The sequence below is a fragment of the Jaculus jaculus genome, chromosome 9, assembly GCF_020740685.1.
Source record: "Jaculus jaculus isolate mJacJac1 chromosome 9, mJacJac1.mat.Y.cur, whole genome shotgun sequence".
NCBI lineage: Eukaryota > Metazoa > Chordata > Mammalia > Rodentia > Dipodidae > Jaculus > Jaculus jaculus.
The window spans coordinates 31,437,168-31,725,525 of NC_059110.1; the positions used below are offsets into that span (position 1 = coordinate 31,437,168).

At 42.4% G+C, this 288,358-nt stretch overlaps 3 protein-coding genes across 7 annotated transcripts; 1 reads left to right on the forward strand and 2 right to left on the reverse strand.

The window, feature by feature from the left end:
* Nucleotides 1-36,627: 36,627 nt before the first annotated feature.
* Nucleotides 36,628-118,276, forward strand: Slc2a12 (solute carrier family 2 member 12). Of its 2 annotated transcripts, none has more exons than XM_045157985.1 (5): nucleotides 36,628-36,859; nucleotides 62,608-63,948; nucleotides 89,692-89,814; nucleotides 94,891-95,023; nucleotides 116,333-118,276. In XM_045157985.1, the coding sequence occupies exons 1-5, from the start codon at nucleotides 36,739-36,741 to the stop codon at nucleotides 116,484-116,486; spliced, it is 1,872 nt and encodes a 623-aa protein (XP_045013920.1). In that variant the 5' UTR covers nucleotides 36,628-36,738; the 3' UTR covers nucleotides 116,487-118,276. The 2 variants fall into 2 exon arrangements, with proteins under 2 accessions (XP_045013920.1, XP_045013921.1); XM_045157986.1 differs by lacking the exon at nucleotides 36,628-36,859 and adding an exon at nucleotides 41,753-41,809.
* A 1,668-nt stretch (nucleotides 118,277-119,944) lies between these two features.
* Nucleotides 119,945-159,996, reverse strand: Tbpl1 (TATA-box binding protein like 1). 2 transcript variants are annotated; one of them, XM_004651189.3, is made up of 7 exons: nucleotides 159,865-159,996; nucleotides 128,445-128,623; nucleotides 125,191-125,273; nucleotides 124,981-125,044; nucleotides 122,647-122,750; nucleotides 122,456-122,550; nucleotides 119,945-120,467 (listed from the first exon to the last, which is right to left on the reverse strand). In XM_004651189.3, the coding sequence occupies exons 2-7, from the start codon at nucleotides 128,577-128,579 to the stop codon at nucleotides 120,388-120,390; spliced, it is 561 nt and encodes a 186-aa protein (XP_004651246.1). In that variant the 5' UTR covers nucleotides 128,580-128,623; nucleotides 159,865-159,996; the 3' UTR covers nucleotides 119,945-120,387. The 2 variants fall into 2 exon arrangements, with proteins under 2 accessions (XP_004651246.1, XP_045013922.1); XM_045157987.1 differs by lacking the exon at nucleotides 159,865-159,996 and adding an exon at nucleotides 159,669-159,754.
* A 75,299-nt stretch (nucleotides 159,997-235,295) lies between these two features.
* Tcf21 (transcription factor 21) lies at nucleotides 235,296-239,484 on the reverse strand. Of its 3 annotated transcripts, none has more exons than XM_045158004.1 (3): nucleotides 239,075-239,484; nucleotides 237,621-238,050; nucleotides 235,296-235,819 (listed from the first exon to the last, which is right to left on the reverse strand). In XM_045158004.1, exons 1-3 carry the CDS (start codon nucleotides 239,080-239,082, stop codon nucleotides 235,730-235,732), a joined length of 528 nt encoding a protein of 175 aa, XP_045013939.1. In that variant the 5' UTR covers nucleotides 239,083-239,484; the 3' UTR covers nucleotides 235,296-235,729. The 3 variants fall into 3 exon arrangements, with proteins under 3 accessions (XP_045013939.1, XP_045013938.1, XP_004651247.1); XM_045158003.1 differs by lacking the exon at nucleotides 239,075-239,484 and adding an exon at nucleotides 238,420-238,472; XM_004651190.2 differs by lacking the exon at nucleotides 239,075-239,484 and having other exon boundaries at nucleotides 237,621-238,377.
* Between the last annotated feature and the right edge of the window lie 48,874 nt (nucleotides 239,485-288,358).

Here is a 288,358-nt window from a genome sequence, read left to right on the forward strand (position 1 = left end):
GCTAGCCTGTTGCCAGGTAACCAAAAGCAACCTCCCCAAACTAGTGATCAAATCAGAAGAACCAGAAGGGGTAAACACAATGACTAATTCTGGAGAAATCAAAAATGTCCCAGAGAAACAAAGAGATTTTTTTTTTGAAGTCTAAAGAAGATACCGTGTACATCCCACTCATACAATAACATCTGTCCACCCACCTGCCTTTGGTTTCGAAGGACTGAACTGTCAGAATAGACCACATTTGAATCTTAGATGTCACCCAGCATTAAAGCACATGGATAAGAACCAGGCACAGAAGTGGCGTTTCTTTGAGGAGGTGCCCCGATCTGGCGCATTCCAGTTACTCGAGAAACATGTCTCATGCCTCCTCATTAGAATGTATATTGTTTTTAAGTTAATATTTGCTTTCTGAAGAATATTATGTTGGGTCATTGTTTGTTAAAGGGAACGTAATTGTGAGCTGTCCACCCTGGAGCCTGCCTTGTTGCCTAACTCCATAAGTCACAGGCACATTCACAATAGTAATCGTGACCTGATGCCTTCCTTCCATTTGTATTCATTTGGGGCTTTGCTGGAACATAGCATCAATGTGCAGGAAGCTGAGAGGGCTTTTGCATTTTCTCTTGTCCATTCAGTCTAGGACCCTGGCCCATGGTGCCATCCACATTCAGGGAGAGTCTTCCCTCCTCAATCTAACGCTTCTGGAAACATGTTCATAGATATGCCCCCAGGTGAGTTTCCATGGTGATTCACTCGCCAGTCAAACTGACAGTGAAGATGAGCCATCACACTTGCCAAGATCACCGGGATGACATGCTGCCAAATCCAGTGCAGAACGACCTGTGCTTGTCTTCCTTGTCTTCCTTGTCCCCAGCAAATAAGCACCATTTTAAAGCTGCTCGCCATTTGCTCCTCCTTGGGACACATCCTTCATCAGGTTTCCAGGACTGAGATTTTTCACTACTGAAAAATATTGCCTAGAACCTAGACTAAGGTGTGTGTGTGGGTGGGGGGCTTTTTATTTGAAAGAAAACTGTGCACACAGGGAGGTGAGATTACAGGAGGAGACCTGGACCATGAGACCATGAGGACAGACCTCTCTCTGATAGTGATCTCTAACTCCATTCATTTTCCTGAAAACAACATGATTTGCCCTTCACAATGGCTAAATAAAACTTCACTGTGTATATATACTACAATTTTATTATCCATTCATCCATTGGTGGGCATCTGGGCTGATTTCATAGCTTGGCTATTATTAATAATAGTACATTGATAAGCAGGGGTATTGCAGGAATCTCTGTGGTATGCTGACTTATTCCTTTGGGAATATACACAGTCATGCTATAAGTGGATCATATGGGAATTCCAGTTTGAGTTGGTTGAGGAATCTGCACACTGACTTTCATAGTGGCTAGATGAATTTACAATCCCACCAACAGTGTATAGGTGTGTATATCTATGATGTTCCCCACCATTTTTCTCCAGTATTTGTTTTTGTTTTTTTCTGTCTCGTTTTCTTGATGACATTCTAGGCGTGAGGTGGAATTACAACCTAGTTTTGATTTGCATTTCCCTGATGGCAAACAAAATTGAACCTGTGGGCTACAGACATGGCTCAGTTGGTAAAGTACCTGGCGTGCAAACATGACAACCAGAGTTTGGAACCCCAGCATCCATGGAAATGCCAAGTGTGTGTGGTGGCTGCTTGCAATGCCAGTGTGCCAGGGGTGTGGCAGGGAACTCCTGGCTCAAGCTGGCTAGCTACACTAGCTGAATCGGCCAGCCCTGGGCTCCAGTGAGAATCCTTGCCTCAATAAAGTAAGGAGGAGTTGTCCTGGAGGACACGCCACACCAACTCCTGGCCTCCAATGTGCACACACATGCATCACATGCACACCTCACATACGTATGCTCACACTCATGTGTGCACATATAAACACACACACATACACACATGTCACATACATAAGCCAAAAAAAAAAATGTCAATGGTCTGGAGAGATGACTTAGCAGTTAAGGTGCTTGCCCACAAAACCTATGGACCCAGGTTCAATTCTTCACATCCCACATAAGTCAGGTGCACAAGGTGGTGCATGCATCTGGACTTCGTTTGCAGTGGTTAGAGACCCTGGCACGCCCAGTCTCTCTCCCTCTCTCTCTCTTTCTCTTCCTCCCTCTGTCTCAAATAAAAATAAAAATACAAAAAATTAAAATAAAAACGATGTTGAGCATTTTTTTCCATTTTCTTATTTTTATTTTTATTTTTTTTAATTTTTATTAACATTATCCATGATTATAAAAAAAAATCTCGGGCTGGAGAGATGGCTTAGTGGTCAAGCACTTGCCTGTGAAGCCTAAGGACCCTGGTTCGAGGCTCAGTTCCCCAGGTCCCACGTTAGCCAGATGCACAAGGGGGCGCACGCATCTGGAGTTCGTTTGCAGAGGCTGGAAGCCCTGGCGCACCCATTCTCTCTCTCTCCCTCTGTCTTTCTCTCTGTGTCTATCACTCTCAAATAAATAAGTAAAAATTAAAAAAAAAAATCTCATGATAATTCTCCCCCCCCCACTTTCCCCTTTGAAATTCCATTGAGCATTTTAAATGTATTTATTTGCCATTGGTACTACTTTTTAGGCCTACCACTTATTTCAAAAGCAGTATTTTTAAACCATGAAGGAAAACTAACAACTCAGTGAAAGTGTTGTGAGAAAGATTAATAAATGGGGGGTGAGGGGGAGATTCATATCAAAATTTGAAATTTCACAATGACAGAAAGACATGAAGTAGTTTACAGGATTTTGAGAGGAAGCCTGGGCAGCAATCTGTTTCCCAGGAGGTGATAACTCCTGCTTGGGGGTCTCAGTCATGGGTAACTGTCCCCCTATTGGAGGTGATCTCATCATAGGGTAATCTATCTTGTAATAGTCACTGTTGTTCGGGGCTGGTCAATCCTTGTCATAAAAATGGCTTCCTGAGTGCTGGGGAGAGAGCTCAGGCAATAGAGTGCTTTCAACCCAAGCACAAAGAAGACTTGAGTTAAGAGGCAAAATAGAACCAGAGAGGGACAAAATGGAGTGAGTCAGGCCAATGATTGGTACCTACCTCTACCTCCAAGAGGTGGAACCGTGAGAATTGAGACATCGGGGAAAACCCAGGCAAAGAGTTAAAAATAACCTCAGCGAATTGGGAGGAAAGAGAGAACTGATGTTGTAAGAGCAGCCGTGGGAGCCAGAGGGGCCTAAAAGCCAGTCTGCACTCACGCGGCAGCCCCCGAGAGAGCCAGAGAGCTTGGAGCATCTCTTCCTCATTTCCACAAGGAGAACGTCCAATCAACTAAGAGTCTACCACTCACCTCTTTCCCAAATATATGCGATGGGGTGGCGTGCTGGGGGTAGGGAGGAGGAGTATTTATGCTCTGTGTGTGGGAATCACAAGTATTTATGCTCTGTGTGTGGGGATCACAAGGCTCCCACTCCCTTCTTCCTCTTGGAGGGGAGCTCTCCAACGCCTGTTATTGCTGCTGCTTAGATCTTTCCATCTCGGAGCTCCGACTCCATTCTCTTCCCCTCAATCAGCCCAGGCCTTGAGGGAGCCGGGCAACCGCTGCCTCCCGCGGTGCTGCGCAAAGGCCCGGTGGCCGGCGGAGCGGCTGCCTTTAGGATGGGGGAGGTGAACGTGCTAGATAGACACACAGAAAAGCAAACGGGTGTCCTCGAAGAATGATCTGACGTCATTCTCCCCTGTCCCCAGGTAGGAAATCCTTGAGTCTCCGAGAAGAAAAACCGTGACGCCCCTCCAGGAGAGCCAGGTCTGGGACCTCCAGGTTGTTATCCTTCCCACCCAAGTCACTTGTTTGCTCAGGGGTCCCCTCCAGGGGTCCTTAGGACGAGGCCGGGGAGCCTGCTGTGCAGCGCAGGAGCCGAGTTGCAGGGAGGAATGGTCGCTCCGCAGCTGGCTGCGCAGTACCCATCTCTGGCTGGTAAAGCTCCTACTAAATCTTGAGGTTGGGGGACAGTGGGTTTCAAGGCACAAGGAGAGGAAGAAGGTCAATTTGGGGCAAAAATAAGTCTGGTTTCCTAACCAGAGATTCGTCCCAAGTTCTCATTCAGGTGCAGAGACTGAAGGAACATTGCTTTGAGCAGTCTGCAAAAGTTATCAGAATCAAAGGAGAGTCAAACCCTGACAAAACAAAAAGAGAGAAAGCAAGAGAGGGAGGGAGTGTGTGTGTGTGTGTGTGTGTGTGTGTGTGTGAGAGAGAGAGAGAGAGAGAGAGAGAGAGAGAGAGAGAGAGAGGGAGGGAGGGAGAGGGAGCGCGCACAACAGATAGAGCTCCAAGTAGTTACAAAGGAGAAGACCTCATGATTGGTTCCAAGAACTGTCATAAAAACTTCAGGACCGAAATCTTTTTTTTTTTTTTTTTTTTTTTTTTTTGCTGTTGTTATTTTTTTTTAATTTTTATTAGCATTTTCCATGATTATAAAAAAAAATCCCTTGGTAAATCCCCCCCACACACACTTTCCCCTTTGAAATTCCATTAGGACCGAAATCTTCCACAAAGAAAACTTTTTCAAGGATGCCAACTCTTTAACTTCACACCCAATGTTAGATTTATCCTATATAAATGAATAAATAAATAAATATATTTTTATATATAATAATATATATATATTTATATATAATAAAATAAATATATATATAAATATATCTTATTTTTATTTATTGATTTACTTGAGAGAGAGAGACAGAGAGAGGGAGAATGGGCATGCCAGGGTCTCTAGCCACTGCAAACGAACTCCAGATGTATGTGCCACCTTGTGCATCTGGCTTACATGGGTCCTGAGGAATCAAACCAAGGTCCTTTAGCTTTGTGGGCAAGTGCCTTAACCATTAAACCATTTATACTAGATTTATACTATTTTTGATACGCCTTATAGCCAAGGATCATTTGTTCAGAAACTGCTTATGCAACTTCATCATCTTACCTTTAAAACATGCTTGTCTTTTTTTTTTTTTTTTTTTTTTTTGCCTCCTGGAATATGCTCATAGTTTACAATGATGTGAGAATTCCCTTTATCATTTTCTTTCCTGAATAAACTTTAGAAAATATTTTTATTTGCAAGCACAGAGAGAGAGGAAGGAGGAAGGGAAGGAGAGAGAGAAAGAAGAGAGAGGACTGGCATGCTAATAACTCCCTGCCATGGCAAACAAACTCCAGAAGCATGCCCCATTTTGTGCATCTGGTTTTTCGTGGGTACTGGGGACTCCAACCAGGGTTGTCAGGTTTTGCAAGCTAGCACCTTAAACTGATGAGCCATCTCTCCAGCCTCCGAGTAAAGTTATCAATCTTGAGAGAATCATAGTTAGTTTGAGTCTGAAATTGTGTCCCTATTAACCTATAGGGGGATCTCAGCATGTTGTAAATAGTCTTCACAGGTGTATAGCAATTAGGTAAGAAGAGAGAGCACCGGGCGGGCGCGGGGGGGGAGAGGGGGTGGGCAGGGTAGGTGTCAGGCTGACATGATGGAGTTCTTAAGTGGAAGAGTCAGGCCCACAGCCTTCCCCAGCACCTTTGGAGGGAGTGTGGGCTTAGAAACACCTTGACTTTGGAATTCTAGCTGCTAGTGCTTTGACACAGTACATTTCTATTGTTAAAGCAACTAAGCTTGTGGTACTTTGATATTGAAGCCCTTAGAATATGGATATTCATCAGTGGGCATCGTTTCTCCTCATCTAGGACCTATCTAATTAATTCCCATTAGGGTTGATTTTTCCCTGCACTCAATTCCAACAGCTTGGTCTATAACTCGGAAACTCGGCCACACTGGACAACACTGAGCACTGAGGCTATTCTTATATTCCTAAGAAAAAGAAGCTTATTTGAAAAAAAAAAAAAAGATTCAGAAACTCAGATGGTGGCCTTAACACCACCCATGTAATTCTCATCTGTGACATAAAACCAAATTGCTTCAACTTCCCAGCTAAGTGGCTTTCCTGCTTGCAGCACTTAGCATCTACCTATGAATTCTGAAACATTTCACAGATATTTTAAAAGTACTATTTCAAATTCCTCAATATCATTAGGTGTAGTGGCTCACATCTATAACCCTAGAATTTAGGAGGCTGGGGCAGGAGGATTCCTATAATTTGGACACTAGTCTGGGCTACAGTACATGACCTTGTCTAAGAGAAAAAGAGAGAGAGAGGAGAGGCAGAGAAGGCAATGAAGGAAGGGAAGGTCTTTTTTCAGCCTTAATTCTCCAACAGTCAATTCCTTGTCAAAAATCCAGTAGTTGGGCTAGAAAGATTGCTCAGTGGTTAAAGACACTTGCTTGCAAAGCCTGATGGATGGCCTGGGTTTGATATCCTAGTACCTATGTAAAGCCAGATGCACAAAATGGCATAAGCATTTGCAGTGGCGAGAGGCTTGGTATGCCCTTTCTCTCCCTCTTTCTCTCCCTCTTTCTCTCTCTCCTTGCAAATGAATAAATAAAATATTTAAATAATATGCAAGCTGGGTGTGGTGGTAGATGCCTTTAATCCCAGCACTCTGGAGGCAGAGGTAGGAGGGTTGCTGTGAGTTTGAGGTCATCCTGAGACTATGTAATGAATTCCAGGTCAGTCTGGGTTAGAGCAAGACCCTACCTCAAAAATAAATAAATAGATAAATAAAATAGGGCTTGAGCAATGGCTTAGTGGTTAAGATGCTTGTCTGCAAAGCCTAGAGACCCAGGACCCATGTAAGCCAGCTGCAAAGGGGGGGGCATGTGTCTGGAGTTTGTTTTCAGGGCCTAGAGGTCCTGATGTGCCCATTTTCTCTCTCTCTCTCTCTTTCTCTGACTCTTTTCTCCTCTATCTCTCTCAAATAAATAAATAAAATAAAATACATTAAAAATTTAATAACAAAATAATTTTTAAAATCCAGTAGTTACACTGAGGATGTACCTCAGTGGTAGAGTGCTTCCCTAGCATGTGCAGGCGCCTGGGTTCCTCCCCACAGTAGCAAGAAAAGGACAAGAAAACCATCAAAGCATTGAGTTTTGTGACTTGCAATTGGCTGTGGATTGCAGGAGAATTCAAATACCATTTGTGGACCCACATAAATCTCTGTCTCCTCCCCAAATTCTCAAATTCCCACTTGTGGGGGACTTGCTTCTGACCTCTCACCTCTGTACTGGATCGAACTTGTTCGCCCAAATGCAAGTCCTTCCTGAAACCTCAGATTGAAGCCTTTTTTGGACACAGGGTTTTGGAGGTGTAAATCATTCAAATAAGGCCGTAGTGGAGTGACTGGGCTGCATAGAATAGGACTAGACTCCTTATAAGAAGAGAAAGGGGGCTGGAGAGATGGCTTAGCGGTTAAGCGCTTGCCTGTGAAGCCTAAGGACCCCGGTTCAAGGCTTGGTTCCCCAGGTCCCACGTTAGCCATATGCACAAGGGGGCACACGCGTCTGGAGTTCGTTTGCAGAGGCTGGAAGCCCTGGCGTGCCCATTCTCTCTCTCTCCCTCTCTCTGTCTTTCTCTCTGTGTCTATCGCTCTCAAATAAATAAATAAAAATTTTAAAAAAAAAAGAAGAGAAAGGAAGCCGGGCGTGGTAGCGCACGCCTTTAATCCCAGCACTCAGGAGACAGAGGTAGGAGGATCGCCATGAGTTCGAGGCCACCCTGAGACTACATAGTGAATTCCAGGTCAGCCTGGGCTAGAGTGAGACCCTACCTCGAAAAACAAAAGAAAAAAAGAAGAAGAAGAGAAAGGACACAGACCTACAAAAAGAAAGCCAAGTGATAATGAAAACAGATTAAAGTGATGTATCACAGACCAAGGAAACAAAGGGTTGCCAGCAACCATCTGGAAGCTGGAAGAGGCAGAAATAGTTCTTCTCTGGAGTTTTTGAGAAAGAAAGGTCCTGCTTACATCATGACTTTAGACTTCTGAACTCCAGAAGAGTTCCAGAAGAAATTCCCATTATTTTAAAGCACCCATGTATAGTACTTTGCTTCAGGAAATTTGCAGACATGGGTACCCCCCCCTCCTCTGTCTTACAAACAATCCAGAACAGTCCATTAGCCTTGTTTCCTTAGTGCTACGTTCTGGCTGCTGCTCAGCATCCCCTGGCAGGATCCACCAAGCCCTGCCTACACCTGTGAGTACAGGGATTTTATTTTCAAATATATATATTTTATTTTTTTATTTTTTTTAATTAATTAATTAATTTATTTATTTGAGAGAGACAGACACAGAGAGAAAGACAGATAGAGGGAGAGAGAGAGAATGGGTGCGCCAGGGCTTCCAGCCTCTGCAAACGAACTCCAGACGCGTGCGCCCCCTTGTGCATCTGGCTAACGTGGGACCTGGGGAACCGAGCCTCGAACCGGGGTCCTTAGGCTTCACAGGCAAGCGCTTAACCGCTAAGCCATCTCTCCAGCCCTATATATTTTAATTTATTGATTTGACAGAGAGGATGGGCACACCAGGGCCTCCAGCTACTGCAGACGAACTCCAGACGCATGTGCCACCTTGTGCACCTGGCTTATGCAGGGCCTGGAGAATCGAACCTGGGTCCTTTGGCTGTGCAGGCAGTGCCTTAACCACAAAGCCATCCCTCTAACCTAGAGGGATATTTGTGATCTCTCTGTAAATTATCTATGCACAATTTGCAATATTTGTAAAGTTGAGGAAAACAAAAGAGATGTGTTTGGCTGAGTCTTTAGATTCCAATTTTTTCCATCTCCAAATAACCCACACATCTGGTATTATTACTCACACCTTAGGGCTCAGAATCAGAAGGAGGTGCACACAGGAGCTTGCTTGGTCACCTAGAAGAGCTGACGTGGCGTGTACCCGTTGCTCACTGGGGGAGGGCCAGCCACCTGCTTCTTTCTTAGGCACAGAGCCCATCTGATGACATCAGTGCTTCCAGGCTGTTTTCTGTTGACAACTTTCTGCTCCTTCTGGTAGGTTCCTGGTGGGAAGGTTTGATGTGGCATCCACAGGTTGCAGGAAGACAGGGCTTAGAGGCAGTGTCAAGCTGGTGGGCTGTTCGTGGTCAGGATTCACACAGGTTAAGAAAGAAGTCCAGGGCAATTGCTGTGTCTCTCAGCCTTTGTTTCCAGCTTTTCCAGCACACAGACTATTGCCTCACCTCCCCTCACTCATGCTGGGACCAGTGGCCACCTGGTGCCAAATCCGCAGACAGTGCTGACAGACAGAGTAACTTGTAGCCGCAGCAGGGACCCAGGGCTGACCTTTTGCCAACTTCTCTGCCACCCATCCTGTCTGCCTGTCTTCAGTAACCCATCCACCTGCATCCAGTCAGTTCTCTGGGCACTTCGTGAGCTTTGATCCCTGACCCCTTCCTTCTTCCCAAAAGTCCAAAAGCAAGAAATGTTTCCTGCCCCTCACAGCCTCTCTCCTCCTGGCCCTTGAAGTTCTATTTTTGTTTGTAGACTTGATGCTTTCTGGATGCTGGTGGAAGTTCCTGTGTGCATCATGGAGCTGCACCCCTAATCCAGAAAGGATGGTCTTCCTTGGTGCTCGTATCCCAGTGGTGCCCGGGAACATGGGAGACTAGTATGGCAAAGGAATCTCCAAGCCAGAGTGACTGGGTCTGCCAGGCATGGATTACTAACGCGGACTGAGCCTGGTCAATTCCAGTCCAGTTGCTTCCTTTCCTTTTCCTTTCCTTTCCTTTCCTTTCCTTTCCTTTCCTTTCCTTTCCTTTCCTTTCCTTTTCTTTTCTTTTCTTTCCTTTTCTTTTTGTTAAAATAATAGACTATTTGTTAGAGCAGTTTTAAGTGACCAACCAAATTAAATTGAAATTACAAGGACTTTTTTCATATCCCCTCCCCTGCACGATCCCCACCACCCCCACCAGCGCTGCCCAGCAGAGTGGGACATTTGTTGCAGCAGATAAACCCGCACCCATCCATCCATCAATGTCACCCACAATCCGTAGTCTATAGGAGGGTCCACTCTTGGGGGTATATGTCTGTGAGCATGGGCAAATGCAGGAAGATATGCCCCCAGATTACAGTACCATATGAGAGTATCACTTTCCCTAAAGTTCTGCTTGCTCTGTCTGGTTATTATCCCTCTGTCCCCTCAACCCCTGGCCCCTTTACTGTCTTCAAAGTTTTTGTCTTTCCCAGAATGTCACAGAGTTGGAATCGTGTTGTAGGTACACAGCCTTCTCAGTTTGCCTCTCTTTAACAGCAGGGTTCCTGCATGCCTTTTCATGAACCGATGGCTCCAGCTGCTCCTTTATGATAGTTCAGTATTATGCAGAGTGGGGGGGGGGTGCTTTCCTGTTCCTGCTACAAGCTTGACACCTCAACTTCAACTCACGCTAAGTCTCCATGCATTGTCAATCCATTTTAGAACAAGAATTCAGACCCGAGAAGACTGTCACAGAACACAATGATTTGCTTTGAACTTAAAAATGAGCCTAGGGCTGGAGAGATGGCTTAGCAGTTAAACGCTTGCCTATAAAGCCTAAGGACCCCAGTTTGAGGCTCAATTCCCAGGACCCACATTAGCCAGATGCACAAGGGGACACATGCATCTGGAGTTCATTTGCAGCAGCTGGAGGCCCTGGCGCACCCATTCTCTCTCTCTCTCTCTCTCTCTCTCTCTCTCTCTCTGCCTTTCTCTCTGTCTGTCACTCTCAAATAAATTAATAAAAATAAAAATAACAAAAACAATTATTTAAAAAATGAGCCTAAACAGTTCCTGGGGGAAAATTATTTTGACACTGGGGCCTATAAGGATCTGCGGCAGACGTGGAGCGCATTTTGAATGTATAGTTCCTTTCCTAATTGATATATTTAAGTAATATATACATTACATAGTACCCGGAAAATAGGTTTTTAATGTATAATGAAAATTCAGGAGCTGGAGAGATTGCTCAGTGGTTAAGGTACTTGCCTGCAAAGCCTAACATTCAGTTCCCCACTACCCATTACAGCCAGATGCACAAAGTGGCACATGTGTCTGGAGTTCACTTGCGGTGGCTGGAGGCCCTGGTACACCCATTCTGTGTCTCTATGTCTGTCTCTCTTCTCTCTGTCTTTCTCTGCCTGCAAATAAATAAATACAAATACCTAATATTTTCTTTTGTTTTGTTTTCTGAGGTAGGGTTTCACTCTAGTCCAGGCTGACCTGGAATTCACTATGTGGTCTCAGGGTGGCCTTGAACTCACAGTGATCCTCCTACGTCTGCCTCCCGTGTGCTGGGATTAAATGTGTGTGCCACCATGCCTGGCTTTTTTTTTTTTTTTAATTTAGAAAACAGTTTAGAATATGTGAAAAGGAACAGAGGTTTTCAAATTCCTTTATGTTGTTCATGAGTCACAGGGTGCCTAGGTATGCTCTGGGGAGCCGCCCTCCCAACATGCCCCCCCCCCCCGGTGCATTTATGACCCTGCAGCCGTTTCTGAGACCCTTGCAAAGCCAGCACAGTTCGGAGCCCATCGACACTTTGACATGGAAGACAGAGGAGAACAAAAGGAACAAGACAACACAACACAGGACGGACTGCCTTGAAAGAGGAGGGTCAGGGAATGGCGTGAAGCAAGGGGACAATGAAAGGATAAAGGACAGGAAAACAACCAACTACTCTATGTTCATCTATTCAAATTCTCAACAAAAATTGTGTGAGGATGACCATCTAGAAGTAACCCAGTGAGGAAGCAAAAACTGACCTCATATCTCATACTGATTCCCCTTCAGGACCTCAGGATATAACAACAGAATGGCCTCATTACCCAGAAAAATATTTGCTCTGGGTGCTACCACAGGTCAACGAAGGCAGAGAAGTGCAATATGGTGATAAGGATGATAACGAAGACAACATTTCTCTTGAAATGGTTATCAACAAAAAGCACACACACACACTCCCTCTCTCCCTTTCTCTCTCTGTCACTCTCAAATAAATAATTTTTAAAAAAATCTTAAAATACACTCATTTGATTGGAGAGATGGTTCAGAAGTTAAAGGCAGCTGCTTACAAAGCCTAACAAGCTGGGTTTGATTCCTCAACACCCACATAAAGCCAGATGTACAAAGTGGTGCATGTATCTGGAGTTGTTTGCAGTAACAGGAGGTCTTGGCACACCCATACTCTTTCTGTCTGTCTGTAGCTGTCTTTAAAAATAAATACAAGCTGGGTGTAGTGGTGCACACCTTTAGTCCCAGCACTCGGGAGGCAGAGGTAGGAGAATCGCCATGAACTCGAAGCCACCCTGAGACTACGTAGTGAATTTTAGGTCAGCCTGGACTAGAGTGAAACCCTACTTCGAAAAACCAAAATAAATAAATAAATAAAAATTTAAAAATAGGTAAAACATTTTAAAATGATTTCTTTATTTACAAGCAGAGAGAGATAGACAGAAGGGAGATAGACAGACAGCAGTCAAGCACCTTAACCACTAAGCTATCTCTCCAGACCCTAGGAGAACATTTTTTTAAAAAAAGTTTGGCCTGGAGAGATGGCTTAGCAGTTAAGGCATTTGCCTGTGAAGCCAATGGACCCAGTTCTGAGTCCCCGGGACATGGCAGCGCAAGCATCTGGAGTTCATTTACAGTGGCTGAAGACCCTATTGCATCCATTCTTTCTCTCTCTCCCTCCCTCACTCTTTCCAACTCTCAAATAAATTTTTAAAAATTAAAATTAAAAAAGTATTTATTGTTTTCAAATTTCCTGACCATGGCAAATTTCGATACCACACACAAACACACATTTGGTTTATTGAGGTAGGGTGTCATTCGCTCTATCCCATGCTGACCTGGAATTAGTCTCGGGGTGGCCTCAAACTCACAGTGATCCATCCTCCTGCCTCTGCTTCCTGAGTGCTGGGATTAAAGGCATGAGCCAACATGCCCAGCTGCTACATATTTTCAATTGCCTCCCATGATATTTAAATATTTCATTATGTACAGAAGAAGCCAGATAGGACATATACCAGCAAGAGCTAGGAAACAGAGAAGCATGTTCACTAGTGCTGGATGTTCATCTTTGTTCTGACCTTGGACCTGCTATTTCCCATGTCTGTTCATTGGGGTGAGACTGAGTCCTGGGCTTGCAGAGCCCAGCACAGCAGGACCACATCAGGCTCAGCAAGGTGGATAATTTGGACTTGGATGGCTATTGACAAGTACTCAATTTGGCCTGGTGGTCTATACTTGTAATCCCAATGCTTGGGAGGAGAAGGAGGCAGGAGAATCAGAAGTTCAAGGTCATACCCAGCTACAAAAAACAAGGCCACCCTGGCCTATGAGACTCTGCCTCAAACACACAACCCCATTGTTGGGGATTTCAGACGCCCTAGCAGGGAGCTTACTGCTGCTCTTCACCTGTTATATGTCTATATATCTATACATTTATGTTTATATCCATAAGTTAGTGTTGCTCTCAGCTGTGATCAGAGAAATTCCTTTCCGTGATGAGCAGCAGTTAATGCAGACATTCCTATCTAGTCCATGTACTGGAAAGAAAGTGATTTGTGTTTGCACAGGACATCTATGTCACCGCCTCTAAGGCTCAGGGGGTATCAGGGAAGAGGGGGTAGGAAAGCGTGGGAGAGCATAAAGACTTGAAGGAGTGTTTGTGGAGAGCTGTTTTTTGTGGGTGCAACGTGGACACCACAGTCCTGAGCTCACAGCAGCCATGGTTTCCTGTCCAAGATCAGCTCTTGGACATTTCACCGTGCATAGGGAGGAGCTCGTGAGGCCCCACGCGCCCCCAAAGAGTTATTGGCTGCTGGGGAGGAGCACACCCGCTCTTCAGTGGTAGATAAGTTGCCCATTCTCCATTAATAACCCCTATGCTCAGGCAAGCAGCCCTGTCTGAATTCAGTGCATCATAGAATGAGGAAGGGAGCGAGGGAGGGAAGACAGTACAGAGGGAAGGAGAGAGGAAAGAAGAGGAAGAGAAAGAATCTTGGAGAGTGAGGGCTAGTGAGAAAGAGAAAACGGCTTAGAGGATATGGGAGGGGTATAAGAAATGAGGGGCAAATATGATTAAACTAAGTTATACACATGTATGAAATTGTTAAAAGACAATGAAAATAAAATTTAAAGCATCCCCAAATCTAAGCACTTGATAATCAATATTAATTGAGTTGTTAATTCTACTACTCAATGTTATGTTTCCTTGACGTTTAAAAACTTCAGAGCAGCTCACTAATTACTTAATCCTGGAGCACTTGAGTTTCCCTTCCCACCCATCAAAAGTGGTACTCTGGACAGTTTCCAGGGTCACACTCACCCATTACCACAGTTATGAGTCTTAGTAGTGTCTGTACAGCTAAAGAGAAGTGGGTGATGACTGCACCCGAAAAATATCTTCTCTGAGCCCTGGACCGCTAGGTTGTAAGTAGAACACTTCAGAAAGAGAACTTTCCAGAAACCCTCTGGAAACTCATCAGAAAGGTGTCTGGTTGCTACCTCCTTCTGAAAGGTGCTCACTGTTTACATGCTTGTGAGAGTTAGGGTTCTTAGACACATGATACATTTTCAATCCTGAGCTTTCTTCTCTTTTCTGTTTGGTGTGTGAGTAGTGTGTATGGTAGCAGTGGTGTGTGTGTGTGCCCATGCTCACTCGGCCATCTTTCCAGCCCCTGAGCTGGAGTTTGTTTGCTCTCCTTCCCCACTGCTTAAGGAAGGGGTAGAAGGGTCATTCTGAGAAAAGGGCAGTTTACATGAGCTCAGGTAAGGGTGCTAGAAAGATTATGTGACTTGTGGAAAAATTAAGGCGACTTGTGATGAAGGTAAAGTTTTTTTTGGGGGGGGGGGCGGACTGACCTCTGGTTGCTGGTAAATCAGTGGTGGAGAGGCCAGACAAGCCCAGGGAGGAGGGAACTGTTCCTACTGACCCACCCCTCATTGACAATGGCCCCTCGTTGACAATGGCCCCTCGTTCTGCCTTGTATGAAGGCAATTGTCAAGTTCTGTCAATACCTATCTGGCAGAAGTTTTGAAAGAAAGAAAAAGGAACTATTTCTGCCTAGCCAGTGAGTCCTAGGTGTGAGCTCCAAGATTGAGAAAGAGTGTTGGCTCTCACCTGCTCATCAGAGGCTGCAGGGCCCCAGATCAGCAGACTTGAGAGCAGATTGCAAGACATTCATTTCCTTGTTTGCCTGGGATAACAGAACTCACATCTTTCCCCTCCCAGCCCTTCATTTCTAGTCGTCGGTACATATGTAAAACCATGGTGACTGAAGTGACACTGTTCCAGCCAGCTTGCGTCACTTCATGGAGCTCTGCATTTGGGTAAGTCACTGGAATGTGCCAGAGGCTCTTCATTGCAATCTAGAAGTTTCTGTGATCCCGGGCGTCGAGGCGCACACCTTTAATCCCAGCACCGGGGAGGCCTGGGTAGGGGGACCCTATGAATTCGAGGCCAGCCTGAGACTCCATAGTGAAGTCCAGGTCAGCCTGGGCTGGAGCGAGACCCTACCTGGGAAAACCAACAAGAAAAAAAAGAGTTCCTGTGATTGGTCAAAGAAGCTAGTGGAGGGATGAAAAAGTGTCTCAGGACGTTTTGTTTTCTATATAAGTTGCAAAGCCTTTTATTGCTTGAGGATCAGCACAGCATGGCAACCCACTTAGCTCTTAAGAACTCCTTTAAAGTTTCTTCCCAAAGTGAACACCCTCTCATGCCCAAGGAGCCTCAAACAGTCTATTCTGTAACCCACATTTTGCCTCAAATCTCAGTGCATATCAAAATTAAATGTCCGGAAGCAGTGAAAAGTGTATCACTTCAGGAGGCTATGTTTAATTAAAAATACCAAGTGCCCTTAATATGTAGTGGAAAGCCATGTAAAGACTGTTGTTGGGTGTGATGTGATAAGGAGAAAGAAATCTATATGTGTCTTTGGGCTGGAGAGATGGCTTAGCAGTTAAGACACTTGTCTGCAAAGCCAAAGGACCCAGGTTCGATTCCCCAGGACTCATAAAGCTGGGTGCACAAGGTGGTGCATGTCTGGAGTTCATTTGCAGTGGCTAGAGGCCCTGGCATACCCATTCTCTCTTTCTCTCTCTCTATCTGCCTCTTTTTCTTCCTCTCTTTTTCAAATAAATAATAAAAATGTGTCTTTCTTGGGGTGGGAGGTGGCTGAACAGTTAAAAGCACTTACTTACAAAGCCTGCAGACCTGAGTGTGGCCCTCCCCAACACCCATGTAAACCTAGATGCAAAGCATCTCATGTGTCTATGATCCAACACACCAGTGACAGTGGCAGGTGCAGCTAGGAGAATCCCTGGGTAGGCACAGCCAGGAGCAGCTGAAGCTTGCAAACCAGCTAGACTGGCATTCATTTGCAGTGGCAAGACAACCTGTCTTTGGCCAGCCAGGCCAAATAAGCCAATAGGTGCAATAGTGGCATGTCTGTTATGTAAGAAGCCAACCACTCTCCAATTGGACTGGAGGCCCACTCCACAGGAGGGAATACATGCCAAATACTGGAAACCTATGATAGGGGAAGTCAGGAGCCCTAGGCATGCAACGTCTCCTGGTGTCTGGCCAAATACAAATACATACATATATACATGCTTACCAAACTGCCTGGTAAGCACTTTTCTTAATGTTCATACCAATATGTTAATGTTACTTTCACTTTTGGTTAGAGAAGCTTCTCTTTTCAGATGGCAGTGACCTCTGGGATGACTCAAAAGTCATCCTAGTGCTGAGAAGAAGTGACAGAGGAGTGCTTAGCACTGAAATATCTCTATCACATCTTCCAAGGTTCAGGGTTCATTAGAGAAGAGGTGATGGGAAGAATGTAAACCCAAAGGAAGGATAGGACTCCTTACAATGCACTCTTTCAGATACAAAATGGCCTGGATATCCATGACCTCACAGTGCCTGACACTACCTACACAAGACCAGTATAATAGGAGGAAAAGATGATGACATCAAAATAAAAGACAGACTGATTGAGAAGGGGAGTGGACATGATGGAGAGTGGAGAGGTGAAGGGGAACGTGGGGCGGGGAGGGAGTTATCATGGTTTGTTGTCTATAATTATGGAAGTTGTCAATAGTAAAATAAAAAGACGGAAAGAAAAGACTTGTTGTAACGAGGGTGGATATTAGAGTCAAGAGAAAGAAGGCAAGGCACCAGGTGCAAGGAAGGCAGCCATGGAGCTTGCACTAGCTGACTAGTTCTTCCTCGATCATCGTTCATTGCTCATCACTTTGCTTCATGGTAGGTGGGCACACGACAAGTGTTGGAATGAAGAAAAGTTCCTATACCGCAGGTGCACGACCCGGTTGATAAGTAGAACGTGAATAGATGAGCGTAAGGACGCCCTTTCTCTAGGCCTCAAAGATACTTCGACAGGCTCAGACAGCCAACAGGGGCCACAGAAACCGCACCATCACTCTGCACCTCCTTGGCCACTAGCCTTCTTCATCCTCTCTCCACTGCAACTGGAAACCTGCCCTTTCCCCAGCATTGCAGAAGGGGGCAGCAGAGAAGAGAAAATTTGGATGCCTGGCCAAGTGAGCGAAAGCACGCCACTCTCCAAACATCTTAAAGACATTTCCCCAGCAATTATTTCTAAAAAAGTAATGGCTTTTGTGTGATGTAGGGGAGGGTAAGGATTAAGAATGTAAAGTGTTTGCCCACATATTCTGCAAATACAAGATGTCCTGAGGACAGCAAATAATGTGAAGAATTTCTCAGTCATTTTGGACGATGAGCAAGCCTGCTTTTATTTGTCAGTAGCTAGGAATGCTGGGATGATGACAGAGACCCCTTTACAATGACAATAACAGTTGTTATTATTGTTGTTGTTGTTGTTGTTGTTGTGTGTGTGTGTGTGTATGTGTGCCCTTGCACACAACATGCTAAGCAAGAGCTCTACCATTGAGTTATAAGCTCAGATCCTCTTTTTGTTTTGTTTTTAAGATAGGGTCTTGTTCTTGGATGACCTGGAATTCACCATGAAGTCTCAGAAGAGGAGTGTCCGGCACTGAAACATCTCTATCACACCTTCCAAGGCTCAGGTTCCATTGTGGAAGAGGTGGCAGAAAGAATGTAAGAGCCAAAGGAAGGATAGGACTCCTTACAATGCACTCTTCCAGACACAAAACGGCCTGGATATCCATGACCTCACAGTCGCTGACACTACCTACACAAGACCATTATAATAGGAGGAAAAGATGATGTCATTAAAATAAAAGAGAAACTGATTGAGAGGGGAGGGGATATGATGGAGAGTGGAGTTGTGAAGGGGAAAGTCGGGGGGAATAACATGATTTATTGTCTATAATGATGAAAGTTGTCAATAATAACTAACTGAATAATTTTTTTAAAAAACCCTGTTGTCTCAGGGTGGCCTCAAGCTCACAGCAACCCTCCTACCTCTGCCTCCCAAGTGCTGGGATTAAAGGTGTGTGCCACCACGCCTGGCTCTTCTTTTTGTTCAGTTGCTAGGAATACCTACCACCATCTTGGGGCATATACAACATCTGCAGGAGACAAGGTCAGAAGCACCAAGCTAGCAAGCTCCATTCCTAGCTCGATATTGAACTTACTTATCTCAACCTTCAAGTACCTGCTTTATTTGCCAACAGACACCAAAGGCTTGGAACTCTGACCAGTGCCAATCATTTATGTTTGCCACATCACTTCTTGGGTCAATGTCACCAGGCCTGTGAGGAAAGCACATTGCTAAATTTTCACCTGGCACTTAAAGTCTCACCTCATAAAGGGCCTCACGTAGGTGTGTGGCCTTCTAGAATGTTGAGTTGGGTCACAGTATTGTGAAGGCGGGTAATTCCTGGACCTTTCTGGTTTACCAGAGCGTATCTGTTGCCATACTACTATGAAACACTGCTTTCAACCTTGGTTAGAAAGACTTTGAATGGGTAAGTAAAGAGAGTAAGCATCCAACTGACTCCCACTATTGCTGCTGCTGTTTCCATGGGAAATTAATGACGCTTCCATAGCAGCTTCACGATTTTTAGGATGATTTCAAAATTTTATCTGATTTTATCTTAACTAAAATCACTGGAGAGAATGTATGTTAGGAAATTTTTACATTTTGGTTAACATTTGCCATAAAAAAGGATTTGTGAGGGCTGGAGAGATGGCTTAGTGGTTAAGCGCTTGCCTGTGAAGCCTAAGGACCCCGGTTCAAGGCTCGGTTCCCCAGATCCCACGTTAGCCAGATGCACAAGGGGGCGCACACGTCTGGAGTTCGTTTGCAGAGGCTGGAAGCCCTGGCATGCCCATTCTCTCTCTCTCCCTCTATCTGTCTTTCTCTCTGTGTCTGTCGCTCTCAAATAAATAAATTAAAAAAAAAAGGATTTGTGGATTGGCTTTGGAGTTATTTATACAACTAAGGGGGGAAGAGGGGAGAATAAAGGATGGTTGAGAATCAGGTGGAAGGAACTTGAAGATGGTCTTCTGAGTTCAAGCATTGGGAAGGACAGCTCCACCCGACCTTGTGCTTCAGACCCACATTCCAGGCTAGAATATCCACTCATCCTTGCAGCTGTCCCGAGCTGCCTGTTGGCTAGGGAGTGGTGGCAGAATGATACATATTCATTGGCAGACCCATCAAAATGGTAGGTAATTTTCCAATAGAACATTGTAATAATATGGGCAGAATGAACGCACTTGGCTTTACAGCGATCAACTATGGAGAGGAGTAAACTGAACCTTGTGTTTCCTAAGTCCAGTCATAAAATTCTCACATTAGAGTTTACATTATCTTACTCCTTGACTGCGTTTCTTGCATTACTTTTTCCTTCTATGGTACCTTTTGGCAATGACCACAGCTATAATTTACTGAGAATCACCATAATCAGACATTGATCTAAATACTGTTTGTGCATTAATTCATTTGGATCCTATTGTTATGCCATTTTAGAGATGAGGACGCTAAAGAAGATGTCCCGGAGCTGGTAATGTTCTGGCCATTATGAAAAACAGACTGAGAAACAAACAAACAAACAAAGAAAACCAACACTTGTCCAAAAACTTAACTTGAACCAATGTGGCAATGAATCAACACAAAGTCTACCTGAAGTTTCATTATCTGAACCCTCTTCTCCTCTATCCATTTCTTCTGAATTTATTTTTTTTTTTTCAACACATGTGTGTGTGTTTGCACGTGTGTGCTCATGCAGGTGCATGTGTGTTTGGAGGCCAGAGGACAGCCTCTGGTGTACCCATCTTTTTTTGTTTTGTTTTGTTTATTTATTCATATGCGAGAGATCGAGAGTGAAAGAGTCAGAGAGAGAGAATGGGCGCACCAGGGCCTCCAGCCACTGCAAACGAACTCCAGACGCGCGCCCCCTTGTGCCTCTGGCCAACGTGGGTCCTGGGGAACTGAGCCTCGAACTAGGGTCCTTAGGCTTCACAGGCAAGCGCTTAACCGCTAAGCCATCTCTCCAGCCCCATCTTTCTTTTTTAATTAATTTATTTGTTTTAGTGAGAGATAAGGAGAGAGAGAGAGAGAGAGAGAGAGAGAGAAGGAACATACCAGGGTCTCCTGCTGCTGCAAACAAACTCCACATGCATGTGCCACTTTGTGGATCTGGCTGTATGTGGTTTCTGGGCAACTGAATAGGGTCTGTCAGGCTTTGCAAGAGACTGCCTTTAGCCACTTGGCAATCTCTCTAGCCCACTGTCCATGTGTTTAAGACAGGGTTTCTTACTGGCCTGGAACTCAATTAAGCTAGACTGGCTGAACACCAACCAATCCACAGGGATTTGCCTGGCTTTGCCACCCCAGCACAGAGATTACAGTCTCGCACACTGTCCCTTGCCATTCGTTGTGTGACTTCAGACCCTCGTGCGGGCGCGGCAAGCCCCTTACCAACTGAGCTACCTCCCCGGGCCTTCCCGAGGTGTTTTGTTTTTTTTTTTTCTATGAACATTTAGTGAGCAACTCAAGACTTCAGACATCCTAGAGGAGTGCGAGCAAGGTGACCCTGACCTTGCCTCACATTATTTAGAGAGCGAGGAGGAGACAGAAAAGCGAATTATTCCAGCTCTCTCCTGACCTCTCTGTTGGAATATGGCCCTGGGGGCAGGGCGCAGGGACTCTGGCCCATCTAGAAGAAGGAAGGTGAGAGAAAACTGGAGCACCTGGAAAGCGGCGGTGGGCACGGGGTGCCAAGGCAGGAGTGTTCACCCCTCCCCCTCCAATACTAAAGAGCAAGTATAAAGTACATCCGGGCCTCACTGAACCCCCAAACCAAGGCCTTTCTCCCCGCGGGGCCATGGGGCGCCCGGGTTCTGCTTCGCCCCGGGAGTTTCTGCTCCCCTGTTTTTCTGTACTCGCCTTCTCGTGGCTTGTATGCCACTGACCGTGCAGCTTCCGTAGCTCCCTTGTGCCAGCTTGGCTCCGCCACGGCCCTGATGCCAGCCCGTACGACAGCGTTCCGTTTATTAACTCAGACATTCAGCGCCATGCCCAGAGCCCTGGAATGGTCCCGACCACCTCCAGGCCGCCTTCCATCCCGCTGGACACAGAGAAAGATACATTTCCCAGCCATCTTTGCCCCGGGGCTCCTTCTAGGAATCACCTACATACGGCTACATGAAGGCAGATGCGACTGATAAGGAAGTTGCTTTCTTTGTCTCTTTCTTCTAGCCTCCAGGGTCAGGGGGATATGAAGTCTTCCCAAGGCCAACTTCAGCACTCGTAGCTTCCTAGAGAGTGATAGTTTGGGAGCTTAGACTGGGTAAAAACAATGAATTCTCTTTCAGTCTCTCTGTCTGTCAATCTCTCTTTCTCCATCCCTCCCTCCCATCTTCCTTCTTCCTCGAGACAGGGTCTCATGTAGCCCAAGCTAGCCTCCAACCTGATATGTAACGAAGACTTGTTTTGAACAATTAATTTCCCTGCCTCCACTTTCCAAGATCTGGGATTAAAGACACATCTGGCTCCTTCCTTCTTACATGCCTGCCTTCCATTACTTTTTTAGAGACAGGGTTTCTCTGTAGCCCAGGCTGGCCTGAAACTCGTGATTCTCCTGCTTCTGCCAGCCAAGAGCTGTGTGTCTTGGCAGCATGGCTGGAATGACACGTCCCCGACCTCACTGCTCCTTTCAGCAGCTTTGATGCAGGAGATCAGCTGTGTGTTATCACTGGAGCCATTCCCGAATGCTTGGAATCTGAGCTTCTAGGCCTTACAATAATAAATTATAAGCCCCAATTCCCTGTGTTAAATTCCTTCTTGCTTAAAGTTTCTGCACTGAACATTGATTGATACAACCGTTCCCTAGCTCAATTCAGGGAGAAAAGATCTGTAAGAGAGAGTTCTGAATGATACTGTTGCCTCTCTGAGCATGAAATATCTTCCCGTGGATTATTTAGTTTTACTGGGATCGGCGGAAGAAAACGGGAACCACAGTGAGGGGTGAGAATGAGCAGCTAAAAACAAATCAGGCCGAGGAACCAAGAGTGGCTTGTTCACCACAGTCCATGGCAAGACGAGCTTGCACTGCTTGCGGGAGGTGAGTGTAGGGCTCACCACGTGCCACACCAGGAAGGGCATTTTGTGTTTTGACTTTTTTGTTTGTTTGTTTGTTTGTTTTTCAAGGTAAGGTCTCACTTTAGTTCAGGCTGACCCGGAATTCAGTATGTAGTCTCTGGCCTCAAACTAATGGCGATCCTCCTACCTCTGCCTCCCAAGTGCTGGGATTAAAGGCGTGCGCCACCACGCTTAGCCTGTTGTGACTGTTTGAGGTAGGGTCTCACTCTAGTTCAAGCTGACCAGGCACTATGTAGTTCCAGACTGGCCTAGAACTCACAGTGATCCTCCTACCTCTGCCTCCCGAGTGCTGGGATTAAAGGCTGTGAAGGGCATCGTTAAGCCCCATTAAAGAGCAATTCTGAAAATAATTGGAAGCTGCTGAAAGGTTTGAAACAACTGAAAGCCATTTAAGAATCTAGATTTGGGGCTGGAGAGATGGCTTAGTGGTTAAGGTGCTTGCCTGTGATGCCTAAGAACCCAGGTTCAACTCCCCAGAACCCATGTAAGCCAGATGCACACAGTGACACATTTGCACAAGGTCACACGTGTACACATGGTGGTGCCCGCTTCTGGAGTTTGATTGCAGTGGCTGGAGGCCCTGGCATGCCAAGTCTCTCTCTCATAAGTAAATTTTTAAAAAGTATCTAGATTTGAAGGTCAGAGAGATATCTCAGTGGTTCCGTGCTTGCTTGCAAAGCCTACTCTTTCAGGTTCAACTCCCCAGTACCCAAGTACAGCCATGTGCACAAAATGGCATGTATATTTAGAGTTTGTTTACAGTAGCAAAGGCCTTGACCTGCCCATCCTCTATCTCAAACAAGTAAATAAAATATCCTTATTTATTTATTTATTGGTTTTCTGAGGTAGGGTTGTACTCTAGCTCAGGATGCCCTGGAATTCACTATGTAATGTCAGGGTGGTCTTGAACTCATAGCAATCCTCCTACTTCTGCTTCCTCGGGGCTGGGATCAAAGGCATACGCCACCATGCCTGGCAATCAAATATTTTTAAAAGAATCTTGATTTCAAGCCTGCTATGGTGACCCACACTTATAATCCCAGAACTCAGGAGTCAGAAGCAGGAAGAATGAGGTCCAAGTTCATGTCCTGTCTAGTAAAGTCCACACAAGTAAGTTCCAACAAGCCTTCAGTGAAAACCCGTCTAAGAAAGGAAGAAAGAACTTGGCTTGTATAGAAATAGGGATTCAAGGGGGCTGGAGAGATGGATTAGCGGTTAAGCACTTGCCTGTGAAGCCTAAGGACCCCGGTTCGAGGCTCGGTTCCCCAGGTCCCACGTTAGCCAGATGCACAAGAGGGCGCACGCGTCTGGAGTTCGTTTGCAGAGGCTGGAAGCCCTGGTGCGCCCATTCTCTCTCTCTCTCTCTATCTGTCTTTCTCTCTGTGTCTGTCGCTCTCAAATAAATAAATAAAAAATTTTAAAAAATTTAAAAAAAAAAAAAAAAGAACTAGGGATTCAGGGAGCAAGAATGGCGGCAGGAGGACACAGACATGTTCTAGGCTGTTAGAGCTGCGCTGCCATGTGGGAGGTGGGGAGGTGGCCTGGATTTAGAGTGGCAGTGGAGATGTGTGAGTGGATGTGAGAGGTTTTTAGAAAGTATGGTCAGCTGGAAAGAACTAGATTTTAAAAATGTATTCACAGGGCTAGATCTAAGTGTTTAGGACCTGAAATTTATAAAATTTGGGGCTGCTATTTTAAAAAGTAAGATTACAAAATTAAGTGTGGAAAGTGACTACTTCAGTGACATGTTAAAAAGCTGCCAAGTAGCCAGGCATGGTGGTGCATGCCTTTAATTCCAGCACCCAGGAAGCAGAGACAGGAAGATCATCGTGAGTTCAAGACCAGCCTGAGACTACACATAGTGAAATCCAGGTCAGCCTGAGCTACAGCGAGATCCTACCTTGAAAAACCAAAATAAATAATGAACAATATAAATAAGTAAAAAATCTGTCAAGCCGGGCGTGGTGGCGCACGCCTTTAATCCCAGCACTCAGGAGGTAGAGGTAGGAGGATTGCCATGAGTTCAAGGCCACCCTGTGATGACAGAGTTAATTGCAGGTCAGCCTGGACCAGAGTGAGACCCTACCTCGGAAAACAAAGAAACAAACAAACAAACAAACAAAAAATCTGTCAAGGGCTGGAGAGATGGCCTAGTGGTTAAGGTGTTTGCCTGTGAAGCCTAAGGACCCAGGTTCAATTCCCTAGTACCCACATAAGCCAGATGCATAAAGTGGCACATGTTTGTGGAGTTCGTTTACATGACCAGAGACCCTGGCGTTACCATTCTCTCTCTCTCATTCCCTCTCTGTGTGTCTCAAATAAATAAATAAATAAATATTTAAAAAGCTGCCAAATCTTACAAAAATCACATAAGCAAAAAAATTTTGGTATATGTCTATAATACTTTCTCTTTTATTTTTTGGTTGTGTAACTTCTGATCTCCTTTTCATCGCATAATGTGTATTGTGGCATTACTTTCTGTGTCAATACACTGTGATAGTCGATTGAGCCACAGGAAACTGCAGCATTACTTCCTACAGAAAGAATGAAGAAGCCAGTCTGTCCTCTAGCATGACCCTCCTCCTCAACCCTGGGGGCCACAGGACAGTGTCCTGTACCTTGCTACCTCTGAGCCTGAGGAATGACAGTGTGGAACATGTGTCCTGTGTATTGACACCATGGGTAGCAGAACTCCCGGAATTCCCATTTACCAGGAGAGCTGGGCAAGCATAATTATATTCTGAAGTGACTGTGAGTCATTTATGAGAAACAGAACCAATCCAGGCCTAGCGGGGCAAACCGGTAATTCTAGCTACTCAGGAGCACCACAAGTTCAAGGCCTGTCTGGGGTATAAAGTAAGTTCTAGTCCAGCCTAGGTAACTTGCTGAGACCCTGTCTCAAAGTAAAAAGTCATCTAGGGATATAGCTTTTTGCTACAGGGCTTGTCTAGAATTTGTAGGACTCTAGATTCAAACCCCAGAATAAGAAAGGGAAGGGAAGGGAAGAAGGAAGGAGAGAGAATAAGAGAGAATGCACCAAATATTTTCCAACTTGACTTGCCCAAGTCAGCTCCCTAGTATTCCATAATCACATCTATGTCACATGACTATAAAAAATGTCATAAGAATAACACCCAAAGTCCTGTCCTGAGCTGGGCTGTTCACCCTTGGGCATATATCACACAGTGTTTGTCTAGTAACCTTGACCACAGACCCTTGGAATGGAGCCTGCAGATCCTGCCACTTCCTGCCAACAGTATTTGATGAAGGATCTAAGGTGTATGGTCCACTCAGGAGAGTCTGGTCCTTGTTCTAAAGTGCTGGGATTCAGAAAACAGCACCACAGAACTGGAGAGATGGCTTAAGCGCTTGCCTGTCAAGCCTAAGGACCCTGGTTTGAGGCTCCATTCCCCAGGACCCACGTTAGCCAGAGGCACAAGGGGGCACACACGTCTGGAGTTCATTTGCAGTGGCTGGAGGCCCTGGCACGCCCATTTTCTCTCTCTCTCTGTCTCTTTCTCTCTCTGTCTGTCGCTCTCAAATAAATAACAATAAACAAAAAAATTAAAGAAAAAAACCAGCACCACAAAGTGTGGGGCCTTGGTATGCTGACTCCTTTGTACTGAAAGACATTGGGAGTTTTCAGAAGCAAAGGGTCTCTGGCCTTTTCCTGCCTTCCTTTTCCTACCCCTCTTCCTCTCCTGAAGGGAGCCACAGCAACCAGAAGTCCCCTTTCCCAAAGTCACCACAGAAGCTAGAGTCACCTTCTCCAAAATAAGCCATAAGCACCAGAAAGGTTGTTCTCTCTTCTCCCAGAGAGAAGAGTGTGCGCACAGGCCTTGCTGGGGAATTCCTCAGACTCTTCCCATTAGAAAGTGGTATGTTGTCCGATCACATTTTATTTATTTTATTTATTTTTTATTTTTTTGTTTATTCTTATTTATTTATTTATTTGAGAGCGACAGGCAGAGAGAGAGAGGGAGAGAGAGAGAGAGAGAGAGAGAGAGAGAGAGAGAGAGAGAGAGAGAGAGAGAGAAGGAGGGAGGGAGGGAGGGAGGGAGAGAGAGAATGGGCATGCCAGGGCCTCTAGCCACTGCAAACAAACTCCAGACACATGCACCCTCTTGTGCATCTGGCTAACGTGGGTCCTGGGGAATCGAGCCTGGAACCAACCGTGGTCCTTAGTCTTCACAGGCAAGTGCTTAACCACTAAGCCATCTCTCCAGCCCCCCCCCTTTTTTTTTTCGAGGTAAAGTCTCACTCTAGCCCAGGCTGACCTGGTATTCACTATGGAGTCTCAGGGTGGCCTCGAACTCACGGCGATCCTCCTACCTCTGCCTCCTGAGTGCTGGGATTAAAGGCATGTGCCACCACGCCTGGCTTCCAATCACATCTTAAAATACATTTAATTTAATATATTTATTTAAGAGAGAGAGAAAGAGAGAGGGAGAGAAAAAGGGAGAGAGGGAGAATAGACACATCAGGGCCTCTTGTGCATCTGCTTACACGGGTCCTGGGGAATCAAACCTGGATCCTTTGGCTTTGCAGGCAAACATCGTACTGGCTAAGCCATCTCTCCAGCCCTCCATCACATTTTTACATAGCTGATGAAACCTATGTGAAAGACAGCTTTCCTTGGATCTTTGTCGCTGTGCAACTCAGGTTGGCCTAGAACTGGTGATCCTTCTACCTCAGCTTCCTGACTGTTGCATGCCATGTGTACTGCAGTGAGTTAACTCTGGGTCCCAAGTTATATAAAGTGTTGATTGCCTAAACCCGTGGTGCTTCTCTTTTGCTAACCAGTCTTTGGCTGTGATTACGTCAGCTGTGACTTTCCTGCTGGGTGAGGAATGGTAGCCCACTTTCCTGCCCCCATGGAGAGAAGAGAGAAAAGGGGGGGGGAGTATCAGGACTCCCCAGCGTATGCTTAGGAAACAGGATTGCCCATACAGGCTCTTCCTAACCAGAAAGGTCTTCAGATGCTGGGCAGCATAGAAGGAAAGCTTGGGACAACTAATGACATAGCTACAAGTGCTCAGACCGAATGAGCTGATCTTAAGAAGTTGAATGTGGGAGCTGGGAAGATGGACCAGAAGTTAATAAAGCTGCCAGCCTGGGTTCAGTTTCCCATTACCCATGGAAAGCCAGATACACAAAGTGACACAAGTGTCTGGAGTTTATGTGCAGCACCAAGAGGCCCTGACATGCCCAAATTCTCTCTCTCTCTCTCTCTCTCTCTCTCTCATAAATAAATAAAAACATTTTAAAGCCAGGCATGGTGGCACACACCTTTAATCCCAGCACTTGGGAGGCAGAGGTAGGAGGATCTCTGTGAGTTTGAGGCTACCCTGAGTGTACATAGTGAATTCCAAGACAGCCTGAACTAGAGTGAGACCCTACCAAGAAAACAAAAATAAATAAATAAATACAAACATTTTAAAAGAGAAGTTGAGGGCTAGAAGTATGGCTTAGCAATGAAAGCACCTGCCTGCAAAGCCAAAAGACCCAGGTTCAATTCCCCGGGACCCACATGAGCCAGATGCACCAGGTGGCACATGTGTCTGGAGTTCATTTGCAGTGGATAGAGGCCCTGGTGTGCCCTTTCTCTCTCTCTGTCTCATTCTCTCTATCAAATAATACAATATTTTACAAAAAGAAGTTGAGTGCGATTTTTTTAATTATTTATTTATTTATTTGACAGAAAGAGGCAGAGAGAATGGGCGCACCAGGGCCTCTAGCTATTGCAAATGAACTTCAAACGCATGCACCCCCTTGTGCATCTGGCTTTCGCGGGTCATGGGGAATCAAACCTGAGTGCTTTGGCTTTGCAGGCAAACGCCTTAACCACTAAGCCATCCCTCCAGCCCTAGTGTGGAATCCAGGATGCAGGTGTTGCAAACAGGAGGCTCTAACTGCTGAGCCATCTCTCCAGCTCATGGGTCATTTCTTATCACAGTAAGATTTCTGGTGCTAAATTTCCTCCAGTTACTGCAGTTATTTAAACTTGGAAAACAGTCACATTTTCATGGTGTGCCTCCTCACTAACTGGCAAAGAAGACGTGTGAGGAAAGAGGAGCAGCTCCCTGAAGCCCGTCAATGCTGCCCGTTGTTTTATGTGACTAGGCAGATTCTCCCGACACCAGCGGGAATGTTCACCTCAAGGAAAGAGTTAGTCATGGGACAGCTTTCCGTGAACGCTCCTCATCAGACCAGTGTGGGAACTGTAGGGAAGAGACTTTAGGCGACAGAAATAATTTGGAAAAATCAGGCTCATGTGTGGAGGTTGGGAGACACCTTTCCTGTGTTAATGAGGGTTTCTTGATGCTCACCGCTCCCATCCACCAGGCTAGCTGGCCTATGAGCTTCTGGTACATTCTCCTATCTCTGTTCACCCCTTTGTCCTTTGGTGCACTGGCATTATAGACACTAGTGCCATGGCCTCAGACTTTATGTGGGTTCTATGGATTCAAACTAAGGAACTCATTCTTGTGTGACAAATGCTTTGTCTAGTGAGCCAGCTCCCTCAATTTTTTTTTTAAATTTTTATTAGCATTTTCCATGATTATAAAAAAAATCCCATGGTAATTCCCTCCCTCCCCCCCCCCACCTTCCCCTTTGAAATTCCATTCTCCATCATATTACCTCCCCATCACAATCATTGTACTTACATATATACAATATCAACTTATTAAGTACCCTCCTCCCTTCCTTTCTCTTCCCTTTATGTCTCCTTTTTAACTTATTGTCTCTGCTACTAAGTATTTCATTTTCACGCAGAAGCCCAATCATCTGTAGCTAGTATCCACATATAAGAGAGAACATGTGGCGCTTGGCCTTCTGGGCCTGGGTTACCTCACTTAGTATAAACCTTTCCAGGTCCATCCATTTTTCTGCAAATTTTATAACTTCATTTTTCTTTACTGCTGAGTAGAACTCCATTGTATAAATGTGCCACATCTTCATTATCCACTCATCAGTTGAGGGACATCTAGGCTGGTTCCATTTCCCAGCTATTATAAATTGAGCAGCAATAAACATGGTTGAGCACGTACTTCTAAGGAAATGAGATGAGTCCTTTGGATATATGCCTAGGAGTGCTATAGCTGGGTCATATGGTAGATCAATCTTTTCCCTCAATTATTTTGATTTTGAACTTTTAGTTTTTGATATCCCTAGCTAGCTTTGAACTATATGTGCAGGCAAGTATAATCCCGCAGTTTTTCAGAGTGCAGGTGTGTGCCACTGTGGTTGGCTTATGCAGAGTTTATGTGTAAGCTGGGCAGGTACTCTGCCAGCTAAGCTACATCCCCTGCTCCTCAGTAATGACTTATTATATAATATTTCATAGGGTGGGTATATAATGAATGTAATTCTAGTTAGTTTTTAATTTAAAGAACTTCAATCAGTGTATTATGACTCACAGTACTCTAAACAAAAGGAAGAAATTACACTGCAAAGGTTTAGAAGCCAGATGTGGTAGAACATATGTTTAATTTCAGCATTCAGACAGCAGAGGCAGGAGGATTACCACAAATTCAAAGCCAACCTTTATCTACATAGTATGTTTCAGGCCACCAAAGACTAGATAACTAGCAAGACTTTATCTTAAAAAATAAACAAACAATGGGGCTGGAGAGATGGCTTAACTGTTAAGGAACTTGCTTGCAAAGCCAAAGGACCTTGGTTCAATACCCCAGACCCACGTAAGCCAGATGCACAAGGTGGCACATGCATCTGGAGTTTGTTTGCAGTGGCCAGTATGTGCCCATTCTCTCTCCCTCCCCTTTCCCTCTCTCAAATCAATAAAAATAAAATATTTTAAAAAAATAAACAGGGCTGGAGAGATGGCTAAGCAATTAAGGTGCCTGCAAAGCCTAAGAACCCAGGTTCAATTCCTCAGTACCCGTGCAAAGCCAGATGCACAAGGTGGCACGCGTATCTGGAGTTCATTTGCATTGGCTAGAGGCCCTGAAGTGCCCACTCTCTCTCTTTCATAAATAAATAAATAAAATACTTTAAAAAGTAAAACATTTAGGGCCAGGCATGGTGGGGCAAGCCTTTAATCCCAGCACTCGGGAGGCAGAGGTAGGAGGGTCACCGTGAGTTCAAGGCCACCCTGAGACTACATTGTGAATTCCAGGTCAGCCTGGGCTAGAGCAAGACCCTACCTTGAAAAGACAAAAATAATAAATAAATAAATAAAACATTTATAAAGTAGAATTTAAAGAGTATAAACAGGTACTATAATAAAGATCCTTTCAAACAATTATACCATGGTGAGTATTTCATTGGCATAAAACTAAGCTAGAACAGAATTTGTATCTAGACTTTGTTTGCCTAATGATCTTATTTCCCTGTGTGTGTTTACTTTGTAATGAACCTTTTCAGGACAAACTCTCCAGCCATGCATTGCCCATAAACATAATGCACTGCAGAGAACCAAGGGGGTGCAGGGGAAAGCTTGTGGTTTTGGAATCAAACAGACTCAGATTGCTGTGCCTTGAGATGTTAGGTTCAGCAAAAAGACATAAAACAATTCTCACGAAAGCTTTGCTTATACTAGTCAATAATTGGAAACAGTCCAGTTGTCCATCAATAGGAAAATGAATAAATTCTGGTTTATTTACTTAAGGAGTGCTATCCCCTATAAACAGAATTAACTAATATTACATATCAAAACATGGGTGAAGGCTGGAGAGATAGCTTAGCAGGTGAGGTGCTTGCCTGCAAAGCCAAAGGTCCTTGGTTTGATTCCCAAGGACCCATGGTGGCACATGTGTCTGGAGTTCTTTGCAGTGGCTAGAGGCCCTGGCATGCCCATTCTCTCTTTTATTATCTGCCTCTCCTCTGTCTCTCTCCCTCTCTCATAAAAATAAATTAAAGCAAAATATTTAAAAGAAACATGGGTGAATCTCAAGTCATGCTCAGTGAAGAAAGCCTTACACAAGTTAGTACTTGTCATTTATGTGGAAAAGGACTAGAACATTGATTGCTTCTAGCAGTTAAGGTGGTAATTTCCTTAGAAGAGACATGAAAGCACATGATGGTCATGTTCTGTGGCATAAGTAGGGGTTTGAGTTGGATGTGTGTGTTTTCCTGCATATGTCTAGTAGCCACCTTAAACTCTGTAATCTACACTGTACATGAAACTTTCCTGAAAGAAAAAGAAAGAATCTAGAGCTGGAGAGATGGCTTAGTGGTGAAGGCACTTGTCTGCAAAGCCAGGTTCAATTTCCAGTACCCACATAAGCCAGAGGCACAAGGTAGCACATGCATCTGGAGCTCATTTGCAATGGCTTGAGGCCCTGGCATCCCCATCCTCTGCCTTCCTCCTTCCCTCTCTGTCTTTCTCAATCTCTCTCTCTTTCAAATAAATAAATAAAATAAAATCTGACATTTAAAAAAAAAGAATCTAATATTCTTTCTGTAAACAATGTTCATCTCTAGATAACAATACAAATCTAAAACATTTGAACTTGCTTTATTTGTCAGCAGAGATAGAATAAGACATAGATATAGAGATGATAAATAGACAGACCGACAGAGAGTGTGGTTGTACCAGTGCCTTTTGACACGACAAACTCAGACCTCCAGGAGCATGCGCCGCTTTGTACATCTGGCTTTATGTGGGTCCTGGGAAATCAAAGGACCAACAGACTTTGCAAGCAAGTGCCTTTAACACTTGAGCCAAGTCCCCAGGCCTCAACCTAAAAAAAAAAAATGTATTAAAATTAACATACCTCAACAGGTGGAGGAGCTGGTGGCTGGCTGGATGAATAGACAAGCAGTATGACGCCATAGAATCCAGGTTGTCCTGCGTGATTTAACATTTTCATAATTAGATACTGGAAAAATATCTTTTGATCTTGGGCATGTTTTGTCAACTTTTTGATTTCTGCAAAACAGAGACAAGAGATAGCTTACAAAGTAAAGCTTTTAACTCATGGCTTTGTTGATTTGTCAAATGTGTCAATTTGTAAGCCATCGTATGTAAAATGGTCTATAAAGATTTGGTCTAAAATGGTATGTAGCAAAATTAATGGAGATATCAGGATATCAGGAATAAGCTGTCTGTCTGCTGATGGCTGATTATATATTCCTTGAGTGGAGGAATTACCTTTTAACAGTGGTAATGGCCCAGAGTTCATGGGTGTGGGACAGCCTGTGGAGAACTTTCTCTATAGGACAAGGAGAAAAAAAGGAACAGAGTGTCATAGGTGATCATACCCAGATTTTTAAAAATTATTTTATTTATTAAGAAAGAGAGTGAGAGGAGTCAGATGGAGAGAGTGAGAGACAGAAAGAGAGAGAGAGAGAGAGAGAGAGAGAGAGAGAATGGGTGCGCTAGGGTCTTTAGCCACTGCAAATGAACTCCAGAGGCATGCTCCATCTTGTGCATCTGGCTTACATGGGTCCTGGGGAATTGAACCTGGGTCTTTTGGCTTTACAGGCAAGTGGCTTAACCACTAAGCCATTTTTCCAGCCCCATACTCAGATTTTGATGTTAAAAAAAAAAAAAAACTAAATAATGATTTGGCTCACTGTAAACTCCAATTGGGAGAACTCACTTATGTGACAAATATTTATTGAGGGTGCCCAGGTGTTTTCTCAAGATCTGGGGATATGAAGGTAGATGAATGAATGTCCACACAGCCAGAGCTGTCTGCGCTCTTGGAGGTGACATTCTAGTGGGGGTAAAATTCTCTGGATTTACAGGAGTCAGTCCATTAGGTGTAGACGCACTATATCATCACTACCTACCAGAAGGATCATGGCTGGCACAACTGTAACAAAAGTCAAGTTAGCAAGAAACAAAACCAGGGACCTCCAGAAATGAAGCTCCCAAGACCCCAGGGGAAACTGTTTTGATGCTTATGCTCCATGACGAACGCGTGGCCAGGCAGGAAGGCAAATGAATCAAAAGTGTCTAATCTAATGGTAACAAACTGAAGAGGAAACCCAGCAGGACCTGTCTGTTCAGATTCTTCGTGGCTTCTCTGCAACATTCCTTCCTCCTAGGACTGGGGCAAGACCCCTGTTCAAGAGAAAATTGCAAGAGTGACCTCAGTTGGTTTTATCAGCTGTTTCTATGAGTAGTCTTTGGAACAGGAATTTTGATTTCTATCACTTGCTTTGTAGGAGATAGAGAAGCGAAAGACAGGAAGGCAGGACAAGGTCAGAGAAACTTCTTCAGGACCTTTCCACCCTCCCTCGGCTCAAGATACCCAGCACGCCACGGTACCACACCTTGGGTCAACTTTTTCTCTGACTGAAGAGAATGGAGTGGGCAAGAGGCAGAACCTGAGGCAGTCAGTGGCCTTTGCCTGCCCAACAACGGAACAAGAAACAGAGATGCCAGCAAGCAAAGTGGCCAGTGACATTTCCTTATTCTTTCTGACATCTGAGTTCGGCCTGCGCAGTCTCTGTATTGCTCAGTTCCAAGAAAAGCACAGTCTGGATTACTGAATTGCTTAGAACTCTGACGAGGTATTCCAGAACTGGCTTTGTCTTGTGCTCACTCAACTGCTACAGTAAATAACCTAGTGTTTCCCATTGGTATAGTTCCTGGGGTCATGAAACAAAGAAATGGTACAACTCATCCATTGCAAGAAAACAGCTCTCCCCTAACTAGGGTCACTGGTTCAGAGCGGAAAGAAGGTGGAAGCCAAGAGAATATGGAGAAATGATGAGAAATCCGTGTGCCTCACATGTAAGGATTGCTGTTCCCATCATTGAGACACAGCCTGGAAACAAAACACTTTCTTCAGCCATTCTGCGTTTTATCTTTTTCTTTTTTAATGGGGACACTCTGATCTGTGGGATTTGAACTTCTACCCTTTTAAGGGCTCGGCCTGTTCTAGTACTCTTTCCATGTTCCAGTACTGTCAGTGGATATGTACAGCAGGTGCGTAATAAAAATCATTTGGGGGGCTGGAGAGATGGCTCAGCGGTTAAGCATTTGCCTGTGAAGCCTAAGGACCCTGGTTTGAGGCTCGATTCCCCAGGACCCACGTAGGCCAGATGCACAAGGTGGTGTACGCATCTGGAGCTCGTTTGCAGTGGCTGGAGGACCTGGGGCACCCATTCTCTCTCTCTCTTTGCCTCTTTCTCTCTCTGTCTGTCTGTTGTTCTCAAATAAAAATAAACAATTTTTGTTTAAAATCATTTGAATTCCTACAGGTTTCCATTTTCTCCCTGATTCTCCATGTAGGAAAAACCTAGAAGTATGTAGTGATGAGTAAGGAAATGTTTAGTTATGACACAAGTATGGAGAGTCAGTAAAGACATGCCATCTGCCTGTACACGTAGAGGTGAGCTTTCCTGAGCAGAGGGATGGCTCTGCTTCATGGCGGCTCCTTGAGGTTGAGAAGGGCTTAGGAGTACCAGTCATGGAGGGGTGTACCTGTAATCCCAGCCCAGCATGGGGGAGACTGGCCCAGAAGGGTCATAAATTCTTGGTCACTGGTCTATGTTACATAGTTAGATCCTGTATAGAGGAAGAGAGAAGAAGGAGGAGGAGGAGGAGAAAGAGAGAGAGAGAAATGAGAAAATCCAAGGACCAAGCTGGGAAGTTAGGACACAGGATAGCTATGGCCTCAGGCTTCCAGGTTTCATAATCTCATCTCCATCTCTGACTAGCTCTGAAGAGTTTAGGCATGTTACTCAGCTTCTGTCTTCTATTTTATCTTCTGTCACATTGGCTCCTACCTACAAGACCATTTAAAAAGACTTTATTCAAGTTAATGCACTTAACACCATTTCTGACATGTAAGTATATCTTATATTTTAGCTTCCTCTCCAGATTTTTCAAGATGTTTCTTCTATAAGGTTTATTATTTATTTATTTGCAAGGGGAGAGAGAGAGAAAGAGAGAGAGAGAGAGAGAGAGAGAGAGAGAGAGAGAGAGAGAGAGAAAGAGCAACATTGCAAACAGACATAAGAGTCACTTTGTGCATCTGGCTTTATGTGAGTACCGGGGAATTGAACCTGGGCCATCAGACCTTGCAAACAAGCACCTTAACTGCTGAGCCATCTCTCCAGTACCTCTTCTATAAGGTGAGTGAATGTGGTTTGCTAAATACATAACAGATCCAGGCGTGGTAGCACACACCTTTAATCCCAGCATTTAAGAGGCAGAGGTAGGAGGATCACAGTGAGTTCCAGGCCATCCTGAAGCAACAGAGTGAGTTCTCAGTCACTCTGGGCTAGAGTGAGACCTTACCTCTCTAAAAAACAACAAAAATACATAACTGAAGGTAAAATCATAATCTGTAAGACTGTTCATGCAACTATACGATCATGAATCAGTAAAACTCTTCTTCGTCTTGTGCTTTAATTTTTTCAGATTAAATGACCACCACTTACATGGAGGCTCCAGGAGTCCTCCATGAACTGGGAGTGGTCTCCTCCTGCCCAGGCGTACACACAAGGGAGACAGAAAACGGTGTTGGCTCCTCTCTCATAACCACACATTTACAAACGGACTACTGTGCAATGAACTCAGGATAGCAAGTGTCTAAGGGATCTATGCGCTGGGAGTTGGTAGCAGGCCTTGATTATTGTCCTAGGCCGAGGTGTATTCAGGTTTACTGAGGCCAAAATCCTGTTGCAACAAATACATTTTATGCTTTAAATTGGTGAGTGTCACGGCTCTCGGAATAACAGTCTTGATTTAAAAAAAAAAAAAAATTAACACATTTTTCCTGCTCGTATGCATTTGCATAAATTGTTCCTCTTCTGCAAGACTAACAGATGCCATCTGTGGGTATTCTGTCCCCAGTCTCGGCTTGCATTTAAATCTGCATGCTGCTTTGCCGAGCTCTTTGGAAAGGTGCAGGAATACAAGAGCTGGCCCTAGCCAGTGGCCAAGCGCTGGCCTCCTGGTCCCAAGTCTTTTAACCTCTTGCTTCCAGCTGGGCATGTAAGGCAAAACAATCTGGAGACGGGGGCCCTCCCCCTGCCTGTGATAGGCTGACTGGAATAGCAACAGGCTGTGTCACCGAAAAGGGCAAAGCCTTCGGAAATAGAAACAAAGTTGGTCACAAATCACACAGGCTTTGCCCGAAGTTTTTTTTTTTTTTTTTTTCTCTCCCCCCCCCCCCCGCCCGCCCTTCTTTTCCCCTGACCTCCTCTCCTGCCCTGCTATCATGGGGAAAGTGACCGCTGCTGTCAGCAGGGGGAAGTCGGGGTAGTTTGGTGGCGAGGCAGAGGCTGTAAACTTCTACGTGACCATGGTACCTGTTGAAAACACAGAGGGCCCCAAGCTGCTGAGCCCGAAGGGGAGAGAGGCGGAGAGCGACGGCAGCCACGGAGCCAGCGGCCGCCGCCACCGGCATCCTGCCTGCGCGGGAGGTAAAGTGAGCCGGGCCGAGCCCGGGGGGCCGGGGGCCGGCTGTGCCCGGCTGGAGGCAGGGGGTGCGGACGCGCACGCGCCCAGGGCAGCGAGGGCCACCGGACCCCGGGGCTTGGCAGTGCGACCCAGGGCGAAGCCCTGATGGGACTTTGTGCGTTGAGAAAGTGTCAGTTACAGACCCACTACTGGTAGGATGGGCTCCATCCACTGTTTACATAATACGATATATATCATATATCTATATCTACATATAGATATATCTATATCTATAGATAGATATAGATATCTATCTATAGATATATATATAGATAGATAGATAGATATAGATATATATCGATCCATCTTTCCAAGACGAGATATACATATGTATATGTACATATTTATACATATATTAGTATATATACACACATATATATTATATAATATATATTAGTATATATATTATATACATGTACATAGTTCATCTTGGAAAGGTGGATCGAAGCCTCATGTGTAAATACACACACACACACACACACACACACACACACACACACACTCGGTCGTTTCATGTCACAAATGGATCGTATGTGACTAGTGGACGTTATAAGCATGGTTTTAAAAATCAACATGTCAAGTAGGCGGCACAAAATGACGGGTTATGAGGTCAGTGAGCACAGCTTTCCTTTGAATTTGAGTGGGAATTCCAAGCCTGAAACTCTTTCTTTGGTCCTGTCTGCTTTCCTTGAAAACACGCCTTGTCTTCCAAAATGAGGCTCAAGTAATATTTTTGGCTTCCTAAGTGAAATTTAGAAGAGTTTGAATCCGTGCACTTACGTCCGCTAACCCAACTGCTTATCTTTATTTCCACAGTTAAAATTCCCACAAATACAATGCACACTTTCTCTTTCTTTCTTTTTTCTTTTCTTTCTTTCTTTCTTTTTTTTTTTTTTTTGCTGCCTCTTTCTGTTCATTCAGTTTGCAAAGGAATGGAGACAACTTGTAATACGAGATGAAATGAAGAACAAGTGGTCCCCTCCCTCCCTTGCTTTCACCTGCTCTGCTCCTCTTCAGACATCACATTCCCAAGCTAGACCTAGTGGAATTTTGTGCAGAGTCTAAAATACTAAATGACACACAGGGCAGGCACTGCCTGCCGTCTTGGAATGCTCTGCGCACCAGCGTTTGGGTTGGGGTTTGCCTAGAACTGAGTGCCCACATCATCATGCCGAGGTGAGGCAGCCCCTCAGAAATGAGGAAGCTGACTTTCTTTCCAGACCTGCACCCTGCTAAACCTTCTACTGCTTCCCCACTTCTAGTCACCAGTGGACACAGGGGCCCATCTTTCAATATGGCCTCTCGGTTTTTGTTCTTGGAGGATGTGGCCCCTTCCCCAAGGGCTTGCTGGATGGCTCAAAGTTCTCTAAGGGCAGGCAAACAGATTGGTAGTGGAGTGTCGAGGAGAAATTACAGAATGCTTATCTCCAAATTCCTGAGAAAACCGAACTGTAGTGAAGAGTGGAACAGGCTGAGATGTTGATGATAACCAAAGGGATCATTAAATGGAGAGAGAAAACTGTCCAAGAGGGGCTTTTGCAGTAACCTTTTTAAAAAATGACTGATTTCTGTCCTTTCTTCCCTCAGGGCCCCCCAGGTTCTCTCAGCTCCGGAGGGGTGGTTTAGATGTCCTGTTTACGAACTCAAGGCAGCTGTGGTTTCCAACACAAGACTGAGCCTGTCTGTAGTTCATGGTTGATGGGGAAAGGATACATGAGACCCCAGACCTCCCAGCGTAGCTAATGGCGGCCAGTAGTTGCTGGGAGGCGGGGCATCATCAGTGGTGTAGCCACTAGTAAGTTACCCACTCTGTAGTAAATAACTTTCCACCCATCATCATGCAAGGAAGCCTAATTTAGTTAAACTCAATGAGGTTAAAAAAAAACAGGCATGAACGTAAGATGAGGATTTTGGGGGAAGAAGGGTGTCAATAGGAGGGGAATAAGAGAGGGTAATTGGGAGGAATAAGATCAAAATACTTATATGTGTGTATGAAAATTTCAAAATGAAAAAAAAAATTAAATGACTGATTTTAGCTGGGTGTAGTGTGCACACTTGTAATTACAGCTCGCAGGAGGTAGAAGCAGGAAGATACAGGCCAGCTTGGACAACATAGCAAGCCCCTATGTCAACCCCCTCAAGATCAACTTTAATAAGGCTTCAAAAGCTTCACAGCTTATAGTGAACAAGGGCACAATTGTCCTTATGGAAGGTCATGTATATAAATACTCATAAACATGGGAGACGACACACACAAAAGCTAATTGAAAGTGCTATGATTTATGCTAGTGTACAGAATTTATACATGAATACTACAAATTATATGTAACTTTGTTTTTATTTATTATTATTGTTATTATATTATTGGTTTTTCAAGGTAGGGTCTCACTGTAGCTCAGACTGGACCTGGAATTCACTATGTAATCTCAGGGTGGCCTCGAACTTATGGTGCTCCTCTTACATCTGCCTCCTGAGTGCTGGGATTGAAAGCGTGTGCCACCATGCCCAGCATAACTTTAATTTTCAATGAATCTTTATTATGCAGAAGAAAAAACCTGAACGGTTTCCCTAACATCTCATATACATACAGCTTTGATTTATATTACATGTAGTTTACATTTAGATGAATGCAGACCTTTCATTTGTACTTTTGCTAATTTTCCTAACTTGTCTAAAACATCATCCATTGACACCCCAAAGCAACCATACATATGCACACATGTAGGTATGCATAGACACACATACATCTATACACATCTGCACAAATATACAAATGTAGCATGCAGCGGTTTTAAGAAGTTATTTAATGTCTCTGTGTACTAATATTGGGATTATATTTTGGTCTGTTTTATCAAGATATCAAACTTTATTGAAATACTATTTACGAATCACTCTGGTTTCTTCGTATTTCAAAGCTTTATATTTTTTTATTCAGAAAATTCAGATCATTTAAGATATGCTTAGTGATTGCCATCCTGTTTCTCATTTGAAGGCAACAACTTTTTCTACATTTCTAGGGGGATAAAGTCAAAACATAAACAGGAATGAGTTATACAGAGCAAGGTGATTAAGTCATGTGAGATACTGGAAACATCTAAACAGAACTGAAATAAACCTTAAGCTCTGCTACCCAGCCCCGCCCCTTCACCTAGCACTCTTGCCCAGAGTGAAGCATCTCGCCAGCTCTTCTTTGTTGGCCAACTCCTATTTAATTAGAATGGATGCTTTGTTCCATGACAAGAGGCTAATGAACTTCATTATGTCCAAGAAGCTATGACTCAAAGTGGATACATTGTTAGTAAAATTTTCAGTGTTCACAGACAAGTTCCAATGGACCTTCTAGGGGAAGAGTCAAGCTCAGCTTCAAACCTCCGGCGCCTAGAGCTGATGACATACAGATGACATGGGAAATTACATAGCTGGGACATCTCTCACCCAGGAAATGTAGGGCCAGAAGATTGGTCATTAGCAGGGGATGGTGTGGAACCAAGCCTGGAGGGGCTGGACCAGGCGCTTCTCTGTCTGTTCCTTTGTCCTCAGCTCTCACACTCCTTATTTCATGATCCAGACAACTGGCTGGAGAGAGAGAGTTCCCTAACACTGCCTTTTCATCTTCCTTCTGCCCAAATGGTCAGGAACCAGGAATAATATTCATTATATGAATTCAAGTTCTCAGCATTTTAGTGAATACCCTCGAACAAAACATTCAGAAATGGAGGCCGGGACCCCTCTGCAAAGGCTTCACTTCACTCAGACAGCACAACCCGGGACTTGAACAGTCACACTCCCTCTCATTGGAATGTCCCAAGGAACTTCTTGTTAAGGATTTTCAAGCTGTAAACTCCTTTTCACACGCAGAAACCAAGAGGTGGTCAGCCCATGAGTGTGAACAAGATTCTCTTTATTAGTGCTTTGTGGCATTTGTTTAACCTGCAGCCCCTGAAGGCAGCCATCCTGGCTTTCTTGGGCTTTCTGGGGCAGCCCAAAGGGGAGTCTTCATGCGGGACAGCTGGAGGAGAAAGGCAAGCAGGCCCAGCAGGCCCTGCCTGATAATAGAGCTTTGCTTGTAAGAAGAGGGATTCTTAACAGGCCTGTTACCTCAGGCAGAGCCAAGGGCCAGGGCCTCTCAGAGTGTGAGATGTTGGGCCATTCTTATTTTCCCAGGCTTTCTATATTTACAAATCCATGACCAAAAAAAAAAAAAAAAATCCCACTGTGCTTTAAACACATGCGTTTATAAGAAATGATTGCCTGATAACAAAATATTGCTGTGGGAATTATGTTCTTCATAACAAAATGACAGGATGTGGAGACATTAATTTTTGAAGAGCTACAACGCCTGTCTAATGATGAGACCAGACTTCCCTTTTGGTCCAGCCAGCACCTGTCTGAGACTGGATATTTCAACCTCACTTGAAATCACATCAGGAGTCTGATCAGGACTTTGCATGGCTTCAGAGGCTTGAGTTGATGTGTTCTTTGGGACCTCCTGGGCAGGACGTGTGGGCTCTGTTTCCCACAAACACCATGTAGCAAGCACGGCGTGCCTGTACTTCCGTAAGGACGCGTCACTCAGACAGAGGTTGTCTCTTGTCACAAATCCCCTCCAGACTGCAGCAACAGCAGCAGGCACCCAGGCAGTGGCAGGGAGTTGGCAGCCATGGCCGCAGCCAGCCCTGTGGAGCAGCCAGCCAAGCCCTGGGGCCCATCTGGGCCAGCGGAGACCTAACTAACTGGCACACACCAACACGCCTGAACTGGCTTTTACAGCCAGGATCCCTCCTGATAGGTCTCTGCTTCCATCCCAGGTGTTAGGATATTTTCAAGGTCACTTTGCTCTCTGCCAGATTTTCCACAGAAGCCGAGGCAGCCGAGATCCCAGGAACATACCTGGTGGTGACTGAGACCCTAAGGTGAGTGCAGGAGAATAGTCCTTGTGCATTCTCCAGGGGACGGTAACTGATGGAAGCAGAAATCAAAATGCAGCGACTCCTCCCGCCCTCCCCCAAGCCGGCCCAGGAAGCGCACGGGTAGAACAAGCTAATCTTAAAATACAGCTTTTCAGTTGCTGTCGATAGCTGCAATTTTTCTTTTCTGTATTTGTATGTGTGCCTTTTGTTGTTGTTGTTGTTTTTTTTTTTTTTTCCTAGATAGGGCTTAGCTGTAGCTCAGGCTGGCCTGGAATTCACTATGTAATCTCAGGCTGGCCTCAAACTCAAGGCAAACCCTCTACCTCTGCCTTCAGAGTGCTGGCTGATAGCTGAGATTTAAAAATATATACGTATTTATTTATTTGAGAGAGAGAAAGACGCAGGGAGAGAGAGAGAGAGAGAGGGAGAATGGGTGTACCAGGGCCTCCAGCCACTGCAAACCAACTCCAGATGTATGCGCCACCTTGTGCATCTGGCTTACATGGGTCCTGGGGATTTGAACCAAAGTCATTTTGCTTTGCAGGCACACACCTTAACTGCTAAGGCATCTCTCTAGCCCTGAGATTTTTTTCTTTTTTAACTTTAAAATAGTCCTGGAATTATACTTTCCAAGATAGCATTTTCTCAGTAAAAGGAACCCAAGTGTGCTCTTTAGCCTCAGAGTTGGAAACGAAGACTTCTGAGAGCTCCCGATGGCCCTCCGTTGGTGAGCAGTGAGCTTCCACTGCTGAGAGTTAAAGCAGCTGTTTATCCAGAGTGTATGAGGAAGAACTGGTTTTATAAGATTTTTAAGTTGAACAGAGCTGGGTCTCATAATGGGTCTCATAATTTTTTTTTTTTTTTGGTTTCTTTTGTTTCAAGTTTTTTTTTAACTGACAACTTCCATAATTATAGATAATAAACCATATTTCCCTCCCCCCTACTTTCCCCTTTGCAACTCCACTCTCCATCATACCCCTTCCCCCTCTTATCCAGTCTCTCTTTTATTTTGATATCATCATCTTTTCCTCCTGTTATGATGGTCTTGTGTAGGTAGTGTTAGGCACTGAAAGGTCGTGGATATCCAGGCCATTTTGTGTCTGGAGGAGAGCTTTCTAAGAAGTCCTACCCTTCCTGGGGGTTCATACTCTTTTTCCTTTATAAACAGTCTTTGTCAGAAGTCTGAGTTATTTTCTTTAAATATATATAAATTTATATATATATATTAATTTATCTGTAAGTAGAAAGAGAGGGAGAGAATGGGTGCACCAGGGTCTCTTGCCACTACATATGAATTCCAGATGCATGTATCACTTAGTGTATCTTGCTTTATGTATGTACTGGGGAATTGAGCCCAGGCCAGCAAGCTTTGCAAGCAAGCACCTTTAACCACTGAGCCATCTCCCCAGCCCAGAAGGGTGAGTTAATGAATGCCTTAAAAGATACCAAATCGGCTAGGCATGGTAGCACATGCCATTCATCCCAGCAATTGAGAAGCAGAGGTAGGAGGACCACTCTGAGTTTCAGGTCTGCCTGGACTACAGTGAGACCTTACCTCCAAAATAAAATAAATAAATAAAAAGACACCAAATTATGGTTGTAAGAAAGGGAAAAGCTGCATAGTGCATTCATCTTTCCCAAGGACTATTTGACCAAATACCAAGTGAGCATGATTACTCATTTCATATTCCCTCACGGTGTCCAATCTCCATTACAGCCACAGACTCGAAATCACTCAAAGTATTTCGCAGCTGAAATGGAATGAACTATCATGGTGAATCATAAATTTACGAGTTGCTTCTGTTTTAGTTTGCTTTTGTTTTGTTCACTGGTCTCCTTTTCCTTTCTGCATCATAGCACACTCACGTATATGTTTGCTCAATGACTGTGCTTCAGTCATATGCTTCTTATTCTTTACAATTTATAGAAAAGTCACAAGACTAAAATCATCCATCATAGCGTAGTAATAGCAGCTTCCATTGTATTTAAGCAATGACTCATTTTATACAACGCTATCAAAGTGTCAGGAAGAAAAGTGCAGTCTTTTGTTTGGCTTACAGAAATTTCTTTTCCTTAAGTAAAACAAAGTGGGACAACTCCGAAGTGTCCGTGATTGCCTTGGAAGTAATTGTTTCTTACACAACCCACGACTAGGCTTTTCCATCTTGTGGTCCGGGGCTCCAGGAAATGTCTGAAGAACTTTATACAAGATCTTTCCACACTGGAGGGAAGTTGGAACTGAGAACTACGTGCCAAGCTAATTTGAAAGCCTGCTTCAAATGACATCCCAGCGTCAGATGTGTAAAGCTTTTTAAGAATAGAAAAAAAAAAGTCGTAATTAGGATCAATTTGCATGGTGAGAGAGCAGCCCCATGCTAGTAAAATGTTTCATTTCCAGTGGGAAACCAAGCCATAAACCCACAAAGGCAAAGCTCACAGAAATATTTCTTTATGGTGCAACTCCATTATGTAGATGCTGCCAATTTTAAGAACAAGGGTATTCATGAACTTATGAAAAGGCATGATTGTTATGTTGGAAATAAGGCTATCATCTTATTTCCTCGGATATTAGTAAGAGGCGGTTTCAAGGTTTTGGGGGGGTTTTCTTATTTTGACAGTTTAGTGAGTCTAGAGTCTGTTTTGTTTGAATCAAGATCCATGTAACATGCACGCACGTGTGGTAAGAAGTTTTCTGTCTTCATGGGTTTTTGCCGCTAGCACTCTTTTTCTTTCTCTTGAAGAAATCAAGTTGTTTGATTCTATAATGTCACCTGTGGTCTAGATTTTGCTGTTTGCATCTTTGCGATACAGCGGGGCACCCGTCTTCTTCCTATAGTTCCTGTGAGCTGAAGCTACAGGCTTGAGCAAGCTTTGGAAAGAGCCTGAGCTGTGCTCCGATCTGTTACTGTTGCTGATGCTGTTACTGTTACTGGGCACTTAGGGGGTCATAAACCTGTCTTGCTTTTCTCATTTGGGGCCTGGCAGAGTTCTCTGTCCCTTATTCCACACCTTTGAAGGTATAGAATAGAAACCTTTTCTAAATATTTTTCATTCATTTTTATTTAGTTATTTGAGAGTGACACAGAGAGAGAGAAAGAGGTACATAGATAGAGAGAGAATGGGCGTGCCAGGGCTTCAAGCCACTGCAAACGAATCCCAGATGCGTGTGCCCCCTTGTGCATCTGGCTAACGTGGGTCCTGGGAAATCGAGCCTCGAACTGGAGTCCTTAGCCTTCACAGGCAAGCACTTAACCGCTAAACCATCTCTCCAGCCCTCTTTTCTATCTTTTGTTGGGAGGTCAGCTCAGTTCACCAACTCCTGGCATTTCCATTAGACACACTCAAGTTTCTACTTTCATAGTTATAGAGATTCCACCCCATCTGTCCAGATCCAATGAACTTTGATGAAACTACTACCATGACTTTTCGTTTTTATATTTGTAATCACCCTTTGAAATAATTTTATCTCTACTTCACATATGGGATCCGAAGTCAAGGAAACAACAGGTGACATTCACCCAGTACCTACTGCAGTCGTTCAGTCACTCTTCTGTCTCATTCATTCATTCTCCCAGAGCAATGAATTAGGTAATTTTATTATTTTATCTTATGACTGAGACCACAGAGGAAGTGGCAGTTTAAAGCCTTTCTGGATTTATCAAAGACAAGCTACTAACTTACAAGGCAGTCTGATTCCAGAGTGTGCCTTGACTCCAGTGCAGGCCCTTGCTGGAAGAATCTATGCAGTAAGGCCTGAGAGGCGATGGCAGTACAGGGATTCCCATTCTTGGTACCCGAAGTGCAGCCCAAGGTTCTGCCCTCATGACCAGTGATGCAGTCAACTCTCTTTAACTTCACCCATCCATTTTGGAATTTGGGTGCTGGTCATACACTGATTGGTTCAGATTTAGCTAATTCCCTGTTCCCATGAGACATTTAAAAAATATTTTGGGGGCTAGGGAGATGGCTTAGTGGTTAAGGCAATGGCCTGTGAAGCCTAAGGACCCATGTTCGGCTCTCCAGATCCCACATTAGCCAGACATAGAAAGGTGAAGCAAGCACAAAGTTGCACATGCCACCAGGTGTCGCAAGCGTCTGGAGTTTGGTTGCAGTGGCTGAGGCCCTGGCATTTTTCTCTCTCTCCTCTCTCTGTCTGTCTCTCTCTAAAAATATTTTTATTTATTTATTTGCAAGCAGAGAGTGATAGAAGGGAGACAGAACAGGTGTACCAGGGCCTCCACCCACTGCAAGCAGACTCCAGATATATGTGCCACTTTGTGTATCTGGCTCTACGTGGGTAATGGGAAATGGAACTCGAGTCTTTAGGATTTGCAGACAAACCTCTTAAATGCTGAGCCATCTCTCCAGCCCCAAGAGATTTTCTTTTTCTGTAAAAGCATTAGTTCCTGGATAAAACATATATTCTTGTACCTCTGGGTTTACTATAGTGCTTAACAAGTACTGTACAATCCATAATAGGTGGCAATTGTGCCCTTTTTCTGTATTCCCACCTCTATATTAGAGATCATGTACACATGGCACAAGCACCACAGTCAGATGTCACCTAGGAAATGTTTCATGATTACCATGGTTACTGTTACCATGGTTACCATGAAGGCTGGGTATGTTGACCATTGAGATGAGCCTTGTCTGTCCTCTGTGCCCCAGGACTGTGCCACACATAGCACAGGTGTGGCTGGCAAATGAGCAAATGAGTGAGGAAGTAGTTGTGGAAGTGAAGGAATGAGCATCGTATTTTTTATTCACTTATTTAGGGTGTATGTGTGTGTAAATGCAGGTGTGGGGTGCCACAGCAGGCATGTGGAAGTCAGAGGACAACTTTTGGGTAGATCCTTGCCTTCCACCTCATTTGAGACAGTGTCTCTCCCTGTTGGTTACTACTCAGTTTTTGAGCTTCTGGGATATTCTCCTATCTCTGCCTCCCTTCTGAATGTAGACTCACTGGAATTGCAGAAGCCCACCATAGCATCTAGCCTTTACATAGGGTCCAGAGATCCAAACTCAAGTATGTACTTTATTCACTGGGCTATTTCCCCATCTTAATTCAGAAAGCACCTATTGTGCAACCAATGTATACATGGCCCAGCGCTGGATGCTTCAGGGTAAGAAAGAGATCTGGCACAGTATCTCTGCAGATTTTTTACCAACTCATCAGAAAGATAATCATCTAAATAAACTGAAATCATCACTGCAAAATAATCTTTTTAATTTATGTATTAAAGATAGAGAGAGAGAATGGTTGTGCCAGGGCCTCTAGTCGCTGCAAAAGAACTACAGATGCATGTGCCACCTGGTGCATTGGGCTTATGTGAATACCGGGGAATCGAACCTGGGTCTGTAGGCTTTGCAGGCAAGACATATAAACCACTAAGCCATCTCTCCAGGCTCTGCAAAACAATATTTTGATCAACTAGAAACTGATAAACTGTAGTAGATAAGATTATAATGTTCCGTTCAGCATACCTTTTCTGTTTTTAGACACACAGATACCATTGTGTTAGACTTATCTACAGCATTCATTCAATTCAGTGTATAATTGTGCAGCCCCAAAGAAGGTTGTACCATGTAGCTTATATTTATAGTAGGCTATCCCACGTAGGTTTATGTAAGTACATTCTATTATGTTTGCACAACAATGACAACACCCAACAATATAGTTCTCAACATATGGCTGTAGGAGAACATTATTCAGCAAATATTGGGTGTTAGCAATCAGATAAGTAGGCAGTGCCCGGGGTATCAGCACAATGCACACATTTACTGTCAGTTGGGTAAGAGAGGCAGGGATTAGGAATCCCATAATGCAGGTGGCACTGGATACATAGTACTAGGCCAGTGCACAGGGGAATAGGTAGCCTGTTCCTGAATCCTCTTGGAAAACAGTTTAGCCAAGTAGAGTCACCAAGGTGTGATTGAAGCTGGTAGGTTGGCAGAACGTTCTAAGCAGAGAACATAGATGATGTAGAAGTTGGGAGAAAAGAGAATGGTATACATCCAGGCAGTCACAGATTTTGTAGCTTGATGGGAACAGAGACTTCAAAGTGGAGCAAGAAGGCAGCAAAGGAATTTGCAGCTGTAAAAAAAAAAAAAAATCACCATGCTATAAACCATTTGTGCACACCATGAAAGGAGGCATTCCTAAGAAAGCATTACATTTGTTTAGAGAAATCAAGAATGTTTCTGGAAGTGATAGTGCTGGTCCCAGAGTGAGGGAGTCTTGGACAAGTCCACCAGTGTGGCTCCAAATTCTCCAGATTTAAGGGGACACCATTCTTTGAATAGTCAAGTGAAAACACCCCTCTGGCATCCTAAGGCACACAGCTCTCCTTGGGGGCCTGTGTTGTCTCGTGTTTCCTGCCCCGCCTTTCTGTTTTCCCTGGATTCTTGCCCTTCCCTTCCAGCCACAGTGATTTTTTTATGTTTGTCCTCAAAGTCATAGGAAGCCTACAGCGCCTTTCCCTGCACATTCTCAAATCCTAGCCACATAAGCCTTTTTGTAGAACGTGTGTGGTGATGCACACCTTTACTCCCAGCAGTCTGGGAGGCAGAGGTAGGAGGATCACTGTGAGTTCAAGGCCACCCTGAGATTGCATAGTGAATTCCAGATCTGCCTGAACTAGAGTGAGACCCTACCATAAAAAATAAAAAATAAATAAAGAAGAAGAAGATGGAAGTGAATTGACCATTAGGCAAGCCCATTCTTAAAACTCTCTTGCCGAATTTACCGCAGGAAATTTCTTACAAACTCACTCTTCTCGGATCAACTGGTCACTCATCGTATCACTTCCTTACCTCCTCTTCCCATTCCTATTCTCTACTTATTGATGCCATGTCCTGCTTTTATTCTCAATATAATTTTTGTAACAATGGACTATGGGCAAAGGACATCTGTCTATTTTTTCTTATCATAACAAAATACCTAAAATAGGCTAATTTTATTTTTTTTTAAGTTTTATTTAGTTCACATTGTCAGTTAAACACTTAAAGTCCAAATCAGAGGGTCCCATTTGTTCAGTCTCTAGTGAGAACCAATAGGTGTCATACTGTGGGGAGCACATGTGAAAGGAAAAATATCACATCTTAAACCAGGAAGCCAAAAGAAGTTTCAAGGGCCAGTCTTGGCCTTCTATTTATTTATTTATTTTTGTTTTTTCAAGGTAGGGTCCCACTCCAGACCAGGCTGACCTGGAACTCACTATGTAGTCTCATGGTGGACTTGAACTCATGGTGATCCTCCTACCTCTGCCTCTTGAGTGCTGGGTTTAAAGGGTGAGCCACCATGCATACCTGGCTAGGCTTGGCATTTTTAACAGTTCACTTTCATCAAAATTAGCTTCAGAGCTGATCTGATGGTATAAGCCTGTAATCCCAGCATTCAAGAGGCTGAGTCAGGAGATGAGAAGTTTAAGGTCATCCTCAGCTACATATTGAGTTCCAGGACAGACCAGCCTGGGTTACATGATATACTGTGTCTCAAAAAAAAAAAAAAAAAAAAAAAAAAAAAGAAGGAGGAGGAGGAGGAGAAGAAAAGAAAGGAAGAAAGGAAGAAAGATCACAATGAAATCCTTACTCCAGAAGGGGTTCATTGGCAGTACTTTCAGTACCTTCTGTTGGTTGCACCCTTTGTGACCTAAGGACCTACCACCAGGACATTACCTCCCACATTGCCATACTGCGACCAAGCCTTCAACATAGACCCTTTGAGAAACAAGCCCCATTCAGACCATGGCAATTCTTGGTGAGGATAAGAGCGGACAGTGGTGAAGGTAGAGCTAGCTGGGAACTGGGATGCAAAGGGAACTTTATAAAACACATGAAGAGCAGAGGAGAGCAAACTCACGTGGTATGGGGTATTAATGTGAGAAGCTATTCTAAGGTGCAATTTTTAAAAATATACTTTATTTATCTATTTAGTTGAGAGACAGAGAGAAAGAGGTAGAGAGACTGTGAGAGCGAGAATGGGCGTGCCAGGGCCTCCAGCCACTGCAAAGGAACTGCAGCCGCACGTGTCTCCTGGTGTATCTGGCTAACATGGGTCCTGGGGAATTGAACTGGAATCCTTTCGCTTTGTAGACAAACGCCTTAACCACTAAGCCATCTTCTCCAACCCACAGGTTTTTTTTTTTTTCTAAAAAGAACATAGAGAAGACAGGGGAAAAGAATAAAAACATGTATAAATTAACACATAAATAATTATGACAAAGCAAATGCACCAAAAATAATAAGAAATATTTTCTGAACTAAAGAACTCAACAACTATCAGATAAGTTTCGGAAAAAAGTTATCTGGACTTATCCCAGTGAAAACTGTGGAAGGACAAAGAGAAGGAGCCCTTCTGTTCTCTCGCCCCGCCCCCTATTTTCCCAGCCTCCCCCCGCACACCCCCCCCCCGTGCCTCCTGCTGGGGCGGGGCCAGGGGCGGGCCCAGGGAGGGGAGGGGCCAGGCTGCAGCCACCATGGGGGCCGCTGTTCCTCCTTGGAGCCAATATAGATAGCGGTTGTGTGCTCTGTGAATGGAGTCACCCCCCCCCCCCCCGTGTTCGGGGTCCGCAGCACTAGGGAGGTAATCCGCCCCCAGAACGTTATGGTTGCAGCCAACATTGTAAGAAGTTCTTCTTGGATCAGTTGGCTTGGATAAAGTGCTGGCGGATACTGGTGACTTAACGATCACGATCACTAGTGATGGTGAAGCTACTGGGGATGAACGTCCTGCAGCTAAGGTTGTTTGTGAGCTGGCTGACCTGCAAGACAAAGAAGCTGGAGATGGAACTACCTCAGTGCTTATTATTGCAGCAGAACTTCTAAAAAAGGCAGGTGAATTAGTCAAACAGGAAATTCATCCCCCATCAGGTATTAGTGGCTATCGATTTGCTTGCAAGGAAGCAGTGCGCTTATATCAGTGAAAACCTAATTCCTAACACAGATGAACTTGGGAGAGATTGCCTGATTGATGTTGCTAAGACATCCATGTTTTCCAAAATTATTGGAGTAAGTCGTGATTTCTTCTTTAACATGGTAGTGGGTGCTGTGACTTGCTGTTAAATACACAGACACAAGAGGCCAGCCTCGATATCCAGTCAATTGGGTTAAGGTCCCGAAAGTCCATGGGAGAAGTCAGATGGAAAGCATGCTGATCAATGGCCGTGCACTCAACTGTGTGGTGAGATATCGGGTTATGCCCAAGACAATAGTTAATGCAGAAATTGTTTGCCTTGACTTCAGCCTGCAGGAAACAAAGATCAAGCTTGGTGTACAGGTTATTATTACAGAACCTAAGAAATTGTACCAAATTAGAGAGAGAGAGAATCAAATAGCACCAAGGAGAGAATTCAGAAGATCCTGGCAACTGATGCCAAACATAATTCTCACCACGGGTGGGATTGATGATATGTGTCTGAAGTATTTTGTGGAGGCTAGAGCTATGGCAGTTAGAAGAGTCTTGAAGAAGGAACTTAAGTGCATTGCTAAGGCTTCTGGAGAAGTGTACTGTCAACCCTGGCCAATTATTTTTAAATTTATTTTTATTTATTTGACAGAAAAAAAGGGAGAGAGAGAGAGGGAGAAAATGGGCATGCTAACCACTGCAAATGAACTCCAGACGCATGCGCACCCTTGTGCATCTGGCTAACGTGGGTCCTGGGAAATAGCACCTGGGTCCTTTGGCTTTGCAGGCAAACGCCTTAAGGGCTAAGCCATCCCTCCAGCCCGTACCCTGGCCAATTTGGAAGGTGAAGAAACTTTTGAAGTTACGATGTTGGGACAAGCAGAAGAGGTGGTACAGGAGAGAATCTGTGATGACAAACTGATCTTAATCAAAAATACAAAGGCCCGTACATCTGCATCAGTTAGCTTACGTGGGGCAAACGACTTCGTGTGTGATGACATGGAGAGCTCTTTACATGACGCTCTTTGTGTGGTGAAGAGAGTTTTGGAGTAAAACATCTGTGGTCCCAGGTGGGGCTGCTGTAGAAGCAGCCCTTCCCATATTCCTTGAAAACTGTGCAACACGTATAGGGTCTCGAGTGCAGCTTGCTATTGCAGAGCTTGAAGGGTCTCTTCTTGTTATTCCGAACACACCAGCAGTGAATGCTGCCCAAGATGCCACGGACCTTGTTGCTAAATTAAGAGCTTTTTCATAATGAGGCTCAAGTTAACCCAGAACATAAAAAGCTGAAATGGATTGGTCTTGATTTGGTCAATGGGAAAACAACAAACAAGCCGGGGTGTTTGAACCCACCGTGGTTAAAGTAAGTGAAGAGTTTGAAATTTGCAACAGAAGCTGCCATTACCATGCTTTGGATTGATGATCTTACAAAGTCACACCCAGAAAGTGAAGATGACAAACATGGAAGTTATGAAAATGTTGTTCACTCTGGAACCCTTGATGACTGATTTCCCTTTTTATTTATGACAGTATTAGATTCAGTGTCTTATGCCTTGAGGTAACACATTAAAGTACAGTAAGTTCTCAACCTAGGGGGGAAAAAAAAGAGAAGGATATGAGAAGGGAAAGAGGGAAAGAGAGAGGGAAAAAGGAAGGTAGGTGAGCGGGGAAGCCATGTATGTGTATGTATATATGTGTATATATATATATAGATCGATAGATAGATAGATATAGATATAGATATAGATATAGATATAGATATAGATATAGATATAGATATAGATATAGATATATATATGTAGTTACCCAGAGAGGGTAAGTGAATACCATCAAAGCCAAGTGCAGTCTAGTGCTAATATGCATTTAAACAATGTCCCCTCTTGATACCTCTCTTGCCAGTAGGATTTGGAAAACATTAATTTCAGGAAAGTATATATGTAATTGTACTACTAAATCAAACCTGGGACTGGAAGAATAAAAGAAGAAAGTAAACAATGTTCCTATCTTTTTTATTTTCTCCTGGAAAAGTCAAATACTACTAAGTATCAAGGGAGGCCAAGTTTCTGTTGGTCTGAATTTCACTGTGTGCTACAGGGAATGTTAGGGTGCCAGAAAGTAGTTGGGGCTGCAGAGATGGCTCTCTCCCTTCTCCCATCCTCCTCTTTTTCCTTCAACAGTTTTCATCAGGATAAGTCCATATACCTATTTATTCAAAATTTTTCTCCTTTCTTTCTTTTTTTTTTTCAGAGGTAGGGTTTCACTCTAGCCTAGACCTGGAACTCACTATGTAATCTCGGGGTGGCCTCAAAACTCATGGCGATCCTCCTACTCTGCCTCCCGAGTGCTGGGATTAAAGGCTTGCACCACCACGCCCAGCTTATTTCTTCAAAAATTTTCTGGTAGTTGTTGAGTTCTTTAGTTCAGAAAATATTTCTTCTTATTTTTGGCACATTTGTTTTGTCAATTAAGGTGCTTGCTTGAAAAGCCTAATGACCCAAGTCTGATTTCCCTGTAGCTATGTAAAGCCAGATGCACAAAGTGCCATATGCATCTGGAATTCCATTTGGAGCAACTAGAGGCCCTGGCATACCTCTTTCTCTTCCTGCTGGGCATGGTGGCACATCCCTTTAAATGTCAACACTCAGGAGGCTGAAGTAGGAGGATTGCTGTGTGTTCAAGGCCAGCCTGAGACTCCATAGTGAATTCCAGATCAGCCTGGGATAAAGTAAGACTCTGCTTTGAAAAAGAAATAAAGAAAGAGGAAAAGAAAAGAAAGAAAGAAAGAAAAAAAAAGTAGTGGGAGCATGGTAGTTAGATAAAGGCTAGTGCTTAGTATTTACTACCATAGGGGCACGACACATTGTCTAGGGCCAAAAGGCAGCATCTTGGACCTGTAGTGTATTGGGAAGCACATATCATAGTTCTCATTGGGATATAGTCTCTAGGAGTTTGTATATAGTAAGCCTTCTGGCTAAGCCAGAGCTCCTCCATCATGGGGGTTCTCAGAGTGCTTCCAGTCTAAGGCCACAAACACACAATTCCACATCACCCAGGATGTCATAAGGCAGAAGATACAAGGCAAGGCAAAAGAGATTAATGCTTATCCAAGAAATAAAGTCATGAGGGTCTCGGAGAGACGAGGACATTTGAGCTTGATCTTCAGAGAGAAATCAGGGTTCCTAAGCAGTGAGGGAAGATGGAGAACACCAGGGTAGTTGGGGGCGGGGGAGGGGCAGCAGCAGGAAGAAAAGCACAAGTCTACGGAAGAATGTAGAAGTTTCCGGAGAAAGCAAATAATGCACATGGGCTGGAGAACTGATGTTTGGAAAGTGATGTGAACGTTACACACTTGGCCCCAGAAGGGTGCCATTAAACACAGAGTACAAGCACATGGAAAAAAATCAGACACAGAACAATCTCATACACACGGCTAATCTTCATTTAAATACAGGTATACACAAGACTTTATGGTCCTTGCAAGGGTGCAATATTAACAGGCTAATAACAGTTCTGAAGGTTTTATGGAAATGCAGAAGGTATGCTATTCAAACTCTTAAGCGTTTATGGCCTTACAAAGTTCCCAATGCTAACCATGATGTAACACCATGTATTGGCCTTCATCTGATGGTCCAGCTATGGGCAGGAGAGGCTCACGGAACAGCGTTCTCTGGTGCTCTGTCTACTCATTTGTTCAGGAGCTCTGCAAATACTGGTTATTGTACCACGTAGAGGAGAGGTGAGAACAGAAATGTGAGGAAAGTAGGGTGTGGCTTTCCAATCTCTTTCAGTCCACAAGTGGAAGCAAGCGGGTCCATGCCTTTCATGAGCCTGTCCTTGAAAGAGAGCACATCTTTGCATAGAGGGGCCAGAGCAAGCCAGTAGAATCCAGCTGGGCAGGTCTTCCCAGGGGCGGTGGCATTTGAGGTGGCCAGTTGGAAGATGGGTTGGGATCAAAGGCATTCAGGGAAAAAGGAGCCAGGAAGGGATGATCACAACAGCAAGGCAGTTTGGGGGCAACTGCAAGGTTTTCTTGAACAATACAAGGAGAGGCCTTTTAAATTTGAGAAGCTTTCACAGTTGGTCAAGCTGCATAATGACCTGGAAGCCTGCCAAGGCAACCTGTGTGCGCATGCTTTTCAGCCCGCTGTGGGACTTAGCGAGGCGGCAAGAATCTATTGTGTGCCCATTATGCACAGACATCACGATTGGCATCTGGGGAAGGAAGGGAAGAAGCAAGCAGGCAGAAACTCAAATAGTGTGGAGAAATGGATCGGCTCGTGTTGAGAGTGGGGTGCACACTTGCTTTCTTGTGACACACCATGAGCAGAGACAGTGTGGCTGTTGTGGGGGCCAGCGCGCCCTTTGTGTTGCTTGAAGCCTCTTGGTAGTGGTCACATCTTCATGTTAGCTTACTGAGGAACCGGGCACCACAGCAGAAGGCACCTGGGGTCTTCCGCCCGCCGCGCCCCAGCTTGCCACCCAGCAAGGAGAGCGGAACTCAGCATCCCGCGGGAACCAAATTGTATCTGCTCCTGACCTAACTCTTCCCCTCTGCTTTCTTCTCCAACAGAAATCTGAGGGTTCCCTATATGCTGCTTTTAGGGAGGGGAAGAATGTAGAGGAATGTAAAAGAAGGGACTCCCTAAAGCAAGGCCATGAGTAAAATGCCTAAGGGTGCTGAAAGTAAACTCATGTCAAGGATGAGGGTTTTTTTAATATTTCATTTATTTATTTATATTTATTTGTTTGTTTGTTTGTTGCAGAAAAGAGAGAGAGAGAGAGAGAGAGAGAAAGAGGCAGGTAAAGAATGGGCACGCCAGGGCCTCTGGCCAGTACAAATGAACTCCAGACACATGTGCCACTTTGTGCATCTGGTTTACATGGGTACCAGGGAATTGAACCTGGGTCCTTGGGCTTCACAGACAAGCATCTTAACAGCTCAGCCACCTCTGCAGCCCAGGGATGAGTTTCTGGAAAACACTAATTTCAGTGCTCAGACTATCCTTTGCTTCAGTCCACTCAGCTGCCCCAAACTCTCATATCTGTCTTCCAACAAACACAACCCCCTTTTCTGCCATATCTCAGAACACATCCCATCTCTCTATTTCCATTCACTGATAGATTTCTTAGAAAAGTTCTCTCTGAGCTGGGTGTGGTGGCACATGCCTTTAATAGGGAGGCAGAGGTAGGTGGGTCACCATGAGTTCGAGGCGACCCTGAGACTACATAATGAATTCCAGGTCAGCCTGGGCTAGAGTGAAACCTCAAAACAAAACAAAACAAAAGTTCATAGGAGACCACCTTGTTTCTATCACCATCAGTAACTGAAAAGTAGACCTGAGGGAAAACCCTCTGTCAAAACTCTTGGGGTGCCACAGGTTGCCATTCAGACTCCTCAGTGGGGAGCATGAGGAGGGAGATGGAGCATTAACAGCCTGAAGTCCCAGTAGTAAGGTGGAGGTAGTAGCATCGGACAACATGCTTTAAGGAATACAACAGGGAAGGTAAGGAATTCAGACAAGCCCTCAGATTAAATCTAGTAAATAACCCAATGTTGCTACACTCTCCCCAAGAGACTAAGGTCATAGAGTGTCCTAGTGTGAATTTTTAACCTTGGAGAAGTAAATTGTTTAGAGGTGAATAAAATAGAAAAAGTAGATTATGAGACAGTAATGTGGTGTAATATATGCAATTTCAAATCAAATGTTGCAGCAATTTGAGCTGGAGAGATGGCTTAGTGGTTAAGGCACTTGCCTCCAAAGCCAAAGGACCTCAGGATCCACGTTAGCCAGACGCACAAGGGGGCACATGTGTCTGGAGTTCATTTGCAGTGGCTGGAGGCCCTTATGTGCCCATTCTCTCTCCCTCCTTCTTTCTCTCAAATAAACAAATAAAATAAAATTTAAAAATGTTTCAGCAATTCACATGGACGTACTTTCATTGTATTCTGAGTGATTTGACTGTGTCCTCGGTCTAGGTTGTGGGTCTCAAGGGAGACACTGACCAACTGGGATTTCTTCCAGACCCTTTGCACACATCCTTGTTTGTCAGTGTTCTACAAGCCCTGGGTTGGGAATGAGGCAAATACCTAAGTGCAGAAAGCAGCAGCTGATGCCTCTTGGGTGAGGAGTGCTTGTTCCCAGACTACAAGAAGCTGCCTCCGTAGCTCACCTCCTCCGCCTCTCTCTGAGATAAAATAGCTGGGAGCCAGGGGCGGGGGGTCTTGAGTCTCAAGAAGTCCTCCTTTTTGGTAGAAAAACACTGTACCCCATCTAGTAAGCGGGAAAGCAAGGACAGTGACAAGGACAACCTTTCTCTACGCAAGCAGTTCTGCTACCAATTACCCCACGTCATTAACTGTGTCCTGGCTACCCTTGACGTTTTTTCCTCCAATCAGAACATCAGAGACCAATTACCCATTGGTCCACACTCACAAATCAACACAGGAGCCATGGCAAGAAGAGGTCGGAGTAGGACAATCTTCTTATCCCAGTGAGATTTGATCCCATTTTCCTTGCAGTATAGGAGTTTACTGATGGGAGGTTTAAGAACATTTGGATCAAAGGAGATGTGGAAACTGAAAACATGAAGAGACTCAACTAAAACAAAACAATTCCAAACAGATAACAGAGCTATCATCAGATGGTTACCTTTCTTTCTTTCTTTTTTTTTTTTTTTAAACAAGCCAATGTTTAAAAAAGTTTTAATTAAAGACAACAATTCCATTAAAGGAGAGGGCAAAGAATGGATGACAAGAAGTATTTGGTTTTAATAAGGCAATACAAAATCGATCCGTTATCAAAGACCATTTAATTGTAAAGATCGACAATACCAAAAGCATAAAGTGGAGTATAAGAAAATAGTTTTTTAAGTATGATTTAATTAAAGCTGTTGACAGTTATCCTCTCCCGAAGTTAAGCATGACGTGGGCAAGAGTGAGAGATGAGAAACCCAAGCACACAGGGCCGCAGAAGCCAGCATGCAAGGGGCGAGGGCGCAGCTGGAGGACTCGGAGCCACAGCCCCGACCAGCGGCCTTTTGTTTCCTCAGAGGAAGAGGGGCAAGGGAGGAAAGAAAGGACTGCAAAGGAAACCGACACAAAGTCACATCACGGTTACCTTTCTTAGAGGGAAAGACAATAATCATTTTATTTTACTATGTATGTAAGCCAGCACTTAGGAAAGCACCTGCTATGTAATGGTATTAAATAGTTATTTTCCGATTAAATTATGGATTGAATTTCAACTTATGATTTAATACTCATCAATTTACTTATTTTCATTTTTTTTTTCCCTGAGGTACGGTCTCACTCTAGTTCAGGCTGACCTGAAATTCACCCTGTAGTCCCAGGGTGGCCTCAAACTCACAGCAATCCTTCTATCTCAGCCTCCTGAGTGCTGGGATGAAAGGCATGTGCCACCATGCCCACCGTAACTTTATTTATTTATTTACTTGCAAGCAGCGAGGGATATAGAGAAGAGTCACAGACACAGAGAATGGGCACGCCAGGACCTCCAGCCACTGTAAATGAACTCCAGATGCGTGCACCTCTTTGTGCATCTGGCTTTATGTGGATACCAGGGAATCCAACCCAGGTTGTATGTAGTCTGCAGGTAAGCACCTTAACTGCATCTGCTTAAGTGCATCTCTCCCGCCCAGTTTAAAATATGGATGACTGCATTCTTATTTGCTCTTCCATCCCAATGCTTAGTGCTGTTAATTTTTTTAAAAAAATTTTTTTTCTTTGTTTATTTATTTGAGAGCGACAGACACAGAGAGAAAGACAGATAGAGGGAGAGAGAGAGAGAATGGGCGCGCCAGGGCTTCCAGCCTCTGCAAACGAACTCCAGACGCGTGCGCCCCCTTGTGCATCCGGCTAACGTGGGACCTGGGGAAGCGAGCCTCGAACCGGGGTCCTTAGGCTTCACAGGCAAGCGCTTAACCGCTAAGCCGTCTCTCCAGCCCTGTTAATTTTTTTTTAATCCTTGGAATCATTTGGCGTCCATAAGCCACACTAAGTTTCTTGTAGTACAAGACAGGACAAGTGTGATGAGCAGAGATTAGATCACGGTTCTTACCCTGCTTGTTGCAGAAGAGTTAATAGTTTTTCTAAACTATATCTTGTGCTCCTCCAAAAAACAAATCACAGAGTTAAATGGCCTTAGCTAGGCTTGAGGGAACTGTGCACAGCCCTTGTGTCCAGCCAGCCTTGTGCCCTCCTGTGGCTTGGGTCTGCTTTGACTACGTTCTCTTTGCTAGTTCTTCTGAATGTTCTAAGCCCTAGCCCAGGTTCTCCCTTTCCTCCCAAGTAGCCTCGCTCGTTTCCGAGGCTTTCCACACGAAGTACATGAGGCTGACTCCCAAGCACACATCTCTAGCATGTGTCTTCCTCTCATTCCCCAGGTCTGGATGCCTAGTCCCTTCCTGGACATTTTTACCCAAGTTTAACATTTCAGTAAGTCCAAAATGGAGCTTTGGGTGGCCATGCTTCCTGTTGCCACACAGAGCCAGTTCTGCTCCTAATTTTACCTATGTATGTATGTGGTATCTTGTAGTGTCTCTCTCTCTCTCTCTTATTCTCTTTCTCTCTCCATATATATGCATATGTGCATAAACATATCAAACGTTGTAAAATTTGATGGCTGGTTGTGGTGGCACACACCATTAATGCCAGCACTTGCGAGGCAGAGATAGGAGGATCACTGTGAGTTCAAGGCCACTCTGAGATGACATAGCGAATTCCAGGTCACCCTGGACTAGAGCAAAACTCTACCTTAAAAAAAAAAAAAACTTTGAATTCTCAAAGAGCCATTTTAGTTCCCCTCCCGCTTTCATAGTCCTTTTTCAATTAGCGAGGCATTGTAATTTTGGGTTGACAATTCATCTTGCATTTGCTTTCTTGTCTCTAATTCCACTCTGAATACTGAAGCCTAATATCACCTTTTGTCAAGTCCAAGGCTGGTGCCCATCAGTTTTGCCCTTTGAAGAGCTGGTCTTTCTAGAGCAGCAACAGTAGCCATGGAAAACAAGAAATCTTTGCTCTCTTAACTAGTTGGTGGGTGTCAAGCCCATTATACTTGGATCACAATGACAAGGCATCACCGCGACCTGTAAACCCACATGGAGTGCCTCCTCTGCCCAGTCACCTTCTCCCTCTGCCTTCTCCCAGCTGCCGCCAAACTTACGATGTGCCACTCAGACGGTGAGCTGGTCACCAGACAGAGCTTTCCAGTTGGCCCTGAAAATTGTTGTTGCTGTGCTAGAAGATTCATTCCTCTGTCACCTCCTGTTTGACTTTGGTTTTGTTTTGTCAAGTTACAAGAATATCAAAAAAATACCTGCACATCTGCTACTGCAAATCAACAACTATTTACTTTTTAACATTTCTCTGGGATAAAAAGTCCCCTTTCTTTTCCCTCTATTCTATTCCACCTTCCTTTTTCTTTTCTTTTTTCTTTTTTCTTTGTATTTATTTATTTGAGAGCAACAGACAGAGAGAGAAAGAGGCAGATAGAGAGAGAGAGAGAATGGGCGCGCCAGGGCCTCCAGCCACTGCAAACGAACTCCGGACGCATGCGCCCCCTTGTGCATCTGGCTAACATGGGTCCTGGGGAATCGCGCCTCGAACTGGGATCCTTAGGCTTCACAGGCAAGCGCTTAACCACTAAGCCATCTCTCCAGCCCCCTTTTTATATTCTGAGCAATGGACATTGTGGGTTCCTAACCTCTATCTAGTCTCCCTTCCTTCTTTCAAGCATGGCCTTGACTTTGTGGAGGCAGTTATGCTCCTGCTCCCACCTCCACTCTCTGCTCCAGTCCCCCCATGAATGTTGACAAAAGCCAAGAACAGGGACGAGAGAGACTGCACAGTGGTTAGAGGCACTTGTTTGGCAAGCCTGAAAACCTCATGGCCTGTGTTCAGTTCCCCAGTGCCCATGTAAAGCTAGATGCACAAAGTGGCGCATGTGCATGGAATTCATTTGCAATGGCAAGGAGGCTCTGGCTTGCCCATATTCTCTTTCTGTCTGCCTCTTTCTCTGTGCCTCCCTCTCTAATAAATAAATAAAAAAAAATTTTTTTTTTAAAGCCAGGAAGGGAGCCAGGCATGGTGGTGCACGCCTTTAATCCTGGCACTCGGGAGGCAGAGGTAGGAGGATCGCTGTGAGTTCGAGGCCACCCTGAGACTCCATAGTGAATTCCAGGTCAGCCTGGGCAAGAGTGAGACCCTACCTCGAAAAACCAAAAAAAAAAAAAAAAAAAAAAACCCAAGGAGGGGGATGGAGAGATGGCTTAGTGGTTTAAGCGCTTGCCTGTGACACCTAAGGACCCTGGTTTGAGGCTCAGTTCCTAAGACCCACATTAGCCAGAAGCTCAAGGGGGCACACACATCTAGAGTTCATTTGCAGTGGCTGGAGGCACTGGTGCACCCATTCTCTCTCTCTGCCTCTTTCTCTGTCTGTCGCTCTCAAACAAATAAATTAAAATAACAATTAAAAAAAAAAGCCAAGAAGGAGCTCAGCAGTTAAAGTGCTTGCATGCAAAGCCAGAGGACCTAGGTTCACTTCCCCAAGACCCATATAAGCCAGATGCACGAGGTGGCACATGCGTCTGGAGTTTACTTGCAGTGGCCAGAGGCCCTGGGGCCCCCATTCTCTCTCTCAAATAAATAAAAATTTTTTTTTCTTATTTTATACAAGCCAAAAACAGGGTCTGGAGAGATGGCTCAATGGTTAAAGGAGCTCACTTACAAAGTCTGAAGGCCCTGGTTTGATTCTCCAGTACCCACATAAAGTCAGATGTGCTAAGTGGTATTTGAATCTGGAATTTGTTTGCAGTGGCAGGAATACCTGAGGTGCCCATAGTCATTCTTTGTGTCTGCCTCTTTTTCTCCCTCAAATAAATAAATAAATATTTTAAAAAAATTTTAAAAAGCCAAGAACAGTCCAATTTGGCCAATGATGCATGGAAACAGGTGTCCCAGGGGCTGGATTCTTTGTAGCTCTGTAATACAGCAAGGAATAGTCTCTCCTTCCAGAAGTTCCTTCCCTCTCTATCCTACCCTTGCCTTTAGGGAACTGATGTAGGATCAGAGGAGACAGCTATCAGGACTGCTAGTCCAGTGCCAAGGCCCATGCTTTGCTTATTCCGCCTCATTATCTGTCATCTGTGCACTTGCGTAGCCCTCTGCTCCTGACTAAAGACAACATCCGCGTAGCCAGGAGGAAGCTGGGCTTCATAAATGTCTCCTCGCCTCTTCCTCTAAACAACTAAACAAAATGATTTTTCCCTCTGTATCTAATTATTTTTTGGCTGGCGAATTATTTCACTGTTGCTGTGTGTGTGTTTAAGTTCAGAGTTGCTGGGCGTGGTGACGCACGCCTTTAATCCCAGCACTTGGGAGGCCAATGTTGCAGTCAGGTTCGCATTGCTGGCAGAAATCACCGGACCAAGAGCAGCTTTGGGGGAAAAAAAAATGATTTATTTTGGCTTACAGACTCGAGGGGAAGCTCCATGATGGCAGGGGACAAAGAAGGAATGAGCAGAGGGTGGACATCACTTCCTGGCCAACATTAAGTGGACAACAGGAACAGGAAGGAGAGTGTGCCAACCACTGGCAAGGGGACACTGGCTACAATATCCATAAGCCCGCCCCCAACAATACACTGCCTCCAGGAGGCATTAATTCCCAAATGTCCCTCAGCTGGGAACCTAGCATTCAGAACACCTATGTTTATGGGGGACACCTGAATCAAACCACCCCAGGTTTGAGGTAGGAGGACCACTGTGGTGGGGAAAAAAAAAAAAAAAAAAGGAAATTTATCAAAGACAAACAGGTGAGTCCACAGCCGGGTGTGACGGGTTCAGAAGTGATCTCTCTGCTCTTCTCTGCGTGCAGGTTGCAGCATGTTCACTTTCCTGACCTCTGTCACCGCGGCTGTCAGTGGCCTCCTGGTGGGATATGAACTCGGGCTCATCTCGGGGGCCCTGCTTCAGGTCAGAACTCTACTGGGCCTGAACTGCCACCAGCAGGAAATGGTGGTGAGCGCCCTGCTCATCGGGGCCTTCCTGGCCTCTCTCACCGGAGGTGTCCTGATAGACAGGTACGGGAGGAGGCCGGCCATTATCCTGTCGTCCTGTCTCCTGGGGCTCGGGAGCCTCGTGTTGATCCTCAGCCTGTCCTACACGATTCTCATCGTGGGGCGCATCGCTGTCGGGGTTGCCGTCTCCCTGTCCTCCATCGCCACCTGCGTGTACATCGCCGAGATCGCGCCCCAGCACCGACGGGGCCTCCTGGTGTCGCTCAACGAGCTCATGATCGTCACTGGCATCCTCTTCGCCTACGTTTCAAATTATGCCTTCGCCAGCGTCGCCCACGGCTGGAAGTACATGTTCGGTCTCGTGGTCCCCCTGGGGGTCTTGCAAGCCATCGCCATGTACTTCCTGCCTCCGAGCCCTCGGTTTCTGGTGATGAGAGGAGAGGAGGAGGCTGCCAGCCTGGTCCTCGGGAAGCTGCGAGGCCTCTCGGAGGCCACCGAGGAGCTCACGGTGATCAAATCCTCCCTCAAGGACGAGTATCAGCACAGCTTTTGGGACCTGTTCCGCTCCAAAGACAACATGAGGACTCGAATCATGATCGGTCTCACCTTGGTCTTTTTTGTCCAGGTCACCGGGCAGCCAAACATACTCTTCTATGCGTCCACGGTCTTGAAATCGGTTGGCTTCCAGAGCAACGAGGCAGCCAGCCTGGCCTCCACGGGGGTGGGAGTGGTCAAGGTGGTCAGTACCATCCCGGCCACGCTCCTTGTGGACCACGTGGGCAGCAAAACCTTCCTGTGCGTGGGCTCCTCCGTCATGGCCGCCTCCTTGCTGACCATGGGCATCGTGAACCTCAACATCAACGTGAACTTCACGAACATCTGCCGAAGCCACAGCGCCCTCAACCAGTCCTGGGAGGAGCCCGTGCTCCGTGGAACAGGAAACCTGCCAGCCAGAAACAGCACCCTCCGAGAGCACCCGAAAGGGGTCAGCGCCCACGGCAGAGGCTCGCTCACGCCCATGGACAAGGACCTGGGCAAGGGCGGGGAGGTGGCCCCCGGCTCCCTACCACATGCTGGGCTAAGCGAAGCTGAGCCCCAGAGGGCCTCGGACCCTACCGCTGTACCAGCTGTTTTCAAATGGCTGTCCTTGGCCAGCTTGCTTGTTTACGTTGCTGCTTTTTCAATTGGTCTGGGACCCAGTAAGTACTTTATTCCTTATTTCTATCCTTTCTCTTCCCCCTTGATTGGTTTTGTGTTGCGTTTGATCGGTCAGAGCTGTCTGCCGCTGCGGCACCTGGTTACAGGTAAGTAGTAGAGGCAGCGTGAGGATAATAACGGTTGTCCGGTGTGCTGCTGATGTCTAAAGTGTGCCTGGTGCGTACCTGATTCTGCAAAGCACAAGGCTCATATTCAGCTGAAGGATCCGTTTCCCATTATCTGCCATATGAAGGCACTCTAATGCAATTGTCCCAGGTTGAATCAGACCTGGGAAGAGATTTACTGCCCAAGAGCATTATACTGTTTTATGAAAGCAACTTTCCTGGCATTCTATTGTCCTCCATTAATGCCTTTACATAGGTGTAAGGGGAAAAAAATAAGTGTTTAGACTTCCTTTTTGTAAAAATATTTTATTTATTTATTAGAGAAAATAGGCAGGGATTGAGAGAAGGTGGGGGGGAGAGAATGGGCACGCCAGGTCCTTTGGCTGCTGCAAACTGACTCCCCCTTATGCATCTGGCTTACATGAGTTCTGGGGAATCAAACCTGGGTCCTTGGGCTTTGCAGGTGAGCACCTTAATCGCTAAGCCATCTCTCCAGCCCTTAGATTTTCTTAAGGATTCCGTAATGGATACATTCCAGTAATGAGGAAGCATGGAGTTATGAAATAGGAAAAAGAGATGCATTATTTCTTTGGGTAAATATTATTTACTAGTGTAACCTGCTAGGGAACTTCATGCTCATCTGTTAAACAGGAGAGTGAGAGTCTAGTTCATCCATCTAACACAGTGCTGATAACTCTCAGGGACATAGCTGTAACGGTTAGGTTTAGCCTGTTCCAATGACAGTCTAAATACTCCTCCTCTTGCACATTCACTCAGATAAACGTTTGCTAGGAAGGCTTGTTTCTTGCTGGTCTGCAGTCCTTTAGCCACACACCCAAAGCCTAAGCCTTCCTCTAGAGTGGTTGGGAGGGATCTCTTGTACATGTCACTAGAAAAAAAAATGCTTAAAAATTAAGGGTATCTTTTTTTTTTAACACCTCAGTCTCCCACTCTTATCTCCTTCCTTCCTCCCTCTGTTTTTCAATGTAGGGTCTCACTATAGCACAGCCTGACCTGGAATTCACTATGTAGTCTCAGGGTGACCTTGAACTCATGGTGATCCTCCTACCTCTGCCTCCCAAGTGCTGGGATTAAAGGCATGCACCACCACGCCCAGCTCTCCTGTCTTTTTAAATTTCATCTAATCATTTGCAAGCAGAGAGGTAGAGAGAGAAAGAATGGGTGTATCAGGGCCTCTAGCCATTGCAAACAAACTCCAGATGCATGTGCCACCCTGTGCATCTGGCTTACATGGATACAGGGGAATAGAACCTGGGTCCTTAGGCTTCACAGGCAAACACCTTAACCACTAAGCCATCTCTCTAGCACTATCCTTTCTTTTTAATCCCCCCTTTATTAGAGTTAATTTGAAACTTATTTACAAAGATTAATAAAGGCAAGCAAATTGGCTGTAATGAAGAGAAGTGTTGAAGACTCCAGACCAATAAAGGACATGGACTATGCTGAAGAAAGAACTCATGAAGGGGTATTGGTCTCTGGCACCAGGTACTGGGCAGGTTTCTAGAAGGAAGGCCATGTAAGCATTTGTGTTAGCCACCCACTGATAGTTCATTAACTATGTATTCACGTGATACGTGTCCAGTGCTTTTTGTCATTTTTTTCATGGTAGGGTCTCACTCTGGCAGAGGCTGAGCTGGAATTTATTATGTAGTCTCAAGCTGGCCTCAAACTCATGGTGATCCTCCTACCTCTCTCTCAAGTGTTGGGATTAAAGACGTGAACCACCGTGCCCAGCCTGACTTGTTTTTTAATAACCAAGGGCCATGCTAAGTGATACAGATCTCTGGCACCAGGTGCTGGACAGGTTTCTAGAAGGGAGGCCATATGAGTGTTTGTGTCAGCCACCCACTGATAACTCATTAACTATGTATTGAGGTGATATGTGTCGAGAGTCTTTCATTGTGTTGTGTTGTTTTGTTTTTCATGGTAGGGTCTCACTCTGGCCCAGGCTGACCTGGAATTCACTATGTAGACTCAAGCTGGCCTCAAACTCATAGTGATCTTCCTACCTCTGTCTCTCAAGTGCTAGGATTAAAGGTGTGAAGCACTGTGCCCGGCTTTATTTGTTTTTCTTTTGATGACCAAGGGCCATGCTAATGCTGGGAAATAGTAATGAACAAGCCAGACCTTGTTCCTGTGGTTGATGAGTCTGTAGTTCACCCCTGTTGTTGGTTCCCTTCTGATCAGTAACCAGCTCGGTGGGCCTGCTCAATCTTCATGCAGTAAGAACTAGACTTGCACGTGCTGACGTACCCCCCTCCTGCCCCAACTCTCATGCAAGTTTTACTTCCACCTCTGAAACATCAGCTGCTAGAACACTGATTTGTTCACATTCCAGAGCAGTGGAAAGGCAGGAATACTATGTACCCTGCTCTTGGCTTTGCTAAGTCAGCCATGGTAGTTCAGGGCTAATCAGCTATAACAAGGCCGACTCCCTTGTTCTGAAACATGAGCGACCCAAAGCTGGCAATGCTCTGTCACCATGAGTGGGTATATTTCCTCATATAATCTGTGCAGGGGCAGATAGAGTAAATATTACCATGCCATCAGCCTCTGGTTGGTACTGAACCTTGACCTTACTTATTAAGAATTAATAAATGATAAATATATAATGAAGAGCTTCCTGAAAATAAATTTCTACCATTACCCTGACTCAGTTGTCTTGGGTGAGATACTTACATGACAACTGTGATACTTGAATGGTATTTGAGATATATATGTACACACACACACACACACACACACACACACACACACACGTAATTTAGAGAGCCTTTTTTTAGTTTAATAGAAGGAAAGAAAATGCAGAATGGGGTAAAGTCAGCCTAGATACCCAGATTGGGTTCATTTATAGGTTCTGAATGGGGCCTGAGCTAATTGGCCAAGTTTTAGGAACAGAGCTTAACCACAATCCCAGGATCAGGTTTAATCCTTTCAGGAATCTTAATTCTAGGAAAGGGGAACTCCTGCCTAAGAGGGAACTCAGGTTGTTTATGGAAAATCAGATCTAGGGAACTCCTTTAGGCCAGAGATGAAGAGAAACCAGATCCTGCTCTGACCTCCAGCAAAGTGGAGACTGCAAGGACAGGCCTGTGGACATTCCCTGCCTTTATTTTCTGGAGGCCCAGTCCCCCTAAACTGCCTCAATACCCCACTCTGAAGAAGCAATCCCAGTTGCAGTCAGAGGATTGGGGATATGTCATTATATTTCTATTTCAAGAAATGTTTCATAATCTATCAGAGGGCAAGATGTAGGTGTTTACTTATCCCAAGAAACAGCTTGATTTTGTTTGTAAAACTTTTCTATATGAACAAGTGTGATGAGTTTGGTTCACTGGGTAAACTTTATATGTAGCTATAAACCTACTTATTTCCTTTTCCAGAATCTTGTTTTCTTTATGTTCATCATAAAACTAGAATTTTTGTTATATCAGTTTTTGATCAAGTCTTGTGGAATAGAAGGAAAGAACAGAAAGCATAATCTGTCGGGAGGAAAGAGCTTATGTTTTGGCACATCTGAGAGCCATTGGCCTTAAACTTCAGAATCAACCCACTCATGGTGAAATCTTTTGAAACTCACATCACCCTTCTCTCTTTAGATTTTTGGATAACTTTGAAGGATGCAGCAGATTGTTCAGTCTGTAACACATCATTTCACATCTCACTATATCCTAGCAAGAGCTCACCCTTATAGGAAACCTATTTTGATTTTGGAAATTAATACTGGAGGTTGACTATAAACAATATTCTATTCTTTTTCCTTTAAAAATCATGCATTGTATATATATTATTTTTTTATTTTATTTATTTTTAAGGAGAGAGGTGGGGGAGGGAGAGAATGGGTATACCAGGGCCTCCAGCTGCTGCAAATGAATTCCAGATGCATATGCTACTTTGTGCCTCTGGATTTACATGGGTACTGGGGGGTTAAACCCAGGTCATTAAGCTTTGCAGAAAAGTACCTTAACCACTAAGCCATGTCTGTAGCCATAAAATATATTTTAAGTTTAGTGTTAGGAATTAGATATGAATCCTCCAAAAGACTCATGTGTTTGAAGCTTGGTTCCCAACTAGATGGATCCAGTCATTGGATCATGATTGATCTGGCCTAATCAAAGGATTAGTCCATTGATGGAATAATAATTAGAGGGCAGTATTGGGGATTGGAAGAAATCTCTGGAGGTGCAGCCTAGCTGGAGGGTGTGGGTCACTGAGGGCATGCTATTGGGGGTCACATCTGGCCCCAGGTTCCTTATTCAGCATCTCTCTGCTTTCTAACTACAGGGAAGTGAGCAGCTTCCTCTGCCACATGCTCCCATCATGGTGACATTCTGTCTCACTACAGACCCAAAGCAATGGATCCAGCTGACCATGAACTGAAGCCTCTAAAACAAAGAACCAAAATTGTGTTTCTCCTTTAGGCTGATTTTCTCTGGTACTTGTCACAAAGACAGAAAATGACCAGTGCACATAAATTCAGCCAAGATTTATTGACACCTATTATGTCAAATACTGTGCAAGGCAATTTTACATACTTTGCAGTGCTTCACTTACCTTCATGACATACATGTGAAGAAATAATATTCATTGAATTCTGTAGATGAATACATTGAATCTGGGAGAATTAATAGAGTAATTTGAAACATCCATTTTCTAAAATTCAACATTAATCCCTGTCCAAGATAACAATAGGAAGTTGTTGCAGTTACCTTTTCATTACTGGGACAAACATCTGACAAGAAGCAGCTTGTGGGAGGAAAGGGATAATTTCAGGCTTACATAGTCCAAGGGAGGTTCCATCACAATGGAAAAAGCTGGTTCATTCCAGCATGCATTCACAGCAGAGAGAGAGAGAGAGAGAAAACCACTAACAAGCACCAACAGCCAGAGCCCAAATTGGCTCTCCACACACCTTAGGGCTGGACTCAAGATCCACCCCTAGTAACACGACTCTTCCAGCAGGCCCCTGGAAACTTAAGTAGGAAGCTTAATCTAAAATACTTGAGTCTATGGGGAAACATACATTACATTCAAACCACCACAGAAGTCTTCATTTAGTCTTGCTATTAGCTTTCTATTCCCATGACAAAATACCTGAGAAAATCAACTTAAAAGGAGGAAAGAATTACTTGGCTCATAGCTGCAGAGCTTTCAGTCAGTGGTCACTTTTTTGGTGCCTTTGGGGCAGTGGTGAGGCAGGGAGCCTGGGGCAGGGGAAAATGCTCACCTTGTGGGAACCTGAAAACAAGGAGACAGGAAGAGGTATGGATCCCAATAGTTCCTGCAAGGACACACTTCCAGTGACCTCACTTCCTTCTAAGAGGCCCTACGTCCTAAAGGATTTACCCCCTCCTGAAAGTGCCACAGGCTGGGAATCAAGCTTTTCACACTTGGGTCTTTGGGAGGCACCATGTTCAGCCTATTGTAGTGTTACAGTCAGCTCCACGTTGTTGGGATGAGCATTCAAACCAGACACAGTTTAGGGGAGGAAGGGATTTATTTGCAGCTTCCAGATCCAGGGGAAGTTCCATTGATGGTGGAAGATGTTAGACCCCTTTCACATATCCAAGCAGAGAGCCACCTCCCAACAGCCAGCACAACAAGCAACCTGAACACTGGCAGCCAAACAGCAGACCCACACACAGCTCACACTGCTACGGATACCTTTAGGCTGGAATCAGATCCACCCTCAAACACACTTTAGGGCCAGACCCCAGGATCCACCCACAGGGACACTTCTTACAGTCAGGTGCCTGGAAATCCAAGTTTCAGTAAAACACCTGAGGGGCTAGAGAGATGGCTTAGCAGTTAAGGCAGGTATCTGTAAAGCCTAAGGATTCAGGTTCAATTTCCTAGTACCCAAGTAAGCCAGATTCACAAGTGGTGCCTGTGTCTGGAGTTTGTTTGCAGTGGCTGGAGGCCCTAGTGCACCCATTCTCTCTCTATTTCTATCTGCCTTTCTCTCTCTCTGTCTCTCAAATAAATGAATAAACAAAATTAAAAAAAAAAAACACAAAGTAGCTGAATCTATTGGTCATACATTCAAACTGCCACAAATAGTTAATTTATTTGCAGCTTAACCCTTTCCTTGAAGAGGCATTAGGGATAAGAATGAATAATACAAGGTATAATTATCTATTACTAAGTTACCAAATGGACTTTTCTTTTTATGCAAGAGATAGTCTTTCAAACATGTCTAAAGATATAGTCTCTCTTTTCTGAAGTTCTGTTGTAGTAGGTAGTATGTCCTTTTCATGAGGTTGAATTACCAGAAAGAGAGAGGGAGAAAAATGACAAAAAGACAGGGATGAAAAATCAAGTGAATCTGCTGCAGCAGATTGGAGTCTGTGGAAAACAAATACATCTCACACCTGGGTCTGTCCACATCAGAGCAGAGGTTACCAGTCATCTGAAGAAAGATGGCTGCTTTTCTCCTGGAGCCAGTGTGCCTGGCCTAAGACCTCGAGAAGTTCTTACAGAAGATCTGGACAAATTTTCTGCTCCTTGATACTTTTAAAGAAATCCTGTACCAACCAGCAAGCATGGCACATTTTACATTAGCCTTCCAAACACATGCAGGTTTATCTTCCTCTGGCCCCTGAAAACTAACTTTAGATATATGTACCAGTTTGTACAGCTGGCTTTATGTCGGTACTGGGAAATTAAACCCAAGCCCTCAGGCTTTGCAAGCAAATACCTTTAACTGCTTAGCTATCTCCCTAGCTCATATTTATCTTCCTGAGGACACTTATTTAGGACTGCATGAGAAAGGGATTCTGGGAAATATAGTGCCAGTTTAGCTACAAAGATACTGTATAAAGTCAATACAATAGTAAGCTATGGAGTAAGACAGATACAATGTGAATGTGGAAAACTGTATTTCCAAAGGTTAAGAGGGACACTCTCTTTAGAAGCCCTATCCTGCATTATTGTATATGTACCATCTTTTCCTATTAGCCCCCTGCTTAAATCTATGTTAAAAGCTCTTCATAAATTCCAAGTCACTTCAACAGTAATAGCAAAAGAAAGGCTAAAAAGGTCCTGAATCTAATCTTTTGGCTTTTCAAGGTAGGATCTCACTCTGGCTCAGGTTGACCTGACACATACTCTGTAGTCCCAGGCTGACCTTGAGCTCATAGTGATCCTCCTACCTCAGCCTCCTAAGTTCTAGGATTAAAGATGTGAGCCACCATGACCAGCTCTGAATTTAATCATGACAGATTAAAAATAAAAAAAAACTCTATGTTAATTATCAATATATATGAAAAGTTTCTATCCCATCCATTTCTATAAGAAGGGATAAGATTTTATTTTTTTTATTTTATGTAGTTATTTTTGGTTTTTTGAGGCTGACCTGGCATTCACTATGAGTCAAGGGTGGCCTCGAACTTGGCCCTCCTGCCTCTGCCTCCCAAAGGGCTGGGATTAAAGGTGTGAGCTACCACGCCCGGCCTATTTTCTATTTTATTATTATTACTTACTTATTTATTTATTTATTTTGGTTTTTCAAAGTAGGGTTTCACTCTAGCTCAGGCTGACCTGGAATGTAGTCCAAGGTGGCCTCAAACTCATGGCAATCCTCCTGCCTCTGCCTCCCATATTTAATAAATATCAGTGCTAGGATTAAAAATTAGGATTAAAAATATTTATTAATAATATCAGTGCTAGGATTAAAGGCCCGGCCTATTTTTTCATTTCTTAAACATTGTTTTAAATTCACAACCTGCATGCATATACACAATCTGCCGTGTTCATAGAGGTGTTTTTAAAATATCTTCTGGTCTTTGTTTCTTTAGCTATAAAACCAAACACTCATACGTTGTACATCCTTCCATGTTTGTTTCCTGGGGAGTGTTAATTACCTCCCTGTGGTCTCAGGACAGCCTGCGCCTTTCGCCTCCCATAGTCTTCTCTTCTCTGCTGCTTCTCTATCAGCCAAACACACGACCCTGCCCGAGTTCTTTTGCCTTTCACACCCGGGTCTGCTTGCACATCTGTGTCTCCTATGTCCGTCAGTCACTCAGGGCTGGTGCCTTTTCTCAGTCCAGTCAATGACCAAACAATGCTCATGGGTTTTCCCTCACAGGTGGCTCTGCGTTTACTTCCTGTTTCCAGTGTCCTGGGGTGGCTGTGGTTCTCTCACGTGGCTGCCTTCTCCAGTTCAAGCCACCAGTCACCTTGCACTATTACTTTGTGCCGTATCAGAGAAAGCAAATGCCTTTCAGGAACCAAAGAAAATCACCGACAACTTGTTCAACATTTTTCTTTTATGGCAAACAAATGAGAAACGACAAGAGAATGAGATCATAGATCTGAGGCCAAAAACCCCCAGGGCCCTGTAGGCTAATTCCGCACCCTGCCAATATATGACCCATCTCTGAAGGGAGAACTGCCTTTCGAGGTCCTTCATCGTCTTGCGTCTGTGTGTGTTGACACGGTAGGCTTTCAGAGTTGTGCTGCAGGGCCGCCATTCACATAGAAGTCCATCAAACCTCCACGTGGCGTGGGAAGCGAGAGAGGTCACAGACAGGCATTGTGAAATGAGGCAACAATTTACCATCAGGGCTTCTCTATTTCCCACCGCTCCACCCTCTAGTCAATACGCTTAGAGCACTTGTGGCCTCTTAACCACCACTCGACTCTCCCAGTTCTTCCTTTCTTTGAGACGCCCATGACTCTGCTCCGTTTTGTAGAGGGCTTTGTTGGTATGAGCTATCAGCGCCATAACTACTCTATTTCAATACTCACAATCGTGTTCTGGGACTTTTGTAGAAACTATAGGGACCTGTTGCAACTTAAAGAAAAATATTTCTAGCCGGCCGTGGTGGCACACGCCTTTAATCGCAGCACTTGGGAGGCAGAGGTAAGAGGATTGCAGTGAGATCGAGGCCACCCTGAGACTGCATAGTAAATTTCAGCAGGTCAGCCTGAGCTACTGTGAAACCCTATTTCAGAAAAAGCTGGAGAGATGGCTTAGTGGTTAAGTGCTTGCCTGTGAAGCCTAAGGACCCTGGTTTGAGGCTCGATTCTCCAGGACCCACATTAGCCAGATGCACAAGGGGGCGCATTTGCAGTGGCTGGAAGCCCTGGTGCATCCATTCTCTTCCTCTCTGTCTATCTGCCTCTTTCTCTCTCTGTCACTTTCAAATAAATAAATAAATAAACGAACAAAAAAAAATTAAATAAAAAACCAAAAACAAAAACGTTGTGCATGGTGGCGCATGCCTTTAATCCCAGCACTTGGGAGGCAGAGGTAGGAGGATCACCGTGAGTTTGAGGCCACCCTGAGATTACATAGTAAATTCCAGGTCAGCCTGAGCTAGAATGAAACCCTACGTCAAAAAAGCAAAAGAAAGAAAGTAAGGGAGGGAGGGAAGGAAGGAATAAAAAGAAAAATATTTCTAGTACATTGTTGCTCAGTTTGGGAGATCCAAAGACCCCAAGACTACAATCACAAAACCGGGATTCTAATCCCAGACATTGACCTTACTGACCAGGTGACTGTCAAGCCATTTCTCTGTTCTAATTTTTTTTTTTAAGGTTTTACTGAGCACTTTAGTATATGAACACATTGTGAATTGGTCTTACACTCATCTTCTGCCCTTCTCTCCAGCCTCCATTCCAGTGAGGACCTTCTTCATTGGCTTAGCAGTGTCCACCGTGGGGCTCTGAATAGACTAGCCAGTCCCTGTGGGGAGGACAATGCCCCAGAGTACACTTTCCCATACTGTGGCCCTTAACTTCTTTCCACTCCCGTTTCCACATTGTTGCCCGAGCCTTGGGGTGTGTGTTTAAGTCTCCGTTAGTGTTGAGCTCTGAGAAGAAGCCTCTAGTTTTCTGCTTTGATGAGTTTTGTGTCTCCTCAGTATACACCACTCCCTCCCTGGAGGAGGTTCTAGGGTTTCCTCTGCAATGCTTCCTGGGCCCTACTAGGTGTGACAGAGATGACTCATCACCTGCTAAGCAGTCAGCCTTCTTTCCTTTTCATACGCATGGCTCTTGGGTCTGTCCCGTATTCACTGTCATCTGTAGAAAGCAGATTTTCTAGCCAAGAATGAGAGAAGCATGGATCAAAGAAGATCAGCATAGACTTTTGAACGCCTTTTTTCTCCCCCAAGGTAAGGTCTCACTTTGGCCCAGGCTGACTTGGAATTCATTATGTACTGTCAGGGTGGCCTCGAACTCATGGTTATGCCTCCTGAGTGCTGGGCTTAAAGCTGTGCACCACCATGCCCAGCCATAGAAGATTTTTTGATGGGCATAACCTCTCCTTTTAGCCCAAGCACAGTGGCAGCTTCCCTCTAGGGTCTATGACCTCCCAAGCCATAGGCTTCTGACTTGGTTTTCAGTAGCAGGTGTGAATTCTGTCCCACTGAGTAGGCCTCATATCCAATCAGAGAGCAGTTGATTACCCCTATAAACTGTGTGCCACTATTGCACCGGCATGCATGTCTTGCCTGGCTGGTTGATTTTGTAGCTTGCAGGAGTCACTGCTTGTTCACCCTGTTGGTGACTTTCATCCTCCAGCAGCTCATACTCTGCTTTTCAGCATGATTACAGATAGGCAGCAGGTCGCCGGCTTCCAGCTTAGTTCCAGCTTGGTCTCTCAGTGTCCCGCAGCTAGAGCCCGTGTTCTCTTCTGCAGGAGGGTCTTATCATTTAGATCTGGTGGGTATTAAGTGCTTTGGCAATGGAGTGCATTGTTTTGGGGACGCCATGGACCTTGGTGACCAACAGCCCCATGTGGCACTGGCTGGCACTGAGAGTTACCAGCAACAGCCTATGGTTTTAGGGTAAATCTTTCCTCACCCCTGCAGGCTTAGTCTACTCAAACTGTTCTCTCTCTCACTCACTCACTCACTCACTCTCTTTTTACACTCTTTTTAAAAGAGTTAATATCTTTTAGTTATCTAGCAAAGAGATAGGTTTCTATGTTACTGACTCATGCCATCATTAGTTCAGGTCTCTTCTGCCCTGAAGGACTGGGGTTACAGAAGTGTGTGGCCTTACGCAGGATCTGGGGATTTGAACTTGGGTAGTCTCAGGCTCCCTCAGGCCCTGATGCTTTCACAGGAAGCACATCTAACTGCTCACCCATTTTGCCAGCCCTCTGTCTTTTTTAAACAATATACTCTTATTTATTTATATGCAGATAAATAATAGAAAATAAAGAAAAATAGGAGAGAGACAGACCAAGAGAATGGGTGTACCAGAGCCTCCAGACCCTGCAAACAAACTCTGTTTCGTGCATCTGGCTTTATGTAGGTACTGGGGAATCAAACCTGAGTTGTCAGGCTTTTCAGGCAAGCATCTTAAGTGCAGACCCATCTCTCCAGTCCCTTTCTGTCTTTTTATTTGAGCACCATATAAATCTGTTGTAAAAACCATGCAGGGTTATGTCTGCAAAGGAGGAAAGGAAAAGGTTTAAAACATGATGCAGACCAGGAAGGATCTTAGAAGGTGTGTCATCTCCCCTTGTGTCAAACATCTGCCAGGGGGCAGGCAAAGGACCCAGGAAACTCGAAATTCCAGACTGTCAATGAAAGTCCTGAGGCTGCCAGGCTCCTTCACGAGGGGTTCTGCAGAGCAGTCCATCACTTGGACCTGATTTCCAAACACTCTTTGGGTTTTTGTGTGTAAGGAGAGAAATAGGGGAGACCGTGGCGCTCAGATCCAACAAGCGAGAGGCATCTAGGGCATGTCTTTGTTAAGTCATAAATAGCTATTTGGACACAGAGTTCTGAAAGTTGTCCTGGATTTTCCCAGACACTTGCTTTTTGCCACAGCGTGAAGGAGTGAGTCTTTCAGAGACCTTATGAGACCAAAAACCAGGGCTACTGAGATGAAGAATAGTAGAAGGGAAGGCGATTTGGGTGTGAAAAAGGGACAACTCATCTCGTGGTTGGTCCAATTCCTAATGGAAGTTTCAATAACTGTCTTGAGAGTCACACGTGAAACTGGATCATGCTCCTACTGTGACTGGGAGGTGTGGGTTTCAGGAACATCTGATTATTTGCCCTTTATTTTGCTAAGTCAGTCTCCTTTTTTTTTTTTCCCCCAGTCTCCTTTTCTAAAGAAATTATGCCTTAGGAATTCCATTCCAATCCCCAAATTCATATTCTAAGGATTTGACATAAACCATAAGAATGAGGTGAAGCTTAAAGACTATTTTTATTAGGAGCAAGCTTTTCATGCCAGATTTTGACTGCATTGCGTAAATTTATTAACCTGATGTGATTATTGTTCAGATATGTCATTTTGAGAATTCCTCGCTTGTGATACAAACAAATGCTTTGTGTAAGCAGAGGTGTAAACGAAAAGCACTCACTGTTCTAAAGCAACATGGAAAGGAACATTGAGCCATCATTACTAAAGCTTCTTAAGTATGGGCTGGCTTAGAACAACATTCTTTAATTACATTCGAACACAACATGGCTCTCTTCTGCCAGGAAAGTGCTTCTATTCTTAGGTGGAAGTGTTATGCCCTACATCTTTTTACCTTCTGGTCCTCTATTTCCCCAACTGAAACATAACAAGGTTGCCTCAGAATCTAGGGTTTAGGAGGAGGGGACATATTTATTTTTTTAAAAACAATTTTATTTATTTATTTGACAGAGAAAGAAAGAGAGTGAGTATGGGTGGGCCAGGGTTTCCTGTTGCAAATGAACTCCAGACACATATATCTCTTTGCACATCTGGCTTTTTGTGGGTGCTGGGGAATCAAACCTGGGCCAGCAGCCTTTGTAGGTAGTTCCTTTAACCACTGAGCCATCTCCCTGCCCTCAAGTCATCTTATGTATTTCATTTTATACATTGAAAATAGCATTCTAGGAATGAGTCCATTGGCTTCACCGGCTTGTTGCTGGGTTCATAGCATACCAGAGTGATGAGGCCCTGCCCTCAATTTCTCTGACTAATAGAAGCATCTCCCATCAAATGAAATCAGAGTGCACAGTCCACTGCCAGTATTAGAACTGTTTATTAAATATTGTTATTCATGCTTCATCCTTTCTTTAACATATGTTCCAAATCAGAATCTGACTTTCCAGTGTATATTTGAAGTGGTCATCATCATGTTAGCTCCTTTTAGTAACTGAGACTTTTGTAGCATAAAATCACAGATTCCTGACACTATGATTTCTCTTTTACTCACACTCTACAACTAAAGATGAGCCAAATCCAAGACTTACTGTGATTACCTCATGAGTTCATTTGAGGGAATCTTTGTGTAGAAAAACAGTCCTCTTTAAAGTACCCACTGTCATTCAGAAGAATGTGTGTAGCTATCCTTTACACAGGGCTTTTTTAATTCAAGATTTCTTAAAGTAATCAATTAGCCTGGTTCCTTCATCTTAGAACTGGCATTTTTATCAGGAGCAGATGGAAGGAATTTTTCCCAAGAGCATATATTAGGATAGGTAATGAGGCCATGGCCAGCATCCCTCAGCTATCCTTTAAAAAATTATTTATTTATTTGAGAGGGGGAGAGATGGAGAATGAATCAGTATGCCAGGGCCTCTTGCCACGACAAACAAACTCCAGATACATGAGCCCCCTTGTATATCTGGCTTATGTGGTTCCTCAGGAATTGAACCTGGGTCCTTTGACTTTGCAGGCAAGCACCTTGACCACTAAGCCATCACTCAAGCCCTCCTTCAGCTATCTTTGATTTACATATTGAAGTGGGAACATGACCCTGAGGAGTGCAAGAGACACTAGACAATGTCTCCCATCTCTTCTATTAACTCTGAGGACAAATGTAGCAGAAATGAGCATGTTAGAGTGATCAGGAAAAGAATGCAGTGGGAGACAGTGGATATCTATCGCCCACTCATCCGGCAGGTATATCTGATTCACCCATAGTGTGCATATTGTGGGGCCAGGTGCTGGAGAGGTCCTCACCTTGCCTTCGTAGATATGGTGAAGGAAACAGACAAGCAAGAAAATGGGCACTGATAATGTGAATTCAGTAAAGAGAATACTAAAGCATCGGTCTGGAGGTAAGAGAGATAGAGAAAACATAAAGGAGAAGAGAAAAAGCATCTGTGGAGGAGAGTCATTTCAGACAGGGTGGAGGCTGACACTTAGGGAAAGTTGAACGTGAAGAAGGCGGGGTGAATTTGGAAGCAGGGAGTTTGAAGCAGCAGGGATAATGGAAGGTCAAGGGACCTGGATGAGAACATAAGCTTGACGGTTAGGAGAACATCAAAGAAGCCTGTTGAGCCGCTGCAACTTTGTACTAGAATTTGGATGATTCTTTTGCCTGGAATTGCCCGATCTCAATTCCAGATCCAATGTAGAACTTTGGGTAAATAATTCATTTATTTTTAAATTTTTATTTATTTATTTGAGAGCAACAGACAGACAGAGTGAGAAAGAGGCAGAGAGAGAGAGAGAGACAGAGAGAAAGAAAGAATGGGCATGCCAGGGTTAACGACCTCCAGATGCACATGCCACCTTATACATCTGGGTTATGTGGGTCCTGGGAAATCAAGCCTTGAACCAGGGTCCTTAGGCTTCACAGGCAAGCGCTTAACCTCTAAGCCACCTCTCCAGCCCAATAATTCATTTCTTAAATCTTCAGTTTCCTTAGCTAGAAAATGGGGTTCCTACCACCCTGTATAATCACACAGTTAAATGAAACAGTTCCTAAAATTGTCTTTAGCTTAATGGCTGGCGAGCGTTGTATAGCCAGTGGCGAATGTTAGCAAAGATCTGGCCATGATCTAGACACGACTGGAACAGTGCAGACAGTGCCAACGCTAGCCCCAGCAGGAACTTTGTCGAGCTACCTGGAGACAGATCCCATGGGTTTATATTGATTTATGATGCAATCAACTCTATATTTCAGTGGGATTAACACAATAAAAATGGATGTGTGGGGACTGGGGATATGGCTTAGCAGTTAAAGACCCTTGCTTCATAAGTCTGTCAGCCCAAGTTTAAGCCCCAGCACCCAGGTGCTGGACAGAAAGTGGCCCATGCATCTGTAAACCCAATGTGTCTCTATGGCAATGGGAGGTACAGGTAGGAGAATCCCAAAAGTTGTAGGCCAGCTAGACTGGCATTCGAAGCAGCAAAGTAACAAAAGAGATCTCCTCCCAGACATGGTAGAAGGAGAGAACACTTCAAGGTAGTCCTCTGACTGACCGCCATATGTACACATGCCACAGCATGCACTCATTCATACACATGTACATACACACATATACATACGTGCACATGCAAATTTTTAAAATTCATTTTTTAAAAATTATATTGGTAATAAATTCACAGGACATCTTAGAAGCTCTTAGAGAAAATAGTACTAATGTAAAATGAACACCTCCTAGAGGCAGTGTATTGTTGGGGGCGGGCTTGTGGGTAGTTTAGCCAGTTTCCCTTTGCCAGTGTTTGGCACACTCTCTGGCTTTACACGGGCACTGGAGAGTCAAAGTTGGGCTGTCAGGTTTTGGAAGCAAGCACGTTTAATCACTGAGCTATCTCCCCAGACCCAAACATTATAGTTAATACTTTGTTTCTATATGTTTTTAAGGATGATGATGGGTATCAAGTAGGCATGGTATTTAAATTCCACTGGAAACATTTAGAAAAGAGATATGATGACTTTACATTATTAGACTTGGAATACAATAGAAATCACATTCTTTTGTTGGTGTGCATGTATGTAAAATGTGTGGTATCGTATATGTATGTGTTAGTGTATTCATGCTTATGGTGGTTTGATTCACATGTTCCCCATAAACTTAGGTGCTCTGAATGCTAGGTTCCCAGCTGATGGAGATTTGGGAATTAACACCTCCTGGAGGCAGTGTATTGTTGGGGGTGGGCTTATGGGTGTTTTAGCCACTTTCCCCTTGCCAGTGTTTGCCACACTCTCTTGTTCCTGTTGTCCACCTGATGTTGGCCAGGGGGTGATGTCCACCCTCTGCTCATGCCATCATTTTCCCCTGTATTCATGGAGCTTCCCCTTGAGTCTGTAAGCCAAAATAAACCTTTTCTTTTTCTCCACAAGCTGCTCTGGTTGGGTGATTTCTACTAGCAATTCAAACCAGACTGCAACAGTAAAGTGGTACTGAGGAGTAGGCTTGCTGCTAGGCACCTGACTGTGTGGCTTTGGCCTTTTGGAGCTGATTTTCAAGAGGAATGTGGATGGATTTGAAACCTTGGCCTAAGAAATGCTTAGCAGTGCTGTAAGTACAGCTTGATGGAATATTCTGGTCAGAGTTGAAAGGCCTGAATGTAGTAAGAACTATGGACTATGAGGTTTGGCTTATGAGGGTGAGAAAGAGCTTTGCCTGGACTGGGCTAGCAGTTTGTGTGAGAAGCTTGCTGTGTGGCCGTGTCCTGAGAACTTGGGCAGGGTTGCTTTGTGTAGAAATGAACTGGTGTGAGCAGAGGGATATGGCACAGAAAGAAATGTTTAGGCTGAAACTGCTGCCTGTTGAGCTACAATTGAGGGAGTACAACCTTTGAGACTGGGCCAACTGACCTTCATTAGGGCAACAGGAAGAATGTAGACTCTTTTTTTTTTTTTTTTTTTTTTTTTTTGGTTTTTTTTTTTTTTGTTTTTTTTTTGTTTTTTTTGTTTTTTTGAGGTAGGGTCTCACTCTGGCTCAGGCTGACCTGGAATTCACTATGTAGTCTCAGGATGGCCTTGAACTCTTGGCGATCCTCCTACCTCTGCCTCCCGAGTGCTGGGATTAAAGGCGTGCGCCACCACGCCCGGCTGAGTGTAGACTCTTTTGAAGGGGACTGAGTGCTCAAAGAGTGTCTTGTTCTTCAAAGTTTGCTTAATTTCCCTCCCCAGATTAACAAATTGGCACCCCACCTGGTATTGTGGCATATAAGAAATGCAGGAAAGAGAGGGTCATTGAGTTTGCAACACAGTCTTGTGTTTTGGAAATGGCTATGGGCCATGTGAAGCAGGTTTGCTGGATGCCTGCATGGAGACCCCATGGGGCCATGAGGATGAACCGTGGATTGCAGTGGAGACGCAGTGGAGGTGCTGTGACTTCAAGATGACTGCCAAGGACAGCTACAGCCCCAGAGGAAGTTTTCCAGGACTCTGAGTAGCCTACCTGAGACTTGTTGCTGGTTAGAATTATCAGACTTAGAGACTTATCACTGGCTAGAGTTATTGGACTTGAAGCTACAGAGTTTGGTGTTTGCCCTGTTTAAATCTCGTATTGCTTGAATATTTCTTTGCTATGCCCAATGCCATCTTTTGCAGTGTGAATGTTTATTCTGCCATTATGGTTTTTTTGGATTTTTTTTTTTTTGGTATTATGGCTCAGTTAAATGATCTTGAACTATGGGGATGTATGAATATCATTGGAATTGATAAAAATTATGGGGACTTTTTTTTTTTTTTTTTTTTTTTGGTTTTTCGAGGTAAGGTCTCACTCTAGCCCAGGCTGACCTGGAATTCACTATGGAGTCTCAGGGTGGCCTCGAACTCACAGCGATCCTCCTACCTCTGCCTCCCGAGTGCTGGGATTAAGTCCCGTGCACCAATGGGGACTTTTAAAGTTGGATGAATGCATTGCATTTTACATCATATATGGATATCAGTTTATGGGGGCCAGAGGTGGAATATGGTGGTTTGATTCAGGTTTCCCCCATAAACTTAGGTGTTCTGAATGCTAGGTTCCCAGCTGCTGGAGATTTGGGAATTAACGCCTCCTGGAGGGAGTGTGTTGTTGGGGGCGGGCTTATGGGTGTTATTGCCAGTTTCCCCTTGCCAGTGTTTGGCACACTCTCCTGTTGCTGTTGTCCACCTGATGTTGGCCAGGGCGTGATGTCCACCCTCTGTTCATGCCATTGCTTTCCGTGCCATCGTGGAGCTTCCCCCTTGAGCCTGTAAGCCAAAACAAACCTATTCCCCTCCCACCCCCCCAACAATCTGCTCTTGGTTGGGTGATTTCTTTCTTTTTTTTTTTAAATTTATTTATTTATTTATTTGAGAGCGAAAGACACAGAGAGAAAGACAGATAGAGGGAGAGAGAGAGAATGGGCGCGCCAGGGCCTCCAGCCTCTGCAAACGAACTCCAGATGCATGCGCCCCCTTGTGCATCTGGCTAACGTGGGTCCTGGGGAACCGAGCCTCGAACCGGGGCCCTTAGGCTTCACAGGCAAGCGCTTAACCGCTAAGCCATCTCTCCAGCCCGGTTGGGTGATTTCTAACAACAGTGTGAACCTGACTACAGCAATGCCTGTGTGCAGATGTATGGAGCCCTGCACATGTGTGTATAGGCCAGAGGAGAGCGTCAGGCGACCTCCCCTCCTGCTCTTCCACATTGCTTCCTAAGAAGTCGTCTCTCACTCAACCTAGAGCTGCCAATTTCTCCATCAGACTGACTGACTATCAAGCTCTGGTGATTTTCCCGTCTCCCCCCTCAGCCCTGCAGGACTAGGGTCACAAACGTGTGACAGTGACCAGCATTTACATGAATGCTAAAGGTCAGATTTAGGCCTCTTGGGCCTTCAGTGCTCACTCAGTAAGCACTTTTACTCACTGAGCCAACTTTTCAGTCTCTATCTTTTGCTATTATTTAAATTTATGATGAAAAAAAGATTAGAAGTCAAAGAAATTCTTAAGTTTTTCAAATTATTTTCTAGTTGCACAAGCAAGAAAGTTTGAGGCCCACTCAGCTAATTCTTTCCTGTCCCTTTGTGATACCTGATTACAACAGGGATCTATTTTTAACTTTCTTTCTTTCTTTTTAAAATTGACAGTTATTCCATTTAGTCCAGTTTCTCCAGAAATACTTTGTTTTATTTGTGTTTTGTTTTGCTGCTTCATGTGTGCCCATCTAGCTGGCCCATGAGCTTTTGGCCTGTGTGTCACTTTGCACCTGGCTTTTATTTGGGTACTGGGATTGAACTCGGGCCCCTGAGCTTCTAGGCAAGGGCCTGTAATGGCTGAGCCATTTCCCCAGCCCTTTAAAATACTTTGTCTTCTTTTCTTTCTTTCTTTTATTTATTTATTTTTTTGTTGTTTGTTTGTTTTTTGAGGCAAGCCCCAGAGACTGGCCCTTTTTTATATAGGAAAAAGAGAGAGAGAGAGAGAGAGAGAGAGAGAAGAAAGAAATGGCACCGCAAGGCCTCCAGCCACTGAAATTGAACTCTAGATGCATGTGCCATCTTTTACGCATGGGCCACCATGTGAGCTTGTGCCACCTTGTGCATCTGGCTTACATGGAACCTGGAGAGTTAGACGTGGTTCCTTAGGGTTTGCAGGCAAGGGCCTTAACTGCTAAACCATCTCTCCAGCCCTTAGATACTTTCTTGAGGGCTAGGGAGATGACTCAGCACTCAAGGCCCTTGCAGGTTAGATTCCCCAGTACCCATGTGAAATCACATGCACAAAGTGGCACATGCATCTGGAGTTCGTTTGCAGTGGCTAGATGCCCTGGCATACTTATTCTCTCTCTCTCTCTCTCCTCTCTGTCCCTCTCTGCTTGTAAATAAATAAATAAAATATTAAAGGTGTTAATGTTTTTTAAAAAATACTTTCTTGAAAATCATTTTAGTCAATTTTGACTGGGAATCATTACGGCGAGAAAACTGGTGACTGTGGATACTTCACTGCTTTCTTAGTAATCTACGTTGTTCAAGGTGATATTCATGAATAAAACATTTCTTTTGCAAAAGGCCTCCGGTGGTACAACTGACAGGAATGAGACTGCAAAGTAGACAATAGACTAAAGACTGTCCCATCCTTGCTAATGTTGAAGTTGGTGGCCTATGTGGAGTCTATTTTTAAAATTTATTTATTTATTTATGAGAGAGAGGGAAAAAGAAAGGGAGAGAAATGGATAAACCAAGGCCAAAGAAACTCCTGACACATGTTCCACTTTGTGTGTCTGGCTCTATGTGAGTACTAGGGAATCAAACTTGGGCCATCAGGCTTTAAAATTTTTATTTATTTATTTATTTTATTTGAGAGCGACAGACAGAGATAAAGACAGATAGAGGGAGAGAGAGAATGGGCGCGCCAGGGCTTCCAGACTCTGCAAACGAACTCCAGGCGCGTGCGCCCCCTTGTGCATCTGGGACCTGGGGAACTGAGCCTCGAACCGGGGTCCTTAGGCTTCACAGGCAAGCGCTTAACCGCTAAGCCATCTCTCCAGCCCAGGCTTTAAAAGCAAACATCTTTAACTGCTGAGCCATCTGTCCTGAGAGTCTGTTTCAAAAGAGCATGTTTTTCCAGCATTAGAACTTAGACAGCTAGGAATTTAAACATCTGGTTGGAAGAGACGACACATTCCGGCTTCACGTTCACATTACGAGCACCCTTTAGCAGAAAGAGAGCCAGGTGTGCTGCCTATGGTCGGGAGAGGCAATAAAACCCCGCAGGTCTTGGATTCACTCCTACCGAGTATCGGTCCTGGCTTCCTTGGCAAATCAAACTGTTGGAACACGGTGCAGCCCGAGTGCAGAACGCCCTCCTCCGAAGTTGCGAGGAGTTCTCTGCCAAGAGTCTCAAGACCTCGATGAGTTTTTCAAACTCTGGGTTCACATGCCAGGTGGCTCAGGAAGAGCTCAAGCCAAATGGAAAATGTGCCTGGAGAGCTGTAGGATTTATATCTAAAAGCGTAGGGGGGATTCAGTGACAGTTTCTGTAGGCGGGTGGGAAACACTGGGGCAGCGGCCAGAAATAAGTAAGAGGTGGGAAATACACGGGTGACTTACATGGGGCAGGCCTGTTATTTCTACTGAGTAACCCTACTAATCCAATTCCGTGTCCTCACCAGCGACGCTGATATATTTGTCCTTCATGGCTTCTTATAGCCATAAACACAAGTCTGTTGACTTCATCTGGATTCAGCAAGTTCTGCTGGGGGGCGGGGGGGCGGCTGGTGATTTAATGTCACGTGAAATAGGAGTTCCACGGCTGGGAACAGTGACTACCTCCAGCCTCCACGAGCTCAACATTTCACAATCATTACAGCATAGAGCTGACCTTAATGGTGTGCAGACTGTGGTATTTAGGGGCACACAAAGTTGCTGAGGAGGTCCTGGAATGAGAGAGCTGAAAGCAGAATAGCAGGAGTCAAAGAGGAGTATTTTTGGGTGTGCTGAGCTGCAGTGGCCACTCATACTGTTCAAGTTCACTGTCAGGAGCGAGCCAGAAGAAAATGGGCTGGTGGATTCTCTGCTGCCTATCATTTGGGTAGGGACTAAAGGGGATTCTCAGTGAAAACCACTGCTTCTCCCTGGTGGCAGTGAAAGAGAACCCTTCCATGGAGCAGTATGTTCACTTGCACTGGGGAGAATATGGGCTGATTTACTGGGGGATAAAAACAAATCAGTAACTTCAAGCCAAATTCCTCCTGTTATTACAAAGATCAGAGCGTTGAGTCCCCCTTCCGTGGCAGTTCATTCCTCTATGCTCTTTCCTCACAAACTGAAGCTGAGCTCGTCTGTCTGTTTCTATTTCCATTTCCCTCTGCTTTGGGCATACACAGCATCTTTCTGGAGAACGTCATGACCTAGGAGATTCTTGTACTGACTTGTTCCTAAGTCTGCCATAAAAATATTTTCCTTGCCACCAATGCCACATTCAGATTTTTCATTGCGCTTTCCCTGGATCTGGAAACCTGAGACTTTACAGTTCTGAAGTATTAAGATAATATTCTCTTTACTTTTGACAGGCTCCGTGTTGTGATAGTGAAAGCATTCATTTGCCAATTGCTACAACATTAATTTATCAATATTATATCAGCCAAGATATCAGTTCTTGAATTCTTCCCATTCAAAAAAGAAGTAAAGCTTTGGGGGATGGTACATTTATTTTCAGAACTGTCAGGTGCCAAGCCTGACTGACAAGTTGCTGTCAGAACACTGGGTGAGGGAAGTTTATTTTTCGATCTTCAGTTCATTACTCAGGCTGAGTACATTGCCCCAGGCCTTGGTCCAAGTGCAGTGTTGAATGAATGTCCAGGACAGACTTTCTGGGGGATCTTCAGGTTTTCTAGGCTGGACCCTGGCAATTTAGATTTGGTGCATATAACAGTGCCTGTACAACCACCTTGTCTTCTAGTTGGCCATTTGCAACAGGATCATCTGCTTCTCCTGAGGCTAGCGTGGTACCAATAAACTCAGCAATAATTCTCCCCAATGCCAACAAGTTACTTCAAAAGGTCATAATGATGACAGGCAGAAGGGGGAAGAAAAACTTGAATAACTGTTAAGATAGAGCTGGCAGTTGTATGATGAGAATCTGAGTGAACTCCTGTGTAGAGAGAAAATGCCTAAACCACAGCCCTTAGGGACACTCAATTCTACCTGGCCCAGGCTAAAGAACCAAAGCAAGAAGTGATATGGGGGTGGAGGAGGGGAAATCTGGCAAAGATTATTTGGCCTTAAAGGTTGGATTTAAGCCCAACCTATTGGTACGTTCCAATGATCTCAGGAGGCTTAGCCAGGAGGAACTTGAGTTAGAGGCCAGCCTGAGCCACATAGCAATACTGTATCTCAAAAATATAACCAAGAGAGGATGGAGAGATAGCTCAGCAGTTAAGGTGCTTGCCTAATGACCAGAGTTTGATACCACAGTACCCACATAAAGCCAGATGCACAAAGTGGCACATGTGCCTGGAGTTCATGTGCAGGAGCTGGTGGCCCTGGTGCATCCTTTCTCTTCCTCTTTCTCTCTCTCTGTTTCTCTGTCTCTCTTGGTCATAGTAGTATACACCCAGGAAGCAGAGGTAGGAGGATCTCTGCTAGTTTGAGGCCAGCCTGAGACTACATAGTGAATTCCAGGTCAGTCTGGGATAGAGCAAAATCCTATCTCAAAAAAAAAAAAAAAAAAAAAAGCCAGGTATGGTGCACACCTTTAATCCCAGTGCTAGAAAAGCAGAGGTAGAAGGATCACCATGAGCTTGAGGCCACCCTCAGACCACATAGTGAATCCCAGGTCAGCCTGGACAATAGTGAGACCCTTCCTTGACAAACCTAAAATAATAATAATAACAAAAAAGCCAGGCATGGTGGCACATGCCTTTAATCCCAGAACTCAGGAGGCAGAGGTAGGAGGATCACCGTGAGTTCGAGGCTACCCTGAGACTACATAGTAAAATCCAAGTCAGCCTGGGCTAGAGTGGGACTCTATAGCAAAAAATAGAAAGAGAAAGAAACAGGGAGGGATAGTATAGGAGGGGAGAGTGGAAAAGAGGGGAAAAAAAGGAAGATGATAGCACCAGGAATGTAATTCTCAAGAACTTAATGAAAATTTGGAGGGCAGGGAGAGGTGGGGGAAGAAAGGTAAGAGAATGGGAGATAGGAGAATATTTTTAATTCTCTCTTAATTAGATCGATGATAATCATGAAATTATCTTCCAGATCTTCAAGGCAACTTAATGTAGATTCATTTGGAAGAGATAAACAAGAAAAAAATGCAGTTCTTTCTTACAATTTCATCTACTTTTTACTTTATTTTTAAATGTTTTAACATTTATTTGCAAGCAGAGAGAGAGAAAATGGGCAAACCAGAGCCTCCTGCCACTGAGAACAAACTCCAGATGCATGCGCCATTTTCTGGCTTTATGTGGGTGCTAGGGAATCATACCCTAGGCCATTAGACTTTGCAAACAAGCACTTATAACTGCTGTGTCATCTCTCAAGCCCTTTTCTCCTTTATTTTTTATTTTCATTTTTATTTATTATTATTTATTTATTTGAGAGAGAGGGAGAAATAGCGAATGGGTGTTCCAGGGCCTTCAGCCACTGTAAACAAACTCCAGATACATGCACCACCTTTTACACCTGACTTACATGAGTATTGGGGAATTGAACCTGGGTCTTTAGGCTTCAAAGGCAAGTGCCTTAACCACTAAGCCATCTCTCCATTCCAGCATTTGTTTTTTCATTTCAAGAAATATTTACTCTAACACTACCAAGATATTATAGTGATTCAAAGCATGAGGTCTGGGCAGGAGAGGTGGCTTAGCAGTTAAGGCATTTGCCTGCAAAGCCAAAAGACCTCAGTTCAATTTCCCAGGACCCATGTAAGCCAAAACATGAGGTCCAAAACCTCACAGCTAGGGTTTATTGTTACCTCTGTCACCCAGGAGCTCTATAACCATATCATTTACTTTCTTGTTGAGAGGACAATATACCTGGCCCAAAACAGCTTATGGAAGGAAAAAGGTTTATTTCCAGTTTACAGTTTTAAGAGGAAATCAGTCATGGTAGGAAAAGCATGGCAGGGGCAAAAAGCTGGCATCACATCCTCACAGCAACAGGAGGAAGCAAGAGAGAGCAAGCAGGGCCAGGCCCCAGTGACGCGCAAGCATGAGGCAAGGCTCTACCTCGCAAAGGTTCCATAACTTTCACAAACGGTACCAGTTAACTGGGGACTAAGGGTTGAAACACATCAGTCTATGGGGGACAGTTTACATTCAAGCCATCACAGTCACCTTGGAAAGCTAATTCCTCTAAGCCTCAGTCTCTTCTTCTATGAACATGGAACCAGTGAGAAGTCTTTTTTTTTAAATATTTTATTTTTATTTATTTATTTATTTGACAGAGAAAGAGGGAGAGAGAGAGAATGAATGGGTGCACCAGGGCCTCCAGCCACTGCAAATGAACTGCAGACACGTGCGCCCCCCTGTGCATCTGGCTAACATGGGTCCTAGGGAATTAAACCTGGGTCCTTTGGCTTTGCAGGCAAATGCCTTAACTGCTAAGCCATCCCTCCAGCCTGAGAAGATTTTTAAAGATGGGAGCTATTGGGTATTATTTGTGTGATAATAAAAAAGTGAGTAGGAGGGAATAGATAGTTGGTGTCAAGGAGAATGAGGAGCTATATCAGCTTCTCCTTTGTTGGAGTTAACAAAGATCACATGAAAAATTGTGGAACTATTTATAAAGTCAGCCCATGGTCAGAACCTGTTGCTATTATATTAGGCAAACTGAGTTTGAGCAGAATACAAGGTAATTTACTCTCTTCTGTTCTTCCTAATGCAATCAAGCATAATGTTTCTTGTCACTCTCATGTAATAAAAGGTCCTCTAATCAGTTTGGTGCCAAGAAGGGTCTGCTTTCAGAAATTCGGATGTCTAGTCTGGCGTAGCAATCAAATCTGGCAGCATTATTTAATTTACGACTTCTCTGCCCAGTTCCCCGAGGCCATGAAGCCTAAGTGGAAGAAAGGGAGACAGCACTTATCTTTTTATGCTTCTCGCTCTATTTCCTATTCTTTTGTTGGCTAGAACTTCAGAATTCTCCAAAGCCAAGTAGAAAGGTGCTTATGGGAAAGGACACCATTTCAGAGCAGTTACAGCCTCCATCTGACCCTGAATCTCATGTGCGGTAAGAGGCAAGTGTCCAAAGCTTGCTTTTGGTTGCCCCAGGCAACCAAGAACTTTATGCTCCTCTCCCCATCTTTGTGGGACCACCATCAACTCTCCTAGTAATCCTCCTGACACCTCCTGCCCTTGGGTGATGAGGAGGGCATGTGTCCTTTTCAGGGCTAGCTTGCCTTGGCCTCCAAGTATGTCTGGAACAGAGAGCGAATCAGTATGCTGCTCCTCAGAGCTGAAGGGTCTTCATTAATTCTGCTGTCCCCGTCACTGTTTCCCTTTCCTCTAGTGCCCTGGCTGGTGCTCAGCGAGATCTTCCCTGGTGGGATTAGAGGTCGAGCCATGGCCCTGACTTCAAGCATGAACTGGGGCATCAATCTCCTCATCTCACTGACGTTTTTGACTATAACTGGTAAGAACCATTTTCTTTTAAAGTCTTTTGTCCTTTAGGACAAATGGTAGGGAAAACACACTACCATTTTACTGTGGAGATTTTCAAACACACTTAGAAGTAGAAAAAATGTCAATGAGCCTGATATACCAATTGTCCAACCTAAGCAGTTCTGCTTAATTCATATGTAACTCCACCTATTGTACTTGCTACCAATAATTTTGAGCTGTTTGTGTGTGTGTGTGTGTGTGTGTGTGTGTGTGTGTGTATTATGCCTTTGGTAAATTTTAACATGGATCTCTAAAAACATAAGATATTTAAAAAAATAAACCACAATATATGAATATTCTTCCCTTAGTATCAAATATTCACTCTATCTACATTTTACCAGGAACCTTATAATGCTTTTATTCTCTAGTTGAATCATGTCCAAATACATAATTATAACTGACTGATATGTCTCATAACCTGTAGGCGTTGCCTCCATTTTACTCTACTGGATCCTCAACCCACTTTATATTTTTAGTGAGGAACTTGAAGAGAGTTTTTGCTGAGTTTGGCTTCTGTTGATTATATTCATGTTGCCTTTCCTTCTGCCCTTTGTGTCCCCTGCAGAATCCTGTTTAGATCTACATCGAGGCTTGGGGAGTCCGATTTTTGGGTTTGTTAGTAGATGCCTTGGCAGGTAGACATGGTGTGCCCTGCCAGCATCAGTAGGAATGCCAGGTGTGGTTGTTTCCTCTGGGGCCATGTTGGCCTCCTTTAAAGATCATACTCACATTCTCAAATTGCATTCTTTTATTCTGTCTAAATTAATATGTATATATATATTTTGAGAGTCAGGTATGGTGACACACACCTTTAATCTCTGCACTTGAGAGACAGAGGTAGGAAGATCACCATGAGTTTGAGGCCAGCCTTGGACTACAGAAAGTTTTAGGTCAGACTTGGCTACAGTGAGACCTTATCTCAAAAAAAAAAAAAAAACCCACAAAACAATATATATATGGCTTATTACACACACACATACATATGTGCATATGTGTATGTGTGCATATATATCTATTTGAGACAGAAAGAGATAGAGATACAGATAGAGAGAATGGGTATGCCAGGCCCTTCTGCTGCTGCAAATGAACTCCAGATGCATGTGCCACTCTTGTGCACCTGGCTTTACATGAGTACTAGGAAACCAACCCCGGGCCATCAGTTCTTGCAAGCAAGCACCTCTGCTAAGCAATCAAACCCCTTCTGAATTTTTTTTTTTTTAATCTGGAGAATTTCTCTAAAGAGGAATTTGTTTTTTGTTTGTTTTTTTGTTTTTGAGACAGGGTGTCACACTGTAGCCCAGACATGCTGTGAATTCAATGTAATCTTCCTGCCTTGGTTTCTATGCTCAATTAGAATTATAGGCAAAATGCCAAGTCAGATCCATTTTTTTATACCTTTTTACTGATTATTCATTTGCAAGCAGAGAAAGAGAGGGAGGGAGGGAAAGAAGGAGACAGGGAGAGAGGCAGAGAGGGACAGGGAGACAGAGAGGGAAGGAAAGGAGGAAGAGAGAGGGAGAGAAAGAGGGAGAGCGAGTGTTGTGTATGTGTTTGTATATCTGTGTGTGTGTGTGTGTGTGTGTGTGTGTGTGTGTGTGTGTGTGTGTATGGGCATTCCAGGGCCTCTGTCCACTGCAAAGGAACTCCAGAAACATGTTCCACTTTGTGCTTCTGTAGGTACTTGGGAGTTATACCCTGGACCATCACATTTTGCAAGCAACTGCTTTTAACCACCAAGCCATCTCTCCAGTTCCCAATTTTAAAAACAAACAAACAAACCTAGAATGCTGTAATGACTTTAGTTTACCTTTGATTGGGATGCTTGAAGATCTATATATATATAAGAACCAATTTTCCAAGCGTGGTTTAGAGAATCTTGAAGATTGAGATTTTACGTGACAACAAGCCCTTGGATACCAACGAATTAGTGAAATGTCATTGCTATCACTAAAAGAAAGCAAAATGTTCCAGAGAGACAAGCACTGTGCATTGGGGCTTTATTGCTTTCCAGTTCTGAGGAAAATATTTTGAGAAGCAGTTTAACATTTTCAGTGTAGCCGAGAGTCAGGGTGAGCACTGTGTACCCCGTGCTCTGGGAAGCTGAGATGGAATGACCAAGGGTGAGTGTGAGGCCATCTTGGACTCTGTAGCAAGGCCCTGTTTCAAAAAACAACCAATGGCTGGAGAGACTGCTTAGTGGTTAAGGTGCTGAAAAGCCAAAGGACCCAAGTTCAATCCTCTAGGACCCACATGAGGCAGATGCAGAGGTAGCACATGCATCTGAACTTCGTTAGCAGTGGCTGGAGACCCTGCTGCAACCATTTTCTCTCTCTCTCCCTCTCTCTTTTCCACTCAAATGAATAAATAAATGGCTATATTGTTTAAAAAAAAATCATGGTGTGTTTACCAAACAAGGGTGACTTGGATGTCAAGATCATGACATTTGTGTTCTATCAAGAATGATGGGGGCTAGCAGGATGGCTTAGTGGTTAAGGCACTTGCCTGCAAAGCCTAAGAATCTAGGTTTGACTCTCCGGATCCCACATAAGCCAGACACACAAAGGTGAGGCAAGCACAAGATCACTCATGCGCGTAAGGTGGTGCATGTGTCTGGAGTGGCTAGAATTAATGGCATGCTAATTCTGTCTCTCACAGTAAAATGAAATAAAGAAAAGAATGATGGGGAGAATTCGAGGTGTTTAATTTGTTTTGTGTTTGTGGTTTTTGGAGGTAGGGTCTTACTCTGGCCCAGGCTGACCTGGAATTCACTATGTAGTCTCAGGGGGGCCTCGAACTCACTGTGATCTTCCTACCTCTGCCTCCTGAGTACTGGGATTAAAGGCATGCGCCACCATGCCTGGCTCAAGGTGTTTAATTTGGACCCATAACTCTGAGAAAGGATGAAGGTGTCAGTAAGTATTTGAGTGTCTGTCATGAGGAAGGGTTGAGGAGATCTGATCCAATGTGTGCTATGCAGAGGGCAAAGCTGATGTTCTGACAGGCAGGTTGGCGGATCTAAGGAAGGAAGGACTTCTTAATGGAGCAACCTGTCTCACTCGGTAGTGAGCTACTCTCTGAACTGGTGAGTCCCCGTTCCCAAACATGCTTGAACAGGGCCGGGGAGACAGTGCCACCGTTGAAAGCACTTGCCACTTAAACCTGAAGGCCTCTTGGGCCTGAGACCAGCAAATTGGACTCTCCATCACTCAAGGGAAAAGCTGGCTCTTGCCATGAGCATGCGCACCCCCAGTCCACGGGGACTGAAGAGTAGCTTGGGTTTGCTGATGGGCAATAGCTACAGGTTGAGGGAGAGGCCACATCTAAGTAAAGGCATAATACAAGGATGGATGCTAAGAGGATATCTCATGTTTTCCTCTGGCCTCTGCACATGGGGTACACACATCTGTACATACATGTGCATACGCTACACATCACAAACCATATTACTCACACACAATACAAAAAAAAAGCAGAAATAGAAGCAAATTTAATGAGACACTTTATTAAGCAACCCACCACGCAAAGCCATGTGCCAGCAGCAACATAAACAGAGTCCAAAGAACTGCAGTGCCCATTTTTCCTCATGCTTCTCCTCACTTCACTACACAACTCACTGAGAGGGGGTCCCCATGCTTGAGAGCCCTCCATAGTGCAGAACACGCTGGTAGGAAATTGCTGAAGAGGTGGAGGCAGGAGAATCAGGAATTCAAGGCCAGCCTAGCCTACACATTATGAGTGCTGTATTCATGACCCCGCAGTGAATACCAGTAACCCCACTGAGAAGGGCAGTCATGGAATGGGGCCAGGGAAAAGGAGATGTATGAGTATAAGCCAATGGCTATGACAGATTTGCAATATGTTCATATATTAAAGCTCTCAGTAAAAATTATTATGTAAAAAAAAATTGGCCTAGGTATACAACCCCTCAGTTAGTATTCCTCCTGAGCAAGTGTGATTTGTGGCTGTAACTGTTAAGGGCTCTTTGCAAGTCTTGACTGCAGTTGGTCTGAGCATGTGTGAAAAAAGAGCCAGTTACTTCCCTGTCCCTGTCACATTGGAGTTTCTGTAGCTGACCAGAGGCTGCCAAAATGCCAGTGACAGGTGCACATGGTTTCAAGGGCCACACGTCCTCCTTGGTGAATGCACCTGCAACTTGTCTAGGGACTAGAAAAGGACTTGGTATCTTTGGCCAGAAGTTGTCAAGAGGATAAGCAGTCTGGCAGATGAAATTCATCAAAATCGTGGGGTGCTCATGTCTTGTTGACACATCGTAGGAAGTTGGTGCTTTTATTGGACCCATGATTGCTTTTTTCCTCTGGATTCAGAAGCATTACAAACACACTGCTGGATATTAAAAATGATAAAATATGGGCTATAAAGAGGGTCTGGTGGTTAAGGCACTTGCCTGCAAAGCCTAACAACTGGGGGTTCAATTCCCCAGTATTCATGTAAAGCCAGATGAGCAAGGTGGTACATGCATCTGAAGTTCAGTTACAGTGGTTAGGGGCCCTGGCACACCCATATTCTCATTCTCTCCCCCCCCCCCATCTCTCTGTAAAAATATAAGGCTTGAAGTGTCCACTGTTGAGTATTTTCACTGGTGATTTCTGTTTCTCCCATTGAACTGCATGCAGAATGGCTTCTTCCAGCTTTCTGTCAGCTGGTCTACATGGCCATGTTTTTAATTGTTTTATTATTTGAAAGAAGAGACAGAGAGAGAAAGACAGAATATAAATGGGTGTATCATGGCCTCTTGCCACTGTAAACGAATTCCAGATATATGTGCCTCCTTATGTATCTGGCTGTATGTAGGTACTAGGGATTTGAACCTGGGCCATCAGGCTTTCAAGCAAGTGCTTTAACCACTAAGCCATCTCTACAGCTCTTGGCTGTGCTTTTAATTTGTGAGTTGCTTCTACTTTTCACGACACGACTGGCAAGTGTGGAAATACGTGTGGCTCTCTATGTGCTTGAAGAAGTGGTATTCACACATGGGATGAAGGCAACATGAACCCTATGTCTCACGGCTTTCTTTTGCCTCTTGTAGATCTTATTGGTCTGCCGTGGGTGTGCTTCCTGTACACAGCCATGAGTGTGGCCGCCCTGGTTTTCGTGGTTGTGTTTATACCTGAAACAAAGGGATGCTCTTTGGAACAAATATCAATGGAGCTAGCAAGAGCGTAAGTATTGGTACACTGGTCTCTCAACAGTACTCTTTGGTCAAAGACACAGGGTTGTTTTTTTGTTTTGTTTTTTTTTGAGGTAGGGTCTCACTCTAGCTCAGCTGACCTAGAATTCATCTGTACTCTCAGGGCAGCCTTAAACTCACAGCGATCCTCCTACCTCTGCCTCCCGAGTGCTGGGATTAAAGGTGTGCGCCATCACGCCCGGTGAAGATGCAGTTTTTATACACAACGAAGCAGTAACATCTGAAATGAGTTTAAGCTATTTCTTTTGCTATGACTCTGTTCCAGTGCCAAGTTTGGTCCTTGACCCCTGCCCTTAGTGTGCACTTAATGATTTCACTAAGTAGAAATGTTGCTTCTCAGCAAACAAGGCTTATCTACAACCTCAAGCTGGGCGTGGTGGTGTACACCTGTAATCAGAGCACTTGGTAAATGGAGGCAGGGGTATCAGGAGTCAAGGTCACCTTTAGTTATATGGGCATTGAATATTTCTGGATTGTTTGAGGTCGGCCTGGGCTAAGACCTTGTCTCAACCCCCTCTCTACCCCCAAAAGAACATCTGTAGTTCCCAGCTGAGGATTTTCTTGGGAATTTTGGGTAGATGCTGGGATAAGATGCTCACCTGAGTCAGGATCATGGTTTCAGCTGTTCATCTATAACAGGCTTACAGGTCTTTGAACTCTAAACACTTAAAGCTACAATTAATAAAACAAAAACACACAAAAAAACCCTCTTGGTTATAGAGGTCTACAATTGCTTTTATGGTACACATTCAAGCTCATATTAAGAAAGAGTTTCTTATGTGAGTAGGCATGCATTCAGAATGAACTAAGCATTTTAAAAAGACAATTCAAGTAGAGAAGTTGGTTAAACAGTTTAACTCAGAAGTGGGGCCATGCAAAGCTAGCTTTCAGCAGCAGGCCGATAGTGCTGACAGCCACAATTGATGGCCTGGGGGAAGAGGTGACATCTGAAGGGGAACTTGTTCTTCTTAGATTAAGTCACTATACTTGGAAATGGAGTGACACTTACTCTTGGGTTTTAAGTGTAATGGATAAAAATGCATTTGTTTTTACTGGTTTGTGATTGTCTTTTAAATATACTTACAAACTTTAGAGAAAAAGGAATGATGACTGAAATTGTGGGCAAGGTGGTTATCTAGCTTTTACCTGAGGGAAGACTAAACCTGATAGGTGAATTGATGATGAGTCCATATGTGTAGATGTGTTTATATAAGCCAAACCTTTCTTTCATAATTTTTTTGTTACAAGAGAGAGGAAAAGCGAGAGAGAACTGGTGCTCCAGGGCCTCCCTCCAGCCACTGTAACCAAACTCCAGACATGTGTGCCACCTTGTGCAAATGTGAGACCTGGCACGCTTGCATCACCTTGTGCGTCTGTATATAAGCCAAACCTTTAATTCTGGCTTACTGGGGTAGAGGTCGTAAGTAGAATTGTGAACAATTTTCACTTCATGTTCATCCACTTTTTCACAGTTGAAGTTTTTAAAATATTTTACTCAACTAAGCAGAAAAAAACTTTTCTTAAATCATAAGCAAAATATCAAGTTGTAAAGCTAAAGTTTGATAAGGGGACCGTTTGAAAAAAATAAAATGGAAATGATGAATTTACAATGAAAACATGCAGTTGCCATGAAGACTGGGTGTGCCCTCAGCCTGGCCAGCTTACAGTGCCTAAACTTAGGCATGTTAAAACCAAATGACTAGATTTCTTAGTGAGCCATGAACCTGAAGTTCATCATTATTTACAAATACATACTTCAAGCCAGGTGTGGTGGTGCATGCCTTTAATCCCAGCACTCGGGAGGCAGAGGTAGGAGGATTGCCATGAGTTTGAGGCCACCCTGAGACTACATAGTGAATCCCAGGTCAGCCTAGGCCAGAGTGAGACCCTGTCTCGAAAAACAAAACAAAAGAAAACAAAAATAGACAAATACATACTTCAAATCATTATTAGTAGCTTCCAACCTTGATAACTCAATGCACCCTCCTGGAAATGGAAAACATGGCCAGATTTCATAGTCAGATGTTTCCACTCCTGAGATGAAGACATTGGTTACCTCCAAATCCATTGTTCTTCCTTCAATAATCCTGCCCTACACTGATGGCACATCAGTTGTCTACTGTACACAGCAACTCACCCCATCTGTAGTGCTGAAACCAGGTCTCCTGATGAATTAACTCCATGTGGACGGGACAGTCGGTGGGACTGAAAGGCCTGTGACCAGGTGGGTGGTAGGAGCGCAGGCAGTCATGGGGAGCGTGAGTTACCTTCCGTAGTGTTTCTTCTCCTTCAGGAGTGCAATATGACTGCAAGCAGCATCTGAAGGGGGTGAAGGCTAAGGAACTTTAGGGCCCGCATACATTCTGGCTTCCATACCACTTCGACTTTCTATTCCCAATAGATACCCCGAGACCAGCTTGGATTAGAGGCAAGAGAAGACTTCATTATTTGATGGGATAAAGGACAAAAATATTTGACCACATCTATTCTAGTTTTTCTTAAAATTCTTTTGGTTCTCAATTAATGTTCTTTCACTTCCTCCACCTCTCTCATTCTTATCTCATTTCTCCCTCCAGTCTTACATCATAGCTTGCTTGCTTGCTTACCTCATTCATTCATTCTTTATTTCTTTCTTTCTTCTTTCTTTGCTTTTCTTTTATTTTTGTTTTCCCAGGTAGAGTCTCATTCTAACCCAGGCTGACCTGGATTTTACTATGTAGTCTCAGGGTGGCCTCGAACTCACAGCAATTCTCCCACGTCTGCCTCCCAAGTGCTGGGATTAAAGGTGTGCACCACCATGCATGGCCAGCTATCTTTGGACATAGAACACAGGTTTCCATCTTTTTGCCTTAAGAATCAACTCAAATCATGAGCCTTCTAAGACCATGCAATTCTAAACCTGGAGCACTTCTTTGTCTCATACATTTTCAATAATTTCTAGTCCCATTTGCTCCCATACTTGCCTCAGCTACCTTTTTTTAAAAAAAATTATTTTTTTAATTGATAACTTCTATAAGTGATAGACAATAAACCATGATAATCTCCCATTTCTGTACTTTCCCCTTCACAAACCACTTTCCATCATATCTCCTCCCACATTCAATTAGTCTGTCTTTTATTTTGATGTCATCAGCTTTTCCTCCTATTATGAAGGTCCTGTGTAGGTGGTACCAGGCATTGTGAGGTCATGGATATCCAGGCCATTTTGTGTGTGGAAGAGTCCTCTGACTTCACTTAGGCCATTCTGCCACCAGTAATCTGTTCATTTACTTACATATATACATTACCATCCCTTTAAGTCCTCCCCTCTCCTCCTTCCCTTATAAGCGCTTTTCTAGCTGACTGGCTTCTGTTACTGCTTTTTATGTCAACATACAAGTCTAAACATTTGTAGCTAGGATCCACATATGAGAGAGAACATGTGGCATTTGGCTTTCTGAGCCTGGGTTACCTTACTTTGTATAATCCTTTCCAGATCCAGCCATCTCCCTGCAAATTTTATAATTTCAGTTTTCTTTGCTGCTGAATCAAACTCCATTGTATAAATGTACCACATCTTCATTATCCACTTGTGAGTTGAGGACCATCTAGGCTGGTTCCATTTCCTAGCTATTGTGAATAGAATGGCAATAAATATGGATGTACAAGTATCTCTAAGGTAATGAGATGAATTCTTAGGCTATATACCTAAGAACAGCATAGCTGGGTCACATGGTGAATCTATTTTTAGCTGTTTCAGAACCTCTACACTGATTTCCACAATGGCTGTATCAGTTTACATTCCTACCAACAGTGTAGAAGGGTTCCTCTTTGTCCACATCCTCGTCACCATTTATTGTCATTTGTTTTCATGATGGTAGCCATTCTTACAGGAGTGAGGTGGAATTTTAAAGCTGTGTTAGTTTGCATTTCCTTGATGGCTAAGGTTGTAGAACATTTTTATATGTCATCTGTATTTTTTCCTTTGAGAACTCTCTGTTTAGTTTCCTGGCCTGTTTTTTTAATTGGGTTGTTTGATTTCTTATTATTTAGGTTTTTGTTTTTTGAGTTTTTTGTATATCCTGGATATTAGTCCTCTGTCAAATGTATAGCTGGCAAAGATTTTCTCCCATTCTGTAGATTGCCTCTTTGCTATATTCACAGTGTCCTTTGCTGTACAAAAGTTTTGTGATTTCATGAGGTCCCAGGGGTTGGTTAGTGGTTTTCTTTCCTGAGCAACTAGAGTTATATTCAGAAAGTCATTGCCTATGCGAATATGTTAAAGGGTTTCTTCTACTTTTTCCTCTAGCAGTTTCAGAGTTTCAGGACTGGTATTAAGGTCTTTGATCCATTTGGACTTGATTCTTATACATAGAGAGAAATAAGGGTCTATTTTCATCCTTCTACATGTAGATATCCAGTTTTCCCAGCACCACTTGCTAGACTTTTTTATTCATACCTTCTTAGATCTTGATTAGCTGTTCCCTGACCTTCCCTTTACTCAGTCTCTTCCCTTGACCTCACTTAGACCTTTCCACCCCCATTAATCTGTTCTTCTACTTACATATATACAATACCATCCTACTAAGTCCCCCTCCCTTTCTATTCTATTTATATTCCCTTTCTAGCTTACTGGCTTCTGCTACTGAGTTTATTCCAACTCACATAGAAGTCCAATCCTTTGTAGCTAGGATCCACATATGAGAGAGAACATGAGACATTTGGCTTTCTGAGCCTGGGTTACCTCACTAAGTATAATCCTTTCCAAATCCATCCATTTTCCTGAAAATTTTATAATTTCATTTTTCTTTGCCACTGAGTAGAACTCCATTGTATAAATGTACCACGTCTTCATTATCCACTCATCAGTTAAGGGATATCTAGGCTGGTTCCATTTCCTAGCTATTGTGAATAGAACAGCAATAAACATGGTTGTACAAGTAACTCTAAGGTAGTGAGAAGAGTCCTTAGGATATATGCGTAGGAGTGATATAGCTGGGTCATATGGTTAACCTGTTTTTAGTTGTCTCAGAACCTCTAAACTGATTTCTACAATGGCTGTACCAGATATTCTCTCCAACAGTACAGAAGGGTTCCTCTTTTTCTGCATCCTTGGCAGCATTTATTGTCATTTGTTTTCATGATGGTAGCCATTCCAACAGGAATGAGATGAAATCTCAGAGTAATTTTAATTTGTATTCCCCTGATGGCTACAGATACAGAACATTTTTTTAGATGTTTATATGCCATCTGTATTTCTTCTTTTGAGAACTCTCTATTTAGTTTCATAGCCCATTTTTTAATTGGGTTGTTTGACTTCTTCTTATTTAGTTTTTTGTATATCCTGAATATTAATCCTCTATCAGATATATAGCTGGCAAAGATTTTCTCCCATTCTCTAAGTTGTCTCTTTGCTGTATTCTTTTCTGTACAAAAGCTTTGTAATTTCATAAGGTCCCAGTGGTTGATCAATGGTTATATTTCCTGAGCAATTGGGCATATAGTCAGAAAGTTGTTGCCAATACCAATGTGTCAAAGGATTTCCCCTACTTTTTCCTCTAGCAGTTTGAGTTTGTGTCTGATATTAAGGTCTTTGATCCATTTGAACTTAATTGTTATGAATGGAGAGAGATAAGGATCTATTTTCATCCTTCTACAGATACATATCCAGTTTTCACAGCACCATTTGCTTTTCTCTAATGAGTATTTTTGGCATTTTTGTCAAAGGTCAGGTGGCAGTAGCTATCCAGACTTACATCTGGGTCCTCTATTCTGTTCCATTGATCTACATGTCTATTTTTGTGCCAGTACCATGTTTTTGTTACTGTGGCTCTGTAATATAGGTTAAAATCAGGTATAGTGATACCACCACACTTATTTTTGTTGTTCAAAATTGTTTTAGTTGTTTGACAGTTTTTGTGCTTCCAAATGAATTTTAGGATTGTTTTTCAATTTCTGTAAAGAATGCCTTGGAATTTTGATGGGGATCACATTAAATGTGCAGATAACTTTTGGTAAGATTGACATTTTCACAATATTGATTCTTCCAATGCAGGAACAAGGTATGTCTTTCCATTTCTGAGTGTCTTCTGCAATCTCTGTCTTGAGTGTTTTAAAGTTTTCATTGCAGAAATCCTTCATTTCCTTGGTTAGGTTTATCCAAGGTACTTTTTTTTTTTTTTTTTTTTTGGATGCAATTGTGAATGGGAGTGATTTTCTGTTTTCATCCTCTGCATGTTTGTTAGTATATAGGAAGGCTACTTATTTTGATGTGTTTATTTTGTATCCTTATATAAATAAGTGTTTATCAGCTCACAATTTGCTGGTGAGTCTTTAGGAAACTTTATGTATAGAATCATATCTTCAGCAAATAATGATAACGTGATCTCTTCATTTCTAATTTGTATCCCTTTTATGTGAGTCTCTTCCTTGTTGCTATGGCTAAGACTTCCACTACTATGTTAAATAAAAATGGGTACAGTGGAAACCCTTGTTTTGTTCCTGATTTTGATGGAAAAGCTTCAAGTTTTTCTTTATTTATTATTATGTTGGCTATAGGTTTGTCATAAGTAGCCTTTTGAGATATGTTCCTTCTATTCCTAGTTTCTGTAGGACTCTTATTGTGAAGGGATGTTGGATTTTATCAAATGCTTTTTCTTCATCTAATGAAATGATCATGTGATTTTTGTCCTTTAGTTCATTTATATAATGTATTACATTTATCAATTTGCGTATGTTGAACCATATCTGTATCGCTGGGATAAAGCCTAATTGGATTGGATGAATGATGTTTTTGACATATTGTATTCTGTTTGCCAATATTTTGTTGAGAATTTTTATGTTTATATCCACAGAAGAGATTGGCCTGTAATTTTCATGTTTGTTCTGTCTTTATCTGGTTTTAGAATCAAGGTAATGCTGCCTTTATAGGACTTTGGTAGTTTTCATTCCTCCTCTTCTTCTTTTTCTTCTTCTTCTTCTTTTTTTTTTTTTTTTTTTTTTTTTTGGTTTTTCAATGTAGGGTCTCACTCTAGCTCAGACTGACCTGGAATTTACTCTGTATTCTCAGGGTGGCCTCGAACTCACAGCAATCCTCCTATCTCTGTCTCCTGAGTGCTGGGATTAAAGGCATGCATCACCATACCCGGCTTGTTCCTCTCCTATTTTATGGATAAGTTTGAGAAGCATTGGTGTTAGCTCTTTCATGAAGGTCTGGTAAAATTCACTTGTGATTCCATCTGGGTCTGGACTTTTTTTAGTTGAGAGGGTTGGGTTTTTTTTTTTTTAATAACTGTTTTGATTTCTGTGTTTGTTGTTGGTCTGTTGAAATGATTTATCTCATCTTTTTTCTTTAAAACATTTTGTTGTTGTTTATTCTTATTTATTTGAGTGCAACAGAGAGAGAAAGGCAGAGAGAAATAGAAAGGAGAGAGAGAATGGACACGCCAGGGCCTCCAGCCACTGCAAACGAACTCCAGACGCATGTGCCCCCTTGTGCATCTGGCTAACATGGGTCCTGGGGAATCGAGCCTCGAATCGGCATCCTTAGGCTTCATAGGCAAGCGCTTAACCACTAAGCCATCTCTCCAGTCCTCTTTTTTATTTTTATTTTTGTTTTTTTTTTTTGAGATAGGGTCTCACTCTAGCCCAGGCTGACCTGGAATTCACAATGTAATCTCAGGGTGGCCTCAAACTCATGGTGATCCTTCTACCTCTGCCTCCCTAGTGCTGGGATTAAAGGCATGCACCACCACTCCCGGCAGTTTATTTCATCTTGATTTAATTTGGTAGGTCATATAAATCAAGGAAATCATCCATTTCTTTCAGATTTTCAAACATAATGAAGTATATGTTCTTTAAGCACATCCTCATGAGTTTTTGAATTTCATTGATATCTGTTGTAACGGTGCCATTTCCAACTCTAATTCTATTGAATTGTGTCTCTACTCATTTTTTTTTTGTAAGATTTTCTAAGGGTTAAGCAATTTTGTTTATCCTTTCAAAGAATCAACTCTTTGTTTCATTGATTCTTTGTATTGTTTTTGGTTTCTATTTCATTAATTTCTGCCTTAATCTATTATTTCTTTCCATCATTTTTTGTTTGCCTTGTTCTTCTTTTTCCAAGGCCTTAAGGTGAAGCACTAAAGTGTTTACTTGTGACCTTTCTAATTTCTTTTTCTTTTTCTTTTTTTTTTTTTTTTGAGATAGGGTCTCGCTCTAGCCCAGGCTGACCTGGAATTCACTATGTAGTCTCAGGGTGGCCTCAAACTCATGGCGATCCTCCTACTTCTGCCTCCCAAGTGCTGGAATTAAAGCATGTGCCACTACACCCAGCTCTAATTTCTATTTATTTATTTATTTTTAATTTCTTAAGGCAGGGTCTTGTTCTAGATTAGGCTGACCTGGAATTAATCTCAGTGTGGTCTGGAATTTATGGCAATTCTCCTACCTCTGTTTCCTGAGTACTTGGATTAAAGGCATGCACCACCATGCCTGGCTTCTAATTTCCAGAGTAAATTTCACTCTTAGGACTGCCTCCATTATGTCCCAAAGGTTTTGCTATGTTGTGTTTTCATTAACATTTGATTCTAAGTGATTTCCTTCTTGATTTGTTTATTGATCCACTCATCCTTTAGTATTGTATTATTTAGTTTCCACGGTTTTCTGCATGCTCTATACCTTTTGTTGCTACTGTTTTGTAGTTTAATCCCATTGTCATCATATAGAATACAAGGAATTATTTCAGTTTTCTTGTATTTGTTAAGATTTGCTTTGTGTACTAATATGTGGTCTATTTTACAGAATGTTTCATGTGCTACTGAAAAGAATGCATATTTTACATTATTTGGATGGAATGATCTGTAGCTGTTAGGTCCATTTGTTGTATGAGCTCATTTAATTCAGATCCTTTTCTACTTTTTTTTTGCCTGGATGACCTGTCAATTGATGAGAGTTGGGTATTGAAGTCAGCCACTACAATTGTGTTTGGTGTTATCTGTGACCTTAAGTCTAATAGTGTTTAATAATATTGGGGACCCCCATGTTATGTGTATATATGTTTAGAATTATAATGTCCTCCTGTTGGAATGTTCCTTTAATCAATATAAAGTGACCTTCTTTATTTTTCCTAAATAATGTTGGTATGAAGTCTATCCTGTCAGGTATTAGGATAGCAACACCTGCCTGTTTTCCTGCTTGAAATACTATTTTCCAACCTTTCCCCCTCAAATAGTATCTGTCTTTTATGGAAAGGTGAGTTTCTTGGAGGCAACAAATAGATGGATCCTATTTTTTAACACAGCCTGAAAGCCTGTGTCTTTTGGTTGGGGCATTGAGACCATTAATATTAAGAGTTATTATTGAAAGGTGTGCATTTATCCTTGCCATTCTTCTTGTTTTGTAGTTCATCCTATTTGTCCTTTACTCTCTTGTATTTACTATTTTTTGAGGATGGTTTATGTTTTCCTGTTTTCTTATGTCTATGTGTTTCTTTCTCTTCAGCATGAAAGATCCCTTTAAGTATTTTCTGTAGAGCTGGTTTAGTTGTAGTATATTCCTTTAGCCTGTTTTTGTTATAGAATGTCCTTATTTTTCCATCTATTTGGATGGATAGCTTTGCTGGATAAAGTAATATTTGTTGATAGTTTTTATCTTTTAGAACTTTGAATACAGCATTCCAAACCATTCTGGTTTTTAAATTTTGTGTTGAGTAATCTGCTGTTATCATGATTGGCTTGTCTTTATATGTGACTTGATTTTTCTATCTGCTTTCAGTATATTTTCTTTGGTTTGTGTGTTTTGTAGTATTATAATATGACAGTGAGAGGTTCTTTCCTGATTTTTTTCTGGCATGCTAAAGGCTTCCTGTATTAGCATCACTTTCCCTATTTGGGGGAAATTTTTTTCTATTATTTTGTTGAAAATACTTACTATGACTTTGACATGAAATGCTTCTCCTTCCACTATACCATGAATTTTTAAGTTTGATCTCTTTATAGTGTCCCAAATGTCTTGAAAGTTCCATCCATGCCTTCCTATGTTTGTCTTTCTCTTTACTGGACTATATTAGATCTGCCACCTGGTCTTCTAGTTTAGATATTCTGTCTTCTTGATCCATTCTACTGGTGAAACTTTTTACAGGGTTTTCTCTTTGACTTACTCTGTTTTTCCTTTCTAGTATTTCTGATTGGTACTTTTTTTTTTTTTTTCTCAGTTTTTTGAGGTAGGGTTTCACTCTAGCTCAGGCTGACCTGGAATTTACTATGTAGTTTCAGGGTGGCCTCAAATTCATGGTGATCCTCCTACCTCTGTCTCCCTAGTGCTGGGATTAAAGCTGTGCACCACCTGGCAGAAAGAATATAAGAGCCAAAGGAAGGGTAGGACTCCCTACAACGTGCTCCCTCCAGACATAAAATGGCCTGGATATCCATGACTTCACAATGCCTGACACTATCTACACAAGACCATCATAAGAGGAGGAAAAGATCATGACATCAAAATAAAAGAGACTGATTGAGATGGGGAGGGGATATGATAGAGAATGGAATTTCAAAGGGGAAAGTGGAGGGGGGAGGGAGGGTATTACCATGGGATATTTTTTTATAATCATGGAAAATGTTAATAAAAATTAAGAAAAAAAAAGATGTGCACCACCATTCCTGGCCTGACTAGTATTTTCTCATTATTTCTATTTCCTTGCTCATATTTTGTATTGTATTTCATTAAGTTGGTTTCCTGTGTTCTCTTGGGATTCCTTCAGGAGTTTATTTTCTTCTTTGATTCTTTTGATTTCTTTGAACTTAGATATAATCATATATTATTTTTGAAATCTTTGTTAGATATTTCATCTAATCGGCCTCACTGGAAGTCATTTCTGATAGATTCATAAATTTTGGTGGGATTCTATTGTCCTGACTTTTTGTGTTTCTTGTAATATAATATAGAGATTTTTGCATCTTGAGTTAGTTTGATTCTTGGGTTTTTTAATTATCTGCAGTATTCTTAGACATGTAAATCCAACTTTACATATCTTCAGTGTAGGAGTTTAAGGTGCCAGGAGTGGCCCTTATATTATTCCTAGAATAACAGCAGAAGTGACCCTAGGTGTTGAGTTTGCCTGCTATGCAAGTATTCTGGTAGGCTGGTGGAGCCCATTACTGGCAAATTCTAAAATTCAACCGAGCAAATACACATTCCATCAAAACCAGCATGTAATATTTATGCAAGAGTGGGGATTAAAACAAACAGATAATCTAATAAAGCCAACATCCCTAAGGGTGTGTGTTGCCCACACCCTTCCTCCTATCAACGGGGAGGCTGAGATATCTTGTCTGAAATGGGTTCCAGGTCAGCCTTGGAGTGAATGAGACTCCACCCCTAATAATGACCGAATAAGAAGACAAAAGCCCTACATATCAGGAAATGTCAAAAGCAACAATAGTCAATACCAAAATACAGTTTATTTGAGAATGGTAAAGCCAACCAAGTATACATCATTGAAATCTAACACATAACCTGACGTGACATGGAAGGTGAGATCAGCACTTCCAGTGCAGGCCTGTGTACCTGGCTTTGTGTAAATAGGCCCTGTTACCTTTTGGGATGGTTTCCAAGTTCATCAATGGTGAGTGCCCACCTTAATCCTTCTCTGTTGTACTGTGGACTCTGTTAGGCTGCTTGGATCACTGGATCTGGTGTTCTCATTGGCTATGCTAGATGCTATGTGGCGGGCGTGAGGGGCGGATAATTCTGCAGTGTTGTGTGGCATTGGTGGATCAGGAAAGCTGTTCAGGGTGACGGGAGTTGTGCCAGGGCCTCTCAGCTGGTCCCTGTTCTAGTCCCCTTTAGGATTCTTGACTTTGCAACAAGGCTGAAGCGAATGGAAAATCCCTTCACTTGGCTTCCGCTCCTGCAGCTGTAGGCGGGTGGGTGGGGCCCCTGGCACCTCAGAGGGTTTCTGGCCAGTTTCCTGCTTGCCGAAATATCTGAGTCTCTACTGCTTCTCTGCTGTGGTTGATAAGTCATTACACGCCTTCACTTTCAGTAGAAGAATGTATTTTGCTGTTTTTCTGCTTATTTCCTTCCCTGGGCTGCTTTGGCATGGCTACTACACTGCCATTTTACCTGGAAGTCATCTCAGTTCCCTTTTTTGCGGGGGTGGGGGGTGGGGGTGGGTGGGTGTAAACCTCTTTAACTAGATCATAAAGCTTTGGTTTCCAAAAATGCTCTAAGTGTTCTTTCTTAGCTACCCTCTATAATCTAGTTTCATATTCATTCCTGGCAGATATTTGAAAAATGTCTGCTATTTGATAACATGCAGACAAGGATAGCACTGGATTCATTGCATGTGAGGTTTGATATGTGTGTGAAAACCCCGTGCCCCATCTGCTAGAATGGACAACAGAATGAACAGCACAGGTTTTAAATTTTTTTTATATAGTTTCTGTTATTTTGTTTTCTTTTTTTTTTTTTTCAAATTTTTTATGTTTTATTTTTATTTATTTGAGCGCGATAGAGAGAGAGAGAGAGAGAGGGAAAGAGGCAGAGAGCGATGGGCGTGCGAGGGCTTCCAGCCACTGCAAAGGAGCACCAGACGCGTGCGTTTCCTTGTGCGTATGGCTAACGTGGGTCCTGGGGAATCAAGCCTCGAACCAAGGTCCTTAGGCTTCACAGGCAAGTGCTTAACCGCTAAGCCATCTCTCCAGCCCCTTATTTTGTTTTCTTTAAGACAGTGTATTATGTATTGTAGGCTGGCTGCCAACTTGCTACAAAGGCAAGGATGGCCTTGAACTACTAATCATCCTACTTCCACCTTCCAACATGGCGCACGTTTTGATCTATGGGTCATACTGCGTAATTTGGTCTAAAGTCTAACACAACCTCATGCAATGAGAGAAGGAAGATGTGAGGGTTAAAATAAATGAGACAGGATTGGAGGGATGGCTTAGCAGTTAAGATGTTTGCCCGCAGAGCCAAAGGACTCCGGTTTGATTCTCCAGGACCCACGTTAGCCAGATGCACAAGGAAACACATGCATCTGGAGTTCGTTTGCAGTGGCTGGAGGCTCTGGTGCACCAATTCTTTCTCTCTCTCTCCCTCTTTCTCTGTCAAAATAATAAATAAATATGGATAAATTTTTTTTTTCAAAGTAAGACATGTACTGGTCACTGCTTTGTTTCAGATATTGTTGCAGTCAGCTTCGCATTGCTGATAGAAATCACCCAACCAAGAGCAGCTTGTGGGAAAAAGAGTTTTATTTTGGCTTACAGGCTCAAGGGGAAGCTCCACAATGGCAGGAGGAAACAATGGCATGGGCCCCCTGGCCAATATCAGGTGGACAATAGCAACAGGAGAGGCTGCCAAACACTGGCAATGGGGAGCTGGCTATAACACCCCTAAGCCTGCCCCCAAGAATACACTGCCTCCAGTAGGCTTTAATTTCCAATTGCCATCAACTGGGGAGACTAGCATTCAGAACACCTAAGTTTATAGGGGACACTTGAATCAAACCATCACATTCCGTCCCTGGTCCCCATAAACTGATATCCATACATGTTATAAAATACAATGCATTCAGTCCAACTTTACATGTCCCCATAGTTTTTATCAATCCTCATGATATTCAAACATCCCCATAGTCCAGGGTCTTCTAACTGAGCCATAATACCAAAAAATCCCCCCAAACCCATAATGGCACAGAATAAACATTCATACTGCAAAAGAAGGCACTGGGCGTAGCAAAGAAATATTCAACCAAGATAAGATTTAAACAGGGCAAACATCAAACTCTGTAGTTCCAAGACTAACAACTCTAGTCAGTGTCAAATCTCCAAGTCCAGTAATTCGAACCAGCAACAAGTCTCTGGCATTCCAGTTCTACCTGTCCAGCTAGGTTACTCACAGTCCTGGAAAACTTCATCAGGACTGGCAGCTTTCCTTAGCAGCCATCTTGTGGTCCTGGCATCTCCTCTGGGTCTTCACTGCAAGCCATGGTTAATCCTCATAGCCCCATGGGGTCTCCATGCAGGTATCAAGCAAAACTGCTTCACACTGCCCATGGCCATTTCCAAAACACAAGACCATGTTGCAAACACAATGACTCTTTCTTTCCTGCATTTCTTATACTCCACGATACCAGGCAGGATGCCAATTTTTTAATCTGGTCAGTGTCAGGAGGGAGGGTGGAGAGTGTAAAGCGGACTTTGAAGAACAGGACACTCCTTGAGCACTCAGGCCCCTTCAAAAGAGTCCACATGCTTCCTGCTGTCCCAGTGCAGGTTAGCTGGCCCAATCACAAAGGTTGTAATATCTCAATTGGAGTTGAACAGGCAGCAGTTCACCCAAAGATTTCATTTTTTCTGTGCCATATCTCTCTGCTCACACCAGTTCATTTCTATGTAAATCAACCCTGTACAACTTCTCAGGACATGGGCATAAGAGCAAGCTTCTCACACAAACTGCTAGCCCAGGCCAGGCAAAGCTCTTTCTAACCCTCATAAGCCAAACCTCATAGTCCACAGTTCTTACTGCATTCAGGTCTTTCAACGCTGACCAGAATAATCCATCAAACTGACAGCACTGCAAGGCATCTCTTAGGCCAAGGTCTTAAATCCTTCCACATTCCTCTTGAAAATCAGCTCCAAAAGGCCAAAGGCACACAGTCAGGTGTCTAGCAGCAATCCCACTCCTCGGTACCACTTTACTATTGCAGTCAGGTTTGCATTGCTGGTAGAAATCACCCAATAAAAAGGTTTATTTTTGTCTTACAGGCTCTAGGGGAAGCTCCATGATGGCAGGGGGAAACAATGGCATGAGCAGAGGGTGGATATCACCCCCTGGCCAACATATGGAGGACAACAGGAACAGGAGAGTGTGCCAAACACTGGCCTGGGGAAACTGGCTATAACACCCATAAGCCCACCCCCAACAATACACTGCCTCCAGGAGGCTTTAATTTCCAATTGCTATTAGCTGGGGAGACTAGAATTCAGAATACCTAAGTTTATGGGGGACATCTGAATCAAATCACCACAGATATTATTTAGCTTCTATGAGCTAGGCAGTAGACTAAGTAAGAAATAACTAGAAATGTAAGAGACAAAAAAAAAATCCATAACCTCCTCTTCAGTCACATCAGTGTGACGTTCTGTGCTGGCACTAAGAAAAGTGACTCTTTGTATTAGAAGGTTCCATTCTATAGAAGCTTCTTCAGTGAGAATAGCAGAGCTGAATCTTGATGGGGGCATCAGGTAAAGAAGATATAGGAGATATAGGGGAGGGGTCACACACAGAGGCCAGTATTCAGTGCTGGGCTATGACGTAACCTTCATATGCTTTTAGCTGAGAATTGGGAGATGAGCCCAGGAAGGGCACTTGTCCATCTAGGTAAGGAACTTAGACTTTCTCCTAAAGGTGGTAGTGCTTAAAATAAGAGCACAGGAATGTTCTGGCAAAACAAGGAATGAAAATGGGAGATGCTGGATGGTCAGAGCATGAAACAGTTGGTCATGTTGTACCCATGGATCTAGGAGGGTACATATGAGGCTGAATGTGCTACAGCAAGAGAGACTATGAAGGTGGGCATCAGACTGGTAGTACAGATGAGGGAGAAGAGGGCGTTAGGAAGCTTTCGGAACCGACCCAGCAGGCAATAATGATGGTCAAGACAGAGAGTTATGGAGAAGTGCCTGGTGGGAGTTGAGATTGACAGTGAGTCCAGTGTGGACAGATCCCACTAGAGGTACTTACCAGGGAAGGAATGCAAGCAACCACCGAGGTCTGGGGCTTAGGAGAACTGCGTGTCAGTGTAGGACATGGAGACCTGGTTCTCAGCATATAGGTACTGGCTACGTGGACAAGGGCAGGGTAGGGGATGTTTGTGGAGCTTGAATCCTGTTTAAGAAAAATAAAGTTATCAATGTAAAATTGTGTGAGTCTTGAGCAGGTGAGAGATTGGATTAGTCACTTTCCTTTTTGTAACAAATACCTGACAAGAAGCAGCTCAAGGAGGAAAGGTCTGTTTTGGCTCACGGTTCAGAGGGACAGTCATCCTGGCAAGGAAGGCATGGTAGCAGAAGCATGGAACAGTTGCTCACATCTGTGTCCAGTCCAGAAGTGGAGAGTGTTGAATGCCAGTGCTCAGCTGCCTTTCTCCTTTCTATTCAGTCCATGAGCCCGGAGCATGGGTGGTGCACTCACTCAGTTAGTGTGCATCTTCCCACCTCAGTTCACCTAGTCTAGAAAGTCCCTCACAAATAGTCCCAGAGATTTGTCTCCTAACTAATTGTAGATCTAATCAGATTGACAATTAATGCAAATTAACCATCAAGGTAAGTCCATTGTGTATATATGCATTTTTAAATTATTTATCTCCTAACTCCAGGAGAAAATGATTTAAAAACAAAGGTTTGTTAAAATTGTTATGAACAGATCAGGGTGTGGTGGCGCATCCCTTTAGTCCCAGCACTTGGGAGGCAGAGGTAAGAGGATCGCTGTGAGTTTGAGGCCAGCCTGGGACTATAGAGTGAGTTCCAGCCTGGGATAGAGTGAGACCCTACCTTTAAACAATAAACAAACACAATTTTTATGAATAGCATCAACTGAAAAATTGAAGCAGGGAGTGCAGTAATAAATTCCTACCTGAATGAGTTTTTACTTTCATGTGGTACACTGAAGGAATCTAAGGGGTTTATTACCATCTCTCTCATGATCCCCTTTAAAAAGCCTAACCAGAAAGTTTGACTTGACAAAGGTCTGTTTCCAAATGGGGATTGGTTATTAAATGCACAGAATTACAAACCACATGAAAATGAAGGTAAAATTTTTAGTGAATCCCATCTTCATGTTTAGTAGCTTCCAGAATGATTCTTAAGAGCCTATGATTTAGGCATCTAAAACTCAATAAAACACTCAGCCCCTTGAGGTGGGGAAAGAAATTAAATTTCTGATTTATGAAATATTTGTGAGAGAATCACATCTCTGTCACTTTTGAGTCATGCAATTACTCTGCCTTCAATCTAGGCTCTCTCCAAGATAGTTATAAATTGTAAATTATAAATTAGGCGGGGACCCCTCAACTGTACTTTGAGGTTTTTGTGGAACAGAAACAGACAGGTATTGGTGCAGAGAACTGTGAAAAAAGATGGCAAAATAACACTGCACATTAAACTCGGGAATTAGGCAAGCACTGCTGTGGGGAAGGCCAGTACTGAGAACAGAATGGAAAAGAATTTGCTTTTAGAAATTGTGCTTATTTATGCAACACTAAAGAGCCAAGGGATTTTCTTTGTTTCATACAATCAATTGAGAAAAGCTTTGAAAATGAAAATGTAAGCAGATTGAATTATGTAAGCTGACAAAAGTGTATGTGAAGTGTATGTTAAACAAGGTTCCCAGATAGAAATGTTAGAAACAAGCCAGGCATGGTGGTGCACGTCTTTAATCCCAGCACTGGGGAGGCAGAGGTAGGAGGATCGCCGTGAGTTTGAGGCTACCCTGAGACTACATAGTGAGTTCCAGGTCAGCCTGGACTAGAGTGAGATTCTAACTCAAAAAAACAAAATGATAATAAATAAATAAATAAATAAATAAATAAATAAATAAATAAATAAAAATGTTAGAGACAAAAAGTTAAGTTTTCATACTGATAAGTTATGGCATTAACTATGTGGGAATGTAGGGCAGTGAAAAGCCCATGGAACATACTAGAAGTGGAAGTGAACTTGACTATAGAAGACCACTGCTGAGCCGAGGGAGTCTTCTGGAATTTAGAAGTTAATAAAACAAATGAATCAGCTTTTGTCACCAGGGAAACAAGCCATGATGTGCAAATCCCAATAGAATTGTCTAAGGAATAAGAACGGAAACTATTTATAATAGCAAATTAACTTCAAATTTGATACAACACACGGCTGAATGTTTTCCTCTGTTATATTTGGAGTCAGTTTTCTTATTTAACCCTTATTTTTACAAAGCTGAGAAAACATTCTTGCAAGGATGTTGGGTTCCTTGGAAAATAAACAGTGAGTCAACTGAGAGATCAGGAAAGCTACCTGAAATAATGTAATTGGAAAGGATTTTCTTTTGAATATCCGCCCCGCTCACTACAAGCTCACAATGGGGTTCTGGCTATGTCTCTGCTTTTTCACCTGCCATTTTATTTATTTTCCCCCCCTGACTTAGGTCAAGACAAACAAGTGACTGTCTTACAAATATTTTCATGTTGAGGCTTAAATTACTTTTCACTTTTAGCAGTCAATATGATGATGTGGCCATTCCTGATATAGATGAATTTATTCCAAATATTAGTTGAGCACTAAGTAGGTGTTGGGCACTGATTTAGGTACCTTGACCATGTCATCAAGCTGGAAAAGCTTTCAGGACAGTGAAAATGTGCTGATTAAGACCTACCAAGATGGGGGCTTCTTTCCACTGGACAGCCTCTGGGGGTTCTTCTGAGAGATAACCTTGAAGATACCTTCTGGCCCACAAGGAGACAAACCAGGATGATATGAGGCCAGAGAACACATTAGACAGCCAGGGCAGGTGCATGGTTCACTCAGAAACCGGCTTGAATTGTTCCAGTCAGGGCAGGGACTCCAGTTGGCTGTAGTGGTTTGCCTTGGCGCCCCAGTTCAGACCGTGCGAGGAAGCAGGCAGGGTGAGGAGCTACGGGAAGCGAGCAGGGGATTTCAAGGAGAAGTGGCATGACTTCTGTGTAAAGGCATGCCCAGGTGACCTGACAAAGCCAGGGAAGCCCACAGGTAGCGTGGGGTCCTGTTTTCACTCATGACCACTTACCTTAAATGGCCCTTCTTGCTGCCTGGTGATGGCAGATGTCCCTAGTCTATCAAATTTGTCTGTCTTAGATAATTGCTGATTGCACCTTTGTCCCCAAATCCCCTGATCTGCTCACGCCTCAGCAGCAGCTTGTTCCTTACTTGCCTGAGCAAGTGGACGCCATCTCGGGGGAACGTCCTCCAGGCCCATGTCAGTCCTACACTAGGATTTGTACTCACACCACCATCCCTCAGGGTTCCAAGTGTCAGCTCTGTTACTCTTGCGACATCAACCCTTCAGTTCTCTTCTCCCTTCTCCAGCTAGTCTTCCTGCTTCCTCTCACTTCTCTACTTACCAGCAAAGTAACTTGATAGGATTCTTGCCCCATCCTGTGTGTGTGTGTGCGTGCATGTGCAACAACCTTAGATGTCACTTCTCAGGTGCAGTCCACCATTTATTTATTTATTTATTTATTTTGAAGATAGGGTCTTAACACTAGCCTGGCACTAGCGAAGTAGGCTATACTGGTTGCCGTGGGGCCCCAGGGATCTGCCTGTCTGTGCCTCCCCAGCTCTGAGATGACAGCATGCACCATCGTGCCATGATTCTGGGCATCAGACTCGGGTCTTTATGTCTGTAAGGCAAGCACTTTACTTTATTGACTGAGCTGCCTCTCCTATTTTTCTTTTTATAAAGGGTGTTTTGATCCTGTTTTTCTTCCAGACTTTGCCATTTCTTTATTTATAGCAAAGTTCTCTTAAAGAGCTGCTGATACTGTGGTCAGTTCCCCCCATTTTTCTCATGAACCTTTTCCAGGGAGACTTCCACCACTGCCCTGAATAGGGCTGTTTGACAACCCCAGTGTTTTCCACTTGGCTGAACTCAGGGGTCAAGTCTCGTTCCTCATCTTAGTGACCAAAGTAACTATGTCCTCTTTCTGAAAATGGTTGCTTCACTCCTTGTGGTGACTCCTGGCTGTCTGCTATCTCCCCAGTCTCATTCCAGCTTCCTTTACTGGCCCCATTATGAGCTTGGGATTGGTCCCAACTTCTGTACCACGCTCACTGGCTGATCTCAATCAATGTCATGACCTTTGTACAATCTACATGACAGTGCCTGCAGTTTCTCTCTGTAGCTTAGATATCTGTACAGAATTTGAGGCTTGTCTAGTCATCTCTTCCTTACATGTTTTTTCATGTTAACAGATCAGCTTAGTATGCTAAATTGAACCCGTGATGACCTCAACCCTATTTTCACTTGGTATCAATGCCTTCTACTTGTTCTTGCTGCGGCTCGTCTTCCCTGAAGCTCCCCTTCATACCCCATGATCAGTCCAACAGCTCTGTTGGCCCTTCCAAAGGTATTCTCCGTGAGTGCCTGGATCTAAGGCCCCAGGAACCGTGCTAAGGTCTCATGGCGTACCAAGGTCACTTCATGTAGCCCCTTCCTCCTCCTTCCCACACCCAGGAAAACCTTTCTCTGATTAAACCAGCCCCTAGCTTAGTATTTCCTGCATCCGAGAAGCTAAACATGTCTGGAGGAATCATAGTTACGTTGCCCAGTCTTATGTTAGATTTAGGAATGTTAACTCTAAAGCAGGACTTTAGGAGCACCCTGAAATCACTAGTGAGTTGACTTTTCTATTCTGTAAGGTGCTATTTCTGGTGGACACTGTCCTTAAGCCACGTTCCACTGAGAAATCAGGAATGGAAAACACGTGTCTCCTGTCACAAGATCATGACACATCTCCCTGTTCCCAGCCCCAAAAGTACCTTCCCTTATCTCACACGCCCAAGTACTGACTTAGTTTCCCTGCCCAAATGTTCAGCTCTCTGGCATTCTGTAAGGTTCATGAGACTTCCATTTCTGACCAAATGTTACCTCTTTAGGGAGATAACCACCTGTATGACCTAGTCCCCCAATTTTCCTTCTTGTTCCCTCTCTCTGTTTCCTACTATTTATCACCTCAGATCACATGCTCCTCTGCTTGTCCTGAGCACGAGCTCCTTGAAAAGTCCTTACCCACTCTACTACACTGCCTGGGCACACATCCAAGTCAGTGTTGATTGGCAACAGGGAAGTTGAAAACAGGTTACCTCCCCTAGGTTTTTCACATAAAGGTAACAATAAAGCATATCTCTCTGCTGGTGGAAATAGTTCTGTAGAAGAGTATGCTATGGAAAGATGGAGGAGCTATATAAATACTGGCAGGCTGGTGGATTTAGAGAAATGAAAATGAAATGGGATTTGCAGTGAGCTTTCTGTATACTACTACCCACCACCCTTGGAGAGGAGAGGGGTGCTGTGGTGTTCTCGGGACACAGCCCCTTAACCTCGGCATGAGATTGGCCACAGGTCCCTGACAGCTAACAAAGTTCATGACACATTAAGGCTTCACAATGAAAACGCTTTTGCATTCACTAAAACATGAACACCCCAGGGCGATTTTTAAAATAATAAGCACTTTCTTTCAAGTTCTGTAAATGAAGACTGACATTTTCATTAGCGCCTCTTTCTCTTTCAGGAACTATGTGAAAAACAACATTTGTTTTATGAGTCATCACCAGGATGAGCGGGTGCCAGCGCAGCTTCAAGTAGGAAAGCCCCAGGAGCAGCCGGCCGAGAGGAAGAGGCTGTGCGCGCGCCGAGAGCCCAGGAGGCCGTCCCCGGAGGACTAGCGCCGGCCTTTCCCCCGGTGGACAGAGCGTCAGAGCTCAGACAGGCTGTCTCCGCGCCCGCGCAGGCCTCGCTATCTTTAAAGGGACGTGCTGAAATGATCCAGTTGTCTTTGAACCCTCTTCCTCAGGAGGAACCTCTGTGAAAGGCTAAGCAGGGGCAGGCACATCCCTCAGTGAGGTCTTGTTCTGAGGTAAAACAAAGCAATACTGGCAGGTGCGGTGCGTTCACCTTCCACAGAGCAGCCTTCGCAAGCCTAAATCCTGGTGACGGGGCCAACATTTGCCTTAAGCTGTGTGTGTGCGGCGGCTAGTCAGTATCACTCTCGGACATGCAAGTGTTCTGGACAGACACTCCTGGCTGAGTCTTGGGCAAAAACAATCACACGATGTGGACAATTTAACGACACATTCTAGATTAAGACAATGTCCTGGCCAAGATCTTAGTAGTAACTCATGGGACAACAGCACAGCGACTGGGCAGCTTTTTTTTCAGATAACGAAATACAAATTTTAATGTACAATGTTCATGGTAATATTTTAAAAGGCTAAGAGAAACCATTTTGTAGTTCCTGAGAATAGTAAGCATCTTTCCATCTTTTAATGATCAGAACAGACAATTTAAAAATCCTGGGACCATATTTATTTAGAAATAGCTGGTAGTAAAACATGAGAAGTCAGACCATCAGGTTATTTATCCAAAACTCTCAGCAGTTAGGTTTAAGCTACCAGGCCAACTTGTCTCCTTGAAGGCTTTCCTAGCTTACAGTAATTCATAGCTTCCCACAATTCTTCCACTCCTCAGGAACTGCTCTACCTCAGGTCATGGCAGGCTGGCTGAAGTCAACACTCACTTGTGGATGAATGCAGACACCACAAATGACACTCAGATATTGAGACGATTCCCCGTTTTCTATAATGAAATGGGTGGCCAGCCATCTCAGCAACTTGGGTCTTTACCCATACAATGGATTGCTTTGCTATTTTTCCAGCTGAATTTTAAGACATAAAAAGGCATTTTCCCAGTAGAACTTGGATAGGATAGAAAATATATGATAAAGAATGTTGAATTAACACAAAGCTACAAAAAACACACAAGAAATTTAAACTTAAAAAATATTTTTTTTAAAAAAAATGAAGTGAATCCTAAAGGCCAAGCCCAGCAGTTCACAGGAATTTCTTACCAAATCGGTCCCAGTGCAATAGAATCATTCCCTTGTAACAGTGGAAAGACAGGCTGTGTGAGCAACAGTGAAGTGACAGTATCTGACTCCAGAGAGCCACTCAAGTCCTGGTAATGGCATGTCACCTCGATGACAGACAGCAGGAATAGTGCCGGGCGTGGTGGCGCACACCTTTAATCCCAGCACGTAGGAGGCAAAGGTAGGAGGATCGCCGTGAGTTCAAGGCCACCCTGAGACTCCATAGTGAATTCCAGGTCAGCCCGGGCTAGAGCGAGACCCTACCTCGAAAAACCAAACAAAACAAAAGATAGCAGGAAGAAGCCACAAGAAAAGTAAATTTAAGATCTTGATTATGTTTTGGTATTCTTTTTAAAGAGAAGGGAAAGTATTCTGCAGAAGATCAATTTTAATTTATCATCCATCTTTGCTGAATTATAAGCCAAGATTTTTAAATATGTAAGGCAGGCTATTAACATGAACTCCTCCCACCAGATTAAGATTTTTTAAATGTTACAGGATTCAATTTTAGACATTATGTGTAAGTTTCCTGGGTTAACCATTCATGGTAAATGGGCACGAAATAAACCAAAGTGGTTTATTACTAATGAATTCAATTTGTCTTAAACATTCTATTTTTCTTTTGAGTCTGTGAACAATTTTGTTTTCCAAGTAATTTTTACCCAATACCCACCCCTCCCCAGCACAAGATTATTTTCTCGTTTACAAAAACAAAAAGGAGGGGGGGCAATACTTATAATTTGTATGTATATATTCAGTTTTTATTTATATAAAAAAATTTACAGTACTAGTGGAAAGCCAGAAAAAGACACCAGACACACTTTTTTCCAGCTTAGTAATGCTTAGTGGAATACCCACAGAAATTGCCAGGTGGTACTCACAAAGCAGCCCCAATCCGGACCTGGCCATGCCAATAGTTCCTTGTAGCTTGCATCTCAGATGGTTTTAAAAACTAAGCGCCTCGAGTCTGCCGGGCTTCCAAGTCATCTGAACACTGACATACCTGTCACTGGGACCTATACCTTACCCACACACTGTTTCCCCCATTCTATATTTCTCTGTGAACACTGCAAAACAGGGGTTCATTTATTATTAATTAGAAGTTAAGTGGGAAAACCTCAAATTTGAAGTCTAGCTGTAATTCATTAAATAGTCTTGGTGTTTAGAAACTTTTATATCCTAATAGTATTGAAAGGAAGCAAATAAACACAAATATGAAAGGAAATGAAGGTTTCAAATACACGTAACTTTCATAAGGTGGTGAGTATAAAAGCTAATCTTTGCCCTTATTTTTGAGGAGTGAAAGGCAGGGAGAAGGATACAGAAAGCTTTCAGAAGAAAATAAACATCAACATAAAATTACATATTCACTGCAGTATGGTGTAAGCCTTTACAAACATTTCAAAACATATTGGTAATTCAGATTTTTTATGAGTATGTTGGGATATTGACTCTACCCAGCTTATTCCTAGGTACATTCACTGTTGGTTACACTAAATATACTACATACACACAGTGTATGTAGCTGTGTACAGGTACAGCCTGATCCCATATTTCTATCCCAGGGCCAGTGTGTGGTCCAGGACCCTGCTGCATAAATGCATACATATCGTAACTTCACGAGTAGCAATCCCACACGCTATAGTCACTCTTCGGCTCCTCACTAAGACATGGTGAAGGGGAAGACAGGTCCTGCAAAAAGGCTTTTAAGTTCAAGTAAAACTACGCTTCTACCGTGGCACTGAGGCAGCTTGTGGGGCACTTCTAATTAAAACAGCACAGGGCATCAACTGACCAGACTCTTATTAGAACCTTGAGTACCAACCAGAGATCAGTGCTTACAACTCTGCTGCTCTTTCCAGAATTGCCAAGGTCCAGTTTCTTGCTCACACCCACCCAGTAAGAGGTCGCTCTTTAAAAAACTACAACTTAATTTTTAAAAGTTGTTAAACATTTTCCATATTAAATTAGCAACATAAAACATTATCCTGTATCTATAAAGTTCTACCCTAGTTATCTAGAGCTTATATACATCTCTGTATTTCCAATATGCAAGAAAAAAATCTAATTGATATTTGGTAACAGAGCATGAAAAGATACTTTATACATGTAGTATATACATAATTTACAGAAAATACACCTCAAAAAGAACCCAATACATTTCAGCCAAAGTCTAAGCCTGCAGATTAAAAAAAAAAATGAATACAATTTTTGTTGAGAGGAACTGTGGAAGAAAAGTTACAGAATGGATATGAAGAGAACTTTTTCAAACTTTTATTTGTGCACATTCAATTGAAAAAGATAACTTTTACAGTTTCTTTGGTGCCCATATTTAGCATACAAAAATGTAAAAGACTATTCACAAATAAAACACATTAGCTCGAACTGGAAAAAAATAACAAGAATAAAACAATTTAAGGTAGTGCACATTGTGACGGCTCTGCTTGTGGGACATGAGAATTACTGCGAAAATAAATAGAAAGTCCTCTCGTAAAAGCAGCAAAGTCATGTCTTGTAAACTTCCTTCTTAGATCACAGCAAAGTTGGACGTACAATCCGAAGGGACTGGCGCGCTCGCTGGAGCCCTGGGCTGCGAGTCTTCCTCCTCAGTTACTGTTGGTCCAGTTTTCCTTTGAGTCCAATGTGCAGCAGGATTTAAAAGGTGCTCAGTTAGAGATTCTAACCAATGAAGTGATGATGAGTTATAAAATTTCTTTCCTGCTTTCAAACACAAATGGGTAAATCTGTTCCACAGCAGTAGCCACGGCCTTGACGTTGGGCCCTGTAACACACCGAGGAAGCAGGTTAAGACAAGGAGCACTGGGACGCCTCATGCTCAGTGAGAAACGGCTCCTGCTTTCGAGCGGGTGAAGAGAAAAATGCTGCACGCTAAGAAGAGCCAAGAGACGACATGGCAAGAAATCTCAAATACACAATGATGTAAGAGGGGAGGACACAAAAGCCTGCACTCCGACGGGAAGATAAGGAAAGCCAACAAATGGGCCAGAGCTCACCGTCATCTAGTTAGACTCCAACCTGGCTGAGGCTCCCACGTAGCGGAGCCCGGCAGACTGCAACAAAGCTGCTGCCGACGGGGTCCTCTCAGCCCGTCTTGTCTACAGTCCCCAGATTCACTACTGCTCTGTGTCCCACGTTTGGTACTAATGTGCTCATCTATCCTGAGTGTCTTCGTCATAGAAGGTGCATGAGGCAGCCAGGGTGATACTACATGTGTTACCCACAGAAGTCTCGAACAGCTCCTGAAAACCCACCTGACATTTAAACAGCCACAGAAAACAGCGAAAAATATTTAAAATGGTTTCACTTTAAATACACACTTGCCTCTGAAAAAAAAAAATCATGAAAACTTACATTCACTGCAAATTCTGTAGGTAATGAACATGCTCCATCTTGGCCCTCTCCTTTCAGACTCAATATAATGCAACTTCACACAACGCTCCTGGGACCACTCAGTATGAGTTCATTTGAGTTGTGAACATTTCATGGGACAGTCCAGATTTAAGTATATTGTGCATGGTGAATTAGACCAACATCCTCAATTTATTATGAGGTTAACTATCAAAACTCAATAAATATGTATTTTAAATTCACTTTACTGCATACTTAGTAGGGACTTCAGGGCCTCTCAGAGATCTACACTCAAAGGTACAGAAACAGACCATTGAGAACTTGCTCCATACCACCCATTTTTAAGATTCAGGTAAGGTCCTAGACAAATGGTTTCAATGGCCCCACAGGAAATGGAAAAAACCTGTAGGATGAGTTAAAAACCAGAGTTTATTTGATAAGTGCCTTTTTTCTCCACCAAGAACTGAAAGGATGAAAAGCAGAATTCAAGACGACTAGAGAAATTTTTCTTAATTTTGTCATATTTTGGGCCTGACTCCCTAAGCAATGCTCCTGTACAATTTATCATCCTAGTTTTAGAAAACCATCCTGCATCTAATGCTTCCCTTTAACAAGATGACCAGTCCCCTGAAGCTACCTCTTCCACCTTCTTAAAGATTCAAAGACAGGACAAATCATACATATAACATCACAAATGGGTACTAATTATATATGAATATTTTGCTTATTAAAAGAATTCTCAGGTTCATAAAATGTTTTCCCTGGCTATTTTTAAAATTTTTTTTTGTTTTATGTTTATTTATTTATTTGAAAGTGACAGACAGAGAAAGAGGCAGAGAAAGAGAGAGAGAGAGAATGGGCGCACCAGGGCCTCCAGCCACTGCAAACAAACTCCAGACGCATGTGCCCCCTTATGCATCTGGCGTGGGTCCTGGGGAATCTAGCCCCGAACCAGGGTCCTTAGGCATCACAGGCAAGTGCTTAACCGCTAAGCCATCTTTCCAGCCCTCCCTGGGTATTTTTAAGTACAAGATATCCATAAATTTAATTAAAAAATGATACTATGAAGAATATTGTTAATAGCTCCAAACTGAAAACTACTTGAATGTCAGTAGAGACTGTCTCCCACAAGATCAGCACAGCCATGGGAACAGGTGACACACATACAACCACATGAACACCATGCAGCACTCACTGAGACAGAAGAATGAAAGCAGACAGACAGCAGGTGTAAGACGAAAGAACAAAAGCAAGTAACGGTCCCAGTGTAGAAAGCCAAGAGACTCCGTTTCAAGGGCAGAAGTGGAAACTAGCAGGAACAAATCAGACACCGTCTTGAAGTGGACACCTCTTGTATCACTCAATCTGAATTACAACTTTGGTTTTAATATTGGAGATTACCTGTTACTGTGATACTTCCTGTTGAAAATATCTGCAATGTAGCCCTTAGAGACTTTATTCGATAGCACACAGCAGGATGAAGCTCAGGTTCGTAACTACATTAAAAAAATAAAAATCACAATTAATGCTAAGTGTTTATAGCCTGATAGTTATCTCTGAATTTAAGTTTTCATGGTTCTCTGCAGACCTACCTGGCATGAGGTCTATTGTTCTTTGTGAATTCTGGCAAACGGATTTCAAAGGGCATGTTACAAACTGCCAAAACATTCACAACTTTAAAATCTGTAAAAATTACCTTTGAGAGAGAAAACAATGAATTATTTTGAAAAGTGGCCCAATAACACTATTAAAGAGTAAAAGAGATATGAGACATTTGCATAATTAAAACTGTATCTAGTATCTTGAATTTTACATATAATTTAATCTTAATACTGTAAATAATAATTGAAACTACTAAAGCAAGCAGGAAAGCATTAAAGCAGGCCTTTACTCTGGGGTCAAAATGGAAAAGCTATCACTTTAGAATACAGAAGATGCAAGAGGGCTCCAAAGTCAGGTGCTTTCTAATAGTCAACCAGGTACAATGAGATTTCTGGGGCCAATAAGATGTTATTTACTTTATGGTGGCAGAGTAAAATGCCCAGTGTTATGCTAAGAAAAGCTCCAAGGCTGAAAAGTATATTCTTTCAACATGAGTAACCACTTTTAAAGCATCTTGAATTGTTTATTTTATTTTTGGTTCTTCAGGGTAGGGTCTCACTCTAGTTCAGGCTGACCTGGAATTCACTATGTAGTCTCAGGGTGGCCTCAAACTCATGGTGATCCTCCTATCTCTATCTCCTGAGTGCTGGGATTAAAGGCGTGCACCACCACGCCCAGCTTATTTATTTTTTTATTGTTTGGTACTGGGAATTGAACCCAGGAGCCTTGTGCTTATTAGGCAAGTGCTCTAGCACTGAGCATTTCCTCAGTTCTTTCCTCCTGAAGCAAAGACAGATAACCATTCTCCAACTCAGTACGTGCACAAAGCAACAGAAAGCCAGAAAGGGGACAAATGTCATGATGGCGAGACTTTGGAGCTCTCTGGTACCCCAGAGCCACCACCCTCCATCAGCAGTTCACTTCCTTCTACCTCCATCACTAGTTCTACAATCTTAACCAAGGCCCAAGCAGTCTACCTTTTTGAGGAGCCTACCTTTTTGAGGAGCACAGGAGACTAGAAAGGCCATCATAATTAAAAAAAAAAAAAAAAACAAAAAAACCCTATTTTTTTCAAGTCAAAGTTGCACTGTAGCCCAAACTGACCTGGAACTAACTGTGAGCGTTCCAGGCTGACTTTGAACCCTCAGAGACCCTTGTACCTCAGTCTCCCAAGGGCTGGAATTAAAGGTGTGTGCTACCATGGCCAGCGTACGTAAGTTAATCATTTTATTCAAGCTCTGAATGTATAAGATACCTAAAGAGGCTGACATGCCAAGGACAGTTAATTTGACATACGAGAGGCTACCCCATAGTGTGCCCCAGTCATTACCCTGACCTGGCATCCTGAGATGGTCAAAAGCCATGTCTTGTGCATGTGTGTATATGAGAGAGTGAGTTATCACTACCCTTTCACCCAAGTGTACACACACACACAAACACACACACACGGGGGGGGGGGGGGAGGGAGAGAGAGGGGGAGGGAGGGAGGGAGGGAAAAAAGTAACTAAGCCTTTCACCCCAGTATGGAGCCTCTCAACTTACAGTCTACTGAGGGAAGAGGAACTGATTATAAAGAAGGGATTCAGTGGAGGCGGTGGGGAAACAAGAGTCATGGGAGGGGATTATGATCAAAATAAATAATGTGCATGCTTGAAAATTATCAATCTAAAAAAACTAAAGTTCAGCTGGGCATGGTGACACACGCCTTTAATCCCAGCACTCGGGAGGCAGAGGTAGGAGGATCACCATGAGTTCAAGGCCACCCTGAGACTCCATAGTGAATTCCAGGTCAGTCTGGGCCAGAGTGAGACCCTACCTCGAAAAACAAAAAAAAAAAAAAAAAAAAAAACTAAAGTTCAAAACGCAATTAACTTGTGAGGAAACAAGTCTCTTCATGGAAAGGAATTGTGGGAAAAGCCAGGATCTTTTACAAATAATAAATTTTCACTTTAGGACAGTATTGAAAAGCCCAGGAAAAGTTCAACATAAACATTCATTCTCAGAAAAATTTTTTTAATATTTTATTTTTATTTATTTGAGAGTGAAAGAGAAGTAGAGGGGGAGAGAGAGAGAGAGATTGAATTGGCACGCCAGGGCCTCCATCTGCTGCAAATGACCTCCAGACGCATGTGCCACCTTGTGCATCTGGGTTATGTGGATCCTGGGGAACTGAACCTGGGTCCTTTAGCTATGCAGGCAAGTGCCTTAACGGCTAAGCCATCTCCCCAGCCCAGAAATTTTTAATTTTCTACATTAAAACTTTTACTTTTACAAAATTTAAACCTTTAGATATTTGCAATGTGGATGTTTTTTGAGACTGTTACCTGGAAACCTAGTTTCTGCAGACTGCGGGCTAAACGCCTGGCACCAAACTTAGCTTCTTCTTCACTGTTTTAAGGAAAGAAAAAGATTACTGTTTTATAAGAAGTAAATTTTATATTGAAGAACAAAGTTTTCATTTTAAGTCTAGGAAAATCTCCTTAGCCAAGAGAACAGAGTAAACAATAAAAATTAAAAACTCAAGTAATGTTTACCTTGTTGCTCCAGTGCAAATAATTTTTCCTGAGGACCAAATCGTTGCTGTAATTCTAGGTTTTCTCAACTTCATTAATACTTTCTGGAAAAAAAAAATCAATTTACACATATGGCTCTGTCCTATAGGGACATGCAAATGGACAAACTTCTCCAAGGCTGAAGTAACTCTTCTCCAAGCCATCCATCTTGAAACTACATTCAGCGCTGAACACAAAGCTCGTAACCCCAAAGGGCTTTTAACAAAGCAGACCCAAGAACAGGCCTGCCCATCTCCCCCTGCAGGTGTGGCATCAGCAGAACAACACTTCAGCCATCAGTCAGCTTGCAGCCCGCGGCTGGGACCCTAAGTCCTCCTCACACTACAGGCTGTGACTGTCCCTGGAACATTCAATACTCCCACCTCCCTAGGGTCTCACCAGATGTCACTTCCATAGAGAACCTCTCTTCCCATTTCGTCTCAACTCCCCCTGCTAGTAACTTCTTCAGAGAACCAATCACTCGCTTACTTGTTTTCTTCTTAGAGGCAGGGTCTCACTCTAGCACAGGCTGACTTCAAACTTGCAGTGAGCCTTCCTATCCCTGCCTCCGGAGTGCTAGGATTAAAGGTGTGCGCCACTACACCAGGCCCACCACCAATATACAGGCTGTGGGGTTCTGAGGCCCAGAACATACTCAGATTCCACATGGAAAGCTCATGTGAAGGAGGTGTGTTGGAGGAGGGAAAGTCCTTTCAAATTCCTTACACGAGAGAGATTTAAAATTATATACTGGAATTATGTTTCCTATACCACAAATATAAATAAAGATTAAGCTACAAAGTAATATGTGAACTTAAAATCACCCTCCCCCCCTTTTTTTGAGATAGGGTCTTGCCCTAGCCCAGGCTGACCTGGAATTCACTATGTAGTCTCAGGGTGGCCTTGAACTCACAGTGATCCTCCTACCTTTGCCTCCCAGGTGCTGGAATTAAAGGCATGCGCCACCATGCCCAGCGAACTTCAAATTTCAATGCAGCTTTTCATTTACAGAAATATTTATTACATGCCCATTATATGAAACTGATGCTTGCTAGATAAAAATAACATAAGTGGATCAAACATTTCTCCTTAAAACGACTGCTATGTTTTCAGTTTTCCTGATTATATGTTATATATCAAGCTAGAACATAACTGAACCTGGGGAGACTTAAGATTTGTCAAAGATCAAGACACGTGCTTCACACAAAATAAACCAACAACACTGCAGTGAATTTATTCTCTATCTATTGTCTCTCACCACCAGATTGATCACGTTAAATTTGTGTTTTGTTTTGCATTGTTGACTCAGTCTTTCTAGGTAGCCTAGAGCTCAAGGTCTTCCTGTGGGACTACAGATGTGTGTCAGGACACCTGATTTATTTTTTAGGAAAAATTTTAAAGGAAAAATGTTACTAATGAATTTGAGAATCTTTAATTGTGGATCACTGATTTCTTTTGAAATTTTTAATTAAATTTAATTCATCTTAAACTTATGTTTCCAGTAATAAGAACTGATGATATTTTACCAAGTATAGACATTTCTTCTTCTTTGTTTTTGTTAGGCTAGAATTCACTATGTAGTATCAGGCTGGCCTCAAACTCACAGTGATCCTCTTCGCTAGGCCTCCTGAGTGCTGGGACTAAAGGCATGTGCCACCACATCCAGCCATTCCATCTTTATTTATATGCCTAAATCAAGCCCTCAGATGCATTCCTTTTTTCTTCTTTTTGTTAATATGTATACCGTACAAAGTGCTGGGTTTCATATGTTTCTTTTAAGGATTGCCATGTACTTGGACCATATTCACCACCCATACCTTCCCTTTCCTTTGCTTTCCTCTTCCACTTGCCTCGTTCCAATCTCTGCCTTGTTATTATGTATGCATGTACACACACACACACACACACACACTCTCTCTCTTACATGGTCCATCTATAAAAAAATCTAGGATCCACAAATTAGAGAAAACATGGTATTTGTCCGATTATGGCTTATTTTTCTTAATATGATAATCTCCAATATTTCCATTTTTCAACAAACAACATAATTTCATTCTTCTTGGCTGTGTAAAAACCCAGTATCTATTCCATGTTTTCTTACTTGATATATACCTAGACTAATTGCGAGACTGAGCCATCTTAAGTAGTGCAGCAATGAACATGAATGTGCAACTCCTTCCATGTTATACTGACTCAAGAGTCATTTCGGTTGATAGCCAAAAGTGGAATAGCTGGGTCACATGGCAATTTCCATAGCGACAGGGTTTATTTCCTTCTACCAGCAGTGTGTAAGGGTTCCCTTTTCCTTACATCTTCACTGTCATTTCTTATTATTTGTCTTCTTGATGTCAGCCATTCTGATTGTGTAAGATAAAATCTCAATGTAGTTTTATTTTGCATTTCCTGGATGGCTAAGGATGTTAAACCATCTGTTTATTGGCTGCATTCTTAATCTTTATAATAAATGTGAAAAGATATATTTATCTCAACCATTGGTTTCTTTATTTTTGTTTTATATTTATTTACTTACTTGAAAAGAAACCAAGAGAAAGGCAGACAGAGATGGAATGAATATGGGCGTGCCAGGGCCTCCTGACACTGTAAACAAACTCTGGTGCATGCACCACTTTGTGCATCTGACTGTACATGGGTACTAGGGAATAAGAACTTGGGCCCAAAGGCACTGCAAGCAAGCATCTTTAACCACTGAGCCATCTTTCCAGTTCCCAATATTTGGTTTATAAAAGCCAAATGCATACCCATTGTGATTTTATAATGCTAGCATCAAAACACTAAGGTTTTAGTAGTTATTAATACTATTGCCTTTATTTTATGTTTGACAAAACTAAAATTTTAAATGTCCAAGATAAGATAATGAGCTATATTATTTTTAGCAATATGTCAAGCAAAAAATCCATTTTGGTTAACTCAAAAGACATTAAATTAAATTAGGGCCTATGTTATCATATTGGAATAAGTTCCCAGGAAAGAATAAAAGTCGTTTCTTTGGCTCAAGGAAAGTGAGAGAACAGCAGCATGTCTGGGCAGCCAATGCGCTCCTTGCTGAAGCTGAGCCTGCTCCGCCTCCATGGCGGGAGGAAGAGGCTGCGCAGCCCCTCGCTCCTCGCCGGAGCAAGCGTAGCTCATGCCCGCTCACCAGTCTTTGTGGGTGAACGAACACTGCTGACATACTATGCAATTACACTATGAAGTACACACAGACTTCAGATACTTACCCCAACGTCACGCTTATAAATTACATTTGCTCCCTCCAAGGCAATTTTCCTTAAGTTCAAATGGCATCTTGTTCTAAAAACACAGACTACATTTGTAATTAAAATGTCCAATGCAACATCACTGTCTGCATCCATTGGGGTAGTTTAAAAACTTTGTTTCCCACCACAAAGATCACATCCTAAGAAAGGAAACAAAATAAAAGTCGTTAAGCTTAAATGTTATGCTAATTTTTTTCATAATCAACATTAAATGTAAAAAATTAATTTACTATTTATTTTTCAAACATTACAAGATTCAAATCACATCCCCTTTCTCCCCTAAAAATCATTTAGAAGTATACAACATACTATCTTCAGTAATCCAGACCTCATTTCCATTGCTTAAATTCGGAATCCTTACATTCAAGAATGGACCCAACATCCCCTCCTGCTCCTCGTGTGCTCCAGGGGCACCACGGTTACAAGACCCCGCACACATGAGGGGCCAGGCTTTGGTTCCAATGTCCAGCCATTATTGGCACACTGCTCTTGCAACTTGCTGAAACATTTCACCTACTTTCCTCTATTTTGGGCAGAGTAATTGACTTAACAAAATGTTAATTATAACATTTTATAGACTACTCACTTACCAGACATTCATTCCTCACTTACTCAGTTACGGAAGACTTTCTATATGCTGAATTAACAGTGGGCAAAAGTGAATACTGCAGTGTTTTGTCCTCATGGAAATTACAAACTTGTGTATGTCAGGGACAATTTAGCTACACAGCATCATTTTTATCAAGATCTTTATCTCCAATACATCATCTTTTTCTGACTCTAACAATAATACTTACAGAAATACCTAGGCAAGTCCTAAGCATGAGACTATACCCAACTCAAGAATTTTAAATACATTTTCACATCTAAAAACATAAACACTAGTGCTGGGCTTGGTGGCACTCACCCCTGTTCAGCTCTCAGGAGGCAGAAGTAGGAGCATCGGGAGTATGACCAGCCTTGGCTACATGGAGAATTCAAGGCCCAAGGCCAATCTGGGCTACTGAAGACCCATCTCAAAAAAACAACAAAAACAGAACCACTGACAATCTGAGCTAACTATTTCCCTCATCTAAATCAGTAAATAGTAACAAAAACTGTAATTAAGATTTCTTGTACCCAATACAAAAAAAAAACCCAAAAAACCAAAAACGTAAGGTACCTGATGAAACAGTAAAGATGACAAGAGTGCAAAGAGAACAGTCTTTAAGGTAGACATGTGCCCCGTGCTGTAAGCTCAGGAGACAGGGCAGGGTTTCCCCAGGCTTGAGGCCAGCCCGGGCCACAGAGCAAAACTGTATCAGAACGCCAACAAATAAGCTGCTCTGTCTGACAAAGTGACCAGATGGGGCACGGCTTGTTTCTGATGCCTGCAGAAGTATACACAGTGCTCAGTTCTGCATCAAGTGAACCCATTTCAGACTCCCTTGAATCTACAGATCATGCAGATCATTGCTTTGTACAGGACGGAGCATGGAGTGACAGGAGACTGTACTAACATCTCTCAGTTGTAACACAACGTGCCATAATGCTGGGCGGGGGGTAGCTCAGTGATAGACCATTTGTGTAAAAGCATCCAGGGCCTTAAGATGATGACAACAATGACGTGAAGCCACTGAACACATACACCTGGGAAACAGTAATGCAGAAAATGACAGTGGATACCAATGAAGTCAGTTCAAACCAGATTAGACTTACTATCATTCCTTCCCATTACACAAGAGACTAGCGCTAAGGTATCTGCATGTCACCATATTTTTTGTATTTTCTTACAAAAACTGAGAAGTAACTATGTGATATTGTTGCTTACTTGCATATCCATTCCTCTCTGCCTCCATTATGATCTGATCAGGTATAGGGATAGAATAAAATATGTGGTCAGGCCTCCTGGCAACAGGAGCAACACCCGATGTCCACATGACAACGGTGAATTCTGCCTAGCATTCTGATTAGAGAGAAGACCGGAAAGCCACCGTCTCCTTCACCTCCGCTGCTTCACCTCCGCTCCGTGCAATTTAGGTATGAGAGCTGAGTTCAAGCAAGCAACTACAATCCTGAAGCAGTTCCCCAACCTCTAGAGCTCATGTCTGAGAGAAAAACCAACTGACCTTGTGTTTAGAGCTCTGTGATATGCAGCCCACTCTAATCCTGTCTGCTATGCCTCTCTTGAGAACGAATTTAAAAAAAAAAAAAAAAAAAACATAACAGTGCCTGACACTACCTACACAAGACCATCATAATAGGAGGAAAAGATCATGATATCAAAATAAAAGAGACTGATTGAGAGGGGGAGGGGATATGATGGAAAGTGGAGTTCCAAAGGGGAAGGTGGGGGAAGGGAGGGAATTACCATGGGATATTGTTTATAATTATGGAAGTTGTCAATAAAAAGGTGTGTATGAATAAAACAATAAACTTACTCCTTCATGACTTAAAAAAAAAAAAACTTCAAGTAGGTTTAAACAAATTGACTCAGATTTAGTATTTTAAGTTGGATTCTTAATGGAACTGCCAAAGGGGTACCCTGACAGAGTATAGAAATAAGTCATGAAAGAAGGGCAAAAGGCCAATCGTTATGTGTGAAATTAGTTCAGAAATGATGACTGCTTCTACATTTCAGCAACTTAAATTCTAAGCTGAGGTCACATGAACAGTAACCCTAAGTTACTGAATGTTCCTATCATAACTGTACAACTTACAAAAAGGCTCAGAGAATAACGCAGCTGTAATGAAAAAGAAACAACAGGAAAAGGCAGTAATAGGTACCCTATATGAAAGACCTCACATTCTGAAATAAGTTAAGCATGGCATACCCTTTTTCTAGACTGGATAACTAAAATAGCAATCTAATGCAGCAGGCAAATTTCAATTTCTACAGAGCATATGAAGACCTATTATATTTCTTCTAGTTTCATGTATAAATAACATTTAGGGATTTTTTTTTTTAATGTGAGGGGTGGTATTGAGATGTGGTCTCACTATATAGCTCAGGCTTGTTTTAAACTTGTGGTCCTCTTGCTTCAACCACCAGCTGTGGATGGAGATGTAGATCACCATGACTGGACCAAAAAATGTTATCAGTGGGTACAGTCTACATGAATACTATGAATTCAAAGTTAGATCAGTTGTCCTGAAAACATATATGCAACCTTAAATTAAAACAAGAGAGCTAAGGAATGATGAGGAAACTGATTCTCTGGTGGGAAGAAATATTCCAAGGTTGTTTTGCTTACTGCAGTCCATACATGTGGGTCATCTATAGCCCTAACTCTAAGCTTCCTGGCGTCAAAGAGTATGACTAAAAGGTCTGGAAATATCCATGGCCCAATACTGTATCTGGCAGAGCAAGCAATCGATTATTATCTGGTAAATATATGCTACAAAATTCAACATTTTAACCTGACAGCTAAATTGAACACCTCACATACCTGGAATTCTCTAGGCATCATGTAAGCTGAGACATTACTAATTTATCTAGTACTAGAGCTGCCTATTTCCATGAAGAATGTCAAATAGTCAACAGCCTTTTCTTCCCCATGAGCTCTTTAATACAATACCCATAAAATGCATATACAATTTGGGCTGGAGAGATGGCTTAAGGTTAAGGCACTTGCCTGCAAAGCCTAAGGACTCATGTTCAACTCCCCAGGTCCCACATAGGCCAGACACATAGTGATGCACGCATCTGGAGTTTGACTACAGTGGCCGGAGGCCCTGGTGCACCAATTCTCTTTCACTGTCTCTCTTGCATAAAAAAGGAAGTCTGTTGGGCTTGTCTCAAAAAAAGAAGCAATTTATCATAATTGATGTTTTTCACTAGTTTGTATTACTTCAAAAGTAAATGTGGGCTGGAGAGATGGCTTAGCGGTTAAGCGCTTGCCTGTGAAGCCTAAGGACCCCGGTTCGAGGCTCGGTTCCCCAGGACCCACGTTAGCCAGATGCACAAGGGGGCGCACGCGTCTGGAGTTCGTTTGCAGAGGCTGGAAGCCCTGGCGCGCCCATTCTCTCTCTCCCTCTATCTGTCTTTCTCTGTGTCTGTCGCTCTCAAATAAATAAATAAATAAATAATTTTTTAAAAAAAGTAAATGTAGTTATGCAACTACATACCTACCTACACCTACACACACTTTCTCTCAACCCAAGCTTGCTCAGCCTGTCAAGCCCAGCAACCCTTCATGCAACATTGCAGATACCCAAAAGGGAAAAGAATGCTACAGTGAACACTCCCATGAACCCCCCATCCCTCTTCAAAAATAAACAGCACAGCACAGCACAACTGCTGCCCCTGCAGGCACATGTCCAAAATGACATTCTTGTCTCTTCCCCTCCAGAAAAAATCTATTCTCAATTTTATAATTCCTAGACATTTCTCATACACTTATTACATGATTGCATCACTAAGCTCAACTGAGTTATGATAGGATACCATATTGAGATATGTGGTTTGTTAGGACTTCATTTGTCACAGAAACATCTGTTCATGCACAGAATGATTAGCAGTAGCAATAATCACTCTCTCTTCTTGTACTGCCCGTGTACTTTGAGTGTCAAGTTGTCAGAATCAGCTTCATGTTGCTGGGGTGAACCTCCAGACCAGACATGGGAGGAAGGAAATTTGACACTCACACATCCAGGGGAAGTCCCATGAAGGCAGACGAAGCTGGCCCTTTTACAGGTCCACCAGCGCAAGCAGGCACACTCCTGGAACTCAGGCAGAGCTCAAGCACTTTGCATACCTGTGTTTGTTTGTCCCGTCCCGTCCCCACCCCCCACCCCCCCAGCAGGTAGGGCCTCACTCTGGCCCAAGTTGACCTGGAATTTACTATGTAGCCTCAGGGTGGCCTTGAACTAATCGTGAGGTATTACTTACTTACCATGGCAAATGACACCCAGTGCTGGTTGCAGTATGAACTCTGTTTTAATTTGGCATGAGAAGCATTTTACCAATGACTCTGGCATGGGCACATGCGCATGCACATGTGGAGCTGCAGTCAACTGGTGTGAACGCATCTGACACTATGAATAGGAGCTGTTAATAATAGAGACAGCCTATGCCCATGTAAAAAGGACTGGTGAAAAAGCAGCATAGCACAGTGTCATCTAACACAATGTGAAATATACTTAAAAACAGCATAAAACATATGGGGCTCAGAAAGAGGTCCATACTGCTGGGGTCAAAAAACTATGTAAGTCTGGGATGAGTTCCTTCTAGTTTATGTTCCTAAATGTTTATTTCTGCTAAAATACTATTACACTACTCAGAAAATTGGCACATCATAGTGACTTTAAATTTTCTTTCCTTTTTTGTGTAAAATCTGAAATTTTGTAATCAAGTATACATTAGGTTTACTATTTTTTAAAAAGCCTTTTTTTTTTTGCTGAAGTATTTTCATTTATTTATTTGAGAGAGAGAGAGGTGGGGAGAATGAGTATGAGCGAGCCAGAGCCTCCTGCCACTGCAAATGAATTCCAGATGGACGTGCCACTTTGTGCATCTGGCTTTATATGGGTACTTGGGAATCAAACCCAGGCTGCCAGTCTGTGCAAGCAAGTGCCTTCTACCCCTGACCCATCTCTCCAGCCCTCCATTTTTAATTTAAATATCAACAAATTGTGAATTAACAATTTAACCAGGATTAACAGTATGGTGTAGCTTGGCCTGGTTCTCAAGCATATGCCTAGTATAAGCTTAAACTGTCAAGTACATCCTAATAAAAGGTTGGGGAGCTGGCTCAGTGGAGATAACCACTTGCTATGCAAGTGTGAAAGCCAGAGTTCCCACCCCCAGGATGCACAGAAAGAAAGCCAGACATGGTTGCGTGTGTCCATACCCAGCGCACTGTGGCAAGATGGGAGGTGGAGACAAGCAATCCCGATAATCATGTGGGCCAGGCAGACTGGTGCGCAAGCAGCAAACAACAGGGCGCCCACCCCAAACAAGGAGCAAGGCAGACGAACAAGGCTGTCCTCTGATCTGTCTCCACACGTGTGTGCCTAAGCACTCGCTCGCTTGCTCTCACACGTCACACACACACACAAAGGCTATAAACCACAGTTGTCCCCTTTGAGGAAATGTATTTCTAGTTTTCTATAAAAATGCTCTGCAGCATGGTGGCACATGCCTTTAATCCCAGCACTTGGGAGGCAGAGGTAGGAGCATCACTGTGAGCAAGGCCACCCAGAATTCATGCAGTGAATTCCAGGTCAGCCTGGGCTAGAGTGATAACCTACCTTTAAAAAAAAAAAAAAAAGAGCTCTGCGGAAGGTGGAACAGTTACTTCCCACTCAATGCTTATGGAAAGACAAGAAGGCACAACTTATGCTTTAGGCCCTCCAACTTTCTACCCTAGTGGAATTCTACCTAGAACCTTCTTACTTCAGCATTCCAAAGGCTGCAACCTTGTAAGCCATCACCTGGAAAACACTGCCACCTTCTGGCTCTGAAGACAAAGTTCACCAAAATCACACTGCCTATTTTCAATACCAGGCAAGAGGTTTAAACTAAAAGGCCAAAGTAAACAGCCATAAAAACGAATTAAAGGGCTGAAGCGATGGCTCAGTGGTTAAGTTGCTTGCCTGTGAAACCGAATGACCTAGGTTTGATTCCCCAGTACCCACATAAGCCAGATGCACAAGGTGGCACATGTGTCTGGAGTTCATTTGCAATGGCTAGAGGCCCTGGCGTGCCCATTCTATCTATCTCTTTCTCTCCTTCAAATAAATAACTAATATATATATTAACAATGGTAAAGCTGTTTAAAACCCATGAACCAACACAGTAAGCCAAAAAAGTAAAAGTAAATAAAACTGCTCTACAGAAAAATATCGAGCTGCTTTTAAGTGTTGAAGCCGAAGCCGAAGCCGCAGCCGAAGCCGAAGCCGAAGCCGAAGCCGAAGCCGAAGCCGAAGCCGAAGCCGAAGCCGCAGAAGTCAGAGGAAGTCCTCGAAGCCCTCAGCACAGAAATAGCAAAGGCAAAGGGAGGGAAGGCAGGCAGCTTACAGTTTACAAACACCACATGAACCTACACACAGGTGTACAGAACCCTTTTCTAGAAATTAGACATACTGGTAAATGCTCAAACCAACCTCATGGTCTCTATGAAGCTCTCAAAAGAGCAAATGAGAAAATGGATATTTTGCATCCTGATTCCAACCTACCACCTGGTACTTAAGACCCAAATCAGTTTAACATTTTGCCTTTTAGAAAAAAAGCATGTTCTTCCACACCTGCTTGACGAGCAGCATAACCTGTACAAAGAGGGCTCTGACATGGCTTTGTGACACGGACTCAACTACCCAACTGCTCTACTGTGATACAATGACATGCACTTCCAAGGAAAGTATTCAATACACAGCACATAGCATGAGTGCATTAAGTTGTATGTGCACAGAAAGCTGAACACCTTACTAGATAGGATTATTTAATGCACAGATCATAACAGACTAAGCAGGGGTCAACACGTGACGGCCAGTGGACCAGTAGTGGGTGTTGTCTAAGTGGTACTGGAACACGGCCATGGGCTTATTTTCCACAGTGACTATGGCAGAGCTGACCTGTTCTGACCGAGACTAAATGACCACAGCCCAAACTACTATGTGGCTTCAAAAATGTTTGTTGATGCCTGGGTGAACCCAGTCAGATGTACCAATGAAGTAATATTAACACAGATAAGTGTACGGTTCATTTTTTGTATGAAAGAAATCAAATATCTGTCTAATGTGGTCCTTGATTGGACTTTGACTCAACAAACTTATGTAAGAGATATTTGAAGGAAATATGCAGTGCTCTAAATGACAGATACTAGGGAATTACTATTTTGTTAGCTGAAATAAGACTACACAGACAAGACAAACATACTTATTTTTAAAAGCCAGTTCTAAAGTATTCAGGGGAGACTGTCACACCTTTGATTCTCTTACCTTTAAAATACAGGTGTCGGGCTGGAAGGATGGCTAAGTGGTTAAGGCACTTGCCTGCAAAACCAAAGGACCTTGGTTGGATTCCCCACGCACGACCCGTGTAAGCCAGATGCACAAGGTGAGTTCATTTACAGTGGCTGGAGGCCCAGGCCATGCCCATTCCCTCTGTCTCTCATCTCTCTCTGACTCTCTCAAACAAATGTAAAAAAATTTAAAAAATGAAAACTTAAAATACAGGTATCCTTCACTATAGGAACTAGTAACAGAAGTGATCAAGTCCAAATGACTCTTGATGTCTGAAATCTTGAACAATCTATTCAAACACTGAGCATCTAATTCTAAATTCCCCACCATAAAAGATGAGGGCATAAAATACAGGCAACTCCAGGAATCACACAGGAACTCCATTTTAATTTTAGAAGCAGGTCAGTTTACAGCTCTGCTTTCCCTTTCACAAGCATTTCTGCTGTGGGGCAGCGTCAGGGAAAGGTAGACGTACTTCGAGGCAGTAACTAGCACCGCCACCGGAATTAAGACGCAGCCTTTAACATGTTTGGCAGGGTGATACTACATCATGAGGCCATTTTTGTGCTTGACCTAAGCAAAAGTTTATACCTTAAGAGCCAAGGCTCAGGGATAGCATTTTTATTTGCTTATGAGAGAGCCTGATAGAACAGGCACGCCAGAGCCTGTAGCCTCTGCAAATGAACTCAAGACACACGTGCCACCTTGTGCATCTGGCTTAGGTGGGTTACTGGGAAATTGAACCTGGGTCCTTAGGCTTTGCAGGCAAGTACCTTAGCCATTGAGCCATCTCTTTAGCCCCTAGGGCTTGCATTTTTGTTTCCAGGCTTATGGGAGGAAAATTTAATAGCATTCCTACATACAAAAAAGACCATATATTTTTCAAGTGTTATATATTACATCACCAATATGAACTAAAACTTTGAATGAACATATTCAAGCAGAAATATTTGGTGTACAAAACCCTTATTATATCAAGCAGCAAGTTTAATTTTCATGACACATATATGTACCCACTAACTAATGGTACTTGAACTAAATATTAAGGCCTGCTGGATGTGGTGGCTAATGTCTATTTCCCTAGCACTGGGGAGGCAGTAGCAAGAGGATCATTGTGGATTCAAGGCCAATTTAAGCTACTAGTGGGTTTCAGGCCAGCCTGGCTACAGAATGAGAACTTGTCTTACAATAAATAGTAAAAAAAAAAAGATGGCCCACTTTTCTGTTCACTTAAAATGGTGTTTTGAATTTCATATGCAGAAAACATTTTGTTACATTGCAGAATTTTATTTAATAAATGCAACATTCAGACTAAGTGCAGTGTATACTGAGTATTTAAATTAATATGTACATTTCATAAATACAGTTTGAAGAGAAAACATCATTTTGTGTATACTAATACATTAAGTGTATGTTAGAAATTGATACGTAAATATGTATTTTAACACATCTTCTGAAATTAAACTGCAGTTGTATTGAGAAAAAAACACCTTGAAGGCAGGCAAGTTGTCCATGAAAATAGCTTTCATCAAATATTGTGATTTTTAAATATTTTCAGAGAGCAACAGCGATTATTTTTATGGAAATTAATAACAATTATGAAGACTGCCAGCAACCATCTATTAAAACACACAAAGGGGCTGGAGAGACAGTTTAACAGTTAAGGCATTTGCTGGCAAAGCCAGAGGACCCAGGTTTGATTCCCCAGTACCCACGTTAAGCTGGATGCACAGGGTGGCGCATGCGTCTGGAGTTCATCTTCAGTGACTACAGGCCCTGGCTTGGCCATTCTATCTGACTCTTTCTCTCAAATAAGTAATAGTTTTTAAAAATTTAAAGCAAACTGCAACAATGAATGTGGTGGTTTGATTCAGGTGTCCCCCATAAACTTACGTGTTCTGAATGCTAGCTTCCCAGCTGATGAAGATTTGGAATTAACGCCTCTTGGAGGCAGTGTATTGTTGAGGGCGGGTTTATGGGTGTTATAGCCAGTTTTCCCAGGCCAGTGTTTGGCACACTCTCTTGGTTCCTGTTGTCCTCCTAATGTGGGCCAGGGGTGATGTCCACCTCTGCTCATGCCATGCTTTTCCCCTGCCACTGTGGAGCTTGCCCTCAAGCCTATAAGCCAAAACAAACCTCTTTTTCCCCACAAGCTGCTCTTGGTTGGGTGATTTCTACCAGCAACAAGAACCTGACTGCAACAATGAATATTAGTATATTTTATGCTTTAACTAATGGTAACAGCCTTAGGCACAAAGGAAGTGGGGAAGAGGCTGACTTTGAATGAGACCAGAACTGGTAGTTTCCCTCTTGATCGGGAGACCGAGTGGGGATTGTGGCTTGCTGCCACTGCCCAGGATCTCTGACATGGCTCTTAACACACCCACTGCCAGCCATGGAAAGAAGAAAACACAAGCTTGGAGGATGCTTTTAGAAAATGCAAGCTTGGCAGCCATGCGTAGTAGCACACACCTTTAATCCCAGTACTCGGGAGGCAGAGGTAGGAGGATCACCATGAGTTTGAGACCACCTGAGACTACATAGTGAATTCCAGGTCAGCCTGAGCTAGAGTGAGACCCTACCTCAAAAACCAAAAAGAACAGAAAAGATTGACCTGCCATATGACCCAGCTATAGCACTCCTAGGCATATATCCTAAGGACTCATCTCATTTCCTTAGAAGTACGTGCTCAAACATGTTTATTGCTGCTCAATTTATAATAGCTGGGAAATGGAACCAGCCTAGATGTCCCTCAACTGATGAGTGGATAATGAAGATGTGGCACATTTATACAATGGAGTTCTACTCAGCGGTAAAGAAAAATGAAGTTATGAAATTTGCAGAAAAATGGATGGATCTGGAAGGATTATACTAAGTGAGGTAACCCAGGCCCAGAAAGCCAAGCGCCACATGTTCTCCCTCATATGTGGATCCTAGCTACAGATGACTGGGCTTCTGCGTGAGAAGGAAAAAACTCAGTAGCAGAGGCCAGTAAGTTAAAAAGCAGATATAAAGGGAAGAGAAAGGAAGGGAGGAGGGTACTTAATAGGTTGGTATTGTATATATGTAAGTACAATGATTGAGATGGGGAGGGATATGATGGAGAATGGAATGTCAAAGGAGAAACTGGGGGGGGGGTATTACCATGGGATATTTTTTATAATCATGGAAAATGCTAATAAAAATTGAGAAAAAAAAAACAAAAAGGAAAGAAAAGAAAATACAAGCTTGGTGGATGCTTTTAACTAAGGCAGTTTTTATACCTTCAGAGGCTTAACCATGGCAAGCCAGGAATCATTTGTATTTTGTTGAATACAACTTAAGTCTGGGGATTCAAACTCCTAACTCCTTATTATATAAAGTCCAATAGTTCAAATAAACTGCCTGTAGCAGACAGCTTTAGGTTCACCAAGATGAACCTCCAGACCAGGCACAGTTATGGAGGAAGGGATAATTATTGAAGCTTACTGATCCAGGGAAAGTTCCACAGTGACAGAAGCAGCTGGCCTGCCTTCACAGATCCAAGCAGAGGGAGAGAAGGAGGGAGAGGTGTGACAGAAGCACAAGCCTAAAAGTCAAAAGCCACACAGTACAGCACACTTCAGGAACTCCAGCTAGGCACACTTTGCATATCTTTAGATTAAAATCTAAATCTACCACCACAGGATCTGCCCAGTGACACCCCCTCCAGCCAGGTGGCTGCAGATGCAAAGTAGGAACTAATAAAACACTGAATATATCGAGGGCTATCTATTCAAACTACCACATTCCACCCCAGGTCCCCAACAGATTCATAACCTTCGCACAATGTAAATTGTACTCAATTCAATTTCAAAGGTTCCCACAGTCTTGACCAATTTAAGATAGTAAGTCCTATAAAATCAAACAAGTTAAGCCAGGCATGGTGGCGCACGCCTTTAATCCCAGCACTCAGGAGGCAGAGGTAGGAGGATCTCCGAGAGTTCGAGGCCACCCTGAGACTACATAGTGAATTTCAGGTCAGCCTGAGCCAGAGTGAGACCCTACCTCGAATAACCAAAAAAAAAAAAAAATCAAGTTAAATACTTCCAACACATAAGGGCACAGAGTGAACATTTTCAACTGGTGTAAGGCATAGCAGAGACACTAAAACAATGCAAACTCAATCACCATCAAACAACAATCAAACTTCTGCAGTTCAAGTTCAATATAACCAGAGACTGACGGTCTCCTATTCAATTCCGCCCCTCCAGCTGGGCAGAGTAGCCAGGGAACACTTCCATCTCAGGCCAACAGTGTGCTCTATGGTAGCCCTTGCATAGACCTGGTATTTCCAAAACGTCTTCAGGTCTTCATGCAAACCACAGTCCATCTTCCAAAGGCTCTTTCAGCCTATCAGGGCATCAGGTCATGCCTCATGCCACATCTCGGTAGAGGCTCCTGGAACCATGTGCGATTCATGACCACTCCTTGCATTTTTCATATTTCTGAAACCTATACCAGGTATGCAGGACACAGCCATATTCTTAATTCAAGGACAAAATAAATCATAGCCTTGAAAGGCAAGTTCCTTCTCTAGTCAACTCTTTCCAAAAGAGTTTGCATTTCTATGATAGTCCTTCCTCAGGCATCCTTTCCATTGTTTTAATGTAAAGCAGTTGGCCAACTTCCTTAAGATTGCTAATGTGTTTGACAATAGTAGGTTCAGTAACCTAAACAGTCTCAGTGCCTGTGATTTTAAAGTGCTTGAGGTTTTCCAACTTAAAAATCTTAAATCTCAGTCCATTATCTTTAGCCAAGTACATCAGTCCATAGCAAATTTAACCTTGATCAAACTCTGAGCCTGGGCAGCAGCCCTTATGCCAGTAGCCCAGTCCCAACAATGTCTTCTGTCTTTTCTTCCCCTAAGAAAGCTCATAAGCCAATCCTCAAAGTCCAATACTATCTGCACTTAGCATTCTCAAACTCTCATCAGAATAGTCCATAAAACTTGGCTTACCACTCCAGAAGGCACCTTCAGTTGCAAGCACCAAGTCCATGCCCATTCCTCCAAAACAAAGGTTCCAAAAGAGCAACATCCACATGGCGAGGTACATCTCAGCCCAATCCTCAATACCAACTTCTGTAGCAGACAGATTCAGGTTCACTGAGATGAACCTCCAGATCAGGTACAGTTACGGAAGAAGGGATATTTATTGAAGCTTACAGATCCAGGGGAAGTTCCATAGTGACAGAAGAAGCTGGCCTGCCTTCACAGGTCCAAGGAGAGAAAGAGAGAGAGAGAAGCACAAGCCTAAAAGTCAAAAGCCACACAGCACAGCACACTTCAGGAACTCCCACTAGGCATACTCTGCATATCTTTAGATTGAAATCTGAAACCCACCACCACACCTTAAGATCTGCTCAGTGACACCTCCTCCAGCCAGGTGGCTGCAGATGCAAACTACAAACTAATAAAGCACTGAATATATTGGGGGCCATCTATTCAAACTATCATACTGCCACTGTATGATTTTTATCAGAGCACATCATTTCTAATTACTTAAGAACTGCTCAAAAGAAAAATCAAAGTTAATTTTTAACTGCTCATATAGATACATTTTTAGGCTGCTAAATTCATACATCTTTTATACGTATTAAACAAGTTGTGTGTGTGCTATCTTACTAACTGACAAAGGATTTTATATGTCTTTTAAAAAATCTTCTGACAACTTGATATATGAAAAACAGTAATACTGGGCTGGAGAGATGGCTTAGTGGTTAAGGTGCTTGCCTGAGAAGCCTAAGGACCCAGGTTTGATTCCCCAAGACCCATGTAAGCCAGATGCACAAGTTGGCACATGTGTCTGAGTTGGCTTGCAGTGGCTGGAGGCCCAAGTGCACCCATTCTCTATCTGCCTCTCTCTCTCTCTTTCACATAAATAAATATTAAAAAAAGAAAAGCAATAATACTGGATTAGCTGATTTTCCTTGAAGATTAATAAGGGTTACCTTTTCAAATAATACTAATCACTTGTATTTCTTTGAAATTAACTGCCTTATACCCTTTGTCCATTTCCCTTGTGTGGGAGCTGTTAGGCAGCAAGACATTAGCAAGACTTTAGCACCTACATGTAAGCAAGATTATGTATATTCAGTGTCGGAAGCCACTGTACTGAGAAGTGATTGAAGTGCAAAAACTCTGTAACAGGAAGGTTTTTTTGATAGAAACTTGTGTGAGACTCATGGAACTTTTGTCCATGGAAAAATTGTTTGTAAGAAGATATAAAAAGGAATGCTGTGAAATAAGCCTCTCTTCAGTCCTGGACTAGAGTCCTTACTTTCATTCTCTTTCTCCTGTCTTTCTTTAATCCTCACTCCCCATCAAGCTCAAACCCTTTCAGCCTGCAGGCTCCAGAACCCTTGTAAGATTTCTTACTGATTTATAAAAGCTCTTATATATAAAGACTATTACATTGATGTCAATCTATTTCTTCTGCTGAAAATGATTATCTCTACTGAAACACGTGGCTAACTCCTACTTCTTCTAGAGCCCCGCATCACCTTTATTCCTCAATCCTCTAACAAGAGCTGGAATTCAAAGTTTTAGCTCTTGGAAAGAGTACCAGTGGTGGGTGACGTGGTCGAAGAGAACACCACAAGAATACGAACTATTCAGACATGAAGGGCAGGCCCACTTGACGAAAATAGGAAAATCAATGGAAAAAATTAGACTGATGAAAGTCGGAAAAATTAATAGAAAAATTTAGATTGGCAGTGTATTAGTTGTCAAATCATGTCTTTCTTGCTATGTTAAGGACTTTTGTACTCATTCCAAGGGTAATGGTGAATTTTATTTAACAACAGAAAATAAGACATGCATACATTTAAAAATGAAACTACTGCCACACTCAGTGGAAGGGCTAGCAAAGAAGGCTGGAAAGGAAAAAGCAGTGCAGGAAAGACGGCAGCAGTGTGGACCAGAGTAGTACTGGGTGAAGAAGAAAACCAGTAGAAAGAAGAGAGATTTGGGCAAGAGTCAACAGGGCTAACATGGTGATCAATGAGACAAGGAGAGACAGAGGATGACTCCAGGTCTTGGGCTAATGCTAGCAAGGAAACATGGGAGGGAGGGAGGGAGGGAGGACTGGGGACAGAAAAAGAGGAAGGGGTAACCACACTGGTACATTCTGAGTTGAAGGCGCTCCTTAGCCATCCAAGAGAAGATGTGTAGCAAATGATCAGATCAGCGCTGCTCAACCCTCAATTAGAGAAGCTGCATAGACCCAAAACTGGTCCAAGTGACTGCTGTGTGCTCAGAACTAAAGGAGACATCTTGCAGAAACCAACCACTCACTAACTGGACTAGAGGTCCACTCTACAGGAGGGAACACATGCCTGGTACTAAAAACCTATGATGAGGGAGGGTCATGAGCCCTAGGGATGCAACACCTGGTGGTGTCTGGCTAAATGCATATTTGATGCTCACCAAATTGCCCAGCAAGCACTTCTCTTAATGTTCATACTCATATATGAATGCTACTGGGTTAGAGAGGTTTCTCTTTATAGATGATGGTGACCTCTGGGTAACTCAAAAGTCATCATAGCGCTGAGAAGTGACAGAAGTGTTCAGCACTGAAATATCTCTATCACATCTTCCAAGGCTCAGGGTCCATTGCCAAAGAGGTGATGGAAGGAATGTAAGAGCCAAAGGAAGGGTACTCTTCCAGACACAAAATGGCCTGGATATCCATGACCTCACAGTGCTAGGCACTACATACACCAGACCTTCATAATAGGAGGAAAAGATGAGGTCAAAATAAGAGACAAATTGAGAGAGGGAGGGGATATGATGGTGAGTGGATTTGTGAAGGGGAAAGTGGGGGAAGGGAGGAAATTATCATAGTTTATTGTCTATAACTTATGGAAGTTGTCAATAAAATGTTTAAAAAAATAAAGGAGACATCTCTATCACATCACCCAAGGCTAAGGGTCCATTGTAGAAGAGGCAGTGGAAAGAATATTAGAGCCAGAGGCTGGGGAGGAGCGCTATGGAATACTGTCTTCTGGACACAAAACTGCCATGGCATTCCTGACCAGACTGCAGCTGCTGTTACCTGCCTAAAACCTGCACTGTATGGGGGCCATCAGCATAATCCCATGGGTGCTGGGAGAATGAAAAAACATAAATCACAAGATAATTTGGAAAGGGGTTCAGTGGAAGGAGGACAAGGAAGGGGGACAAAAGAAGGTATGGGGGGCTTGTGATCAAAATACATTATGTATATATATAAGAAATGACAATTAAAAAGTTAAAGAAAAAACAACCAGAGAAGCATCCATTTCTCAGGACAGGTCTAGGCCTAGATTGGAAATGAAATCTGGAAACCCTAGTATAAGAGGTAATTAAAATCATCATGGGTAAAATTTTAAAAAATTAAAGGAACTTAGAAATCTGGTTATCAGGGGGCTGAAAAGATGGCTTAACAGATAAGGCACTTGGTTGTTAAGCCTAAGGACCCAGGTTCAGTTCCCCAGTACCCATGTAAGACAGATGCACAAGTATCTGATTCATTTGCAGTCACTGGAAGCCCTGGTGCACCCATTCTCTCCCTCCCTCCCTCTCTCTTTCCCTCTCATAAATAAATAAATAAAATATTTTAAAAACAGAAATCTGATACCCAAGACTAAGCCATTGTGTCCTTTTTCTGTGTTTTATGACCAAGTTACTATGCATGCTCTCTCACAGCAATTTTCCATGCACTGTGTATGAAATTTCACTACAATATTTTCTGTTTCTTTGATCCCTACTCAGTAGACAGGGCATGCCAGAGAAATATCACCTAACCTTTATTTCTATATTCTGGTCTTGACATAGTTCCCAAGTACTATATATAATACAATCAATAAAATGTCCATAGAACTTAACTGGGTATACACACACAATCACCCACATGCATGTACTTAACAGCTCATCAAATTGCTTGGTTCTGTGGAGAAAGTTACTGAACACCTGGGTGCTTCAATATCTTAATGTGTAAAATACAGCAAAAAACACAAACTTCCAGTGTTGGCAAAATTAAGTGAAACCATGAAAAATGCTTAGCATAGCACGGGAATATGTAAGTATTCAAATTTAGCAATTCTTACTGTTACTATTATTATCTCTTTCTTCATCTTCCATGGACAGAACTCTTCAAAAATGGAAGGCTTTCTCATGATTTATTATAGTCCTCAAGTTTTAGAACATGAACACATACCATGTGCCTACAAATCTAAAAGCAGCAAAATAAATAATACAATTTTGATGTATCTGGGAAATTAGTACCGAGGGGAAAACATCCTAAATTTAATCATGAATTTTAAAAAATCCTCAATCATAATAAAACCATTCAAATTCAAAACAAACAGTACATGACTTGTGAAAAACCTGCATGCCACTAGGTGAACATTCATCCTGTATGAGGGAGGAGGAGAAATACGTAGAATAAAAGGACTAGCTAGAAAGAAGAGACAGTGAGAGGGGATGAAAGACAGGGACAAAAGAAAGTGGGAAGGGATTGGGATCCAAAGACACTTTGCACATGTATGAGAACTGTCAAGAGACTGACCAAGTAGCACATATTACAAAACGAGTATTTTGCTAAATTTTCCTTAGGTCCCTAAGAAGCCAAAAAAAAAAAAAAAAAAAAAAAGTACAATGGGTTTAGGTATCAAATTTTAAAATGAGCTGAAGCTGTTCATCTCATTTAAATGGTAAGGGATCATTTTCCTGAGCAGGCCTTCCATGTGTCCCTGCTGTCACTCACATTGCTGGTTAAAAAGCTGGGAAGAGATGTGTTAGCTCACGCCTACTAACCTTAAACCTTATAACCTCAGGCAGCTGAGCCAGGAGGACTACCACGAATTCAAGGCCATCCTGGGCTAGCTTTTGAGTTTTTTTTTAAGACAATTTTATTAGGGCTGGAGAAATGGCTCAGCGGTTAAGGCACTTGCCTGCAAAGCCTCACCCAGGTTTGATTCCCCAGGACCCACACAAAGCCAGATGTACAGTAGGATATGCCATCTGGAGTTCACTTACAATGGCTAGAGGCCCCATTCTCTGTGACCCAAAAAAAAAACTTTTGGGGGTCTGAAGAGATGGCTTAGTGCCTGGTTCAATTCACCAGGACCCATGTAAGCCAGGTGAACAGGGGGTACATGCATCTATCTGAGGGTCGTTTACAGTGGCCAGAAGCCCTACAGTGAGGCTATCTCAAAAAAAAAAAAAAAATTGTAACTAGGAAGTTTCATCTTTTTACAGAGAAACTTGCCATCTGTCCTAAGCTCCTCATAATAGTAGAAAATACACAAGTCTAATTTAGCCATTACACTCATGTAATATATTTTAAGAGATTTTTTTAGCATAAGAATACATGTTAATTCATTAGGTAGTTAACAGACCAAGCAAAGCTTTTAGCTTTTGGTTAATATCAGAACTGGCACACACTAATAATCAAACTTTTCTGCATTATGGGTGTGAATGCAAAATTCAAACTTGAATTATTGGTAACTCAGGAAGAATTTATTCAAGGGGCTAGAGAGATGTCTCTCTCGATTGCAAAACTTGACAGCCTGGGTTCAATTCCCCAGTACTCACATAAAGCCAAATACACTAAGTGACACATTTGTTTGGAGCTTATCTGCAATGGTAGGAAGCCCTGGCACGCCCACATTCACATCTGTGTCATTCTCTCTCAAATTATAAAAAAGAATTTAATCAAGTGAAAGCTCAACAAGGTGAAAACACAACAGGTAAAATTTCCTACCTGGACTGTTTGCTTTCAACTGCTTTTAGAGGGCACCTTGTAAATGTCTACTTTAGATAGACAACATATGCAAAGTTAAGGTCTATGTCATGCAAAATCATTTTAGAAAAGGGATAGCCAAACTAGTTACTTAGGAAAATAGTGTAGAATTCCAACTTTTATGATCAAAAACTAGTAGTAGCTGGAGAGATGGCTCAGCAGGAGGCACACAGGAGAATGCCACGGGCCTGGCAATCGCCCCGGTGAGCACGAGACCGCCTCACAAAGGAGAAGGCCAGGACTACCACACAAGGCTGTTCTCTGAGGTGGAGGCACAAGTGCATCTGTGCGTGTGTGTGCCACACACACACAGTTTAAAGAGAAAAAAAAGGCAGGAAAATGCAACAAAATTAAAGCTAACAGTACTACAGAATGAATGTGATTCCATTAAGAATTTTTCTGTTGTTTTTGAAGTAGGGTCTCATTCTAGCCCAAGCTGACCTGGAACTCAAGTGATCCTCCTATGAGTGCTGAGATTAAAGACATGTGCCACAAAACCTGGGTCCCTTTAAGAATTTCTTAATCTACTCAAAACTGGACAAATCTGAATAACTGAGGGTCATATCACTCAAAAATAGACCACCAGGAAGAATCTGTTCTAATTACTTTTTCAACAGGAAATGAAGGTGTGTGAGAAGACCGAGGTGAGGTAAGCGATGGGAAGGCAAGAAGCCCTGACAAAAGTCTCAGCAGGCGGCTCTGCTGTGTCCACCAGCTCCGCCTTAGCAAACCAAAGCACCGGTGGCAGGCAAACTACTAAGAAAAGAGATTTACTAGTTCAGTTTGGAAGGTTCCAGGGTATGGTGCCAATCTGTGTGTGCTAACTTCTAAGGATTCCTGGGGCATCCGGAGCACCTGTGTCTGCTCTGCCCCTCCTCTTACAACATCACCAAAATTCAATCATGGCACCTCCACCCTCACATCCTTATATAAGCTAATCACTGCCCCAAAGAAACACTTCTTTGTATTTTTTTAACATTTATTTTAGAAAGAGGGAAGAGACCATGAGAGAGAAAGGCAATAGGTGTACCACAGGCCTCTTGCGGCTGCGAACGACCTCCAGATACACGTGCCACCTTTGTGTATCTGGCTTTATGAGGGTATTGGGGAAATGAACCCAGGCTGTCAGACTTTGCAAGCAAGCACCTTTAACCACTGAACCATCTCTCCAGCCCAAAGGCAACACTTCTAAACACCCTCACAATACCATTAATACAGATCTATGGAAGACATAATGAGTCTTGCATGAGTTTGGTGGGGGACAGGCAGAAACCATATTCAACCCATAGCAGGAACACTAGTGTTTAAGTACTAAAGAAAAGAAACCAAGCTATGAAGAAGTTCTCCCTCCCCTGCCATCCACTAGCATAATTGATCTTGGGAGGGACCTTATTTTTATACCATTTTCAAGAAGTTTATCATGGGTAACCAGTTGAGGATCAACGTAATAGCTAGTCAAAAAGGAGCTTTTTTTTTTTCCCAGGAAGTCCTTAAAATGAGCCTCACTTTAACAGCAGGGCTGTTTATAATAAAGAGCACCAAGATTTCTACACTTTCTCAGCCCCATGCCCCAGCTTCTGCCTGTATGAGCTGAACTGTCAGAATAAGGCTCTCAGCTCACTCCAGGAGCAGAAAGCACCAGGAAACCCATTCTTCAGACTCTCCTTTGCTGCCACCCCAGGCTTCTGAGGCTATTTCCCTCAGCTCTCCTTACTTCTCAAGGTCCGTCTACTCCCTACAGCAGGCCTTCTTAGCTGAGGTCTATGGCAGCCCTGGAAACTTCGGAAGCCCCTGAAGCTGTATTTAGGTAAGTCTCTATGCCTCTTCATGGGTGCCACTGTTTTCTTCCTACTTTCAAAATATGCCTTAAATCCTACTCCTAAAGCTTCCTGGGCTTCAAATGCTACCTAAGTTTATGATTGGTTCCTATATCAATCTTGTCCTGTCAGAAACCTAACTTCAGCAGCTATGGATTCCTGCACAAGACTGAGCCTAGCAACATTTCATCTTGGATGGGGGAGGGCCTCATGAGACCCCTACTTCTCCCAGAGTAGCTTCGGACAGCTAATGGTTGCTGGGGGAGGAGGACTAATGTTCTTCGAAGGTACAGCCACTGGAAAACTACCTATTCTCCAGTAAGTAACTGCCCAGCTCTGCGCATGCAAGCAGCTCTAATTCATCTCAGTGGGATGCAGGCTGACACACACACAGACAGACACACACTATGAAGGGGGTGAGGTGGGCAGAAGGGTGGAGTGAGAGGGGAGTAAAGGCAATGGCAAAAAGGGATGAATATGATCATGGATGAAATTGTTAAAAATAAAATTTAAAAAGAAACCTAAAATTTAGAACTCCATATTCCTAACCACCTATGAGTCATTTACTCATTAAACTGACCAAGAACCTAAAGCAAAACTCACTAGTACTTGCTTCAGCATCTCCGTGCTGGTGAAGGAGCCACCATTCACACATCTCAATCAAAAATTTCAGAACCACAGTGATGGCTCAGACCTGAATACCAGCACTGTGGGCTGAAGCAGGGAGACGGCCTTCAATTCAAAGCTAGCCTAAACCAGAATGAGACCCTAAATGAAAACAAACAATTTCAGAATCATCTTTTTGTCTCATCATTTTTCTCCCCTGCTTGTTAACTTCATATCTAGCTTGTCTGTATCCAAAGCAACAGTTTTATTTTAGGGACTCCTGCATGTCATTATGACCACAGCCTACTAACAGAACTCTTCCCTGTTTGCAGACTCCAAGATACAGCCCATCTACCAGTTACTAGAATTATCTCTATAACTGCATATTCCTACGTTCAAAAAACAAATCTCTTGGCTCTTAGGTGGACTGAATAGGAGCACCTCAGCTTGGAATGCTTCCCACCTTCAATTTTCCTGTTATAATGTGATCTTCTTGCAACATACCCAACATTTTCGAGGTAACACCACCCTGATGGCAATGACAGGTCCTTTTATGTCCTTTCCCACTCTTTCACTGATAAGCTCTTATTCACAAACTGCACGTTTAGTATGTACCGGATGTCATAAGAGCCCTGTGGGCTGACACCGGGATACAGCTCAGAACAAAATGATCAAGCAAGAAACCCTGAGCCGTTACATTCCAGTAGGAAAAAAAGAGAAGAAAAAACCGTAAATAAATGGGCTAGCAATTAATCAGAGAATATGATCTAGGAAAATAAAAAAAAGAGAAACTCTAAAGAGAATGATGTAGGAAAGACACAGAAACCATTCTAGAGATGAGAAATGAGTTTGACAATGAAATCTTAAGGAGCAGCCCATTAAACACTGAGAGGACACCCCAGCATAGGGCTCAGCAAATGGAAGGGCCCTCTAACTGTCAACTACAATGCAAGCACAAAGCCCAATTTAAATGTGTCTTTAGATCTTGGCCTAGCAGCTAGCAGGGGGTCCTAAACTTACTTTAGAAACAAATGAAAAAACTGAGATGGGGGTAACTAGAAACAGATCCCCCCTCCAAAGATGGCAGTAAGAACCTTAGAGGATAAACTCTGCACTTATTTATAAGAGTAAGTCAAGAGGCATATATTTTTAATTTATACAGAAAATAAACATTAATCTATGGAGTTTTGTACTATGCACTGAAGTAGAATGTCCATAGCCTCAAATTGCTCAATTTCTCCAAAAGTAGCTTATTATTCCCTTGTTTCTCTCTCTGACATATTCCATTCAGTGCTCCTGCAGGAAACAAGTTATTACTGGTGTTATTGTATGGACTGTCAAATCCTAAAGAACACTCATGTTCCAACAGCTTTTACAGATATTTCTAAGCAAGAAAATAATTATCTTAATTAAAACACAAATAGATGTCCTAATTCATCCATCTTTTATAGCTATTCCATGGCAGCTAGTCATCACAGAATGACCACTTTGTCAGTCCCTCTAAGCATATCAATCGTTTGATGATCAATCGTTTGAATATAGTCCTTACTCCTCTATCTGCAAAGTGAGAGACAAAATATGAATAAATATTAAGTCAAGCCAAAAGATGCTTCCCCCGTCTGGTTCACTTCTATAAGTTCCAGAAGGTGCTATTCAGGCTGCTGGGGGATAAAAGTCATCAACAGTCTGATCTAGTGGGCCCAGGCAAGATGTGCCTGCTGGTACAAGAGTGGCATGACCCAAGACTGGATTTGAGGCCTACGCCTCAGGAAGGAACTCGTGACTCTACTATAAACCTGGCCAAAAGCTCAGGTGGTTCCAGGCCCAGAGGGGAACCCACTGTTGTTGCTAAATGACAGCGTCCAAGAGCCCTCCGAGTATTTCTACTCACACCCATGGGTGAGTGCTGCTCCCAGCCTCAGTCAGGTAGGGGTCTTTTTGCACAGATGCGTATCTGGCCAAAGTGCTGAGAATAAGTAACTATTGTGTGCTCAGCCTAAGTGGGACATCTGCATCACAGCCCTCCCCCTCCCAAGACTGCAGAGGAAGCAAAAAAGAATGTAGGAGCTGGAAGATGGGGAGGAGGCTGTGAAATGCTGTTTTCTGGACATGATGTGGCCATTGCACTCAAGAACTCACAAGCTGGAGTTCCCTACACAAGACTGAACCTGTCAGCAGTCCAGCAGAGATGAGGGAAGGGCCCCCAAGACTCTCCCTCTCCCCCTCCCACATGGATGCATCCACTGGTAAGCTGCCCATACCCCAAGTTAATCACCTCCATCATGCTCATGCAAACAGCCCTAATTTAATTCAGTGGATTACAAAAAAATGCTAATTACATGTACGAAGCTATTTAAAATTAGGGTGAAAAACAAAAAAAATTAATTGATTGATATATGCTGGTTATTTTCAAAATAGACTACATTAAGAAAATAGACTTACAGGGCTAGAGAGATGGCTTAGCGGTTAAGCACTTGCCTGTGAAGCCTAAGGACCCCAGTTCGAGGCTCGGTTCCCCAGGACCCACGTAAACCCGATGCACAAGGGAGCGCATATGTCTGGAGTCCGTTTGCAGTGGCTGGAGGCCCTGGCGTGCCCATTCCCTCTCTCTCCCTCTCTCTCTCTGCCTCTTTCTCTCTCTGTCTGTCACTCTCAAATAAATAAATCAATAATAGACTTTCAAAGCTGGGCACAGTGGCATAGGCTTGTAACCCCAACACGTGGGAGGCTATGGCACAATGAGTTCAAGGCTAGCCTAAGGCGGCATAGCAAGACACCTCTTTCAATACAGAGCAGCTTCAGATAGTTGAAACTGCTCCACTTTTAACAAGTCCCAAACACAAAAGCCCAAACAAAGCAAGTCAAGATGCAGATACTCCAATTCACAGTTTTAAATACAGTCAAATGCTGCTTCTCAGAGACCCATCCTGAGGAATGAATTAACAAGCAATCTTGTCACTGTGCGAAGAAGAGTGCGCTTATAAAGCCTAAGTGCCCAGCACATACTACACACCCAGGCTTACATGGCATAGCCTACCATTCCTACGTGGCAAACTTGTATAATATGTTACCTGTACTGCGCACTACAATCCATGGAAACACAATGTTAAGTATCCGTGCACCCAAGCCTATCTACGCATAGAAAATGGATAATATAAACACCAGATAATGGGAATTTCTCCATTCCATTACAATAAAACCACTGCCATGGATGCGGTCCATCAGAGAGCAAAACTTCATTAGACAGCTCTGCCCAGCTTTGAGTCTATCACATAGACTTCAAGATTCATGGTAGCAACATGCTGCTGAGATGACAAAATTATTTACATAGCTTTTTAAAAATCTGTTTTCTTGTCAAACATGGTCTCAGTCATGTAGCCCAGGCTGGCCTTAGACCTGCTATGTAGGCAAGGATGACCATGAACTCCTGATCCTCCAACCTCTACCCTCTACCTTCCAAGTGCTAGGATTATAGGTATATGTCACCATGCCTGACTCCTATGGCTGTTTTTTTTCTTTTTTAATTTGAGAGTGGCAGAGAGAGAATGGGCGTGCCAGGGCCTTTAGCCACTGCAAACGAACTCAAGATACATATGCCCCCTTATGCATCTGGCTTACATGGATCCTGGGGAATCAAGCCTTGAACCAGGGTCCTAAGGCTTCACAGGCAAGCGCTTAACTGCTAAGTCATCTCTCCAGCCCTCCTATAGCTTTTTAATCTCTGTGTTCTATCAAATCCCTTATTCATCCTCCCTCCTGCCAAAACTAAGAGGACAGAGTCCTTTTGAAAAGTGCAGTCTGAAGGAGGTCTAATGAGCTAGCGACTATACTTTCAAATGGCTGTGCCTCCATGCCCACGCCAGTCTTTAACAGCAATGATACTGGCATGACTTCTTCACTAGGGGGTGCCTCCACACAAGTAAAGCATGACCAAGAAACACCACAGCCAGAAGCAGGTGAGCCAGGGAAGGCTCAAAACAAGTCCCTGGTCAATCATAAAGGATGGGTAGTCCTTATTCCACAAAAGCTTCAGCTCACCCAGAGGCTTAGGTGCAGCTGAAACAATGAGCTGCAACTACTGACTAGGGCCACATATCAAAGAGCCATCTTCATGTGTGCATTTCTGGATCACATATCAACTTGGGGGTCTCTTTAGCTGAAGAACAGCAGCTCTTGTTCATACTAACCTGGATCTTCAAATGGGCAAATTTTATTGTAGAAAATAACACCAACATCATCAACAATGTGGGGCTGGAGAGATGGCTTAGCCATAAAGACACTTGCCTGCAAAGCCAAATGACCTCAGTCCGATTACCCAGGACTCACTTAGGCCAGATGCACAAGGTGGCACACTTGTTTGCGGTGGCTGGAAGCCCTGGCACACCCATTCTCACTCTCTTTCTCACACTCACACTGCCTCTTTCCCTCTCTCAAATAATTAAAAAAATAAAATATTTTTTAAAAATCAACATTCTGAGGTATTACCATGGGATATTTTTTATAACCATGGAAAATGTTAATAAAAATTGTGAAAAGAAAATTAAAAAAATCAACATTCTCCTCAGAGTATTTAAAATTAAAGGAGCTATAAACCTATAATGACAATTTTTTGGCAAAATAGCCATAATCCTTTATCTTCTTATCTTAATGTTTCTAGAGATGGACTCCATGATGGTTACAACACTTAACATTTCTTACCAATGGGTCATCTATCCTGAGCCATCTAACTGATGCTCACCTAGATCAGCATGAACAATGATGCCTCACTCTCCTTAAACAGGAAAATAAAAATGTATTTGCCAATCTTCTCAGTAGATAAACATATATTTATCCAAGTCAAACAAAACTGGAACATGGGAAAAGGACTATAAAACTTTACCCCTACACATTTAAAACACAATATACTTTGTATGCTTTGCTGGAAATTGCACTCAGGGCTTTACACATGTTGGGCAAACACCCGTTGTAATAAATCCCTAGCCACTATCCTTCAAATAGCATACCTGCAAACAGTGCTATGGTGTTTGATAAAAAGATTTCTACTAAAACCTCAAATCTAGTATTGGACAAAAGGCAAAGAAATAGTTTGAAGTCCATCTTCAGCGGAAAACTTCGTTTTGAAACAGGGTCTCATTATGTAGAGCAGGCTGGCCTGGAACTTTGTTTCTCTGGCACCTGAGTACTGAGATTACGGGCATGTGGCACTACACCCAGCTAACTTTCCTTAATGAGTAACTTCAAATATTCAATGAGCGAAGACACATGGACTTCTCTTTACTCAACAGCTAGTTGCAGTAACCTAATTACCCCTCATGAGTTTGCCTTAGCATTTGATTTCAGCCTTACTATCGGACAAATAATTCTACAGTCCTACGAAGTCATTCTTGAGCTTCTGTAATTAGCCGAACAGAACAACTTCAGCTGCTTCTAAAATTATAAGAAAGCTACTATTTAAAACATCTACAGTGACATGGGCAATTCAAATTAAAGGCCTGACATTGACACTAAAGTTTCAAGTTTGCCATCCACAAAGGTGACAAGTACAAGCAGTGTCTTCTAAAGAAAGACTAATTCTGCTACATGAGGCCCACATGGTCTACCCTTTCATGCAGAAGCCCTACAGCTGAACCACCAGCCCGTCCGCGGGGAACGGCAGTTCAATGGCTGCAGCCCAGTGCCAGACCAGGCTTTGTTGCCTTTCTTTTCCGGGAAACAGAGATGTCTCTCTTTACTTAGCCCATCTGCCATAAGTGATAACCAGATGCCTGTGTGACAACTCAAAATTTAAAAATGTACCCCCCCTCCCAAGTCGAACAGCAGAGATAACTCAATGGCCTGTAATCAAAAAGAACTTCAATGCTGTAACAGAAAGCCTGGGAACAAAAGAAACAAAGCCAAGTGATCCCATGGTTCACCCTTAATACACTAAGTACCACTGCCCATAGCACCTCCTCGTACACGTTCTTCTCACAGCAACCCTGTGAGGCAGCATAAATACCATCTCCACAGCACCGACAAGCAAGAGGGCTCAGAGCAGTGCACACTTGCCCAAGGCCATACCACGAACAGAAGGCAGAGCTGAGACACTGAACACTGGCAGCCTGTGGGCACATTCCAAATTCCTAAATGTTCCACCAACTCTAAGACAAAGAAAGAAATGCAATTCTAAACAAAATGACTGCCAAAATGAAGAGCATGTAATTAATTTATCACTACAAAGAAAGTTATTAACGTTTTCCTTCTTTTAAAGATGCTATAAGTCTTCACCTAGCGAGTCAAGGTAGAGCAGGCCAATCTCTATAGCCATAGGTTATCTATTATCCCAGGCACAATTTAATACCAATGTCATTCACACAAGTTCTGAGAAAACTGTCCTTAATACATCAATTGGTACTCAAGTTTCTTTTTTTTCTTTCTTTTTTCTGTCAGTATTCTTAAGCTAAATTTTTGTGCTGCAGTGTTTTTTTTAATATTTTGTTTGTTTGTTTGTTTAAGAGAGGGAAAAAGACAGAGTGAGAGAATGGCACACCAGAGCCTCCAGCCACTGCAAACAAACTTCAGATGCATGTGCCATCTTGTGCCTCTGGCTTACATGGGTCCCGGGGAATAGAACTGAGGTCCTATAGCTTTACGGCAGGCGCCTTAAACAACGGCTAAGCCACCTCTCCAGCCCCTGTGCTGCAGTTTTTTGAGTGCATTTTAAAGTTTCATTCACTCTCATGCAAAGATGCAACTGAAGTGCTCCAGAAATTACTCTGATGGGATGTTTTAAACACTGAATAGGGTGCCTGGCGATGTGCTTCCTAGCACAAAACCTGGCACTTAAGACAAATTCTTTGTAGTGTCACCATTTAGTCACAAATAAGACCACATGAGCTGAATTTCCAATGTGACCTGATTCCTTCCCACTAATGACATACTTCTGGAATCTTAAGTTGTTCTTTTTTTCACAACTATATAAACACACACAATCCACCTCTCTCCTAAAGAAAAGATAGAATGTATCATAGTATGAGAATCAAATGAATGTTATACCTATTAACGTATTCATTTTCAAAATACACACAAAGGGGATATGAGTCCACAACTAAATGATGACATGGTCTTGACCTTCTAGAAACTTGTAATTATATGTTCAGTCCACACGGAACACAGTATTGAAAACCCAAGTTTATGCTAGTCCCGTTTGTTCCCCACATCTGCTACTTCTCTGCTGTCTACATCTGCCCAAAAAGCACCTGAAGGTGATGCCGCTTTCTCAGCTGTCACCTAAAGTGACAGCAGGCATAGAAAAGATGCAATAAGATGGATATAAATTTCAGGAAATCCTTATTAGTTCAAATAGCACAGTATAGCTAAAGCGACTGCAAGCGTTGATTCAAAGATACTGTGGAAATATTCTACTATAAATTCTTCCAAAATCAACTGAAACTTTTTTGTAGCAATAATTTCATCACATGGTCTATGATGCAACAGAAGGAAATCAATCACCATGCTTACTGCCTCCTTTGTTTAAAAACAATCCTCAAGCCCTCTACTATATTAGACAGCATTTGCTACCTTTTAATTGTCATGCCACATCTGATGAGAAATGATATGCTCTAAAAATACTCAAATATGTTTCATGATTTTATTTTATAGTGAATTCTGCACATCCCACACATGGATAAGCTGACAAAGTCATTACGTAGAAATTTCCCATGTGAAGGAAAATATGTGCGAAAACCATTTACATACTTCCCTCAAATACAGCAGAGTATAATTTTGGTCAAATATCCAGGTGTAAATAGGTCAAAAAAGATGGGGGTTAAAACAGTTGTTTTAGAGGCTTTACCCTGCTCCTGCCTCTCATGGGCAGGAGTTCTCTGTGCTCTCTCCTCTTTCCTTCTCTTTAGTTCTATCTCTTACCTAATAAAATCGCTCTTAATTTAAATAGAAATTATGAAAATCCGAGATTCGGTTCTAAATACACTGTGTGGGCTCCAGCCCAGAGGGGGCAGAGGTCTAAGCAAATAAGGTCCAGATGACGGCTGAGGACAGCTCTGAGATGGAGGAAGTTCCTTTCCATACATGCTCTATGAAGCAAATCCCAGGACTCAACATCAACACCCTCAAGTGGGGTCACCCCAGAATGGCCTTCAACAAACAGCTACCTGAAAACTGTAGCTAAAGACCCACTATTCATTAACCCTACAACCATAACACTGGCTTCTCATCTGAGTATTAAAACGCAATTTGTTTCCCAATGCAAACACTGCTCATCCTTAGTAAACCTTGCAAACCTGAAATTAAGAGGTACTGGGCATAAAATCGCATATTAAAAGCCTAAAATGAGAGCTGGAGAGATGGCTTAGCGGTTAAGGAGCTTGCCTGCAAAGCCAAAGGACCATGGTTCGATTCTCCAGGTCCTATGTATGCCAGATACACAAAGTGGAGCATGCATCTGGAGTTTGTTTGCAGCAGCTGGAGGCCCTGGCATGCCCATCCTCTCATATTCTCTCTCTGCCTCTCTCAAATAAATAAAAATAAATAAAATGCATATTTTTTAAAAGCCTAAAATGAAAATGCTGACAAAAAGTATATTCTAGCCAGTCCTCATTTAGGAAAGCACACAGTAACAGGTTTTACATACTCATTTTGAAAGCACTGGATACAAAAGGGATGAACCGTGACACCTTTTTGTTTATGAGAAGCCAGGCTTAGAAAAGGACCGACTTAACCTGTGGTTATTGCTTTTGTGATTTATCCATGTTATTTCCAACATTAATCTTTAAATTTTATATAAAGAGCTTTGTTCCTGTTGCTATATTAAAATGTTGTTAGTACAAAATGTGACCTTTCCAGTGTGCCACAAAAAGCTAACTGACCTAAAATTTTGTTTTGTTTTCTAAGACAGGGTCTCTATACATAGATAGCAGGCTGACCTAGAACTCAGTATGTAGCCCACGATGGCCTTATTAAAAAAGGTAACCTCCTGCTTCAGCCACATAACTGCTGATATTACAGGCATGTACTGCCACATTCAACTGAAAGTGGTTTGGGAAAGTATAAAAGCATTAAGTAGATTGTAGTGTAAAGCTAATGAGCAAGATCTGCTGGGCATTTAACTGGACATATCCAAACCCTGAATAATTCTTTCAAACAGACAGAGCTACAAGTCACTGCTTGATGTGAATGAACTGCCTTTTTCTTTCAGACTCAATGCAAACTGAATATGCTCCTTATATTTCTCTTTTGCAATTTTCCCAGGGAATCTGCCATTGCTTCTTCACACACAAGCCACTATTTTAAAGCACCCGTTTTAACCCTAAATACACAAACTCACACTAGTCACTGCCAGTATCACTTTGGAACCGCAGGTGACAGATGCATTGGGGAGGGCGCACAGATGTGGATCGGCTGCAGTTGGAATCTTTTTGCAACGTGCACACTAACAGAGTCTGTAGATGCACATCTCCGCAAAAGGAGATGCTTTCCAAAAAAAAAAAAAAAAGTCATTCCCTAATATATTTACTTTCAGGACCTGTAATGGCTATTAAAACTATTATCTTCACTCTCATCTCGGCTCAGCCCTATATACCGTTCATTTTCTCTTCCTCAGTTCCAGATCTTTCCTCATCAAGACTAATTTTGCTATCACCGTCATCATCATTACTATTGTACAGCGTGCAGTGGGCAACTGCCAGAACTAGGATCCCACAAAGCCGCTACGCTGGGAGCCTTCCCGCCGCTGCAGAGCAGCCGCTGGAAGTTTTCGGCGAAGCAAAGGACCCCCCGCATGTTTTGCACGGTCTCTCTTTCCCCGTTGGGGTAGAGGAGCTGGGGGGGGGGGGAAGGAGGGAGGCATAAACAGAGACAGATGGGGGATCTCCCTTCCAGGTCTTCCCCAGCGCACTGGCTGGCTGCTCACCCGACACCCTTAGTCCACAAAGCTCCCAAGGCAAGGCCGCCCCACCCCGCCCCCACCCCGTTATCCCTAACGAGATGCCCCCCACATCCTGCATGCATCCTACCTCCTTCTCCCCACACCCGAGCCGCCCCGGCTCCCGCGGGGGCCGGTTTCCCCGCACCTCGGCTCCCCGCCCGCAGTCACCGCCCCCGCACACCCCACCCTCCCGGCGCGCAGACGCCTTGCAGCCCGCACTCGGGCCGCCCCTGGGGCCCGCCTCCCCCGCCCGCCCGCCCGCGGGGGACCGCCGACGGGGTTACCGTGGGAAGACGGGGCGGTCGCAGAGGACGCGGCGGCAGCGGTGCTGCCGGTTGCGTCGGATGCGAAGGAGAAGCTGGAGGACAAGGATGAAGATGAGCCGGGCGCGCTCCCCAGTCTCCATGGAACTCCCGCCCCGGCCCGTTGCTAGGAGCCCCCGAGGCTCGGGCTCCGCTCGTCCGCGCTTTGTTGTTCCGGGTACAGGGCGGCCGCCGCTTCCCCGCGACAATAAATAGACCAGACGCGGAGGAGCACCGAGACGGCGCGCGGCGGCTAGAGCGCCGCCGGACAGGGCGCTGCGGGGCTCCGCGCTAGCCGCTCACTTCCGGCTCTCGCTGCTCCCGCCGCTGCCCCGCCCCGCCCCCGTCCCCGCTCACCGTGGCCTTCCTCCTTCCTGGACCCTGGGCGAGGCCGGGCCGCTGCTGCCGGCGGGCTGGGCGGGCGGGCGTGGCCAGGGGCCGCTAGAGGGCGACGGGCTGGAGTTTAAAATGAAAAAAATATATATGTCTTGGAGGGGGGGGGAAATAAAAAAAAAGGTTGTGGAAAACCTGTGTAAGCCGGGTATTATTTTTTTAGTAGATTTCTAGTTGATTTCTAGACACGTGTGTGGCCAACAGTGTTCCTCAATGGACTTTAATCTTTTTTTTTCTTTCTGGCCAATGTTACAACTCCCCCCGCCCCCCCGACCCATGGGCCTTATTCAGTTTGTACAAACGACCGCAGAGGGTAGACTAAAGGGGAAAAAAAAAGCAAACCAAGCCCTACTTCGCCTTTGTAAGCACGTTGCTTTGTGATAACGTGGGGACGAAGCGCTAAATCCCGAGCCCGGGCTACAGCGGCCGGCGGACGCGGTCCGCGCAGGGATGCTCCGGGAGGCGGGCTCCGGCCGCCCGCGCTGGACCGGGCTGGGAGCGGGGAGGAGGAGGTCGCTCCGCTCGGGGCCTGCGGGACGTCTGGGGACCGAGACCCGGGCCCGGGGGACCACTCCCCCCCCCCACACACACCCCGGGGTGCACACTCGCCTGCTTGAACGGCCGCGCCGGAGCCCGAGTGCGGCCTCGGGACCCTGGCGGGAGGCGCTGCGGGCGCAACGAGGCTCCAACGGTCCCCGCCGAACCCTCCGATCCGCTGGCGGCCAATGGGCAGCAGCCCCGAGCTGATTACGGAGAGAGAAAAAAACAAAAAACAAAAAAAACAAAAAAAAGACGTGCACGAGACGAGTTCAGAGATGCCCGGGGTTGGGCGGGGGGATTGGGGGTTGGTGAATGGAAATAATGATTGGCCGGCGCATCCAAGGATGTCTGTCCGTCCAAGTCTTTCGCTTCACGCCCGAGTGGGGAACGGGAGAGCCTGAGCATTGGAAAGCTATGTAGAACGGCTAGAATTTGTTGCCAGACTCATTTATTTCTGGGGAGTATGAAGAAACGTGTACCCTGAGCTGGAGAGATGGCTTAACGGTTAAGGCACTTGCCTGTAAAGCCAAAGGACCCAGGTTTGATTCCCCAGGACCCACATAAGTCAGATGCACAAGGGGCACATGCGTCTGGAGTTCATTTGCACTGGCTAGTGGCCCTGGTGTGCCCATCCTCTCTCTGTCTGTCTCCTTCCCCTCCCTCTCTCGCTCTCTCTCCTTGCAAATAAATTTTTTAAAAAAAGTCTTAAAAAATGTTTCTTGTGTGGGACATGACTGAAGAAAACTAGCAAGAAGTCAGGTTAGGAAGTATCACCTGGTCTCTTAATAGGGAGGGAAGGACTGGCAAGGCCTATCAACTGTTCCAGGCGCAGGGAAACTGTGTTTCTGGGGGGCTGGCATGAATAGGAACACACCTAGGAGAGTGCCATGAGGTAAGGTGGGAGATAAATTAAGAGAAAGCAACCTAGAACCATCTGTGCTTCGTAGACCCCAGGAGTTTGGATCTTCTTCCCAGTGCTAGGGAAAGTGCCTTTAAGCCTGGAGTGACGTGGTATGATTTGCTACGGAAATGGCAGGAGAGATGTTCTATTTCCAATGGCTACTGCCATTACTGAGAAGACAATTTTACAAGGGTGACCAATTCTACATCTTTCTGAGACACTGATCTCAGGGGGTGAGCAGAATATTTGGAATCAAGTATGTCAGTTACTTTAGACTTTTTTTTTTTTTTTTTTTAAGGTAAGGTCTCACTCTAGCTCAGGCTGACCTGGAATTCACTCTGTAGTCTCAGGTGGCCTTGAACTCATGGCCATCCCCCTACCTCTGCCTCCAGAGTGCTGGGATTAAAGGTGTGGACTCCCACACCGGCCTTTGTAATTTTTTTAAAAAATTTATTTGGGAGAAAGAGGCAGAGAATGGGCAGGGCATGCCAGGGCCTTCAGCCTCTGCAAAGGAACTCCAGATGCATGTACCACCTTCTGCATCTGGCTCATGTGGGTCCTGAGGAATAATGCCAGACTTTTATTCTTTATTATTATTAACTTTTTTCTTTGCTTTCTTGTTTTTCGAGGTAGGGTCTCATTCTAGCTGAAGCTTACCTGGCATTCACTACATAGTCTCAGGGTGGCCTTGAACTCATGGAGATCCTTCTACTTCTGCCTCCCAAGTGCTTGGATCACACCCTGCTGTGGATTTTTTTTTTTTTTTAATGAGCCAACAATTTGTTTCTTTTCTAGGACTGAATACTTGCAAGCACCATTATTAATGATGGTTAATTTTTGACTGTCAGCTTGCGGGCGTTAATTGGCACTTAAATTTGGGGCTACTGGAACATGCTGGCCACTTCCTGCCTGTCTTGGTGCCACCAGCCCTGCAGTTCAGCAAACCCGTGTTGAAAGAGGCCGCTTTAATGGCGTGAAGACCACACAGCACTGGTCCGAGACGCCTTTCTGACAGTCCTCCTGTCCTGCAAAGAGCCTAAGGCATCAGTCCTGCCAGTTGCAATAAACTTTTGGCCTCACATCAAGTTCATTGATTACATGTGAATGTAGAGACCAGGGAGCAGTTGGGACCAGAGAGACCCAACTCAGGATTCTTCCCACATATCTTCTGATAGGTCCAAATACCATAAAAAATCCCTCCCGTGATGCCAGTTGAGTAGTGAATGTCTTAAGGGACAGAGTATGATGCTATAGGCTGGCTTCATAATGCCACTCTAGCCCCTCTCCTCAAAAAAAAAAAGTCACTGAACTGAGATCTCTGGAGATTGGCCGAGCTACCAGGCTAGTTTCTAAGAGGTAGAAACAGAAAAGTCAAGATTCAAACAGCCGATGTCTAGTGAGATTTCTGACAAGTTAATGGATTTCCCCAGGTCACATTAACTAGCAGCCAAGTTCTGAGGTATGGCCAGAAAGTCCTAAATCAGACAAAATGTGGCAATGTCCCTGGACCTCAGACTGTTAGAAAGATGAATTAGGCTGTCAAGACTGTCCTAGTACATTTCTCACTACACCTCTGAGGTAGTCTTTGAGACAGGAGGAATCTTCAATTTTTGGTGGCCAGAGCTCTTGCTTCTGTGCTGGAGAAGAGCAGTCCTTGCTCTCATCCCTCTCACTGAGCAGAATACAGTTGACACCCCACCACATGTTGCCTTTGGCATTTTCTCTTTAGTTTTTGTTGTCCAGTTTCCCTCTTTCAGCACATATTCGTGTATGAATTCATTATTCATTTAGCCTCATCTGGACTAGATCAAGGTTGACAGCATTCAAAGATTCTGAATTTGGGGCAGAATTCAGTCACTGGATATGGCTTTGAGTTTTCTACTCTACTGCAGAGAGATTTATGTATTTGCAGAAGCATATGGGATGGTTGACTATATTAACCATAACTATAAATAGGGGAGTATTTGTGTGTGCGTGCACGTGTGTGCAGAGGTGTTCACACAAGGAATGAACTATATAAAATACTTTTTTTAAATTTGCTTTTCAACGTAGGGCCTTACTCTAGCTCAGGCTGTCCTAGAATTCACTATGTAGTCTCAGGGTGGCCTTCGAACTGCTGGAGATTCCCCTACCTCCGCCTCCCGAGTGCTGGGATTAAAGGCGTGCACCACCACACCTGGCTTTGTAATATGTTTTTTTTTATAAATTTCTTTTTAATTTTGTTCATTTTTATTTATTTATTTGAGAGTGACAGAGAGAGAAAGGCAGAGAGAGAAAGAGAGAATGAGCGCGCCAGGGCCTCCAGCCTCTGCAAACGAACTCCAGACATGTGCACCCCCTTGTGCATCTGGCTAACGTGGGTCCTGGGGAATTGAGCGTCGAACCGGGGTCCTTAGTCTTCACAGGCAAGCGCTTAACCGCTAAGCCATCTCTCCAGCCCTGTAATATGTTTTGAATTAGTCTGAAACTCAAACTTTATTGGGCCCCCATCTTGAGAAACTGCTCTTCGCTTCCTGTGTTCAATCTAATGAACACCCAAGGGGGAGAAGCCTCAATCATTTCAGTAATCACAGCGTGGATTTGGGATCTGAGCTGACCCAACTAGATAGTACCTATGCTATACCTGATTTATTGTCTCTCAGTTCCAAATACACCTGTGACTCCTGTGGGAAGATGGATCTAGACCCTTCAAGATAGTTCTTGGGCTACCTTTCAGTTCTGTTAATGTTAAGTTCTGTCTGCAGAAAAGCAATGGAGAGAGAAAGTATGGTGATTTGAACATAAATGGCCTATAGACTCAGGTATCATTTCTTAAAAAAAAAATTATGAGAGAGAGAATATGAATATGGATGTACCAGAACCTTCTGCCACTGCAGAAGAACTCCAGATACATGCACCACATTGTGCCTCTGGCTTCACGTGGGTACTGGGGAATTGAAGTTGTGTTCTGAACCATCTTGAACTCTGGTTGTTCCCTTTCTCTGCTGAGGATGTATGAAGTGAGCCAGCTTCTTATGCCATGATGAAACTTCCTCTGGAAACCATAAGCCTGAGGGGGGGGAAAAATAACTGTGGTTGTTTGAATGTCCCACGATAGACTCAGGCATGTTTATTAAAAAGCTTGTCTCCAGCTTTCTGGCTGGAGGAGGTGTCACTGGCGGCAGATCTGACTCCCATCCTAAGGTACGTAGAGTGAGCCCTGCCTGGGGTCCCTGCTGTTTGGCTGTTGGTTTTGTGCTTGCTTATTTGTGGTGCTGGTGGTGGCTTTTCCTCTCTGTGCGGATTTATGAATGGGAGCCAGTTTCTTCCGCCATCAGTGGAACTTCCCCTGGATCTGTAAGCTTCAAATAAACCCCATTCCTACTGTAAATTGTGCATCGGCCCAGCATGGACAAGGTAAGAAGCACATGGCAAGAAGGAAGGGGTTTCCTTTTGGTTCCAGCATGCTTCCTTGAAAGGCTCCTGAAACACAGAATTCCTGTTAGAGTCAATTTCTGAAGGACAGTGGTGAAGTTTCTAAGTGATCACAATTCAAACTGAGTAACTGTCCTGTCAAGAGTAAGAGATGAGGCTGGGCATGGTGTGGCACACATCTGTCATCCTAGCAGAGCCTAATGCTGGATGATCACTTAAGTCCAGGAATTCAAGGTCTACTGAGCAACATAACAAGAACTTGTCTCAGAAGAAATGAATGGATGGATGAATAAATAAATAAACAATATGGAGAATGACAGATAACATGAATGAGCTAACCAGTTACTAATGGTTTGTCTAGAAAGCCAAGGATTTAGAAAGAATGGGATTGGAAAGCCTGTGAAAGTGGTATATGGGTAGGCTTCAGTGAGTGGACATACACTCCCCTCTGAGTGCACACTGAAAACAATTCACTTCAGAGGAGACTATTACAAATCTGCCAGACCAAGTGACATTCTCCGAGGATGTCAGTGCTTTTGCCCCATCATCCCGCTGCTGGATAAGAGCGGCCATGGTAGTAGGTGCGTGTGCCCAACAACCTGGATTTTCCCTTAGCGGGACTCACCTTGGCAACACTACTGCCAAGTGGTTAATCTGTCAAGAGTGGAGAACAGCATTGAGTCCCTAATATGGCACCATTCCCAGGGGTGATGAGCTAGCCATCTGGTGGCAGGTTGATTACACTGGATCTCTTCCATCATGGGAGGAACAAAGATTTTATCCTGATTAGAATGATCATATATTCTGGAAATGGTTTTGCTTTTACTGCTTATAATGTTTCTGCCAGTTTTACTCTATGTGAACTCACAAAAATGCCTTATCTATCATCAACATATTTTACTCAGCATTAGCCCTGAACTCATTTCACAGCAAAGGAATTAACTGGGCTGGCCACGTGCACCACCGGGAAGCAGCTGGTTTAAATGAATGGTGAGATGAGCTAGGGAAAGCGTAGATGTGAGCCCAGCTGGGAGACAATATCTTGGAAAGATATATGAGGTAGTTTGAATAGATGGCCCCCAATACATTCAGTGTTTTATTACAGTTTGTAATTTAGGTCTGTAGCCACCAGGCTGGAAGAGGCGGTCACTGGGCTGGATCTAGCCCTAAGGTGTGGTAGTGGATTTGAAATTCCAATCTAAAGATATGCAAAGTGCCTGGAGCTTCTGAAGAGTGCTGTGTGGCTTTTGGCTGGTGGCTTTTCCCTCTGTGTTTGGTTCTGTAAGAGCAGGCCAACTTCTGCCACTATGGAAACTTCCCCTGGATCTGTAATCTTCAATGAATCCCTTCCTCCATAACTGTGCCTAGTCTGGAAGTTCATCTCAGTGAACCTGAAGCTGTCTGCTACTGATATAATTCCGTTTTACATGATATGTTTTGGGTCATGTAGGGCTGTCTCTCTCACAGCAAGGTCCAGTTGAATGAGGATATGACAGCAAGAATGGCTCAGATGTCACTTTGCCTAGGAACCTCCACTTGGCTGGTTTTGAGATCCCGGAAGGAAAAATGCTCCCATGAGGTGATCAACAACAGTTACACAAAATGAGCGAGACTGCCTCCTGGCTACTTTTCACAAGGACAGCAACAAGCAAAACAGGAGATAATCTACTGAATGATTGAACTGAATTTCCAAGAGGAAGTTTGCTTGATTCTAACACAGTGGAGGCAAGAGGACAGTTAAAGTCAAGGTCATCCTCTTAGTACTACCCAGTATTAAAATTAGTGAGGGCTGGAAAGATGGCTTAGCGGTTAAGGCACTTGCCTGAAAAGTCAAAGGACCCAGGTTCAATTCCCAAGGACTTACGTAAGTCAGAACTGGATAGAAGTAACTGAGGTTCTAGCTGTGGACAGGGGAAACACAGAATAAGTAGAGAATAATGGAAGCAAAGTCAAAGGACCCAGGTTCACTGCAGAAGAGATGGTAGAAAGAATATAAGAGCCAAAGGAAGGGTAGGACACCTCATAATGTGCTCCTCCAGACACAAAATGGCCTGGATATCCATGACCTCACAGTGCCTGACACTACCTACACAAGACCATCATAATAGGAGGAAAAGATGATGACATCAAAATAAAAGAAAGACTGACTGAGAGGGGGAAGGGATATGATGGAGAGTGGCGTTTCAAAGGGGAAAGTGGGGTAGGGAGGGCACTACCATGGGGTATTGTTTACAATCATGGAAGTTGCTAATAAAAAATAAATTAATTAAAAGAAGACCCAGGTTTGATTCCCCAGGACACATGTAAGCCATACGCACAAGGTGGTACATGCATCTGGAGTTTGTTTGCAGTAGCTAGAAGCCCTGGCACAGCCATTTCCTCTCTCCATCTGCCTTTCCCCCGCCCCCCCGCCCTCTCTCTCTCTCAAATAAATAAATATATTTTTAAAAAACAAGAAAAAAAAATTTTAAGTCAGTGACAGGCAGGAGGACATTTTTGAGTCAAGGGGCATACACTTAGTATGAGAAATAACAGCAACCAAAAATAAGAAAGGTGATTGAGGACATAGTCCCTTCATCAGGTCAAGAGTCCTAAGTCACCAAGTTTCTAGCTGTGGACAGGAGAAACACAAAACAAGTAGAGAATAATGGAAGCTATAGATGTGAATCATTAGCCTCAGCAGACAAGAACTGTACCAACAAGGAAGGGCGTATCTGCATACTTTCTGTTGCTTGTTATGGGTTTCTGTTTGTATTTACTGACCATTTTCTGCTCCTTACTCCTTTCCAGTTTTGTCTTAGATTCAGATTGTTGGAGTTGTGTTAGTTTCCTAGAGTTCCTTTTTCTTTTTAAATATTTTATTTATTTATTGGAGGAATAGAGAAAGACAGATAAAATGGGTGCACCAGGGCCTCAAGCCACTGTAAATGAATGCCAGACTCATGTGGAACCTTGTGCATGTGGCTCATGTGCGTCCTGGGGAATCAAACCTGGGTCCTCAGGCTTTGTAGGCAAGCACCTTAACTGCTAAGCCGTCTCTCCAGCCCAGTTTCCTAGAGTTTCTGTAGCAAAACACCACAAAGGTAGTGACTTAAAATATTAAGACTACATGGACTGGATAGATGGCCCAGTGGTTAGAGCACTTGGTTTTAAAAACCCGCTGGCTCAGAAGGCAATTCCCAAACCACCCACATAAACTGAATAAAAAAAGTAGATCAAGTGTTTGGCATTTGTTTGCAGTGGTAAGTGTTCCTGGTGTGCCACCCCATTCACATGCAAATAAAGAATCCTTTTTAAAAAGCATTAGGAATATATTTTCTCATAGTCCTGGAAAAACCAAAATCTGGAACAAAGTGTCAGCGGAGTTATTTCCTCACAGCTGTGGGGGAGAGTCAGAGGAAACACCCCTGGGGTGACACAAACACACACATCTTTGGGCAGATCCCAGACCAAAGAATGATTACACCCAAACCAGTTTTGGTGAACCAGTGAGTCTGTGGGGTTACTTGCAGAGCAGGTGAGTGGTTGCTTGTAGGAGCCAAGGCTCAAGAACAGCAGCACTAGGAGTCCTTCCTTCCCATGTCGGTTGGATGAGGACCTCCCATAGCTGCTTCAACTCAAGGGCAGCTGCACCCCGATGACTCATGGAAGCTTCGTCCCTGGAGGGCTCTGCGCACCCTGAGGTGCGCACCCTGCCAGCCCCGCATCTGGTCCCAGAGTCTTCAGCATGCTACAGGGCTTGCAGGGCACTCAAGGGGAGAGTGTCTTCTCCAAGCCATGGTTTTCCGTTTATATAGCCTGAGGGAGGGGTCTCACAACCCTTTCCCAGTTTTCCTGAGTCTCTGGAACTTCCTTCTGGCCCCTCCCAGGAAAGACTGTTTCAGTATCTAATTAACTTAACCTTGAGAGTGTTGTGTGACCTTTAACTTTCAGGTCTCTCAGTCTTGACGTCCTGACTCCCCAGAGCCTCTCTCCTTTCTTCAGGAGAAGGTATTTCAGGGGTTAGAATTTAGATATATTGTTAATGTCTTATATTTCATTAGATGTTATTCACATGTGATTCAATCAACCATTTAATATGTGCAGTTGGGTGTTTTAGTTTGTTCACAAAGTTGTGCAAGCATAGCCACAATTATTTTGTTTCTTTCTTTCTTTTTCTTTTCTTTTTTTAAATTTTTTTTGAGACAGACTTTCATATAGCCCAGGCTGGCCTTGAATGTACTATGTAGCTGAGGATGACCTTGAACTCCTGATCCTTCTGCCTCTACCTTTCAAATGCTGGAGTTACAGGGGGCATCATCACACTTGGTTGTAAAATTTATGTTTACACTTCTTACCTTAACTTAATTGTGTTTTGGAAAAGCAAAGAGATAAATATGGATTGTTAGACCAGAAATTTAATTTAGTGTTTTCAAAAATTCAATGTATGACCAAGATAAATTGAGGATAAATATTTTGAAATGTTGAACATGAACACCATTATTGTGAAATAAAAGAATATTTTGAAAATGTGTTTCATAGGCAGGCATGGGGAGGTGAAGGTAGGAGGATCACTGTGAGTTCAGGCCAGCCTGGGATCACATAGTGAATTCCAGGCCAGCATAGGCTAGAGCAAGACACTATCTTGAAAAAATAAATGTGTTTCAAAATGTAGTGGTGGGAAAATTATCCACTTCATTTCTTCACTGGAAACTCTCATTCATACTTAGCAACTCAATTAAGTTGAAGAAAATGGATGAAGATTGTTACAAAAAGAGCCTTTAAATTTTGTACTGTTTAAAGAAGGGTTCATTTTACTTCTTTTTTTGTATTCCTTTATATTATTTATTTATTTTGAGGTAGTGTCTTGCTGTAGCCCAGACTGACATGGAATTCACTATATAGTCTCAGGCTGGCCTCAAACTCACAGCAATCCTCCCACCTATGCCTCCCAAGTGCTGGAATTAAAGGTGTGTACCACCATGCCCAGCTCATTTTACTTCTTGGTAAGTAAAATTATTACTATCAAAAGAAAATAAAATAGTACATACTCCCCTTCTAGAAGGTAGGAAATGGAATAAGGAAACAAATAAATGAATAAGCATATGTGTGGAAAATCAAGAGGATAAAACAGAATCACAATGTAAACAAATAGCAAAAGGACAGTGGAAACAAGTTCTAAATTATAATGTGAGTAAATGGATCAAATAGACCCTTTACCCTTTAAATGACAGAAAGTGTAATAACTGATTTAAATAATTCATCTATCTTCTCTATGTAAGTATATTTCTACTTAACTCTTAAGTTAAAATATATTGTTCTGGTGGATTTAATAAACAATGACAAAGGTATTTTAGGGTCTGCAGAGATGACTCAGCAGTTATGGTGTTTCCCTGCAAAGTCTAATTACCAAGGTTCAATTGCCAGATCTACAAAGTGGCACAGGCATCTGGAGTTCCTTTGTAGCAGCATGCTCATATTCTCTCTCTCGCTCCTTGCAGATAAATAAATAAAATATACAAAAGGAATTCTACTTTCTTTAAAAGAGTCTTTATATTTAAGAATGGAAAGATACTTAAAAAATGAATAAGAGTCAGGCATGGTACATATCTGTATTTCCAACTACTTGGGAAGTTGATATAGGAAAAACAACTGAGCCTATGATCTTGAGAACACCCTGGTCTCAAATGTACATATCCAGGAAAATATTAAGCATAAAACTATTATCCATGTAGCCATATAACATCAGACAAAACAACAGCCAATTTTAATAGACATAAAATGAGAAATTGACAAAGTTATATCAGAGTTACTATGAGGCAGGCAAGGAAACAGCTTATCAACTTGGTACTTGACTTGGGTTATGCACATACCCTTCTCCTAACAATGTACTTAGCAACTTAGGACCCTTGCCTGCATTGAGCTCTACATACAGGCTTCAGACAATGCAATAAGTCTCTCATTCCCTAACAAGTTTAGTAATTCTCCTTTTTAAAAAAAAATATTTATTTGAGATTGAAAGAGGCAGATAGGAAGAGAGAGAATGAGCACACCAGGATCTCTAGTCACTCCAAAAGAACTCCAGATGCATGTACCACCTTGTACATTTGGCATTATGTGGGTACTGGGGAATCGAACTCTGCTCCTTAGTCTTTGCAGGCAAGCACCTTAATTGCTGAGCCATCTGTCCAGCCCCAGTAATTCTTTTTAAAAATATTTATTAATTTATGAGGGAGAGAGAGAGAGGGAATGAGTGTGCCAGGGTTTCCTGCCACTGCAAATGAATTTCAGATGCATGCATCACTTTGTGCATCTGGCTTTACATGCATACTGGAGAATCAAACCCAGGATGTCAGGCTTTGCAAGCAAGCCCTTTTAATCACTGAGCAATCTTTCTAGCCCTAGTAATTCCCCTTTTGTGATCAATTTGTATTTGAACATTTTCTGGGATGTATCCAGGGCCTAAAGGCAGGCAGCCAACCCAGCCTGATGTAGTTTTGGGGCATGCACACAGTAAGGCAAACCATGTATTCCGATTGAACCTTCAGGGAAAATCCTCGTTTACCATCTTACGCCTGTGAATGGTTGGGTATATAGATGATTAAAATCAGATGCACTGTGGGAAATAACATGCACAATAGAGAAAAGTTTATAAAACCTCATCCTAGTCCTGCCAATCAAAGCAAAAGGACCACCCCTACAGTGCCCTTAGCAACCGACTGCTCCTTCCAGACCCTATAAAAGGAAACCCCAGCAGTAACCCGCTGCTCATGTCTCCAACAGCCCCTAATACCTCTTCTGCCTCCTTGCAGCACACTCCCCACCATTTGCTCTTTTGACTTGGTTCATAATAAAACTTCTGGCTGCCTTGATATCTCTGTGTGCTCCCTTAATTCTTTGAACAAGATGCTAAGAACTGGGAAACACCCAGACAGAGGCAGCCAGCAACAGATAGCCTAATAAGCTTCTCTGAATAATGCAGATAAAATTAGTACAAAAACAGAACATTTAAATGACAAGCTTGCAATTTATTCTAAAGCGTCAAGCCTGAAAATTCATGAGTTAATTCTGCATCTTAAGAGGCTAAAGAAAAGCAAAGAAGCTCAGAGAATGTAGGATGAAATACATAATAAAGACGAAAATGAGGGAAAACAGGCAATGGAGGGTTGTTAGTTTTTTGATAAAAGCAACATGAAGTAAGGCTGACCAAGAAAAAAAAGACAGAAAGCTGAGGTGAAACCAGTTAAGACTGAAAAAGGAGGTACTCCCGAGCTCAGATAGAGTAAGGAATAAACAGAAAGAAGACCATGAAAACCCTCATGCCAATAAATGCAAACATTTTGGTGAAAAGGAAAAGCCAAAGATAACTTAGCAAAGGTGACTCAGAAAGGAAGGAATGGACCTCTGCGTTGTAACTGACTAACCACACAGATGAAAGCTATTAAAAGTGCTGGTTGGGGTGGAACCTAAGACTTCCTCTCTTCCTTCCTTTTCCCCCTCCCTCCCTCTCTTCTTCCCTCCCTTTCTCGCTCTTTCCCTCCTTTCCTCCTTTTTCCTTTAACATAAAAAAATGGACATAACAGGTATTTGAACACACACACTTGAGAATACACTCAAACATTTTAATTTTTTTAAAAAAATTTATGTATTTTTTAAGCAGAGAGAGAAAAACAAACATACCTAAAAAATTGTTTATTTGCAAGGAGAAAGAGGGAGAGAGGGGGAGAGAGAGAGAGAGAGAGAGAGAGAGAGAGAGAGAGAGAGAGAGAGAGAATGAGCATGCCAGGACCTCTTTCCACTACAAACTCCAGATGCTTGTTCCACTTTGTCTATATGGCTCTATGCAGGAACTGGGGAATCGAACCCAGACCATCAGACTTTGTAAACAAGTGCCTCAAACTGCTGAGCCATATCTCCAGCCCACACCTAGAACATACACAAAGAACTGACAAAACATCTGGCCACAACACAAATCTCAGTATCAATGGATTGAAGCTGGACAAACATGTAGCCTGAGCACACCACAATTACACTAGAAAATGGTACGATTAAAATCCTCATGCGTTCAAAAATGGAGGAATGCTATTTTTTGGGGGGAGGGGGGTTTCGAGGTAGGGTCTCACTCTAGGCCAGGTTGACCTGGAATTCACTTTGTATTCTCAGAGCAGCCTCGAACTCACGGCCATTCTCTTACCTCTGCTTCCCAAGTGCTGGGATTAAAGGCGTGTGCCACCATGCCCGGCCTGAGAAATTCTTTTTGAGTGCTAGCGTGTAGCTCAGTAGTAAGAGTTCAGGGCCCTGGGTTCAGTCCCCAATATGGGGAAAACAAAAGTGTTCTAGGAAATAGCATATAAGCCAATGAGAAATCACAATGGCAATTTGAAAATATTTTTAAACGAATGCCATTAAGTATAATAGTAGTAAATTTCTGTAATCTAGCTGGAGTCATAGTATGTAAAAGTAAACTGAAAATTTTACCAGCAAAGAAGGAAAATTCAATTTAATTGAATGGATCACAAAGAAATTTAAAAAGTGAAGTTACAGGATATAAATAAAAAAAATAACTCTTAGAAGACATATGAACAAATGAAATAATCATATTTAGAGGAAATAGTACCAAAAGTTGTTTCTTTAACTATTATAAATAGAATATCTACTAAATTATGGTAATTGAGTAAAAAGTAAGAGTTCAAATAATTATTACCAAAAATACAAAAGGAAATGTCATAGATAGTCATTAAAAATAAGACAATACAATAAACATTCTTATATGCAAATTAAGTTAAAAATAAAGAAGATAAGACAAAGTCCTAGGACATCATTTTTCTATAATAAAGATCTCAAACCAATGATTAATTTTTTTCTGTAAAGTAAATTCAGATGACATCTGTAGGTTGTTCATATATTCTAATGAATAGAAAGATAAGGAATAGGGACCTAGAATGATTTCTAACCAAAACAAAATAAAGGAAGTGAGGGGCTGGGGAGGTGGCTCACTGGTTAAGGCACTTGCCTGCAAAGCCAAAGTACCCGACTTTGATTCCCCTGTTCTCATATAGGGCCAGATGCATGAGGTGGTGCATGGGTCTGGAGTTTGTTTGCAGTGGCTAGAGGCCCTGGCACGCCCATTTGCACTCATTCTCTATCTGTCTCTCTCTCTCTCTCTCAAATAAATAAATGAAATATTTGGGCTGGAGAGATGGCTTAGCAGTCAAGGCACTTGCCTGCAAAGCCAAAGGACCCAGGTTCAGTTCCCCAGAACCCTATGCCAGATGTACAAGATGGCTCATGCATCTGCATCTGGAGTTCATTTGCAGCAGCTGGAGGCTCTGGCTCACCCATTCTCCTCCTCTCTCAAATAAATAAAAGTTTAAAAAATTTCAAAAAAATGAAACAAAGGAAGTGTGTAACATGAAAATTACTAAGCAATTGCAATCATATACATAGGTGCTTACACTAGATGGTGGAGAAGTGACAATGTTATGAACTGGTACATGAATCCATTGGTAGGCACAGACCAAAATAATAATAATAATAATAATAATAATAATAAGAAGAAGAAGAAGAAGAAGAAGAAGAAGAAAGAAAGAAAGAAAAGAAGGAAAAAAGAAAGAAAAACTTCAATTATATTCATCCCCTGTATCATATGTATCAACATCATCCATGAAATTCAATCTCAATAGATTCTAGACCTAAAACTATGAAACTTCTAAAAAATAAGCATAGGTAAAATCTTTATGATATCAATTTAGGCAAATCTTTCTTCCAGCAAAATAATATACATTACTTTTGTAGACTAATACACTAGATTTTATCACAGGTAATAATTTCTACTCTTCTAAAAACAATGTGAGAATGATGGTAAACCATCGATTTGGAGAAGGTATTTGCCAATCATATATCTTAAGGAGAATTCTAAAAACTCAGTTTTAAAATGTGTTGGGCTGGAGGGCTGGCTTAGCAGTTAAGGCGCATGCATATGAAGCCTAAGGCCCCAGATTTGATTCCCAAGAACCCATGTAAGCCAGATGCACATGGTGACGCATGTGTCTGGAGTTCATTTGCAGTGGCTGGAGGCCCTGGCATGCCCATTCTCTTTCTCTCTTTCTTTCTGTCTCTCTTTCTCTAATAAATAAGCAAAATATTTTAAAAATTATTTACAAAAGAAAATGTGCCAATAAAACAATGAGCAAAGGATGTTAGTAGACACCGCACTGAAATATACAGCACATGGGGAGCCATCCAGTCATCAGTGAGCAAAGAAATGCAAATAAAATCACAAAGAAATGCTGTGACGCAGCTGAAGTTTTTAAAAACTCACCATTCTATTGCCAAGGATGTGAAAGAATCAAATCTCTTGTACACTGCTGGAGGGAACATAGACTACAAACACTTTGGAAAACCTTCTGGCCATATGTTAAAACAATGAATCTATGTCTGTTACTGTTCAGTGTTTTCAGAATGCTTTTTAAAATTTATTTATGTATTTACAAGAAGAGAGAGAGAGAGAGAGAGAGAGAGAGAGAGAGAGAGAGAGAGAATGGGCATGTCAAGTATCTAGCAAACAAACTCCGGATGCATGGCTTTATGTGGGTAATAGGGAATCAAACCCAGGCCATTAGGCTTCACAGGCAAGTGCCTTAACAACTGAGCCATCTCTCCAGCCCTGATTCCTTTTCTCTACCCTTAGATATGAAAGCATACACAAAGACCTGTGCATGGATGTTCATGACAGCTTTATTTATGACATCCCTAACCAGAGAAAAAATCCAGATATTCACCAACAGGTAAATAGATGAAAACATGGTGATAACTCCTTAAAATGGAAATCAGAAATAAAAAGGAGTGGACTATTGATATAAGCAATAGTAACAGTCATGCATTTCAAAATAGTAATAATTATGTTGAGTAAAAAAATTCAGGCACAACTCAGTTCTTATTACATGATGCCATTCACCCAACAGAAAGTTGAATAATGTATAATGGCAGAAAATAGTGATTCCCTAGGGATGAGAGGAAAAGATTATAAAAGGGCATAAGGAGGTGGTTAAGGAAATGGTTACATGGGTAAGAGCTCTAGCTGCCCAAGTTGAGGGTCTGAAAGGACTTGAATCGCCCTGAAGTTTAGTTCCCCAGCGCTCACATAAACAGCTGGGTGTGATCAAATGTGTGTAACCTCAGTCTTGAGGGGAGTGAAGAATGAAGAATTGCTGGGGCTTGGAAAAAAATGGCTCTGGGTACACACTGATGAGCTATTGAGGAAGATAGCAGCATTCTCCTCTAGCCTCTGGGTAGGTGCACACAAGGACATCAGTCACACACATGCATACACCACATACTACACATTGCACACATACAAAAGGCCATGAAGTTTTCAGAGTGTGAAGTTTTTGGAGTGATGAATATATTCATTATCTTAATTATGGTGATGGTTTCATGAGGGTATACAAACATCAAAGATTCTTGAGGGCCAGGCGTGGTGGCTCATGCCTTTAATTCCAGCACTTTGGAGGCAGAGGTAGGAGGATTGCCATGATTTCAAGGCCACCCTGAGACTATATAATGAATTTCAGGTCAGCCTGAGCTACAGTGAGACCCTATCTCAAAAAAAAATTATTGAAGAAGGAGTCTAGATGTTAAATACTAATTTTGTTCCAACCAACTCTTTACTAGGGAACTCACCAGTTGAGTGAGGCAAGAAAGACAGATTAAAGATATAAGGACTTAAAAAACAAACAGAATATTATTAGTGAAGGATATGGTCATGTGCATAGAAAATTCAAAAGAAGGCTGGAGAGTTGGCTTAGCTGTTAAGGTGCTTACCTGCAAAGCCTAAGGACCCATGTTCGACTCTCCAGATCCCACGAAAGCCAGATGCACAAAGGTGAGGCAAGTGTAAGGTCACACATACCCACCAGGTAGCACAATCATCTGGATTTCAATTGTAGTGGATGAGGCCCCAGCTTGCCAATTATCTCTCTCTCGCTCTAAAATTTAAAAAAAAGATTAAAATAAAAAAACAAAATTCAAAAGAAATTAGTTGTATTTATATGTATTACCTAACAACCAGAAAATAGAGGACATTCTAAATACAAAGAGATAGTTTTACATACTTGAGAGAAACAGACAGAGAAAAGGGGGAAGAAGGAGTTAGAATGGGCCCAGGGCCTCCCTCACTGCAATCTCTCCAGCCTGTACAAAGAGTCATGGAAGATTAGTTGTTCATGATGTCATTGGAATACCAGGGCTTAACCTATGAATCTCATAAAAACAAAAAAACTGACTCTACAGGGTACTGATATTGTCATTCAAAAATATATTACTGTTAATCTGGGCAGGGTGATGACATACACAAGTAATCCCAGCACTCAGAATGCCGGGGTAGGAGGATTGAGAGTTCAAGACCATCCTGGGCTATATAAGTGAGATCTTGTCTTAAAAAGAAATAATTATACTTTCATTCCTTCAGGGCTGCTTTAACAATATACTATAAACTGCCTATGAATAAAAAATTATTTCTCACAGTTGTGGGAGTGAAGAAGCCTAAATTAAAGCTCTCACAGAATTTGTGCCTGGCGAGGACCCAGGACCTGGTCTACACATGGAATCTTCCCTTTTGGCATCACATCATGGAAGGGCCAAAGTGCTCTGTTGACTCATCATGTCCCTAAACTGCCAACTCATACCACCATGATATTGGTGATTAGGTTTCGCTGTCTGAATTTGAGGAATGGTGGGATGGGGCTCTGAAGGACCTCCATGAACATCCAGATCACAGCATTCCGTGAAGAGCCCCTTCCCGAAACTGAAGTGCTCAAGCCACGTCTACAACTGCTTCCCATCCAACACCGGGAGAGTGTAAGTGAATTCTAGAATGGGGCACAGAAAAATTCCATACCTCGGAGATCTTGTCTCATCATTTCACTTGCCTTACTTTTGTTTTCCAAATTATTTAGCGGAAACAAATCCACAAAGCTAAAACTTGCTGCAGGAAAATCTTCATGGTACTGACGTTAGCTCTGCAGCCTCTGCTGGATTTGACGGCAGCAGTGCAGGCGGTAACAGTAGGAAAGAGTGGAACATGGAAGGAAATCGAACGTACACACTTCCCCTGGTAACACACAGTGGAGAGACCATTGCTTGAAAACGCATGTCAGTGACAGAATCTCCACCTTGATGTAAAAATTGGGTAATTGAATTACATTCAAGAAAACATATGTAAATTCAGAGACAGAGATAAACTGAATGGCCTTAATGAGGTAATTCTCCCCCTAACTGGTGTATAGATTTAGCAGTTTCAGGTCAGATCCCAGTGAGACTTTAGAGAAATTTGACAAGCACCCCTGGGGAACAGGGCCTTAGCAGGCTTTCTTACATAGCTGTGTGCTCCAAACAAGGGTGTGTGTGTGGAAGATTTAGACATGCTGGCTAGTGAAACACAATCACATGTGAAACATCATGTTCACTCACACGCGGAAGTGACACATATCAGGTGTCCCACTATGATTCCTGTAGGAGGACAGATTGCCTAGTCAACCATATTAGAGAAATCATGTATATCTAGAAAATAAGATAAGACATCTACTTCACACCCTACGGAAAAACCAATTGCAGGTCAATCAAAAACTTACATATGAAGGACAAACTTTTTAAAGTTTTAAGAAAATATAAAAGAGGACTTCCAGTTAAGATGGCAGTGTAGGTACCACGCCAAAGCAGCCTAGGGGGGGAAAAGACCAAAAAACTCCAGCAAAATACACACTTTTACTAAAAAGTGAGGTGTATAGGAAATTGAAGCAGCAGCGGAGAAGTAGAAGAGATCCAGAGCATCCAGAGCCTGCACAGGCGGGAAAAGCAGCTCTGGCAGCTCCGCCAACCAAGGCGGCACACAAGAAAGCCGCCAGGCTCAGCTCCAGCCACAGGAAAAGCCAGGTGCGGGACTTTCCCCTCACACTGCGCTCTCCGCAACTCAGGAAACGTGAAGGGAGAGCGGCAGCGAGCAACGGAGGAGCAGAACGCAAAGTAGAAGCACACGTGGAGCAGCGAGACAACCAGAGCAGCTACGGCTCCCTCCCCTCCCCCACCGCCTAAGCCCAGCTCCAGCGAACAGAGCAGCATCCTGGGACCCAGCCACGCCAACTTGGGCCGACAGTGGGACCCAAGCAGGAGCAGAGAACAGCAGCAACATCAGTGCCTCCAGCACCAGTAACAGCGGCCCCAGCAGCAGCAGATCCAGTAGCGACAGCAGCGGCAGACCCAGCAGCAGCAGCTTCAGTGGCAGCAGCAGTGGTGGACCCAGCAGCAGCAGCTTCAGCAGCAGCGGCGACAGACCCAGCAGAGGCAGCTTTAACAGCAGCAGTTCCAGCAGCAGGTGTGCTGATCTGCAGGGCCACAGTTTCCAGGCTCGGTTTCCCCTGCAGGAAAAGCCAGTGCCCAGCTCCAGAAACCAGAACAGCAGCCCGACAACACAGGCAGCAACTTGACTGAGACCAAAATCATCCAAGGTAACTGGGCCTGCACCAGGGAAGGGTCTCACTTGGTCACAAGCTGCCTTGGGTCCCACAACAGACCATAAATCTTAACCTCTTTGTTGATAGAGGATCAGGTTGTGATAATAACTACTCTTGCGTACATACTTGGGGCTGTTTTTTTTTTTTTTTTTACTTATTTGAGAGTGACAGAGAGAGAGAGAAAGAGGCAGATAGAGAGAGAGAATGGGCACGCCAGGGCCTCCAGCCACTGTAAACCGAACTCCAGATGCGTGCGCCCCCTTGTGCATCTGGCTAACGTGGGTCCTGGAGAATCGAGCCTCGAACCGGGGTCCTCAGGCTTCACAGGCAAGCGCTTAGCCGCTAAGCCATCTCTCCAGCCCTTGGGGCTGTTTTTGATTGAATATGTACAGTGTTTAGTTAACTTTTAGAATCTACTTGTATTTTATTCCACTCAGCCTACTTGAATACTCTCATAGCAGGGAAACTCAACTCCCAGGAGCACCTTTGTAGATACTCTGAGAGTCTTAAGAACCACACCTAACACCTTAAGCTCCTACCCTGAAAATATATAACATCAAATCAATTGATACAGTTAAGAATACCCAGCTAGCTAGAAAATCCAAGCATTAACTTAATCCAAGATGCAAAAATATATACATTATAACACAGGAAAAACTAAAAATCAAGACGAAATAAACTCACCTAAAAGTATTAATGCATCAGAAATGACCTCCAGTGAGAACGACTTAGAGGAAATGCCTGAGAAAGATTTCAAAAGAATGATTGTAAATATGTTCAAAGAAGTCAGAGAATAAATCAAAGGAGTCAAAGAGGTACTCCAAGAGGAAATCAAAGGCATCAAAGAAGATGCAGGACACCAATTTCATGAAATAAAGAAGGCAATACAAGACATAAATAAGGAAATAGAAATAAAAAAGAAAAACCAGTCAGAATTACTAGCAATGAAGAACACAGTTAATGAAATAAAAAACTCTGTAGAAAATCTCACCAGTAGAATGGATGAAGGAGAGGACAGAATATCTAAGCTAGAAGACCAGGTGGCAGATCTAATACAGTCCAACAAAGGGAAAGACAAACTTATAGAAAAGTATGAGTGGGCATTTCAAGATATTTGGGACACTATGAAAAGATCAAATTGAAGAATTCAGGGCATAGGAGAAGGAGAAGAATTCCACTCCAAAGGCATAGTAGGCGTCTTCAACAAAATCATAAAAGAAAATTTCCCCCAAATTGGGAAAGAGGTGCCAATGCAGATACAGGAAGCCTTTAGAACTCCAGCCAGACAAAACCTGGAAAGAACCTCTCCTCGCCATATTATAATCAAACTTCCAAACACACCAACCAAAGAAAAAATATTGAAAACAGAGAGAAAAAGCAAGTTACCTGCAAAAGCAAGCCCATCAGGATTACAGCAGATTATTCAAAACAAACTTTTAAAGCCAGAAGGGTTGGGGTGATATATTCCAATTCTGAAAGGTTACTTTATCCTGCAAAGCTATCCATTCAAATAGACAGAGAAATAAGGACATTCCATGACAAAAACAGGTTAAAAGGGCATTTGAAGACAAAACCAGCTCTACAGAAAATACTTGATAGAATCCTCCATGCTGAAGAAAAGGAAAAGCACACATATAATGAACCTAGAAAAAACAAGCAATACTCAAATACTAGTTAACACAAGAGAGCACAGGTAGAACTGGAACCACACACAAAAAAAGGCAAATATAAATACACACCTTTCAATAATATCTCTTAATATCAGCAGCCTCAATGCCCCAAACAAAAGACATAGGTTTGCAGACTGGGTTAAAAATCAGGATCCTACAATTTGTTGTCTCCAAGAAACTCACCTTTCTACAAAGGATAGATATTATCTTAGGGTGAAAGGTTGGAAGACAGTGTTTCAAGCAAATGGGCCTAGAAAACAAGCATGGTTGCTATCCTAATATCTGACAAGGTAGACTTTAGTCCAACATTAGTCAAGAAAGATAAGGAAGGTCACTTTATATTGATTAAGGGCACACTCCAACAGGAGGACATTACAATCCTAAACATATATGCACCTAACATGGGGGCTCCCAAATTCATCAAACAAACACTATTAGAACTAAGGTCACAGATAACACCAAACACAGTGGTGGTGGGTGATTTTAACACCCCACTCTCATCAATTGAGAGGTCATCCCGGGAAAAAATAAACAGAGAGGCATCTGGACTAAATGAGGTCATAGAAGGAATGGACCTAACAGATATATACAGGACATTTCATCCAAAGGCTGCAGAACATACATTTTTTTCAGCAGCATATGGAACATTCTCTAAAATAGACCATATATTAGGACACAAAGCAAATCTTAACAAATTCGGGAAAATTGAAATAATTCCTTGCATTCTTTCTGACCACAATGGAATTAAACTACAAATCAGTAGCAAGATAGGCTATAGAGTATACACAAAATCATGGAAACCAAACAATACACTACTAAATGATGAATGGGTCAATGAAGAAATCAAGAAGGAAATCAAAAAGTTTATAGAGTCAAGCGATAATGAGAACACAACATATCAAAATCTCTGGGACACAATGAAGGCAGTTCTAAGAGGTAAATTTATAGCCTTAAGTGACTATATTAAGAAACTAGAAAGGTCACAAGTAAACAACCTAATGGTTCACCTTAAAGCCTTGGAAAAAGAAGAACAAGGCATACCAAAAATCAGTATATGGGAAGAAACAACAAAGATTAGGGCACAAATTAATGAAATAGAAGCAAAACAAACAATCCAAAGAATTAATGAAACAAAGAGTTGGTTCTTTGAAAGGGTAAACAAGATTGATAAACCCTTAACAAATCTGACCAAAAAAAGAGAGAAGAGACACAAATTAATAAAATCAGAGATGAAAAATGTAACATCACAACAGATTCCAGAGAAATTTAAAAAAATCATAAGGACATACTATAAAAGCATATACTCCACAAAGTATGAAAATCTGAAAGAAATGGATGATTTCCTTGATTTATATAACCTGCCTAAATTAAATCAAAATGAGATTAATCACTTAAATAGACCTATAACAAACATGGAGAACCAAACAGTTATCAATAATCTCCCAACTAAAAAAAGCCCAGGCCCAGATGGATTCACTGCTGAATTTTACCAGACCTTTAAAAAAGAGCTAACACCATTGCTTCTTAAGCTTTTCCAGGAAATAGAAAAAGAAGGAATTCTACCAAACTCCTTCTATGAGGCCAGCATTACCCTGATACCAAAACCAGGCAAAGATAGAACAAAAAAGAAAATTACAGACCAATCTCCCTCATGAACATAGATGCAAAATTCTCAACAAAATATTGGCAAACAGAATATAAGAGTATATCAAAAAGATCATTCACCCTGACCAAGTAGGCTTTATCCCAGAGATGTAGGGATGGTTCAATATATGCAAATCTATAAATGTAATACATTACATAAACGGGTTGAAGGACAAAAATCACATGATCATCTCATTGGACGCAGAGAAAGCATTTGACAAAATCCAACATCCGTTCATGATAAAAGTCCTACAGAGATTGGGAATAGAAGGAACATATCTCAATATAATAAAAGATATTTATGACAAGCCTACAGCCAACATATTACTAAATGGGGAAAAACTGGAAGCTTTTCCACTAAAATCAGGAACAAGACAAGGGTGTCCACTGTTCCCACTTTTATTTAATATAGTTGTGGAAGTCTTAGCCATAGCAATAAGGCAAGAAACACACATAAAAGGGATACAAATTGGAAAGGAAGAGATCAAGTTGTCATTATTTGCAGATGACATGATTCTATACATAAAGGACCCTAAAGATTCTGCTAGCAAACTGTTAGAGCAGATCAAAACCTACAGCCATATATCAGGATACAAAATATATACACAGAAATCAGTAGCCTTCATATATGCTAATAACAAACACACAGAGGATGAAATCAGAGACTCACTCCCATTCACAGTTGCATCAAAAAAAATAAAGTACCTTGGAATAAACCTAACCAAGGAAATAAAGAATCTGTGCGATGAGAACTTTAAAACACTCAAGCGAGAAATTGCAAAAGACACTAGAAAGTGGAGAAACATCCCTTGTTCCTGGATTGGAAGAATCAATATTGTGAAAATGGCAATCTTACCTAAAGCAATCTACACATTTAATGCAATCCCTATCAAAATTCCAAAGGCTTTCTTCATGGAAATAGAAAAAACAATCCAAAAATTCATTTGGAATCACAAAAAACCTATACTACAGAGCCATAGTAACAAAAACAGCATGGTACTGGCACAAAAACAAACATGTAGATCAGTGGAACAGAATAGAGGACCCAGATGTAAGCCCAAGTAGCTATAGCCACCTGATATTCGATAAAAATGCCCAAAAGACTCTTTGGGGAAAAGACAGCCTCTTCAGCAAATGGTGTTGGGAAAACTGTATATATATCTGTAGAAGGATGAAAATAGATTCTTCTCTCTCGCCATGCACAAGAATTAAGTCCAAATGGATTAAAGACCTTAACATCAGACCTGAAACTGTGAAACTGCTAGAGGAAAAAGTAGGGGAAACCCTTCAACATATTGGTCTTGGCAAAGACTTTCTGAATACAACCCCAATTGCTCAGGCAATAAAACCACAGATTAATCACTGGGACCTCATGAAATTACAAAGATTTTGCACCGTAAAGGACACAGTGAAAAAAGCAAAGAGGCAACCTACAGAATGGGAAAAAATCTTCACCAGCTATATATCTGATAGAGGATTAATATCTAGGATATACAAAGAACTCAAAAAGTTAAATAATAAGGAATCAAACAAGCCAATCAAAAAATGGGCTATGGAGCTAAATAGAGCATTCTCAAAGGAAGAAATACGAATGGCATATAAGCATCTAAAAAAATGTTCTACGTCACTAGTGTTCAGAGAAATGCAGATTAAAACTACATTGAGATTCCATCTCACTCCTGTCAGATTGGCTACCATCATGAAAGCAAATGATCATAAATGTTGGCGGGGATGTGGAAAAAGAGGAACCCTTCTACCCTGCTGGTGGGAATGCAATCTGGTCCAGCCATTGTGGAAAACAGTGTGGAGGTTCCTAAAACAGCTAAAGATTGATCTACCACATGACCCAGCTATAGCACTCCTAGGCATATATCCAAAGGACTCATCTCATTTCCTTAGAAGTATGTGCTCAACCATGTTTACTGCTGCTCAATTTATAATAGCTGAGAAATGGAACCAGCCTAGATGTCCCTCAACTGATGAGTGGATAATGAAGATGTGGCACATTTATACAATGGAGCTACTCAGCAGTAAAGACAAATGAAGTTATGAAATTTGCAGAAAAATGGATGGACCTGGAAAGTATTATACTAAGTGAGGTAACCCAGGCCCAGAAAGCCAAGCGCCACATGTTCTCTCTCATATGTGGATCCTAGCTACAGATGACTGGGCTTCTGCGTGAGAATGAAAATACTTAGTAGCAGAGGCCAGTAATTTAAAAAGGAGACATAAAGGGAAGAGAAAGGAAGGGAGGAGGATACTTAATAGGTTGGTATTGTATATATGTAAGTACAATGATTGAGATGGGGAGGTAATATGATGGAGAATGGAATTTCAAAGGGGAAAGTGTGGGGGGGAGGGAGGGAATTACCATTGGATATTTTTTTATAATCATGGAAAATGCTAATAAAAATTAAAAAAAAAAGAAAATATAAAAGAAAGTGATCTCAGGGCATTGTATATTTATTTTATTAATTTATAACATTTAATGCTATGTAAATGATATGTAAATGCAGCATTGGGGAAAGAATGACAATAAAAAAAGGTGCATGCTTGGTTTATATGCAATTTCCTCTTTGCACCCCCATCTCCTGGCTCCCTTTCCAGGCTGTACCTTTACAATGCCGTAAATTCCCCCTCACCTTTCATATCTCAGATGATTTCTTGTTCCCTTTACCTTCCTTGAAGCCTCTTTTTAGTCCCCTTTCCAGTTTCCTGGCTTCTACCCATGCCTATCATTTAAATACACAAGTTAATATTTAGGCACTAGGAGACCTTTACCTATAAATGAGACATGTGGTATTTGTCTTCCTAAGACTGGGTTACCTTACTTAATATAATATTTTCCCTGAAGTTATAGTAGCTTAATTTTCATTTACAGCTGAATTAAATTTCATTGTGTACACACACCACTTTTTCATTATCCATTTGTCTGTAGATGGACAGGTAAGCTGCTTCCATTCCTTTGGTATTGTGACAAGAGCTGTGGTAAACATGCCTGAGCATGAAACGTTGTGGTAGGATGAAAAGTCCTTTGGATACATGCCCAGGAATGGCATGGCTGGGCAAGATGGTAGATCCACTTCTAGTTGAGAAGTCTCCATACTGATCCCCGTAGTGGCTGCACCAGTTTGCACTTCCACCAGCAGTGAATTGGAGCTTTTCTTTCCCCACATCCTTGCCAGCATCTGTGGTCATTTGTTTACTTGATAACTGTTCTGACTGGGGTGAGAGAGCGTCTCAAAGTACTTTTTTTAAAAAAAAATTTATTAGCATTTTCCATGATTATAAAAAAAATCCCATGTTAATTCCCTCCCTCCTCAAAGTACTTTTAATTTGCATTTCTTTGATAGCTAAGCATGTTGAATACTTTTGAAAATATTTATTGGCCATTTATAATTGAGAATTGTCTGTTCAGTTCATTGCCCTGTTTGTTTATTTGGTTCTTATTTATTTCATTGTGTGCGTATGTAGGTGCGTGTGTGTCTGTGTGCAGGTAGAGGTCAGAGGTTGAAGTCGTATGTATGTCTTCCTCAATGATTCTCCACCTTATTTTATTTTATTTTTCTGAGACAAGGTTTCTCATTGAACCTGGAACACAGCAATGGGACCAGTGTATCCAGCCAGCAAGCTATAAGGATAAGCTCTGGGGATTCGCCTGTCTCTGTCTCTCCAGACTTACGATCACAGGAATAATCGTGGGTTCTGGGAATCCAAGCTCAAGTCTTCATGCTTGCATGGCAAGCACTTTGCTAACTGAGACATCTCTCTAGCCCCATTGGCCCACTGATCAATAGGTAGTTTTGGATGCTTATTTTTTAGAATTCTTCATATATTCTAGGTATTAATCCTCTGTTAGAAGTATAGCTGGAAAAGTTTTTTGCTCTGTAGGCTGTCTGCTCACTTTGTTGATAGGTTTTTTGTTGTTGTTTTTGTTTTTCAAGGTAGGGTCTTGCTCTAGCCCAGGCTGACCTGAAATTCACTATGTAGTCTCAGGGTGGCCCCGAACTCACAGCAATCCTCCTTCCTCTGCCTCCCAAATGCTAGGATTAAAGGTGTACACCACCACGCCCAGCTTATGTTGATTTTTTTTTTAACTTCATATAGTCCCATATTTCAATTCTTGAAGCTAATTTCTGTGCTATTGGGATTCTATTCAGAATTTTCTTGCCCATACATATTTCTCGAAGTATTTTCCCTATATTTTTCTTTAGCAGTTTCAATGTTTCTGGTTTTAAATTAGTTTCTTTGATACTTTTTGAATTGATTTTGTGCAGGGTGAGAGAGATGGATCCAATTTCATTCTTCTGGATACCCCGTTTTGCCAGCACCATTTGTTGAGGAGGTTTTTCTTTCTTTTTCAGTGCATATTTTTAGAACCTTTGCTGAAAAGTAGGTGTCCACAGCCTGTGTGGATTTATCTCTGGGTCCTCTGCTACGTTCCGTTGGTCTACACATCTGTTTCTGTGCTGGTACCATGCTGTCTTCGACACTATGGCTCTGTAGCATAGTTTGAAGTCAGGTAAGTGATACCTATGGCTATATTCTTTCTGCTTAGAATTGTTTGGATCATCCATGGTCTTCAATATTTTTATACAAGTTTTAAGAATTTGTTCTACTTTTGTAAAGAATGTCATCAGAATATTCATGGGGATTTTATTGCATTTATAGACTAATTTTGATAGTATAGCTATCCTCACAATATTAATTCTGCTATCTCAGGAGGATGGAAAGTCCATTGCCTAGTGCATTCTTCAGTTTATTCCTCTAGTTTCTTAAGGTTTTCTTTGTTGGCTCTTCTACCTCCTTGGTTATATTGGTTACATTTCTTTAAAAAGGTCAAAACACTAATCATAAATCAATTACACTATAAAACCTTCCATTAATATCCCCAGTTCATTAATGTCAGAGTTTGTGTAGTTTCCAATGTATAAGAGCTTCTGTAAATCAGGAAGAAAAAGACAGGGATGAAAATATGGCTTAGAGGTTAAGGCATTTGCCTTCAAAGCCTAATGAACTGAGTTCAAGTCCCCAGGACCCACATAAAGGCAGATGTGTGAAGTAGTACACGTGTCTGGAGTTTTTTTTTTGCAGCACCTGGAAGCCCTGGAGTACCCATTCTCTCTGTCTGTTTTTATTCTGTCTCTCTCTCTTCTTGAAAATAAATTTTTAAAATTTAAAAATTCTAAGCTAGGTGTGGTGGTCAGTCTGGGCTGGAGTAAGACCCTACCTCGAAAAACCAAAAATTAAAAAAAAAAAATAAAGATACAAAAACACACACTTTGGGATAGTTTACTGTTGGTGAGGTGTGGAGGGGCGGGAGGTAGGATAAGAAAGAAGGCAGACTTGATCATTAACTATGTCTCCAGTGTTCGCCTTGCTCATCAAGCTTACGCCAGCAGCGTACTTAACCTTAGACTGCCTCTTCTCACCTTTGTTTTCCCTTGTTTCTTTTAGTACTTCCAGCCACTAGAGTGAGACAAAGAGAAGCAGCAATAGCAACAGAGTACAACCATTTTTAGTTCTATATGATGATATTGTCTAGAAAACCAGATTAAAAACAACGTCAGTGTCCATCCAAGTTCACAGAGCTCCAGTGCAGGAGTGGACTCTGGCGGCCACATGTGACCGTTAGTAGAGTATCTGTTCTATGCCAGCCTCCCCACTAACCCTGCGTATCATGATATCTACAGATGATGAATGGCTTGGGTTGTGTAACTTGCACAGGTGGCAAGACAAGGGGTGGATGGCAGAATTATCTGACATGTGGAGAAAGGGTAGCACCAGGTTTTGGAGCAGTAAATATGGAGTTCGTCTTAGATATGACAGAAGTCGTCTGTGTGTGTGCTTTCATAAGCTCTTACATTTTCCCCGATGGTTAATATTCTCAGTTGTAAGTTGAATTTGAGTAGATCATAAGTAGGATACATAATTTGAAAAACAAAAACACCACAGGGGTGAAACTTGTTATGTCTGATTCTGCAGGTGGTCTTCAAAACACTTTGTGGTCTTAAGTCCAAATAAATATTGACTCAGATATTTTCTGTATAGTGAAAATAATTAGTGACCAGGGTATTTGTGAAGGAAAAAAAAAATACTTGACTATTTTAACTGGATAGTATCTGTCTCATTTAAAAGTACAGATGACTCTACTGGACCAAGCACATATACAAGGTGAATAAGACCTTACCTCCTGAACAATTCTGCAAAGGGCAAAAGCCTTCTTTCTTACTCCTCTTATTTATTTTATTTTATTTTTTTTGTTTTTTGATGTAGGGTCTCACTCTGGTTCAGGCTGACCTGGAATTAACTCTGTCATCTCAGGGTGGCCTTGAACTCATGGCAATCCTCCTACCTCTGCCTCCCGAGTGCTGGTATTAAGGGCGTGCGCCACGACGCCCGGCCTCCTCTTATTTTTAACACCATCCAGACTCCTTTTCTCTTAACTTGTACTTTCTTCCAAAGAGCATAATTGAAACTATGCCTTGATTGGCTGGAAGTGGGGTTATATTTCTCCCCTAAAGCAGCTGCTGGAGTTAATTCCTTTAGGATTTGATTCTTTCTAGCTGTCCTATAAGTTGGTAGTTTATAATACAACTGAATTTAATACATTTTAAAGATATTTTTATTTATTTATTTGAGAGATACAGAGAGAAAGAAGCAGACAGAAAGTGAATATGGGCACTCCAGCGCCTCCTGCCACTGCAAAGGAATTCCAGATACACGTGCCACTTTGTGCATCTGTCTTTACATGGGTACTGGGGAATGGAACCTGGGTTGTCAAGCTTTGCAAGCAAGGGCCTTTAACTGTTGAGCCATCTCTCCAGCTCCATGAATTTAATATCTTTAAAGTGTGTGAGTAGTGGGGATGGAGAGATGACACGGCCATTAAAGGTGTTTGCTTGCAAGGCCTGGCGGCCTGAGTTCAATTCCCCATACCCACATAAAGACAGATGCATAAAGTGGTGCGTGTGTCTGGAGTTCATGAGCACAGGCAGGAGGCCCTTTGCATGTCTGTTTCCTCTCTCTTTTTTAATCTCTCTGTTTTTATCTGCTTGCAAATAAAAAAAGTTAAGAAGAGTACACATATTGAACACTTCACTAACTTTTTTTTTTTAACCACATTTTTAATTTAAAAAATATTTTATTTATTTATTTTGGAAGTGTGTGTGTGTGTGTGTGTGTGTGTGTGTGTGTGTGTTTGAGAGAGAGAGAGAGAGAGGGAGGGAGAGAGAGAGAGGGAGAGAGACCCCTCTTATCACTGTTAACGAACTCCGGATGCACGCAGCTCTTTGCGCTATGGTTGATGTAGGTGCTCAGGAATAAAACAGAGGCTTTGCAATCAAGCACCTTCGACCATTGAGCTATCTTCCCAGCCCTCATTTTTAACTTTTGCCACAATCTTTTTTATTTATTTCTGACGGATTGTTCTCATAACATTCCATTTGGAAAATACTGGGAATTGCCTCCTCCTCCTCCCCACCCTTTGGAGTGATGTTGAATCCAAGTTCGGAAAATCCAGGTTCCGGTCAGAACAGCTCGGGAATCACAGGTGAGATATGCAAGGGGCCGTAGAGGTCGACAAGGAAACAAAGATCCCGATCGATTTCTTCCAGAATGCGTTTCTACATCAGCTGGGTTCTGCTTTTCTTTCCCAAACTGCGCTGTTACAGTAAAGATTTCTGCATCCGAGAAGCAGAAGAGAAATCGAGAAACAAGGCTGCCCCCCTGTGGTGTGAAATGTGAACAGACGAGGGACTTGACAGCGTGAGACAGGAAAATTACCAAAGGTGCATTTCCAGTCACGGCAACGGTAATTTGCCAAACTTTCCATCATCATCACGTCTGAGTGACTACACAAACGTGACCTCCTCACTAGGGGACACTACTCTGAGCACAACCGTTCGACATAGCCACGGAGCTACTGAAGTCCCAGGAGTTTATAACCGACAGCTGTCCATGAGGTCTCTAGAAGGACCTCCCAAATAATTCCTTATCTAAAGTCAGACGTACATACATAGGATTTTACTTTGTTCAGTCAAGTTAAATTAAGTGTCATTGGATATACAGGATATTAAATTATTGGAGTTCATGTTTTTGTTTCTTTTCAGTTAAATATTAATTTAATCCATGCTAAATGGAGCGAATATTTAAGTGTTAAAACGTGTAAGCAGACTTTGCCTCCAGCAGCTGTGTGAAGTCTTTTCTAGTTGAGAGTCACAGGAATGTGCACTGAGATCTAATTTTTGTACATTTTCTTTAAAAATATTATATGTGTGTGTGTGTGTATTTAGTCTCAGGGTGGCCTTGAACTGATGGAGATCCTCCTACCTCTGCCCCCTGCCCCCGCCCCCAGTGCTGGGATTAAAGGTGTGTGCTCCCACACCCTGCCTCATTTCATATTTTTAAAATATAAAATTCTAGAAGATTTGAGAAAATTAAAACTGTATAAATAAATAAAATATTTAGAAAACACAATCCATTATATATGCCCTTAGACTTTTCTTTCCTCACATATAACATAAGGATTGTGGCAGGTGCTTACATATTTCCTACAAACATAGCATATTGGGGATATAATGTAATATAAACATCTATTTCAGAGGAAGTCTCAATACATTTTCTTTTGTTCTCTTAGAAGTCTTTGATAATAGTGTGGGTGGAAATGTCTAGAAAATCCCTGGTAGTTAAGAATCGGGGAAATTGGCTTACAACTTTGTTTAGTCTTGCGAGTAGAGCAATAAGAACATAGAAGAAAACAGTTTGGCAATGTTCCAGCCATCAGTTTGTTTCCACCTATTGCCTGCATCTTTGCAAAACCCACCATCTGAGGGCTGGACTTTATCAGCATCCAGCCTTTGCAGCAGCCCAGTGCCAAATGTTGTCAGTAGAGATTGCTGGGGTAGCACTGGAGGAGAGAGGGGCTCCTCCTTCTAACTGGCCCACAGGGTTGCTGGCCTGCTTCTGCAAGTCAGCCTCCTGCCATAGGTGTGGCTGGAGACCAGAACCAGCACTTTCCTGTGGGGAACTCCACCTAGCAACTCCCGGGTGACTTTACCAGGACTTCCAAAGGACAGTGTCCCTTGTGGATGGATTTCCCTTGAACCCCAGAGAGCACATCTGCAATTCCTAGCAGTGCTGGTTCCCAGCTTAACCATTCTGCCTGGCTGCATCCCTGATTCCTACTGGCTAATCCCTGATGAACCTACTGGGAATGGTCCCTGTTCAGACAAGCTGGGGACAAACAAGAGGGCTCCCATCACCTAGGGACCTCCTTCTCTGTACCAAAAACTTCTCTAAAGAGGCCTGAACTCCAGACTTGGGCACAGCACCTCGCATCCAGGTTTGCTCCTTACATAATTATACTGTCCCAGCCCTCAGGCTTCTCATTTAAAGTTAATCCTCTGCTGTAGCTAACAGACTCGGTGAAATCCAATCCAAATTCTAGCATCATTCTTCATAGATGTTAGAAAAAAAAATCCTCAAATTTATTCGGAAACACTAAAGACACAAAGGCACAAAATATAGCTGAAACAATCCTGAGCAAAGAGACCACTGCTGGAGGTATCACCATAACCTGCTTTTTGTTTTGTTTTGTTTTGTTTTCGTTTTTCGAGGTAGGGTCTCACTCTAGCCCAGGATGACCTGGAATTCACTATAGAGTCTCAGGGTGGCCTCCTCCTACCTCTGTCTCCTGAGTGCTGGGATTAAAGGCATGCGCCACCATTCCTGGCTCTGATTTTAAGTTTAAACAGAGCAATTGTAATAACAACAGCATGGTAGTGGCATAAAAAGAGACATGTAGATCAATGGAACAGAATAGGGGAACCAGATAGAAGTCTATGCATCTACAGCTGCCTGATTTGTGACAAGACTACCAAAAATACATTCAAAAGACAGCTTCTTTAACAAATGGTGCTGGGAAAATGGGATAGACAGAAGAATGAAACTGGATCCATATCTCTCATTCTACACAAAGGCATAAGCTCCAAATGGATCAAGGACCTCTGAGTAAGAGTGGACACTCTGAAACTGCTAAACGAAAAGCAGGGCGTACACTTCAAGACCCAGGAGGAGGTATGGGCTTTCTGAATAGGACTGCTGTCCCTTAGGAAATCAGGCTAACCATCGACATGTGGGACCTCATGAAATTAAAAAGCTTTTGGGGCTGGGCATGGTGGCACTCTCCTTTAATCCTAGCACTCAGGAGGCAGAGGTAGGAGGATCACCTTGAGTTTAGGCCACTTGAGACTACATAATGAATTCCAAGTCAGCCTGAGCTAGAGGGAGACCTTACCTCGAAAAAAGAAAAGAAAAGCTTTTGTGCAGCACATGCAGTGGTCAATAGAGTAAAGTGGCAAGTTACAGCATGGTCGAAAACCTCACCAGCTATGCACCTGTCAGAGGACTGACTAGAATACACAGAGGAATCAAAATCTAAACATCAAGAAAACATATACCTCAGTCAAAAAGGTGAACTGAGCAGAGAGCTCTCAAAAGAAGAAACAGGTATTTTTAAAAGCGTTCGACATCCACTCCCCAGACAGCTCACCTACTGCCAGAAGATGCTACATGAGCAACTGGGGGAAAATGGCCAACATCTGTCCAAGTAACTCATGGTCTAAGCTACTCAGCAGCAAACAACCTGACACAATACTCACACAAGTGCAATAGTGTCGCCAACTGCTCTTGGTTTGGCTAGCAGATCCTCTCAGTGGAATGGAACCCATAGCTGGAGCTGGGAAACAAGTCAGAATCATAGCCAAAAAATGAGCCTGTTCTCCAATATCAAGCTCCCTCCAATCATAGGCAACAAGAGAGCCTACACCTATAAAATCCTCTCTAAAATAATAATGGTTATCCCATTTATCTGTTGCTGACTTTGCTCTCTGTTAGAGAATTTGCTTCTCTTTTTCAGATGGACACAGAACCTGAGGAGAGAGTCAGCCCATCACACCTCACCAGGGCCCAAACTCCCAGAAGCCATAGAGTAATCTGGGAAATGACCAAGAGTTCTGCTTTCTTGGTGAACCTGGTACCAGCACAAGGGTTAAGGAGATAGACACAGAGAGCACTCAACTCCTACCAAACCAGATATCCCGAGACACAGAGGCTCCCAAGACCTCATCACTGAAGCAGACCTAAAATGAACCCAATATGGGTCAGGGAAATTCACAGAAGATTGTCAGAGCCACAAGTTGGGACATTATGCACAGAGACATCGCCTCTCCCATAACTGATGGCTACCCCCACAATGCACGACCCACAATCCCCAATGAGGAGGGTCCCTGTGGAGGAGGGAGGACAGGGAGGAGAATAAAGGTGGTACCAACATAGCTGTATACACACTGTATATATAACTAATAAAAACAAAGTGTTTGAAATCATCTTAGCCATCAGAGCAAAGCAAATTAATTGTTGAGATTCTATCTCACTCCAGTCAGAATGGCTATACAAAATGACAACAAATTCTGGCAAGGATGATTCACTGCTGGTGGGAATATAAACTGGTGCATCCATTATAAAAATTAGTGTGTGGGCTGGAGAGATGGCTTAGCAGTTAAGTGCTTGCCTGTGAAGCCTAAGGACCCCGGTTAGAGGCTTGATTCCCCAGGACCCACGTCAGCCAGATGCACAAAAGGGCGCATGTGTCTGGAGTTTGTTTGCAGTGGCTGGAGGCCCTGGTGCGCTCATTCTCTCTCTCTCTCTCTGCCCCTTTCTGTCTGTCACTCTCAACTGAATAAATAAAAACAAACAAAAGAAATGATAAAAAAAAGAAAAAGAAAAACAGATCTAGGGAACTCCTTTGGGCAAGAGATAAGGAGAAGTCAGAACTTAAAAAAAAATTAGTGTGGATGTACTACAAAAAGTTAAAAACAGAACTACTATGTGACCAGCTATGTCCCTTCAGAGCATGTAGCCAAAGGATTCGATATCCTGTTACTGTGTGACTCACACACCCATGCTCGTTGCTGCTCTATTCACAACAGCTAGGAAATGGAACGAGCCTAGGTGTCCACAGGCTCGTGAATAGATAATGAAAATGTGGTACATCAATGCAATGGGATGCTGTTAAGCTGTAAAGAAAAATGAAATTATAAAATTTGCTGGGAAATATTTAACTGAATGAGATAATTTAGGCCCAGCAAGACAAACATCCTATGTTCTGCCTTATATTTGCACCCTTGCTTCAAATTTTTACATTTGTGTGTTTAAGTTAGAGTGTCTGGAGCTGGAGAAATGGTTCAGTGGCTAAACATGTTTGCTTGCAAATCCTGCAGGGCTAGATTCAATTTCTTAACCAGCCACATAAATTAGAATGTCCACAGAGGCCAGAAATCTAGATAGGAACTAGGGCAAGGGGAGAGGTTTTAAGGTGAGGATAGTGGAACACATATGTTATGAAAGTAAAGACTAAGATAGTGGAAAGATTTCAGCTGGAATGTTCATGTGTGTGTGTGTGTGTGTGTGTGTGTGTGTGTGTGGTTGGGGAGAGGAGAATATTGGGAAGAAAGTGTTTAACTAAAACTAAAATTACCAAAACACCTTATGGAAACCTAACGCTTTGTAAGCTAACTAAAAATATATATAAAAGAGTTTGAATGAAGGTAGGGGCTGATATTGCTGCTTCTGGAAGTGTGCATTATTAAATAAAAATCTGTGGACTAGAGAGGTGGCTTAGTGGTTAAGGTGCTTGCCTGTGAAGCCTAATGACCCAGGTTCGATTCCCTAGGACCCATATAAGCTGGTTGTGCAAGGTGGCACATGTTTCTTAAGTTTGTTTGCAGTGGCTGGAGGCCCTGGCATGCCCGTTCGCTGTCCATCTGCCTCTCCCACTTCTTCTCTCTCTCACTTAAATAAATAAACCAGGTGGTTTTTGTTTGTTTGTTTGTTTTTTGAGGTAGGGTTTCACTGTAGTCCAGGTGACCTAGAATTCACTATGTAGTCTCAGGGTGGCTTTGACCTCTCAGCGATCCTCCTATCTCTGCCTCCCGAGCTCTGGGATTAAAGTCACATATCACCACGCCTGGCATAAAATATATTTTTAAATTATTTGAGTCCCAGGGGTGAGATGCCTCTCTATGAGTTGTTGGTCAGGGAGTCCACCAAGGCCCCTAAAATAATATAGGCTCTTTCTATGGCCCTTGGTTGCCCTCCAAAACTAGATGCTGAGTCCCTATTCCTAAAGACACCACTTGCTTCAATTGTAAGGTCTGCAGAAATCAAGCTGGAACTGAGCTGGATGCTTCCACTCTGATGGCTGACTTGTACAGTTCTAGGAGGTGCTGTATTGGCGGCTGGGGAAAAGAATTTATCAACAGTCCTACCTAGCTGTGGACCGTGTGGGCTCTAAGACTGACCTGTCCAGCAAGATGTTTGTGCTGTTGCAGCAGTGGCATGATTGTTTGGGGATAACCAACCATTCTCTAGATTTGAGGCCCTCCCCACAGGAGGAATTTTAGGCCTGGTATTGAAAACCTGGTCAAAAGCCCATTGGGAAAGTACAGGCTCTAGAGGGGAAACTACTGCTATTATTCTGCTAAATAGACAGGTTGTCAAGCTGCTTTCTAAGTAGTTACGTAGATACTCATAATGCTGCTTGGTATTCATTGTGACTCATAAATGTAGTGCTGTTCTCAGCCTAGATAGAGATGTTTCTTCCTGCAGAAGTGAATGCAGACAGGCATATTGGCTGGTGCCCACCGTGTGCTCAGTTCTAAATGAGACATCTGGATCATCTCCTGCCATGTTTAGGGAACATTGCAGAAGAGGGGCTGGAATACAAGAGAGAGAGGAAGGACTATCACTGCAGCTTTGTGAGGAGCCCTCAGAATTTCCCTCACCCATGAATGGGGATCCCTTCTTTCTCCCTTAGATTAGCAATGGATGGAGCTTTAAGCTCAGCCCCATATCACATAGTATTTTCTCCCAAAGATCTCTTTTTCAAAAACATATTTTATTTTTATTTATTATTTATCTGAGCGAAAGGGCAGAGAGAGAGAGAGCGCGAGAGAGAGAGAGAAAGAGAAGAGGAGGGAGGGAAGGAGAGAGAGAATGGGTAGAATGGGTACACCAGAGCCTCTAGCCATTCCAAACAAACTCCAGACACATGAGCCACCTTGTACATCTGGCTTATGTGGGTCTGGGGAATTGAACTGAGGTCTTTTGGCTTTGTAGGCATGCATCTTAACTGTTAAGCCATCTTTACTGTTCCCCCAATATCTTTTTAAAAATATTTCATTTATTTTAGAGATGTAAAGAAAGAATGAACATGTCAGGGTGTAAATGAACTTCAGACACATGCTCCACCTTAGACATCTGGCTTACTGGAGAATCAAACCTGGTTTCTTAGGCTTCACAGGCAAACATCTTAACTGGTTGCTAAGCCATTGCTCCAATCTTCCCAAAGATCTTTTCACAAGCACTTCCTGTCCCTTACACTTTGCTATCCTCTCAGCATTCTGGTTTGACTAATGGACTTAAGGGGTTTGTTATGGATAATACTATCAATTTATAGCCTCTACAGTTGCCTGGGAGACAAGCCACTGGTCATGTCTGGGAGGGATTTTCTAGGCTGTGCTAATTGAAGTGGGAAATTATCCTAACAGTATTTGGCACCATTCTATGTGCTGGGGTCCTGAACTGCATAAAAAAAAAAAGAAAATGAACTGATCACCAGAATTTATCGCTTTTCCTTGACTGTGAAATCAATGAGTCCAGCCATGAGGAACTGTATTCTCAAACTGTGAGCCAAAATAATCTCTTCTTGTCTCAAGTTGCATTTGCCAGGTATTATGTGACAGCAACAAGAAAGGTAATTAATACAGAGTCCAACCAATTTTGGGGCCATCTTGTTTATACATGTCTCATGAGGAGTTCTGTCACATTTCATGTCTGTTATCACTGTCTTCTCAGAATCTTCAGTGTGTACATTCTCTCACACATAGGTTAGTATTAGTCATATTTTCCCTCACATTTCTTTACAAAACACAAATGAAGTCAATATTATAATGTTTGAGTCAAAAACCTACTTGCTTGGAAGAAGCCATAGATTCTTACTAGAAAAATTTCAGTGCCAGGGATGGGATACCTTCCAGTGACTTCGTGGTCAGGGAGTTCCCTGATGCCTCCAAAACATTACAGGCCATTGCCAAGGCTCTTGGTTTCCCACCAGAAATAGAGGGCAAGACCCTATTGCTGAAGACTCCACATACTTCGGCTGCAAGGTCACTGAGAAATCAAGCTGGAACTGAGCTGAAAACCTCCTCCCTATAGACTAGCTGATAAATCTGGAAAAAGCTTTGCTACATGTGGCTCTATGTGTGAGAGAGAAGTCATCAGTGGAAATAAACAGCAATGGACACTACAAGCCTTAAGATTGGTCAGACATGCCAAATGAGCCAATGGGTGCAATAGTGGCATGTCTGCTATGGGGGAAACTAACCACTCTCTAATTGGACTGGAAGGCCACTCCAGGGGAGGTAATACATGCCTGGTACTGAAAACCTAGTCAAAAGCCTATAGTGGGCGAGGCCATAAGTCCTAGGAAGGTAACACCTGCTCTTGTCTGGCAAAATTTATATATTACGCTCACCAAAATTCCTTGTAAGCACTTTTCTTAACATTCATACCCATATATGAATGCTACTCTCAGTTTTGGTTAGGCAAGCTTCTCTTTTCAGATGATGGTGACCCCTGGGATGACTCAAAAGGTACAACAGTGCTGAGAAGAAATGACAGAGGAGTATTCAGTACTGAGGAATCTCTATCACACCTTCCAAGGCTCAGGGTCCATTGTGGAAGAGGTGGCAGAAAGAATGTAAGAGCCAAAGGAAGGGTAAACCTGCTTACAACACAATCTTCCAGACACAAAATGGCTTGGATATCCATGACCTCACAGTGCCTGACACTACCTACACAAGACCCTCATAATAGGAAGAAAAGATGATGACATCAAAATAAAACACTAATTGAGAGAGGGAGGGGATATGATGGATAGTGGATTTGTGGAGGGGAAAGTTGGGGAGGGGAGGGAATTATCATGGTTCATTATCTATAGTTACGGAAGTTGACAATAAATAAAAAAGTTAAAAAATAAAATGTACATATTATATGCTTTATAAACTAAAATTGCAAAACAGAACAAATGAAATGTTATAATGTTTGAGTTACAATGTGCATATATAAATTTATATATTTTATAAACTAAACACATAAGTACCTAACAAATACCTTACTACATAAGTTTTTAAACTAGATTTATATATTGTTCTTCATTCTAATAAAACTTTGATGTCTTTCATAATCTGGTATGTTGGTTTCCTATTACTGGTGAAACAAATTATTATAAACTTAGTAGTTTAAAATAGCACAAACATTATCTTATAGCCCTAGAGGATATAGTAAGGTATATGAAGGGCTACATTTTTCCTGGCAGCTCTAAGGAATGATTTTTTTCCTCATCTTTTCTGGCTCCTAAAGTCCACCAGCATTTTGTTCTGCCATTAATTCCATTTCTGTTTCTTCATTGAATTGCTTGTAGTTGTCAAGCCAGCAGTGGCTGGTTGGTCAATTCTTTCTCATGCCACATCAGTCTGACACATTCTCCTGTCTCCATCCTCCACACTGAAGGACTCTTGTCACTTTATTAGTCCCATCCAGGTAATCCAGAAGAAATGCCCTAGGTTAAAGTTGACTGTAGCTGATCAGTAAACTAAACTGTTTTGTCTTGTCGATCCTTCAAGCATCAACCAGAGAAGCAACACCAGTAGGAGACAGACAGCGGATTTAATGTGAGGAACTGCTTCCACAACTGTGGAGGCTGGTGAGGCAGGTGTGAAATGTGGTCATTTGGGGATATGCACAGGGCAGAGGAAAACGTGAGCTGTGTGTCTGGCAGGTTTCTAGTGGAGGCCCCAACAAGGCAGTTGTGGTGGTTTGATTCAGGTGTCCCCCATAAACTTAGGTGTTCTGAATGCTAGGTTCCCAGCTGATGGATATTTGGGAATTAACGCCTCCTGGAGGGAGTGTATTGTTGGGGGCGGGCTTATGGGCTTTATAGCCAGTTTCCCCATGCCAGTGTTTGGTACACCCTCCTGTTGCTGTGTTCCATCTTATGTTGGCCAGGGGGTGATGTCCACCCTCTGCTCATGCCATCGTTTCCCCCTGCCATCGTGAAGCTTCCCCTCAAGCCTGTGAGCCAAAATAAACCTCTTTTTCCCAGAAGCTACTCTTGGTTGGTGATTTCTACCAGCAATGCGAACCGGACTGCAACAGCAGTGCTCTGTGTTGTGGTTTCAGCTCTGGTGTAGACCAGAGGGTGGAGCAAGTAGGGTACTGTGCCCAGTGCAAGAGGATTCCCCAGTGGCTAGGGTTTGAAAGCCAATTTTGACATCTACTGGTGTGCTTCAAGCAAGTAATTTAACTCCCTTCCTTCCATATTTTATATTTCTTCCTTGATAATTTTCATACAGGAAGTGATTATAATTTGACCATAATACACTGTGAAAATCTTCTTCTGTTCCTTCCTCACCTATCCCCTTTTACTGAACTCTTTTTGAAGTAGACCCTCTTCTATTTTTTTCTATACTGATAAGTTTTTTAAAGTGTTTCATGTAGCCCAGGTTGACCTTGAACCTGATCTTGAATCTGAAATGTACTTGAGGATGAATTAAATTCTTGACTCTGGTGCTGAGACTATAACTGTGTAAATATCATTTAAACTTTCTTTTTGAGTTAAGAAAAAAAAAATGTTGTTTTGGATAGTCCTACCACTTCCAGTTTTGTAAAACAAAGAAAGTAGATACCAGGATGACTTACTTTTAGAATTTAAAATTATAATGTATTTTAGATATATTTGCATTTATATGAAATACACACATATCCTGCTAGGAACATGGTTAATTCAGTTCCTGTAGCGACTTTATAGAACGTAACTACAATGAGTAAAAAGAATTGGCTGCACTAAGGGATGTGGAGGAATACCTGCTGTATCTCTTGGTATCCATGTGTAGTAACAATCCCAACTCTGCCAGGAGAGTAACAAAATACTTCCTTGCCTGTGAATCCTGTAGAATTGAAATTATAAATTATATAATTTTTAGGGATTATTTTTCACTTGGCTATCTTTGTGTAGATTGCCCAATTGTTATATGTATTAATACATCTTTCTTCCTGTTATTAATGAGTATTATTCTCTAGTATGAATGTAACAGAGGTGTTAAACTATTTGTCTTTTAAAACATGCTTAAGGCTGGGCATGGTGGCGCACTCCTTTAATACCAGCACTCGGGAAGAAAAGGTAGGAGGATCGCCGGGAGTTCTAGGTCACCCTGAGACTACATAGTGAATTCCAGGCCACACTGGGCTAAAGCGAGACCCTACCTTGAAAAGCAAAAAAAAAAAAAAAAAAAAAAGAGAGAGAGAGAGAGAGAGAGAGAGAGATACTTAAGTGTTTCCTAGCATAAGATTACTATGAATAAATAAAGCTACTGTAAATATTCAGGGGTGTGTGTGTGTGTATGGTGTGCATGTTTATGATGTGTGCATGCAAACTTTTCTTTAACTGAGAACAATGACAAGATGCTATCAAACTGCATTCCTGAGTGAATAGACCATGGTAGATTCCTACCAGTACTGCATACAGGACTCCCAACCTCTGCCCACTCAATTGTAATGGAAATCATCAGTATAGAGAGGAAGGGATGGTAATCACCAGTGTAGAGAGGAAGTGATGGTGATCATTAGTATAGAGAGGTAGTGGCGGTGATCACCAGTGTAGAGAGATAGATTGTGATCATAAGTGTAGAGAGGCAGGTGTGGTGATCATCAGTATAGAGAGGTAGTAGTGGTGATCATCAGTTTAGACAGGTAGTGGTGGTGATCATCAGTGTAGAGAGGTAGAGATGGTGATCATCTGTGTAGTGAGGTAGTAATGATGATCACAGTGTAGAGACGAAGTGATGGTGATCATGAGTGTAGAGAAATAGAGGTGGTGATCATCAGTGTAGAGAGGTCGTAATGGTGATCATCAGTGTAGAGAGGTAGTGATGGTGATCATCAGTGTAGAGAGGTAGTGATGGTGATCATCAGAGTAGAGAGGTAATGCTAAGGATCATCAGTGTAAAGAGGAGTTGGTTGTGATCATCAGTGTAGAGAGGTAGTGATTGTGATCATCAGTTAGAGAGCTAGTGATGGTGACCATCAATGTAGAGAGGTAGTGGTGGTGATCAACAGTGTAGAGAGGTAGTGGTGGTGATCATCAATGTAGAGAGGTGGTGGCTGTGATCATCAGGGTAGAGAGGCAGTTATTGTGCTCATCAGTATAGAGAGCTAGTGGTGGTGATCATAAGTGTAGAGAGGTAGTGGTGGTGATGTGGTGATCATCAGTGTAGTGAGGTAGTCACAGTGATCATCAATGTAGAAAGGCATTGGTGGAGATCATCAGTGTAGAGAGGTGGTGGCTGTGATCATCAGTGTAGAGATGTAGTGATGGTGATCGTCAGTGTCGAGAGGCAGTGATTGAGATCATCACTGTGGAGAGGTAGTGGTGGTGATCATCAGTGTAGACAGTAAGTGATGGTGACCATCAGTGTAGTGAGGGAGTGGGGGTGATCATCAGTATAGGCAGGTAGTGGTGGTGATCATCACTGTAGAGAGGTAGTGGTTCTGATCATCAATTTTGAGAGGTAGTGATGGTGGTCATCAGTGTAGAGAGGTAGTCGTGGTAATCATCTATGTAGAGAGATGGTGGTGGTGATCATCAGTGTAGAGATGTAGTGATGGTGATCATCAATTTAGAGAGGTAGTGCTGGTGATCATCCGTGTAGAGAGGTGTTGGTTGTGATCATCAGGGTAGCAAGGTAGTGGTGGTGATCATAGAGGGGAAGGTATGGTGATCATCAGTGAAGAGAGGTAGTGGTTCTGATCATCAATTTTGAGAGGTAGTGATGGTGGTCATCAGTGTAGAGAGGCAGTACTGGAGAACATCAGTGGAGATAGGTAGTGGTGATAATCATCAGTGTAGAGAGGCAGATATGGTGGTAATCAGTGTACAGAGTTAGTGGTGGTGACCATTAGTGTAGTGACATACTGTTGGGGATCATCACTGTAGAGAGGTAGTGGTGGAGATCAAATGTTTAGCGAGGTAGTGATGGAGATGATCAATATAGAGAGGTAGTAATGGTGATGATCAGTGTAGAGAGGTACTGGTGGTGATCATAAGTATAGTGAGATACTGATGGTGATCATTTATTTAGAGAGTTAGTGATGGTCATCATCAGTGTAGTGAGGTAGTGGTGGTGATCATCAGTGTAGTGAGGTAGTGGTGGTGATCATCAGTGTATTGAGGTAGTGATGGTGATCATCAGTTTAGTGAAGTACTGATGGTGACCATCAGTGTAGAGAAGTAGTGATGTTGACCATCAGTGTAGTGAGACAGTGGTGGTGTTCATCAGTGTAGTGAGGTAGTGATGGTGATTACCAATGTAGAGAGTTAGTGCTGGTTATCATTAATGTTGAGAGGTGTTGGTTGTGAATATCAGTGTAGTGAGGTAGTGGTGGTGATCATCTGTCTAGAGAGGTAGCGATGGTGATTCTAATTGTAGAAAGGTAGTGGTTCTGATCATCAGTTTTGAGAGGTAGTGATGGTGATCATCAGTGTAGAGAGTTATAGGTGGTGATCATCAGTGTAGAGAGGTACTGAGGGTGATCATCACTGTAGAGTGGTAGTGATAGTGATCATCATTGTAGGATGTAGTGATGGTGATAATCAGTGTAGAGAGCTGGTGATGTGGACCATCACTGTAGACAGATAGTGGTGGTGATTATCTGTGTAGTGAGGTAGTGATGGTGATCATCACTGTAGACAGACAGTGATGGTGATCATCAGTGTTGTGAGGTAGTAGTGGTGATCATCAGTGTAGAAAGGTAGTGTTGTTGATCATCAGTTTAGAGAGATAGTGGTGGTGATTATCAATGTAGAGAGGCAATGGTGGTTATCATCAGTGTAGTGAGGTAGTTATGGTGATCATCAGTGTAGAGAGGTTGTCGGGGGCCATAGGGCTGGCCTTGAATCCATTGCATTGGGCTATTTGGCAACAAAACTTTTACATCTGCAAGTAAGCAAGATTGTGTATATTCAGTGTAACTGGCAAGAGCTGACCATTTCTTGAAACTTCATGTTTGCATTTCTGGGAACAGAGGGTCAAGGTACATAACTTTGTAACAGAAAGAAGTTTTTTTTTTTTTTTTTTTTGGTTTTTCGAGGTAGGGTCTCACTCTGGTCCAGGCTGACCTGGAATTACCTCTGTAGTCTCAGGGTGGCCTTGAACTCACGGCGATCCTCCTACCTCTGCCTCCCAAGTGCTGGGATTAAAGGCGTGCGCCACCACGCCCGGCAGAAGTTTTTGTTTTGTTTTTTTTAAATATTTTTTGTTCATTTTTTATTTATTTATTTGAGAGCGACAGACACAGAGAGAAAGACAGATAGAGGGAGAGAGAGAGAATGGGCACGCCAGGGCTTCCAGCCTCTGCAAACGAACTCCAGACGCGTGCGCCCCTGGGGAACTGAGCCTCGAAACGGGGTCCTTAGGCTTCACAGGCGAGCGCTTAACCGCTAAGCCATCTCTCCAGCCCATGAAGTTTTTTTTTTTAAATAGAATCTAATGTGAAGGTCATGGAATTTTTTGTGAATGGGCAAATTGTTTACAAGAACATATTAAAAGGGACTGCTGAAAAATAAATGGTGCTTCAGTCCTGGACTGGAGTCCTTGCTTTCACTCTTTTCTCCGGTCTTTCTTTAATCCTCACTCTCCATCAGGCTCAAACTGTTTCAGCCGGCTGGCTCTGGCAGGTGGCACCCAATGTGGGGCCTAAACATGAAGATCCAAAGTAAAGGACACTGCTGGATTAAAAAGGAGTGCTTGAGAAAGAGAGAGAGAGAGAGAGAGAGAGAGAGAGATAGAGAGAGAGAGAGAGAGAGAGAGAGAGAGAGGGAGAGAGGAGGGAGGGAGGGAGAGGGTAAGTAATATAAGTAAATATGGGTCAGGAGAGTAGTCAAATTCTTTTTGTACATATACTTAAAAATATGTTGCATGCTTGGGAAGCCAAAGTTAGTCAACAACAACTTAGTAATTTCTTAAAATTTATGTTAAAAATGTCTGTCCTTGGTTTCCTAAAGGAAAAATTATAGATTTAAAATCTTGACAAAGGGTAGGGCCTAAACTTCAAGATTATTATGATGCCCATGGGCCAAGTAAGGTCTGGATGAATGCTTTTAGCTTATGGACTTTAGTTAGACAGAGTTTCGATCCTAGACGTAAAAAAGATAAAGTTCAATCAAATACAGTTAAAGCCAAAGTACTGCTTCTTGGCATGGACTTAAAAAATAAAACTAAGCCTTCAGTTCCACCTGAGGAGCCAGAGTCCAGATTTAAACTTTTATTAAAAAAAAATTACTGTCTCTATCATTTCATTTAGATTCAGATCAGGAAACAAAATTAAAGGGGGAAACTGAAAAATATGATCAAGAGGAGGGCTTTCCACCTTTTATAGCTTTTACTAAATCTGAGGGTAAACAAAAAAAATATTCAAAAAAGGTACAACGTTTACAAAACATGGTTACATCACTGTCTTTACAACAGTTTCAGGAAAAGCATACTCCTGGCAATCCAGTCACTCCCAATCCTGCCACTGTAATAAAACTTCCTGTTACAGTTGTAGTATCAAAACCTGCAGGTGAGTTTCATCCTTTATCTTTGATTCGGCCTTCTGTCTCGCCCCTGCAAGCCATTCTTGCAGGAGTGATACACACACACACAAAATAAATATATAGGGATTTAATGTATATTCTGTTTTTAAACAAAATGAAGGTCAAGAAAATAGAGTAAGATCACATAACCCTATAACTTTTAAGCAACTAAAAGAATTAAAAACAGCTTGTGCACAATATGGCCCTATAGTTCCTTTCACGCTTACTATGATAGACTATGACATTTGAGGGGCTCCCTCCTGGAGACTAAAAACAAGTGACAAAGACATGTTTGTCAGGAAGGGACTATTTATTGTAAAAAGCAAAATATATAAAAAGCTATCAGGCCACTGCTGAGGTAAATAAGACTCAGGTGATACCTATGACTTTTGATATGTTGACAGGAAAGAGACCATATCAGGAACTTGAAAATCAATTACAGTTTGATGTAGGTGCTTTGCTCAGGTTAATGCACAAGCTAAAAAAGTTTGATGTAAACTTCCATCCAGTGGGAGGGGGACTAAATATTTGTTAAAAATTAGACAAAGAGGGCTGAAGCAATGCTTTAGCAGTTAAGCGCTTGCCTGTGAAGCCTAAGGACCCCGGTTCAAGGCTCGATTCCCCAGGACTCATGTTAGCCAGATGCACAAGGGGATGCATGCATCTGGAGTTCGTTTGCAGTGGCTGGAGGCCCTGGTGTGCCCATTCTCTCCCTCTCCCTCCCTCCCTCCCTCCCTCCCTCCCTCCCTCTCTCTCTCTCTCTCTCTCTCTCTCTTGCTTTCAGATAAATAAAAATAAACAAAATTTTTTTTAAAATTAGAAAAGACCTAATGAGTTGTATCAAGACTTCATAGATAAATTACTAAAGACTACAAGCAGGTTGCTCGGAGATTCAAAATCAGGACTTCTACTTGTAAAACAATTGACTTCACCTCATCTAAAGATCAGTACTGGAGAATTAAAGCCTCTCTTTGACATTTTAAATGGAGATCCAGATCCAAAGTCTGTACGTCAGTTAACAAGTGAGGGATGTAAGACATTAGTCTTGGGCTGGAGAGATGGCTTAGCGGTTAAGCGCTTGCCTGTGAAGCCTAAGGACCCCGGTTCGAGGCTCGGTTCCCCAGGTCCCACGTTAGCCAGATGCACAAGGGGGTGCACGGCGTCTGGAGCTCGTTTGCAGAGGCTGGAAGCCCTGGCGCGCCCATTCTCTCTCTCTCCCTCTATCTGTCTTTCTCTCTGTGTCACTCTCAAATAAATAAATAAATAAAATTTAAAAAAAAAGACATTAGTCTTAGTAAAACATACTATTAAAAAACAACAAATTCAATATATAAATTGTTCTCAGGGACAGAGAATAATTCTGGCCACTAAACATACTCCAACTACAGTTTTATGACCAAAAGGACCTCTATTGTGGCTACATTTACCTGTTTCTCCTGCTGGAGTGTTAAATCCTTATTATAAAGCAATAACTTGTTTAATTCAAATGACTTGAGTAAAGTCAAAAAAATATTTTGGAAGGAAGCTATTAGAGGACTTCCTTTTACAAAACAACAAGTAGATTGGCTATTTCAAAATGCAGATTCTTGGGCTATTGCTTTTACACATTATCCTGGTATTATAAATGATCATTACCCTAAAGACAAATTGTTACAATTTACAAATTCTCACCCTTTTATTTTCCCCCACACAATCAGGACGGAGCTCATTAAAGATACTTTAGTTATGTTTACAAATTAGAGTATCCTCTAATGACTGAACAACATATGTTATTCAAAAACAGTCTTATTTATTTTCTACTCTCCCAGCATCAGCTCAAGTAGTGAAACTTAGAGCTGTAGCTACAGTATTTAATGCTTTAGCTGCAACTCCATTTAATTTGCATACTGATAGTCAATATATTGCAAGAGCTTTACAGGTGCTTGAGACTGTGTCATATCAAAACTGCCAATACTCAAGTACAAGATTTGTTTAGTCAAATACAAAGATGCATACATGCTCGCTCTCATCCTTGTTTTGTATGTCACATACGAGCTCATTCAGGCTTGCCAGGTCCTTTACCACTGGGAAATGATATGGCGGATAAAGCTATACACAAATCATAGACATATCTCAACTAAAATTAGCTCAAAGATCTCATAATTGCATCATCAAAATAGCCAAAGTTTTAAAAGAACAGTTTCAATTTACTAGAGAAGCTGCTAGACAAATTGTATGACAGTGTAATACCTGTCCTGAATATCACTCAATTCCTCAGTATAAAGTAAACCCTAGAGGATTAAAACCAAATCATCTGTGACAGATAGATGTAACTCATATTCCTAAATTTAAAATATTAGGATATGTTCATGTATCCATTGATACTTACTCAAGATTTCTGATGGCTATGACACACACTGGGGAAGCTACTAAACATGTCATAACACATTGCAACAAATGTTTTACTGTAGCAGGCATACCATCAATTATAAAGACAAACAATGGTACAGGTTACACTAGTCAATCTTTTCAGCACTTTTGTGCCCAATTACCAATTGTTCATATAACATACATACCTTATAACCCTCAGGGGCAAGAAATTATTAAATGTACTCATAAAACTTTAAAATATCAATTACAAAAAATAAAAAAGGGGGAGTTATACCCTTGATCACCACGGAATGCTTTAAAACATATACTCTTCATTTAAAATGTTTTAAATGCAGATGCATCTGGTCATTCCACCATAGACAGATTATAGCATCCTAGAACATTGGACACTTTGTTTAGGTTATATGGAAAGAACCCACTGATGGACAGTGACATGGCCCTGACCCGATGTTAATATGGGGATGAGGACATGTTTGTGTTTTCCCACAGGATGCTGACAATGCCAGGTGGCTGCCAAAGAGTTTGGTGCAGTTCACGGAGATTGAACATCAAGAAAATTATGCCTCTGCTACTGATGATGTAGATTCACTCCCAATGACCCACAATAAACTGTATTGGGCTTATGTTTCTGACCCACCCATCTTACACCCAACAACTTGGGAAGATAAAAAAAAATTTATAGTCATGGTATGTTGGGACTGCTTACATCATGTGTAATGTCTCTGGAAACTGAAAGGCATGTTAAGGACTGGTCAGGAAATCCTTGAACGAAAAGGAGCCGTAAGTGGAGCAGTGACTGGACTGGTGGACTCTCTACTGGACTTTGGTGGTCTGATGAGGGCTTCCAACAGACTTACCTATGGAAAATTGCTGTGGCCATGGGAGGAGTGAGTGTCACCTCCCCCAGGAATGACAGTTCATCCCTCCTGAAGGGGAGGGTCATGGCTTGTGTTACTCCACCCTATCCTATGTTAATGGGAGACATAAATATTACATGGACTGAGGAAATGTTCAATGTTAAGTATAATAATTAACTTTGTCTAATTGTATTTCAAAATTGTCCTCTGACAGTCAAGTTATGATTTTTAAACAACCAACATTTTTTATAATTCCTATTAATGTAACAAGGCCTTGGTATTCTGACAAAGGAACACAAATGTTACAAAAAGTAAAAAATGCTTTAAGTAGACCAAAAAGAGTGACAAGATTGGTAATTACAGACATCTTAACTTTTGTTACATTGTTAGCTACTGCAGCTGTTGCTTTGTCACAAAAGGCTCAAATTACACATTTTGTTAATGAATTATCCAAAAATGTTTCTATCACTCTAGAAATTCAAGTAAATATAAATAAAAATTAAACAAAAAATAAACACTCTGAATGATGTGGTTATGTATACGGGCAAAGAAATACTAGGGTTAAAAGTTTAAACTTGTTTGGAGTGTCATACAGATTATCAATAGATTTGTGTTACTTCTAAAAAATATGATGGCAGTCAAGAACACTGGAAAAAGATCAAAATACATTTAAAAGGTATTTGACATAATAATAGTATTTCCTTGGATCTGATTTGGTTACATTCCAAGATTTTGACTTTGCAAAATAATCATCTTACTTTTGTTGCAGCTAAAGCTGTTGATGACTTAAAAGCTGCATTTAAGTCTGTCTTGCTGGGATGGAATTCTCTCACTTCTTGGATAGGGCGCTTTGCTGGTGCAGGTGTTTGTCTTTTGCTTATTCTGTGCCTCCTGCCCATACTTGTTAAATGCCTTTTGAGATCCCTTATGGACATCCATGCAGAAGTGCATGGGATACAGCTACAGACCTGACCCTGGCTTCCTGAGGCATGACCTTAAAGCCCCTACAGAGGCTGGTAGTCAAAGACGGGTAAATTCTCTCGAGTTAGGTCAACCTAAGACAGGGCATAAATGATGAAATTCATGTACCAATGATGGGTAAGACCTAAATATCATAGAGGACAACCTAAGACAGACCCAGTCTTTCTGCACTGAGGCTCAGAAGGGCCTGGTTCATAAAAAATAAAAATGGGAGAGCTGTTGGGGGCCATTGGGTTGCCTTTGGATCCATAGCATTGTGCTGTTTGGCAACAAGACTTTTACACCTGCAAGTAAGCAAGATTATGTACATTCAGTGTTACTGGCAAGGGCTGACCATTCCTTGAACCTTTATGCTTGTATTGCTGGGAACAGAGGATTTGCTTCTCTTCCAACCTTGGAATAATCTTTTGTACTGAGAAGTGGTTGAGGTACATAACTCTGTAACAGAAAGAAGTTGTTTTAATAGAAACATGTAAAGGTCATGGAATTTTTGTACATGGGCAAATTGTTTACAAGAACGTATTAAAAAGGACTGCTGAAAAATAAATGGTGCTTCAGTCCTGGACTGGAGTCCTTGCTTTCACTCTTTTCTCCTGTCTTTCTTTAATCCTCACTCCCCATTAGGCTCAAACTGTTTCAGTTGGCAGGCTCTGGCAGAAGTAGTGATGGTGATCATCACTGTAGAGAGGTGGTGGCTGTGATCATCATCGGAGAAAGGTAGTGGTGGAGATCATCAGTGTAGAGAGGTAGTCGTGGAGATCATCATTGTAGAGAGGTTGTTGTGGTGAGTATCAGTGTAGAGAGGTAGTGGTGGTGATCATCAATCTAGAGGTGTAGTGATGGTGATAATTAGTGTAGTGTGGTAGTGGTGTTGATGATTAGTGTAGAGAGTTTGTGGTGTTTACCATCAGTGCAGAGAGGTAGTGTAATGGTGGTGATCAGAGTAGTGAGGTAGTGGTGGTGGTATTTAGTGTAGAGAATGATTGGTGGTGATCATCAGTGTAGAGAGGTGATGGCTGTGATCATCAGGGTAGAGAGGTAGTGGTGTAGATCAGCAGTGTAGAGAGGTTGTTCTGGTGAGTATTGGTGTAGAGTGGTACTGGTGGTGATCATCAGTCTAGAGGTGTAGTGATGGTGATAATTAATGTAGTGTGGTAGTGCTGTTGATGATTAGTGTAGGGAGTTTGTGGTGTTTATCATCAGTGCAGAGAGGTAGTGATGGTGGTGATCAGAGTAGTGAAGTAGTGGTAGTGGTATTTAGTGTAGAGAGGTAGTGATGGTGATAATCAGTGTAGAGAGGTAGTAATATTGACTATCAGTGTAGGTAGATAGTGGTGGTGATCATCAGTGTAGAGAGGTAGTGATGGTGATCATTAGTGTAGACAGATAGTGGTGGTGATCATCAGTGTAGTGAGGTAGTGGCTATGATCATAGTGTAGTGAGGTAGTGGTGATGATCATAGTGTATTGAGGTAGTGGTGATGATCATCAGTATAGAGCAGCAGGTATGGATATCATCAGTGTAGACAAGTAGTGATGGTGATCATCAGTGTACAGAGGTTGTGGTGGTGATCATCAGTGTAGTAAGGTAGTGGTGTTCATCATTGTAGAGAGGTAGAGGTGGAGATCATTAGTGTAGAGAGGTAGTGATGGTGATGATCAGTTTAGAGAAGTAGTGGTAGTGATCATCACTGTAGAGAGGTGGTGGCTGTCATCATCAGTGTAGAGATGTAGTGATGGTGATCATCAGTGTAGAGAGGCAATGTTGGAGATCATCAGTGTAGGGAAATTGTGGTGGTGATCATCAATGAAGAGTGGCAGTTATGGTGATCATCTGTGATTAGAGGTAATAGTGGTAATCATCAGTGTAGCAAGGTGGTGGTGGTGATCCTGATTGCAGAGAGGTTGTGGTGGTGATGATCAGTCTAGAGATGTAGTGATGGTGATCATCAGTGTATTGTGGTAGTGGTGGTGATCATCAGTGTGGAGAGTTAGTGTTTATCATCAGTGCAGAGAGGTGGTGATGGTGATCATCAGTGTAGTGTGGTAGTGGTGGTGATTATCACTGTAGAGATGTGGTACTAGTGATCATCAGTGTAGTGAGGCAGTGGTTGTGATCATCATTATAGAGACTTAGTGATGGTGATCATCAGTGTAGAAAGGTAGTGGTGATGATCATCAGTGTAGTGATGCAGTTATGGTGAACGTCAGTGTAGAGAGCTAGTGATGGTGATTATGAGTATAGAGAGTTAGTTGTGATCATCAGTGTAGTGAGATAGTGATGATGATCATCAGTGTACAGATGTAGTGATGGTGATGATCAGTGTAGAGAGGCAGTGGTGGTTATCAACAGTGTAGAGAGGAAGTGGTGGTGATAATCATTGCAGAGAGGTAGTGGTGGTAATCATCAGTCTAGAGAGGTAGTCGTGGTGATCAGTGTAGACAGGTACTAGTTTTTATCATCAGTGTATAGAGGTAGTGGTGTTGTTCTTCAGTGTAGAACCCTAATGATTATGGTTTTTGTCACCTGCCAAAAGTAGTCCCTTAGCTGAATATTCTCTGAAAAAATCTATCACATTCATGGAGATTGAAAATATAATCAAAAACCTCCCCAAGAAGAAAAGTCCAGTACCTTTTGGCTTTTTAGCCAAATTATGTCAAACCGTTATTGAAGAACCAAAACCAATATTTCTAAACTCTTTCACATAAGCAGAGACCAGGAAATCCTCCCCAGCTCCATTTATAAGGCTAGCATCTCCCTGATACAAAAACCAGACATTGATGCCACAAGGAAAGCAAACTTTAGGTCTATATCCCTGATGAACTTAGATGCAAAGATTGTGAACAAAATCCTTTCAAACAGAATTCAACAACTCGTCAAAATCATTATCCTCCTTGATGAAGTAGGCTTCATTCCAGGGATGCAGGCATGGTTCAAGATAAGGAAATCAGTCAATGTAATATACCACATAAATAAACTTAACCATAAGAACCAAATGATCATCTTAATTGATGCAGAAAAAGCCTTTGAAAAAATGCAACATCACTTCATGATCAAAACAGTGGAAAGTGTAGGCATAGAGGGTTTATATCTCAACACAATAAAGGCTATATATAAAGTAACTAAAGCCCAAATAGTACATAATAGGGAAGGACTCAAGGAGTTCCCACTGAGATGGGGATCAAGATAATGGTGTATATTCTCACCACTGCTCTTCAATATAGTTCTAGAAGGTCTACCCCAAGCAACAAGACAGGAGAAAGAAATAGAAAGGATTCAAATTTGAAAGGAAGAAGTCATTAGCTCTATTTGCAGATGACATGATCCTATACTTAAATGACCCAAAAGTCTCCATCTCAAAACTTGTAAAGGTGATAAATTCCTTCAGTAAAGTGACAGGATACACAATCAATGCACAAAATCAATAGCTTTTATATGCAAAGGAAAAATATACAAAGAAAGAAATCAGTGGAGCTGACCCTTTTTCAATAGCAACAAAAAAATTAAATACCTTGGAATAACACTAACCAAGGTTGTGAAAGGCATATATAATGAAAATATTAAAAAAAAAAAAACTCAAGAAAGAAATTGAGGAGGACTTGAGAAGTTGGAAAGACCTTCCAATGCTCCTGGATAGGTAGAATTAATATTGTGAAAATGGCAATTCTACCAAAAGCAACATAAACATTTAATGTCATACCAATAAAACACCAGCATCATTCCTTACAGAGATTGTAAAAATGATCTCAAAATTCATATGGAATGGCAGCAGGCCTCAGATATGCAAACAAATCCTCAGCAAAAGCAGAGCAAAACAAAAAAAAAAATATGCCTCTGGAAGTATCACATACCTGATCTAAAGCTATATTACAAAGCCATAGCAACAAATACAGCATGGTACTGGAATAAAAACAGAAACATAGACCAATGGAACAGGATTGAAGATCCAGACCTTAGGTCAAGTAACTATAGCTACTTGATCTTTGGCAAAGGTGCCAATAATATAGACTAGAGAAAAGACAGTGTCTTCAGCAAATGGTGTTGGACAAATGGGATGACCATATATAGAAAAATGAAATTAGACTCACTCATTTCTCCATACACAAAAATCAAGTCCAAATGGATTAAAAACCTCAAACTCTTCAAATACTGGAAGAAAAAAATAGGAGGTACACTCCATGACATAGGACTGGGAAAAGACTTCCTGAACAAAACCCCAGAAGCCCAGGAAATTAAACAAGCACTCAACCATGTTATCTCATGAAGCTAAAAAGCTCTTGCACAGACAAACATACTATAAGCAGAGCCAATAGATTGACCACTTAATGGGAGAAAATCTTCACCAGCTATACCACTCACAGAAGCCTGATATCTAGAATCTACAAAGAACTCAAAAGAAACTAAACAATAAAAAATTAACCCACTCTAAAAGTAGGGCAGAGAACTGACTAAGGAGTTCTTAGAGGAAAAATTATAAATGGCTAATACACATTTAAGAAAATTTTCAGCATCCCTAACCATTGGGGAAATGCAAATTAAAACAACTATGAGATTCTACCTTACTCCAGTGAAGGACAGCAAACACTAAAAAAATCAAATGAAACAAATGTTGGCAAGGATGTGGAGAAATAGGAGCCCTCATTCACTGTTGGTGGGAATGTAAGTTGGTACAACTACTATGGAAATCAGTATGGAGACTCCTGAAAAGGATGAATATAGAGTTACCAACAAACCCTGTAATTCCCTTAATGGGCATTTACTCCCCCCCCCCCCCAAAAGCTCCACACCTCAGTTCAGAGATATTTGCTCAACTACATTTATAGTTGCTCAATTCATAATAGCTAAGAGCTGGAATCAACCCAGGTGCCCATCATTGGATGAATGGATAACCAAGATGTGGTATATCTACCCGATGGAATTCTACTCTAAGAAAAAAATGACACAATGAAATTTGTAGAAAAATGGTTGAACTTGAAACAGATCATACTAAGTGAGCTCACACAATCACAGAAAAACAATCATTTCATGGTCTCAACCTGGATCAACTAGAGTTGTGACCTACCTGAAGGGCATCTTGAGGCTTGGACAATATGGAGGGCATGGTGTGGTAGAAAGGGAAGGGTGGGGGTAGGACACAAACCTGGACCCAAATTGAACTGGTACCATAGAATCCTATGCCCTGGAAGTTAGACTAAAGGATTAAATTCTCAACTGGACCTTAGGAGCAGCACCTGAATCGAAGGGCCCTGGAGAGGATGAGAGGAAACCTAACCTTAAATTTCTCCTGTTTCTCTTTTTTTTTCTGTCTTTTTCTTTTTTCTTTTCCTTTGGTGCTGGCCTATAATTCCCTGTACCAGGATGCAGTTAACATCCACAGTGAATTGTTGATCGGAGAGACCTACAAGGTCTCCCAAAACAAACAAGACAGATTTCTGTCAGAGCACTTGATTACCCACTAGAGGTTAATGGTAAGACCCAACTGCTGAAGACACCATATGCTATCAGCTCAGACTATGGAGAGACCTGGTTGGAATTCAGAAGAGAGCCAGTCCCCAGAAATTTAGCCCGTCTAGTTCTGGAAGACACTACATGAGCTACCGGGGTAAAGTGGCCAACATCTGTCCAAGTAACTCAAAGTCTAAGCAACTCAGAAGCAAACAACCAGACGTGATGTTCACACAAGTGCAATAGTGGCACACAGCCATGGTGGGTAACCAACTGCTCTTGGATTGGCTAACAGATCTGCTCAGTGGCAAGGAAACCATATCTAGAACTGGGGAAAAAAGTCAGAATCATATCCAGATAACGATTTTGCTTTCCAATGTCAAGCTCCCCATTAATCTTGGGCTATAAGAGGATCTACACTCTTTAAATTCTCTATAAATTCATAATGGTATCCCATCTAACCAGTACTGACTTCACTCTTAGTTGCAGATTCTATTTCTGTTTTTCAGATGTGTGTAGGATCTGAGTAGATAAATAACCCAGTGCCCTTCACCCTGGCCCCAGCTAAAACCACAGAAGAACTGGGGAAATGAGCAAGAATGCTGCTTTCTCACCACAAGGGTGAAGGAAATAGGCACTAAGGACACTCAACACCTACCAAGGCAGAGATTCAGAGGCTTCTAAGAGCCCATCACTGAAGTAGACTTAAAATGCATCCAACATGACTCAGGGAATTTTGGGAAGTGGGCGTGGAAAGATTGTTAGAGCCATGAGTTGGGACGTTATGCACTAAGACATTGCCTTTCCCCCATACCTGGCTGCTGCCCCCACAATACATGACCCACAATCCCCATGGGGTTGACCTACATCCCCAATGAGGAGGGCCTCTTCTGAAAAGGGGGAGGCATGAGGGAAATTATGGTGCCAACATGTGTTGTTTACATACTAAGCATACTTAAGTATACTTACTTAGTATGTAAACAACATACCTAATAAAAATAAATTAAAATAATGCTTTTTGTTCTCATGGGTCATGCTTTTGATCCATTTGTTACTGACAAACTACCATAGACTTGATAGCCTAAACAATGGAAATCCATTTCTCACGGCTCTGTATTCTAAGTACTCAGAGATTAATACACTGGCAGATGAGGTGTCTGGAGAGGGCACACTTTCTGGCTGACAGTAGTCTTCTCTCTGAGGGGCAGAAAAGAAAAGATTGCTTTCAGAAGGTCTCTTTTAACAGGACACTAAATCCAATCATGGAAATTCCTTTCTCATGAGTGAATCACTTCCCAAAGGCCACCCTTGCACATACTATCACATTGTGGATTAGGTTCTGACATATGACTTGGGGGACACAGACACTTAATGTACACTAGATGTCAAGTCTAAGAAACCCTTATGTAGAATTGGAGCTCCATTTCTATACACAGGTTTCTTGGACTTGACATTTACTGTCCTGTGTTTTGTCTTTTAATCTTTTAAAGCTCTGTATTTTACAGTTAGATTCACGAGGCTGAGCAGGCCAAGGTGCCTTTTGATTTTTTTTTTAAACATACTTATTTATTACGGGGGGGGATGGTCATGTCAGGTCCTATAGCCACTGTAAATGAACTCCAGATGCATGTACCACCTTGTGCATCCAGCTTTACATGGATATTGGGGAACTGAACCTAGTTCACTTGGCTTTGTTGGTAAGTGCCTCACCTGCTAAGCCATTCTCAAACCCTTTCTTTCCTTCTCTCTCTCTTTTTTATTTTTGTGTTTGGAGGTAGGGTCTCACTCTAGCTCAGGCTGACCTGGAACTCATTATGTAGTCTCAGGCTGGCCTTGAACTCTTGGGGATCCTCCTACCTCTGCTTCCCATGTGCTGGGGTTAAAGGCATGCACCACCATGCCCGGCTTTCTCTTTATTTTTAAAGAATATATATTTTTTTGGTTTGGTTTGTTTTTTTCGAAGTAGGGTCTCACTCTAGCCCATGCTGACCTGGAATTCACTATGGAGTCTCAGGGTGTCCTAGAACTCATGGCAATACTCCTACCTCTGCCTCCCCAGTGCTGGGATTAAAGGCTTGTGCCACCACGCCCGAATTTCAAGAATATTTTTTTAATTTATTTGAGAGAGAGAGAGGCAGATAGATAGAGATTTGAGTTTTGTCTATAAATTTCCACTTGCTCCAGCACAATTTGTTGGAAAACACTCTTCTACTAAATTGCTTTCTACCACCTTGATAAGATCTATTAGTTCCAGAAGCTTCTTTTGCTTATCTTAGAATTTCTACAATGATAACCAAGTCATCTGTAAGTGATGGCAGTTTTTATGTCTTTACTTTGGTGTAGCTTCTATCTCCTTTATCTTGCTGGAAGGCTCTCCCCATCATCATCCACTTCCTCCAGCTAGGCCTCCCCCCTCTAGGTTCCTTCCATAGCCCTCTGAAACAGCCCTATCAGCCAGCGATTACGTTTTCAAACACATGACCCTGCTGGGACATTTCACATTCAAACTCTAAAATTCCCATCAACTAATAGCCAAGGCTTTAACACAAAAGCCAAGCTGTGCTCTCATGCTACAGGTCCAGAGCTGCAAGGGGAACTGATCATACAGATCTCCAAACCATGAGACAAAATGAAATTTTTCTCTAGTAACTTAATAATCACATTTGTCATAGTATAAAACCATAACATCATAATATTATATAATACATGCATTCATATAAGCTGCAGATATTACCATAATGTTATATCTATTATTCCATAGGTCTCTGAAAGTAATGCTTTCTTTCCCAAATTCTTTTTTTTTTTTTTTTGGTTTTTCAAGGTAGGGTCTCACTCTAACCCAGGCTGACCTAGAATTCATTATGTATTTTCAGGCTGGTCTTGAACTCACAGTGATCCACCCACCTCTGCCTCCTGAGTGCTGGGATTAAAGGCATGTTATTTTTATTATAAAAATGTCAACTGGAGCCTATTTTATTTTGGTAACAATGTGTTTTTTAAAAATATTTATTTATTTTCAAGCAGAGAGAGAGAGATAGAAGAGAGACAATGGATGATTCAGGGCTCTTGCTGCTGCAGACTAACTCCAGAAGCATGTACTACTTTGTGCATCTGGCTTTACATTGCTACTGGGAACTAGAACTTGGATCATTAGGCTTTGCAGGCAAGTGCCTTAACTGCTAAACCATCTCTCCAGCCTATACCTTGGTAACAGTTTCTTTGAGTGGTTTCTAATGAAGCTTCATCTTGTGCAGGATAAAAGTAGATTTTTTTCTTTAGTAATTTTTATTAGATTCTTAATATACAAATATACTATCATTTGATCATAATCTCTTCCCAGGTAGGTTATCTTTTAAAGGCCATTTTGGGCTAAAGAGATGATTTGGCAGATAAGGCACTTTCCTACAAAGCCTAAGGACCCACATTTGATTTCCCAGTACCCAAATAAAGCCAGATGCACAAGGTGAAGCATGTGTCTGGAGTTTGTTTGTAGTGGCTGGAGGCTCTGGTGCACCCATTCTCTCTCTATCTGCCTCTCTCAAATAAATAAATAAACAAACAAACAAACAAATAAATAAATTTGTTTGTTTATTTGATATAGGGTCTAGTGCTAGCCCAGGCTAACCTGGATCTCACTATGTAGTCTCAGGGTGGCCTTGAATTCAGGGCAATCTTCCTACCTCTGCCTCCTGGGTGCTGGGATTAAAGGCGTGCACCACCACCATGCCTGGTCATTCAAACAAACAAACAAACACATAAAACATTAAAGGTTATTTTAAACAAGGTCAAGTATTTTAACTTCCTCCTTCAATAGCTGCATATTTGAAGTTATTTTCAACTTTTCATTTTCTTTTTCATTTTTTGCCTAACATACTTTTATTATTTATTTTATTTTACTTGGTACTATGAATTGCACCTAAGGTCTCACACATACTAGGCACTTTACCACTAAGTCACATTCTAGTTCCTTCCTTTTTCATATTTATTTGTTTATTTATCTATATATTTGAGACAGAGAAAGAGAAAGTATGGGCATGCCAGGGTCTCTTGAAAACAAACTCCAGATGCATGCACCTTTTCTCTGTGTGGTTTTATATGAGTACTAGAGAATTGATACCTGGACCGTCAGGCTGTGCAAGCGAGCAACTTTAGCCACTGAGCCATCTCACCAGTCCCTTGCCCCATTGTCTTTCTTACTATTTTGTTTTGTTTTTCAAGGTAGGGTCTCTCCCTGGTCCAGACTGACCTGCAATTCACTATGTAGTTTCAGGCTGGCCTTGAATTCATGGCAATCCTCCTACCTCTGCCTCCCAAGTGTTGGGATTAAAGGTGTGCACCACCATGCGTGGCTTTCTTACTTTTCATTTTGAGACAATGTCTTGTTTCATTGCTTGGGTTAGCTATGAATTCACTCTGCAGTCCAGGCAGCTCTTGAACTTATGATCCTCCTACCTCAACATTCTGGAAGCTGAGATTATAGAAATGCATCACAGACCCAGCTAAGAAACATTTATTTTTCAATTATAAATTGACTCAACAGGAGTGATGATATAAATTACTGAAGATGAGAGAAGCTAAGTCATCTCAATTCACCTTTATTTAAACTTCTCTCTGTGATGAGAGAGGAAAAAAACCCACCAAGTTAAACAATTAAATTTAAGTCCAGACCAAGAAATGAGATAGGAAATTGCTGGTGGCATGTAAAATGAAACGCTTTTTGACAGTACATATTTAGAGCCTTAAAATTAGTCATGCTCATTGGCCCAGAATTCCACTTCAGAAAGTTGTGGACAAATATCCAGGATCAGTCTCATGGTCTGAAATGAAACTGTCAAATATAACATAAAATCACGGCATGGTTAACTAACTTGTAGATGGAACAAATGAAATATGATAAAGCATTAAACTTTCTGGAGGGACCTGGGGAGATAGTTCTGTCAGTAAAGTACTTGTTTCCCAAGCATTAGGACATGAGTTCAATCTTCATGTAAAAAAATCCAGGTGGGGCTGGAGAAATGGCTTAGCCATTAAGGCACTTGCCTGTGAAGCCTAAGGACCCAGGCTTGATTTCCCAGCACCCACATAAGACAGATGCACAAGGTGGCACATGCATTTGGAATTTGTTTGCTGTGGCCAGAGGTCCTGGTACATGCATCTCTATCTTCCTCTTTCTCTCTCCCTACCCTGGCACTTTCAAATACATAAAAAAATAAAATGAAATATTAAAAACAACATCAGGACCTTCAAAATAAATTCCTAAAAACAACATAAAACAAAAACAGGTCGTGGTATGTTCTTGTAATCCCAGCAGTCTAGAGGTGGAGACAGGAGTTGGCACTGAGGGCTCACTGCCAACCAGTCTAGCTTACTTGGTGAGCTGTAGCCCAATGAGAGACCCTGACTTCAGAGGGAAATAAAAAGATGGACAGCACCTGAGGAACAACACCCAAGGTTGTCCTCTGGTCTAACATGCAGACCCATATATACATATACATATACATATACATATACATATACGTATACGTATACGTATACGTATACATATACATATACATATACATATACATATACATATACATATACATATACATATACATGTGTGTGTGTATGTATGTATGTATGTATGTATGTATGTATACGGGACAAATGGAGGTCTAAGTCCTCAGAGAGTGTCATGCCTTTCTACTCTCATTCTTCTCATTCTTCTTTTGGTCCCATTTTGCATGTCCAGCCATTGGTAGAGAAAGACCCCAGATATAGCAGCAGATGCTAACTAAATACATGCAAATGTACAATTTGTTTTAAAATTTTCTCTCCATAGTATATGAGGCAAGGAAAAGGAAATCATTTTAACAAGAGACAGGAAGCGAATCTTCAAAGAAATCTCATGTTCTTCATCCTGACAGTGAAAGCCAGTACAGATTTGAAATCTAGCCATGGCACTAACAGTTTCTGAGTGCCTCAAAAACCATAGAATTTTCTCTAGAATCACTTCCTTTTTTGTATAATCCTAGAAAAAAATTTCAAACTTTTCTGATAAGGCCCCATAAAAATTAAAAACCCCAAATAAACAAACAACAACGAAACAAGTCACAGATTAGCATGGGATCAAAGTAATTTAGTGGCAGAGTCTCCAATGGTCAGGCTATCCATGAGCTTTTGAAAATATTACTGTTTTTTCTTTTTCTTTCTTTCTTTCTTTTTTTTTTTTTTTTTGGAGGAAAGCCCAACAGATTGGCCTTGATTATGAGAGAGAGAGGAAGAGAGAGAGAGAGCAAAAGAGAATTGGCACAACCTTACATGATCTGGAGAGTCAAACATGGGACCTTAGGAATCAAAGGCAAGTGCCTTAACTGGTAAGCCATCTCTCCAGTCCTGAAAATATCATTCTTTATTAAAAATTATACTAATAAATTTAAATATGTCTGATAAGACATATGACATAGTGGAACTCCATATCATAATATATGAGTTAATTTGTATGACTCAAAGGAGGAGAAAAATCAAAAGCCCAGACCTGAAGAACAAAAATGGGGAAAATTAAATTGCTTGAGGGGAAGAGCCTCATACAGAGGGGTCAGATGGAGAATGAAGGGTGAGGGCAAGCTCTCACAGAATATGGCTCTCTAATAAGCACCATTTATAGATTTTTGTGTTGGTTCTCCAATAGTTAGGATAAATCTCTGCTAAGTCATCTATTGTGTACTGAAATTACTTTTTGATTAGGGAATATATTTGCAAACTAGCTCTGTAACTCACCACATATAACTCATCTTCAGGGCCCAACATCCACTTTTAGCTTTAGAAAAAAGTAAGGGCCTTCAGGATAGATGCAGGATCAACCCTTTTGGAATCATTTTTCCAGACACTTACCAGCCAAGAGAGGATGGGTTAGTCTGGGGACAGGATCGTGGGAGGGCTCCATGTTGGGTTAGCTTCTTAAGTGTCAGGCCAGGTGGTTAGAGCAGAGCAGAAGCAGTTGGTGTGTCAGGTAGCTAGCAGTTTGGAAATAAGTACAGTTGGTGCTTTGCCAGCCATGAGGATTTCCCTGCCCTTCATTTTAGACATCAGATGTTCACTGAACCAAAATCCTGGTATCAACAGGACTGTACTGCTTCTGTAGTTTCTAGGAGAGAATCCACTCTGGTGGGGGCTGGCTCCCTCACTTATGGTTGTATCTGATACTCTAATCTGCCAGACTAACCTATGTCTGCCTTCACACCTCTTTCTCCTTTATCCTCACTCACAGTCAGAAATGATATGTCTGGGGCCATTATTCAGCTCATTACAATTGCTAGTAGGATCAGAGGACTTCCAGATTGATAAGTAAAATAAAACTTGATGTAATTAACTTACATTCATATTTTTCTTATGCCCTGAAGGAAATCAAGAAAGAATCAGCACTGAAACTTACAGAGCTGGTATTAGTGGCTTGGAAAACGAGCTCAGGTGTAATAGAAGAAACTGTTCTCAGAGATATTTTATTTTATTTTTAAATTTTCATTAAATGTATTTTATTTGTTTATGAGAAAGAGAGAGAGAGAGAGAAAGAAAGAGGCAGATAGAGAGAGATAATGGGTTCACCAGGGCCTTCAGCTACTGCAAACAAATGCCAGCCTCATGTGCCTCTTTGTGCATCTGGCTTGCATGGGTCCTGGAGAATCAAACCTGGGTCCTTTGACTTTACAGACAAGAGCCTTAACTACTAAGCCATCTCTTTAGCCCCTGAGAGATATTTTAAATAATAACCTAGAGTATGCAAATGATAAAATTAGACTAGGTATGAATAATTCAAAGTGAAAATGATTCAGAAAGTTTGCACCCCAAATATGAAGGCATGTTGGGAATACGCTTATGAAAGTGGTCCCAAATCTCCATCGTTCTCTGTCTCCATGCTCTATGTAATGTAACTGTGACATTTCTTTTAAGTAGATGTAGAGACTACTTTTCCATCTCCTGGATCTGGGCTGCCCTAATGACTGGCTTTGGCCAATACACCTCAGCAGCACTGACACTATGCTGGCCCTGAAGGTCTGGCCAAGAGGCTGTGAGAGCTTCTCTTTCCTCCCCTGTGGCCACAAGAACAAGTATAAGCTAGACTAAGGGATAGATGGGAAAGACACTGTTCAGAAATACCCATATTTTAGGCATTAATCGGCCAGTCAACTAAGCAGGTAAGTGGGTTATCTTTGATCATCTAGCTCCCAGCTAAATCAGCAGGGCCAGCAAGAACAGGAGAGACTGGTCAAGACCACCAGAACTTCCCAGCTCACTCAATGCTCTTTTAGAAAGGCCAATAGTTTTCAATGACCAGGTGTGAATAAGTGATTTAAAATCAATTAGAATATAATTGTAACATATTTTTGAATATTTTAACTAATTTCATTTGACTAGCTGGTTTTCCTGCTCCCTGGTGTATACTCTCTTGTTCTTGTTTCTCTCCTGCCTTCCTACATATCTGTTCCATCTCTCCCTCCTCTTTCCCTCCCTCCCTTTAACCCTTTCTCCTTCCCTTCCTCTCTTGGATCCTCCTGCTCTTTCCCTGTTGTGCTCTTTCTCTTTTCTTCCTTCCTCTTTCCCTCTCCTCCCTCCCTCACCCATTACAATAAAGTTTTTTTTTTTTTTTTTAAAAGGGTCAAGAAAACTACTGCTTTGGACAATGGAACACCAGAAAAATTTCAGTGCCAGGGATAGGATAACTTCCAGGGAGGTCCCTGATGCTCTTGGTTTCCCACAAGGAACAGTTGGTAAACCCCTCTTGTTGAAGACTCCACATGCTTGGGCTGCAAGGTCACTGAGAAATCTTACTAGAGCTGAGCTGAAAACCTTTTCCTTCTAGACCAGCTTACAGAAAGCTGGAAAAAGCTATGCTGCATGCAGCTTCATGGGAGAGAGAGAAGTCATCAGTGGAGATAAACAATAGTGGACACTGCAAACCTTAAGTTGGGTCAAGTAAGACAGTGGTCACAGTAGTGGCATGTCTGTTATGGGTCAAACCAACTGCTCTCTAATTGGACTGGAGGTCCATTCCATGGGAGGGGAATACATGCCTGATACTGAAAATCTATGAGGGAGGAGGTCACGAGTCCTAGGGGTGTAATGCCTGCTGGTGTCTGGCTAAATGCATATATTATGCTCACCAAACTGCCCAGAAAGCACTTCTCTTAATGTACACACACACACACAATATTATATTATATATATGGTGTTATAGACATACCTAGTATGTAAACAGCAAATGTTGGTACCATCCTTTCCCTCATCCCTGCCCCTTTTCCAAAGGGACCCTCCTCACTGGGGATGCAGGTCATAGCCATGGGTATTGTGGGTTGTGCATTGTAGGGGCAGCCATCAGTTATGGGGAAGAGGCAATGTCTTTGTGCATAGTGTCCCACCTTGTGGCTCTAACAATCTTTCTGCCTCCTCTTGCACAAAATTCCCTGAGCCATGTTGGGTTTATTTTAAGTCTACTTCAGTGATGGGCTCTTACGAGCCTCTAAATCTCTGGTTTGGTAGGTGTTGAGTGTCTTCAGTGTCTATCTCCTTCCCCCTTGTGTGATTATCAGGATCAATGAGAAAGAAGCACTCTTGCTCATTTCTACAATTCCTCTATGGTTTAAGCTGGGGCCCTGGTGAAGTGCGATGGGTCCTTTCTCTCCTCAGGTCCCACTTGATCTGAAAGAGAAGCATATTCTCCAATGAAGAGTGTAGTCAGCATAGGTTAAATGGGATAACCATTATTAGTTTAGAGAGAATTTAATTGGTATACATCCTCTTGTGGCTCAAGATTAGTGGGAGCTTGATATTAGAAAGCAAAATCATTCTCTGGATATGATTCTGACTTGCTTCCAAGTTCCAAATAAGACTTCCTTTCCACTGATTGGATCTATAGCCAATCCAAGAGCACTTAGTTACCCACCATGGCTGTGTGCCACTATTGCACTTGTGTGAGCATCACATCAGGTTGTTTGCTTCTGATTAGCTTAGACCTTGAGTTGCTTGGACAGATGTTGGCCACTTTCCCCCAGGAGCTCATGTAGTACCTTTCAGCACTAGATGGGCTGTCTGGGGTTTGGTTCTGTTTCAGATTCCAGCCAGTTCTCTTCATTTTCTCTTATGGACAGTATATGGTGTCTTTAGCAGTAGGGTCTTACCATTAACCTCTGGTGGGTAATCAAGTGCTCTGACAGAAGTCTGTCTTGTTTTGGGAAACCTCGTAGGTCTCTCTGATCAATAGCTCATTGTGGGTCTTAACCACATCCTGGTACTGGGAGTTATAGGCTAGCACCAAGAGAAGAGAAAGAAGAAAAATAAAGAAAATAGAAAAAAGAAAGGAAAGGAAAAAAAAAAAAAAGAAATAGAAGAAATTTAAGGTTAGGCTTCATCTCACCCTCTCCAGGTCCCTTCAGTTCAGGTGCTCCCCCTAAGGTCCTCTTGAGGGTTCAGTCTTTTAGTCTATCTTCCAGGATATAGGATTCTATGGTACAAGTTCCATTTGGGTTCAGTTTTGTGTCCCCCACAACCTTCCCCTACCCTCAAGCCCTACCCTCCCTATTGTCCAGGCCTCGAGATGCCTATTAGGTATGTCAGCATCTTGGGCTGATCCATTCATACTCGTGTATTAATGATACTCTTACTTTTGGTTAGAGAACCTTCTCTTTGCAGATGGTGGTGACCTCTGGGATGACACAAAAGGTACCACAATGCAGAGAAGAAGTGACAGAGTAGTGTCCAGCACCAAAATATCTCTATTCCACCTCCAACGCTCAGGGTCCACTACAGAAAAGGTGGCAGAAAAATTGTAAGAACTGGGCTGGAGAGATGGCTTAGCGGTTAAGAGCTTGCCTGTGAAGCCTAAGGACCCCAGTTCGAGGCTCGGTTCCCCAGGTCCCACGTTAGCCAGATGCACAAGGGGGCGCACACATCTGGAGTTCATTTGCAGAGGCTGTAAGCCCTGGCACGCCCATTCTGTCTCTCTCCCTCTATCTGTCTTTCTCTTTGTGTCTGTCTCTCTCAAATAAATAAATAAATAAATAAATTGTAAGGACCAAAGGAAGGGTAGGACTCCTTACAATGCACTCTTCCAGACACAAAATGGCCTGGATATCCATGACCTCACATTGCCTGACACTACCTACACAAGACCCTCATAATAGGAGGAAAAGATGACGACGTAAAAATAAAAGAGAGACTAAGAAGGGAAGGAGATACGATAGAGAGTGGAGTTGCGAAGGAGAAAGTGAGGGGAAGGGTATTATAATGGTTTAACGTCTATAATTATGGAAGTTGTCAATAATTTTTTGAAAAAGGACAAGAAGTGTTCAACTGACCTGGACAATCTAATCAGAACCTCCTAGAACAAGTCAGTAGTGACCTCTGAAAATTCAAATTCTAGGTATATAAGGAGGACATTTTGAATGGCAGAGTTTGCAACTGATTTTGTGGAGCTGAAGCACAGTCAGCAGCCAAGGTCATGTAGTCAGAAAAAATTGACGTGATAGAAAGTCAGCCAGGACACTCAAGTGGCTGAGAAGCAAATGCAGATTGGCTGCAAGAGTTCCAGAGAGGAGTTTCATTTTTGACTTTTCAGTTTTCCTTAGTTTTCCTTTTTTTTTTAAACTGCTTATTTTCTGACAAGAGATTCAAGCCAGGGATTCCTTGGAGGATCTTCACAATTCATGTTCCTTTTAATTCCAGCCAGCTAGAATGGATCTTTTTTTTTTTTTTTTTTCGGTTTTTCAAGGTAGGGTCTCACTCTGGTCCAGGCTGACCTGGAATTAACTCTGTACTCTCAGGGTGGCCTTGAACTCATGGCGAACCTCCTACCTCTGCCTCCCGAGTGCTGGGATTAAAGGCATGTGCCACCACGCCCGGCTAGAATGGATCTTTATTCCATGCAATCAAATGACCCCTGCTGATTGGAAAAACTCTCCTGGGTTTAGAGATGTCATGGGTTTCATTTAGTCTTTGGTGGGGAGTGTCCTTGCGTGGTACAATAAATAGACATTTTGACATTTTGGTTCCTAGCACAACAGCTCCTAAGATTCTTGGAGTCTTCTTGTGTGTGTGTGTGTGCGCGCGTGCGTGCGTGCATGTATGTATGTATGTGATACAGAAAGAGGCAAAGAGAGAGCAAGAGGAAGAGTGAATATAGGTGTGCCAGGGTCTCCTGCCATTGCAAATGTACTCCAAATTCCTGTTTCACATTGTGCACCTGGCTTTATGCAGGTACTAGGGAAGTGAACCTGGGCCATCAGGCTGTGAAAGCAAGGGCTTTAACCACTGAGCTATCTCTTCAGTCTCTCTTGGAATCTTCTGAGTGATGAATATCTCTTTCAGTTTATTTTTTTCTTTTTGTGGTAGGGTCTCACTCTAGCACAGGATGACCTGGAATTCACTCTGTAGTGTAGGGTGGCCTTAAACTCACAGTAATCTTCTTACCTCAGCCTCCCAAGTGCTGAGATTAAAGGTATGAGCCACCATGCCCTGCTATTATTATTATTATTTTTTTTTAAAAAATATCTTTTATTTATTTATTTGACAGAGAAGGGGGAAGAGACAGAGAGAGAATGGGCGCGCCAGGGCCTCCAGCCACTGCAAACGAACTCCAGACGCGTGCGTCCCCTTGTGCATCTGGCTAACGTGGGTCCTGGGGAATCGAACCTGGGTCCTTTGGCTTTGCAGGCAAACGCCTTAACCACTAAGCCATCTCTCCAGCCCCTATTATTATTTTTTTAAGAGATGGCCTTATGTAGTCCAGGCTTCAACTCACTGTGTAGCCAAGGATGGCTGTATACACCTGGTCCTCCTGTTCAACACCCAGAGTTCTGGGATTTCTGGCCTTTGCCTTAACAACCGGCTGTATTTTAATTACATGTTCATGAGAGGATTTGTGGCAGGAGTCCCTGAGAAGCTTCACCATAGGTCTTGGTTGTCCTGTCACAGGAGCCAATCTTATAATTAGAGAGTGGGGACTTTTTGCTTTACTTATTTCTGAGAAGGAGAAAGGGGCTGGAGATTGAGTTTATCACCACTGGCAAATGATATAATCAATTGTGAATATCCTAAAATTATAGATTTGGAGAGCTTCTAGGATGGTGAACACATTTATGCACTGGACAGGTCGTACACATGAACTTCATGTGGACAGAAGCTCCTATACTCTTCCAGACTTCTTCCTATGTACTTATTCACGTGAATGTTCACCTACAGTCTTTATTATAAGTGACTGTTCTCCTGAGTTTGGAGAATCATTGTAGGAAGTTCTTAAATTTGAGGAAAGGGCTATGGTAACCTCTGGTTTGTAAGTCAGGAGTCTGTAAGTCAGGAGTGTCACATCTGAAATGGGGGAAATATTATGGGAATGAGCCCTTAACCTGGGGAAGGGGGAGGTGGTGAGGATAACTTTAGGCAAATGGTGTTAAGGTTGAATTGAAAATGTTTGAAAGAGTTTTTGTTTTAGGAGATGAAAATACAGGAAAAAGTCGTTGAGAAAAGAGTTATTGAGTGGGCGATAAATGTCTGAAAGTAAGATCGGAGAATGGCAAAATAGGTTAATAGTTAAGTAAGCCACAAAAGAAAGAATTGTAGACAAGACTCATAAATAAATGACCAATTAGAGAAGTTTAGAGGTGACTGTTCCTAGTGATGGACAGAATTTGTGAACAAAACAGTTCTGAAAGGCACCATGCTTATCATGAGTCCTTGCCTGGGATTCAGTGATGAAGAGAGTCCATAGTTGATGTAATGTGGACCAGTGTTTCAGAATGATGCACTTTCAAAAAAATTTGGCATATTGTTTGCATTATGGAGTCAGGTTTTTTATGTAAATAAGAGTTTGTTAAAGTGCTCAAGAGTACTGTACTATGTCATTAAATTCTAAAACTAAAGTGGGATGATATATTTCAGCCAGTCTGTGACCAGAGGTGCAGTGTGATCATAATCAGCAAACACCCACACTATCTGTCGCAAGCTGCGGGCACCCTGCTTGAGCACTTACTTTGTGCTGGGTGCTGAAAGAAGCGTGGGAGCCAGCCACGCTTAACCAATTTCTGCCCTCATGGAACTAGTGGAGATGGACACGAACTAAGAAAACCGAGAAAGGAAAGAAGATAATACCTTTTCTGGAGAAGGTGACAGGTGCAGAAATACACACAAAGGCAGGATCTATTGAAGATCTCATTATATGGTGGTGAGGTCTCAGTGAGGAAGAAAGAGGCCCAGTGACAGTTTTCTTTCTTTCTCCATTCCTTCCTTTCTTCTTTCTTTTTGCATGTGCATGTGTGTGGTACGCATGCACACGTGTTTTCATGTTTGCATGTGTGTGGGCACACATGTGTTGTGTGTAGAGGCTGGTGCTTGACATTGACTGTCTTCTTCAATAGCTCTCCATCTTATTTATTGAGATAAGCTTTCTTACTTGAACCTAAAGCTCACCAACCCTGCGATTCTAACTAGCCAGATTGCTCTAAGGATCCCCTGCCACCTCCTCACGGGTGCTGAGCTTACAGGCAGGGCACCACAGCCATCAAGCATTCATGTGGGCTCTGGGGATCTGAACTTGGGTTCTCACCTGGTGGGGCAAGTGCTTTATCCACTGAGCCACGTCTTTAGCCTGACAACCTTTCAAAATCACACTCTCGGTGACTAGACTTTAATAAGCACTCACTATTGGTTAGGTTATTCTAGCAAACTTTTCTCCTCTTTTACTCATCTTGAGTCAGGCTGCTGTTCGCGCTGCTGCCCCGGCCCCAGCCCTGCAAAGGAGCAGCCTTCCGCCAGCCTTGCTCTTCTTCCTGTAGGCGGGCAGGGGACAGAGGAGCAGCGGACACCTGGCTGAAGACTGGGTGATTTTATAGCATCCTGGGCCCTTGACCTCCGTGAACTAGTTACTGGGGCATCAGGGCACTTCTTGTGTTCCCTCTTCCTCTGGAGAGAGCCGATGAAGATTCTTAGCAGGAGGCATGCTCCGGTAGGGACGTCATCACCACCAGAAAGGCATCTCTTATCATTCTTTCAGGTATGCCAGTAAATTAATAACCAGAAAAAAGAGGACAGCAATATAAATTAGTGTCCATCATTTACCTGACATTGTTGACAAGTACATTATCTTACCAAAGCAACCATTTTATAGATGGGGGAGGGAATCAAGGTCCTGAAAGGTGAATCCTATAAAAGACTTCGTCAAAAGGTTTTTTTTTCCCCACCCTTCCAAAGCCTAATCCACATCAGTAAGAAGCAACAAATTACGTTATCATTCCAAGCGGATTAGTCTGGAAATCAAATTATGTGACAATTTTATTCTAATATAGTATCTTAAATTATTTCTATGGTTAAATAACCTTTTAAACTAACAAAATTGAGATGCAATAATATTTTTAATGGAAAGGGGGGAAAAAAGCATTTTATATGAGGGAGGGAGGAGACCAATCAAACCTCCCACCCTATCCTTCATCCAGTCCCTTCCCGTCGTCCCGTCCCAATCCCAGCCCACCCCAGCCCATCCCGCATCTGGTCCCACCTCATCTGCTGGCTTTTGTCTTTTTGTCAGCACACATTCCTAGACTTCTGCCCAAGAGGCCATAGCACGGTTCAGCCAGTTAGCAGGGAGTCCCTAGACTGCGTTCCATCTACTTTCTTTCTCCGCGTCCTCTAAAAGCTACTGACTTATTCAGGCATCAAGCCCTACCGCGTGTGCTGGGTGTGACACCCCGTGATACTGCTCTTGGGAAGCAAGCTTTCAGATTCCGCGACGTACCAAGAGCTCCTGTCGCCTCTTTCCCCACCCTCTGCCTGGGGCAGGATTCTGAGCTGGTCCTCAGGGTGGTTAGCTGGGAGGAGCGAGCCGCGCCTGCCCAGATCGGAAGATCAAAGCGGCCCGGAGCCCAGGAGGAAGCCAGACGCGCCCAGGAATGCGGCTGGCACCCAGCGAGTTTCCGCACGCTGCGTTCGCCGGCCGGCCAGCGGTGCCAGGCTCGGGCCTGCGTTCCTCTCCCAACCTTCTCAGAGGGGCATCTGTCTCAGTGCTGGGCGCGGCGGTGCTTGCACCCTGGGGCCCAGAGAGAAGTCAGTGAAGGCTCAGGGTGAGGACTGGAGACACCTTCCTCCCCATGACTCCTTCCGCTAACTGCTCCCCCAGACAGAAAACCCCCGCCAAAGGCCTCTCCTCACTCCGCCCTACTATGTAGCGCGCACCCCATCCTCATTCTCACCCAGAGTCCTTGCACCCAACCCCAGTTTGGCCAAATGACGCTTAGGGCGCCGAAACAGAGCGCAGCCTATTGCTCTGCTGCAGTGAAGCCCTGAGTCTCTGCAGCTTTGGGAAGGAAAGGAGGGCACTCATTGCTGGAGTCAGGGAATTCTAGATTTCTTTCGCCTTTAGGGGTTTAAAGGAGCCAGCGCTAGCCTGGCCCTAATTCACTCAGGTCCTTAATTCACTTAATAACTGGAATCTCTCTTGGAGTGCACAAACCCACAGCACCAGGGTAGAACAAATCTTCTATTTTGTAAGCATGAGTGGTTTGGTTTCCAGCCTGCCGGGTCCTAACCCTACATCACCTGGAATGAACAGAAGACTGAATCAGGCTGGATCTGAGCTGGAAGCCTCTTGAGAGGAACGTTGTCCATCAGCATTTCCTTCCCTCTGCCTTAACTTTGCCTGACTCCACAGATGGCCAGCTGTGGTTCTCAAAATATCCCCCAGAGCAGCCGCATCGCGTAGAAACTTGTGAACTGTGCCAACTCTGGGCTCACCCCAGACCTCCTGAACCAGCCTCTCTGCCAGGCAGAACATCCAGGAGACACTGAAAAACCATTGCTTAAAAGTCCTCCAGGGCACTGTGTCGTGATTAAATGTACATAACCAGTGGATACCAGAGCTCTGTTTATTGCTTCTCTTTGAGAAAAGGTCTCTAATTTGCCTGTGGGTTCACCTGCTAAAAGCACACTAAATTGCTTTTAAAAACCGTAAACCATATAAGCAATGAGAGAGCGAGAGCAAGCGAGAGAGAAAATTGTTCCTGCAGCACATACTGAGTATGTCTATCTCTTGAGAACTCCCAGACCCACTTTTGGAAACACTTGCTTCTTCCAGGCACCTCTCTACTTATTTTCCCAATTCTTTCTGAGACAATTTTCATATTGTACAGGTCACAGGACACACCTCATTTCTCACTTCCGGTTCTACTGGCTTTGGGCAAAAGGGTCCCCCACTTCTGTATTGAAACAACTTGTCAAATTGGGACACAAAAGTCTGTCCTCTGCCCTGGGTGGCCAGACAGATGCATGTTTGGGGTGTAGATGTGAGAGGCGGAGTGCACGGAGGCTGGACACGGTCAGTGTGGGAACGTGGATGATCTGGTATAGGAGAAGGCTCTATGGAGGAGAGATGTTTAGATTGCAAGTGCTTGAGGGAGGGGCGTGGAGTATGCGTGGGTAGGAGAGGTCTTGAGGCTTCCATAGTCACAGCCGTCACCATCTCTGTCCCACCATTCACTTCATGCTGTGTACTACTGTGTTTTCCAGGCTTCTCTGCTGAAGCCCCTTGATGGCTTCGTCATTAGACATCAGTGTCATCCTTCTATTTTCTCTGTGTTTGTTCCCTAAAGTTTTCTGGGGTTTGTATTTCTAGGAGTTATCTTGTTTTGTTTTTCCGTTTCTTAAAAAGTATTTTTAGCCTGGCACTTGGTAGGCAGAGGTAGGAAGATCTCTGTGAGTAGGAGGCCAGCCTAAGACTACATAATGAAGTCTAGGTCAGCCTGAGCTAGAGTGAGACCCTACCTCAAAACAGCAAAATTATTTACTTATTAATATAGGAGAGAGATTGAGAGAGAGAGAGAGGGAGGGAAGGAGGGAGGGAGGGAGGGAGGGAGGGGGAGGGAGAGAGAGAATGCAGACAGTCTTGCCGTTTCAAACGAACTCTAGACACGTGAGCCACTGTATGCATCTGGCTTTACTAGACATCCACAGGCAGTCTTTGCAAGCAAGCTCCTAGGAGTTACATTAATAGGCAGCTCTGCACAAATTCGGAGAACAGTGGAGGGATGTGGAAGGTGAAAGTGGTCAGCATTGCATTGAAGAGACACCTTGTAGTTTGCGATCAAAAAGACTATGGACAGTACATTGAAAAATACACGCCCCTTCGAGCTTCCTACTTGAGACACTGCCAGTTTGGGTACCTGCCGCCTCGCGCAAACAACCCACATCCTCACAAACCCTTTCGTTATAAAGAGCTTGCACTAAAATGATTTCATCTGAGCTACATTGAGGTTTTTGGGGCAGTGAAAGGGGAAAGCAGGAGTGTAATTACTATGGTAATTATCATCCTCTTTATCTTTATTTGCAGGGATGAGAAAACAGTATCCGGCCCTTTGAGGAACGAGCTAGCTGGAGTTTGCAGCCATGACTGCTTCCTACTCTTAGCCCCCGGCTTCAGGTCAGGAGCCGGAGCGGGCTGCAGCGAGTCTGTCAAACGGATCCATCTTCACTTTGCAGAGGGAGCGAGGAGTCACTTCTCCGTGGGGCCGCCTGCGTGCGTGGAGTGCTCAGAATTTCAAGAATGCATTTGGTTTGGAAAAAACTGGAAACTTGCACAGTTTGCTGAACATAAACCGCAAACAACTGGGCTGGGCTGTTCGCTAAAGTCTCCCCTCTGGGACTCTGGATCCGAGGAGGAGGAGGAGGAGGAGAAGGGCTCAGTCCTTTGCGTAGCAGTGATGGGACCGGAAAATTTGGGGAATCTGGTGTAGAAGGGTCTAGAGCCATAGCGCACTTTTGAATGTCAAGTTGGGCTGGGGTGGGGGTGAGGAAAAGCCTGACACCTAGAAATGTTCCTCTGCGGTGTGCAAATGACTTGAATGATGTCACCCAGGCCACACCAGCTCCGGGAGAAGGAGAATGGCACCCCGAGGCGCTGGGGCTGTGCAGTGGGGACCTGCCCCGCGGGCGGCCCCTTCCCTGCAGGCCGAGCAGCGTCCAGATTGGCTGGAGGTAAGTGCTGAAGGGACGTCCACTGGCAGGTACCAGACCCGGCGGAGGAAAAAAGGGGGCTGGGGCGCGGGGGGGGGGGGGCGGGGGCGTTGGGGGTGAACTTCGAAAGGAGAGCTAGCGAAGCGGAAGTTTCCAGGCCCTCTGCGAGGAATAACAGTATAAATAACCGAAGACGTCTTGTAAACACTGCGGTCATAACCCCGAACATTAAACAGCCGCGGTGGCATCTGGCGCATCGGCGGCCGCGGGCTGCGCCGGGCGGGCCGCGAGGGAGCGGGGGTCCCCGGCGCTCCGCCTCGCCGCGCCTCGCCTCTCTGTTTATCTCAACTTAATCTTCCCCTGCGAGCCGTGCCGCAGCCTGGGAGATGTTTAAACTAAGACCCAGTCCGCCGGAAGTCGTGGCAGGGGCTAAGGCTTGGGCTAACCGCAACTGCAAAGCAAAGCAAGCGCGGTTAAGGCTAGTGTTAATTAATGGAGTCTTTGATTGTGTATATATATACACCCCCATTACTTGGACACGGTACAACACATCCCAAGGGCACGAATTTCGGAGCTACCCTTGCCTCTGCCCTCTTCTCTGCAAGCGTGGACTGTGGGACTCACAGCCATGCCTGGGAAGATGGAAAATGCGAAGTTGGCCGTCCGGCTCCTCTGAATAATTCTACTTTAAACGAGCTGAAAATCGGATTTTGTTTTTCCTCTGGGGCGGGTAACTGAATTAACTTTAAGCCTTCCCATTTTCTGTTTACGGTTACAATCTCTTAACGAGCTTAAAAAAAAAATAACCCTTGAAGCATTTCTTTGAAAGATTTCAGTACAAAATGCGATCTGGACTTTCAGAATGGAAATCAATCTTTTTTTACTAGACGTTTGCATTGAGCGTTAAAATAACCATCTTTATCATTAAGCTTCCCCATAGCTTTTCAATATTTCGTCCAAATAATTGAAAGAAAAAACCACCACACCAATGCCTGCCATTTTAGCAATATAAAGAAAAGATTTATTTTCGAAAGTAGCAAAACTTGTTTGAAAAAAAATATATTTCTTTGGGTGAATTATTTTATAAATGTGACTGTCAAAGTCAGCTATTGTACGATCTACACTTTACATCACGTTGTACAAAAAAGATACACATAGGCTCTTATTATCTATTTATATATATATAATTACATATTGCACTTGGACCAGCAAGGCTCGCAGTCAGTTATTCACGGTAGAAGTTAATAAACGTTAAATAGTTGGGAATCTGTTAAGTACAGTTGAGCTCCTCGGCCTTGGGAAGGACTCTCCTCGTCGCGGTAAAGTGGGATGGGGAGAGGAGCGATGCGAGGGGGCAGCACGGACAGAAATGGGGGGCAGGGTCCCCCAGGAGGGAATGCGCCTTTCCCGGACTCGCACCTCCAAGGTCAGGACGCTGTGGTTCCACACAAGCGGCTCGCGCTCACCACTTCTTTCAGGTCATTCTCGGGTTTCCCGGCCACCATAAAGGGCCACGTCTGCAGGGGAGAAGAGTGCGGAGGCGGTGAGCGGAGCGGGAGGGGGAGGCTGGGCGCGGAGTCGCGGGAGAGGGCGCAGGAGCCCCCCACCCCCAGGCCGGCTGTCCTCAAGTGCTCTGAGGCCGGATAAAGCCGAGACTTAGCTCAGGGTGGTGGTGATGGGCCTTTCGAATATAGGCAAAAAGAGCCCACTGTGGGTTGACGTCCTTGGAAAGGGTTTTGAGGGGCAGGCTCCAAGGGACCGGAGCAGGGCAGGTCCTAGCTGGCGGAACACCAGGGTCCTGCAGCGTCCTCCCCGCGTGTCTGCGGAGACCCAGACCCGGTCAGGGTGCCTGGTCCTCTGGTCATCTGCATCCATGGTGCCCAGTTCCTTTCCACCATTGCAAGCCCAGCTTTGATTACAGTTTCAAGTTAACCACTAGTTGGGAAGGGGGGGGGGGAAACTGCTAATAAAAAGCACGGGGATCTTTTATTTGTGATCATTTTCTCTTCCTTCTTTTCCAGGTTGTTACGTAATAAAGCATGTTTCAGTTTTCTTTTTACTTTAAAGACGAAGAGAGCAGCAATCGCAAATGTTCTAGGAAATAATTTCATTTCAATTCTAGGTTGTTAAGTGTCTGTCTCATTAAAAATGCTCTTAATTGGAGGGGAAATATTTTTCATAGCAAAATATATTTTTTCATTGCTTCCCACTAATTCCTAGAGACAGAAGCAGTGGATGAGAAAAACGTCTCAAGCCTACACTACGTGTGCTTGCCAATGAGCAGAATCTTGTTCTTATCATATATAAACAGAAATCCTACTAAGCGGTTGTTTTTCTTCGGTGCCAGCAAGTTTTAAAATGAAGTCAAATGAAAGGAGGAGTAGAATACGTATCGAAAGCATCAAAAGGCATCTGCGAACAATTGGGAACTGAGCGTTGCTTTTTTTCCTGTATTTTCAAAAATTAGACTCCATGAGCATTACTTTTTAAAGATTAACATGTTCTTAAATGTGAGGCGAGTGGGATCAAATACAATGCTACCCACTTTACTAACACCTGAGCAAATTTACTGATTATTTGTGATATGTGCTGGAATTTCTGAGTCTTAAAAGTGAGAACTCACTTATAGGAGAAGCACAGAATATTTGAGTAGATGGACGTACCCAGATGATTATTGGGATGTGTGTGTATATATATATATATATATATATATATATATATATATATACACACATACATACATACATACACACACATATATACATACATGCATACATATATATGTATGTATGTACATATATGTATGTATATGTGTGTGTTGTGAATTGAAAAAGAGCTAGATGTTTATATATACATACCCATACATACACATATATATGTATGTGTATGTATATATATGTGTATGTGTGTGTTCTAAATTGAAAAAGAGCTTAGATGTTTATAAGAATTAGAAGGGGAAATCGAGTTCTGCTGTCAGCTAAAATAATACGGGGATAAAAGTCTTGTAGTCATCACCGACATGCTGCATCCTGTCAGTTTCCTGTCCCGCATCAGCCACTTTGCGGAAATGGCGCTGGCACAGTCTCCAGGGATACCCTTGGAAATCCCTTACAGGGGTGCCACGTCAAACCCTTGTACAAATCACTCGCGGTCGCTTGGTGCAGAGAGGCTGGGCGTTGTGGTCTCTGGAGGCACCGGGCCAGCAGTGGGTAACGTGCACAAGCTCCCCCTCCTCCCCGCCAGCGCCTGCATCTCCAGACCCAACCTCGCACCCACACCCACAGGGGCATACCCAGGCAGGGCTGCGGGCAAACTCACCAGGTTGACCGGGTGAATGTAACCGTTCTCGTGCTTGTCGTTGGCCAAGATCTGCCTCAAGTGCGCGATGTAGCTAGAGGCCAGCCTGAGCGTGTCCAGCTTGGAGAGCTTGGTGTCTGGGGGCACCCAGGGCAGGGTGGTCTTCAGCCTGGAGAAGGCCTTGCTCAGCACCCGCATGCGGGCCCGTTCGCGCGCGTTGGCCGCGTTGCGCTGGACCTGTTTCCCCTCCTGGCTGACCCCGCTCAAGGGGCTTTTCTTGGTGGGCGCCTTCCGCCTCTTGCCCAGGCCACCGCGGCCCTTCTGCGGAGAGCCGTTCTCGCAGTTGGAGCTCTCCTCGGTGCTCTCGTTGGAAGTCACAAACTCCTTGTTGGAGTCCACTTTCAGCCCATCGCATTCCACCATCTCCACTTCTTGAAGGTCTTCCACATCGCTGAGGGAGCCAGTGGACATGTTTGGAAGAGAGGGAGAGAAAGGGAGAGAGGAGAGAGAGAGAGAGAGAGAGAGAGAGAGAGAGAACCCTGAAACCACTGGGGGTACCCACTTCGTGTTGGAGTTGGGGCTCACCCCTTCCCCTTCGCAGAACTGTGGAAACTGGACTGGACTGCTAGGGCTTCGGCAGGAAGGAAAGCACTGCTCTATTTCCCCACCCCCGGAGTCGGAGTCGTGGCCATTGAGGAGTGAGATAGCGCTGAGGAATTTGGTGGACACTAGGAATTTATCTGGGGAATAGAGAGGCGGATCCGTGCAGCCCAGGGGAGGGGCCTGCTGGGCCCAGCAAAGCTCTTCAGACCCCTCTCACAAGTGCTGGAGACTCGCGCAGGCCCTGACTTCCAGCATACAATGTAAATTAACTCAATTGCAACACGCATTCACCGGTCTCCTTCTTCCACTGTGGTCCAGGCCTAGGAGGGAGGCACACTCAGAACTCCGAGCCTCTGCCCATCAGCTAAGCCCTTCTCTTCCTCTGACAGCGTCCCGGATGATTGTTACACTCTTTGCTCTTTCTAAGTCTTCCACCTAACATATCTCATAAGCACTCCGTGCATCTCCTCCCCCTTCCAAGAAAACACCAATTAAAATTCAGACGGGACACAACTGTCTCTGGTTAAAAGCCTCTAACCCTTCGGGGCTTTAGGAAGAAGATAGCTTCCCATTTTACCTGGGCTAAATAAAGTGCCTCACAAAATCCTTATGTCAATGGAGAGAAAGCACCAAGTTAAAAGAGAAAAACGCATCTGCAGCTGCTCACTTTAAAGATATCAAGGAACCACTAGTGTGGATACAAACACCCTTGACCATTGCAGGCTCGCGCGCACGCACACAGAACTGCATGGGGGTGGGTAAGGAAAGAGGTGGTAATCAATTAGTGGAGACTCTTCTAATGAGATGCAAACTTTTCATACATTTTCTTCTCAGAAATTTATTTGGTATGGTCTTAGAAAAGAGTTGCTCACCTTTGCATGAGGATTTTTTTCTTTTTCTTTTTTTTTTTGGTAAAAGATGCAAATATCCTTCTCTACCTTCTCTCTTCTCCTTAAGGAAAGCTGCCATTAGAAACCACAAAGCCGGATTACACTTTCAGGAAGGAGAGGGTCTTGTTTCCTTCTTTTCCTAGCTTAGATCATCTTTCTCTAGGAAAGGGAAAATCTTCCGGGGAGTAAGTAGAGCTCCGAAGGGCTGCAGAACCCAGGGACTCCGTGGAGTTGATGTCCTGGAGCCAGGGAGAGGGACTGAATGCATCTCACGTTGCCTGATATTTTCCCCTAGAATTAGACATTGAGGATGCCGGGCAGGAGCAAAATGCACAAGCAGCCACTGAACATTTGGCCCTGAGTCGGAACCCCTCTGCTACATCCAGATATCATATCTCTAATCCTGGGCTCTGCTGGGAATTCAGTCACCTCTAACGTTTTGTTTTGTTAGCAGGGTTTTGTTTGCTTTCCCCCTATGCTGTAAACTAAACAGATTGTCAGCAAATCAGTCTTTATTAATGAATTAGTGAACCCTCTCCCCCCCATAATATCTTTCCTGAGGACTCAAAATTTGTTAATCACCAGTGTAGAGATTTATGAGCTCTTATTTTCTGTTGTTTGTGCAGGTGGAGATTTAAATGACCATATCCATTCCCAAGATTTATTGCAAGAGTGATTGATGTTATAAACCAGGAAAAGACTCTTCCCACAGCAGGGATGACAGAAATATCAAGTTGAAGTTGCCTTTGTCTTCATGCACAAATGACCGAGTACTACAACAAAGAAACTATAATAATTTAATCTGAAGTCCATGACAGCAATAAAAGAACACCCAGAGCCTGCTAGAAGGTTCTCTACTGATTCCCAAATGAATTTTTCTTTGATTTGCCCTCCCTTTTGTCAGTCTTGGTAAGACATGAAAGTTAGTTATTTTTAGACTAAAAAGCAATGTGAGGATGGGCATTGGCCAGCACTTCATAAACTTTGTCGGTGTCAGTGTCCGAGTCCATGTGTGTGTGCGTGTGTGTGTGTGTGTGTGTGTGTGTGAGAGAGAGAGAGAGAGAGAGAGAGAGAGAGAGAAAGAGAAAGGGAGAGAATGTGTACAGCTACTAAAATTTCTGAAAAATAACCACAAATTGTTTATCTGAGTTCTGTAGTAAGATGATTATTACGATTCCAAGCCTTACCAGGCTACTAATCTATGAAAATTTTTCTTCTTGAAACTTACGTCCTTCCCCTCGTTTTTTCCCTCTCCTTTTTGGGGATCTGAATCTCTATTGCACCTCAGTGGGTAGGCAGTTCAGGCTACTTGGGGGATAGTGACCATCCAATTATATTCCTCTGAATAAAATGCTATTGTCTATATCGTTTTCCAATGTTGGAAACTTCAAAACAGCAATTCTGAAAGAGAGCAAAACTAGTCTTATGCCATAACCTGGTTTTTATGCCCAGCAATTACTTTTGTTCACAGTAATGTAAGTAATCATTAAGTCCCATGATTATCTTTCAGTGATACATTCAGGCTGGGAAGGACTGGTGGATTGATAATGAACTCTGGGCAATTTCTAAAATTCTCTAAGGAGTGGTGGCTAGTTTAGAAGCAAGAAGTGAAGAAGGCTGTCATTTAGATATCTTGGTGCTATATCTTAGAAGGAACTGAATTAATAATGAATTTTTTTTTTCCTGGTGAATTTTATGTCCATCCCTGCTAATAAACAAGGGACTAATGGGTTGGGAAAATGACTGATGGTCAGATTCAGCTGAACAAATCAGTTAAGCTGTAACTTAAGCGCTGCCAAATTCTCCCCAAATATAAACTATATTCTGTGAGAAGAGAAGCACTTTTGAGAAGCTAATTAACCCTTGCAATGACAGGACTGTTTCAAAGTGGCAAGGAGAAAACTCATGCTTTGAAAGCAGGAGATAGCTTCTAAAAGTCCTTACCTTACTTTTAAACAACAGTTTATGTTTCAGCTCAGGGGCATCCAGCCAACTTACCACACACTTCTAACAATTTGTTTTTCAAGAAAGGATGTCTTTAAAATATTTTAGTGCTAAGGAGAATTTATCTCCAAAAAGTTGTAAAATGAAGATTAAGCATGGAATTTATCCTTGACCTTAAATCCTGCATTATCAACTGATAAATTTTCAGGAAGTTCCAGTTTGATTCAGTTGCTCTTGGATGGGATAATTTGCTTCCCTTTTTTATGGGGGATAAAAATATCACAGGCTTCTTTGGAACTAAGTTTTAGGGAGTGGGATTTGTCTTTAAATTCAAGTTTTTATCCTTTTTTCCTACTCCCAGCATGGGGCCAAGAGGCAAATAAGCAAGCCATCCATTGCTCCTTTCCTTCCCTTTTTTTCCCCCAGCACTAAGTCAAGTTCTTTACTTCTCAAAAGTGATATATAAAGGGAGGGAGAAGGCAAGAAGAGGAAGACAGAAAAAGCCAGAGAGAGCAAGGAGGAGGGTAGAAAGGTGATCCTTCCCTTATTTTGATGTGATGGAAACTGCCACCAAATTGCTGATCTGTGTGGGTTCTTTTTGTCACTTTCTCTATCTGTTATTTCTACCACATCTTTTGCTCACTGCTGATGGGTTTTTGTTCACCTTCTGCTCATTCACCATTGAAGTCTGATTTTCAAAATGAAGTGGGAACTTCGTGTCATAAAACTAAGAATCATTTCTGCTTGGTTGTTTCAGATTACAGTGATTTTAGTGATTTATATTTTGACAACCCAAGTACCTAGGCACTAGGGAGACTTGTGATTACGGAAGGAGGCGAGTAATGGTGAAATTGGATGTTTAAATCTGGGCAGTCAGGCTTGCAAGCAAACACCTCAACCCCAAAGTCATCTCTCCAGCCCTGGTTTTGCTTTTGAGGCAGAATTTCTCACTATGTAGCTCAGGCTTGCCTAGAACACTCTTTGTAGCTCAGGCTTTCCTTAAAACTATATTACTTCTTCTGCCTCAGTGCTGAGATTCCAGGCATGCACCCCCACTCAAGCTTGTAATATAGCTGTGGAGGCAGCCGCGCCTGTGTCTTGAAGGATAGACAGCTTTACCCAAGGGAACACTTTCTGAACAAAGCTGAGAGCATAGGAGAAAAACACTATGCAAGCCAGTTTAACATCCTGTTTCCTAATAGTAGAATAATTTTATTGCACCTGCTTAGTAGTAGGAAAGAGAGGGAAAAGGATGGAATAATTCCAGAGTCATGTACTCTGTCTCCAACTCCTCTTCTCCCTGATCCCCAAGTACAACGGACACTCTGTGAGTGCAGAGGTTTGATGCATCTTGCTTACTTATATACTTACAACCCCAAACAGGGCTGACTTTATATATATTTGGTTTTATGATGAAGTAGTGTCTTGCTGTAGCTCAGGCTGACCTGGAATTCACTATGTAGTGTCAGGGTGGTCTTGAACTCTCAGAAATCCTCCCAGCTCTGCCTCCCAGGGATTAAAGGCATGCACCACCATGCCTGGCTTATCATATATATTTTATTTTATATACTTATTTGCACATGTGTATGTATGGGTATGCCTGTGTTTCTTGCCTCTGCAAATGAGTGCCTGTCAAGCTTTATGTGAGGGGCTGGAGAACTGAACTCAGGCTTCCAGGCTTTGTAAGTGAGTGCCCTAACCACTGAGCAATCTTCCCAACCCATATGATAGATACTTAGGGAAGAATTATTGAATGAATGAAAGAACTGATAAGTACATGTTTCAGACCAAAGTATATTTGTATCTTGCTACTGTGTCATCCTCTGGGAAGTGAAATAGGAAACCTGAAGTTTTAATCCTTATCAGCTTTCTGGATGTTCAAAAGAGAGGGTGTTGGACAAGTAGATTTCTTATAGCCTTGGGACATTGAAAGCAACACATACATTTCTGTTCTCATCCACTGATCTTTGTCTGCAAGGGAAGTTTAGACAGATTGTCTCAAAATATGATCTTTACCTTTATGGAAAACTTAGGGCCAGATATGTATTAGTAAAAAGGAAGGGAGCCAATTCAAAAGTCTCAGTACATTTAGAGCATTAAAGATAGAAGTAACTCATCGGAAGTCCTGAATATCTTGACTGGCCACCATAGGAAGTTCACTGTATGACTAACTTAATTTCGTTGATGATGTACAGACAATCATTGTTTCATGAATTTATTTTTAAATAATATTTTATTTATTTGTTTGTTTGTTTGGAGGGGGGTGAGAGAGAGGGAAAGAATAGGCATGCAGATGAACTCCAGACACACATACCACCATGTGCATTTGGCTTACGTGGGTACTAGGTAATCGAACCTGGATCCTTTGGCTTTGCAGGCAAGTGCCTTAACCACTAAGCCATCTCTCCAGCCCATCAGTGAGTTTATTATTAGCCCTGATGAATTTCTACAGTTTCCACTCACATCTGGAGCTCAGAATCAGTTGAAAGATATTTAGCAGCTTACCTCTGGCTACGTGTCTGGGAGCACAGGCTCATTCAAGCCACTGCAAGTGATGCCGTCTCTAAAATTTCCTTCAGTTACACAGGTTTATGACTTGACTGTTTTCCATGGTAGATCAGTACAAATGTGTGGGTTACTATATCAGTTTACTAAAACCCACTGGCATTCACTAAATCACTCCACATCACTTGGTGAATTTCTATCAAACTACCTATCAGGTAAGAGGGGGCAGAAATCTTTTCAAAAAAGTTTAGTGACATATTTTCAAAGTGTGGTAGCAGTTTAGTGTCTTAGAACAGACTACTGTAACAACATAGAATAGACTGGGATTTTTATCAAAATTTTATTTTGTCATAGTTCTGGAGGCTGGAAGTCCAAGCTCAAGGTGTCAGTGGTTGGGTTCTTTTAAGGACCCTCTTTAAAAAAAAAGAATTATAGTTATTTATTTATTTGACAGAGAAAGAGGGAGAGGAGAGGAGGAGAGAGAGAGAGAGAGAATGGGTGCACCAGGGCCTCCAGCCACTGCAAATGAACTCCAGATGCTTGCGCCCCCTTGTGCATCTGGCTAATGTGGGTCATGGGGAATCAAACCAGGGTCCTTTGGCTTTGCAGAAGAACATCTTAACTGCTAAGCCATCCCTGCAGCGCTAAGGGCCCTCTTGATGATGCTCACTATCTCATTGTGTCTTCTTATGGTCTTTCCTTTGCCTACACATAGAGAGATAGACACAGAGATACAGAGACAGAGAGAGTTCTTCTTATGAAACCACCAGATCTATCAGATTAGAATAAGGCCCAGTCCCCAAGACCTCTATTAAAATGATTTACTTCCTAAGAGCCCCATTACAAGACATAGTCACACGAAGAGTCTGGACTTCAACATCTGAAGTATGAAGTCACCCAATTCAGTCCTTAGAGCTAGTCAGTAGAAATTATACTTGAAAAAAAATAGTTCTTATTTCTTATTGTTTCTAACTTTCAATGAACTCAGTATGAAGATAAGATATGCCTAGGACTTTTCTGTCACTTGCGCATTCCTGTAGACTTTGGATCAGTGACGAGTCCACCAGTAGCAACAGGGAACCTCAGGCTTTAGATGTCTTGGTTTTCTTTTGTGAAGCATCCTGATAGTGACGAGCTCTACATCAGATTCATGGTCTGTGGTGATGAGGGTCACTGCATTCTCATTCCTAAAATTTGTAAAGAGAGAGGAGGACCATTCTCTAATTAGAAGCTCTAAATCAGTCAAAAAAAAAAAAAAAAAACCATTAGCAGAAGAATTCAGAAATTCTTTATCTAGCACACTTGAAAACGCCACACAACTCCCACACAGAAAGAGAGACATGGGTTAGACCAATTTAGTAATAAAATGTACCTAAGATTTTTGAGGGGTCACTCCATAGACAAAACATAGGTGACTGACTGCTCTGGCCTCTGTCCAACTGGTCACTCTGACATATTTTAGATAAGGCCAGTATTACTTTAAGCTAACCGAGACACACATACTAAGCTTCCTCTTTGTACATGAATAAGTAAGTTCTTTTTTTTCCACCTAATTACAAAGATGACCATGATAAAATCATTTGTACATTACTCCTGAATTGATTACTAAATGAATGCCCAAATTCTGCTTAGGGAACTAGCTTGTTGTTTGAACTTGTGCTGCAGAGGCTTTCATATTGTGTGATTAATTTTTAATAATTAGGTCTTAACAAAAATGCTTAGTCTAGCCTAGAATTCATATGTTCATATCCTAGAATTCTGGTCTTCAATTTCATTTTTTATATAAAAGGACAGTACCTTGTTTTTATATTTATATAGACTTGTTTTTATATTTATGAATGATGAGAATATTTAGCTTTTAAAACTTAACAGATGTAATCGTCTCCTAGGCTGCCACAACAAATTATCATAAACTGGGTGGCTTAGAAGCAATAGACATGGTCTAGAGAGACGGCTTGGCAGTGAATAGCACTTGCTTGCAAAGCCTGATGGCTGGGGTTTGAGTCCCAGGTGCCTATGTAAAGATAGACATGCAAAATGGCACACATGTCTGCAGTTTTACAGTGACAAGAAGCTCTGGAGTGTCCGTCACCTCTCTTTCATTTTCTCTGCTTGTGAAAACAAATTTAAAAGAAATGTTTTTGCTGGGATGTTCTTGAGACCAGCATATTCAAGGTATTGTCATGGCTATGCCTATCTCCCAAAGGCCCTAGAGGAAAATTCTTGCCTCTTCTAGTTTCTGTGTTCTTAGGTGGTCTTTGATTATGGCACATAGCTCTAACTTCTGACTCCTTTGTGGAGGCTCTTTTTTTATATAATTTATTTATTTTTTATTACTTAGTTTTGTACTCAGTGAATACAGTCAAGTTGGTAGCATTGTTAGGCTCATCCATTTCCTTCCCCCTCCCCTGGTCCCTTCTTGTTGAGGTATATGGGTCATGCATTATGAAGTTAGCCTACAGTTATGGGTAGGAGAGATGTCTCTGCATATCATGACCCAGCTTGTGACTCTGACATTCTTTCCACCTCCTCTTCTGCAAAATTTCCCTGAGCCATGTTGGGTTCATTTTTGGCCTGCTTCAGTGATGAGGTGTTGGGGGCCTCTGGGTCTCTGGATGTCTGATTTGGCAGGAGTTGGTTGTTCTATGTGTCAATCTCCTTCACCCTTGTGCTAGTACCTGGTTCACCAAGAAGACAGCACCCTTGCTTGTTTCACCAATTGTTCTTAGTTTCAGCTGGGGCCCTTTTGAGGTATGATGGGGTGGTTCTTTCCTTAGGATCTGCATCTATCTGAAAAAGAGAAGCAGATTCTCCAACGGAGAGTAAAATTAGCACAAGACAAATGGGATAACCCTTATTTTTTTTAATAGAGAATTTAGTAGGTATAGGCCCTCTTGAAGCCCATGATTGGTGGTAGCTTGATAATGGAGAGGGGGCTCATGTTTGGATATGGTTCTGACTTGTTTCCCAGCTCCAGCTATGGGTCCCGTTCCACTGAGGGGATCAGTTAGCAAAATCAAGAGCAGCTGGCTTCCCACTATGGCTGTGTACCACTATTGCACTTGTGTGGGCATCACGATAGGTTATTTGCTGCTGAGTAGGTTAGACTATGAGTTGCTTGGACAGATATTGGTCATTTTCCCCCAGTCGCCTATGTAGCACCTTCTGGCACTAGATGTGCTGACTGTCTGGAGACTGACTCTCTTCTAGCTTCCAGCCATGCCATTCCATTTTACATGTCAACTGCATATGGTGTCTTCCGCAGTAGGGTCTTACCACTAACCTTTGGTAGGTCATCAACTACTCTGGCAGAAATCTGTCTTTCTTTTAGGAAACCTTGTAGGTCTCTCTGATCAAAAGCTCATTGTGGATGATAGCCACCTGCTGGTACTGGGAGTGGGGAGGTTCTTTTTGTATGAGCACTTGATGAGACTAAGAGATGCTCACCGAGCAGGTCAAACATTATATTGGTCTATCTTTGAGGATGTTTAGAGAACAGATTAATCTCATCAGTGGGGTGAGCATCATTCCATCTTTTGAAGGCCTGAATAAAACAAAAATGAGGGAGGGAGTAAATTGACTCTCCCTTTGAGCTGAGACATTCATTCTTTCCTTGCCCTTGAAACAGTTGGTTTTCAGGCTTTTGGACTTGTTTTATACCATTGGTTTTCAGGGCTTGAGGTTGGACTAGAAGTATGGCACTGTCTTTCCTCGGCCTTTAACATGAAGGGAGCCTGATCATGGGAATTCTTAGTCACCATAAACACAGAAACACAGGAGCTAATTCATCGTAATAAATCTCTTCATATGTGTACACATTAATTACATATAATGCAGATTTATATATCCTGATGGTTGCTTCTCTGGAGAACTTCAACCAACACGTTGTTTTTCCTCTGTATATTATTATTATTATTATTATTTTGAGGTAGGGTCTCACTGTAGCTCAGGCTGACCTGGAATGCACTATGTAGTCTCAGGGTGGCCTTGAACTCTCTGCAATCCTACTACCTCTGCCTCCCAAGTGCTGGGATTAAAGGCATGCGCCACCACACCCAACTCTCTCTATATTCTTTTCCATCTTTTATAAACATTGGATTTAGGGCTCACCCTAATCAAGTATGATTCAACCTTGATCTTCTCCTTCATTACCTGTGTAAATATATTATTTTCAGATAAAATAAAATTCTGCAATTCTTGGGGAATGAAGATTTTTTTTTTTTGAGGGGGGAGAAGGGGAATAGAAACACTAGTTCAATTCGGTTTCTACTTAGAGATTTAGATTACATTTGGCCACAGGCAAAGATCCCAGAATGGGTTTCCATGAGGTGGGAAAATCAAAATGGGTAATAATAAAGAATCTTATATTAAAATAATCTGAGATCCTTTGTGGACTTGTATCCACTGAATACAACTGTCTAAGATACACCAACGGTCTCCTAGAGGGGGCTGGTGTAGTTCAGTTGGCAGAGTGGTTGACCAGCTTACATGAAGCCCTAGGTTAGATTCAAACCTGGCATGGTGGTGTATGCCTGTAATCATAGCACAAAAGAAGAGGGGCCAGAAGGATCAGAAGTTCTAGGTACACAGTGAGTTCAAGGTCAGCCTAAAAAAGTCTTATAGACTTCTTTTTTAAAAATGCATTTTATTTAAGAGAGGGAGAAAGAGAAAGAAAGAAGGAGGGAGAGAAGAAGAAAGAGGGCTTCTTTTTAAAAATATATTTTATTTAAGAGAATGAGAAAGATGAAAAAAGAAGGGAAGGAGGGGGAGAGAGAGAGAGAAGAAAGACAGAGGGAGAGGGAGAGAGAGAGAGATTGAGAGAGAGAGACATACTAGGGCCTCCTGCCGCTGTAAATGAACTCCACATGCATACACCACTGTATATTGGCTTTACGTGGGAACTAGGGAATTGAACTTTGAAAGCAAGTGTCTTTAACTGTTCAGCCATCTCTCTAGCCTCTTACAGACTCCCTAAAACAGAAAGAAAATTGTCTTAGAAACTTTACATAAATAATGTAGGTTAACCACACTTCTGCCTTTAAAAATTTATTTTAAATTATGGTGGTATGTGCCTTTAATCCCAGTACTCGGGAGGCAGAGGTAGGAGGATCGCTGTGAGCTCGAGGCCACCCTGAGACTACATAGTGAATTCCAGGCCAGCCTGGACTGGAGTGAGATCCAACCTTGAAAAACAAAACAAAACAAAAAAACCAAAAAACAAAAAAACCCCACAAAAACCAAAAAACAAAAACCTTTTTCTGTGGAAAATCATTGTGACTGTTGGCCAGATATTTCCTTTTCCTCCCTTCTTAGGTTTTTTCAACTTATGTCATTTCATTTACAAACACACTTAAAGGTGAGGATATACTTTCTCTCATTTTAGATTCAGAAATCCTTAATGCTCCACGTTGTACACCTGGCTTTATGTAGGTATTGGGGAAATGGACCCAAGGCAGCAGGTTTGCAAGCAAGTGCCTTTACCTTCTTTGGAAAAAAAAAATCTCTGTAAGCTTTCAAACTATTTTAAAGCCTATATTCATTTTCTCATAATTAAGCATGATGTTTGGGTGATAATGACATTTAAATACTCTGTTTCATTCAAAATTACATACCCCAGAGAAGAATTAATTTGGCCCAGTCATTCTTATGTTTTTGGTTTTCTTTGATGACATGTACAACGCCGTACTGTAGTTATAACTTGACTTAACGTTACAAACTTGTGGAAACGAAGGCTTCAGATGCCCTTGACAGACCGAAAGAGATTGGATGAGGCTTCAGTCGTAAGGAGGGCGGTGGGTAGCTTTACAGTGCAAGTAGCTATTGACCTGACTTAAAACCTCTCTCCGAGCTTCAGGAAGGAAAATAGTGTTAGATGTTTCCTTTCATCCTTCCCTGTCCTGACATAGGATCCCTTGGGAGATTGACTGTTGGAGGATTTCTCTGCTTCTATGCACGTGAAGGTTGTCTAGTCAGTGCTGTACTCTTGGCCCCTCAGAGGTCAGCTCCACATGCACATCCTCTCATATTGCTGCATTTTTTGCTTTGTATTTTTTTTGGGGGGGGGGTTCGAAGTAGGGTCTAGCTCTAGCCCAGGCTGGACTGGAATTCACTAGGGAGTTTCAGGGTGGCCTCGAACTCATGGCAATCCTTCTACCTCTGCCTCCTGAGTGCTGGAATTAAAGGCGTGTGCCACCATGCATGGCTTTTCTCTGTCTAATTTTACTTCAAAATGGTCACACCAACAATCTATGTTACTGTCAACATTTAATAGGCTGTAGTTACATTTTTAAAGGGCCAAACAGCCCACATATGGTACTAATTGAAATGATACTATGGAACCAGATTTAGTATTTCACATATACTATGACAGCATATCAATTTTAACAGCCTAATTGAAGCGTAATTTGAATGCAATTGGATCCATCCTTACACTTCAATGATTTTGTTAACTTTGTTCATATGAGTAACTATCATCCTGTAATCCACCTTCGACCATTGGCACCCACTCACAACAATCCACCTCCACATGCAGTTCACCCCCATTTCTCACTCTAGCACCAGGCAATCACTGATGTGTGGTTTTGGCCTATAAATTGCTCTTACAACACATAACCCACAGCCCCATGGTGAATACCAGCAACCCCACTGAGGAGGGCCCTCAGTGGAATGGGGGCAGGGAGGAGGGAAAAGATGGTACCAACACATGTGTGTCCATACAAAGTATGCTTTATTTATTTATTTATTTTTCTGAGGTAGGGTCTCATTCTAGCCCAGGCTGACCTGGAATTCACTATGTAGTCTCAGGCTGGCCCCGAACTCACAGTGATCCTCCTACCTCTGCTTCCCAAGTGCTGAGATTAAAGGCATGCACCACCATGCCTAGCTCAAAGTATGCTCTTAATTACAAAATTGCCTTTTCCCTCTATATTATATAAATCATAAATATGTGATTTTTCTCTTTTTAAAAAATACTTTATTTTTATTTAATTGGGAGAGAGAGAACGAAAGCAAGTGAGAGAGAATGGGTGTGTCAGCTCTAGCTGCTGCAAATGAACCCCAAACACATGCACCACCTTGTGCATCTGGCTTTCCTGGGGAATCGAACCTGGGTCCTTTGGCTTTGCAGGCAAATGCTTTAACCACTAAGCCATCTCTCCATCCTGATACATATGTGATTTTTCTTCTTTCACTTAGCACAATATTTTTGAGGTTTATTCATAGTATAGCACAATTTAGTGTTTTATTTCTTTTAGTTGCTTTAATTGTTTATTATGTATTAATTTTAAATTTATTTATTTTAAAAAATATTTTATTTATTTATGAGGGGGGGAGAGAGAGAGAGGGCATGCCAGGGTTTCCAGCTGCTGCAAATGACCTACCGATTCATGTGCCACCTTGTTCATCTAGCTTACGTGGGTCCTGGGGAATCGAACTGGGTCCTTTGGCTTTACAGGCAAGGACTAACCACCAAGCAAGTTCTCCAGCTCAATTTATTTTTATTAAGCAGAAATTTTGTATGTGCACATTATGTGTTGATACCATCATTTTCCTCTTCCCTGCCCACATTCTGCTGGGGGCCCTCCTCAGTGAGATTGCTGGTATTCCCCGTAGGGTTGTGGGCTATGAGATATGACAGCAGGTGTCAGTCAGTGTAAGGATGGAGCAATGCTCCTGGACATTCCTTTCCTCTCTGTGGTTTTTGCAATCTTTCTACCCTCTCTTCGGCAAACCTCCCTGAACCATGGTGTATGGGTTTTAAGTCTACTTTAGTGTTGAGCTCTCAGCAGCTTCTGGATTTCTGACTTGGGACATTGTGCATACTCTCAGGGTCTGTCTCCTTCACCCTGGGGCAGGCTGTCAGGCTTGTTACTGAAGCAGCGCTCTTGCTCATCTTGTCAGTTCCTCTGCGGCTTCCCCTGGGCCCTGGCTGATGTGTGAGGGGTGGATTATCTCCTCGGTTCTAGTCGACTTCTGAAAAAGAAAAGCAGATTCTCCAACAGAGAATGAGGTCAGCATAGGTTAAACAGGATATATATTAAGAGAGTTTAAAAAAATATTTTATTTTTATTTATTTGAGAGCGACCGACAGAGAGAGAAAGAGGGAAGGAGAGAGAGAGAGTGGGGGGGAGAGAATGGGCACGCCAGGGCCTCCAGCCACTTCAAACAAACTCCAGATGCATGTGCCCCCTTGTGCATCTGGCTAATGTGGACTGGAGGGATGGCTAAGTGGTTAAGAGCTTGCCTGTGAAGCCTAAGGACAGCGGTTCAAGGCTCTATTCCCCAGGACCCACGTTAGCCAGATGCACAAGGGGTGCACACGTCTGGAGTTTGTTTGCAGTGGCTGGAGGCCCTGGAGCTCCCATTCTCTCTCTCTGTTTGCCTCTTTCTCTCTGTCTGTCGCTCTCAAATAAATAAATACTGATAAACAAAAAAATTTTTATTTTAAAAAGGAGAGATTTTGATGAGTGTAGCCTCTCTTTTTGGCCAAAGACTACTGGGAGCTTCTCAATGGATTCCATGATCCTGGTCTCTATAGGATTCTGACAGTTCCCAGTTCCAGGTTTGGGTTCCTTTCCACTGAGCAGATCTCTTAGTTAATCAGAGAGCCATTGGTTACCCACCCAGGCACATGTGTACATCTTTTCAGGCTACATGCTTTAGTATAGCAGTGTCCCCAAGTGCTTGGATTAAAGGCGTGCACCACCATGCCTGTCTGGCTCTAGCTTTTAAAAAAAATCTATAATGAATAAATTTATTTTCTTATAAAATCATTGTCTAGAAATATAGGAATACAAGAAAAGATATTTGCAGTCAGGTGTCTGGTGGTCAACAATTCATAGAAGAGGAAATCAAAGATTTCAAACCCATGTGACAAATTCTTCCTAAAAGATGTTAAAGCTTTTAACCCAAAAGCACATTGCAGAGGAACAGGATTTATCACTAACGCTGATTTGTTGTCACTGTTTATAACACCACTTTGACTAGAGAGGTACATGATATGAAGCACCGTCAAAATGCATTAAGCAGCTTTTTATTACTGAAGGTATTAGTTACTCTCTTGCTGCTGTGAAAAAGCACCTGACAAGGGTATCTTAAGGAAGGAAGTTTATTGTCTCATGATTTTTTGGGGATACAGTCCATCATGGTGGGAAAGGCTTGATGATGGGTCATGGAGTTAAGGGTCCCACTGCATCTGAAGTGAGGAAGAAGAGAGAAGAATACTGGTCACTTTCTATCTTGCCCTTTTTTACTCATTCTGAGACCTCAGTTACTATGATGGTATCACCTACATCCAGGACAGGTCTTTTCTCCTTAGTTAAATCCTGGAAACTCCTTCACAGACATCATCAGAAGTGTATCTCAAAATCCAATCATTAATAAAGCTTAGCCATCACATTGTTTTCATCACTTACAAATACATTGCATACATCTCATTTTCATAGATCAAGTATTAGATTACTATATTACTGTCTGTTATAAAACCATGGAACAAAGCCATATGTTTTATGAAGCCATTAATTTATATCTTCTACAATAATGTGGAAACATTTATATTTATAATGATGTAGTCATTCTTTAACAGCAGTGAATATTTTGTATGCCAATTTCAAAAGAAAATCTAATATCTACTTCAGCAGTATGATGGAAAGATAAACCTGTTGAAAGTGATAACTGTGTCAGGATTAATACCAATAGTTTTTCTTATTCACCTTTTGGGACTTTTCGCCATTTATTAAGCAAAGGAGAAGAGCTGAAATCCAAAATGCTCAGTGTTATTTTAGTGTTGGTTTGCAAGTTACGCTGGTAAGGGCCATGGGACAGACTGAAATTAATGGCCAAACTATTTTTTTTTTTTTGTAGATTAACTGTGAAATTCAATTTAAGCTGTTTTTCCTTATATTATGTAGCTAGAGTTCCAAATTTTAAAAAACAGACATTTTATGTGACAGAAATCCCATCCTGAGCTAAGAAAGAAGGGGATAATTTATTGGCTCTTTTAGTTGAAAAGTTCAAGGATGAACTGGCTCAGCATATTGAAATTCAGTCCAGCCCATCTATTTCTCTGACTTGATGGTTTGACTTCTGGCCTGTCAGGCTCACATGGAATCCGGATTTCTATGTGCTGGTCCAGTCATACCTCCTCCCATGGGTAACCCTGGGAGAAAAGGGAATAGAATGCTCTTGTGGTTCTCTGACAAAGGTGCCATCGTGACTCTGTAGCCCTGACAGGCTCACTAGCTATAATAGACTTAGCTCTGAACAGCTGTCTGGATGACCTCTTCCCATAGGGACAGATGAAATATCAAATGTGACACAGCTGTAACCCTGAAATTCACCTGTTTGCACCATGTAATTGCTTACTTACCAGTATCTGAACCTGTTCTTGAGGTCGTCATTTCATTTCTAGAGAAAAATGCCAGGGGCCTTTCCTTGTGCATCATTTGCCTATGTTTCCTTACAAAATGTGGATAGCTGACTTAAGATGAAGGTTTTAGATGTTTTATTATGGACATACCTAAGTAATATGTAATTTTTAAGTAAAGCTTAGCATCTTAACCAAACTATGAAAGTCCTACTCCATGCTTTTCGTAACGTCCTCTCTTTTCCCTGTGGCCATCAACCTTGAAGTTCACCAAAAACATATATTCATGAGTCCTTTCTCTCTCTCTATATATGTATATATATATGTGTAATCTATCTATATTTGTATCTGTATCTATATCTCCATCTCTATCTGTGTATATATATATATATATATAAAATCTATCTTTATATCTATCACCTATCTCATCAATATAAATATAAAGGTATACATAAATTAATATGTACCTTACAGATAAATTAAAAATTACTATGTAATTTAAAAAATTCCTCTTACATGTTTAGATGCTATAATATTTATCTATATGCACACATACATATTTCTGTGATTTTGTTATGTATCCATAAATCTGTCTATGGTATGGTAGCATATGGTTCCATATTCTAATGGCTATGTAATATTATATAGTATCACTGAACTATAAGTTAATCACTTCCTGATTTATGGGCATATAAAATTAATAGACATTTTATTTTGAATAATGATGCATGACTTCGAATCTTTTTCTTTGCTTGTATCTTGCAGTGCTACACTTTTTTCACTTTATGTTTGATCGCTTGGCCTTCATGTATCCTCTCCTTACACAATATGCCTAAAGGTGACCATTTCCCATGGCTTTATTAAGTAAATTTTCTTCCATTTAATGACCACCATTTTTTTCCATTCTTAAAAAAACCCATTTTATTTATTTATTATGAGAAAGAGAGGGAGAGAGACAGAGAAAGGGAAAGAGGCAGGTAGAGAGAGAATGGGCATGCCAGGGCCTCTAGCCACTGCAAACTCCAGATGCATGTCCCACCTTGTGCTTCTGGCTTTATGTGGGTACTGGGGAATTGAACCTGAGTCCTTTGGCTTTGCAGGCAAGTGCCTAGGCCACCTTTTCAGTCCTTAATTCTTTATTAGCATTTTTGGACATATGGTTCTCCAATTAGATCTTATTCTGGATTATGTTCTTAAAGGTCTGGAATGAATGCTCATATCCCTTACAGTCACTGCTACATGGATATGTCTTACAAGGACAATGTCCTAAACAAAGCTCTGATTTTTTCTTTCTCTTTATAACTCCTCTGTGTCAGTATTGACTATGGATGAAAAGGGAGAAACAGGCCAGACATTTCAGATGTTTACATCAATTCAGACCTGATGATGAAACAAGACAATTAAAAATTTAAAACCAAAACAAACATCAAATAAAAAAATAACTAATGGTGTGGGATATCAAATGTAAAAACTGGGCTGGAGATATGCCTCATCAGTTAAGGTGCTTGCCTACAAATTCTAGTGAGCCAGGTTCAACTTCCTGGTGCCCATGTAAAGCCAGAGGCACAAAGTGGCACATGCATCTGGAGCTCATCTGCAGCAGCTAGAAGCCTTGGTGTGCTCATTCCCTCTCTTTGCTTGTATATAAATTAAAAAAATATTTTTTAAAAAACAACAAAATTATTGGGACTAGAGAGATGGTTCAGTGATAAGGTGCTTGCTTGCAAAGCCTAAGGACCCCAGTTTGATTCCCTAGTACCTACCTAAAGCCAGATGCACAATGTGCCACATGTATCTGGAGTTTGTTTGCAGTGGCTAGAGGCCCTGGCGCACCCATTGTCTCCCCCTCCGGTCTCTCAATGCTTACAGATAAATAAATTAAAAACAAAAAAAATGAATTTAGATTTTTAAAAAAACCTTATGTCCTTGGAAAGTTAGGGTGGGCAAAATTCAGCGATCCAGAGAGACATGTTCATTGCTACTACTCCCTTATATCATCTCCCCTTCTTCCTCCTCCTTCCCTCTTTTCTTTTGCACTGCTGGGGATCAAACCTAGGGCACTAAGCATGCTAAAAAGGGCTCTATGAGCTGGGCATGGTGGCACACACCTTTAATCCCAGCACTCAGGAGGCAGAGGTAGGAGGATCGCTGTGAGCTCAGGTAATGAGTCCCAGGTCAGCCTGAGCTAGAGTTAGCTCCTACCTTGAAAAACAAAACAAACACACAAAAAATTACCCTATGACTTGAGTTATATCGCCATCCTTGATGTGGCTCTGCTTTCGTTAGGGCAGAAGTCATTTTGGTTGCTGTGGACAGGTACTATGTCCCAAACACGGATCAGCTGATTGATAACTCAGACTAGCCATGGACAGTTGAAAAAGTGGTCTTTCTGCTCTGAGTCTTGTACTATTATTGTAAGGATGGCCACTTAAAATTGAAATGCTTTTCTTCTGAGGAGTAAACCTCCCAACCTTGTCACAGTCCTCCTCAGTGCTCCAGCTACCTCCATATTTAGCTACTTCAAGGATTTTGCTTGGGACACGTGGGGAATAGGGGAGCAGTGCTCAGAAGCTTGTTTCAGTATACTAAACATTCTACTCTTGGTGGATATAGATTTTAAATATTTTCTATCTAGAGCCTAGACAAGTATTTTAGAAATGCAAATAAGGAGAATAGGGGCGATTAAGGAACTTAAATTCAAAATGTAAATATATTTGAATGCATGTGATTATAATTAGAAGTTTTAAAAACAGTACGATAATTTGTGTGAGTTGTTTGAAATATTTAAATAGTTAATTAAATGTTTTAGACCAATGATGTTTGTGAGAATTTGATTAAATAAATTTAATATCATTAATTGGAACTTTTGGTTAAATTTTAGGGGTTTTTGTGCATGCATATGTGTGTTTGGGTGTTTGTGTTCGTGTGTATGTGGGTGCATGTGAAGGCCAGAGGACAACTTTGGATGTCACTCCTCTCAGGTGCTTTTCACCTTTCCTATGGAGACAGGCTTCTTCCTAGCCTGAGGCTTACCAAGTGGCCTAGACTGGCTGGCCAGTGAGCCTAGGGGATCTGCACGTCTTTTCCTCTTCAGTGTTGGGTTACATGCACATCCTACCACACCTAGCTTTTCTTATGTGGGTCCTGAGGGTGGAATTTAGGTTTTCGCACATGTAAGGTAAGCGCTTCATTGATAACTTATCAATAGTGATACCACTTCTTACCCATCTAGCCATTTCCCCAGCCCAAATGGTAGTTTTGATTTATTTCATAAGTAGTAGTATGCATTTAATTAATGCACAGAATCAAGAAGTTGGTGAATATACAAAGCTTAAACAATAGGGATGATTTTTGTCCAAAATGAACTGTCCTTATATATATAAAGCAATGTTACCAATAATTCTAAAAACTCATGTTTGATGTTCTGTTCCCTGGGGTCCTTTTTCACTAATCAGACAATAGAGCCTCCACGTATCTCATGTACCAAACAATATAGAAGACCCCTCTTGCTTATCTGCATCTTCACTTATGCTCCAGGCTGGACTAGAAGTTCCTCAGAGAAGCCCTCATTAGGGCAGCAAGATGTTCTTGCAGACTGCAATCAAACAGACCTAACCTTGGACTCGTGTTTTTCCCTCTGTTCATTTAACACATGCTTTGAATTAATATTTTTCTGCCTTAAGCTATTTTATAGATTTGAAATTGGGACTCCAAATAAAAGAGTTGAGTTCACTGGTTGCAGCATACCAGATGTGAGCAGAAAGGGGTTCTTAGTTTATTGTGACAGTTCTTCTCTTTCAGCAAGCTAGCTGCTGAAGAGAGAGGTGTGCCTAGAAGAGGTCGAACTAGCGGCTAAGTCCACGTGGATGATTCTAGCTCTGCTTCCTTTGGGCGGATGACCTTGGGCATAATTAACTGCCTTAGCATCATAGGCTTGTTGTAAGCATGAAGTGAGATTGTCCAGGCACATACATGTGTGCATGTACACATACTAGCAAGCACATACTAAGTACTCAGTAAATATTAACTCTTGCTATCATATGCTCTACTTTGAGGTTTTTATGTGTTCCAGATTATCATGCTTTCTCTTTCTATTTCTTTTTTTTTGTTTTGTTTTTTTTGAGGTAGGGTCTCACTCTAGTTCAGGCTGACCTGGAATTCACTATGTAGTCTCAGGGTGGCCTTGAACTCACGGCGATCCTCCTACCTCTGCCTCCCGAGTGCTGGGATTAAAGGCATGTGCCACCATGCCCGGCTCTTTCAATTTCTTTAGGCATGTATATACTTCATTGATCATTTAGATATATACTGCAATTTAATGTTTCAATAGCAATTAATCATTATACCCTGTGAAGTATATTTTTTTTTTTTCTTTTGAGGCAGGCTTTCACTATAGCCCAAATTGACCTGGAACACGTTCTGTAGTCTGGTCTGGCCTTGAGCTCATGGTGATATTCCTGCCTCAGACTCTGTAGAATACCGCCACGCCAGGTACAATATTAATTACGTCAACTTCTGTTAACTTTACCTCCTATTAACTTTTACTGAATTGTCAACGCTCAATGTCAATTCCATGTGCTTGAGCAAATATGGTTACTGTGAATATCTCTGTACTGTGTGACAAAACAATGCAAATCGTATGGATTTTATACATTTTTAAAAAATAGTAACCTAAACACAAATTTCAAGACAATCAAAATATTTGAGATTCTTGAATTTTATTATAATAGAGTTAGATCCATAGTGCCATCATTTTAATGGCACTATGAAGTTTATTATATTTGCGTACAAGGACATCTTTCTACCAGATGACATTTAAAGAAGTTCAAAGCAAAAAAACACATATGAGGAGTCTAGGCCCTTTGTTTGTTTGTTTGTTTGGTTGGTTGGTTTGTCAAGGTAGGGTCTCGCTGTAACTCAGGCTAATCTGGAATGCACTATGAAGTCTCAGGGTGGCCTCGAACTCTCCTACCTCTGCCTCCCAAGTGCTGGGATTAAAAGTTGCCTAAATCTAGGTCTTTAAAAAGGCCCTGTTGTACTCTAATGAAATTATGCTTTATATTTCTTCAGTACATGGAGTAATTTACTAGAATTACAGGTGAATAGTTTGTTTTATAGCAATTATTTCTGCATTGGATATTAAGCACTCACAAACGTTATTTCACTAATCCTAGTTTCAAATTTAAAAGGCAGTAAAATATTTTGCACCAAGATTGTAAGGACTAGCCAGTTTACTCTTAGAAAATACTTATTTTTTTAAAAAATGCTGATTCCCCAACACCCATTGGTTGAAAGGAATAGATGCACGGCATAGCCGAGGGTTGAGGGCTTGACACATGGCCTCAGTTTCAATTCTCATAAAATTTCATTTAAATACACTCAAGGCCAAGGAATGCATGTTCTACTAACTAATGTCTCTAATGTTCTTAGGTGGGTGGATGGTATGTCTTTACTGACTTAAAGGTAAATGTTCTTACTTTGGATCTGCCCCAGTCCACTCAGTCAAAGCAGGGAGAAGTTGATGGGTCTCTGGTCTTTCTGTCTGGTATTTCTCCATTTCTTCATCCTGCCCTTTAATTACCAGCTTGTGGAAGAAATATTTCTTAATTGAGAAACTTCTGAATATCACCTTTTGTTAAATGAACTGAGATTCTCTAAGAGATGAATTTTTATCTTTTTATCATAACTATTTTAGGGCTATGGTCTTATATATAACATGTGTAGAAACTTATTTGCATTAGTGTGTGTATTAGCTTGTTAGTTATGTCCATATATTGATGACTCTCAAAGTTGATATTCCCTTGTTTCCAGGGTACATGCCAAGGACACAGAAGAAGTGTACTTAATTCTTCTGCAGCAATGCTACAGCAGAAGCTGGGAACTCAGGGCTGAGTGCCGATGACTTCTGTCTCATCTTCCAAGTAGGATAATCCATCACCAACTTCTGTTGACTTTACCTCCTGAAAAGCTTTGGAATTCATCACACTTCTTCCATCTTTCCAGTCAACATTAGCGTTGAAGCTACCAATATCCCTCACACCAATCCTTCACTGGATTAACCCTCTTTATTTTTATGATGTAGCCAGAGTGATGTTTGAAAACACAAGCCTATTTATGCCAGTCCAGTGTTCCCATTGCATTTAGCTGGAAGCTTGCCCTAGTTAATTTGAGCTACTATTACCAAAAGCTCTAGACTAGATGATTTGTTGTTTAATACCTTCCTTTCTCTCCCTCTCTCTCTTTCTTTCTTCCTTCCTTTCTCTTTCTCTCTCTTCCTTCCTTCTTTTCTTTCTATTTCTCCTCCTTCCTTCCTTCCTTCCCTCCCTTCCTCCTTTCTTTCTTCTCTCTTTCTTTCTTTCTTTCCTTCCTTCCTTCCTTCCTTCCTTCCTTCCTTCCTTCCTTCCTTCCTTCCTTCCTTCCTTCCTTCCTTCCTCTCCTTCCTTCCTTCTTTCTTTCTTTCTTTCTTTCTTTCTTTCTTTCTTTCTTTCTTTCTTTCTTTCTTTCTTGGCAGGGTCTCACTCTAGCTCAGACGAACCTGAAACTCACCTTGTAGCCCAGGTTGGCATGGGAATAGATAATTCTCCCATGTCAGCATGCCAAATGCTGTGATTAGAAGCATATCTGGCTTTCAACTAGGTGATTTATAAGAAATCAAAATTTATTGAGCACAATTCTAGAGGTATTGAAGTCCAGAGACAAGGCACCAGCAGATTCAGTGTCTGGAGAAGGTTTGTCCATAGATAATGACAAACTGTAGATGCATGTGCCCCTTTGTTCATCTGGGTTTACATAGGTACTGGGGAATTGAACCAGGCCTTGCAACTTTTGCAAGCAAGTGCCTTTAACCACTGAGCTATCTCTCTAACCCCATAAAGAATGATTTTGGTTGAAGATAGGCTTGAACATAGCACAAATATTTCTTTAATTTTTCAAAATTATTTAGTTATTTATTTGACAGAGAAAGGGGGGGAAGGAATGGGCATATCAGGGCCTCCAGCCACTGCAAACAAACTCCAGATGTGTGCACCCCCTTGTGCATCTGGCTAATGTGGGTCCCGGGGAATTGAACATGGGTCTTTTGACTTTGCAGGCAAACACCTTAACAATTAAGCCATCTTTCCTGTCTACTCCTCTAGTATTTCAAATAATGGAGGGTATAGTGCCTTTAATGTCCTTTTGCATATCTTAGTATTATGAAAATATACTATGACTTGCTTTGAAGCAAAAATTATTTGTTTAGGTAATTTTCTGAACTATGATGCTAGTACTTAACCTCATGTATAAGATAATGGTAGTAGCTAGGCAGGAGGAATTATATTAAATTTAACAGTATGGGCCTTCTGGAGCCAGACTGCCGGTGTTGAATCCTGCTTAGATCACTACTTCCTCATGGGAACATGCATTTAACCCTCTGGGCTTTGATTTCTCCATCTGGTAACTGGGAACTAACAGTTCCCAAAGTGAGGATTAAAAGGGATGATCCATGTAATACATTTGCAATGTTTGGCACAGAAGACGTATTCAGTAACTCCTATCTCTTTCCCTAAAGTTCATCAGCGGTATGTACTATGAAATTACATTGACATCCACAAAGCACTTTTCTACACTGACACTAATTTGATCAATAAATGAGAGTTGAGCAAACGAGGCTAGTTATTATCCTTGTATTAATATTTTTAAATTAGAAACAAGAAAGGGAATAATGAAAGATAACTAGGGAATCATATTACTTTGTTTAACTATATGAAAACACAACTTTACAGAAAATATTACACAGTAAAACTCAAACTAGAAGAAACAGAATTGAATAGTTCTTAGAGGAACTGAAAAGCTGTTGAGGCTGTGTATCAGCCCCTCTCTAAACAAACCACAGCCCCGGAAGACTTTTATCATGGGAGTCTATGGTCTCTAAGGAATAGATAACTCCACCATTACGTAAACAAAGAGAAAAGAGTTTCCAAATTATTTCTGTGAACTTAGTATAAAATTCATACCAAGTTTTGGGTAGCTCATGTGCTTGAATATGTGTACACATGTACACAGTGACTATCATACCCAAAACCATGCAAAATTTTCAAAATTCTGAACCAAAATATTCATAAATCTTGCTATAATTAAATAGAAACTTCTGTAATGTGACAAAGAGATCAAGAAGTAGTAGATGTATTCTCATTAAAGTCAAGGACAAAAGAATATATTATCTCTGGTATTATATATTACACTTCTGGAAGTCTTAACCAAAGCACGTAAATAAGAGGAAGAAATTAATGAGTTGGTAAAACTTCATAGGTGGAGGATAATTTGTAATTGTTTTCAGATGATAAAGTTGCATACCTGCGTAATTGAAGAGAATTAGTTGAAAGCCTTAGAATGAGTGAGAGAATAAATAATGATGGCAGTTTGTAAGTTTATGTAAATATTAATCTAAGTCATCTGCCAGGAAATTCAAAAGAAGGAAAGGTTGCATTTATAGTAACAACAAAATAAAAGATAAAATACTTAGGAAAAAACTTCAGAAGCAATGTTTAAGGTCTAATAAGGAAATATTTATTGAGGACCCTATTGCCAAATCATGTTCTAAGTGTTTTAAAGAGGCTTCTCTCTCTCTCTCTTTTGTTTTTTTTCAAGGTAGGCTCTCACTCTGGCCCACACTATGTAGTCTCAGGCTGGCCTCAAACTTGTGGTGGTCCTCCTACCTCTGCCTCCCAAGAGCTGAGATTAAAGGCCACCATGCCCGGCCTAAAAGGTGCTTCACATTTCATTATTATTCCTTTCTTTCATAAAGGCAATTTTATTTATTTATTTATTTATTTATCTGTAAGCCAAAAGAGAGAGAGAGAGAAGGAAGACAGGATAGGAGCTCCAGGGCATCTAGCCACTGTAAATGAACTTGAGATGCATGCGTTACTTTCTATATCGGGCTTTATGTGGGTACTGGGAAATTGAACCAGAATCTTTAGGGTTTTGCAGGCAAATGTCTTAACCACTGGGCAATCCCTATAACCCTATCCTTACACTTGTGTTGCTTGTTGCTGTTTTTTTCTCAGTTTTTCAAGGTAAGGTCTCGCTCTAGCCCAGGCTGACCTGGAATTCACTATGTAGTCTCAGCTTGGTTTTGAACTCACAGCTGTCCTCCTACCTCTGCCTCTTGAGTGCTGGTATTAAAGGTGCGCACCACCACACCCAGCATATTGCTGTTTTTTTTTTTTTTCCACACGGCAGAAATGGAGGCACAGGAATATGCATGAGAGCTTTTGTTCTTTTTTTAAAAAATAAATTATTTTTTAAAATCAGCATATAAAGAATTAAGTTTCATTATGTTGTATTTTAAGCAGACTTTGCTCTTTGGTTGTCCCCTTTCCCCCATGCCATCTGCTCACACAGTGTCCTGTCTATTTTCACAGTACTTGTTTCCGTTGTTGTCATCCACTTCTAGTCACCCTCATGGTCTCCTACCTGGATCCACACAGTCTATGCTCACCCTTACACATCCCTTTTGCTGTTTACATACAAACATTACCTAAGTTGGGATACACACACACACACAAGAGAGAGAAAGGAAACATACGTGGATTCTGGGCCTAGATTTCCTTACTTAGTGTGATATTTTCTAACTTCATCCATTTTCCTGCAAATGTCATAATTTCACTTTTCCTTATGACTGAATGAAGTTCCATCGCACATATGTACATTTTCATTACTCTTTCAGAAGTTGATGGACATCTCCTAATCATTGTAGCTGGTCTTGAGTGATAGTCATTTTACTGAGGAGCATTTCCAAAAAACTGGAAAAAACCCACCTTATTTAAAAACTCACAATTGCAGGGTAGAGATATGACTCAGCAGTTAGGATGCTTGCTTGCAAAGCCTGCTAACCTGTGTCTAATTCCCAGTACCCATGTAAAGCCAGATGTGCATATGCATCTGGAGTTCATTGTAGTGGCAAGATGCCCTGGCATGCCCATTCTCTCTTTCTTAAATAAATAAGTTACTCTTGAGTTTGAACCTTTATATTTTACAGGTATTATTTCTTATTTAATTATTAACTTTAATCCAAAAAATATTTTTTTTTCAAGGTAGGGTCTCACTCTAGCTCACGCTGACCTGGAATTCCCTCTGTAGTCTCAGGGTGGCCTTGAACTCATGGTGATCCTCCTACCTCTGCCTCCAGAGTGTTGGGGTTAAAGGGGTGCACCACCACATACTGCTCGACTTTAATGCAATTTTAATAAAAATACAAGCGATTTTTTCCCAAGTCAGCTTAACCCATTTCTATCTTACCACACACCTTGAAGGTACATCTGTGAAGGGCGAATCATGCCATTTGTGGTACACGCACATTAATTAAAATAATGATAGGTCAACATCTGAGTAGACAAACACATCTTTCAAACAACATAGAGTCCAGAAACCCAATCACAAATGAAAACTTATAGCAGTAGAAGTTTCAGATGAATGGAGAAAGGTATTTGTTAATTAAAAAAAGAAAAACAGCCCGGTGTGGTGGCTCATGTCTATAATCCCAACTCTGAAGGCTGAATTGCTGTGAGCTTGAGGTCAACCTGGACAACATGGTGATTTCTGGGTCACCACAGTGAGATCCTCTCACAAACAAATCCAACACAGCACAACAGAACAATGACAATGTCAATGTCAAAGGCTTCTCTGGATGACATAATTGAGACAATCAAATTTCAACTTGTGTATATGTATTTCCAGTTTTTTGTTATTGTGACTACTCCTTAACTATGACAGTTGTGCATATCTTTAATTCTTCACCTCAAATACATTCCGGCTTGCCTGGAATTCACCATATAGCCTAGGTTCACTTCAATTCATGGCAAATCTCCTGCCTCAGCTTCTCAGAGTGCTGGAATTACAGGAATGCTAGAGGCAGCATTGTCACAGCTTTGTTATTATTTCTTTTCATAATAAATGGGATAATTTAGTACTAGCCCTTCTGTGGCATTAAGTCCATTTCCAGCAGTCAAAGACACAATCATCTCCAGTGTTACATTGTCAATTAAGCCTTCCCCCCCCCCACCCAGGAGGAGAGGGCGGGCACCATGATAAATGAGCGGTCATTTCAGTGTTTTCTTTCCAGCACAAATCACAGCCAGATCCCACTTTATCTCACCCTGACTTTTAGCAAGATAGATAGCCACGCAATTTTTTTTTTTTAATTAAACCTCACATTTCTGGCCACACTGAACTTTCATCTTTTTTAAAATGAAAGGATCCAGTTTCTTTTAGTGAATAAGGAAGAGTTCAATTCCGATAACTCGCTTGGTCTAAGATCTTAAACCAGCAAACAGTTAAAGAAATTAACCTCGCAGCTTGAAGCAAGGCTTTTGAGAATCTGCCCCTCCCCCAGTACTGGTTCAGACCAGAAAAGCAAATTGATTAGGTTTGTTTATTGTCAGTTGGGGTTCTCATTCAGAACTATACATTTTCAGTATTTAAACCTGCATTATCCTTCAAGCCAAGGCAACAATAATTTGTATTAAAAGCAGTATACTTCTCGAAAAAAATAATTGCTTTTGGTGGCATTGCAAATTAGAAATTTACCTAGTTTGTTGGTAGAAAGCTCCCATGTCTTTATTTTAAACAGATTTTAGTGTAGTACTTAGCATATTAATGACAGAAATAAATTATGAGAGTAACTCAGGTTCAGAAATATAGAAAAATGAATTTGTAGACTCTTTGATCTTGTCATCTAGGTGTGTTAATCCTAAATGCCAAGGCTGTTGACTTTTGGAGAGGATCTTCCCATGAATTGGTCATTCTAGAATTATTTTTTCTTACAGACACACACACACACACACACACACACATACAATATATACATATTATATATTCATTTATTATGGGCATGTTCCATATTTAGTGGAATTAAATTTCAGGTCCCAACCTCTCGCTAAAAATGAAAAAGCAAAAACAAAAACGAATTCTTATCCCAAAGCCAAAACCAAAACAAAACAAAAAAACCCAAACACACTTCTAAATGGCTTTCGAGACACAGGACCCAGATGCTCCAGAGGAAGCGATTTTTACCCAGGTGGATCCTTCAGGGTACCAGGCCACCTGCAGGCCACCGGAGCCAGATAGGGACCTGGAAGAAAGTGTCACTAGAGAATGGGCACATCTTCCTTGAAACCCCCACAGGTGAAGGCGAGCCCCCGAAGCCAAGGGGCATGTGGGTGGATCCTGCCGCCAGGCCTCGCACCGCCCCCGGCCCGGGGTCATTGGGACCGTCCTCTCTTGCACTAGCCAATTTGTCAAGGTCCCGCATGGGATAAATAGCTGTCTCCCCAGACCTTTATAAGGACTAATCCAAATAAATCGGTCACTTGTCCTGTGTGCGCTTCAACGGGCTTTAATGGTTTTGCTCCCAGACCTCCCGGGAAGGATGCGGGGACGTCCAAGTCCCTGCTTGGGCCCCCAGCTTGAGCTCTCCCTCTTGGCTTCCCGGGCCTCTCGGAGCAGCGCGAACAGATCATACCAGGCGCTAGCAAGATCTGCCAGCTGTATTTCCCTCAGGGGTCCCTTAAAAAAAAATAGGGTGAACCTCAGCTAGCGAGCTGTGGCCCTGGCTCTGCTTGCGGAGATCTCTCCTCTGGAGTCTTGTTTCCCACCTCAAGACCCCCCAGTTTTGCCGCTCTAAGCCTGAGAAATCAGACACATCCCACTTAAAGCCCTTTGCCCAATCCACCCGGATCTGACCGATTTCCTCTGAAATCCTTAAAGCTTTGATCCCCCAACTCACAGCTCCATTTTCCCTACCCCATCCTGCCCCTTTGGGATCCCTCCGGTTCTCTGCTCAAAATACCTGCTGGCGCCAGAGGAAATTCACATGTAACGGATACTGGGGGAGTGTAAAACCAACACCCTGTGTCTAGGGTCATTTTCCTCCCAACATTCTCGGTCCTATCAACGTGTCGCTGGAGCGCTAGCCTCAGGAATGAGTGCGTGCTGAGCGCGGGCTGCAAGATTGAGAGCCCTTTGGTAGAGCTGACGATTGCTGGCTTACACGTGGCATGTCTGTGTACTCTTCCTTCCTCTGTGAAATTAATATGAGGCCCGGGATTGGTCCACAGATGAGTTTTGTTTTTTTTTTTCCTCCCAGAACTACTTTAAGTAAACTTCAAAATATCTCAAACAAGAGAATTATTTTACTCATTTCTAAACTTCCTATTGAAGTTCAAAAAATAATCGGAAGAAGCAAGTCTCACTCATTTTATTTGAGTAATAATCAAACTACTTAGAAAGATTTGGCAGGTCACAACAATCTTGGGATGCATTTATTTCTAGATTTTTATTGTGCATTTTCTGAGTAAAGTGAATTATGAATGAGGAAGTCTATTTTATGTGAGTTCAGATGGCCACGATGTTGAGAGAAGTGAAATTGGGCTTCAGAGAGAAACGACAAATACAAGAGGAGACCCACTTTCTCTTTCTAAACATTTGTGTCAAATGGTCAAGTGGGTTTTTAGCTCAACAAATAACACCATTATTACATTTCTTTCCAACGAAGCAAACTCATCTACTAATGAGATACTTTTGACTGCTATGGGGTGTGTGTGTGTGTGTGTGTGTAGTTTGTTTGAGACATGGTCATTGTAGCCCTGGTTGGGTGCTGGGATTACAGGTATATATCACCTTGACCAGCAACTTACTGAATTTTTTTTTTTTTTATGTAGGATTTGATTTCTCTCAAATTTTATTCTTTAGCAGATCACCTGACATGGATACAAAGCTTTTGAGGTTTGAAAGGTTCCAGAAAGGAACCATAGGCCATGTTAATCCTTCTAAACATTTGTGCTTCTGTGGAAGAATCATTCTGTGTGATTTATTTGCAAATTTTCCTGGCCACTGCTTTTCTAAGAGAAGTTGGGGCTCTGTTGTTTCTGCTCCCCCTTGCTTCTGTGCCTCTGAGCAGGGTTCTTAAATTCCCGACAGAGGCAGAGCCAGGGGCAATGGCCTGTCAAGAGCTCTTACTTCAACTTCACCTGAATCACCTAGCTCAGTGCTAGCTTAGCTTGGCTGTTTTGGGGAACAGCCTTCAGTCAAGATCCATGGTTCTTGGTGGTTTGCTTTCTGCTGTAGTATCAACGCTATGGCCATGAACTTCTGAGTCTCAGCTGAGCAGAAACTTCCCACAGGTTGTAAGTGAGGTCTTGCCTGATTTGTTAGTTGGGGATGGAATTTAAATAGTGGCCAAAGACACAGCATGCATATGTACTGCGTGTTAGTAAGATTTTCTTCCCAGCAAATGATCTGCCTTAGTTCAGAGAGTTGGAGCTCTTGGTGAAGTGAAAAGTGACATATAATTTTTTTGTTACTTGAAATATATATATATATATATATATATATATATATATATATATATATATATATATATATATGATTTATAAAGTTTTCTCATTTGTTTCTTTGCTGAAGATATATCATATCCAGATTCTAGGAAAGGTGGTATTATGGTAAGGACTGCACCAGGGAGGACATGCAAAGTACTTTACAAGCTAGATGTCAATGCTGTTAATAGCTGTTTCTTGAACCTTTCAGGGAACATGAGGGAGGGTCTGGGAGGGAGTTTCTTAGGATTACTAACCTAGATTGCTAAATTGTCCATTATGGAATTTATTTGACAGTTAAACCATGTAAGGTCAGCTAAGCCAATTGAAATTTTTCTTCAGAGTATTTTGATGGGTGACAGAGCATAGCTGTGTTGATTTAGACAATATTAACTTATCCTCCAAATAAATCAGTTTTTGATAGCATCTAAGGTAAATGACTAGCTTCAGGTTAATGTGAACAAGTGTGAAAACCAAGCTTATTTTTGACAAAGCCAAGGAAATTATTGTAGCTTTAGCACAGAAAAATAACAGCAACAAAAGATTAGGGAATAAAAGCTCACAATACAAACAATAATTTCATGCCGGTTGTGATAATTGTGTTACTGTTGAATATCTTTATTTAGCATAACTTAAAAAATATACTTTTGCCTCAGATGTTTTAATGGGGGAGACAAGAGAGTTTTAAAGTTGTGTTGAAACCAGGAACTGTAAACATTTAAAGTAGTAGTGATGGCTATTTTCTGAGAAACACTAGTTATATAGAGAGTGGAAAGCCCAGCATGGTGTCTCATGCAAACAATCCCAGCTAAGATTGGAAAATTGTGAGCTGGAGAGATAGCTTAGGGGTTAAACTCTTGCCTGGGAAACCTAAGGACCCCGGTTTGAGGCTTGACTCCTCAGGACCCATGTTAGCCAGATGCACAAGGGGGCGCAGGAGCATCTGAAATTCATTTGCAGTGGCTGGAGGCCCTGGCGTGCCCATTCTCTCTTTCTCTATCTGCCTCTTTCTCTCTCTCTCTGTTGCTCTCAAATAAATAAATAAATTAAAGTCTTAGAAAAAAAAAAGATAGGAAGATTGCAAAGCCAATTTAGGCTCTTGAATGAATTTTAGGTCAGCCTGGGCTACAGTCAGATCCTGCCTCAAGTAACAAAAACAAGCAAATAACCTTTTTAGGGTTGGGTGGGGAGGGGGCAACAGAAGATAATAAGAGAGTATTATGATCAAAATACGTTATGTACACTTTATAAAAATTGTCACTAAAAAGCTTAGAAAAACAACACAACAAAAATAAAAACCCAAACAAATAAAACAGAAAATTAAGTACATAATTGTGCATCCAAATAAATGGAATCCTAAATAATTCTTTAAAACTCTTCCTGCTTTTTAAGAAAACAGAAACTTAAACAAAGTGCGTGAACTTCAGACATTGTTTAGTGTATTCCCAGTGTTGTAGAACCATTTCTACAATATCTAATTGTAAACCTTACAGTCCTCTCTCTCACGAAACTGTACCTCGTTGGCATTTACACTCACTCTTCCCTCTCCAGTTCTGTCCTAAGCAATAATTAACGTGCCTTATCATTACAGATGTGTCAGCTCTGGAGATTTTATATAAAAGGGGTAATCCAATAGGTGGTCTTTTGTGATTGGCTTTCCACTTAAATTTTCAGGGTTTATCCATGCTGTAGCATAAAGCAGTTGTTTATCTATTTTAATGGCTGAAGAGCACTCCACTGTGTGGATATTCTATGCTTTATTTATCCATGAATAATGCTGCTGTCAACATTTATGTACAGGTCTTACTTGAGTGTGTGGATAGTGCCAAACACTGTTCTGTACATTCATGTGCTATAATAAAATTTTGTTTTCTAGCTTGGAAGAAATAGAAGTCAATCTTTTTTTCTGGTTGTCAATTATTCCATGGTATCTGTATACAATTTATTTTGAAGAGGCCTTGTAGAAATACCTGGAAAAGCAGAAAGAAATTTTTGGTTTCCAAAAGGCAAATTGATACAATTTACTAAATTAAGCTACATTCAAACATTAGGAAGTGTTTTTGCTTATGGACTTTTCTTTTCAAGTGTGGGAATTAAGCTCAGGACCTTGGATGTTGTCTATGCTTGGCAAGTTCAACACCACTGAGGTGCATCCTCAGACCTAGACTCAGACTTGCTTATGGACTTTTTATCCAGTGCAATTAGGATGGCTATTTTAGTTTTTCCTCTGCTAATGCCAAATTCTTGGATGCTTAATACAGTGGCTCATATATTCCTGTAGAATATTTGTACCATTGATAGTGTTCTGTTTCAATTGACAAAGCATTTTTTTTTGCCTTGAAAAATTTATTTGCCATATTCTCCCTCTCTCTCTCTCTATCTGCCTCTTTCTCTCTCTGTTGCTCTCAAATAAATAAATAAAAATAAAAATAAATTATTTGCAAGGTGAGAATGAGAGATAGATAGATAGAGAGAGAGAGAGAGAGAGAGAGAGAGGAGAGAGGGGGAAAATAGGTGTGCCACAGCCTGTAGAACCTCCAAATGCATGCACCACTTTGTGCAAACAGCTTTATGCAGGTAAAGGGGAATTGAACCTGGGTCATTAGGCTTTTGCAGGAAAGGGTCTTAACTGCTGAGCAATCTCAGCCCTTCTTTGCCTTTTTTAGTTAGATCCTATCAGGGAATATTTGATTTATATTACTACAAGGATTAAGTAAAATATTTATGAATTTGTGCCCTATAACAAATTAATTTGGTTCCAAGATATATATATATATATCTTTATATATATTTGGTTTTTCAACGTAGGGTCCCACTCTAGCCCAGGGATCTGGAATTCACTATGTAGTCTCAGGGTGACCTTGAACTCACAGCAATCCTACCTCTGCCTCCCGAGTGCTGGGATCAAAGGCATGTACCACACACCCAGCTATTTTTTTTTTTTAAGCATTTGCTATTTACAAAGCAGAAATCCAGGGAGGTAGGATGGATTTCTGTTACACTGGGTCTAGGGTGGTTTTCTCTTACCCCGGAGCTAGGGTGGTTTTCTCTTATCCTGGAGCTAGGGTGGTTTTCTCTTACACTGGATCTAGACCATTTTGATATTCAAAATCTGCAGCATGCAACCGTTTGTTACTTTTTTTGTTGTTTTCCTTTTTCAAGGTGGGGTCTCATTCTTGTCCAGGCTGACCTAGAACTCACTATGTAGTCTCAGAGTACCCTCAAACTCACAGCAATTGTCCTACCACTGCCTCCCAAGTGCTAGGATTAAAGGTGTGTACTGCCACATCTGGCTCCATTTGTTACTTTTAAGACAACTGGCAATTCCAACAATATTAAGGTTTACATTGGACAGAACAGTTTATAGACCTGGTGGATGTCTCTATCTAGCTCCTAATAGTTAATAAATATACATGCAAATATAATCCACTTTTGGAGTATCAGAACCATTTTTGTGAAAAATCTCAATTTTGTGAGATGTTTCAGAAAAAGTATATAATTTTTTTTCTAATTTGCAAGGAAGAATTTAAAGGAGATGGATTCTTGTTAGTGAGACTCAACTATGGTAACATGGTTAAAATCATAACACCCTGACTCATTTAAGACTTTGCTTTATTTCACAGAAAACATGGTCATTCCTGAACTGTGGGAGTTTTAGAATTAAGGCCACGAGATTCATAGAACTTGAGGGCTTTTCAATTTTCTTTATCTTGTGTGACATTTTGATTAAATCACACCCATATTCTAAACTGAGATACAAACTATATCCTTTAACTTAAAATCTCTCTTATAAAAATTCCATTTATTTCTTTGTGTTGTATGTGCACATACATGTGGGCATGGTGGGCATGTGGAGGTCAGAGGGCAGCTTCACATCTGTGCTCTGCTTTGTTTGAGAAAGAGTCTCTTGCCTCTGCCAATGAACTGTATTTTGGGAATCACAGATGTATATGCCACTTTGCTTCTTACTTATAATATGTGGGTGGGACGGAATTGAACCTGGGCTGGTGACTTTTCAGGCCATTGAGCCTTTTTCCCATCCACTTGAAGTCTTTTTTTGAAAAAAAAAAATGTTTATTTACTTGCAAAACTGGACAGCCCTGGTTCAGTTGCCCAGTACCTATATAAAGGCAAATACACAAAGCGGTGCATGCATTTGGATTCATTTGCAGTGGCTAGAATCTGTGCCCTAGCCAGTTCATACTATCCCTCCCCCATCTCAAGCAAATAAAGTATTTTAAAAATTTATATTTTTTATTTGCAAGCATAGAGAGACAGTGAGAGCAAGAAAGAAAGAGAGAGAGAGAGAGAGAGCGAGCGAGAGAGAGAGAGAGCACAAAGGCCTCTAGCCACTATAAACGTACTCTAGATGCATGTGCCACTTTGTGCATCTCACTTTATGTGGGTACTGGGGAATTGAACTTGGGTCATTAGTTTTGCATGCCTGAGTCATTTCTCCAGCCTTGAATTATTTTTAAAAATAGGTGTATTTAATCCATTTTGGAAAATTTTAAAGATGCAAACATATGTAGAATAATGATTCACTTCTTAATAAGTTATATGCCATCCCTATACAAGGCATTAATTTTTTCATATTTGTTGAGCATGTAACCCTCTGTCTCATATAATGGAAGGAGAATGTAATTGAGCAATATTGCCATGCAAATGAATGTTTCTTAAACAGCTTACCACTTTCAGAAAGGTAAATTGAATCAACATTTTAAGAAATATAATAGGGTTGGCGAGATGGCTTAGTGGTAAGGGTACTTGCCTAAGAAGCCTAAGGACCCAGGTTTGATTCCCCACTACCCATGAAAGCCAGATGCACAAGGTGGTACATGAATTTCATAGTTCATTTGCAGTGGCTAGAGGCCCTGGCACCTTTTATCTCTCTCTTTCTCTCTCACTCTGCCTCTTTCTTTCTCTCTGTCAAAAAGTAAATTAATTAAAATATTTTTTAAAGATATATAACAAATAGGCCAACACTTATTTCTGGACAGAATATATCCAGTCCATGACAAAGGACACACACTAATTTTTTTCCCTTTGAGGTAGGATGTTATTGTAGCCCAAACTGACCTGGAGCTCACTCTGTAGCCCAGGCTGGCCTGGAGCTCACAATGGTCCCTAGCTCTGCCTCCTGAGTGCTGGGATTAATGGCCTTCGCTGCCACACCCAGAACACATTGTCTTATATTAAAGGAAATGGCCCTTGAAAAAGTACCTGCTCCTTTGCTGCATTTCAAAGCACATAGTAAAACAAGAAAAAAAATAGTTTTACTTTTAGTCCTTTTTTTTCCCCCATAAGAGAATCAATGAAAGTGGGGAAATTATTTATTCAGTCTATTTGTATCATTCTTGTGAAATGAAAGCACACTGCCCTCAGAAATTTCAGCTTCTCTATTTTTCATCACTAAAATCTGCCACAACAAGCAGCCTGCACCATCACCTCAAGCTTACATGGGAAAATGTGTACTGCAACTTCTAGTTTCCAGTAAGTACCACCATGCATATTTTAGACTTCACTGGAGTCAGGGTTTAAAAATACGCATGCATTTTGGAATATTAACTGAACAATTCAATCTCCCAGGATTTTTGTGGTGAATACTTGCAAAAACTTCTAGAAATTATCAAGCAAGGCTTATTTGTTTTTTCCTGCCATCAACCCATAGGATATACTAAAAGAAGATGGATCGGCTGCTTTCCTGATAAGAGGAGTTGCCAAGAAGACCATCTGCAAGAACAAGGGTGTGAGGAATTTCTCTTCTTAACATGCAGCAAAATCTGTTACTCGGCACTGCCTTGGGTAGATGAGATGTGCTACTGAATAAGAATGAAGACATCCTCAGGAAGAAAGTGAACATTTTTTTTTTGTTTTTTTATCCTTTGAAAATAACAAAAAAGTATTGGTTTCTTTATCCTTTGAAAATAAAAAAGAAAAGAAGAACGGAAATGTCAGAAAATCCACATTTCTTGGAATGAGATCCACTTACGCATCTCCACTGCATCTCAAAACACTTGAAAACATTTTATAGTGTTAGATGTAACATGCTGCATTCTGAAAATAAAAGAGAGCAACCTGGATATAGGAGGGTTAGCCCAAGCATTTGGAGTCCCTTAACTTTGGAATCCTGAAAGACTGTGTATAGCACACTCTTGCTTTCTGCAAACAACATGGATGAGATGCTTCAAAATTTCTCTTGTAGCAGGGGGTAGTGGTGCACGTCTTTGACCCTAGCACTCAGGAAGCAGAAGTAGGAGGATCACCGTGAGTTCAAGGCCAGCCTGAGACTACATAGGGAATTGCAGTTCAGTCTGGGCTAGAGAGCCATACCTCAAGAAACAGAAAACAATAGGCTGGAGAGATGGCTTAGTGGTTAAGCGCTTGCCTTTGATGCCTAAGGACCCCGGTTTTGAGGCTCGATTCCCCAGAACCCACGTTAGTCCGATGCACAAAGGGGCACACATGTCTGGAGTTCATTTGCAGTGGCTGGAAGCCCTGGCACACCCATTCTCTCTCTCTCTCTTTCTCTCTCTGTCTGTCGCTCTCAAATAAATAAATAAAAAATTTAAAAAATTTAAAAAATCAAACAGAAGACAAAAAAATGTCCTGTAAATCTTCGTAAGGATATAGCAATAAGGCAAGAGACACACATAAAGGAATACAAATTGAAAAGGAAGAGATCAAGTTATCATCATTTGCAGATGACATGATTCTATTCATAAAGGACCCTAAAGACTCTTCCAGCAAACTTTTAGAGCTGATAAACGCCTGTAGACATGTAGCAGCATCCAAAATAAACACACAGAAAGCAGTAGCCTTCCTATATGCTAACAAAAAACACACAGAGGATGAAATCAGAGAATCACTCCCATTCACAATTGCATCACCCCTCCCACACAAAAAAAAAAAACCCAAAAACAAAAACCTTGGAATAAACCTAACCAAGGAATCGAAGGATCTCTAAAATGAAAACATTAAAACACTTAAGCAAGAAATTGCAGAAGACACTAGAAAATGGAAAGACATCCCTTGTTCTTGGATTGAAAGAATCAATATTATCAAAATGAAAATCTTACCAAAAGCAATCTACAATTTTAATGCAATCCCCGTCAAAATTCCAGTGGCATTCTCCAGAGGAAAAAAAAAAAACAGATATGTAGATCAATGGTAAAGAATATTTGGGAACTACCCTTTGCACTTCAGGCAAGCCACAGCTGAAACCACAAAGGAATTGGAGAGACGAGCAAGAGCACTGCTTCCCTGCTGAACCTGATAATCAGTGCCAGAGTGAACGAAACAGACCCTGAGGACACTCAACACCTACTAAAGCAGAGATCCAGAGGCTCCTAAGAGCTCATCACTGAAGTAGATTTAAAACTCACCCACCACGGCTCAGGGAATTGTGTAGAAGAGGGGTTGGAAAGATTGTAAGAGCCACAGGTTGAGACATCATGCCCAGAGGCATTCCATCCCTCCAAATAATTGACTGCAGCTCCCACAATGCATCACCTACAACATGGGGAACACCTGCAACCCCACTGAGGAACATCCTCAGTGGATTGGGGGCAGAGATGAGGGTAACAACACAAGATGTATCCACACGAAATATGTTGTTAATAATAATAATAAAAAGAAAAAAAAGAATCTTACCTTGTAAATAAATAAAAAGAATGTCTAAGCTGGAAAAAAAAAACATAAAAGACTATTTGTGATGGGCAAAGGAAGGATCTGCATTGCTGATGGTTTCATATCACTAACGTGTTTGATCTTAGGAGTAGAGAGCAGGATACCCTGCAGGAAAGTTTACCAGTAGCTGGGTTACACCATGCAAAAACTAACTGCCACTTTCTGTGGGTCTATAAATATTTAAATAATGAGACTACTGAACCAGCATCTTTAGCAGTTTTTTTTTCCTTGTTCGATTTGTAGAGTGCAACAGTGTTTCACAGAAGTTTCAGAGTCAACTGTGAGCACATGAACAGATTGTGTCCACTACTGTTTTTCTGCAGTTTTACTTTTAAAGTAACCAAACTTTATTAAGAACCTTTAACATATTAACTGGTTTGGAAATAAGGTCTGTATTACTATTTGAGGACTACCGATGGGGAGAGAAGTTTTTTTCTGAGTGAAACAGCTCAGCCTCTTGCTCTTGTGTAAGAGCAGTCCCCCGCCCCCCCCCATTTGCTTTATGCACGGTCCACTTTAGGTCAGGCGGTTTTGCAGTCTTTAGTGTTGGTCAGGAAAAGGCCAAGGAGTTCCAGAGCGCCATCTCAGAGGAAGAGAGCTTGCCCAGCTTTCTGTAGGTCCTGGGCTCCCCTGCCAGTACCACAAAGATAAGAGGGGAGGCTGGGCGTACTGGCTGGCACACGCCTTTAATCCCAGCTCTTGGGAGTCAGAGGTAGGAGCATCACCTTGAATTTGAGGCCACCTTGAGACTACATAGTGAATTTCAGGTCAGCCTGTGCTTGAGTGAGACCCTACCTGGGGGGGGGGGGAGGGGAAGGCCAGAGAACAGGAGACTGAAAATACTTATCCTCTTCTTTAGTATTAATGTCTCATTTATTGCATGTGAAGCAGTCCATCAGTCACTTATTTCAGTACTTCGGAACTCCGGAAAAATGTGAACAGAGATTTATACACTGTAAACTCCAAAATAATACTTCATTTTTACCTAGTTCTTTAAAATTTTTTTTATTTATTTTTAATCTGCAAGAAGAAAGAGAGAGAGCGCAAGAGTGAGGAAGCAAGAGAGTGGGTGTGCCAGGGCCTCTTGCCACAACAAACTCCATATACACACATCACTTTCTGCATCTTGCTTTACAGGGGTACTAGAGAAGTGAATTCAGGCCTACCGGCTCTGTAAGCAATCACCTTTATCGCACTGAGCAATCTCCTCAATCAATAAGAGTTCACTTAAAAATTTTTTTAAAATTTTTATTTATTTGAGAGTGACAGACAGAGAGAGAAAGAGGCAGAGAGAGAGAGAGAGAGAGAGAGAGAGAGAGAGAGAATGGGCGCACCAGGGCTTCCAGCCACTGCAAATGAACGCCAGATGCGTACGCCCCCTTGTGCATCTGGCTAATGTGGGTCCTGGGGAATCGAACCTCCAACTGGGGTCCTTAGGCTTCACAGGCAAGCGCTTAACTGCTAAACCATCTCTCCAGCCCAAAAGTTCATTTTTAAATTGAGTTTTAATTAGCAAGAGCTTTAGTAGAGAGAACGGTTTAAAATACTGGCATTTACCTTAATATTAACATATGCTTGTTATTGTATTTACCTATGGCTAACAAAAATATTTATTTCCTATATACTAAAATGCGAATTATATTTTGTTTGCTCTTTCCAATCACATATACTTTTAAGAATTTTTTGATTTAGTTGTGGTGAAACTTCTAGATTTCCTATTATTCTTTCTGGAGTTATTATTCAGACATTTATCGTCTCTGATATTTCCCCTAATAGTTAAATGACACAATTCATGATGTATGTAATGCTTGTATTTTGATCCATTTTAATTCTAGATTTTGAAGGCTTTATGATTACAAGGTAATAAACCAAGATTCTTTCTTTGCATTTGTTTTTGATTCACAGCACTATAATCTAGACAAACATTTGTGTTTGTGTTGAATAAAGTGAATTGAAGTTGATCTTATCATCATAACTGTATTTATAGTCCTTTAGGGACTTGGTATTTATTGAATAAATATATGTGTAAAGAAAGCTATTGAAGGGCTGGAGAGATGGCTTAGCGGTTAAGTGCTTGCCTGTGAAGCCTAAGGACCCCGGTTCGAGGCTTGGTTCCCCAGGTCACATGTTAGCCAGATGCACAAGGGGGCGCACGCGTCTGGAGTTCGTTTGCAGAGGCTGGAAGCCCTGGCATGCCCATTCTCTCTCTCCCCCTCTATCTGTCTTTCTCTCTGTGTCTGTCGCTCTCAAATAAATAAATAAAAAATTAAAAAAATATATATTAAAAAAAAAAGAAAGCTATTGAAGAAGTACACGGAGGCCTGGAGAGATGGTTCAGTGGTTCAGAGCCTTTCTTGCACAAGCATGAGGGCCTGAGTGGGCCTGAGATGTTTCAGGTTGATTCACAGAACCCAAGTAAATAGCTGGTGTGACCATGCATGTCTATAACCCCAGTCCCATAGGTAGCAGAGACTGGAGAATTATTGTGGTTTGCCAAAAAATGAAATCTCTAGAATCAGTGAGGAGAGGTCATCTCAAGGAAAACAAGTGGATGAGCAATGGAAAGGTGGCTAAAGGCACTTGCCTGCAAAGTCTTGCAGCTTGGGTTCGTACCTGCATGAAGCCAGATGCACAAAACGGCACATGTGTCTGAAGTTTCTTTGCAGTGGCAGGAGAAGCTGGTGCATCCATACTTTCTCTGTCACTATCTTTCTGTCTCTCATTCAAATAAGTAAAAATTCAGGAAAATCAGATTCTTGCTAGGTACCTCTTGGCCTTATACTCAGTCCTCTTGCTTCATCCTCTTGGATGCTGGGATTATGTCCCACACTTTCAGATTCTGATTACCCCGCCCTTTTTTTTTTCTGTAGTACTTTGTTTTTTTTCTCTTCTCTCTCTCCCTCCCTCTCTCTCTCTCTCTCTCTCTCTGTGTGTGTGTGTGTGTGTGTGTATGTGTAATGCTGTGTGTGCTGTAAGTATGTGTATGTTCCCCTGTATAGCACCAGGAGCCAGCTTGAGGTTGCCAGAGCAGAATGTCTATATACCCCCATCCTATCTCACCTCCTCTGTGTCAATCACCTTCTCCTTGCTTGCACAAAACACCTGAGTAAAAGCAGTGCATAGGAGGAGAGAATTTATTTTGGCTTACTGTCTTGAGGGGAAGCTCCTTGATGGCAGGGGAAAGAACGGCATGATGAGAGGCTGTAGTTACCTCTGCCACAGTGGGTGGAAAACTGAAGCAGAAGAGTGAGCTGAACTTTAGTGAAGGGGACCTGGCTATAATACCCCTACATCAGCCCCCAATAGCACACCTCCTCCAGTAAGACTCCACCTCCCAAATTGCCATCAGCTGGGAACCAAGCATTAAAAACACATGACTTCATGGGGGACACTTGATTTAAACCACACATTCTGTTCATGGCTCCCATAAACTGATGACATCCATGATGTAAAATCCCAACATTGTTCAAACATCTTCATAGTCCACTGTCTCTTTACTGTGAGCTGTAAAACCAAAAAGACGTAACAGAGCAGTAAGCATTCACAGTGCAAAAGATGGCATTGGGCAAAGTAAGGAGAGCTTGAACCAATGCAAGACCTCAAACAAGCAAGACAAACATCAGATCCTGTAGCTCCAAATCTGACTTTTATAACCAGCGATGAAGTTTCTGGGTTTCCACTTTTGCTCCTTCAGCTATGCTGTCCCCCCAACAAAACAACTCCACCAGTTAACGTTCAACCTCCCAAATTGCCATCAGCTGGGAACCAAGCATTAAAAGCACATGAGTTTATGGAGGGCATCTAATTCAAACCATTATACCCCATAATTATTTGGGTCTGTTACAGATTCCTGGTCCCTGCCATCTCAGCAAAGAGCTCTGGTAAATCCTGGGTGTCTGTGCCTTCCCCTCCCCCTCCTTCAGCTCCAACAATTCCAAGTCTCTGCTCCCTGTTACAGGTGCCCTCGGCCATGCCCAGCCAGCTGTTCATGTAGTTTGTGTAGATTCAAACTCTGCTGGACTTCTGTGGTCTCAGACCCCACAGGCCCTCTCAGTGCCCAGGAAGTACATTTAACTCTTGACCCATTTTGCTGAGTCATGTCTCCAGCCCCTTTGACAATACCTTTTACTTTTATAGTGTTTTAAAAATAGTACTATGGGCTGGAGAGATGGCTTAGCGGTTAAGTGCTTGCCTGTGAAGCCTAAGGATCCCGGTTCAAAGCTCAATTCCCCAGGTCCCATGTTAGCCAGATGCACAAGGGGGGTGCATGCGTCTGGAGTTCATTTGCAGTGGCTGGAGGCCCTGGCGTGCCCATTCTCTCTCTCTCTCACTGCCTCCGTCTCTTTCTGTCTGTTGCTCTCAAATAAATAAATAAATAAATAAATATTTAAAAAAAGTACTATGAGCTGGGCGTGGTGGTACATGTCTTTAATCCCAGCACTTGGGAGGCAGAGGCAGGAGGATCACTGTCAGTTCGAGGCCAGCCTAAGACTACATAGTGAATTCCAAGTCAGCCTGGGCTAGAGTGAGACCCTACCTAAAAAATAAATGAATAAATAGTACTATGCTGCTGAATATTAAAAGCCAGTTACAAAGGATCCTGTTAGGTTGACATTTCTGCGACCCTTTGTTAGTGGGCATACCTGAGGGCATGCCCTTCCTTATCTGAGAGCTGGAATTGGCTGTGGGGGCAGATGGTTATTACTTAGAATTGGACCCAGAGGCTGTTACTAAGATGGCCTTCTCAACCATGTACATACGAGTTCACTGGAGCCTGGCATTAGGCTACATGTCCAACATCCGGTAGATACCTGGCCAAACATGGTTTCAAAAAGCTCGTGTCCCAGAGCTTACAGACTTGGGCGGCATCTGCTACTGTGTGAGCAGGTCACCACAGGATTGTAGGAATTTTGAATCCATGTTAATATTTAAAAATCTGCAAGAGGCACATAATTATTGAGATGCCCAGGTTATCTTGAGAGAAGTCTTGAGAAGCCACACTTGGCATTCTTTTCAGAAGGCAACAGGTAGAATAGAAGAGTGGCTGCCCATTTCATGCACATGGTTTTGTCCCCTAGTGCTTAACACAAACCACCTGGCCCTGCAGGTCTTTCAGAAACCAAGGAGAGGAAGTTTCACAAGATGGTAACCTGGATTGTCAACTAGTATTTCTAAGGAGGCACAGCCCTCCTTCCTATACCAGAAATGTCATTTGATATCATCACTGGGAAATGAAAAACTTCACCTTGGAGTAATTAATGAGAGACAAAGTTAGGAGACTCAGATTAAGGATGTGGATCGCCAACTTTTTAAATTTATAGTTTATTCAGATTTTCTTCATTTTTAAATATTTTATTATTTATTTATTTGAGAGAGAGAGAGAGAGAGAGAGGCAAGTAGAGAGACTGCCAATTTTACCATAGGTGAATAATCAGGGAAAAGACGCAGCAGAAAATGAACAGCCTTGGCTCAGTGGGTTTTCCTGGGACCTGCTTTCTTTTATGTTGGGATGCTGGGGATTGAACCCAGGGATTCATGCATACTGCATGCAAGCAAATGCCCTCTGGCAGAGTCTCCACGGCTAGCATGTGACCAGCTTTAGACAGCTGGAAGTGATAGTGCCTTCTCGGAGTGCTTTTCCAGCACTTCAGAGGATCACCATGATTTTGAGGCCAGCCTGGGCTACACAGTAAGTTCCAGAGCAGTCTGGGCTGGAGAAGAAACCTGCCTCAGATTGCCAACAACAACAACAACCCCAAAGAAACCACAAGTGAAAGAGAAGCCTCAATGGGTAAAGTGCTTGCCCCTCAGGCGCAGGATTTGAGTTTGGATCCCCAGCATGCACTTAAAAGCCAGATATGTTAGCCCACCTGTAATGCCAGCACTGGGGAGGCAGACACAGGACGATTCTCAGGACTGGTAGTTTAGTTGAACTGGTGGGCTCTACTTTCAGTCTTTGAGAACTCTATCTCCACAAACAAGGTGGAGAGCAACCAAGAAAGGCACCCAATGTCCAATGTCAGCCTCTAGCCACACACACACACACACACACACACACACACACATGCACACGCATATGCCACTCCTCCACACACATGCAAAACAAGCAGCAAGAGCAACAACAATAACAACATGCCCCAAAGCAAAAACCCCAAATCCAAAACAACAGAGTCCTTTGCTCCAGACTTATAATGCACTTCCAGTCACTTACACAGTTCCCATCATATAGCATCAGCTATACCTCTGATAGGACTCTGAAGTAAACTGAACCTTTGATGCCATTATGTGTGTTAATGAATTGTTGAATCCTGCTGGACTGTCAAGGAGGACGTGTTTACAGTTATGATGTCTTTCTCACACTAACCCCCCTTCTGAAGGCAAATTATCAAGAGTGGCTATGTCTACTTATACACATCCAGTAGCCCCTTGTCCCATATCAAAGCAGGTTCCACGGTGGATGTTAGCCTCATAATTACAGGTGAATAATACACTTTTCCATAGGCACATGTAAGCCACACATGTGCCCTCAGTAGAATGCCAGAAAAGCCACTCGCTTTTCCCATGCAATTTACTGCTGACATATCTTGCAGACACTGGAAATTTGAATTTGTTTTGAGGTTTCATCATCCTTTCTCTCATAGGGCAAAATTTTATAGATACAATAGTTGGAAACTCAAGAATTTAAAAAAATAGATGTTTATTTATTTGAAGGAGTCATACAGGGAGAGAGAGAAAGAGAAAGAGAGAGAGAGAGGGAGAGAGAGGGAGGGAGGTAGGGAGAATGGGCATGCCAGGGCCTCCAGCCACTGCAAACGAACTCCAGATGTGTGTGCCCCTTTTGCATCTTGTTTACATGGGTCCTGGGGACCTGGGTCCTTTGGCTTTGCAGGCAAGTGCCTTAACCACTAAGCCAACCCTCCAGCCCTTCAAGAATATTTTTAATCACAATATTTTTTCAAAACGCTTTCATAACAGGGCTCTGAGTGACTAAGTATCTTTCCGTGGATTCCTCATCACAGCTGGAGTATTTGTTCTCAAGCAGTTTTACATGCAGGAAAACATTAATCCAAGCAGACATATTCCAAACACTCATGCTTCTGTGTAGAATGTTTTCTTCTAGGATGCATTTGCATCTTTCATTTTAGTTCACATCTCATCCAGTTGCCAATATTCGCATTTTTTTGTTAGTCTAAACAGAAGCATCCTTTTCACTTCTGCATGACTGTTTACACAGGCTGTTGATCCATTGTGTTTAGATTTTGAAGGTTGTCATGGACATCTAGCCAAGGGTTTACTCAAAATATAGGACTTTCACAGTGCTTTTTCTGGTTTTGTTTTCCACTTAGTAATTAGAGATAAAGAACTGGTTCCCAAATGGGTTCTGGCTTAAAAATGCACAGTTTTTAAAACCCACAGTGCTTAGCTTTAGCTTTTTGCCCAACATTTATGCCTCACATGTCATTTGTAAATGTTTTCAAATAAAAAATGTGCTGAGTTGCATTTATATTTTGGCTTCAGGAGAGAGCATAAAAGCTGTTTCCATGCTTATTCGAAGCCAGTTCTGTAAAAATATATAATACTACTTAAAATTTAAGCAACTTGAGGGTCTCAAACAAGGCTGTCTTATGTTATTCCATCTGATCTTTCCTTGCATTGAAAATAATTATTATCAATGTTTTGCAATGCTCACAACTTGGACATTCAAAATGTCATATTACAGGAGAATTCTAAAAGGGCCATTAAAGGGAAGACAAGAGTCAAGCATAGCAGCAAAATCCACTTGTAGCTCCACAATTGATCTTTTTTTTTTTTTTTTTTTTTGTTTTTCAAGGTAGAGTCTCACTCTAGCCCAGGCTGACCTGGAATTCACTAGGTAGTCTCAGGGTGGCCTCGAACTCATGGCAATCCTCCTACCTCTGCCTCCCGAGTGCTGGGATTTAAGGCGTGCACCACCACCACCATGCCCAGCCACAGTTGATTTTTTATGTATGTGTGTGGATGTATGTTTGAGCGTGCACATGTGTGTGCATGTATAGAGCTCAGAGGACAAACCTCAATATTGTCCTCAAGAAACTGCCCACCCCTTTGAGAGAGCACTTCTCATTGACTGGGAGCTCATTAACTAGGCTTGGTTGGCTAGCCAGCGAGTCCCACGGGATGTCAGCTTCTGTTTCCTCAGTCATGGGATTACAGGCACCTCCATTCCAGGTACTTTTACATGGGTATCTGACGAGTGAACTCAACTTCTCATGATTGAGAGACAAACACTTTACAAACTGAGCTATCTTCTCAGCTTACTGTACAATTGATTTTTATTTTTTAAGTTTGTCTGAGGATCAAATTAAAACTCAAGATAGAGAAATGTCCACATAATGGAACAATATGTAAAACACATAATTTCTCTAGGTTAATAGAAAGCTATATATAAATATATATAAAACAGGACTTAGTTTTTGGGGTTCAAATACAAACCCCAAACCCAAGCCCATGTTTTACTAAATAAAACAAAACTAAAAAGAATTATTTTTGTGACTATATTTATTCAAGAAGGGTAAGAGTGAGTCCACAGACTAAAGAAAGGGGAATGACCAAAAAAAAAAAAAAAAAAGAAAAGAAAAAAATTAAATAAAAAGCCAGGTGTGGTGGCGCACGCCTTTAATCCCAGCACTCTGAAGGCAGAGGTAAGAGGATCACCATGAGTTTGAGGCCACCCTGAGACTACATAGTGAATTCCAGGTCAGCCCGAGCTAGAGAGAAACCCCACCTGAGGGTGGGAGTGGGAAAACAGGGGAAAGGCCAGGCAGGTTAGTCTGAGAACCAAAGGGTGAGAAGTGGAAACATCGGCATGATCTAAGGGCCCATGTGTATCCTTTCTCACCCTGGTAGCTTAGCTGCTGCCAGGGTGGGAAGGTAAAAACCCTTACTGGTGACAAAAACCTCAGATGCTGAGAGATGACCAGCCCAGGAGCCAGAAAAGAGGGAAAAAGCTTACCACAAGCCTTGTGAACAGCCAGGTCTGGGGCTGAATCCAGAAGTCAGCGCCCCCGGGTGCAGTGTCCAGAAGGAGCTGGGCTTGAACGTACAACCCTGAGCCCAGCTCTGCAGCAGCTGCCGCAGGTAGCAGAGTCAGGGTGAGTGTGAGATGTTAACAGCCACCGTTTGTTTGATTTCTACTCTCCTATGAGCATTCCTGTCTGAGTTACATACAGGTTTATGTACAGGCATATGTATACATGTTCCTATATACTTTATATTTACATTTGGAAAAAAAAATTCCTTTAAAATCTCTTTAAGCTCTTGGAAACTTGTAAATCTTGGTTACCTAAGGCTCATCTAGCTCTAGGATGACACGGTGCTTAAACACTGTACTACCTACCCAACATGGACTTAGGCAGTGACTTTTAGTAAACAATATATTTAAACATTTTTTATTGAGAATTTTCACACATGTACATAATATAGTTTGATCATAATCCCTCTCCGTTACTTTCTTTTGTCCCCTTTCCCTGTCTCCGACCAGTGAAGCCATTCTTTCCAGCTAGTCTGTCTTCTAGGTTTTTTTGTCCTCCTCCCTCATCCATGATAAAGTGTTAAAAAGGGCTCAGTAATGCGCAGGTCTCATGCAGATAATGACAGTCACTGTGTGATCACAAATGCGGCAGCAATTTCATGTCTGGAAGACAGTGTTCCAAGGCACTCCTCCCATTCTCCGGCTCCCTGAATTTAGATTATGATAGAGACATCTCATTAAAGGCTAAGCACCTAAGAGTCACTTATTTTCCACACTTGAATTGTTCCCTGTCCGCTCGCCATAGGGTCTTGCTGTAGCCCAGGCTGACCTGGCATTCACTACGTAGTCTCAGGGTGGCTCGAACTCACTGTGATCCATCCTCCTACCTTTGCCTCCCTAGTGCTAGGATTAAAGGCCTGTGCCACCACGCCCGGCTTGCACTTGAGTTTTCTACTCAAAGGTGAGAGCAGCATTAATCTATTGGCATAAACATAAATATTTAGTAGCGTACTTTTAGGTTAATTTCTGTTTGTATTTTCCTTTTGTTATTGTTTTCTACTTTAACACTTTTCTGTGATTTCAGTTCTGTAGAACTGGTTGTAACTTGGTCGGTGGATGAATTTTGTGTATGTGAATGTTTGATATACTTTAAAAAATGATAGGCAGAGGACTCATTTTTCTTTTTAAGCAAAAGCAAATCAAACAAAACCCAAAATGCAACCACACCATTTCTGATAGCCAAGAAAGAGCTACCTGCCTGTTGCTAGCCTACCTAAGTGCGTTCATGAGTAGGAAAGCCCTGGTCAGTGCAAAGGAAAGTCCTAGAAGCTTAGAGGTGTGATGTTGTGTGGAAGCACTTTCCAGCTCAGAGTACTTTCTTGGCCAGGCCTTCACTCTCCCCCTGTTCCTCACCCACCGTATTGATTCCCCAGAGGGCTGGCAGTAGCTATTTGAAAGGAAGTGCGTCGTGGCCCTGGGAAGATTGACACATGGAAGGAGACCTCTGCCTCTCTTTAATGAGAGAGAGGAGTGCGCAGATAAGGATGCAAGGGGACCGGACGTCTGACTCCCCATTTTATGCTTGCGAAAAAACCCCAGAGCCAAGGGTCCCTTCCCACATAGGGCTCTGAAAAGATTAGCAGCCGATGCCAGGCTCCGCTGGGGTACTCCTGGCATCTCGAGGGCACCTGGCACTTAGCTGGGCTGCCCCCCCCGCCCCCCCCACATACCGGGCTATGAAGTTTGCATGAAGCCAAACCCAGAGGGCCAAGGTTGGCACTCAGCCCTGATTCAACAGAGTATGGGCATGCAAACAGGGACAAAGGACCAGAGGCAGCAATAAAAGCTAAGAGCACAGACCCCAGACAGGTCCTTCGGAGCCAAATCGCAATCACAAACTCTGGTGTTGAGACCCCCGCCCCATCGTAGAAACAGCGCCCTCTGCAGGAAAAGAGGAGCGGAGCGGGGTGTGGCTGTAGAGATTAAAAACAAGGAAGCTTGGATGTTACTTCCGGGGAGAGAGAGACTGCTTCAAGAAGTACAAGGCAGGAGAAACTGCCAATTAAGTTAAAACCCGCAGGTACCTGAGGCCTTCTCTGCAGCCATCCGACAGCTCTGCAGGCTGGAGGAGGTTTAGGAAAAACAGAACAGAATAGATCCCTTAAGTGAGATCCAACTGGGCTGCGTTTTTGAATATTTTTTTACAAGTATTCATTAATCAGTGGGGAGGACAAAAACTTCTGAGGAACTAGCCCTGTGGTTTTCATTTTGAGTTTCCACTTGTCCCTAGGCATAAAGGACTCCTGAGTTTAAGACTGCTAATTGCATCAATCTAATGTATAACTTTATATATATATATATATATATATATATATATATATATATATATATATATATCTTTACATAATATATTTTCAAAGTTTTGACATTTCATTATTCTAATCACTTATATAAATCTGCTGAATAATGATCAAAATTTTGCTTGTCTCTGCCTTTAATTTTTTCTTTTAATGGTTTGATGGTTCCCTTTGAAATAAAGGAAGAGTAAAACTGTCCTTCAGTATAACAGACCATGGCCAGAGGATGTGTGAGCAAAGGAACATTTTAGAGCATTGACTCTGGCTAGACAGAATTAAGGCAAGATTCTTTAACAGAGAGAGACAGGATTCTCAGGGAACCAAGTAATGAGTGGGCAAGCAAGAAAGAAAATAAATAATAGGGATTAGCAAGTCATATGAGAAGTTGTTTTAATTTCATTATACAAATATCTTTTGTATTGCTTGAAAAGTATAATCATTAACCTTATTTTTATTTTAAATTATATATGAAAACATTATCCTCCTCCTAGTTCTAATGCCATCTCAGTGTCTTACCTGGCTCTGTAAAAAAAGCACAGTTTTTAAACTATTAACTATTTTCATATATGCATATAATGTGTTTTGGTCATAATCGCCTCCTATTACCTTCTTTGTTCCCCTTCCTCATCCTTCTTTTACTAAATCCCTTCATCTTTCCCACTAATCTCTCTTCCCTTTGAGTTCTTGCTTCTTTATTTTGTCTTCCTTCCATTCGTGATGGAATGCTGATAAGCTCAATAGTGTAGTACAATTTTTTATAAGTGACATAAGACAAGAATAATTTCTTAATTTTCAGCATACAGCGTTTTTTTTTTAATAAATATTTTATTTATTTGACAGAGAAAGGAGAGAGAGAGAGACAGACAGACAGAGAGAATGGGCATGCCAGGGCCTCCAGCCACCGCAAACAAACTCCAGACATGTGTGCCCTCTTGTGCATCTGGCTACAGTGGGTCCTGGGGAATCAAACCTGGGTCCTTTGGCTTTTCAGGCATACCCCTTAACCACTAAGCCATCCCTGCAGCCCCATCATTGTTTTTTATT

Coding starts and splice junctions, on each gene's coding strand:
- Tcf21 (XM_045158003.1), bottom strand. CDS start 238,457: ATGCTGGAAGTCAGGGCCTGCGCGAGTCTCCAGCACTT. Junction 238,051..238,419: donor TGCGCGAGTCTCCAGCACTT/GTGAGAGGGGTC, acceptor TGGCTCCCTCAG/CGATGTGGAAGACCTTCAAG. Junction 235,820..237,620: donor ACATTCACCCGGTCAACCTG/GTGAGTTTGCCC, acceptor TCTCCCCTGCAG/ACGTGGCCCTTTATGGTGGC.
- Slc2a12 (XM_045157985.1), top strand. CDS start 36,739: ATGGTACCTGTTGAAAACACAGAGGGCCCCAAGCTGCTGAGCCCGAAG. Junction 36,860..62,607: donor GCATCCTGCCTGCGCGGGAG/GTAAAGTGAGCC, acceptor CTCTGCGTGCAG/GTTGCAGCATGTTCACTTTC. Junction 89,815..94,890: donor GACGTTTTTGACTATAACTG/GTAAGAACCATT, acceptor TGCCTCTTGTAG/ATCTTATTGGTCTGCCGTGG.
- Tbpl1 (XM_004651189.3), bottom strand. CDS start 128,579: ATGGATGCAGACAGTGATGTTGCATTGGACATTTTAATTACAAATGTA. Junction 125,274..128,444: donor TTTATAAGCGTGACGTTGGG/GTAAGTATCTGA, acceptor TTTTTTTTCCAG/AAAGTATTAATGAAGTTGAG. Junction 125,045..125,190: donor ATTTGCACTGGAGCAACAAG/GTAAACATTACT, acceptor TCCTTAAAACAG/TGAAGAAGAAGCTAAGTTTG.